The sequence below is a fragment of the Amphiura filiformis genome, chromosome 13 (assembly GCF_039555335.1).
Source record: "Amphiura filiformis chromosome 13, Afil_fr2py, whole genome shotgun sequence".
In the NCBI taxonomy this organism is placed as follows: Eukaryota; Metazoa; Echinodermata; class Ophiuroidea; order Amphilepidida; family Amphiuridae; genus Amphiura; species Amphiura filiformis.
Genome location: NC_092640.1, coordinates 9609757 through 9898114, shown reverse-complemented (window position 1 = coordinate 9898114; position 288358 = coordinate 9609757). Strand labels below are relative to the sequence as shown.

Below are 288358 nucleotides of genomic sequence, written 5' to 3'. Positions count from 1 at the left end.
ATACTAATCAACCTAAAAGAAATGGAATATTCCCATTAACGCTTTTTTCGTGTAATGTAGACCACAGGGTGTCAGGAAAATGCTAGCTCAACCAGAAAATATTTGTTTTTATTTTTATAACGCGATCAATATGATCTTAGTCAATTTATGCTAGTTTGTTTTTGAAAATGAAGTTTATGTCAGTTTCTGTATTTTATTTATCAAATGAGTATGAATCAATTTACACATTGTATTAGAACGAGTAGGATATATGTTTTCAAAAATATTAGGAATTATACGCATACACCTAACGCTTTATACAATGAAAAGGTGAAGAAACCCGGGTATTCGTAGGTAACATGAGCGATTTATCAATATCTATATTGAGTTTAGAGGTTTAAATTTTGCTATTATGGTAATGAATTAATAAAATGGTAGTTTTTAGATCTCTTTCAGATGGTATGTCCAAATGAATAAATGCTATTACCTTAGATCAAAAATTTTGATGCTTTTAGCAAGATTTTGACCACTTCATTTTGATATACAAGTAGTTAATCAGCAATTTTACATAATAAATAATTGTTGAATGAATCCGTATATGGGTAATAATAGTGTCCTGGGGTACCGCTTAAAGTTTTTGACAATTAATTTCCATTGGTAGAGACACTTCATTATTACATGTCATGTATTATGCTGTATTCGTAAGTAACATTTCAGTATTTGTAGGTAAGAATTAGACTTTTGGTGGATATCGCAATCAAAACTTCATTTTATAAAGCACTTTGAATGTATTATTTTCTTTATGTGCGTTTATTGATATTTTATACCCTATCATGTATTAATAATGTCGGTTCACAGCGGTTGAAAGAGGATTGAAGTAAGAAACAAAGGCACTGTAAAGTGACTTTAATTTGCTTAATTGCACACAAATCGCTTAAAACCGTTATTGTAGACATGTGAAGTCCATCTTGGAGTCAGTTACGTCTTGTGGCCTTTCGTTTGAGGGCAACTACAATTAGCTTTATACCAGGGTCCATCAATGTGTTGTCTAGATCATGAGACAATGAGAACAGTCGTTTTTTCCATGGTATTCGTAGGTAACCTTAGCGAAAACGTCAAAAGTTACCTTCGAATAAATCAATTTGGACACAAATTACTCAGAAACCAGAAGGTCGGTAAACATTTAAAATGAAGCACACGTGACAGTTGACAAATCCTTGTTATTATCCGTTTCTAATCTCCGTTGATTCGGATTGTTCTTTCGAATGAGCAGAGCGTCGTCGATTTCAGTACATATTTTTCACCAATTAAGCCGTATTCAGTTTTGCATGGTGGGCATGTATGTGAATTCGCAACTTTCATTGACATACGATTTGATAGCAAACATACAGGCCTTTGTTATGTACCAATATGGGCATTGGCATGAATGGCGGTGTTTCACAATACTGTCATGATGTCAAATTGTATTCGTAGGTAACATTCGGTTACCGAAATTTACCTACGAACACTTGCTTTTATTGTTGAAATCTCAGAAATATTTAAACGCAGGCTATTGAAACTTGGTAGAAATAAAGAGTGTATTACCCTGCACCTATTGCTTAACTATTGTTTACTATTCTCTCACTTTGTGGAAATGGCACAGCTTTTAACATGTATTCGGAGGTAATGCATATTTTTTACCAAACTTACCTTTGTGCCATTTAGAATTTCTGGCAGCTAAACACAATAATAAAGATGTCCGAATGCAATGCATTTCAGTATTGGACATATCAAAGCTTGTATCAATTGCGCATTTATTAGTGATTTCCATTTTTTAAAGATATATCTAGTGCTATGAAAAATTGTATTCGTAGGTAATTAAAAAAAATACCACTCAAAAAATTATCACAAAAAAATAATAATTATGTACAAATATGTGAAAAATTGAACAGGCAATCTTTGAATACACACCTTTCAGGAAATCTATTTAGATTCAATCCAATGACTTCTTTTCATAACTGATTTATATGTTTTTAAAAATACTTTAAGAAATATTTTGAAAAAATGGGTAAAAATAGCATGTTTTGGGGTCTCTGTGTCTAAGTTTTTCACAGAAGGGGTCTTATTATATATGGCGCGAAGCGTATGATCAAGGCGAATAAACACAATACAAAAACGAATGCCAATTGATGAATACTTTTAAGTTATGGCCCTGAACATGCCGTGTACACTTTTCGTTGGATTCGACCATACAGGCATAGAATAGACTTGAGTGTCCATCCCCGGGCCCATCCCTAACCAATTGCAGTAGGTGAAGCCACATATCCAAGGTGCTATTTTGCCCGGGTGGCCAGAGTTACTAGGCGTGGCGAAATATTGCGTGCATGTCGGGAAAGAAAGACGTGCTCGTTTGTGTGATATCGCCCGCGTCAAATGCAACATGTTCCGTAGCACTCAAAGCCAAACTGGAGTCAGGGTGACTCTAAAAGCAGAGTCAAATTTACTGAAATAAGATAATTGACAAGTTTCCACAATATTTTATGGCATTTTAATGATAAAATTCAAGAAAAAGGGGGTCATTTGGGTATCCGAACCTAAAAAAGGGGGATCACTGGGTATATTTGAATCAAAGCCTAATCACAGGCTCATACCCGTTTCTTCTAAAGTTGAGTGCCCCCTCCGCTGAAAACGAGTCATAGGAGTAGAACTAGAAAAGATTGAAAATAGGCCTTAGATCCTAGCTGTCCGAGTCATGCACAGTCGAGCCCGTGTACAAGTGCTTGAAATAGGACTTGAGACTGGACTCAAAGTCTGAGTCCCAAGTCCTCCAACACTGGTTGTGGGCCATCGAAACGTGGGTGTTTCCCACCAACGCACTGTGGCCTAGAAATAAGCTGGGGTTTTCTAGAACCTTCTGGGTATAGATTATATAGATTCTCACAAATATTTTTCAGAGTTGATTTTCGTAATTTTGAAAGTCTACACTTTGTTCCTGCTTGACTTGTCTATATTACTCCAGTCAACTGTAACATTCTTCATCATCGGTATCAAGTAGCTTCATCATGATTAATCTATGCAATTTTTTTAAACAATTATCTTTTTTTACTGATATCTTTCTTTCTTATTCTTTTCAGAGTCATGAAGACTAGACACCAATTTAAGCATTTACTGGGCAGGAAATATCAAAATCATCAAGAAGATCTTGAGTTAAATTATGCAAAGTGTTTTCAACCGTACAGATGTATGTACTGCGGACGGTTTTACAGTGATTTCACATATTATGTGAAACATGTGGTAAGACACAGAACGAAATTGCATATGTACTGGTACAGTAAACAGGCCATACTTCATACAGAATTCAAAACATACCAATGTAGATATTGTATTAAGAGTTTCCGACACTCAGGAAACAAGAGTGAACACGAAAGGATTCATAATGAAGAAAACCCTTACCAATGTAAATATTGTGAAAAAGGTTTCTCTTGTCCAAGTGCACGGAATATACATGAAAGGATTCACACCAAAGAGAAACCGTACAAATGTCAATATTGTGAAAGGAGTTTTTCACAGGGCGGTAACAAGACTAAACATGAAAGAGTTCATACCAAACAGAAGCCTTACCAATGTAACTATTGTGAAAAGACTTTTTCGGATCAAAGCAACAAGATTAATCATGAAAGAATTCACAGCAAAGAAAAAACTTTTCAATGTAAATATTGTGAAAAGAGTTTCTCAGGGGCAAGTAGCCGGATTAAACATGAAAGGATTCACACCAAAGAGAAACCTTACCAATGTAAATATTGTGAAAAGAGTTTCTCATGGGCAGGTAGCAAGACTAGACATGAAAGGATACACACCAAAGAGAAACCATACCAATGTAAATATTGTAACAAGAGCTTCTCAGCGGTAGGGGACAAGACTGTACATGAAAGGATTCACACCAACGAAAAACCATACAAATGTAAATATTGTGAAAAGACTTTCTCACAGGCAGGTAACAAGACAGCACATGAAAGGATTCATACCAAAGAGAAACCATACAAATGTAACTATTGTGAAAAGAATTTCTCACGGGTAGATAACAAGACTAGACATGAACAAATTCATGCAGAAGACAATGCGAATATTGTGAAAAGAGTTTCTCACTGTCAGGAAACCAGACTAAACATGAAATGATTCAAAACCAAAGAGAAACTATTTTAACAATGTACTAGTGAACCAATAGGATTTATACTAGAGAGAAGTCTGCCTTGCTTTACCTGTTTGAAGTCCTCAGGCCGGTGTGGATGTGGCTCTTTGGTCAACTACCGGTATGTTATTTTATAAATGAAGAGTGTATGCAAAAATGTACTGGTTCATCTATTTTAAAACTCTACAAAATGAAGTTCACTTTTCCAAACAAAATCATTGAAAGTGTATTGCAAATATGAGTTTTAATACATTGTAATTCACAAGTCATCATCCATGCAAAAGCTAGGCTATATGGGTTAGCATTAGGGTATGAGTAGGTTAGGAATAGAGTTAGGGTTAGGATTTGGATTATGGGTACTGAGGTTTGAATTAGGTTAGGGTAGGTTAGTTTAGGAGTGTTAGGGTTCCCCGAGGTTCCCATGTATCTCACAGTACACGTAACCTGCATGGCGTGCATGGATAAGGCGATATTATAGCCTACCTGTGCAGTGTGGTGGTGGGGGTCGGTGTATAAAGGTGTGAAGTTGACTGGTTTATTACCGGTATATTATGAATTGCTTACAAACAAGTGTATTTATTTCCAATTATTATTTTGTCGGAAAAGACGACAGCAATAAAAGAATTAACCCGTAATCTAGTTACTGCTTTTTTATTCAATACTGAACAGGATGACACATGGATATAGATACGATGACCGTGATCTTTTATACAAGACATACTATAGTCCTGCAACAAGATAACGTAACATGATTGAAATAGTGGGTAGTATACAGTAAGCCAAAGAATTGGTGAATTTGAGTCGTTTTTGGTAAGGGAAATAAGAGGCTGAAATGAGGTATTGTTGTATTTTTTACATTTTCTCGGGAATTAAAGAATGGAGAATGCTGCTTTTTGGAACAGTAATAGAACACAAACTACCAGTTCATTAAACCATGTTTGTTGGGCTGTAAAGGTTTTTGTTTGTTTAAAATGCATGGTCAAATATGTCTTATTTTTGACACATTACTGGTCGATCACGATAGGATTTCAGTTATTATTAGATAGAAAATATTCTAGCCTTTGGGCATATTCGGGCACTCTGAACATGTGTGAGCCCTCACTAGCTTTTGAATCAACAAGCTACTTGAGGGGGGGCGGGGTCCAACCTTCATGTAATTATTTTGTGTAAGCTAACCCTAAGCCCTTTCATAACCCTAATCCTAACCCTAAACTAACCCTAACCAATCAATGACAGTGCCTGTTTCAAGCCTATAAGCCTCCTTGCATGATCGCCTTCCGAATTCAACTAGCTGCTCTGACCGGAGACTAAGTTTCAACCCCAGCCCTATTGGGTAGCCGTGTTAACGTGGTTAATGACCGAAATCCTATCGTATTCGACCAGGAATGGCGGAGGCGATGGGAATGGTAGAAGATAGCTATACCGGTAGCATGATCTTGTCTGCATTTAATCAATAATCAATCACTGATCACTACTTGATAATCAATAATCGATATTCAATAATCGATTATCAATAATCGATTACCAATATCAATCATGATTGGGCCTGCTATTCAAATAGCATTACAAATGATGTGGGGGGTGATTTTCAAATCATGTCTTTTCCTTACGTAGGCCTTTTACTTACGGACTGTCTATGTGTATGGCGGTGTCAATCAATAATCAATAATTGATAATCGATAATCAATAATCGATTGTCAATTATTATTAATCGATTATCAATATCAATCATGATTGGGCCTACTATTCAAATACCATTAAAAATGATGGGGGTGAATTTCAAATCAGGTCTTTTCCTTATGGACTGTCTATTTGTATGGCGGTGTCAATCAATAATTGATAATCGATAATCAATAATCGATTATCGATTACCAATTATCGATTATCAATAATCAATTATCAATCAAGATAATCACAATTTTCAGAACGTTAAAGATTTTTTTTTTAATTTTAAAAGTAAAAATTTGGAACATTTTTAAAAATTTCTAAAATTCCCATTTTCACCTTCACATGCATAAAATGACAATTTTTTGCAAATATTTGTTGAAAATTTTGTTCTGAATTCGAAAATTGGAGCGCTTGTCTTGAGGTCTTTCCAGAGTTCAAAAGGTGTCATTGCCACTTTCAATTATAACAATCTCCATGGCAACAACCACGTGATCCCAGAATTTCAAGGGTACCAGACAAATAGTTTTAGAGATAGCTCAACTTGAAGATTGCATTTAATACAGCAGTGAATGGAGATTTTTTCATAAAATTGCGATTATCTCGAAAAGTGTGTCACCAACAAGCAATGAATTTTTGCTAAATTTATTTTTTGAACACGCAATAGGCGTTTTTTAACTTTAAAAAAAAAAAAAAAAAAAGGAAAGACATTACTGGTCGATCACGATAGGATTTCAGTTATTATTAGATAGAAAATATTCTAGCCTTTGCCTGACGGGCACTCTGAACATGTGTGAGCCCTCACTAGCTTTTGAATCAACAAGCTACTTGAGGGGGGGGGGGCGGTGTCCAACCTTCATGTAATTATTTTGTGTAAGCTAACCCTAAGCCCTTTCATAACCCTAATCCTAACCCTAAACTAACCCTAACCAATCAATGACAGTGCCTGTTTCAAGCCTATAAGCCTCCTTGCATGATCGCCTTCCGAATTCAACTACCTGCTCTGACCGGAGACTAAGTTTCAACCCCAGCCCTATTGGGTAGCCGTGTTAACGTGGTTAATGACCGAAATCCTATCGTATTCGACCAGGAATGAAAAACAAGGCTTTTCTTTCTATACAAATCTTGATATTGCCAAAAATAGCAAACGTGGAAATTTAATTTTTTGGCCAGTTCTGTTGACTAATCTCTAAAAATTAAAACGGGAGTCTCCCTAGAAAATATTTGAATCCGTGATTAAAATATAACTGTTATTCTACCATTGTTACATTTATACAAAAAGTAGTGGTACAGAGAGAGAGGCCATAGTTTTAATAAGAAATTTATTTTTAAAACTTTTCTGTTCATTTCAGGTTGAGATCATCCATAAAAATTCATATAAATATTTAAATTAAAATTTTCATAGCATTTTGTAATATTTTAGGCCCTATTTACATGGAATTTTGCCATTTTCGTGCATTTCCACCATGTTGTATCGGTCATCCTACCTACGCATGCGCAGATTATTGTTTGATTTGCACCAGTTATCATCGCACTGAGTACTAGCTCTCACACGTGACCAGTCATTATGTTTTAGTCTGTTTCATTTTGGAGATAATTAATGTTATTTGTAATAACTGCTTTTTCATTAACGCCATTTTTGTGTGACCCTTAAGGGTATCCGTAGGGAGAACACTTTGTTTTACGGCCAGGTCTGGCCAGGTGCATGTTTGTTCGCAGTCTACAGGTGTAACTAGGTTGTTGTATATTCTATAATTTTCCTGGTGTGTTAACTGTGATTACATCTAGACACCAGTTTATTTTTTATTTGAACGGGACCCTAATTTAATGAGAAAAACGCCGAAAAAGAGAGGCCCGGCAAAAGCCGATTTGCAGACAATTTTGTAGCTACAGACAGCTCGTATTCCATATAACAACTACGGAAACCAATCAGTGCCAGAAGTGTTGATTTATATTTCATCCACTTAGGTTTGGCTTAACCCACTAAAAGGTAAAACTTTAAGGCTGATCATTTTAATTATAAATGTAGTGTGTGTGTAAAAGTATATTTCTCAAAATGGAGGAGAGCGCCTATGACTATTGTCCGTTCTGTCTACATGGTCTATGATAATTATTTTCTTACCGAAATATATTCACTTAACACAGACCACGGTTGCCAAACAAATGAGGGCAAACCGCGGGTCAAATCATTGAAAAGTCGCCCAATATTTTTTTATCAACCGTTGGTTTCTATGAGATAAAAAACTACCAGAAGTCGCGTAAGCCAATGTTGAGAAGTCATGCAATATTTTTCTTAACCATCAATTGGTGTCTATAGGACAGGAAATTGTCGCGAGGAAAATCTTCAAAACTCATCCTATTGACCTAGGCCTATTACATCGCGGGTTTGGCAACCCTGCAATATATACAGTTATATAACATCGCACCGCATTGTGAGGTGAACGAACTGAATGTTGACATTGTATTCAGGATTTAAAACAAGAACTGTCTTTAACCAGACAATGCGGTTGGTATAAAACATAGCGTGTGATATCATGATATCAACTTCAAAATCTAAAAACAAAAGTAAAGAAATAATTTAGGGCGAAATAAATAAACAGCGTACAGCAGGTGCTATCTTGTCAATAATGATAAGAGGAACATGAAAAAAAACCAGCAGAGAGCATGCACCCCAGTAAAGAGTTAAATAAAGCAAGGAAAAATCATAATGTGCAGAAGGCCTACTTTTCGGATGATATTCACAGAAACAAAAATAAAGAACTAAAGATCTAAAACAAAAGTAAAGAAAATGAGGGCGAAATAAATAAACAGCGTACAGCATGTGATGACTTGTCAATAACGATAAGAGGAGCATGTACCTCAATAAAGAGTTTAAATAAAACAAGGAAAATCATAATGTGTAGAGGCCTACTTTTCGGATGATATTCACTGAAACAGAAAAAAAGAAATAAGTTTAAAGAATTATATATTTTAAGATTAGATAATGAACAATCATACATAAAAATTTGACAGGTGTCTGATGATATTTATACACTTCGAGCAAAAAATAAAGAACTACTTAACACGCGACATAAATAAATAGCCATATTTTATGAACGAACTGAATGTTGACATTGCGGACCAGGATTTGAAACAAGAACTGTTTTCAAAAAAGAAAACGCGGTTGGTATAAAAACATAGCGTGTGCTATCATGATATAAACTTCAAAATCTAAAAACACAAGTAAAGAAATAATTTAGGGCGAAATAAATAAACAGCGTACAGCAGGTGCTATCTTGTCAATAATGAGAAGAGGAACATGAAAAAAACCAGCAGAGAGCATGCACCCCAGTAAAGAGTTAAATAAAGCAAGGCAAAATCATAATGTGCAGGAGGCCTACTTTTCGGATGATATTCACAGAAACAAAAATAAACTAGACTTAGCTGTGGTCTAAGACCACGAACACAGCCGTGCTGTGACCCCTTATTGACCTTTGACCCCAAAATATATGAAAGTCCCATAGACATTGGCTAGTGTCAATGTACATTTGCATGTGGCATCACTATGCCATGTTACTTATGGCAGTAGGGGCATTTTGATGGTTTTTCGTCTCAGACCGGAAGTGACCCCTTGATGACCTTTGACCCAAAATAACAAAATACCACATATACACTGGGTAACCACAATTCATATATGAACATACCGTTACTGACCTTTGTTTTTCTTAGCTAATAAAAAAATTTTGAAGGTATTTCGTTTTATACCGGAAGTGATCCCTTAATGACCTTTGACCACAAATCTGTGTACACCCCATATACACTGAGTAACACCAATGCATGTGTGCAAGTGGTATCACTGTCCTACGTAATTTGTGGAAGAAGATGCATTTTATAAGTATTTCGTTTTATACCGGAAGTGACCCCTTAATGACCTTTGACCCCAAATTAAAAAATACCACATATACACTGGGTAACCACAATTTATGTGTGCATATACCGTTACTGTCCTCCGTTTTTCTTAGCTAATAAAAATTTTTGAAGATATTTCGTTTTATACCGGAAGTGACCCCTTAATGACCTTTGACCCCAAATCTGTGTACACCCCATATACACTGGGTAACACCAATGCATGTGTGCAAGTGGTATCACTGGCCTACGTAATTTGTGGAAGAAGATGCATTTTATAAGTATTTTGTTTTATACCGGAAGTGACCCCTTAATGACCTTTGACCCCAAATTAAAAAATACCACATATACACTGGGCAACCACAATTTATGTGTGCATATACCGTTACTGTCCTACGTTTTTCTTAGCATATAAAACTTTTTGAAGATATTTCGTTTTATACCGGAAGTGACCCCTTAATGACCTTTGACCCCAAATTAAAAAATACCACATATACACTGGGTAACCACAATTTATGTGTGCATATACCGTTACTGTCCTCCGTTTTTCTTAGCTAATAAAAATTTTTGAAGATATTTCGTTTTATACCGGAAGTGACCCCTTAATGACCTTTGACCCCAAATCTGTGTACACCCCATATACACTGGGTAACACCAATGCATGTGTGCAAGTGGTATCACTGTCCTACGTAATTTGTGGAAGAAGATGCATTTTATAAGTATTTTGTTTTATACCGGAAGTGACCCCTTAATGACCTTTGACCCCAAATTAAAAAATACCACATATACACTGGGCAACCACAATTTATGTGTGCATATACCGTTACTGTCCTACGTTTTTCTTAGCTTATAAAATTTTTTGAAGATATTTCGTTTTATACCGGAAGTGACCCCTTAATGACCTTTGACTCCAAATCTGTGTACACCCTATAGACACTAGGTAATTACAATACATGTGTGCAAGTGGCGTCACTGTCCTACGTAATTTGTGGGAGAAGATGCATTTTAAAGGTTATTTCGTTTTATACCGGAAGTGACCCCTTAATGACCTTTGACCCATGTAAAAAAAATATCACATATACACTAGGTAACTGCAACTCAGATGTGAACATACCGTTACTGCCCTATAGTTTGTTTAGCTAATAAAAGTTTTTTGAAGGTATTTCGTTTTATACCGGAAGTGACCCCTAAATGACCTTTGACCCCAAATCTGTGTACACCACATAGACACTGGGTAATATCAATGCATGTGTGCTAGTGGCGTCGCTGTCCTACGTAAGTTGTGGGAGAAGATGCATTTTTAGTTGAAATCACGTTTTTGACCCCTATGACCTCTGCGTGACCTTTGACCCCGTGAGTTTCATGTAACTTGTAGGTGCACGGTGAATGATCATTGTGACTAAGTTAGGTCAAAATCGATGTAAGCATGTGAGTGCTAGAGCAATGTAAAAATTGACAGAAGAAGAAGAAGAAGAAGAAGAAAGAACCTGTAAGAAAAAAGACACAGCCGTGACTAACGTCACGGCTGTGTAAGAACTACGTTAGTACGTTTAAAAAATTATATAATTTGAAATTAAATAATGCAAAATCATACATAACAATGTGACATGTGTCTGATGATAATTATACACTTCGACCAAAAATTAAAAAATACTTAACACGCGACATAAATAAACAGCCATCTATCAAGAATGACAAGAGGAACATGAAAAAAAAACCACCTAATATATGAGAGCATGCACCCCAATAAAGAATTGCTTTAAAATAAAACAATGAAAAATCATGACATGTGAAATGTATGTTGATACACTTATAAATAATACTCAAGGGTGAAATAAAAAACACCTTATCTACCGATATTTCCACAGTTAAACATACTCAGTGATCACTTGTACTAAAACAAAAATAAAGAAATACTTCACAAATGATAAGAGGAACACATAAAAAATAAATAAGCGAGCATGTCCCAAAAAAAATTAGTAAAAGATAAAATAATGATAAAACGTACAAGAAGGGCCAAAATATTTGTCGCAAAAACTTATTAAATGCTCATTTGCTCTAAGATATTTAATGTTTGCAATTTACTCCTAGTTTATCATTTATTTATTATTTATCTAGGCTTATATATCTTTTATTTATTTATCTATTAATTTATCTATTTATCAATTTATTTCAATATCATTATTATTAAGTGCCTATTTATAATGATATTTAAATCTATCAACATTATGCTTACGTCATCCAGGAGTTATTATCCCACTTGAAATCGCCATATAAACACAAATTAATAAAGAAATACCCAATGGGTGAAATAAAAGCATGATCTATCTTTTCAAGAATGAAAAGAGGATATAAAAATATAACAGAGCATGTCCTATAAACATGATAAAGAATTATTTAAAATCGTACAAATGTGAAACATGTAATATGACATATACTTAAGGGATCTGGAATGAGCGTTTTGAGCGTTTCGACAGTATTTTTGTGGGAAATGAGAGCACATCAGACATATCGAATTGCATTCTGAATACGAAGAATGTCTTTCTCATATCAAATAATTTTCATTTTTTGAAATTCACGATATAATGCAAATTTTATGACAAATTATTAAAATTTGATATTTTTCAAATTTTTGATATATAACAGTCCTCGAAGTAAATTTTATAAATCTAATGACATATTCTTAAAGTGTATGTAGCTGGGAGGAAAAGCCGACGATCAATTGAAAATTTTGACCTTTCATATTGAAGATATGGATTTTATTTCCCCAAAAGACCTATTTTTTTTTGGGGGAAATCCATATCTTCAATACGAAAGGTCAAAATTTTCAATTGATCGTCGGCCTTTCCTCCCAGCTACATATACTTAAAGAATGTATCATTAAATTTATAAAATTTACTTCGAGGACTGTCATATATCCAAAATATCAATTTTTAATGATTTGTCATAAAATGTGTATTACATTGCGAATTTCAAAAAATCAAAATTATTTGATATCAGGACATTCTTAGTATTCAGAATGCAATTCGATATGTCTGATGTGCTCTAATGTCCCACAATAAATACTGTCCAAACGTTCATACCCCAGCCCTTAACATAAAACAAAATAAAACGGTCATGATAATATGACATTAAGGGCGAACACCACTAATGAAGCGTCTTGGTTGAAATGCACGTGAAAATTAATGTCTTTCTTTGCTCAATTTGAGGCCTTTTTGGCTCTCATAGTTGCCTGATGTACCCCGTTACATTTTATTAAGAAACAAGGTAGTATAGTTTCTCTCCATTGATTTTGCAATAGCGTCTCCAGGAGGGGGGCTCAGAGGGCTTTCAGATTTATGCGGTGGGGGGCTTAATGGCTAAAATCGCCAAAAACCGCCTGATTTTACATATCCCTCTAGCGTTGGTTGTCAGTAGATTGCAGTCACTCCTCATCAAGTGTTGACAAAGACAACAGTGGTTGTTGAAACGTACACAGTAAGTGCATTTTCTTGGATCAGATACTACGAACTCTGGTTTACTAGTTTACTCTACCGATCCTGATGAATTTGTTCAATCAATAACGATATCTGGGGACCAATCACAAGCCAGATTCATTTAAAGATGCATTACATCATGACCAATTTTAGTTAGGCCAGAAATTGGCCTAACTCTCCATAGAATCCCGTGTTAAAAAGTTATCCGCAATCCAAAGTCAGTAGTCCACTTGGGAAGCTAACAAACAGAGGGCGTACGGTGACTGAAAAGATTAGATGTGAAAATCTATCAATTGTGCACAAATAATAATCAGAGTTTTAAGCTTAAATGCAATAGCCAGAAGCACAATTGGCAAGTGGAGTACGGAGAAGTCTAGCTACACCCTGGAAGGAAAAAACAGTATTTGAAACGAGGAAATGTGCAATATGACTTAATGTAATACATTAGAAAAGGCTTAAAAGGCAACTATTAGGCCCTGATTCATATTTAATCATCATTTAGGCCTGTAAATTAGATTGTCTGTGTAAATTTAGCAGGATCCGACTTTTTATGACGACTTTCAAAATGTGTTACATTTCAGAAACACCAAGCTGTTTGTGAGGTGGCGTTAGCTGTATGGGTTATAGGTTGAACTTTTTACAATATTTCTGGAAAAAAATCCTGAAATCCATATATTAATTTTTACAATGGATGTCGTCATCTGACCTTCTGCTTGCAGAAAGGGAAGTTTTGAAGAACTGAGTTGTTTTCCCGGCCCCTGTCTGTACAGAAAGTCAGTGGGGCTTATTTACTGGTGTGCACCCTAAAAGGCCCTTGTCATAACCAATGGTGGCGGCATGATTTTTCCCGTGCATGAGGGTTTAGGGAAAATTAAATTATATGTCTAAACTTGAGGTTGCATGTGTAAAACATGGTCTTTTTTTAACGCATGTTTGGGGTATTGAAATGATATTTTTTGGCTTGCACAATCATGGTAAAGATCCATGTCATACATAAGAGATTATAGGACATACAATACTTGGTAGGCCTAATGATAATGCGTAAACTTTGTACCTGTTAGGGAAGTCCTCGAAGTAAATTTTATAAATCTAATGACATATTCTTAAAGTGTATGTAGCTGGGAGGAAAAGCCGACGATCAATTGAAAATTTTGACCTTTCATATTGAAGATATGGATTTTATTTCCCCAAAAGACCTATTTTTTTTGGGGAATCCATATCTTCAATACGAAAGGTCAAAATTTTCAATTGATCGTCGGCCTTTCCTCCCAGCTACATATACTTAAAGAATGTATCATTAAATTTATAAAATTTACTTCGAGGACTGTTATATATCAAAAATATCAATTTTAATGATTTGTCATAAAATGTGTATTACATTGCGAATTTCAAAAAATCAAAATTATTTGATATCAGGACATTCTTAGTATTCAGAATGCAATTCGATATGTCTGATGTGCTCTAATGTCCCACAATAAATACTGTCCAAACGTTCATACCCCAGCCCTTAACATAAAACAAAATAAAACGGTCATGATAATATGACATTAAGGGCGAACACCACTAATGAAGCGTCTTGGTTGAAATGCACGTGAAAATTAATGTCTTTCTTTGCTCAATTTGAGGCCTTTTGGCTCTCATAGTTGCCTGATGTACCCCGTTACATTTTATTAAGAAACAAGGTAGTATAGTTTCTCTCCATTGATTTTGCAATAGCGTCTCCAGGAGGGGGGCTCAGAGGGGCTTTCAGATTTATGCGGTGGGGGGTGGCTTAATGGCTAAAATCGCCAAAAACCGCCTGATTTTACATATCCCTCTAGCGTTGGTTGTCAGTAGATTGCAGTCACTCCTCATCAAGTGTTGACAAAGACAACAGTGGTTGTTGAAACGTACACAGTAAGTGCATTTTCTTGGATCAGATACTACGAACTCTGGTTTACTAGTTTACTCTACCGATCCTGATGAATTTGTTCAATCAATAACGATATCTGGGGACCAATCACAAGCCAGATTCATTTAAAGATGCATTACATCATGACCAATTTTAGTTAGGCCAGAAATTGGCCTAACTCTCCATAGAATCCCGTGTTAAAAAGTTATCCGCAATCCAAAGTCAGTAGTCCACTTGGGAAGCTAACAAACAGAGGGCGTACGGTGACTGAAAAGATTAGATGTGAAAATCTATCAATTGTGCACAAATAATAATCAGAGTTTTAAGCTTAAATGCAATAGCCAGAAGCACAATTGGCAAGTGGAGTACGGAGAAGTCTAGCTACACCCTGGAAGGGAAAAAACAGTATTTGAAACGAGGAAATGTGCAATATGACTTAATGTAATACATTAGAAAAGGCTTAAAAGGCAACTATTAGGCCCTGATTCATATTTAATCATCATTTAGGCCTGTAAATTAGATTGTCTGTGTAAATTTAGCAGGATCCGACTTTTTATGACGACTTTCAAAATGTGTTACATTTCAGAAACACCAAGCTGTTTGTGAGGTGGCGTTAGCTGTATGGGTTATAGGTTGAACTTTTTACAATATTTCTGGAAAAAAATCCTGAAATCCATATATTAATTTTTACAATGGATGTCGTCATCTGACCTTCTGCTTGCAGAAAGGGAAGTTTTGAAGAACTGAGTTGTTTTCCCGGCCCCTGTCTGTACAGAAAGTCAGTGGGGCTTATTTACTGGTGTGCACCCTAAAAGGCCCTTGTCATAACCAATGGTGGCGGCATGATTTTTCCCGTGCATGAGGGTTTAGGGAAAATTAAATTATATGTCTAAACTTGAGGTTGCATGTGTAAAACATGGTCTTTTTTAACGCATGTTTGGGGTATTGAAATGATATTTTTTGGCTTGCACAATCATGGTAAAGATCCATGTCATACATAAGAGATTATAGGACATACAATACTTGGTAGGCCTAATGATAATGCGTAAACTTTGTACCTGTTAGGGAAGTCCTCGAAGTAAATTTTATAAATCTAATGACATATTCTTAAAGTGTATGTAGCTGGGAGGAAAAGCCGACGATCAATTGAAAATTTTGACCTTTCATATTGAAGATATGGATTTTATTTCCCCAAAAGACCTATTTTTTTTGGGGGAATCCATATCTTCAATACGAAAGGTCAAAATTTTCAATTGATCGTCGGCCTTTCCTCCCAGCTACATATACTTAAAGAATGTATCATTAAATTTATAAAATTTACTTCGAGGACTGTTATATATCAAAAATATCAATTTTTAATGATTTGTCATAAAATGTGTATTACATTGCGAATTTCAAAAAATCAAAATTATTTGATATCAGGACATTCTTAGTATTCAGAATGCAATTCGATATGTCTGATGTGCTCTAATGTCCCACAATAAATACTGTCCAAACGTTCATACCCCAGCCCTTAACATAAAACAAAATAAAACGGTCATGATAATATGACATTAAGGGCGAACACCACTAATGAAGCGTCTTGGTTGAAATGCACGTGAAAATTAATGTCTTTCTTTGCTCAATTTGAGGCCTTTTTGGCTCTCATAGTTGCCTGATGTACCCCGTTACATTTTATTAAGAAACAAGGTAGTATAGTTTCTCTCCATTGATTTTGCAATAGCGTCTCCAGGAGGGGGGCTCAGAGGGGCTTTCAGATTTATGCGGTGGGGGGGGCTTAATGGCTAAAATCGCCAAAAACCGCCTGATTTTACATATCCCTCTAGCGTTGGTTGTCAGTAGATTGCAGTCACTCCTCATCAAGTGTTGACAAAGACAACAGTGGTTGTTGAAACGTACACAGTAAGTGCATTTTCTTGGATCAGATACTACGAACTCTGGTTTACTAGTTTACTCTACCGATCCTGATGAATTTGTTCAATCAATAACGATATCTGGGGACCAATCACAAGCCAGATTCATTTAAAGATGCATTACATCATGACCAATTTTAGTTAGGCCAGAAATTGGCCTAACTCTCCATAGAATCCCGTGTTAAAAAGTTATCCGCAATCCAAAGTCAGTAGTCCACTTGGGAAGCTAACAAACAGAGGGCGTACGGTGACTGAAAAGATTAGATGTGAAAATCTATCAATTGTGCACAAATAATAATCAGAGTTTTAAGCTTAAATGCAATAGCCAGAAGCACAATTGGCAAGTGGAGTACGGAGAAGTCTAGCTACACCCTGGAAGGAAAAAACAGTATTTGAAACGAGGAAATGTGCAATATGACTTAATGTAATACATTAGAAAAGGCTTAAAAGGCAACTATTAGGCCCTGATTCATATTTAATCATCATTTAGGCCTGTAAATTAGATTGTCTGTGTAAATTTAGCAGGATCCGACTTTTTATGACGACTTTCAAAATGTGTTACATTTCAGAAACACCAAGCTGTTTGTGACGTGGCGTTAGCTGTATGGGTTATAGGTTGAACTTTTTACAATATTTCTGGAAAAAAAATCCTGAAATCCATATATTAATTTTTACAATGGATGTCGTCATCTGACCTTCTGCTTGCAGAAAGGGGAAGTTTTGAAGAACTGAGTTGTTTTCCCGGCCCCTGTCTGTACAGAAAGTCAGTGGGGCTTATTTACTGGTGTGCACCCTAAAAGGCCCTTGTCATAACCAATGGTGGCGGCATGATTTTTCCCGTGCATGAGGGTTTAGGGAAAATTAAATTATATGTCTAAACTTGAGGTTGCATGTGTAAAACATGGTCTTTTTTAACGCATGTTTGGGGTATTGAAATGATATTTTTTTTTCTTGTTTAATCATGGTAAAGATCCATGTCATACATAAGAGATTATAGGACATACAATACTTGGTAGGCCTAATGATAATGCGTAAACTTTGTACCTGTTAGGGAACTGAAATCAGACTGAAAACACAAACGTCATTCGAGGCTCTGTCTCACCAGTTGCATTTACAAGGCCCTTGTTATAACCAGTGGTGGCGGATTATTTTTTTCTGGGGGGGGGGAAGGGTCACACAAGGTTCTGAACAGAAACGTCACATACGGACCAACCCACACTACCGAGAACCGCGAATGCCGAGAACCGCGAAAGCCGAGAACCGCTCTAGTTGCAGAATAATTTTGCTTCCATTCAAGCCCTAAAGTTGTTGAAGTTTCCAGACGTCCCATTTCCACCACAGTTTAATGACAAGTCTCATATTTTACCATATGCGAACTAAGGACCTAGTGTTTATTCCTGCCAAAAACTAGCCTTATGCCCCTTGTACTTTTTCTGTTCTCGGACATTTTAAACACGTGTCTTTGCTGTAATTTAAAAGACCCGATTTTATGCTAATGCTGTTACGTAATCATGTGTATGATATAATTTTTTACATGTGTTGTTTGAAAGACAAAGGTACAGTGTTTATGTAATCATTGAGAAATGCCATGAAAACAATCCACATATGACGTCACGAGTCCACTCTTAAAACATACTGACTGCCCCTCGTAAGACCTCATTCATTGAAATTGGTTAAGAAATAAAGACAAGACGATCCAAAAACCCAAGGAATATGCGAATTTAAAAGTTTGCGAACAAGAACACTAACGCCATGCTTCCATTGATTAGCATGTTAAAGCAAACGTCGTGCTTTCATTGATTAGAACACAAAAGTGCAACTTTTGATTTCGTTCCTTCATTAGGTTTTAGATCACCGTTTCTTTAATTCTCAACCAACTGGTACCTTAATTCTTTGGCTTATTGTATAAAGGCTTGGACATTTTTAAGGGCCAAAAAGTTGTGATTTTAAGTTTATATACACACCTACATGAAGCTAGTCTCCAATTTCAACTATTTTAGCCCTTTCATTTAAACAGGTTTGCACTTCCCTGATTTAAATTACTATCATTCGTTGCCGCCGGAAGTTGTTATTCATGGTCAAACCAGCATTCCTCCGTGACATCTCCTCAAGGGGTCGGATAGCAATATTTGCACAGTATTTTTGTGAGACATGAGAGCACGTCAGACACATCTAATTGCATTCTGAATATGAGGACTTTTTTAATTCGCGATATATTAATACAAATGTTATGGCAAATGATTAAACGTTGATACTTTTGACATGAACAGTCCGCGAAGTAAACTTTATAAATCTAATGATATGTAAAAATATGTAAAATGCTAATACCTATTACAATACATCCAAAGGTCCAGGGAAATTAATGAGGTGTTACGCACAGCGTCATCATCCCTAAAAATTGCTGTGATAGTACGATGAATCCTCTCGTTTTTCAACAGCTACGCATGGCAATTTTGTTCGAGATAGCCTGAGCGACTCAGGCTAAGCATACCATTTACAGACGATATGAGATTCCACGGAGCCTGCCACACAGTTTCTATTCTATGTTTTCAGTATGATATAGTATAATTATGATCAGTATCCCATATGGTATTTCTATCACAAGAACAATTTGATTTGTTGTCAGGTAAATCCAAGGTTTTATTTTTAATACACTAACTGGAAATTAAATACACTAATTAGCGGGGACCGATATTTTGCTGTGGATATGTTTTACTGCATTTTATAATAACGATTTTAAAATCAAAAGTTAAAATTGTGATATATTCAACTGTTTGAGAAACGAAATATATAAATGAACCCGTGTAAGATCCAGGTGCTGTATTTATAACACAATGTACATTATCCACTTTCTTTATCTGCGTCAATAATAGAATATCTATTTCACCCGAATTGAATACATGTCTCCATTTTGAGTTTGTACTACACCACTGAGCGATCAAGCGATCGATTTCTAGCCAATCAGATAGGCTTCCTGTTCTTGCGTTCGGTGAAATACCAATGGCCCGTCGCTCACCAACGGAGTATTAAGTTTATATTTATAACACTGGGTGTCGACGTTGTATCACGTGGAGCCGGAATAGATGGGTCTGCACTGAAGTGCCCTTGTACTTGTAGAAGAATCTCTCATAGGAATTCCTCTACTTTATGTAAACGCTGGTTGAGTAAACGGGAGCGGTAAGTAAACATGGCAAACGGTGATGATAATCATTATAACCTAACCTTTGCAGTTTCCCCCCCCCCCAAATGTCAGGGGTCCTTTTCCGCACGTTACAGCCCGATCGGAGAAACTTTAAAGTTTACCTAACCTTTGACCTCGGATGACATTTACGCTTTCCTACTTCCCAAGTGTCAGGAGTCATTGTCCACAAGTTATAGCCCGGTCGGAGCAACTTAAAATTTGTCCCGACCTTAGACCTCGGATTAAAAACCTCGCGTCGAGGTTTTGCCAAGTTTTAAAAATAACGGTTACTTAATGAAATAACGGTTAGTTCATGAAAAAGAAGAAGTGAAATTTAGCAAAACGCGACGAGGTTTATTTGCCCGTAAGAGAGCTCTATTGTTCCGCTATTGTATCCGCTATTGTATCCACTATTGTATTCTATTCATAAAAGCTACTGCAAGAATCGCGGCAATCCCTGATATTGCTGGTGTCTACCGCCGGCGTTTCGTATTTATTAACATTCAAAATGATCCGATACTCTTTCATTTATAGACTTATTCCCACCTTTTATATAATATTCAGAAATTGCAATTATGAAAACTACAAACTTTGAAAGTGAAATTACCATCGAAAATATATCATACTTAAATTCTATAGAATCTATAGAGGCATTGCATGTGAAGTATCATCCCGTAAATATGGCAGACTACTCAAATGCATTCAACAAAAGCATGATTGCAATCTACCGTGACAGTTCGTCTCACACACATAACCCTGCACTACGATCAAATAGGTTGATGACAACATTTGATTGAATGGACTGTACTCCGCCATAACTACGGTGAAGGACACCGGTTCAAATTCTTTGTTTGGAGCCAATCAATAATTTCATGCAGGGCCTCTATAGATACCCAACCCAGAAGTGCCCATTTATTTTCTAATTTTTTGTAATCGCGCCCAAATATCCCCGCAAATATCTTATACACGGTTTTATTGATTCATTTTGGGCATTTCAAAAGTTAGAAGTCGTCAAAAATGGCAACATCCATTGATAGCAATGGTTGAGTAAACATTGTCTAAACACTAGATAAAAAGACAGCTTTGTACTACAGAGAAGATGTGAGGAAAAGGAGATAGATCCAGCTATCCTCAAACAAAATATGTGTGCTGCCGCTCATTCAAAAGTAATCACGCTATTCAGGTTTAACAATAAAATACAATAAAGGGGTTCGAACCCATGATGGCAGGGAACCTCTATTATTATCGGGAATTGCCTGTTACACATGATCGCACATAAGGTCGTAGGCAATTGGTCGGACCTCATCTGCCCAGAACATATTGACCCAGGTCAGCATACCGCCATATCCTTCCCGACATGCTTAGTAGCCAAGTCCGTAGAAGAGTGGATCCACACACTATGTACACAAATATACATTTGGCCACATTTTATTATACGATTAATACGAATTTATTAAACATGGTAACAAATATTCTCTAGCAAATCGGTTATAGATGGAACTGGTAGGCATATTATAAATTCGGGATATTAAATATCTTCCTGACCAGCCAGATCTGCGCATGGTCAAAGACGAGTATCAGACCGACGCAAACTGGCTTAGTCTCCACATCAGCCAGTTTGGTTCCGCCCTCCACAGGGAGCGTAACCTGTGTAGGAGACTCGGTCGGACCTGGTCGGACCTCATCTCTCCCCATCGATTGTGTCCTATAATCCCCGACATTGCCCTTTTATGAAGTCACATCGCCCTGATGATGGGTGTGATACACAACTTGCTGCTTAATAGTTTTAGGAAAAGGTCAATGTCTGTATATCATCATACTATGCAACCATGCATGCAGACCCTAACATCCAGTTATATTTCAAATAAAATATGACCGAAGTTCCATGTCAAATTATAATTTCTGACGCTTGTTGACTCTTTCAATACGATTTATGATAAAGACTATTTTCAATTATCAAAATATCTTTATTAGGTTTGCAGTTTAAAAACTACTAATCGCGAAATGAGGATATCGAACATAGGCCCCCGCAGGGCTACAAAAAACTGCTAACCGCAAAATATGGATATCCAACTAGTTTGCCCTCGAAGCTGTAAAAACCACTCACATCCAACTAGTTTACCCCGCAGGGCTACAAAGAACCACAAACCGCGAAATATGGATATCCAACAAGTTTGCCCCGCAGGGCTACAAAGAACTGTTAACCGCGAAATATGGATATCCAACTAGTTTGCTCCTCGAAGCTTCAAAAAACCACTCATCGCGAAATATGGATATCCAACTAGTTTGCCCCGCAGGGCTACAAAGAACCATTAACCGCGAAATATGGATATCCAACTACTTCGCCTCGCATGGCTAAAAAGAACCACTTACCGCGCAATATCTTTTTACCTCAAAAAAAGAATTAATATCTACCAAAACACGTTTCAAAACGTAAAAGGGGCCAAGTTTAAAAATCTTTCCTGTGTGGCTTTTCACCCTTTTTAAACTTGGTCCCATTTATGAAAGTTTCTAAAGACCCATACGAAGTCATCTTTAGGCTACTTGTTTGTTTTCTTAGTTGTCAGTGTTCATTTTGTAGAGTAAATTAATTAATGTTCGTGCTCGATTGAAGTTTTTCCGTAAAGACGTTATAATGTATTTTGATTTAAGCAAAAGTAGCAAATACTCACTTTGTTAAATTCTTTATCGTCTTGTGCGATCCTGCGCCTTATGTACAGATGTAGGGCCTATAATATGTAACAGGTTGACAGACAGTCAATTTGCTAAGTATATATAATACTCTACTACTCTTTATGAACACGCAATATAATGAAACATAAACCTTCAAATGTTTTTGATAATACATAGCCTACGTCATATTGCACCGCTTTCGAACAGTCTTAAACCTAATTGTTGCATGTAGAAATTAGGACGCATTCTTCATGTTATTACGGTACCACTTTACTGAATGGGACCAAGTTTAAAAAAGGGTGAAAAGCCACACAGGAAAGATTTTTTAAACTTGGCCCCTTTTACGTTTTGAAACGTGTTTTGGTAGATTACCTTTACAGTATCATACTCCCCAAGTTTCAGGGAACATTTTCTGCAAGTTACAGCCCGATCAGGGCAACTTTAAATTTGACCTGACCTTTGACCTCGGATGACCTTTGTGGTTTCATACTCCCCAAGTGTCAGGGATCATTTCCATAGAGTTACAGCCCAATCGGAGCAACTTTGAATGTGACAGGATTGATCTTTGACCTCAGATGACCTTTGCGGTTTCATATTCCCCAATTGCCGTGGATTGTTTTCCCCCGAGTTACAGCCCGATCAGGGCAACTCGAAATTTGACCTGACCTTTGATGCCCTTTCGGTTTCATACTACCCAACTGTCAGGGATCATTTTCCCCGAGTTACAGCCCAAATCGGAGCAACTTTGAATTTGATCTGACCTTTGACCTCAGATGACCTTTGCGGTATCATACTCCCCAAGTGGCGGTGATTGTTTTCCCCGAGTTACAGCCTGATCGGAGCAACTTAAAATTTGACCTGACCTTTGACCTTGGATGACCTAACAAATACAAACTTGCTCTGGTTTGGACCAAGACACACTTACCCACCAAGTTTGAGGGGTATGCAAATAATAATCAGGCCCTCGAAATCCGCGGTAACACGGCCGCGCCGTTCCCAGAAAAAAAATTGGAAATCCCAGAAAAAAATTTGAAAAAAGAAAAGAAAAACAAAACAGACAGACTGCCAGTATTGTTATTAAGTTGTTTCACTATGTTTACCTTGCTCAAGATGACAGAGACCAGCAAAGACACAAATATTGTTGGTGATAGTTTACATCAAAATTGCAAATAAGTAAACCGGTAAAATATGAAGTGCTGCTGTGTAATTGGCACAATCAGCAGTAATTTTTCTCTTAATTTGATAGATAACCTGATAGTGAAACCCTTTTAGTAACTTTATGGAGACAGATTATTTTAAAGGCAACTTTAACATGATTTCTTACCTTATTACTTGCTCATTCAACATGTTCAATATGACAGAAAACAACAACTATCCAGTGTGTCTCTAGTTGATATTATTTTATTCCAAAATTAATAAAATTATTATTTACCTCTCTCTTCATGACAAATAAAGTGTCCTGTATTCTAAGCCATATTAAGGGATCTGGAATGAGCGTTTTCAGCGTTTCGACAGTATTTTTATGGAACATGATCTGAGAGCACCTCAGACGTATCGAATTGCATTCTGAATACGAAGCATGTCTTTCTGATATCAAATAATTTTCATTTTTTGAAAATCACGATATATTACAAATTTTATGACAAATTATAAAAATTTGATATTTTTCAAATTTTTGATATATAACAGTCCTCGAAGTAAATTTTATAAATCTAATGATATATTCTTAAAGTGTATGTAGCTGGGAGGAAAAGCCGACGATCAATTGAAAACTGTTCTCGAAGTAAACTTTGTAAATCTGATGATTTATACTTAAAGTGTATGTAGGTTGGATGAAAAGCCGACGATCAATTGAAAATTTTGACCTTTCATATTGAAGATATGGGTTTTTTCCCAAAAGACCTAATTTTTTTTTTGGTGTTTTGGGAAAAAAATCCATATCTTCAATACGAAAGGTCAAAATTTTCAATTGATCGTCGGCTTTTCATCCAACCTATACATACACTTTAAGTATAAATCATCAGATTTACAAAGTTTACTTCGAGTACTGTTAAATATCAATTTTTAATGATTTGCCATAAAATGTGTATTACATTGCGAATTTTAAAAAATCAAAATTATTCGATATGTCTGATGTGCTCTAATGTCCCACAATAAATACTGTCCAAACGTTCATACCCCTTCCCTTAAAGTTTTAATATACGATCTTTTTAAATTTTCAGATTTTTCTTTTTTCTTCCAAAATGATAATATGCAATCATTATGAAAGTTCCCAATACATTTGGACGCGAAAAACATTGGGAATTTGCAAAGAAACAACATCATAAACTTCACCTCTATCACTCGAAATATCTCGTACTTTTTGGATTAGGACGGCGAGTGCGGCATCAGAGTTTTTCTCCTAAGTTTAAGTCTTATACCATAAACCAAGTCATTATAAAGGCTATAAATTATAGAAAAAAATTAAAAGATTATTGTCATATGGTTGTACTAAATTACAGGCATGAGAATGTTCCTGCTTTTTTGTGGTCCAAATTTCCGCACTTTATTTTAATTTCAGCCCATATTCATGATTTTTGGCCTTTTTTAGCCTCATTTCACGCGCTTTTTTCAGGTTTTTCATGGATGATCATTCTCATGCCTGAAATTATAAATTATCTGTTCAACTGGCTGTGACGTCACACGGGAGTCGTCGAAGGATTTTCCTGATGGTCGGTTCGAACCTCTTGGGCAAGTTGTGGCGTAGTTCCCCTCTGCGATTCAAAGATTATTGTCAGGCACTTGAAGTCCCACATGAAGTCCTTCATGCGCCTGTCTGATCCAAGTGAAGTGCAATCAGAGCACTCTTCCGGGTTAATAGGCGAGAAGGCGTTCAACTTTTCAATTAATTATAGCCTTAAATTGGAGCTGTACTAAATAAAATTAAGATTATTGTCCGCTTGCAGTCCGACATTCAAGTCCTTCATGCGGAATGCCTGGTCCGAGTGAAGTGCATTCAAAGCACTCTTCCGGGTCAATTGAGAGAAGGCGTTCAACTTTTGAATGATCTTCAATCGGAGCTGTACTATAAAATGAAATTAGGTTTTGTAGATGTTAAATCGAAGATGTTTCCTCGTGGTTCTTATCAAAGGGTGCTCCATTTTGCGGCAAAATGCCATTGCATATTATTACGTAATTAAAATTTATTAGGCTTACTCAGGTCAGAGACCGCATGCAGTCAAACTCAGGTTTGTCATCAATGTTATTAGTCTTCATAGTTCCCGATTAAATTGTGCCACAAGTACTGCAACTGTAATGTAGTAAGTCAGCATGATGTTCGCGTTTAGTCCTTGCCTATTTGTAGTATTATATCATGTGGCTATGAAAAAGGCCTATGGCCGAAAGCTCGCCCAATTTTATATACTTCACGGTAGTTTCCTACTTTTTACTTTTGTATTCTGTAGTACTAGTAGCCTACTAGTAATCCGTTGCGTTGTTATCCTTTGATGAAGATTCTAAAGGCCTCCACATCTTTGATTTTCTGATCAATAACCATCTTGCCATCCTTGAGACTACGTGTTACTGTAACACCTGCCTCATCATTAAGCATCTTGGTTACCAGCGAGTTACCATCCCAAGTAGACAGTAACTTATTAATCTTGTCCTGTATGGGATGTTTCTCTTCATATTCTTCTCCAACTTTGAATTTGGACTCCCGTGTCATAAACGTGGTGACGGTAGTAATGTGAAAATCATTCCCGTCCTGTTTTATGGTGATCTGTGGGCTCAAATTTACGATAGCTTTGCGCATCATAAAATTGATGTTCATTGCCTCGAGCAACTGTTCAAAATTTGGACTGGAACTCTCTAGCTTCCATGTTCCGCTGAAATCAACTGTTGCTGCCATAGCTGGATTGCAACTTCACTTTCTGTGATGTATCGGAATTGATGGTGTTCAACGAAAATACCAGACACGGCCGAGGATACGACTATTATAGCTACAGTAATGTATTGACCCCAAATGTAAAAATTACTAAATGCAAGTTGTGAAAACCGATAATACTTCCTTCCCGTGTTGGTTCAACCAATATTATTCCATGGTTCAACCAGAGGTTCGACTACACATCATTGGTTAGCCCAGCCCACTTTTCTATTGTGAATACGCTTATGCAAATAGAGAAAGTAATTTTATCAAATGCTTTGCTTTGCACCCTTTTGTTGAAAACCAATGCAGTGCAAACTGGGGTCATGTTATTTATAGCAAACCATAACAGACCATGCCTTTAGGGACGTACCATTATATATCCAGGGGGTCACCGGGCGGGTAGTTTAAACAACATTGTCTCACCACACAGTGTCATCGCCTCGATATCTTCATGGCAGAAATCGCCATGGTAGGTTGAATCCACCGCCACGAATGACCATTTTGTTCCGACCTGTTTAATAGTTTTGAGTCGCATAATGGGCCGAAGGACATCTGACTAAGGCTACTGACAATAGCCCGGTGACCATGGGTCACTGACCTCGCTGTGAGTTACCATGGTACGCCATATGTTATCTGCTTTTAGACTACCTCCACGATTGGCCTATACACTGCGCTATATAGTTGGCACATATAAAATCAGAATTATTGTCAGTTTTTGAGTTCAAGACACAAGCTTCTTTCTCAAGACGCTAGCTAACGACTATCATATCTATTCAAAACACATATTCAAGTACAAGGAACCACAGCTGGCTTCTTTAGACGAAATCATTTACGGGAGATATTCATCATTTTCTACCCCGGTATCCAAAGATTTTGGTCTCATATCAAACTCGTGCATAGCACATTCACGTGTATCGATCCCGGGTATTGATTTTAGTATCTCTGATGCACCAAGTAATTATTAGCCAGGCGATGTCGGTGTGCACCATCTAGGCAAACTATTAAAACAAAGTTTGAAACATTGCTCTAACTCGGACTAGAAAAATAGATTTGGTGTCGATGTCAAGGGTGAAAAAATGTGTCACAGTGAAGAAAAATTAACCTTTATTGGGCAATTTTAGCCAGCAGGGCTATAATTTGTCTTCATCGTCAAGAGTATAAAAAATATTGTCACACCGAGGAGTAAAAAGGTATATAAAATAATTATCTCCCGAATGCGACGGGTGTTAAACATATTAATAATAATAATTTGCTTCTCTGAGTCTGAAGTACTGTAAAAAAAGTCATGACCCCAACTACCCAGCCCCCCCCCCCCATGATATCAAATGGTGCGTCCCTTATGGTCTATAAACATCATGTTTAACATAGTCTGTGTTTCAGACTGAGGAATTACAGTGTACTGCTCACAGTAGAATGGTTCCCGCTAGCTACCAATGCGTAAACATGTGTAGGAATATAATAAACTGATCCACAATTTGAGAGCTGATTTAGGACATTTCCGAGAATTTTCATTCATTTAATCGAATTTCCAAGCTTTTTCAAGTAACATCGGCAACTGGAAATTCAGTTGTTTTCAGAAAGCAGACTTGGACATCCAGACATTTCTTTTATTGGAAAAGTTACTCCTCTATAGGGGTGTGCACTTATTTTCTGGAATAGCCCATTAGCATGATTAGAGCTCAATGACTTTGATTTTATCTGTTTATTATCAGGGCTGTGAACTCTCACGCATTGGCCGTGAGTCTCACGCATTGGGTCACTTATTCACGGTCTCACGCTAAGGTAGTATAATCTCACTCCTAGGTAGTAAATCTCACGCAAAATGCTGGAAAATAAATAAAATCTCACGCATCATCAAAATAATTTGTTGCTCCTACAACCCCCCCCCCGCTTTTCAGATTCTCGAACGCCTTGGCTCAAATTATAATCATGGGTCAAAATGAACATTTCGACAAATCCAGGTAGCTCTGTCTCACGCCAAGCAGTTCCAAAAAGTTGACAGCCCTGTTATTATATATTACAATTTTCTGCACATTATATAAAACAGAATAAAAACAAGGTGTAGAAGGGAAACTCAGATAACTAATTTGAAGAGTTCAAGTACATTACAAAACAATTTAACATTATGACATCATAAAAAACCCATAATAAATCATTTTAAAATATCATATGTTGAATTGGGCGGAATGTAAGGGTGTGCAATGATTGTGAGCTGGGGACAAGAATCCTTTGGTAATTGTTGGCAAGTCTAAAAAAGGGGGGAGGCGACTTTTGGCACACTTAATACATGGTATACCTAATAAAAACATGTTCTAAAAGGCTTAAAGAAAACAGTACAGTACAGAAACGTTTAAACATACAAATTTAATTAAATATGCAAAATAATTTATAAGTTAGAACCCAAACATTTGATATATACATGAATATTACAGGAGGGAAGCAAGGAAGCATTTTTGGTAAGCCGAGGGGCAATCATTTTTGGCATGCGTTTGACAATTTTACCCATAATTATCGCACGTCCTCTAAAAGAGCTCGAGATTAAAATTTAGATTAAAAGATTAATTTGTTATAGTTGACCAGTCTCCGACGTTCATTTCTTGAAATAAAGACAAAAAAATGTCAAAATTGGGGGACAGAGACGCCTATACAATTGAAAAATGCTCCAATCAGTGGCGCAGCTGGGATTTTTGCCGGCGAGGGCCAATTCTGTATGGGGCATGGCCCAAATTCACCAAACAAAAATGGGGTAGGCGACTAGGCGTGGGTGGTGCGACGTACCCTGCCCCATAAAAAGGTACACTTTTTGAGTAAAAGTATCAAAGAAGGTCCAAAGTAAAAAGAACAATTTAAAAAGGGACCACTTTTCATGCAGAACAGTTTAAAATGGCCAACAAAAGTTAATAAGGGACCGTTCATTATTTCCACCGGAGGGGGGGCCGGGAGAATACATGGGGGGTCAGATGGTTTTTGTCAGGCAAAAAGGGGGGGTCAGATGGTTTTTTAGTTATTGAAAGGGGGGGTCAGATGGTTTTGCATCTCAAAAATCCTGGAGCTTCCGGGGGCTTCGCCCCCTGGACCCCCATCTGGAACATTGCCCCTGGACCCCTGACCATTAGATTTGCGCTTTGCATGTCGGCCGACACTTTGGTCCTATAGTCCGGACTTAAGTCGGGCCTCACCTGTTTTTCACCTGCCACGGTGTGAATTGACATAAATTTGCACCAAAAGTAAGTAATTTATTATAACATTTTGAAAAAATGGGTCATTGGGTAAAAGATTCCAAAAAATTCTAGATTTTGCTTCTAATTTGGGTATTTCTCTGAAAAGGTGTACTATTTGAAGATAGGCAAATATGAATTTGAAAATGATTATAAAAATGTTTCCTTTACATATCTGTAAGGATGTAAGTCTCTAGTGCATGAAAACAATATTTGGCGCAATCTTTAGGGCGCCCTCTATATTATAGAGGGCGTAATCTGCAGGTTGTGCCAGGTGAGCATCATCTCCGTCACATTTAGGCCAAAAAGGAAATAAGGACAAAAAATTGTTAAAACTCTTAATTATGAGTTTTATGGATAACTTGTAAGTTGCTTGATTCATGTTTGCTTTTTTCATTAAAAAAAATATGATTTTGTACTTTCGTCATTTAGTTGGGACAATGAGAGGCATGCTGTGCGGAAAATGTCATGTCTGTTAGTATTTTTTTATACAAACTTAAGTATATTCATAATTTTGCTAAATAAATTTCTATTGACATAGTAAACACATACAATATCAATTACATTTCCAAATAGTAAATTCCATGTTGTCTGGGTCAAAGGTCAAATAAAGGTCAACAACAATTGTGATGGAGATGACAATGCTGTGATGGAGATGATAGTGATGTGACGGAGATGATATTTCTACACAAATTCCTATAGAGAATCATCTCCGTCACAGACATTTGATTTCAGTAATGTTTTCACACTACTTGACAATTAAATTCATACAGATGAGAAGGTCTAGAATTGGTAAGCATTTTCTGATGAACTAAACTGGACTTCGCTGTATCTCAAGATCCGGTGATGTGATGGAGATGATGGTGATGTGACGGAGATGATATTTCTACACGAATTCCTATAGAGAATCATCTCCGCCACGGCAAATTGTGACGCCAACTGATGTAGCGGAGATGATGGTTCAGACATTGCTTACGATTAATAGCAGGGTTAATCTTACCCACGTGTTACATATCACCACAACAGCTTGTGGGACATATTCAACCATCATTATTTTCCGGAAAATTTCAACAATAAGACTTATATCAAATTGATCAGAAACGTTTGGAGATGATGTTGAATAAAGGTACGCACGTGTATACTTGAAGATACCCTCCAAATTGGCAGGAAAAGAGTGCCAATGTGCACCTATTCCGGGTTGATGTTTTTCGTCGTCTGTAAAAGGCAGCGTACAGGGTCAAATTATTGACCTCTGATATTTGGTCTTCACCTCCAGTCGTTTTGATGCCAATGTGACGGCAATGATGCAAAACCAAGGGACAGCAACTTTTTGACACAAATTTTTGAATTATTCCATAATATTGACTTTAGAAGTGGTTTTAAGCATTTAAACCTTCTTAGACATGATATTTACCCCAGTCAGTGGTAATTTTCACTTCCCACACTTGCTCACAAAAATACTACAAAATCACTAAAATTCAGTGCGTGACATCGGGACATGGGGTTTTCAGGGGGGTCGTCAGATATTGAAGAATTTTTTGACACCAAGAAATTAATTTTTCCCTACTTGGATGTTCTTAACTGTTTTTATACATACAAAAGTCCATGACTAAGCCAAAAAGAAAAAAAAATCCGCTTTTAAAACTTTTATGAGCGCCGAAAGTCGCGGGACTTAAAAGTTACTCTTTTCAGAGAATCACCCATTTGCCAAATGTACAATACAAATTTGCTGAAATAAGAGAATTTTGAACCAATTTCATAAATATACATGTACACTGCCATTTTCGTAATAGAGAATTAAGAATAATCAAGCTGCTGCACAGTAATGCTGTGGTCAGACTCTTCTTTGTTCTTTTACAATGAAAAAAGATAACTACACCACCCCAAACCGCTCCCCCAATACACATCCACTATCAAACCCCACCCCACACAGGTGTCATTTCCATACCCTAGTTCAACTACAAAGACTCGCCCAAACCACCATGACAGTAAACTTGGGCAATGTATTCAAATACATTATAGAAAAATAACATCATCATCATCATCATCATCATCATCATCATCATCATCATCATCATCATCATCATCATCATCATCATAATAATAATACTAATTGCTGTGCAGTGACTGCCACTGACATGACTGAGTATGAACACACACAAACCACAGCCACCCTAGCCCTATGGATGGGGTGTACAGGGTGTAACAATAAAATTTGTACAATTTTGAAAATAGAATGACACAAGTGTGCCGCTTATTTTTTGGTTTGATATTTATATATCTGTCAAGATAATTTTTGTAGCCATCAGATAAGCTTTGTTCCAATAAAATCGATGGCTTACAAGTGAAGATATGGCCAATTATGTAACCTAGTCTTAAAACCGCTTGGGCCACTTTTGTCTAAGTGTTACAAAAGTGACTGAATAGAGTTGAACCATGGACCAGTTGGACAGTGCTCTTGTGATAGGTAGTTTTAAACAATGGGGTTTTCGAAGTGGTAGAAATGATTACATAATTGAGTTTTCGGAAATCACAACTAAGCACTGACATAACAACCTCATTTACTAGAAATCGTGGGTGCAGCTCAACAACTTCAACACCAATTCACGTTGGAAGAGCGTATTTTTATGGTTGTGACATTCGGTAACACATGGAGTCAACCAGAAACCATACGATTGTTTATAGCTCATTTTCTAAACTCACGCCTCCCATCAAGGCATACAATTACATATAACTGTGAGAAGTATGTAGAATTTGTTAACAGAAATACTGGCAATAGTGGTCGCCCTAGAAAAGCTACAAGCCCAGCTGAACAAAGTTCAAAATTTTATTGTTTTGGATGCAAAAACTGTTCTCAGTTTTACCAATGATAAATTATCTCAGGGTTATGAGAAATTATCTCAGGGTTATGAGAAATTACTTTATTTATAAGATTAATTGAAAGAACTTTCATGACTTCATTTATAGATTTTAAAGAAGTATCATAATTATAGTTTATGTTAAATATACATGTAAGTACAACACTACTTATAATTCTTTTGTGTCAGTTCTTTAATGTTTAATGCATGATTTAGCATATATACGCGGTTCAAACTTGATATGCGCAAACATTGCAAAAGTGGCCCAACACGTTTTCTAGACAATTTAATTAATCGGACATAACTTTTGAACCCAAACTAGTAAAGAACTCAACTAAACGTCTTCTTTTAGCCAATATATTACTGATTGTATTGCATATAACATTTGTGCCATAACTCTTTTAGTTTTTTCCTGAGAAGTCAAAATGCAATTGTATAACTTTTATTGTTACACCCTGTACATGTCTGTGTGCATGTTTTCTCTCTTTCAAGAGTTTAATGAATTAGAAAGTTCCGTGAAAGAAATTTTAGATATTTTTATATAGTCAAAATATTAATTAAAATATGTATAATTATCAATTATTTCATTAACGATAACAGTAATGATTCTGGGAAGTGACAGATAAATCTAAATAATTATGTCGGATAAATATGACAACAAATTTTGAATCAAATTTGAGATCTATTTTGACATTTTTAGATAATCATTTTACATTTTACATGGATCTAATTGGACCTTCTGTGTCCAAGTTTGAGCCGAACTGAGTCTGTTTGTGTCCGAGTCCGGCAAAAAGTGGACTTGAGTCCGATCAATACATCACCATAGGAGTAGATCTCCCCAATATTTTGCCGGGGGATGCTCCATACAATCATCCCCCCAATGTTGACGCCTGAATATAGGTTTCTGACCACATATTTGTCTATTTTAGCCTCATAAGTGCAATTTTCTGCGCGCTTTGTGCACATTTATTCCACTTTTGCACCATATTTCATCAGTTTAGCTTCAAAATATCAAAAAATTTCACGCGCTTCGCGCGCATTTGTACCATAAACTTATTTTGTTGCCAAAAGGTGCTGGATTCACTATACTTTTTTCCAACACCATTCCCCCATGTCAAAAAGAAATCTACACCACTGTACATCACTGATTTATGGCAAGATGTCGCAAACTACTTTTTATTCCTTTTAATATACTGATGAAGAAGATTTTGCAACTCATTCATTTTACACTAAAAGGGGCTATGTACTGCACCCAGCATCAACATGTATGAGAAGTTGATGCATACTTACAATTTAAGAGATTGAAAATTAATAAATCAGCTTGATAGTTTATTAAACTCATTTGATTTTTTATATTCTGTATGATTGAATTAAATTACAACTTAAAAAATGAAATAAATTCGTTTTACAGCCATTTTAGCCTAATTACATAAAACTAATGAATTACAATAACCTGCCACTTTGTTCTTGGTGCAAACAAAATGTAGTCATATGGATAATATCACTGTGCGGTTTGTTCAGGGACCTGTGGTATTGAAGTACATGTACATGTACTAGCTGGAGCACAGAGTGGCAGTTTGAACCAAAAACTGTGTACCCCGGCTGTGTACATGCATGTGAAATAAATAATATTTCAGAAAAATAAATAAAACAAGTTAAAATACCCTGTGGTGTTCTACCTAGTTGAAGGTATATGAGGATGTGCCACGATTTTGAGGTCCTTTTCAGCGATTTTGGTATATTGATGGGTGGCTATTCAGTAAAGACCACTATTTGGAGAAAAGTGCCCAATTACTGCAATTATGGTAAATTTAGGTGCTTTTTGTGAAAAATTGGTATACTGATAGCCGGGTGGCAAAAACAGTAAAGGCATAATTTTCCAGCCTGATATGTGGCAGTGATCCATGCGCGCATCTATTGCGCGTCATTGCGAGTGTGCATACGTCAGCGCTTTAAGTGTCCACTAGCTACTTGAAGCTGTGCATACATGAAATGCACACTGATATCACTGCTACATGGTGATGAAAAATGGTACAGATGCGAGAAAGTCAGCATTCAAAGGTCTGTGTGGCACATCCCTGTAACCAAAAATACAAAGACCCCACTCCTCCGCAGCAATACTTTCTATTTTGGTTGGTGGGGGGGGGTCATATGATTTTCATGTAGCTCGGAGGGGGGTCATATGGTTTTTATTATCAGAAAAGGGGGTCATATAGTTTTCGGCAGTGATTTTCTGTCTGCTCCCGGCCCCCCCCTCCGGTAGAAATAATGAACGGTCCCTAAAACGTTATAAAAATAGCGAACCTGGTGAAAAATTATGTTTATTGTTATAAAAATAAATTAAAAAACGTATTTACGATCTTTATAATAAACCCGATACTTTTGTGTTTCCTGGGTAACGGTCCCGTATAACCAGCATGCAGCACCGACCCCATGTAAACCGTGTTTTCATTGTAATAGCGCCCACATACAAACACAAGCATCGTTTGTGCTTTTTGTTGACGGTGGCAGTTGTCTGGATTTTTCTAAGGTTTTATTTTGTAAAACTATATAATTTCAATATGTTAGTATGCTAGCTGTTTTACCTTTAGATGAAGTTTTGAGCGAGGACATGAGAGCACATCAGACATATCGAATTGCATTCTGAATACGGAGAATGTCTTTCTGATATCAAATAATTTTCATTTTTTGAAATTCACGATGTGATACAAATTTTATGACAAATTATTAAAATTTGATATTTTTCACATTTTATATATAACAGTCCTCGAAGTAAACGTTATAAATCTGATGATTTATACTTAAAGTGTATGTAGGTTGGATGAAAAGCCGACGATCAATTGAACATTTTGACCTTTCATATTGAAGATATGGATTTTTCCCCAAAAGACCTTTTTTTTTTTTTGGTGTTTGGGGAAAAATCCATATATCTTCAATACGAAAGGTCAAAATTTTCAATTGATCGTCGACTTTTCATCCAACCTACAGACTTGACATTTAATATGGAATACTTTTTCCCAATATTCCAAGACTGGTCTGGTAGAGGTCTTCATAAACGGCACGGGCTAAATATTAATTGGGGTGTGTCGGGAGATGGTGTAAAATAATTGTTTGATATAAAATGTGGCTTCCATTAGTTTACATTATGGAGCTCATAATCTAGTGAATTAGCCTAAAATGGCGGATATAAGGAGACTGAATTTGATCTTTCTTGGTGTAAAATTTCGGAATTTGAGCAACATTATTCTGATATTATCAAATTTATTGAGGTTTGAGGCGATTTTACTGAACCTAAATACCAATAAGTGTTCGTCAGAACTGAAATGCACCTGTCATTTACCAGTTTTGAAAGTGGGAGGAGCTTTAAAAATATGGCTCTTAAAAGTGGTACGCACTCAGAAAGTTTGAATGGTCCCATGGGGCCAGACGTTATAAACTTACTGTTCACAAAGAAACAGTGTGAGTTCATTGGACAATCAAGAATCCGCACAGCTGTTTTTATACCGTAAGTTTATAACATTTGACCCCAGGGGGCCATTCAAACTTTCTGAGAACGTACAGCTTTTAAGAGCCTTATTTTTAAGCTCCTCCCCTGTTCAAAAACTCGTTACGCTGTAAGTGTATTTCAGCTGTGATGAATGCCAGTTGCTGACGAAGTTTAAGAAACATCACCTCAAACTCCTCTAAATTTGATAATAACAGAACCATGTTGCATAAAGTCCGAAATTGTGTCCCCCACAAAGCTCAAATTCAGACTCCCTAAATCCGCCATTTTAGGCAAATTCGCTACTTTATGAGCGCCATATCAAACTTTCTATCAAACAATTATTTTACACCATCTCCCGACACAACCCAATTAATATTTAGCACGTGCGGTCTATGCAGAATCTGTCCAGACCAGTCTTGGAATTTTGCGAAAAATATTCCATATTAAATGTCAAGTCTATACATACCGTACACTTTAAGTATAGATCATCAGATTTATAAAGTTTACTTCGAGGACTGTTAAATATCAAAAATATCAATTTGTAATCATTTGCCATAAAATGTGTATTAGGCTACATTGTGAATTTCAAAAAATCAAAATTATTTGATATTAGAAGGACATTCTTTGTATTCAAAATGCAATTCGATATGTCTGATGTGCTCCAATGTCCCACAATAAATACTGTCCAAACGTTCATACCTCACCCCTACCTTAATTGAAGACCCCAGTGGAAGAAAGACTCAAGTAAAACAAAATGGTTCCCGTATTTAAACTGTTCTGTAGTTAGCTTGAATATATTACGAAAATTAAACTACAAATTAGTAAACTATATAACATATAACATAATATATAAAAAATAACGAAATATTTTCTAAGTACGAAATTGTTTACACTCCACCTCAATATAGTTAATGCAGCGTATTTTTCAAAAGTAACCAATCTGAAAAGCATATGATAAATTGAAATACAATGCGATCAAGCAAAATCAGTCGGAACTCGGCAATCCTAATTTTGAGATATGGGCCAATGTGTATACAGGGGTCGGAAAATCAAAATTGACTTATTTGCAAAAATGGAAGGGAAACACATTCTTTTTTCACATGAAAATATTTTTGATGAAATTCCGAAGGGATGTTTTTTTTACCCCTATCCAACTTCGGTTATTGTCACAAATCGTGAAATTATTCCAAAAGAAGCTCGGATTTAGCGTTTTGTTATGCAAAATTCCGTAGCCATATCTTAAACCAAAGGTCGTTGTTAACTTGACTATAATATAGTCAACTTTATTATGTATTTACATGTATTTAATGTGTGTATGGCCCAATTAAAGCACTCTAACTTTAAACTTGATTTCTTTATTTCATTCTTTTTACTGTATACTGGTGTTCAAATTGTTGTAACTTTGTAACCAAATGTCGTATTGACATGGCGTTTTCATTAATGTGGAGCTTTGAATACCCTGAAAATAAAAATGTAAGAATCCTAAAATTGGCCTTGTCCTACTTCAGGCTGATTTTGCTTTATTAGTTACTATCTTTCTATCTTGACCCGGGGTCAAGAATGACCCCCCCCCCCCCAATTTTGTTTTGTTTTGTTTCATTGCTTTCTTTCTTTTTTTAGTTTTTTCTTTCTTTTTTTCAAGAGAGAACAATACAATATAATTTACAATTTTGTAGGCCTATTATCATTTTATCTAATGATCATCCAGTCTCATCCAGATTTAGAGGATAAAGATTTTCATGATTAACTCATGTTTCGCAAGGATGATTTTTAACAGCGGTAAAAGCAATAATGAACGATTTTATATGGTCGCGTTTAATAAGGGCTCGATCACCCACCTTTGCACAGTATTTTTTGTGGGCCTGAGAGCTCATCAGACACTCCAAATTGAATTCTGAATGCGAAGAATGTCCTGATATCAAATCATTTTGATTTGTTTGAAATTCGCGATATAATACATATCATTAGATATTCAAAGTTCACTTAATCGAGCTCTGTTAAATGCCAAAAGTGTCAATTTTTAATAATTTGCCATAAAAATTTGTATCATATCGCAAAATATAAAAACAAAAAACTAAATTATTTGATAAAGGGACATTCCTCGTAACTTCTGATGCAATATGGTGTGTCTGCGCAAAGGTGGGTTACAGAGCCCTTAAGACATTGCAAAAATATGTACCAGAATGCATTATACAACGATTATATGCGTGATTAATTAACGAAGTAGGTCCTACAAAATAAAACATATTTTTGTGCTTGGCCAGGTGCAACAAACCAAACACTATTAAATTTTATCAATGCTAACAGCATAGGCGTGACGGGGGACACCCCACACTTTTTGACAAAATAATAAAAAATTTCTTCTTTTCAGTCACTTTTTTGACAATTTCGGCCAGGTCCCCTCCCTCACCTTTTAAGGGCGGATTGACACCCCCGGTCCAGGAATGGGGCACTGGAGTTTCATATGGTCTAGAGACCTAATCGGCAGGACAAATGGGGTCTTGGGACGAAAATGGACGGCAAAGCACTTTTCGCCAGCCCATTCGGGGCTGGATCTGTTTCAGGTTTGGGGTCAGTTTACTCAAGAGATTATATTTTAGTGGTATTGGAATGATTTTTTTTTACTTTTTGTGGTTAATTTTTTTTTTAAATATTTTAATTCGATTTGTTAGGAAAAGTAGGTATGTTTTGCCGTTTCAACGAACGAAAACGAGTGAGTATTTCCAAAGTTATATTTGAATTATTTATGGCTTAAATATTATACGTTTATGCCTAAATGTAAGGATATCGTCCATGTTATACAGCATATCACCAATGACCATGATGACGTGAAAGCCTTGCACGATGAAGCTATGGCGATTGTGACGTATTAGGGAACAATCATAAAGTTGAATGACGATGTTTTATGTACGAAGGTGTTTTTGTTTATTTTGGTTTAGATTTTAATATTACACGTGTTAGGGAAGAATTTATAGTAAGCATTGTTGTTATTGGACGTCGTCGAATTGATGGTTGGTTTTAAAAATTGATGTTCGAGGCAAGTTTTTGTCCCTTAATTTCTTCTGGAAATTTTGGCGAATTACCGAAAAAATTTTAATATTAGTACGCGTGTTGTTTAATATTGACGTGTTATCACGTGAATGTCAAGTTCGCCGTCCAATACTTCAGTATGCCAATGTCATCGTAATATTGATTATCATTGTGCTTTTATGATGTTTTGATGGTCAAAAAGCACGAAGGGGTTTATTTTATATTGTGAGCGATGGTACTATTTTAGTCTTAGCGAACTGATTGTGTTTTGAACGATGTGTTTGGGTTTTGATAACCTTCGACGTCATTCGGTCGCTGTTTTTCTTGGAAGTAGGTCTCGTTTGACAGTTCACGTGAGAAAGACAAACAGGTTTTACGTTTCACCACATGTGCGTGTTGAGTTTGCCTGATAAACAACAATATCGGTATTCGAAAGTTGATGTACCAGATGGCTGCACTTTTACAGTTTCTGTATTCTTTTTTACCCATGAATATGAAATATTTTCTTATGTATGTACAGAGATCAACTACTCCCACTATTGTGTAATACGTAACAAGGCAGTAGATCCATGTATCTAAGCTATTTAAAATGTAAGCACATACTGTGATTTCATGTATGTAGACAAATGTATAAAGCATTTTAGACCATTGATGTTAATATAATATATCAAATATACTAAATGACTTCTCTATTTTTGTACCAAACACCTTGATACGGTTCTGCCAATACCTCTATATTTATTCAAAGTATTGTAAATTATATATCAATTTCTTCAAGCATTACAGAACATAATACAAAACAATTGCTGTATTATCTATGAACTTGTTAACAAGATCATTTGGTGTAGAATAACAACAAACATAAGCCATGTGAATTTTGTGAAACAAATACCTAGTATAATCAAATGCTAACACTTTGATGACATACATCAAAATTTGTTTTTGCATATATCTTACTTTTGTTAAACTTTTAAGAAATCAAAACTGGTTTATACTGTCAAAATGTAAGGTATATTTTTATGTATAATGTCAGCTGTGTGGTGCTGTAGAAGTGACGTTTGTCAAATAAAAAAAGGCAGCACACGTCATGCTCAGACCAAAAATTGCCAAAACAAATATTCATTGTAACAACAAAAGGTAACAAATTCCACTCACTTTTTTGGCACTTCAACAAAATTCATATACATATAACTTATTGTCACTGCTACTTTGTTACACAACCTCACTACATCTGTAGCAGGTTTAACAAAGTCACCTACTTATAACATAAAGGATATAAATGCACATAACAAATATTTCCTTCAAAACATGATTATGTAAATATTCAAAACTAGTGTAGTATTAGCACTTCACACATACTATTTAATGTTATCTGTTTTATTTTGTAACTTTAAGGACAAACTTGTAGTATTAAAAACATCTCAAACGACAAAGATCAAAAGATAAGTTCGCATCTGCAATTCCACCAATGAAACAAAACAAAGCTGCAGAATCAACAATCAATCGCACGCACTTATTTTGCTGACATCAGATCGAACTTATCTTATTATGCGTCTTTCATTAATCATGACTATAACAACAATATTATATTGTTTTTAATACCATTCAAAACTACCTCTCATAAAGTATTTTAAAAACTGTAAAAGTAAACCTATTATTACCAATGTATTATAATTTTACTCCTCAGCTTCCAAAGATATCACATTCAACAATGCTCATCACCAAATACAAAATATGATAATCGCATTTATCATATTGATTATATTTTAACATTTCAAGTCAATAATTCTACGTTCAACTGTAATCTGGTTTACCAAAGTATTAATATATACTTATATGCTGTATTATTTTTAGTATTAGCTGATAGAAATACGTACTCTAAATATGTATAAAGTTAACTTCTTCCTCAAAAAGTATACTTAAAATATACTTATATGCTGTATTATTTTTAGTTTTAGCTAATAGAAATACGTACTCTAAATATGTGTAAAGTTAACTTCTTCCACAAAAAGTATACTTAAGTCAATCAATTAATCAACTTCCAACAATACAAACCAGACAAACCTATTTATTTCGTGTACTAAATGAACATAACTCTTGTTATCCAACACAAAATTCAAGTACTTTTCTGGAAGAAGCACTTCACACATACTATTTAATGTTATCTGTTTTATTTTGTAAATTTAAGGACAAGTATTAAAAACACTTCAAACGACAAAGATCAAAAGATAAGTTCGCATCTGCAATTCCACCAATGAAACAAAACAAAGCTGCAGAATCAACAATCAATCGCACGCACTTCTTTCCCTGACATCACATCGAACTTATCTTATTATGCGTCTTTCATTAATCATGACTAAAACAGCAATATTAAATTGTTTTAAATACCATTCAAAACTACCTCTCATAATGTATTTTAAGAACTGTAAAAGTAAACCTATTATTACGAATGTATTATAATTTTACTCCTCAGCTTCCAAAGATATCACATTCAAATGATAATCGCATTTATCATATTGATTATATTTTTAACATTTCAAGTCAATAATTCCAGGGCTGTCAACTTTTTGGAATTGCTTGGCGTGAGACAGAGACGTACCGGGATTTGCCGACTCCATCCAATGTTCATTTTGTACCATGATTAGGGCCCATTTGAGCCACGGCGCTCGAGAATGTGAAAAGCGGGGATGGGGGGGGGGTGGTGGTAGGAGCAACAAATTATTCATAACGATGCGTGAGATTTTACCCATTTTCTAGCTTTTTGCGTGAGCTTTACTACCTTGGCGTGAGATTATACTACCTTGGCGTGAGACCGTGAGAAAGTGACCCAATGCGTGAGACTCACGGCCAATGCGTGAGAGTTGACAGCCCTGATAATTCTACGTTCAACTGTAATCTGATTTACCAAAGTATTAATATATACTTATATGCTGTATTATTTTTAGTTTTAGCTAATAGAAATACGTACTCTAAATATGTATAAAGTTAACTTCTTCCACAAAAGTATACTTAAAATATACTTATATGCTGTATTATTTTTAGTTTTAGCTAATAGAAATACGTACTCTAAATATGTGTAAAGTTAACTTCTTCCACAAAAGTATACTTAAGTCAATCAATTAATCAACTTCTAACAATACAGACCAGACAAACCTATTTATTTCGTGTACTAAATGAACATAACTCTTGTTATCCAACACAAAATTCAAGTACTTTTCTAGAACAAGCACTTTACACATACTATTTAATGTTATCTGTTTTATTTTGTAACTTTAAGGACAATGTAGTATTAAAAACATCTGAAACAACAAAAATCAAAAGATAAGTTCGCATCTGAAATTCCACCAATGAAACAAAACAGGGCTGCATCATCAACAATCAAACGCACGCACATCTTTCCCGGACATCAGATCGAACTTATCTTATGATGCGTCTTTCATTATATTATCAGACTTTCCACCACTACAGTTCCAATGCTTTTTATAGCATGTAAATTAAGTCTTAAGCTTACCACTATGTAAATAATTATGACAACCAATACATATGTGTTACAACTGATAATAAATTTCAAATCAAAATTCACAAGTTCGTTGTTTGTGTTCTTCATCAACATTCTACATGTGTATATAAACCACTAATTTAAAAGTCCGTACAATAAATAAAATTTATATAGGCCTATCACCCTTCCCCAATCTAAACAATTTTCAAACACATTTCAGCACAGCCTACTACCATAAAGTTTCCACTCAAATCTGTTACAAGACCACTTCTGCATCGAGGCTGGCTTTCCCTTTTAGAGGGAATTTTTATTAAAGCTTAGCACAGAAAACATGTCGATTCAGGTGCCAATTGTATTCGAGGCATGAGAGCGATGATCGGTGATTTTGGAGAACGGGGGTCCAGGGAACGGGCGCTGAAAAATTTGGGTCGTCACTGTGGCGCATACTATAGTTGGGATATGTGGGTGCAGGGGCTATTTTAACGTGCCTCACTGTCACGTTCGTGCAATGAGATACAAGTGTTGATGAAGTAGAGTGCGTTTCAAAAATAAAAAAATTGACTTTTTACCTGAATGTGACCGTAAGAAAGGCTCTACCATTCTCTACTATTAAAGCATATCTACACGGATTGTTAATTGTCACTGTACGAATATTTGATCTCGACACGTACGTGACAGTGAGGCACGTTAAAATATCCCCTGTGTGGGTGCCCCCCCCCCCCACCTTTTTCACCTGGCTGTCTTTCAAGGACGGATTAAGTTAACATGGCTGGGCTAAGAAATTTCCGGACGGAGTCTCATAATTGTCCAGATTCCAAAATTGATTTGCGGGACAAAATGTGCGGGAAAACAAACCGGGAAGCGCATCATAAATTTTTGGTGGGTATGCTCTCCCGGAATTTTGAGTGGTGGGTCTTTGTGAGCTGACGGTGTATTGCATGGTAAAATGTGACCTTTTGGAGCTGCGAACAAGTAAAAGGGGTCTTTTGGAGCTGCGAGCAGTCAAAATCAAGGGTCTTTCTTGGTTATCTGGTTGAAAATCATCCGAAACAGACATCTGAGGATCAGGAATGAGCAATTTAGGGGTCTTTCAGAGCTGAACTTATCAAAATCAAGGGTGCTCTATTTTGGTTTAGGGTCTTTTGGAGCTGCGAAATACAGAAAGGGGGGTATTTTCGGGGGAACATACCCGTATGATCATTTGTGTTAAATGCCCCCCCCCCCGGGGGAAACAAACACTACGCCCTGGGGCCAGAGTCTAGCCTTTCACTTGACCCAAACTATATCCAATATATTAGCTTAATTAAGGAGTATGTTTTGTACCGCTTCTTTTTATTCACAATCATTACAATTTACTTGACCGACTAGTACCATGATATCGTGACAATCTAACCACTGCGGCTTTGAATATAGAAACAGATAATATAATAAACCAAAGATGAAATTAAGTGGAAGTAACTTTGTAGAAACATCAAAAACTGCTGAGCCAACACTGTCTTATTCATCCGCTTCGATATTGGAAGAAAATAGTCGATAACTACCAAATTATTTCATCAATTAGTCTTTATATTGGATATATCGCGCGGTGGCAAGAATTGAACAAATAAAGTGATAATGAAGTTATGACGAATTGAGTCGACATCAATGTAAATAATTCACACAATATGATTAGATGAAACGTGAAACCTGAAACGTGAAAATGCTATATCACTAGTCAGTAATATTCCAAAACAAATTAAATGGTTTTGTTTTGTTTTGACTGGGGAAACAGGTGCTTTTGAAGCCTTTGAATCAGTTTGCTCATGGATTCAAAATTATGTATCTAAAGGTTTAGGCCTACGTATTACAGATGCTGCATTGGGATAATCCATTTAAAGTCCATACTCCCCCTGTGGAAGATTTTGGAAATATCATCCACATGGGGAGTATGAATTGAAATGGAATTGGTGCATTGACCAACTTTTAATATTTGGAACTCTTCCTCCCTCTGTGGAAGGTACGGGTTGAATCTTTCTCAGGAGCGGTTATATGAAAGTTAAATGGAGCTGCACAATGTTTTCACAGGCTCATTTTGAAATAAAATGCAGTAGAAATTCATAATGAAATGAGCACATTTTCTTTTCGCCAGTGAAATATATTATGATGGCTGGACAAACAATTTATCAACGTGATCATTAATGATTTTAAATCTAATTGCAATGATCAATTATTTGAAAGATACAGTCCAGATGCGATTTGGAAAGGAATGAAAATTTCACTCTATGAGCAAATTGATTTGTTGAAAAACATTACCAACGCTACTTCATTTTCTTTACGAAAACGTTTTGTTCTACAGTAATTAAGAAGACTACCATGCAGTTATATCTTAATTTATATCAAAGCTGTTTATAATCCTCATCTTCATTTCCATGTTCATATACTTCTTCTTCATCATCAACTTCTTTTTCAATATCACCTTCTTTTTCTGCTAGTTTTTAATTTTACTTTTTTTCATCTACATCATTACCATCTGCTTCATTCTCCCCTCGTCTTCCTCCTCCTCCTCTTCCTTCTTCTCTTCATTTTTCTTCTTCTTCTTCCCTTCCTCTTCCTCCTTCTTCTTCTCCTTCTTAATTTCCTTTCTTCTTCTCCTAATTCTTCGGCTTCTTTTTCTTTTTCTTTTTTCCTTCTTCTTCTTCCTCTTCTTCTTCTTCTTCTTTTTCTTCTTCTTCTTCTTCTTCTTCTTCTTCTTCTTCTTCTTTTTTTTTTTTTTCTTTTCTTCTTCTTTCTTCTTCTTGTTCTTCTTCTTTTTTTCTTCTTCTTCTTCTTCTTCTTATTTCTTCTTCTTCTTCTTCTTCTTTTTCTGGCTCTTCTTCATCATTCATGACTTATTTGATGTTAGTGAATCTTCGACAATGCATGGTCAGCATCGTTGTTTTTTCAAGACGGGTTCACATTCTTGGAGACCTAATATAATAACTATAAAAAGTTAATCATCTCCGATATGCAATAATGTTTTAAAACGCTTAACCAGTATTACTGTGAAAATCTGATTGTAGATAAGCCTACAAAAATCATCGATTATTATCGATAAATTAATATTTCATAGTTGTCAAAGTTTACACATTCTTTCACAACTTAATAAATACTTTATTACTTTATTATGCAGAAACAACAAGAGAGATTAGACAATTACACACTACTGATTTTAGTCAGTCCTGAAGAGATAATCAATGGGATATTTTTAGTATTAAAACTTGTTGAAAGGTGTTAAGATGACTAGACTAAATGCATGATTACCCTGGTGTGAAATAGTTGATATAATAAAAACACACACTTGTATAGGTAGTGCAAGATTGAAGGTGTTGTAATATCAATTAGCATCTTTATAGAGCAATCTCAGACTGACAGACTAATACTACATTCATTCGTTTATTAATTTTATCTTATAGACAAAATAATATACATGAGAATACATTATAACATACTAATGCGAGAATAAAGGAATCACAGGAAAGGTTATGGAAGGCCTGAAATCATGTGTTTAGTTGGTTGTATAGTCTAATCTTTAGACATGTCCGGTCCAAAGATTTGCAGTTAAAAGTGATTCAGAATGCATGAGTAATAAAAATTCCTTTAAAAAAGGAATGGGGCGCCCAAATTATGTGAGCTTGGACGTGATATGGTGAATTCCATGGCATGGTGTTTAGATTTGGTCCCGGGGATTTGGTATCATAATGATTTTTTCTAGGGAAGAGTAGAAGATGATCAAATGCAAGAGAAATGTGTTTGATTGGGGAAGGTGTATCACAGGACCGTTTTGGATGAAATAAATTGAATTGGAATGAAGCTGTCGTGTCAATTTTCGATTATGTGGGGTGGGGAGTTCAATTTTCACGGGCATGATGATATTGCTTTGGATATTGAATATTGTTGAATTTCGTTATGCAGGGGGGTATATGATGGATAGTATAGAAGAGGATCTACCCCTATGTTGACCAAAAGAAAAGTTTTTATGAATGTATAACGTCTGTGATACATATACATCATAACGTCTGTGATACATATACATCATCTACTTGCTAATACACTGAAAATCTAATAGAGATGAAGGATAAAAGACAATTACAGAACATTCATTCTTCATAAAAGTAGCTATATGGGTATACAATGTTTACAAGATAAGAACGTTAATGTTTTGTACATGAACGTAACATCTTTGATACATAGTTGTTAACACACTGAAAATCTGACTAGAGATTTACAATTTGATGATATCCAAAAGAATACTTACTAACTTAGCATTGAAGAATTAAAATAATTACAGAACTTTCATTTGTTAACATACACGTAGCAATGATTAACAATGTTGAAAATACAAACGTAACGTTTTGTTCATAAACATAACATCCTCGACACATCTAGGATCCGCATAATTTGTTGATTAATGTCATAAACAGTCACAAAAGATTTATGGTCTGATCATTTTATCATTTTAAGGAGGACCCGATATTGCATTTGGAAGAACCAGGCTTTTCAATTACTATCAAAACTGCTGGGTACCAAACTTTTTGATACAGCTTGTATAGTAATTTGTTCTAATTTCCATGCAAAAGGAGCCAGTTGTTTCATCCTTAAAACAAATAGGCTACACCATAATTTCCAATTACCCCATGCAGATAGATAAGACCTTGGTAAGATAAGCATGTTAATTGTTATTTCACTATCACTATCTTGATCTTGATAAGATGCCTGACTTTGAAACTTTGGGTACAAAAACTCATACTCTGCAAGTTAGGTCAAATTTTGCACTATGATTGTTTATTTGAGGTTATTGGACTATGCCATTCAGATTAGGCTATTGTAGTCCATAGTGTTGGTCACCGTCTATCGGGTTCTAAGAGGCGGTAAATTGGTTACAAAGGTCAAAGTGGTTACAAAGGTCAAAGGTCTCGAATTATTTGGTGTTTTTACAAATCCATTAATTTGGTCTTTTAAACAAAGAATATACGCACACCATTTTATCCTGTGCATAACAGAAAACAATAATCAAATCAAATCCAAGCATATTGTGGATTTATTTCTGAGCAAGGGCATAATTTTAGCAAAATAGCACAACAATTTCGGAGTAAATCTAGTAAGACTGAAATTAGAAGCTACTCACAAATACATGCCTATACACAAATACATGCCTCCGTAGAGGGCGCCCCAAAAATCATTTCAAGAGATAGTAAATGGAGAGAAATAGACCAATTATAGTGGCGAGTGGGATTGTTAAGGTGGGACCGGTAATAACCTGAAAATAGTATCTACTCTTTCTCTTACTGTACTATTTTGATGCTCCTATATAGCGCTCTCTATCGTGTCCAGTATTGTATGTGTAATTTCGGGTGAAAATGATCATGATAATCGTGACTTGAAAACGAAGAGAGGAGAAAACAAATAATCCATCAACAGGTACAAGAAGCAAAAGATGGACAATCTGTCATAATTATGGAAAGTGCGTCCCTTATTTTTTACTATCAAATTATATCCACATTCAAATCCAATCATTGCAATTATTATGGTTTCGGTTGCTTTGTTTTTATTTCGAAATGCCAAACAGTTTCGCTGTGTGGTTATTTTATGCCACCTTGACTAAATCAGTATAGTTATAACATCTCAGCAAACTTCTCTGCTTCTCCTTCTGTATTAACTTGGAATTGAGGAATTCTTTAGAATAAAAGCCTTTCTGAGAAAAATATGCTCCTTTGATATTATAAACCTGGCAAAAATACTAACCCTTACTTCAAACGCCACTTATTGGAATTAAAAACAAGTTTCCACAAAATGCCCCTTTTGAATATAAAATATCCTTAGAAAAACCAAAGCAAAATTACTCCGGATCTAAAACTGCACTACCAGTGTTAACATGATTTTGAAACCTTACAACTTTCATCAGAGATACGTCCTTTATGCAATAATAAAATCATATCATAAAAATGAACCCTAGAAATTTAAAGCAAACAAACAAAAATATGTAAATTTCAAAGCCGTGTGTATACACAACTCGTAAGAATTAAACGATTCGAAGAAAAAAAAACATCGCGAGAAAAATATAAATGAAGTTCTGATCAGAAGGTGTGAATTAGCAGGGCACATTGACACACCACATGTACACCAGCCTACCACCATTCATCCTCGCCTAGCTCCATTATGATTATCATCATTAAAACCTGTGAATGAACACCCCCAATACGCAGGATCTCAGGTGTATTACGCTAGATCTCATTTGTCGCTTCATCTACCAATTTTCACCTGTGCTCTTGGGAACCCCTTCCTCAACATCTTTCATTATCGCTCCACGTGCTGGTCATAGTTTTCAACATAAAAAGTCCAATTTTCGAGATATTTTCTTGAAATATCAAGAGCTATCTTAAGAACCGCTGAACCAATACTAGGCTTGTTTGTACTCATTAGAATGCATTTTTCATGTTGATTCCAAATAATGGTCATGACAATGTACAATTTTAAAATTTTTGAATTTTTCAACGAAAAATTTTAAACTTGTCGTCTGCAGTCGACACCCTTATGGTGAGGGTTTTAACTTGACTGAACAGAACAAACCTCAGTAGAGATGAGCTCGCACATACAGGGATACACCATTAAGTCTCTCAATTGTTTTTAATTATTCTTTAAAATTGTCTGAAGAGCCTTGGACACTCGGTATGTTTGTACTTATTTGCGTGATATTTAATGAATGTTTATAAGTATATACTCATAAAATTAGACCAACATTTGAAAAATTTCTGAAAAATTCTGGTGAAATTGTTAAAAGCGTGCTTTCATGAGTGTACTTGGCATGAGCATGGCATGGGTAAGCGGTGCAATAAGAGATAATAATGCATGATAAATAGTCTTTTAGTCAAATCAGGTTTAATACTTAACTACAAAATGGTTGGCAATGAACGGAGGTTAAAGCTTTGCTAATAAATAGAAGCTTCATAATCACTTTTATATAAAGCCTGATAATATTATCTGTACAAATGTACCACATGTAAAGAGTTTGGGTCACTTCTGTATGTTTTCTTGTTGCTAAGAAAAGACACAATTCTTGACACGACTTGATGAAATATCAAAAGACAGGCTTGACGGTCTCGATGCTTATGTACAAGGTGTCCCATAAAAAGGTTACATGTAGAAAATGAACCGCATTTTATGACGGTACAACAAAACACTGTCATTTTTTCAGGTTTTATTTATTCATCCTTTTTGTAATTGTCTGCTAAGTTTCAACTCCATATCTTAAAAGCAACTTAATTTATGAGCGCAATATGACAAGGGTGTCAAGAGTGACTAATCATCAAAATATCGCACAACGAAAGTTAAACACAAGCACATCTTTGTGCTCTATTTTTTCTAATTACTTTTTATTTCTCTTTTTTTTCATGGTTGAAAAACTTTTTGCACTAAAGAACCACATTGAAAATTAAATATTGCACATCTCTTACAAAGCTTCGTGACTCTTGTTGGTAGAAATAAAGATGGTGATTAGATAGGAACATTTTTTGGTGATCAACATTATCAAATTAATAACAATTTGCATTTAGGCTTTGTTTGGGTTTTGTTGAGTTGAAATCACTGCTGTGTTATATACTGAGGAATATTGTCCATTTTCTGACCGAACTTTCGAAGTAAAACTGAACAAGTTTAATTATCTGTTCAACAAAATAATATACTGCGCCTGCCGTGCTATGCCTGGACCTACTCAAATGTCCCGCCAAATGAACTGTATACGCAGTGTGTGGGCAGCGAACCTCGTGTTGCATTATGTCACGTAAACATGGTAAACAGCTTGCTCAGGAATGCGTGGAATGCGAGCTAAATACGCACGTTGTGAACTTGACATTCACAGGGGTACTAGTAGAGGGTACATAGATTATGTCATGAAAAGGACATTTATATTTGTTAACATTAACTTAGATTGTTTTCAAAAATCTACATGTAACCTTTTTTTGGGACACATTACTAGAGGCTACAAGATTGTCTATAATTTGTTCGGTATTATTTTACACACCTTTACCTACAATGCTAGCGAATTTAGTCTTGGGACACCTTTCCTTTGATAGGGCAATGTAAATAAGCCCCACTTCCCCGATCAATGATGAACCCTACTGTTTTTGGTTGCGCGGGCCTAGTGGTACCCAACATTGATTGGGGGAAGGGGGAGGGTTAGGATGTTAGGTTTACACCAAAGAACCCGCCATTTCAGCACGTTAAAAATAACGGATTTAAGGCCATAATATAGTGTACGTTTTCCATAAGTGTCCCAACACATTTTGACAAGTATTGTATCGATAACGGTAGCAATAAAACCAAACCAACGAATGTGGTTATTTGGAAGATATCAATAAGACCAAACAAACATGCATGCTATCTTCGGAAGATATGCCCAAAGTGTATGTATAGCTTATACTCACTGCGTGATCAGCAATCTAATCGGGGTACGTGCTATCTTCAGTAGATAACAATAAAGTAATAACTGATCTTCCAATATGCTATAATCGGTATAAAGCATTAGAACAAACCTGATTTCTCTCTTATCTTGTAGATCACAAAATTATAATATGACACAACTATATGCTGCTGCGCTCTCCGCAAAAAGGTTCTAAAAATCTTTAAAGAACCTTTTTTTCCTAGTAGAACCCTCATATCAGGAAAAAAAAAGTTTTCTAAACTAAAAATACCCTTTTAGATCCTTTAAAGGATTCTTTAACCCTTTGTAGAACCATTTTTTACCTTTATAAAAATATTTTTGGTTCGTTATATAAACCATTGAGGTTTCTATGTATAGGACAGATTTTAGAATCTGTATGAGGGTGTGCATTTAAAACTATAGCTGATAAACTATCTAGAAATAAGATTAAGATGGGGTTTTTATCAACGCTGTTCAAGAAGTTGTTGACTGAAGCTTTAGCAGACATGGCAGATGAAAAATACCTGTATTGTCTTAGAGAGAGTACTATAATAGTAGGAGAACTTTCCTTATTAAAAACAAGATACCAGCAAAGCATATCACGTAGAGTAAACTCATTTCACTCAAACTTAATTTTGGTTTAACCCACTTTGGATAAAGATTATATGGGGTAATTTCTTTATTTTAACCGACTTATCATGTTTATTGAAAAATGAAATCTATTTATGACATTCACATGAGACTTGTATCGGATTGTTTGTTTTTGTAAATATGCTAAATGTTTCAATTGAATCATGAAAGTAGTGTAAATACCAATATACTTTGGGGTGGAATAATCTTGCATTATAATTACATTTTGGGAATCATGAAAAGCCTGTTAACTTCTAAAAGTATGTATTATGAAATCACATGACAAATGAACCCAGTAATTTAACAAGGTTAGATTAAATTCAAATACTAGGATTTAAGTTGCCAAATATCAATTTTTCCATGTTGTTACCTTTAATCATGTTTGTACAGACTACAGATCTGTTTGTAAGTACCGATTACAATTAATGGGTAAACAAGATTTTCTTTTGCATCATACAAAAACAAATCGACGAACAACGTTAAAATGGCAACCCTGAAAAAGTTTTTGTAGTAGAATGTATAATATTAATAAGGTTTGTTATTGCCATTGTACGAGAAAAAATAGTTTCTTACTTAGTTATATACTGACAGTATATAAATTAGCTGTATGTATTTGTTTGGGGCTTAACTTAGTCAATATGCTGTTTTCTTCGTTTTTTGCCAAATTTTGCATTTCAAAAATACCAAATGACAACTTGAATTACTTATCCTTCACTTTTAAGCAATTTATAAACAATTTTATTTTTTATACTTTCGCTGGGATCACTGAATGTGACTTTAACCCTGTAGTGCTTTTTCTGTTTAAAGGAGTATTTCGTGATCCTATAGCATTCTCTTTTTATGACATCATCTTTATTCTAGAAAACTTTCTCTGATGCTCCTTCTTTTCACCACCATCATCATCATCTTACTTTAGGTGATTAATTTGCATAAATTGACTACCAGCTGGTAAATTCTCAAGTATCCCATCTTCTGCTTTAGGCTATCTCTACCTCTTGCATCTGGCAATAAAAGTATCGGTATTGCACCAGGCAAAATGAAGCAAAAGTGTTGGTTATAATCATTTAGGGCAGTATCGATCGGAAAAAACTGCAACATCGAAGTCTTCATGTAAGTGTGTCTTTTACCCGCGGCTGGCAATGTCGTATTTGTACTTCTGGACGTTGTTGAACAAAGAACAGATAGGAATGTCTGGGAGGGGAGAGAACCCATATCATATTAATCAATCGATTTCTATATCAGTAAATGCCTGAAGGATTTGTCTGATGGGAAACGGTCTGGAGAACTGTGCATGTCGCTAGACTCTCCCCGTTTATCGAAACCAGATTACAGGTGTAAAAAGGTGTAAAAAGAAAATAAGATATTTTATCAACATATTTTGTCGTTTACGTGAAATTTTAATTTAACTGTGTACCATTTTGTGTAATGGTACAGTGGTTCTTCAGATATAGACATAATCATGCTAGTACTTATTAGCTTGATAGTAAAAAGACAGACTTGATTTTATCTAGCACCATGATGTAATCGATGGTGCACTCCCATAGGAAAAATTGATGAGAAGTTGAAATCCCTTGCTGATCTTCATTGAAAGCCACGGTACAACCAATCCGTCAGTTTCAAGGGTTTGCTAAGGGCATAGAACAGATCACATCTGTGCTTTTTACTGTGATCAAATCGTCAAATCCCGAGGTACTGATTTAAATGTTTGATTTCAGATGTTGTAAAGTGCGTGCGGTTTTAGGTATGCGTTAGGCGTTATGATCATCTTTTGAATCTCAAGCATGTCCACAATAAGATTTTGTATGTATACCAATTATCAAGGCACTTTAGGCCCTATATTCTAAAATTGCAATTGTATCGAAAAAGTAAGAACGGAAAGCCGTGTCAGATCAGACATAACCGATTTGATTACAAATCAAAAATTTACACATAAAAATACAAAGATATATTCCGATAGCTGATAGGTTCGATTTATGTTACCAACAAGAAATTCAGCTAACCATGCTGCTGTTCATATCTATAGGTGTGTAATGGCCAAGTAGAAGCGGGTTGAATGATAACGTGTTGCTATCTTCAGTAGATAGCTGTATACGTAATGAGCTTGCGAATTGCAGTAATACAGCAATCTTCGGAAGATATTTATAGTCTTTATGTTGCGATCTTCATCATGTTCATGGGCGGTGATTGAAAGAAGATAACCATGTCAAAATGTTTCTACACTCTAAAAATTATTTTTACTTATAAAAATTATTTTTATATGTGGGGAGTAAAGCGTGCATGTTGAGTAATAAGTTGAGTAAAGATTTAGTCAACAAAGTGCAACACACGAATTTCTGTATAATGTTATATTGTGATCTTCAGTATAATATAGCTTCGAAGTTGCTTGTATATGGATTAATTAAATCTTTCAATCTTCATCTATAGATGTAATGCAAAAACAAATGATTCTGTCTTCGTTATATTATCATTTGCTATCTGTTCTGCTATTGTTTTTTATTAAATAGCCACATAGTTTGGTGATATGTTGTTGGATGGACAAGTCAATAAAGGTCTTGTATTTTACTTTGTTAATGTTGTTGTTATAGTCGTCGTCTTTTTTTATTTATTTTTTAAAATTAATTTTGAATAAACATGGCAAAGTAAATTGAACTTTGGCAAGCGCTGTTGCATTTGAAGTTTCCCCAACATATGGTGGCATAATATTTGATTTTTATATCTTTCTTTTTATTTTTCAATTTTCAAGATGTTTTTATCCATTGTTAGAACGCCAGTAAAAAATTACCAATTCATCTATATATTATCCAATTATACCAACAAGTGATCTTGCCACCAATTATCATGATAATTAATATTTTTACGCCTAACCCGTTATGTATCAATACATAATTACCATACACACGTAAGACTAATAATGTGAACGTTGGTCCGATTTGCCCCGGGGGTTTTACCCCTAGGGTATGCAGTCGCTGTTTAATCTTTTGCATGCGAGGGTAGAATATGTCAAATGAGCCCAAGTGTAATTTACAATTAAAAATATCGAAAAATTGAAATGAAATTTATTTAACTATATTTTGAATTTGGGACGAAATAAATATTTCAATTAGAACAAACAAGCATGTCAAGTTTTGATTCAGTGGATTTAGAAAAAGCATTTGACTTTTTGTCAAGGAGAGTAACCATTTGTACAGTCAATATTTGAGGCGCCGTTTGGTCTGTCAGCTTATACCACGCAAACTGGTGCTGGTGTTTTGATCATTCTAATAATTAATTAGAATACACCTTTAAATGTGTACAACCGCCCTCAACGATGAACTTGAAACTTTACAAGTGACAAATTCAAGTGCTAAATTAATTCGGAAATTGTATCTATAATGACCAACTATATACTTCTTTATCATTTTTGACGTTCATTGAAAAGCCTTTTAAAATAACGCAATCGCCTTTACTAAATATTTACGGTTGTTTTGTATAATTTTTTTTTCAATGAGAGCCACTGATCTTTAATAAAAATTTAAACATTTCATTACATAGGCTGTTATAAAATATTATTTGAGGAATCACGCAGAGAAGTTGATACCTAAATTATTGTATAGCACCATGTTACCTTAACAAAAAACGCTGTACTGGCATGGTTTTGTAGGACATGAAAATCGCACATTTGGACCGAATTCCTACTTTCAGCATTTATTACATTTCCAAGCTTTTTCTAGTACCATGGGCAACTGAAATTCCGGTCGTTTTCAGCAAGTAAGCTTGGAAATCATGACCTTTCTTTTATTGAAAATTTAGTCCTCTATGTGCGCTTATTATCTGGAATAGCGCATTGTAAACTTAAGTTTTTCGACAATCATTTGCGATAATGTGTTCCCATGATTAGAGAATAAACGATAGGAATTTTGATTTTGCCTATCCTCTACCGTGTGATAGACGACAGGCAGGTCCAATATTTTGAGTAGTGGATGCCGGCGCAGCCGGTATCCACTACGATAAAAATATTGGACCTGCCTGTCGTCTATCATAGGTAGAGGATAGGCAAAATCAAAATTCCTATCGTTTATTCTGATTCTTAGTCAGTTAAATATTATTTTAATAACTGTAAACAAATTTTTAAAGCAAAAACTAAGTTACCGTCATAAAAACTCCCCTCATTATAAAATGAACGAAACTTGTTTACAACTTCACGTATTCTTTTGCGCGTATTGCTAGCGCGTTCGCGTATTCCGCACTAGTCTACGCATCCAGCGCGATACATACGCGCACCTCTACTACACGCCTTTTACGCATTATCAAGACGCATGATGACGTGGGGTCGTCTACGGCCTGATAGACGGCACCCGAAATCATGCGATTGTCCAATCAGAAATGTTTCTACGAACTAGACCACTCCCACTGACTAAGAATACTTGATATTGGTTTTTTTAGTTGAAATCCATACACCCCCTATGGAAGACATAAACTTAATTTTCAGGGAGTGTGGTGGATTTCAAATTGGTTTACCTAAGTGGGTGACTCCATTTGAAATCTACACCCCCTGTGTGGGAGATTAAGGTCATGTCTTCCATTGGGGGTAGCCCACTGGACATACTGAAGAATGAAGTATAGTTTCATAAATAACTGCATTATTTTCTTGTTTGTTTTCAGCATTCAAAAACCAATTCTACTTTCTATATTGTTTCAAGACGTATTTATTTACCAAAAATATCTTTCACTGAAACATTGAAAGAAACTCAATCTATGACTTATTCATTATTCCAAAACAATGCCCAGGTAAATTCCTGTTCCTTGAAAACAAGATAGATTAACAGATTAACGCTGCTTAAATAATTGTAATCCCCTTTAATCTCACCGCTACAGGCCTAAATCAACTTCCGATTTTTTCAACTCAAAAGTTGTTCATTCCCGTAGCCATGGTAGCTCACCCCAAAGCAAAAATATCCGATTTTTGGTCAAAAGTTTACACCACCAGTCTATTCAACGTTTCCTGTATTGTGGTTTCTATTTTGTCAAAACTCTATCTTTGTCGTTTTACCTGAGCACGAAGAATAAGGTATGAAAAGAGGGTATTTTTAGTGCGGCTCAGCCAGGCCAGTTAGCAGGAAGGAAACAGCGCTAACCTTGGTAAGAGCATAGACCATTTGGTAAGAGAGACGGTGTAAAGCGTGGCCTTCCTTGGTATACTTGGGTTGGGGTCAATGTTATTTTTCACCTTACCTGTTTTTACCTGCTTCTTACAGTTTACACCATGCATTGTATACAGCAAAAGGTTGAATCTTATACCCGATCTCCAATTTTAAACATTATTTTCATACCCTATGAATATTTTGCACAAAAAATGGTTCTAAATAAGCTTTTAGTAGGTCTACAACCTAAAGAGGTTATCGAGCTCCCTAGCTAAAGAATCAAGTTTTACACCGGGCAGAATGAACATATTTAGACCTGAAAATGGTTCTTTAAATGCCAAAAACAAAACAAAACAAAAAAACATTTTCACGTTCTTGCAATGTTTAAGAACCCGTTCTCTTCAGGCTTTTACATACAGGACAGCCGAGAACCTTTTATTATATAAAAGAGTGTATATATATATGTACACCTTTATACCATATACCGGTACCCTCTGAATTTGTTATACAATCCCAACTGTTCCTTGTCATTACAAATTGGATTCGTCCGTATATTCTAATCTTGATTCTTCATGCCAAAATAAACTTTCATTAAACTCATTTGCTGTTATAGATATCTTTTAAAATCAATCTATTATAATATCTAATTAAGTATCTCGATAATGAAGCTATGGCGAGTCAATACCACTCTCACAAGTTCTTCTATAAGAAAAGGCATGCAGGAAGAATTTATAATTATGGAATTCTGGCAAAAGGTACTTTTAATACATAGTTGATAGAAAATGTGATGATCTTACTGCAAACAGCATGAATAGGTGTGAACATTCTCTTCTGTCATGCCTCTCAACTTTATACAACAAACAGATAAATAAACGGAGACACTGATCACAACCTTTATCATTAAAATTGGTTGAAAAGGTTGAAATGCAAGCAGTGAAAACTACCAGAGTAAAAGAACATTAACTTCACTTAAAAGTTCACCCCAGAGATGTCTTCACTTCAAAGCAACCCCATTCATACCATAACATGTTTTGTACCTACCCTGCTACCTGTTCGCCCCTGCCTTAAGCTAATGTACCGTATAACAAGTGAATTGTTTTTACTCACAAACAAGATTTTCTTATTGTTAAGTTCAATTTCTATAGCACGGGCCTGTTGGCGATATACGTATATACCAACGATACCACTCTACAAAAGTAGGAGAAAAATACCACAAAAACACAAATAGGGAAAACAGCAAAATGCAGGCTTTAACTATATGTGGAAAGTGCAGAATTCGTTATTTTTCATACATAAATTCGAGTGTGGTGACTTAAAATTAATACTTTTAAGGGATAAATATGATAAAAGTAGAAGAAATGAAGAAAGATCAATTGATTAATTTACAGCAGAGAATAAATACATATTACGGATGTATGAACATATTTTTGGCTTCAAAAACTTATTAGTTAAATAGGTTTATAATCTTAAGGTTCCATTTGCTGATTGATATTAATATGTTTTTCATATGTCGTATTTATCACATTTTCTTCATATTCATTGAGAAGGAGACGTAGAATTGAAAAGAGGGGGCAGAGAGTGAGAGAGGTGGGGGAGAGAAATCTCAATAAATTTATATTTAGCGTCTTTTCATTATTAGTTTGCTATCTTCAGTAGATAAACAGAACTGAAGAATCGCAAAGCGTATCTGTCGTGCTCTCTAAATGTAAAAGAGTGAAAAACTCACTATCCAAAAGAATGATTCACTTATAAGACCACTCAAAACACAGTGAATTTAAAATCTTTCAAGGAGTTTAATAAAGGACAATTCTAAAAACGTGTTGTCCTTCATTTGAACGAGTTGAAATTCACTCTTTAGAGTGGTTTCACTCTTTTAAGTGATTTTAAAGTTAAAAAACACATTTCACTCTTTTTGAGTGGTTTTACAAATGAATCACTCTTTCGGGGAGTGAGTTTTTCACTCTTTTACATTTAGAGAGTGATAGCAGTAGAAAGAAGGGGGAAAGGAAAGGATGAATGGGGAGAGGGATGGGGGAGAGAGAGAAAGAAAGAGGAGGGAGTGAGCGGTGAGAAATAAATCTCACAACGTTTAGTGTCTTTCGTTATTAGTTTGCTATCTTCAGTAGATAGCAGAAAAATGAAGAATCAAGCTAGCCAATTCAGAGAGTTTGGGTGTTAAGTTGAGTGTGTATGATTTCTGCAATAGTTAGTAATCATAGTAATGCAAGAATATATTCAATCAAGTACTTCATGTACATGTAATGATCAACACAGATCAATAGCGTGCTCGACTGTAAACTTTCTAAATATTAGTGTCACCATTCACCTGCGGCAATATTTCATTTCTTGAATTCGTACTTTTTTCCTCATGAAATGAGGCGGTTAACATGTAGATGTAAGCACTACTTAAAAACTTTTTCAGAACAAACTAATTGAGGAAAAAGCACGACCTTGAATGTTCATGGCCTTGTTAAGTTGAGCGTCAACAGAAGGTCTCTAAAATAAAAATAAATTTGGAAAATGCATACTCGTTACTTCCCAATTTTTGTCGAGACGTCTTTTGTTTGGCACGGTATAATCCGTGGTTACCGGTTTGCTCTGTTTGGTATATAGAGGCTTGTATTGGTCTGAATGACGGTTCATTCTTTTGAAAATATTTTGTGGGACGAAGTGGAGCCAGTGGTAAAGTACAGGTGACCCCGGGTGGTGGTGTAATTTTTGATTAATTGATCAAAATGATATTGATGTGGATGGAAGGTGTCAATGATAAATTGATTATCTGTTTTTGTTGATTTAATCCTACTTATTTGTGCTGATCATTGTCTCAATTAGACTTTTTATAGTCATGCTCCACTTGTTTTGCTCAATGTTATTTATTGCTAAAATTAAATATTTTCATTTTATAATAGCTTATATATATATATGGTCAATTCCAGCGAAAGGGACAAAATTTCTCTATGTTAACTTTCCACTTTAAAATGTCATTAATAAAGGAAATCACGTTATTGATGGAGCATATCATGTCACGTCCAATGTGCTCTCTTTGTGCATATAGGCCTTTACTAGCAAGTCATACCAGGGGACAAGTTATGATAGCTTAAATAAATTGGCGTTACCCACGAATTCAAAGATAAAGCACCGTATATGTCATTGAATGTCCTTCAATCAAAATGAAATTATTACCGTTAGAAAGACGTTTGCATGATCTCTCATCATGTGTAAAACGATTGAATTCCACCAAAGTTTGTGGACTCTAGAGGCCATTAAGTCAATTTGGCTAATAATTTTGTTACCCGCGTATCAAAAATAAAATGATCGTTCTGAAAAATGTTAAGTGAATATGCCATAAATGACTATATCATGAAACGAAGTTTCGTTCTATAATTCTGAGGTCCAAGTGATTATTTTATGCAAATACGTTTTACCCATAAAATTCCATAAAATCAAATTTGACGTTACCCACGTATCAACTGTTACCCACGAGTCCAGCAAATATAATTGCCATAACTTAAATTAACATTTAATGACTTTGGACACTGAATTTAGTTTGACAAGCGCTTAAAATTGTAAATCGTAAAAATACGTTCACCGCTTTAAAAAAGAATCTACGACGGTTTAAACTTTTGTTACCCACGAATCCCGAATAGATGCTAACCTTGAAAAATAAGGAGATTGTTTATTTTAAGTTTAAATCAGCACATATTCAAGCCATGGGTATGCTATAATTTTGACAGTACTTACAGTTTATACACCTAAGAAACGCAAACCCCAAACGGTACTATAGTACTTATAGCTTTACCCACGAATTCGGCGTTACCCACGAATCCAAGGATTTACTCGTAAATTATATGTTTCTTATGCATCTTAACATTTTGAAAACATGCGAAATAGGTTCCAAAACAGTCCTGTTTAATAGCGTCCTCTTGAAGGTATACTGAAGCTGCATCATGAAGTTTTGATTGATTATCCTAAATTACCATTTTTTGGGTAAATGCAATTGGTTAGAGAAACAGGAATCATTGAAACACAATGGAGGAATCACCGCATGGTGGTTTCCAACCTTCTGTAATATTTTCTATTTTGCAGCTTACCAATACATACCTTCAAATATGTGTTCCCCCCGAACATTTTGGTTACCCACGAATCCCTACTTAAATTATAGTTATCAATGTATTGATAGTGTTTTAGTTCATAGGAACTGTCAAACACGAGTTAATAGAATATTGCTGCATGAAAATATGGAATGATTTTACTAAAATAATAATATAAAACTGTTTGCTCTGTCTATTTAAATTTGGCAACTTCATTATTCTCAAAATTTTTATACCCAAAATGCCATAATGATCCATTCTAAATATTCCATGTAGTCTGTATTTTGATTAAAATTCATTTTAGTGCCATTGCAGCCTGAATTATTGACATACGGAAAAGTATTTTTTATTTTTATTAAAAAAAATTAATAGGAATTGCTATTTTCCAGACGCTGTTACCCACGAATCCATCCCAGATCCTCATCCTGCGACGAGATACAAAATCTAACTTTATATTTATATGAAGCATTTATTCTAATCTTTCGAAATAATACAGTAATGTTAAATGACAGCCACTTTGGAAAGAGTTCGAAGAATTGACACAATCTTAACTGTACACCAGGTTCTCTCTTAAAATTTGTAATAACCAAAATATTTCTTTGTAGATATATGTAATAAAATTCTATTTTACGTTCAAAGTCTTCACCGATTTCTAGTGTATATGAGTCACACATAAAATATTGAAAGATATTAAAGAAAGTGAAATTTTATGGCGTACAACAGGTGAAAAATGCTTGAATTCGTGGGTAACATGCATATGCGCATTTAACACTTTATTTGGTCTAGCAAGAAAAGCTATTTTTCAATCCGATGGCACTTCCACCTGATGATTCACTAAATATGATCGTCTCATTTGATAAGTCTAGAATTGAAAAGGAAAACATTTTCAAAATGGCCCCCAGAGAGAATTTTGTCCCGCTTTGGCTGGAATTGACCATATATATAATTGTTTAGTAACTGTCAAATTATATTGATGTGGCTAGAACGTGCAAATTGATTAATCCTACTTACTTTCACCAATAATTGTTGCAATTAGTCGTTGCACAGTCACACTCCACAAATTTTACTTATATAGGGCAATATTAATTATTGATCAACGTCATTAAGTCATTTTAAAAGAGCTTATGCCTATTGTATACGATCAGCAAATGATAGAACTCCTTACACGCATAGTGCATGTGATCATGGTGATTGCGTATCAATGATAAAGCAGTTTGCCGATGCTATCTTCAGTAGATAGCTGTGATATTAGATGTAGTACTTTAATACAAATCAAGCCGATTTAGAATCATTATTGGATTTCTTTGTGATTTTTTAATATCTTTATCATGAAATACTTTATCACAACTGAAGATATAGCATCGGCAAACTGCTTTATCATTGAAAATATTATTTGTAATACTCAAATTAAATATCCTCATGCTTCATTTTAAAATAACTTATATCATACATATAGGCTAATTGTTTAGTAACAGTCAAAATCATATTGATGTGGAGAGAAAGTATGTGAAAGACAAATTGATTAACTGTTTTTGTTGATTTAATCCTCCTTATTTTCACCCATAATTGCTTCAATTAGTCGTTGCACAGTCCCATACCACGAATTCTACTTATATAATTAATATTAATTATTGATCAACGTATGTAAATGCAGTAGGAAGAAAGGACCCCTTACACGCACAGTGCAAGTGATCATGGTGGTTGCGAATAGAGTAATTTGCCGATGCTATCTTCAGTAGATAGCTGTGATCAAGTATTAGATGTAGTACTAACGAAACAAGCCGACTTAGAATCATTATGAGGTTTCTTTGTGATTTGTTTTTTATACTTATTATAAAACAACTCACATTTCACTATTCTATCGTATCAATAGAAAAATATTCCAGCATACGGTAGTATAATAACTTAAGAAGCATGGCCTAATTAAAATCAAACATGCGAATTTAAAATAAACTAAAAACATGAATGAATACACGTGTTTTGTTTAAGCTCGATCTATTTCACTATATCCCTATCAAAACCTAATTAAAACGACACCCTTCTTTATTTGGATAGACATTTTTACTTAATCATGTTAATTCAAACCAACACTAATAATTCAATGATTGCGAATAAATAAAAGAAACGGTGTGTTGTTTTTTCTTTATCAATTCATGGTCAGAGATCCGTATAATTGTCATAAAATAGTTTAGATAAATAGAATTAGTCGCGCTATTCATTGCCATGTCTAAGGTCACTCGATGGAATATATGACAAAGATCCAATCTGACACTAGAAAAGAGGAAATGGGTCGAAACTGACCAAACTATATGGTTAAAATCACCTAAAAACCACAAAATGAAGCTTGAGTTGAATTGAACGATCCTATTATGTCATTATCACGATTGGGCAATTTGTCAGAATTAATTGAGACGATTCGTGATGAAGTGAAACCGGTGTCGCATTTCTCTGATACTTGTATACCTATGACTATACGAGAATCGCAATTCGTAACCATGGCTTGAATTTTTGAATTCCAAATTTTGCTCACCGTGATACCATTCCTGTTACTTATCTAATAAATTTGTACAAACTTGTGTAATGATTTGAAATATTTCACAAATCAGAAAAGAGAGTCAAAAAGCTTCAAATTCAGTCAAGGGTAATTTCGATTTGATTTATCATGGATATACACGCGATATAAACCGCACACGGACGGACTAGTTGTGGGTAAAATCTAGGGAGTTTTTCCGATAGAATAATGGATAACCAACCGCCGTATGCTTGGCTAGTAACGAGACTAGTGGCTAAAACAAAACAACAGCGTATGGTCACTTCTCTTAAGTCATTAGGCTTTGGCTAGACTACTTAGTTCGACCAAATTATTTTGCTTGTTAAGCTTTCTTAATACCTGACTTAATATCAAGTTATTAATGAACAAATAAAGGCGTGTAAAATTCTCCATCGTTGCGAGTGATAAAATTAAGTAAATTAAGTAAATTAAAGGTGTAATGAGATAGCGTGATGGTGTTGTAATTTTCTTAATTTGATGTAAATAATTACTCACACTCACTTAAGGGGAATGCTTTAAGCATAGGGCCAAGCTGCATAGTACACGATTCTCCAAATCTATCGAATCCTTTGGTGCGTATACCAGAAAATATCGCCAGACCATGCAGGCAAAAGGTATACATGTGGATGGAAGGCTTTATTGGAATGCCTTTTGCAGGATTTCTAAAAGAATTATGTACATTAAATAAATATAATTTAGTCAGCACTTGTAAAACAAACGGAACCGAAACGAAAACGCCAACAACAAAAACAATATTAATAATAATAATAACAAAAGGAAAAGAAGTAAAAAAGGCAAAAAAGAAAACACATACATTAAAACAATATTTTGAAGTTAAAGGCCCATTCAATGATTTGCTCATCCGGACGATCGTAAAAATCATCACAATTCAGATTTTGGTATCTTTGTCATTGTCATAGATGTGCTAACATAGCCTGCTAGTGGTTCAGTCGAAAATTATGTATTTAAGACAAAATAAGTAATTTCACGTGAATCTGTAATTTATATACTGACAGTATATTAATTATCTATATGTATTTGAATGCGGCTTCAACTTCGTCAATACTGCTGTTTTCTTCGTTTTTTTGCCAAATGTTTCATTTCCAAAATACCAAATGAAATTTGAATGACTTATTTTTTACACTTTCGCTGGGATCACTGAATGGGTCTTTAACTATACACTCTATAAATATATAAATAAAAAATAAATAAAAACAAACCCTCAATATTGAGTAAAAGGGAACAGATTTCAATTTTAAGTAAACTGTACTCAAATTGAACAAATTTTATCTTTTTATGTACTCAAATTGAGTAAAAATTTTATCTATATGTTCTGCTCCCTTACTCATCATTGAGTATTTTTTTATTTAATTCTTATTTAGAGTGTAATATCCATACACATAACCACGCGCGCTAACCTTAAACCCTAACCAAACTATATCCTTAACCCTATAGCGTTCAATTAGTTTACGTAAAACTGAAACTTGTACTGACCCTTATACAAGTTATGCTATCTACAGTAGATAGCACGAATGATGAAATGGAAATGATCATCTGTGTATTGTTACGCACATGCAATTACGGGTATTACATAGCATGAAAAAGATGAAGATAAATTATAGTAAGATAATCAAAATCTTGTTAATGTAATATTTTATCAGGATATAATCATGTTTGACTTCACATGAAGTCATATTGTGCATGATTTGACACATTTCAAGTCATTCTGTTCCATAAAATAATTATTAGCCTATCTCTGTCATCTATATTTTGGAGAAAATTGTTCTAATATCAAAAATTCTAATCATCCACTGAAGTTGACGTAATTCAAGCTTACAAAACTTTTCCAATCTCATTTCAAGACCAATTTTTCCAACTTGTACTCCTACATAGATTTGATATTGAAATGCATGTGCTATTGGCGATGCCATTTGGCTGCAATGCATACACCAAAATGAAATTAACACGCCAGATTGTTTGCGCGCGATGTGGCCTGGTCAGTGGCTTGAAAATAATGCTTAAAAAGTACCGAAGAGAGAAAATTGTAGGGCAGTGAGTAAAGTTTGCAGCTATCTACTGACAGCGATATCATGGACATGATATAATTGGAATAGTACAAGCCCATTACAGATATTAATAATTGGCCTTTGGCATTGTCCAAAGTGATGGCATCGCTAAATATGCTGGGTAGTTTTAATGGGTTTAGGCGGTACAAATGCACGGCCATTTTTATCCAGTTAGTGCATTATCCGTTCTTTAAGGAAGTGACCAATATCTTCCGTTATATTATTGGTTTAGTCTTCCTTTTAAAGCTTAATGTGCTACCTATAGGTTTCAACATAAAAGTCAAGTTCCGAGATAGTTTCTCAAAAATATCAAGAGTTATCTCAAGAACCTCTGAGCCAATACTAGGCTTGCTTGTACTCATTTTAATGCATTTTTCATGCTGATTACAAATATGCACATGGCAATGTTCACCTCTGAAATTTTCGAATTTTTGGATTTTTAAAGAAAATTGGGGGCTTTTCGTCTACACTCGTAAGGTTTCCTTGCAATGAGAAAAAAGTAGAATGCATCCGGATGTGATGAGCCAATATTTTGCTTAAGGTGTATAAGTAAATGTGAATTTTGATTAGTTCATTGGATTTGTTATCTTCATGTTGACCGATAAATTTAAGGAAATGTCGTCCAGTTTGTTGGCTATTGCTTATTTTGCTAAGTACAATCTTATTTTTATTCACTTGAAGTCGTTGCATTTATAGTTATTTAGTGGTGCTAGGTTTTTTTTAACAGATTTTACAGGTTTTAAAGATACAATAATATTTAAAGGAGTATTTCGTGATCCTAGCATCCTCTCATTTTTGACATTTTCAGTAGATATCCACGAAAAAAGCTTATTCACCATGTTCACAAAATTTCAGTTGATTCCGATTTTGCGTTTTCGAGTTATGCATAATTTATATGTGTATTACACTGCTCCAAAGAACGAAATTCAAATTTCACGATATCTTTGCTGAACGATTAAATCTGCAAGATATTATGTAGCCGGAGGTTTCCAGTGATATAAAAATCTACACTTTTTTAGCGAAAAGTGTGGGGATGATGCTGTGGATCACGAAATGCCCTTTTAATCCATTAAAAAAATAGTTTTGCTGTCTTGCTGTTGTATAGTTTTTGTTCAAAAAGCATTCCAATTTCAACTTTTAAGTTTTCTCATTACTTGTTGTTGTTGTTTTTACTTCTTTTTACTTGTTGGTTATCCTTTCTATACTTTCCTTTTTTTTAATAATTTTTTCCTTCAATTTTACACCTAGTGCTGATAATTTTATAGCACTTTAAGAAGATAGCCACAAAATAATGTTTTCGGAATTTGACCTTTTTACCACTAAATTGTCTGCAAATTACGAAGTTTCTAATGTGTTTGTATTACCTCCAAAGTAAAACTATACGCCAAAAGGATTGCGTCACTCCAAAGTTTGGTTTTACTTTGGAAGTAAGGGTTTTACTTCGAAAAACTTTTTAGCCATGTAAATACCATTTAAATATTTGTAAGGAAGAAATAAATGGAAATGCCATTTTAATGTTTAAATACAAGGAAAAATAGATAGTGTTGATTTTAATTTTTTCTTCTTCACTTTCCAGGAGCGGCTTTTACTGATTCGACTATACCGGACATGACTGCCAGAGGGGAATGGCGCCGCCATCGGGGAGAGAGAACAGAATGGAATCTTGGCCGGCATAATTCTTCAGATCATCACCACTGCGATAGCTTTATTCTATCTTTTTTTTTACCGATTGAAAATGCTACTAATTGCATCACCAGAACACGGCATGGTATTTTGGTGGTCGGTTGGTCGGTCGGTCTGCCGCTCCATTCTGTGAATCCAAGCGAAAAAGATGTCAATTTTTCTCATCTCAAAATGAATTTTAGCGCGAATGAATTGTTCAGTCAGATGAATTTCCGTTGATTAGTCCTATTTTCTAACGCCACGCTTTTCAAATGGGGTATTCCAGTTGAAATCCATACCCCCTATGGAGGACATGACTTTAGCCTTCCACACAGGGAGTGTAAATTTCAATAGGGTTACCTTAATGGGTAACTCCATTTGAAGTGTACACCCCATGTATGTGAGATTGATGTCATGTCTCTTCCATGGGGTGTATGGATTTCAACTGGAATAGCCCAATGATACACGCAGCATCCGCCGTCTGTTCATTTTTCTGATCTCTATACATCTGATGTATGCCAATAATATATCAACTCATTGTGTATCAAGAGGCTTTTAAATCCAACTATTTTTGACATCGAAAGACGCCATTTTTTCGACTTAATGATAAGAATAACAAGAAGGTGGGATAAAACAATAACTTAGCGGATTAAAGGACATTAGCTTACGGGGAACCCTTCGGGGAATGTGGGTGGTGATGTAGACGGCAAAGTGGCTCCAAAACAAATTATTCATTACAATAAAAAGCCAAGTTTATACTTTTAAAACCAATTTTGTTTTGTTTTGATAATGTCACCACAATTGTAACGTAATCAAAAAAACGACATCATTTTCAGATTATTATATTCAATTAATTTAGACACAAAGTTTTAATTTTCCTTTATACACACATCACTTTTGTTCTGAAATCGACCAAGTAATAATGACACACACACAATTTTAAAGCAACATCTTTTGCACAGAATTCAATGGGATTTGAAAGGTAAAGTGGCAGTTGAAACTCTGGTGATAACACTTTTACAGTGCATGATGGGAACTACTTTTAAAAATCATCCTCTGATTAGAAACTGAATGTCACGAAAGAAAAATGTCTTCACATCTCATTTTCTATACAGTAACAAAAATCCTGAGTGTCATTTCTATTCTATTTCACCCTAGTTTAGCTTAAAAATTGGTTTCAGCGTATCATCAAAATTCAGATTTTGACACCTTTGTTACTTCATAGATGTGCTAACATAGGGCCTGCTATAGTGGTTAAGCTGAAAACCGTGTATTAAAGACAAAATAATGATATTTTACACGAATATGTCATATTTCTACTAAAGTAGAGAAATAAGCTATATGTATTTGATTATGGCTTCAACGTTGTCAATACTTCTTTACTTCGTTTTCTGCCGAATTAATTCCCAAAATAGGCCTACATAATGACAGTTTTAATGACTTATCCTTCACTAAATTTTAGGCAATTTATACAATTTTATTTTTAATTTTATATTTTTGCTGGAATCACTGAATGGGCCTTGCATTAAATTTGATTTAAAAAAAAGTTAAGTTTCGAATTATGAAATTAAAGAACTATTTATCACTGGTATGAACTATGAACTTTTTTTATTTATTGACTAATTGCAGGACCATTGACAAAAAACTAAACGAACAGCAAAGTAGGCAACACAGGACAAATAAAAAGCCATATCTCGACTCGAGAAAGAGCTGACTACATGTGTATGATACTTTTTCTTAAAGGAACGACAAATAATCTGTCTCTAATTTGTCTTTTACTGAATAGCACAGGGATAGGAATAGGTTTGACATTCTAACCTGTTTTAAAATGAAAATATTTTTAGAGAAGAAATAAGCGGCATATATTCTCAAAGTACAGGAAGCGAAGTAGGATTTTGAAAAGACTAAATCGCTTTAGAGCCCGAAGCTTTGCAATAAATGTACAAAAAAGAGCCTTCACTTTTTATGATGATATTGTCATCATTGCAATATCGTCAACTCGTGGTGAGTTCTCTTGAAATACAGTTCAGATTTAAGATGCAATTATAAAGGGGTCATCTTGGACAATGTCAAAAACTGTTTTTGCGACAAGAATTTGATCAGTTTTTCTTTTCATTCTCAAAACAATCAATACGGAAAGCCTGCAGGAGAATATTTGAAGAGTTGTCGTGAGAGTTTTCGTTTGAAGAGAGAGAGGGCGGAGAGACGGAGAAAGAGAGAGAGAGAGAGAGAGGAGGGAAACAGAGAGAAGAAGGGGAGGAAGGAATAGAGGGAGAAAGGACGAGGAAGAGGAAAGAGAGATTGGCAGACACACATTATGATAGACAGAAAAAACAGACAGACAGACAGACAGACTAGACAGACACACCGACAGAAAACAAGCAGACAGACAGACGGATACACACCAAACCAAAGACAGAGACAGGCAGATACAGGCAGGAGGGGAAAAGGGTGGTGTTTTTTTTTTTGTATTTTTTTTGTTGTTGTTGCTGTTTTTTTTTTTTTGTGATCCACCTTGATGAAACCGATTTTGTACATAATATGAAGTCAAATGCTAGGCAGAAAGTATGACCGTAAGTCATTAAGCATTGGCATATACTATCTACCGAAGATAACATTTCGATTGTCTGACTGTAAATTCAAACATGGTCATTAATTAAGAAGAAAGGGCTTTATTTGGAGAAACAAAAAGAAAGGAAGAACATGAACAAAGAAGTGCCAAAACAAAATAACATTGGGCAACAAGAAGAGACAAAATAATAAAGCAAAGAAAAGAGGGAGATGCATCATGAAAAACGTGAAAGTGTGAAAACTGTAATTAAGATTCCTCGATTCGATTTCAGATATCATTGAGTTATTGAACAGTTTACTAAATACGTACAACTCCGTCTATATCTGAAAACAAATATAGCCACTTTTTGTACAGATATCAGAGGTATATGACCACCAAACTGGAAATTAAAAGCATTTCAAGTACACGGAGCTGTGGAATTAAAATCGACTTTATATAGAGTTTGATTTCTAGCATGCCTATTTGTCCAAGCTTTATCGTCTATTACGTGAAGTGTATGATCGTTTTATCAACAGAGTATACCAGTTCAATCAAGTAAAAACAAATTGTTTTTGGTTTAGTGGATAAGGTGAGCTTGGTGTGGTTTATGAAGTAATTTTAATGTATTTTACACAGTAAAATACGCTTTATGTTTAAAAATAAATTTAATTTTGTTTGTAATAAGTCGTTGACAATCTGGTATTTTTACATCGATAAAAGTTGTCAAAATATTCCTTTTTTTAATATCACTTTACCAGATGAAGCCACCAATAAGTTTAAATTTTAAGATATCTAAAAAGGGCATGAGATACCAACTTGATGTGTGAAAACAAGTCAAATACAGACATGTAGGTGGAGGGCAGGAAACAACAAAATGTAAGCAAAGTTTGATGGCTAAAAATGATCAATTCCAAAACCAACAAACACTGACAAAAGTGTAAAACCTGCAAAGAACAGGGGCAAACAAGAATTAAAGTAAACAAAAAATAAATCAAAGCAGTATCAGAAAAAGTAGAAATTTGCATGGTACCTGACAAGTATATTTTGCACCTGTCATTTTCATTATGAATCTGAACTTGAAATTGACAAGGAAGATGTCATGAAAGGACTTTAAAATACATGTTGATGTCAATTTCCCAGCTAGAACCTTGACATCGTTTAAAATTCAGCTTTGCGTATAGAAGGGGTAAGGTAAGTGTTAGTGTGATAGATACTGAAGATAGCACTTTGCAATATACTGAAGATAGCACTTTGCTGTCTACTGAGCTAAAGATAGCACTTTACTGTCTACTGAAGATAGCACTTTGCGGTCTACTGAAGGTGATACTATGCTGTCTACTGATGATGATACTTTGCTATCTACTGAAGATAGCAATTTGCTATCTACTGAAGATAGCGTTTTGTTATTTACTGAAGATAGCACTTTGATGTCTACTGAGCTTAAGATAGTATTTGCTGTCAACTGAAGATAGCACTTTGCGGTCTGCTGAAGGTGACACTATCCTGTCTACTGATGATGACACTTTGCTATCTACTAAAGATAGCACTTTGCTATCTACTGAAGATAGCGTTTTGCTGTCTACTAAAGATCACACTTTGCCATCTACTGAAAATAACACTTTGTCATCTGCTGAAGATAGCACTTTGCCATCTACTGAAGATATCACTTTGCTATCTACTTAAGATAGCGTTTTGCTGTCTGCTGAAGAAAGCACTATGCTGTCTACTGAAGATAGCACTTTGCTGTCTGCTGAAGATAGCACTTTGCTATTTACTGAAGATAGCACTTTGCCATCTACTGTAGATAGTGCTTGCCATCTACTGAAGATAGCACTTTGCTGTCTACTGAAGATGGCACTTTTTATCTACTGAAGATAGCACTTTGCTATCTACTGAAGATGGCACTTTGCCATCTACTGAAGATAGCACTTTGATGTTTACTGAAGATAGCACTTTGCTATCTACTGAAGATAGCACTTTGTTATCTACTGAAGATAGCACTTTGCTATTTACTGAGGATGACACTTTGCCATCTACTGAAAATAGCACTTTGTTGTCTACTGAAGATATCACTTTGCCATCTACTGAAGGTGACAATATGCTGTCTACTGATGATGACACTTTGCTGTCTTCTGACGATAGCACTTTGCTTTCTACCGAAGATGACACTTTGCTGTCTACTGAAGATGGTATTTTGTTGTCTACTGAAGATGCCACTTTGCTATCTACTGAAGATATCACTTTACTGTCTACTGAAGATGACACTTTGCTATCTACTGAAGATAGCACTTTACTGTCTACTGAAGATGACACTTTGCTATCTACTGAAGATAGCGCTTTGCTGTCTACTGGAAATAGCGCTTTCCTGTCTACTGAAGATGACACCTTGATATCTACTGAAGATAGCGCTTTGCTGGTTGTCTACTGAAGATCACACTTTGTCATCTACTGAAAATAGCAATTTGCCATCTACTGAAGATAGCACTTTGCTGTCTACTGAAGATAGTGCTTTGCTGGCTACTGAAGATGATACTTTGCCATCTACTGAAGAAATCGCTTTGCTGTCTACTGAAGATGGCACTTGGCTATCTACTGGAGGTAGCACGTTGCCATCTAATGAAGATAGCACTTTGCTGTCTACTGAAGATAGCACTTGCCATCTACAGAAGAAAGCACTTTGCCATCTACTGAAGATAGCACTTGCCATCTACAGAAGAAAGCACTTTGTCATCTACTGAAGATAGCACTTTGCTGTCTACTGAAGATAACACAACAAGCAAACTATTACTCTGCATTACAAAATATCTCTGCGTATTCTTTTGACCATATATAAATACAATAACGTTTTAATTTTTTTGGCCTTCCTTCTTGAGAATAATTAAAAAATATTGAAGAATGCAAGTAAAGTAAGTAAAGTAGCGGAAAAGGAACTATGCGTGTTTCTTATCAATCTTTTAGCTAAACGCCCATCACAGAGACCAACCCAAAATTTAAGAAAATTGATTTTATACTTTTAAAAATTATCTTTTTGTAAATTGAGAGAATTAGTTGTCATAAATTAAGAATTGAAATGGATAGATATGTTTCACCTAAATTGCCTCCAGAACGGAGAATTTGTAAATATTGTAATCTCAATGAAATTGAAGACGAATTTCACTTCATTATGAAATGTTCCTTATATAACGATATCCGTAATAGAATAGATTTATGACGTTAATAGATGATATTTTTGTTACAAACAATTCAACTGAAAATGATAAGTTTCTTCTTATCATGGGTGCCAATGATTTTGACACCACCAATGCAGTTGCCAATTTCATTTATACTGCATTTGAAAAACGGGATTTAAATAATAGGCCTATGCCTAGTTAAGTTAATTTATATCATATTTCTTTATATATGTAAACGTTATTGTTTTTTGTACTTTATTTGTATTATATTTGTATTATATATATTATTATATATGTTTTGACCATATCTTGTTGTAAGATGAATGTCAATAAAATCTGAATCTGAATCTTTTATCTCCAGGTTATTTGTATTTACAAAGCTTAATCGTGTAGAAGTATTTCAAGTGAAAATCATATCAACCCAGTTTGTCTGGTCAAATTACACATGGCAGGTGAAGTGAGGTGTCGATTAGCAGAAAATCACATCATAGACGCTAAATTTGAAATGGACAAGACTCGGTATGCTTGGGTAGATGTACTACAAGATATATGCAGTAAGCTAACAAAAATCAGTAGATTAAATTTCTCGATGTTATTTTGCGAGAAACAATAAGTACGTATAAACATGCCTATACAGTATGACTAAATTGGGCTATTCCAGTTGAAATCCACACTACCCCTGTGGAAGATTTTGGAAATTTTTTCCACAGGGAGAGTAGATTTTGCAAATGTAACTGGTCAGGGTTAGTCATTTTGAAACCCATACTCCCCCTGTATTATAGCTTTACCTATATCTTCCACGTATTTCAAATGGAAGTTACCCAATTGTCTATTCTATTATATTTAAAACTCATACTGCCTCTGTGGAAGACTTTAGCTAAATCTTCCACAGGGGAATTGTGAATTTTAAATGGAATAGCCCAATTTATCATAGTTCCCAAAAGATCGTTTGGAATTTCTTGAGGACACTTGAAATCACTTTACTGTGTATTGTGAAATAAAGCAGAATTCTACACGTGGTTTGTGGTGTGACATCACAATTGGCAGAATATTGGATCATTGACGCCAAATTAGAGGTGGACAAGACTAAAAAGTATGCCTATTTTACCGAACAAGTTATCTCCTCTGTAAGCAAAACATCAAAATGACTACAAAACATGCGGATGTGGGTCTTTAACAAGGAAATTCGGGGCTTTAACGACATTAAGTTGATATCACTTTGTCATCTACTTTGCTGTCTACTGAAGATAGCACTTTGCCATCTACTGAAGATAGCACTTTGCTGTCTACTGAAGATGACACTCTGCTGTCTACTGAAGATGACACTTTGATGTTTACTGAAGATGACACTTTGCTGTCTACTGAAGATGACACTCTGCTGCCTACTGTAGATAGCACTTTGTCATTTACCAAAGATGACGCTTTGCCATCTACTGAAGATATCACTTTAATGTCTACTGAAGATAACATTTTGCCATCTACTGAAGATAGCACTTTGCTGTGTGCTGAAGATGACACTTTGCTGTCTACTGAAGATGACACTTTACTGTCTAATGAAAATAGCACTTTGCCATCTACTGAAGATAGCACTTTACTGTCTACTGAAGATAACACTTTGCCATCTACTGAAGATAGCACTTTGCCATCTACTGAAGATCATACTTTGCCATCTACTGAAGATAGCATTTTGATGTCTACTGAAGAGAGCACTATGCAATCTACTGAAGATCACACATTGCCATCTACCGAAGATAGCACTTTGCCGTCTATACTGAAGATCACACATTGCCATCTACCGAAGATAGCACTTTGCTGTCTACTGAAAATGGCACTTTGCTGTCTACTGAAGATGACACTTTGCGACTCAGAGAATCGAACCCAGAACCTAAGGTTTATGAAACCTACGCTTTACCAATCAGGTGAACCACTCCCCTATATTTCCAATAATGTACTATTCCAGGGGCCGCATACACTCATATTCCGGCACCAAAGTTCAAATTTGACGCATTAAATCTGACCACGAACTTGAATCTGAGAATAATAAACGTATCCCCTAGGATAGTGTATAATGGGATTTAGAGAGAAAAGGGTCTCTCCTAGCAATAATCGCGTACATAATCATCCATGTGATGTACCGTATGGTCAGTTCACACATGACAAACCAAGTGAACATCGTAATTTGTAGAAATCAAATTGTAGACGTTAAATTAGAAATGGACAAGCTCGTAGCTAGCAGCCACCCCGATGAGATCTAGGGAGATTGCCTCGCAGATATAGATGCGTAAAATGGATACCAACAGACCAACTCAACTATACGGACACATTTTAATTTGGATATCAACTACGCAGATATGCGTGATGTTTTTTAGTTTTCACTCGCATATTAATAAAACGCAGTGGCGTAGCCAGTGAGAGGGTTATGATCCCCCCTCCCCCCCCCCTCCCCCGACAAAAAATTCGAAAGAGAAAATCGGGAAGTAAAGGCATAACAAAAGAAAAGGGGAAGGAGAAACCAAAGAAAAGACAAAAATGAAAAGTAGGAGAAGGAAAAAGGCCAGCCCGTTTCACACCAAAATTCACCTTGATCATGGGCCAAAATAGTGTCAAATCTTAAAGTTTCTAATGTTTCAATGTAGACTTTTGAAGCAGGAAGACTTTACAGTATCTTTCAAAAATAACCGAAATTCGTATACGCCGCCAATAATACCGAGCCGAAATGATGCACACTTCCAAAAGTTTCATATTTGCCCCACCCTTTCCCAAATCCGGGACGAAACTTTTATTCCCCCACCCCCTCCCGGCTATGCCACCATGCCACATGTATATGTAGTAAGCCTTTCTTGACACAAAACCAAATCCGAATCTATTATACATCACTGTGTTTTTATACAAATGAGCAACACATGATTAGAATACAGACTCGTTTGGATTCATGGAGTGGTGAATAGCTCCATGGACATGATGGATACAAGGAGGGAGAAAATAACACACATACCCTCGTAAATGGTGGGTCATATCATCTTGCCCTTGGTCAGAGTGCCGTGGGAATTCCCCGGGGGATTCCCGTGTAAATGGAGGGTATATCATCTTGCCCTTGGTCAGAGTAGCGTGAGGATGCAGTGCTCAACGCCTGGAGCTGTATCAATTTGATGCAATAATATTGGTTTTCCGTAAATTCGTGGGATTTCTGTTAAAACTGAGATGCATTAAATCTGTCCAGAAATGAGAATGTGATTTGTATCTTGGAGCATGGGTCAGTGGTTCTTAAGGTTAAATGTAATTTTGATACTTGGACCATACAATTACGAATTATACTATGACGGAGTTTCTATGGTTCTCTTAACATTAACAGATGCCCTTATAAGGAGATCACTTAAAAGCCATGCCAACTAAAAAACAACAGCCAAACAAACAAACAAATTCACGATTAGTTTACAATACATCTTAAAGGCCTATTTAGTGATCCCAACGAAAGTTTGAAAGATAAAATTGTTTACATCTTGTTCCCAGACCTTTTGGGTAAAAATGTATAATTATCTTCAATACGAAAGCTCAGATTTGTCAAATGATTTTCATCCCAGCTAAACGTTAATTACATATCATTAGATTTATAAAGTTTACTTTGATGACTGTTAAATGTCAAAAATTTCTAATTTCTAATAATTTGCCATAACATTTGAATTATATCGCGAATTTAAAAAAAAAATCAAAATTATTTGATATCAGAATTAATGCAATTTGATGTATCTGATGACCTAACAAATCTTCAATACCAAAAACCGCACTCAGACTATTGAACTTGTCTTTGTAATAAACCCAGGACCATGAAAGTTTGTACTTAACAAGAGAAGATGAGAACTTCTTGGGTACTACATATTTCCGTCGGGTACTGAAAATAGCACTTTGCCATCTACTGAAGAAAGCACTTTGCTGTCTACTGAAGATATCACTTTGCCATCTACTGAAAATAGCACTTTGCTATCTACTGAAGAAAGCACTTTGCTGTCTACTGAAGCTAGCACTTTGCCATCTACTGAAGATAGCACTTTGCTGTCTACTGAAGATAGCACTTTGCCATCTACTGAAGATATCACTTTGCTGTCTACTGAAGAAAGCACTTTACTGTCTACTGGAGATATCACTTTGCCATCTACTGAAGATAGCACTTTGCGGTCTACTGAAGATAGCACTTTGCCATATACTGAAGAAAGCACTTTGCCATCTACTGAAGATAGCACTTTGCTGTATACTGAAGATAGCACTTTGCCATATACTGAAGAAAGCACTTTGTCATCTACTGAAGATAGCACTTTGTTGGTATAGGTATGGAAAAGGGTTTGTACCAGAAATGCCAGTCAGATCACCACAAACAAATATTGAATTTCTACAATTTTATAACATAAAGACCAGTAAGGACTTTCTTAAACTTTATCGTTTTATAGTTTGATCTCAGTGTTTCAATATGATAAAAAAACGAAGTTCAAAAAAGCCAGTAAGATTGATCTGTTTCACCAACGGCCATAACAACTTCATACATTAGATTTCTAATTTCCATTCTTTAATTGATATAACCGTGTTAGTTATTTAATTAGATGAAATCAACAAAACCATGCTACATGCCCAAAATAATCAGTAAAACCTCATATATTTATAATCTTTCTTAACCAAATTTAATCATTTCATCCATTAAAATTAAAAGACACCATGCTGTGTAATAAATTGCCATCATCTCCGAAAGGATCTACGGTCACACAATTGAAGTGCGCCATCATATGCTTGACAGCTGCATCTCTTTATACTTGCGTTTAACTGCCTTCCATCGAATGTATAATAGTAATGTCCGTGATCCTGAAAAACAAAAATGGCTAGCTTAATAAGTAAAATTTGACTAATATTGAGCATGACTTCACAAATGTTATTTTATACAGTTTAATCATGTTAATAGCGAAATGTATAATATTGAATTGAAGGCCTATAATCATGATAATAGATAATAACACCACTGCTCTTCTCCATCTGATCATTAGCTCAGTTGGTAGAGAATCGGTTCGGTGAACCGAAGGTACCAGGTTCAAATCCTGGATGGTTAATAAAAACATATTTCCCTGGCTGTCATTTATGTATGTGGAGACTTTTGTTAAAAACTCATATGTATACTATTTTATAAAGTTTTGTTACAAACTTGTGCTCCCTCCTTCTCGCGAAGTGAAGGTTAAACTCAGTAGTGTTTCTCGTTGAACTATTCTAATTTTACACCTCACTTGATTAATGTAGACGCACAAACCACTTTCATTTAGTACAGCGTTTTAGACGAAAATGACCAGGCATGGCATCAGGGCACCTAGACAGGCAGGGCTTGGGTGTGAGTGGGTGAGTCGTCGCGCTGCGATGATACATACATCGCGTGAGATACGCCATTTAAACTCAGGGAAACTGACAGGGGATTCAGAACAGAGGTCTGGCGTGATAAGTCCAAAGCTGCCTTTTTCGAAAATTAGGTAGCAAAGTCTTAAATAAACAGCTTAGTGAAATATTTGTAAAAGTAAGCAGTGTAACAACATTATGCAGCCTTTACGAACCAGTAGAGTGCTATCTTCAGTAGATAGCAACATATATACACAATCTACATCTCAACACTTTTCGCGATTCAAGATAACCCACATACTAGCAGGTATGTCACAGTGGCTGCACAATAATTCTGCTACACTGTGCATGCAAGCATAACAGTGAATTGAAAAGGGCGCGCTTCAAATTTGGCCAATTTTAGAAAACATCCATGTCGATAAATGAATTTCTTCATATGCTTCATTTATCCAAATTGTTTAAATTTTTAATATATGGTGTGTGAAGCCTTTCCGAGGCTAACATCGGGTCCTTAAATAAAAAAATTGTTTTGTTTAAGAGCTACTGCCTGTTTTATGGATTTTTGAAGATCGCTCATAAATCAGTAAATATAGGCCTATTGAAGTAAAGGAACTACCACCATTTAGCTGAAATACTAATCTTTCTTAGCATGTAAATTAATTCCGTCGACAACGAATGAAACACTTCCCTAAAACTAGTTGAAGCAAAACATTAATCAATGATATTTTTAGGGAGTAATTTTCCAAACCACAATAGCTCTAAGCCATTGTGTGTGTCCAAGGCCATACTATTTTTGTATACGCGGTACTGTAAAATCGCTTTTGCTTTTACCGATTATCCTCCCATGTTAATCCAGATGACAAAATGTTAATTTAAAGTCTCATTGCAACTGAATTTTAATTTTTACTTTTCGGACTTGGCTTTGAGTAATGGTGACACATACCATGTTTACAGTAAAAATGAAAATTATATTCCAGACACCGTCAAAATGTCAAACTTTTTATTTTTTTGTATTGTTTTAAAATAATTAACTGCAGTTCATTTATTCAACCTCATAACAGGATCATACTTAAAAAATTTATGATGAATGAACAGACGTTCATTAAATATTGAAAAAAACCTAAAATTACTCATGCCTAATTTGCATAATAATATCATAAATACATAATTAGCTGTAATTACCTAATTTGCATAATTAATTACTTTTTGTGTATTTTTTGTTATCAATTGAAAGAACTTTGTATACATATGTGTGCAAAAAAAACCGCACCTTTATATCATGTACGGTTTTCTATTGGCATCAATTTTGCATATTAATTAGCTGAACTTAGTCATTTTTTGAGATTTAATTTGTCTGCAGATTGGCCGAAATTGCTAAAATAGTATATTTGGTTAATTTATTATAATTATTCAATGATAGATTTTTTAATTTTGTTTTCTGTAACGAAGTCAGGAAAGATATGCATTTAACATGTGATATTTAAATTAACGCTGCTTTTTCAAGCAAGCGTCCAAATATACCTTCAAAATCTTAAAATGTGCCAAGTTTGTCATTACAGCCATTTGTGGCAGGATTTCATTCCATCTACGAGCATCATTAAATTGACACTACGTCACAATGCATTGACCGATTTCAATTCTGTTTTTTGATTTTTGATGCTTTAATAAAGCTTAATAATGTAGGAACATTAAATAACATGTTTCTGCTGCGATTATTTTTGAGGTGATATGCCTAATACTAGACTAAGTTGTCATTTAAGGACAAACGCAGTTCTGTCTTTAATAGATAGCATAATCTCTGCTATAACGCACGTACTGATGTCTTCAGTAGACATCACATTATGATATATGTAGCCTTAAGCTATCTTTTTAGGAATCAACATAGTGCTGTCTTCAGTAGATAGCAAATTACGCAATCGCCAAATCAATGCCATTCTCAAGAGATAACATAATTTTTCAGGTGACGGCGTATAATGCCGTGATGGCGTAATGCTGTTTTCTGTAGACAACACATATATCGTGCTTAATGCTACTATGTATGGTAATGTGATATCTTCAGCGATATCTTCAGCAAAACGCACTCATAAGTTTTATATGCCATCTTCAAAATAATAACGACACAGCACAAAGTACTATATCTTCAGTTTACAGCATATACGCTACCTTAGGCCCCTATCTGTTGCATGTTTGAGCCCTATAAACTAAGTTTATATTAGTTTAAGCTCATATTGCACTTGAGCGTATAATTGTTGTTAACAGATATGAAACTGTATTATCATTACCAATTTGCCCAGTGATTGTCTTCATTAGTTAGCATTTATATCTATGCGATCTTCAGTATATAGCATTATGCTATCTTTAGTAGATACCGGTATATTTTTGCTATCTTCGGTAGGTAGCCTGTGTTATCTTAAGTAGATACCTTATTATGCTATCTTCAATAAATAGCACATGCTATCATCCGTAGATAGTCTATGCCATTTTCTGTAGATAACCTGTACTATCTTTAGCAGATAGCACATGTTATCTTCAGTAGATAGCCTATGCTATATTTAGTAAATAACATTATGCTATCTTCAGTAGATAGCCTATGCTATCTGCAGTAAACAACATGCTATCTTCAGTAGATAGCATATGATATCTTGAGTAAATAACATATCGTCACCCTCATAACAAAACTGCCTAAGTCATTATTACATGTTTCTCATTTGCAATTTGGATTTTCTGAGTAATAAACCCATAATTAATCAAATTTCCAGCCGCATTCTTCATTAGCTTGTGGAATTCATCATTATCTTCGGGATATAACCAATGCTATCTTCATAAGATAGCAAAATGTCAAATGTATAATGCCAGTTCGTTTGCGCGCCAAGTAAATGCGAATTACAACTTACGAATGTTATTCTGAGCATATTGAAATGGAATTATAAAATCACATGATGACCCGAAAAATAAGTTTTAAGACAACTTGTTTATCTTGAGTATGAACAGAAAGTTAAGGTAGCAGCTATCCATTAAACGCCTTCTTCAGCCAATTGTGCACGTGTCGATTCGATATTTAGTGCAGTGAGCCGTATGCTTAAGTGTTTCTGTGAGGCGATAGTTTGTCTTCCTAATCATCTAAACGAATTAGTTCATCTACTGCTGCTACCTGCTCCTGGCTAGCTGGACATATCGGTTCTAGCGTTTATAGCCAGAATATTACGTTTTATGTTTATCAAAGTAGGCAAGCATTTTATGTAAAAGTAGGCAAGTATGGTGATGGAGATAAATTAAACTAAACTACCTAATAAAACAAACTACCGTAAAAATTCAACAATAAGCATAATGTGCCTATTAACAAGTTGCTTGGACAAAACTGAATTTTCAGGGTATAGTTTTTTTAAATACTTTTTCGTGTTTCATTTAATTTGCTAATATCTATAACACAGATATTTAGTTTAATAGCAAAATGGTTTGAATATGAATAGAAAACTATTTTCGGAATCAATTTTGTCATTACATAAAAATCTTTTTAGTACGATGTCCAACGTAAATGACAAATCGTAAATTACATTATACGAGCTCCAGAATTCTTTTCCGGGGGAGGGGGCATGGAGGGGCAAAGTGAATTTCAGGGGGCAAAATCAACCAATTTCACCCAAAATTGCTGCAAAAATTGAACATTTTCCTCTTGTATTAACTCTCTATCGAATATATCGAATATATATAATTTTATTTTTGCCAATTTTTCATACTTTTTTGTGAGATAAAAATCCAATGTATCCTACATGAAGGTCACACATAATATGAGACTCGTCGCATGTTTTCACAGCCACACTACTAACACTCCATAATTTCCATATTTTATTTGATCATATAACTCTTTTATAAGAAGCAAAAATATACAAAAATCGATGTTGATTTCATTACGGCTCTGTGGCGAGACAAGAGGACAGGTTTACGGAGAAAATAACTACAATTTTGATTATTCGCAGTCAGTTTGAATTCAATAATATTGCACTGTGTCCTTTATTTATTTTCTATATTTAATTGTGTGTGGGGTGTTCAGGCATTAGCGTTATTTATCCCCGTCTAAAATGAGTAAAATTTCAAACCAAGCAAAGTGTTCAGGTCATGGCATCAACTTTATTTAAGCCCTTCTAAAACGAGTAAAACTTAACCAAGCAGGATGACCCCCTGGTTTTCTGGGTAAACAGCCAGTGGGTTTGCATTTTGTTACATGTAGGCCTACTACGGGCCGGGTACCAATCATGCCAATTTTTATCGACAGATGGTTTTATCCTTTATAGGCCTACATTGTACTAAACTACATTCCAAAAACTGGTCAATGCTGTTTAAAAGATTAAACCGTCGCTGCTAGATGGCTAAACTAAACAGACAGTTACTTAAAATAAGGTTTAAGAATTTTAAACAACTGGCTGTTCATTTCTTAATAAACGCTGTATAAACTTCTAAACAGTGTTTGTGTGTGGGGTGGGGTGGCGTGGGGGGGTGGGGGTGCGTGTGTTAAGCAATTAAACACATTCTCGCTATCACTTTGTAAACATGTTTAGTAACTGCATATGTTTACAAAGCGATGTGTTCAGAAAAGTGTTTATAAACACTCACAAAACACTGACATAATCTGTTTCTGCTACATTTTCTGTACAGGGAATTTCTTAGTGTTTGAGCAATTATCTACCACAAAATGCACAGTTACAGTGAAGTTAGGTTTGGGGCTTACATTATATGCAGGAGCGAAAGTTTTTCAATTAATGGACTCACAAAATATAATGTTGAAAGCACTAAAATAGACAGCATTTGATCGTCCTGCTCATGTAGTATATAATGTGTTGGTTCTTGCATAAGAAAAAGCCCTAGAGACATAAATCAATGACAATAACATTGGCGTAACCTTGACTCCATGTTACCTGGTTTTTAAAAAGTGCCCGAGCTGCACATTCCGGCATACGATCATGCGATCGTGCGTTAAAAGTGGTGGAGGCTCATTTGAAATTAGAAAACATGATTTGCTTGGCGGAAAGTAATAAAATGAAAGAGTGTGGCGTAACATAACACAGATAAACCTCAGACAATGTGTATTATTGGATATAACGGTTTTTTGTCACCAATGACAAATCGTCATCATTGCAATAATATTGTTGGCATAAACTTCGAAAATGAGAATGATAAATCTAGTGATTTCTTAAATTCAAAACCAATCGGTATAACGACTGTAAAATGATAAATTACGCCCGCTATCTCACCATAATGATAGTGTTGCTGTTGTTAATCACGTTGTTGTTGTTTTTGTTGTTGATGATGACGATGATGACGACGAAAACGAAAATGACGATGATGATGATGATGATGATAATGATGTATGATGATGATCATGACGATGATGTGATGATGATGATGACGATGTAGATGATGATGACGATGATGATGATGATGTACATGATGATGATGCTGCTGATGATGCTGCTGCTGCTGCTGCTGATGGTGATGAAGAGGAGGAGGAGGAGGAGGAGAAGGAGGAGCCGGGAGGAGGAGGAGGATCATGATCATGATGATGATATTGACGATGAAGATAAATATATGATAATGATAATCGTGGCAATAATGCGTATCATGAAAATGTACTATACATCACCCTTCTTTCTTACAACAATTGATTTTCATTTTTAATCCATTAACAAACTCATGCAAACAAGATTCAACTTGTTGCTATGTAATTTTATCGATATTCTTCGATAAAAAATTAATATCCAAGAAAATGTATTAGCTTCTTAAAGATAAAATTGACAAGACGCTAATAAGGTAAATTATATAAAGTAGTCTCTTTTGTACCCGTCTTGACATATTAGTAATGCATTTTGATCATGCGAATAATTCTATCTGCAAAATTAAGAAGTGCATGTTTAATGCACTTTGTCATCTGGTCATAACAAGCTGCATATAATACAGGTTTACGTTATAAGAAAGAAAGAAAAGTTATTAAATTTATTAAAACAGGACCAAAAAGAACCGTATATTAGTATCTTAGACCAAAAATAAAAAAGAGAGTTAATGTACAGTGCGTTTTCTGAAACGTGTCATCGCTCCTGTTATCTTCAGTAGATAGATTTACAGCTTATCTGTTGCATCTAGTATAAGAGCAAATTATCATTATTCGCGGGACTGTGATATCTTCATAGGGTAGAGTACCATCCTCAGTATATATTTATATGACAGACAGAATTCTTGTCCTTCTGCTATCTACTGAAGATAGTGGATAGCAGTTGTCTACATGACGCAGGACCTAAATCGTGCTATCTTCAGGGGATAACAGCTACCTAAATTGTGTTATCTCTAGGTGATATCAGTTTAAATTGTGCTATCTTCAGAAGATATCAGTTCCTGAACCGTGCAATCTTCAGTAGATAGCAATTACCCAACTTGTGCTATATTCAGCAGTTACCTGAACTGTGTAATCTCCAGGAGATCGCAGTTCTATGTGCTATATTCAGGAGATAGCAGATACCTAAATTGTGCTCGGTAGATTATGCTATCTTCAGTAGATAGCAGTTACCTAAATTATACTATCTTCAGTAGATAGCAGTTACCTAAATTATGTTATCTTCAGTAGATAGCAGTTACCTTAATTGTGCAATCGTCAGTAGATAGCAGTTACCTAAGTTATGCTATCTCCAGTAGATAGCGGTACCTAAATTATGCTATCTTCAGTAGATAGCAGTTACCTAAATTTCGCTATCTTCAGTAGATAGCAGTTACCGAAATTATGCTATCTCCAGTAGATAGCGGTTACCTAAATTGTGCAATCGTCAGTAGATAGCAGTTACCTAAGTTATGCTATCTCCAGTAGATAGCGGTTACCTAAATTATGCTATCTTCAGTAGATAGCAGTTACCTAAATTTCGCTATCTTCAGTAGATAGCAGTTACCTAAATTATGCTATCTCCAGTAGATAGCGGTTACCTAAATTGTGCAATCGTCAGTAGATAGCAGTTACCTAAGTTATGCTATCTCCAGTAGATAGCGGTTACCTAAAGTATGCTATCTTCAGTAGATAGCAGTTACCTAAATTTCGCTATCTTCAGTAGATAGCAGTTACCTAAATTATGCTATCTCCAGTAGATAGCGGTTACCTAAATTATACTATCTTCAGTAGATAGCAGTTACCTAAATTGTGCTATCTTCAGTAGATAGCAGTTACCTAAATTATGATTATGATAGCGGTTACCCAAATTGTGCTATCTTCAGTAGATAGCAGTTACTTAAATTGTGCTATCTTCAGTAGATAAAAGTTGCTTAAATTGTGCTATCTTCAGTAGATATCAGTTACCTAGATTATGCTATCTTCAGTAGATAGAAGTTACCTAAATTGTGCTATCTTCAGTAGGCCTAGATAGCAGTTACCTTAATTGTGCAATCGTCAGTAGATATCAGTTACCTAGATTATGCTATCTTCAGTAGATAGCAGTTATTAAATTGTGCTATATTCAGTAGATAGCAGTTACCTAAATTGCGCTATCTTCAGTAGATAGGAGCTTCCTAAATTATGATATCTTCAGTAGATAGCAGTTACCTAAATGTTGCTATCTTCAGTAGATAGAAGTTACTTAAATTATGCTATCTTCAGTAGATAGCAGTTACCTAAATTATGTTATCTTCGGTAGATAGCAGTTACCTAAATTGCGCTATCTTCAGTAGATAGCAATTATTACCTCACCAATTAATCCACTCCACCAACGTCAAGTTCCAACAGGAAGCAGACGAGGAGTGGGATGGGGGATCGATCAGTCAATTTGAGAAAGTTGTACGTAGTGCGAAACGTCATTGAGGTATGTTTAACATCTATATACCGAAATACTTTTGGATTTTTATACAAGAACTTTTGAAAATTAGCAGTTATTTAAATTGTACGAACCATCTTCAGAAGATAACAACTGCCTAAGTTGTGCTATCTTCAGGAGATAGCAGTTTATATTGTGCTTTCTTCATGAGATATCAGTTCCCGAATTGTGTTATCTTCAGTAGATAGCAATTACCTATTGTTAGGAGAAAGCAGCTACATGAACTTCCCTATCTTCAGAAGATAGCAGTTACCTAAACTGTACTATCTTCAGGAGATAACAGTTCCCCGCACTGTGATATCTTCAGAGGTTATTAGTTCTGCTATCTTCGGAATATATCAGTTCCTGAACTGTGCTATCTTCAGTAGATAGCAGTTACCCAAATTGTTCTATCTTCAGTAGATAGCAGTTACCTGAACTGTGCTTCTCTTCAGAAGATAACAGTTATCTAAACAGTGCTATCTTCTGGAGATAGCAATACCCGGAACTGCGCTATCTTCAGTATAAAACAGTTTTCTGAACTGTGCTATATTCAGTATTAAAACTACTTCCTGAAATGAAATATACTATCTTCAGGATATAGCAGTTCCCCAAACTGTGATATCTTCAGGAGAAAGTATTCCCCTGAACTGTAAGCTCTTCAGTTTGGACTGTATTTAGCAGTTTAAGTAAAGCATTAAATATAATACTCGCCTATTATGCTGTCTTTTATAGATTGCTTTGTCTTTATCACTATGATGCTGAATCCTGACATTGAAATCACAACAAATGCTTAAAACATCAACTGCATTTCATACATGATACTTATTACTAATATCATCGTTATATCTCAAGCTACCTACATGCTCACGTATTTGCACAACTGACTATTCTAAGGAACGTATTCTTTCAAAACTCATAGAAAGTCAAACTACTGCTTTCTACTGAAGATAGCATAATGTCTGTGGCAGGTGCTGCATAATAGACTGAATCGTCTATCTGCTAGATTTCGTGCTAAAAGTGGTAGATTCCACGTAATTACACTGGAAAACACCTCCCCACCGTAGGGTTAACAAACAACCAATAAACATCCAATCTAATGAGATGTTCTCTTTTTTCCCTCTATTGTCAATCGCGACCTGTGAGTTAGTTCTCGCGGCCAGTGTTCAGTACGCACCGATGCACTAATTCGCTATGACGGGCACGTGAGTCACTTGATAAGACGACTGAGATGTGTATGGGTTGAATTTGAACAAAATGGTCGGAATACAGCAATACTATGTCAAGTTTGGGTTTAAATAGGGAGGATTTTATACTTATTTGACGAGAGGGAATCTTTTGTTTGTAGCCTGAGGGTCCTCGGATATAAGTGAGCGATTTCACAGTCTTTGTTCATCTTTATTATCTTGTCATTGAAAGCATTCAAAAGTTGAATGATTTATTTTCTCAAAGTGACATTTTACTATTTGACAAGTTGCATGTTATTAAGTGTTCTGGTGAAAATAGGTGCTATTTAGCACAACAACGATGACAGATGTGGTTATTTCTTTGTTTGCACAAATTTGACTTTGGAATAAATGAATGAGATTTTCGTTATTATTCCACCACTCATTTATGTGTTTTATAGTTTATTTATGTGTTCTTATTCCTTGTTTCTTCAATATTAGACAAAAGGTTTAGCCTATAAAGCCACTCTTTTATCTGTGCGTTCATTACGACTGAAAATACCACAAAATAATGTATTTAGATTGATTATTATTTTGAATTAAAACTCAAAGACATATGGGCTGATTAATTTTTCTGCTTAGCTAATAAATAGCAAGTACTGCGTTCTACTCAAGCGGGTGCAAACTGATTCAAAAGCATTAAAAATATTAGCTTCTCAAATAAAAACACTAAGTATTTCTAGTCAATAATTCGGTTTGCCTGATTTGCCGAATGATATAAACAAATACATACATTTTTGTTTGTTTCTTGTTTCAACTTGACCACGTGCGTCCACCTGACCGAAGTGCATGTGTTTTTGACCAGAGGCGAACTCTTTCATTCGGGAGCATCTTCATGTTAACAAAATCAGCAACCTCTTCCTTGAAATGCTGCGGTTACCCGCATCAATTCTTATTAGATTTATTCCGCCAAGTGATGGCTCACTCGTCATCATTGTCTGTACATTTCAGTGTCGTCTGCTACATGAAAACGACTTCCCGCCAGAATTAAACAATTTCTTATATAGGCCCGGACTTTTGCAGACCAACTTACTATGTTATGGTTGTCTTGTTGTTAAATCTGCCTTCGCCCACATAATCATAGTATCATAATTATTTAGATTTACCTCCTCGTCAAGATTTACCTCCTCGTCTGTTCATAAAAACGACTTTTTGCCACTGAGCTCAGTTTCATTTGTAAAAATTTCTCATATTATTTTTAGCTTCTGATGTAACAAACACTTAGGTCTGCTTTTGCCGTTGTTATTTTCATACATTTTCATCCACACTATTTAGGCCTATATTAGGCCTGAGTTCTTCGGCCCCGATCTCGAAACTATTAAAATGGCAAAGCACAACCGGATAACCGTGCGTAGCAGTTGAAGGACTGGCGTATCAAGTCTATAAAAGTGTTCGCTGGGATGGAATAGTGTAAAAATGGTCCACGAAATGGCTTCAATTGGCCTATATTTAAAACAATCAAAAGTTTTAAGAGGAGCACGCGACGTGATTCAGGGCCGAATTTACCACTGGGCTAGATGGGCCCAGACCCAGGGCCCCCAATGTGGCCATGTGCATGTTTCTTTCTAGCCCGAAAAGACGATGTTCAAGGGACCAAATTGTGCTAAAATTGCAAAATTTTGCGCGCACTGGCCCTTTCACCTACATTTTGGGCTAATGTCTGAAATATTTTTTTTCGAGCGCTTCACGCACAAATTTCCTAGTTAAATTGATATTTTACTATTTGTAAACCAAAACTTGGCCACTTAAGTGCAATAGCGTTCCTCACGGTGAGTTTGGGGCCTCCGAATATTGGCCTGACCCAGGGCCCCCCAAAAGGTAAATCCGGCCCTGGACGTCATGAGCGTCCACTCAAAAAGGGAAGGCAAAAACTTTGATTGCTCTCCCTAGAGATTCCTGGATCCGTCACTGCATGATGGTCTTAGATTTTGAATACTGACAAAAGTTTGAAAGGTAGTTTGGTGGACGTGCACTGTTTGCACTTGTCTGCTCATACTAGTTATCCAAATCACATTACATTCTGCGGCAAATGGCCTTGCTTGTCATTTTGGCGGGAAACGGTATGTTATTTATAATCAAATCTAGCCAAGTTTAGTATTTTTGTTACTAAACATTTTGTCACCCTCAAAACCATGATATAATAACGAGTTTAGCTAGCTTAGGCCTATGTCCTTTTGTTATCTGTGTGGGTACGTGAAAATATATAACTTGTCCAGGCTTTTCAGAAATCAGGATCAGTTTAACTTTAACTGCGGGGAGTTATTAATACGCAATTATTACGTTATATAAAATGAGGACTATTGCAAAAAAATGTCTCCACATTACTAATACTAGTAGTCTTGCCTGCTGGTGTTCAATAGCTTTTAAAAAGAGAAGGGAACTGATTAAGAAGAGGACTGTTCATATAGTATAACTCCACATGGATTAAAGCCATAATGTGTGATTTGCATAAACAATTCCTATTTAAATGTTAGTTTTTTTCACTGATCACATTGCCCCCTTTTAATTTCGAACCAAACAAATGAGGTAAAACGAAGACAATTCCTATTTCATTCCAGCGTCTACAATACGTGTATTAGCTCGCCGATCACATTATTATCGTGAATATTGGCGTAGCCTCATACAGCTGGGACGAACAAACAAAACGTAAGCCGAATAGGGATATGCACACAGTTTATACGTCAAGACGTAAGACGAATAGCAACAACGTTTTTGTCTTTCACATTGTAATTACACCATTGGGCATTACAATCACTCAAAAAGTAGAAATTCAACAAAAATTGAGGGCGTCGCTGTGGAGCAAATCACACATTATGGCTTTAACGGTGAAATTTAGTTTCGCTTGACTCTTTCGATATTTTTCGGTTCTATTTATATAATTCTAGTCCCAGATACCATTTATCATGATAAGAAGATCAATCCCATAAAACGCCTTTTCAATTGCTATTGTTAATCCATTTGGTCGAAATTGTAGGTGTGCATTCTGCGTCTCTCGGGACAGTCTTAGACCAGACAGAGGGGAGCATGATTCATCGGTGTTTGCACTTAAATATTGAGACAAATAAAGCTAAGAGGAATGTTATGGGTTCTATATAAAGGAGATCTGAGGGCCTGATATAGGGTTTCATTTCCGCTCTATATGCATGATTTTTTTCTCGGTAGGGGCAAATGTCCACATCTTTCGCTTTTCCTATATACTTTGTATCAATATTAATTAATTAAGAAGTAGTGTTTTAGTTAAATGGCAAAAACTGGCAAAAAATTAATTAATTAATTAATTAATTAATTAATTAATTAATTAATATTAATAGGGGCTGTGCAATAATTATGTGTACCCCTTGGTGTTGAATTTTCAAAATGGTTTGAAGTGCCAATAATTCTTTGCCACCCCCCACCCTTACGCATGCAAGATTTTGGGGAATCCGAATTTAAAACCTTAAATTGTCTTATCATATAATGCGAGCAGGCAATTTAGCATATTTTAGGGCGTAATATAGAAATGGTGCCCAAAATTTCTGTGCCAAAAATCGCTTGATCCCCCTTTCGACCTGCCAACAATCGCGTGACCCCCCTTTTCACCTGCCAAAAATGCTTGCCCCCTCCCATTAATTATTTTATTTATTTATTTACTTATTTATTTATTTATTTATTTATTTATTTATTTATTTATTTATTTATTTATTTATTTATTTATTTATTTATTTATTTATTTATTTATTTATTTATTTATTTATTTATTTAGATAGATAGATAGATAGATAGATAGATTTATTATTATCTTTTCACTCATTACATGATACAAGAAAATACATAAGAATAATACATTATAAAGATATAAATAATAATACAAATATAATAATTATGGAAATGCATAATACAACGATGAGTGAAGGAATTACAGTAAAGGCCCAAAGGCCTGTAGCTCTGTAACCCCTTGATACAGGTATATGGCATTTATTTGACATGGCAGCAGGTTGGTAGACAACAAAATGCCGAGTCCAACCAACCAGCTGTCATGTCCATCAATGACATATCCTATGTTAACATTTAAGGAAAAAACAAAGAAAAAACAAAAACAAAATGCACATATCAAAAACTAATTATTGAAGTAAATTAATGAAATTAATGAACAAAATATTGGTGAGGTACACATGATTGAAAGACTAAGAATAGCTTTGCATAAGATGTTGTTTATACTTTTTCCGGAATTGCTTCACTGATGACGAGCACTTGATATCAGAATCAATAGCATTCCAAAGCTTTATACCTGCATATTTAATAGATTTCTCACAAAAGACTTTCTTGACTCGAGGTAAGATGAGATTGTTTCCATATCTAGTGTTTATAGCGTGAATTTCAGAGTGCTTTGTAAAAAGGTCGTCAAAAACATTGGGTAATAAGCAATTTGTATGTTTATACATGAATGTCCCAAGCTCTAGAGCGTACATATCTTTGATGCTTAAAGTATTATATTTAAGTAATAGAGGATTAGTTCTAGATCTGTAATTACTGTTACTAATAATACGCAATGCTCTTTTTGAATTTTAAACAGATTATGAATATATGAAGAGCAGGCACATCCCCATGCTAAAATACTATAATTCATGTACGGCAAGACTAACGAACAATATAATGTATACAAAGCTTCACTGGGTAGAAAATGTTTAACTCTGTTAATGACGCCGACATTTCGAGAACAAGTTTTAATGACATTTACAATATGCTCCTTCCAAGTAAGATTTTGATCAATTTGAAGGCCTAGAAACTTTGTGCTGGTGACTCTTTCAAGAGGGGTGACTTCACTATCATTTGAGTCAAGACAAAGATGTAGAGTATAGTCAGAGCATGTATTTTTACCACTGCCAAGTAACATGTAGTTGGTTTTTTGGCGTTTACAGATAGTTTGTTTACTTTAAACCATCTGTCTATATGAGTAAGCTCTTTATTCATTACTGTTTCTACCTCCTCAAGTTGGCTGTGTGAGAAAAACAAGTTGGTATCATCTGCAAAGGATATAACATCGAGAGAATTTGTAACGAGATGGATATCATTCACATACAGAATAAAGAGCAGTGGCCCCAATATTGACCCCTGAGGCACGCCACAAGTGATATTTTTGCTCTCTGATGAAACACCATTGTAAGTTACAAACTGTTTTCTGTTACACAGATAGTCTTTAAACCAGTCATAACATACACCTCTAAAGCCATAATGGCATAGTTTACTAAGAAGTATTGAGTGATCAATTGTATCGAACGCTTTCGATAAATCCAGGAAGATACCAGCAGTAAATTTGTTTATTTATTTATTTATTTATTTATTTATTTAAACCTATTTGAAACTTAACTGTTATGGATCTCTCGGAATCGGGTGAGTGTATTTAGGCCAACAGAGACAATGTGATCACCTATCAAGCAAAGTAAGAAAAAATATATAATGTGTCTCCCCCGGTGTCTGACTCTTCTGTCAATTATAGACAAGATATTATTATTATATCATCGATCATCGAAAGTTATTCATGAAGAAGACCTCGTTATCTTTTCACAAAAGTATAATGATCTCCTAACAATACAGCGTAACACTTAGTTTAGGAAGTGGGCCAGGCTAATTTATGCGCTGGAGCCGAAAATGACAACAGTATAATACACTAAAGGTGTTTGAAAGTTTGGATTCTGTTGACAAATCTAAAAGAGGATTGGGTTTTTGTGCTGTAACATCGATTAGTCTTAATGCATTTTGCAACTTTAAGACTTTTTGCAAATAACGGTATCCTGGAGAGTGATGAAAAGGTTTTTTATCGGATTTTTTTGGGAGATAATAAAACATATTGGTTATAGAAACGATCTGTGGATTGTTGTTTGTGAACAGGAATTTGCTTTTCTGTTATTTGTATCAAATCAGGCTGACGGAGGAAGGTATATGTTTGGTTAACGATGCTATAGAAAATACATGCCTGTGAAAGTGATATATGTGAGACTATAGGCCTGTCAAAATGTAATGGAGTCATTTCACATTGGTAAATGAGGCATTCTGAATGTGTGCATATTCTCAATGTGCAAGTGAATTTTGTGGCTTAGTATGTTTGATGCCATTTTACTGCCGTAAATGAAACAGTTAAAACGATACGTTCATCCAGAGACGATCTTTCTCATCTTCTCTGGTCCATCTAACATCTTCAGAATATCATTTGTATGCAAAGTTTTATTCCAAAGTTTTCGAGGAGTTACGTAAGACCAGTAGCAACTTGTTCTTCCATGAAAGTGGTGCTCCGCCTTTTTCACTCATTAGATTCAATTGATCTGTTCATCCCCTGGCGCGGCGTCAATTCGGATTATTTTTCGAACACATCTAATTCTGACATGTAAATAAGCTGTTGAAATCAGAAAGTTTTTCATGTACTATCTGTAGTTGATAGCAGTGGCATCCCGTCCCTGGACTTGTTTTCCAGCCAAACCTCCTGGGCCCATGTGGCAGACTCTTGTAACGAGTCATGACTCGAGAATTTGAAATGACTTGACTCGTTACAATTCTGCGACAATGTGGAACAAAAATTGTTGCATAGAGGGTTGGCAACTAAGCCATGCCCACAAAATTATGCCGTTATAGCTTGAATACCTCTCTCCGGATTTTACTATTACTAATTTCAATGAAAGTACACAAACATAACTTGCCTTCCTTACATTGTAATAACGTTTAACATGCCAATCAACTGAAATCATAATTGGAATCATAATTTGTTAATCCTTTTTAAGCTTTCTGTATCTTTAAACAATTCGATAATATATCGTAAGCTTAATAGACAGTTATTTTAAACAAAAGCATGATAATCTACAATTGAATCTGGAAATTTCAAGGAAAAACATTTTGTGAATGCTTATATTGTAACAAGGACGACACGACGTGGAATACCCCAACATAACAACACTTGGAACTCGGCATTCGCATGTACATATACTCGATCAAATATTTCAGCATAGATATTTCGGTAAAATGGAGTAATTATTGACGAAATAGCGGTATTTTGATGCTTTCTGTGCAGTAGATCGGTTTATGGTGGCATGTACAACATGAGTTTATAGGTTAAACAAAACTGTGCAGTCTCAGTTCGTGTCTGTCCTGTTATATGGACATCACAATGAAACGTAAAGTTGCCCAAATGTTGTCGGCAAGACACCATTTTGACATAACATAAAAAAGATAAATAAAAAAAATATTTGAATAGGTGTGAAGTGAGAAACTCAAGTCCCTTGCCCCCACTGCTAATTTGCTGTATGATATTTTAATGAGAGTCCCAATTTCACAGTTCTTCGTCTCCGAGCACAGACCATTAACAGGTTGCTCCAAGGATCTTTCAGCCATCATGGCCATGTGATGCAGACATTCAATTTTACTTGCACCAATTCGCAAGATTAAAATACTTATACATAGTGAATATAGAATGTCAATTACATTCTTTACTCTTTTACTCTATGCTCTTTTTATTGTCTTTTCAGTTAACGAAACTCGAAAAATAGTTGTAACACACTGCAAAAACAAGTGTTTATATTTAAACACCATATTGTGTTTATCAGAGCAACACTTAATAAACACATAATTCATGTTAATGGTCTAACACTAATGTTCATAAATTAACACTTGGTGTTATATTACAAACACTAATGTTTGTAATATAACACCAAGTGTTAATTTATGAACATTAGTGTTAGAACCATTAACATCAGTGTTAGACCATTAACATGAATTATGTGTTTATTAAGTGTTGCTCTGATAAACACAATATGGTGTTTAAATATAAACACTTGTTTTTGCAGTGCAGTTTCGTCAAAAACGTAGTTCTGAAAAGCTTTCAGGGTTTAGAAGTCTTTTCCTGTGATATAAATTGGACATGTCAACATTAGCAGTTTCTTGCTTATATTCAAACGATTTTCTATGTGTCATGTTAATCGATTCATTGTGATCCCTTAAAACATGAAAATATGGATAGCGTACATGATGAGAACATATCATATTATGCCAATGGGGTGTGTAAACAGTGCTAAACAATCCGAAAAACATCCCAAAATAAGTTTGCCCCATTAAATGAGACGAATAAAATATCACAGCATTATCATGATAGGATGATATTATTGATAAGCTAAGATTTGTATCACTTAATTGTCCATAACCAATCAGTATGTCATTTTAAGGTATTCTATATCGATAGAGATTTATCCATAATTATGTTGAAGGCATTCATATACATTTCAGATCATGAACGACCAGTATAAATGCTCACAGACGGTATCACAATGTGTACAATGACCAAAGGCATGGTTAATGTTAAAGCAATGTTACCTAAATGTTACCTTGGCTAACTGTTAACATTTTCTGCCACACATTAATAAAATAAACCATTTTGTCAACTTTCAAATAACATTTTGAACAACGTTTTCTGAAACCTTTTTGAAAGAGCTCGCCAAGGTTATCAGAAAACTTGAAAGGTTTTTGTGTTTGCTGGGGTGACCCTCCAGACTCCAGTCTCTTCAAATTTAAAATGATGATCAGTATAATTATCGCGTATATATCTGCGGAGAACTCCCCCTAGTTTAAGAGATCAACAGCCAGCGCCATTATCAGATTCAGATAGTACTTTGACTCCCATTTATTTGTCCTCTACTTTATATTTACTTATTATTCTTTATACTATTTGCTTACATTCATTCCATAACACACATTCAAAAAACATTCCGGGTTCGACGTCCGAAATGACCATCCAAGGACAAAAATAGATTAGTGCCCTAAATTAAACAAATCTATATCTCAGATCATGTTGTCTTATTATGTATTCATTTCTTTTTCCAATATTTGCTATAGCTAGTACCTTATGCTAACTATAGGTAAGGGAGACAAATGTCTCCTGTGCCACATAACTGTCAGAGAATGGCTATAAAGAAACAAAGGAGCTGTCAATTATATCAAAGATTAAAAGATGACCTGTCCGACATGGCTACTTATATCATGTATATCAATCTGTCACGATACCTCAGACGCTTTTATGTGATAATTCTTTCTGTTATCTATATTCTTTGAAAGAGTAACATTTCAATAAATACATTAATTCCACTTGGCTAAATCAAAAGGTGATTTTCACCTCTTGAATTTTGAAAAAGTGCAATCTGTTCGATATTGCATATTTTGTTTAATAAAATAAAACAATACAACAAGTATGTTTATGTTTCATTGTTTACTTGCACAAAATCAAGCTGTTTAATAAAAAACAGTTGATAAAAGATACACTATTTCTCGGTTATTTTAGTAAATTTGATGATGGCGCTGACGTGAAATGACAGTTGAATCGATGTTCACTTCAAATATTAGCATTATTCATTCATTCTTTAATTGAATTACACCATATGGAGATGAAGAAATCAAGTTATTGGCAAACATAAGAGGATCAACATCTCGGAAGTAATGGATCCTCTATGGTTTGTATTCAGATACACTGAATCGGAAGAAATTGTGCCCTATGGAGTCTTCCGGCTCATATCACATTAAGAAAATATCATTCATAAGTAGCATCGCAAGTTATGATTGTGTGATTGTGATTTTAGAATAACTTTTATTGTACTCCCAAATGTCCTTTATTTAGTTCAAAAAGTCAAATGTTAAAGTACTTTATGTGATTTAATTAATTTTTTTAGTAGTAAAATATAAAACATTAATAGAACATTGACAAAAGCATTACCCATATTTAGTTGAAAGTAGTTTTGTTGTCAAAATAACGATATTAATTAATCGTTTTTGCCGTTGGATTGTAATTATAATAATTATGGGATAGGCAAAGTCTGTCAATTCACGATTACATGTAATTCAAAGCGCAATTGTTAAATAACAGGCACTTGCGCAAAGAATTAGTGGAAAACATAATGGAAATGGTATTGTTATGATATGTGCCTTGTTTATTGTCTTTTTAAGACCTGAGTGTTTTGAAGTGCATTTACAGATTTTTTAGGTCAAAAAGTGAATTTATATCAAATAGCCCTATCTTCCCGAGATCATTTATCATGTTTATCATTACTATATTTATGAATCATACAACGCAGGCTTTTTAAATGCCATATCCCTGTTATTGTACCATGTTCATAATCTGAAACAATAATAACGAGTGGTTCCTACTATTCTACAAATACCCAAAGTTATAAGTTTATAAGAATTTAATGAAATCACTGCAAAGTTAGCCATTATATTAACACAAAATATGTACCAATAAGATGACAGTTCTTCTCAATGCAGAAGTACATCACCAAAAACTGAGAAAGCGTCGTGAAACATTTTGAAATTTCCAGACAAACGAATGATTTGGGACAACCTTGTCGGTACCATGTACCAAACAATGCCGGTGTAGCGTTACCTGCATGGTTCATACGTCAAGTATCAGCCTTCAGGATTCCCAGACACTTCAGACAAATTGGGTTTGATCATAGGCTTTTAAAGCTTGACCTTTTCAACACAAAACTATAGATAACCCACCAGGGCTAACTTAAGACAGTTATGATGTGAAGCTTAATAAGAAAAGAATGTATTGGAGAATGTGACATTACCATTATCTCACTATATTATTTTGCTTTTCTTCTTACACAATCTCATGGTTACTATTGTACTACTAGTAGTTGTTAATCAGTTTTGAAGGTAATATACTGACTTAACGTTGCACCTTTTAAGTCGACAATCAAGCAAGGAATGTAATTTGGTACAACCAGAGAAGCGTTTATCATCTTCTCTGGTACAACTACAACTTCAAGTATGTTTAATCAGAGAAGATGAGCAGTATGTCAATAACTTAAAGTCATACAATTGAACGAAGAACATACCATGATGATTTTAAACTTTCCGATATTCTGCTCTCAGTGCTCTGTGCTGTCAATGATTAATGATAATAGTTGGCAAATCCAAATGGGAAGTGATTTTGTCATATTTTAGTACCCCGTGAACTGCAAAAACAGCAGAGCAACACTTAATAAACACTTAATCACTTTAATGGCTAAGGTTTGTACAGTGACGGTATGGTGGTGTTAATTTATTACCACTACAACGCGTGAAGATATGAAGATGTTTATGTTATTATTAACATACATAGGATAAGCACACATATCTTGTGTTAAAAACATAAAGAACTTCATATTGTTTACGTGTTTTAGTGTTTATAAATTAACACCCCTATACCTTCATTTGTACAAACCTTAACCATTAAAGTGTTCAAGTGTTTAATAAGAGTTGCTCTGTTGTTATTGCAGTGTGGTCACATATTAAATCATGATGTGAAGATGTCCAACCACATGACAAAAATGCTTATAAATCCTTGTAACTAAAACAATACAACCATTGATATCTCTAGCACTCTTCGTGGACTACTTTGTCGTGGTTTTGTGCCAGATTTTTCCCAGTATTCCAAGTTGAACAAAACTAAGTAATCATGGCAATATCTCACACATGCCGTAGTCTCGTATCATGTTTCTAATCCTATTTGTTACAGTGATGGGTACAATACAAACATTGCAATAAGATCCTGTTGTACATACAGATGGGCGGTAAATATGGTAAGTGTAGCGGCTTTGGGCGCTGAGATCGAGTTTCATTTCAACGTATTCATCGGTGTTTGAGTTAATGGATTTTAACTGGGAAATAAGTGGTTAAAAATAACACGAGAGTTAAGTATCAGGAAGTTAATTTTTGATACCGTGAGGAGTATAGTCCCGCCTAACAAGATGTTAAAGTTATAGTAGACGGGTTGAATTTCAAATACTAAAGCCTCTAAACCATTGTCTTCGTAAACAAACCCACACGAAAAGTTAATAATGTTTGCAGGTTTGGGAACAAATGGCCAATGCGACTGTCATCACCAAACCTGAACTGAAAAGATCCATCTTTGTGTAACGATATGAAAAGTTTAGCGATTTATGTTTCCGTGTAGGGTGTAGGAGTGTGTTCAATGTTGTTGTTGTTGCTGTTGTTTTCTTTGGCCGATTCTTGTCCATATCACTCACAAAACTATTGAGGACTTATTGCGTACACTGGACGACCGTGGTTGGACTTTCAAATTACCACAAAAATTTTATCCTGTGTGTTTATACGAGTATTCCTCCTAGATATCTTTATCATAAGCCTTTGTATCAGAATAAGAATTTCTTGATAAACCCAAAGGCTAAGAGCAAAATTGTACAATTGATTGGTTGGGAGTGGCCTTCCTTTTCCTTGGTCTTTTTCCTGAATCCTGTTTCTTCCTTTCTCTACATATGGGCCACCATGTTTATATAAGCATAGGCTTTGCTTAAACAGTTTGCTTGAGTCTGATCCCGTCAGGTCCCAAGTGTGTGTCCGCCCGGACCGACCAGTTAAACAAATGACATTACTGTATTCTCATACTCTTTAAACGAAGACGAGAAACTATTAAAAATATACATTAAAGGATACCTATTTTGTAGTTAATCCACACGAATACGCCAATATTCTTCATGTCTAAAAACTTCTTCTACTTGATATACATGAGCACGGAGAGTACACTTCATTGCCACGTATCCGTACACCCTTAAGTAGACGTTAAGTTAACATCCACATTCCATCATCTACACTGAATGATACACTAGTCTTTTCCAGTTCATTATTTATATTTGGTTATCTCACTCGAATTCATACTGTCAATCACAATCTGTATTTCACCCAATTCACTAAACTGACTTATTGATAACAAATTGACAAATTAATCGAAGAATATTCAATGAGCAATTTTCACGCAACTTTTCCGAAACGTCTATGAAACCACAACACCGTATACCAAGTTTACTCTGCGATTCCATCCATGCGCCACTGAACCACGTAGAAGAAGTACTCAAGTTAAGTGGTTGGATGATATGTGGAAATAAGAACTAACCTTATTTTGATTACATTTGTATACAGTCAAACATAAGACAAGTAAGAAGTCTGGCATGATAATCAGTGATTCTATGAGTTTGAGATCCGATGAAATCATTAAGTGCCTTCCTAACATTGTCTGATAGGCTTCACTCCATCAGCTGGCTTCTCTCAACTTTTTTTTCTTTTTCAATGCAGGATCTTCAGAATGCACAGATCAAGAATGTGGAACCACAAGAGGGAAATTCTCATCTCACCGCTACATCCACGGGGGAAACCCAATCAAAACTTATATAAACATGATAAACAAACAGCCCTACAGAATGTATGACAATGAATGCTGTACGTAAATCCAGGGCCGTAGCTTCTCTGATTTAACATGTTCCGTTCAAGTGAATCAGTTGTCTTGCCGATTTTTGAGGAGCAAAGAAATAAAAAAGGAAAAGCAAAGGAAACAAAAGAAGAAAGAAAAACAAAACAACAAAATTCCCTTGTCATTTTTTAAATTAAAGATATCTAGGAACTTGAAAACGACGCAATATTTTTCAAGGTCATTTGAACTTACGCCTAAAATAATCCAAACCGAACCATTGTGAGTGGATTAATGTTTCAGAATCAATGTGATCTGTATGTTTCGTTGTCACCTAATGACAGTACCTCCATGGTCGAAGGAAAATATGGTATTATACAAAAAAGTGGTGGGCAGTGATTAAAAGAAAATAAATCCATATAACATTCAGGGTATTTTTGTCAAACCGTAAAGCCGTAGCATTTCCTTCTTATACCTCTGACCTTGATCTTGGCATTGGTAGGGTATCAATCCTCACTAATTGCCTACATCTGATTTCTATGACGCTTTTCAAGAAGATTAGATCGTACGTAATCTGTAATATAAGATTCAAATACCCAATTCTACATAGTTAATTTGGAGCAAGCACTCTACTTAAAACAAATCTTTTCCTGTATGCGTACATTAGGGAAGTCATCAACGCCATATTGGCGTGACAATGATTTGTACTTCAATGCGCAATGTGCAATCATAGACAGATTTAGAGATTCAAATTCACCATTAAAGCGCATTGGAACCAATTTTTTACATGATCTTTAACTTTACACTTGAACACATGCATTAATGTATCTAACTCTGATATGGCATATCTATAATTCTTGAATAGATGTATGTTCTTTCTTTGTATGTACAAATGTGGCACCTTTTGTTTATGCGCATTGGAATCGAAATCTCGAATAGTCTTGAGCTTTCCACATGTTAAATGTGAACACATGCATTAATATATCTAAATCTGATTATGTGTAATACCTACTCTTGAATAGAAGTGTGTATGTTCTGTCTTTGTATGTTCAAACGATGTGGCACATTTTGTTTAAAATCTGATCGATACACTCGTATAATGTTCATCTCATAATTATGCGTCTACGGTGCATACTTACACGTTTCAAAAGTGTCTTAACTTTGAACCGTTAAGGTTAGCAACTATTTTAAACTGTTGCGATTTGGTAGTTCACAGCATCTTGCGAATGCTAGTGAGCTTTAGCAAAAATTGCATTGATTATTTCATAGCGAGCGTATAGAAGAATTCAAATATCACAGATATACTTTTGTAGGTCCTGTGGTTCTTGAGTTATGTTGTAAAGAGCGCTGAAACAACAACACTTTTGTAAAATGTACATAACTCATTAACGACAATAAATCAAGCAAGTTTTCATGATTTGTAGAATGAACTTTTGCAATACATCAAAGTGGGTTTTTTTTTCAATAATATATTGATTTAGATAATGAAAATTTTGTTGGCTGCTTCGACCAACAATACTTAGTCTACCCGTAACTACACAATTGTGTACATTGTTGAAAGAACAATAATGATAGTTTATCCCTGGATTTGAGTGTTTATATTACGCCAATGTCACTTACGTAAGAAAACAAGAGCATTCTTGCCTACATGTTGATGACATTACTGCAGGTTCATTTCCCAAATACAGAAGGGTAACTAAACTACTGTCAGTTATACATATGTGGTGTTAATGAAGTTTACGTTCATCTAATTACAAAGGCCGATTAATTAATCTTATGTGTGGATATTGTTTAACTGTAGATTTTGAACGTACGTACGTATACAGGATTTCGCAAAACGCCTTCCATACAGTTACCTTTAGCTTGAAGACCGTCTTGCTCCAACAGAACAATTCCATAAATGTCGTGGTGTTTGTTCGTAAGGTTTTTAAATTTAGAGAATATGTTATCGAACCAGAGCAGGTAATAAACACGATTTTTTTTAAATGTATCAGTGTAGAATATATTACTATTACTATGTATGTGGTGCGAATCTCAGGTTCATGAGTATCAGTTATTTCATGACTGTATCTAAATGGTCACGAATCTTTACGGTTATAGAAAAGACATGCCTCTTCCAAAATAATGCAACATTCATGGAGCCACAAGTTTAAGTTTAAAGATTTTTTAATTATGTTATTCATTTTGCATGGATACATATTCTTGTCTTTTTGACATGAAGCTGATGTGTACCGATCACTTCAATACGAAATGTATATATTTGGTCCAGTAGCCTATTCGTAGGGTATCATGCTAATTGAATTCTACATGTTCTACAGCTACTCTCAAATACAACGCTACCTCTTACATCTTGTCCCACTACCATTTCACCATTTTATTCATATGTGTGCACAAGAGTATTGAGTTTCTACACGTTAACACAGGAATAACAGAATGGCCCTATAATGAGTGTAATGTTTATACTCCTAAGATCACTTCTCTAACATGACACTAGCAGAGTTTGCCAAGCTTTTGTGAGTTTCCTTTACCATACGTTCAGTGTACTTAGTATTTTCCGGGTATTGATGATCTGATATTTATATATTTATTGACTGAGGAAGCTGAAGAGGAGGAGTACTGGACGGTGGTACTACTTGTTGAGTACTTAACCTCATTTGTAATTGAAGATAAATTTGCCAATCTATGATAATGTGTTGTTTTACAATGTTTTTTTTTAAATTTAGATTGAAAAATGGACAGAAAAAGGTCAAAACATGCAACCAGTTATGTTTTACACATGTTACCGCCCTAACAACGTGGATTGGCTCAACAGAAATGACGGGTTTAAAATTAGTAAGATAGAAGGTACACGACTTAGAAGTTATGGTATTAGGTTCATCTGCATTGTCAACAATAACTGTTTGATGGGAATTCATACTATCAAATCCTTTTTTGGTGACATAACTTTATTACAGTTTCATTCTGCTGCGCAACATTTCATCAGACTAGCAACCTTGCTTCTTTTTCTTTCCTGAAGTTGCTGTTCCCTTTATCTCTGTTCGCGTATATGTATATAGATCAAGGGAGACAAACAGGAACAAAATACAGATTAGAGAGGCAATTTGGATCAGGCGACGAGGACGTAACACCATGAACAGAGATGAAGGGAAATATTTCTTACCGAATATTTTTGACCAGCTTCTGGCGCCACCAACGGTAGCAACTTCAGGAAAGAAAAAGAAGCAAGGTTGTCAGTCTGATGAAGTGCTGCGTAGCAGCATGAAACTGTAACAAGGTATGTCACTAAAAATGGAGCATGAATTCCCATCAAACAAAGATTTAGAAGTACTTTTTGCCGTGAAAATGGTTAAGATGACGAACGGTACTGATAAAGCTTCAAGAGACAAGTAAATTCTTTACATTGTAAAAATCATATTCTTAAAAGTTATAAAGATGACGTGAATTACAAATAAAATTGGTATGATTTTTCTCAGATTCGATGCTTTTTGAGTGATTTTGGTTGATAATTTATTATCAACTTTTTATGGTATAATTCCCTTTAAATTTACCACGTGCTTAAAGCATTTTGGTCATGTTTAAAATAGCAACACATACAAAACCATTGACGTCTCAGTTACATTTAGCGTAAATAATTGTGCATTTGTTGTGTAGCTTGTAATACGGTAATTGTTTAATTAATTGCACAATTTTACCACGGTGACAATATTATTTATGAATGTTAAATGTAGCACACTCACGACAATGGGACTTCCCTTAGGTGAAAACCGGAGTTTGTGAGCAAAGCTAGCCGCGCGGACGAGAAGCAATGCATATCGGTCCAAACAGGTAATCGAACTGAAACTGAACTCAAACACATCCACTGGCGAGTACTTTTCAACCAATGAAATAGACTGTACTTCTTCAGCGCAGAAAATAACGATTCATCTTATTTGCCAATGATCGTTCGCTCGTCGTTATAGCACGTGAACTATAAACTTAGTTTAAATCCGTTGTAAGCATTTGTGCTAAGTGGTCGAAATACCCTTCTTTAACGATAAGCTTTTGCAAGCTGCTGCAAGTTTTTGCTATAAAATAAATATGGACCTGACTCTGTGGATCTCTGAAATAGGAAGGGTTGAAGAACTACCGACTCATCACTGTACATGTTTGTACTCACTTAGACGTATTTTCCTTGAAGATTTCTCATTTAAAAGTTAGAAAGTAAAATGTAATAATATACAAGAAGTTTGGTAGATTTATTTTTGTGGACGACAATCGCAACCCAAGGGTTATACATCCGTGTTTTCCTGGTGTATTTTGCTGTTTATTGAACTTGCTTCGGGAGACTCGAACATTAAACCGATAATTTTGACAATGAAAGCTAAAGGCAACGTGTGTGTCAAAGTCAGGTTGGGTTTTTACCGATATTTAGCCTTATTAACGAGTACATGCTGGTTGATACTCGTGTGTTGTTTTGGAGTATGAGAATTGAAATTATAATTTGGTGTATATTTTTCATAATATTTATACATGTATAATTCACTGCGAAATATAATTAATACTTTGTTTATTAGTCCATGATTCCTAATTGATCAAAGTTCATTTATTGATAAAATATACTAAGATTGTTGAAATGTATTGTCATTCCATGGTCAGATGGTAGTATACTTGATAAATAATATGCAAAAACAGAGAGGTTCTTTTATCCAAGATATCATAAGTACTAGTATGTTTTAGAAAGAATGGAGTCAGTATCCCGAATTTATGATGAGCATGATCTGTCGATCGTGTCCGTCCATTGAGCTTTAATGTTTATATGTCAATGCTAATTTTGCATGTTTACTGTTATTTTCAACAAAAAGAAATTAACTTATCAAAAATCTAAAAAATGAACAATCCCTGCCAACTGACAATATGTCCAACAATCTATTGGAAGGCATAGATGACAATGAAAATAATTAAATTCCCTATTGTCATTATTGTACCCACGATTTTGTTTTCTTTGCACAGAAGGAGCTGCTGAAAATGGGGCATTGTATCCAAAGTAGGCAAGTTTTATGTACGGTGAGTGTCATAGTGAGGGACGATAGCCGATGGGCAGGAAACAGAAGGTTGACGGAAGGTTTGGCCCATTCTTCCCCGTCTTCCATCGGCCACGGAAACACCTGGGCGAATCGCTATTGTTCTCTTGTCGCATTCACTGAACAACTCTTGTTATTGAAGACCTCCGGTACGAGACTTCTGATTGGAGGATAAATGTCCTCAGGCAATAGAAGGATTGATCCTATTGGACAAGCTGGCTAAAGACTCGATATAATTGGTTCTAGGCTGTTTAGTTGCCGGTACAAACAAGGCTGAACAACACGATGATCGCCTCACCCTTCTAAGTAGTTAACCCCTTACATCACACTTAATATATTTGCGGAATCATATTTTAAATATCATATTTTTTTTCAGTCAAATATTTTATACTATTCATAACCATTTGTGACATCTACATAAAACTTACATTTGGAAGAGGACAAACATGCCTAGTATTGGCAATATGTTCTCGGGATACATTCTGAAGCAATATTTGCAAGCATCTCAAAGGCTGTTGACTTTTGTCCTTTGTAACCTCATGTATAAGTGAACCCTGCACTACCATGCTTTATACCAGTAAACTTTCCTGTCGGCATTATTCCTTGATCCTCTGTAAACAGTTCAGCGTCATATCGTAAGCATGGCTTCAACACTTTACTCATAAACACTGTTGACAAAGATACTAGTGATTACAACTTGAACATATTCTTCAATCATTCCACTTGAACAACGCTTTATACTATTACAAATATCAAATTTCAAGTGTATTTACACAGTAATATTAGGTTTGAACAATTCCTTGTCAATATTGATTATAACCTTCCCTGAAATACTGGCAATAAGGTGACTGAATCAGCTATTACAGCTTTAAAGTTCAAGTTAAACAGTACATGCATGGACCAATGTTTTCCTTAGTACATCATGTTGGGAGTGACCTTTTTCCTTGCTCTTTTTCTTCCTTCTCTCCGTTCAGACCAGCATGCTTATAAGCTGGGTTTGAACACCCGGGTTTGAACAATTTGCTTGAACCTGGTCCCATCAGGAACCAAGCGTGTGTCCGCCCAAACCGACTGGTTAAACAAACAAAAGACACATCTTCAGACATGTCAGCAATAGACATGTTAGATATAGAAAGCATATATTGGAACTTGTGTCTAATTGCCTTAAGGGCTGGGGTATGAACGTTTGGACAGTATTTATTTTGGGACATTAGAGCACATCAGACATATGGAATTGCATTCTGAATACGAAGAATGTCATTCTGATATCAAATAATTTTGACTTTTTGAAATTCGCAATTTAATACACATTTTATAGCAAATCATTAAAATTGATATTTTTGATATTTAACAGTACTTGAAGTAAACTTTATAAATCTGATGATTTATACTTAAAGTGTATGTAGGTGGGATGAAAAGCCGACGATCAATTGAAAATTTTGACCTTTCGTATTGAAGATATGGATTTTTTTCCCAAAACACCAAAAAAAAATAAGGTCTTTTTGGGAAAAAATCCATATCTTGAATATGAAAGGTCAAAATTTTCAATTAACTGTCGGCTTTTCCTCCCTGCTACATACACTTTAAGAATATATCATTAGATTTATATAATTTACTTCGAGGACTGTTATATATCAAAATTTGAAAAATATCAAATTTTTATAATTTGTCATAAAATTTGTATTATATTGTGATTTTCAAAAATGAAAATTATTTGATATCAGAAAGACATGCTTCGTATTCAGAATGCAATTCGATAGGTCTGAGGTGCTCTCATGTCCCACAAAAATACTGTCGAAACGCAATAAACGCTCATTTTAGATCCTTTACGACAAAGATCTTAGACACATGCCTTCAACCAGAAGATTTAAAAATCAGAAGTTGTTATCAAAATTGTCTTCATGTTAAAGGACATGACTTACATATTGAAAGTATCTTACATGTTTTGATTGAATTTGTGATACTCTTTTTAAGAAGAAAAAAAGAAACAAAATGCGCTAAAAATGTACATTTTAAAAGTAATTCGCGTGATGAGACAAACATTATTTTTTAGCCTAACCAAATTAACTTTTAACAATTTTGACATTTTACAAAATATTTCGAAGGTGAAAATCATTGGATTGTCTGCTGTCAGATATGTACTATGTTATAAAGATAAAGCAGATGTAAGGTCCGTGTACTTTTGATTAGTATTTTGAAATAATACAATTGTTATGATTTCTCATGGCTACATAATATAGGGAAACATGCCACACTATATTTGGCACCGGAAGCATAAGTATTGACTATCGGAATATAGAGTACGAGTCAAAGTACGAGTATAGGCAGTGTTTTGTCTTTCTTCACACGTGTTGAGTATAAAGGGAACTCTGCTTATAACGCTTTCAGGTTTTGCAGCTCTAAAACATGAAAATAGCAACAACTTGACAAGGTTGCCTTTACCTGTTTATTCTCATGGTATACTTGATTCTTTTGTCAAATTCTTGAAATTGAAGGACATCTTATTGTGTATCTTTTAATCAAATATTAATATTTATTTAGCTTATCTGAAATGCGCTTTTCTACAATTGACAGAATATTTTTCAGACTTGAACAAGATTTATCATTTATTTTTATGTCTTTTAAGGGCTCTGGTATGAACGTTTGCACATTATTTTTGTGGGACATGAGAGCACATATATCGAATTGAATTCTGAATACGAGAAATGTCCTTCTGATATCAAATAATTTAGATTTTTTTTAAATATAGCTTCAATATGAAAGGTCAAAATTTTCAATTGATCGTCGGCTTTTCATCCCAGTTACATACATTTTAAGTATCATTAGATTTATAAAGCTTACTTCGCGGACTGTTAAATATCAAAATTTGAAAAATATCAACTTTTACTAATTTGTCATAAAATTTGTTTTTTATCGCTAATTAAAAAAATTCAAAATACTGTCCAAACGTTCATACCCTTAAGCTTAGTAATCTCCTTCGCAATAACAATGAACATGATCATTTGATTAATGTTATGAAAATATGTACGTATTATGTGCTAACATAGCCTGCTATTGGTTAAGGTAGTATGAACGACTACGGTGTCGTGCACAGATTTGGTTGAAAATAATACAGAATGTGGAGATGGGTGAGAAAAACTCACCTGTCAATTTTTAATTTTTTCCAAAAGAGCGTTTTTGACTTACGTAATTTTTTGTGATTGAAAAACTCCATAGACTTTGCACATGGAGTGTTTTTGGCATGTTGCCAAGTTCATCAAATCAGCTTAATTTATGAAAACAGATAATTTGATTAAATGTTATTTTTCTTCTTTATACCCACTGCATAAATCTGGTTTTTGATTTAAGTTATTTCAAAAATGATACGGTGATTTTTTTCTCAAGATTTTAGTCTTAACAAAGGAGATATTTAATGGTAGTGTTAGTACTTTTTTCAATTTTCTTGACTTTTTCTAGAAACACTAAATTACCTAAATTCTAGAATTTTTTTGGAGCTAACTATAGGTCCAATTTCAACAAACAAGATGTCATATGAAAGGTAATCAAATTTAGAAACTTCTCTCACCAGCTTTTTTTAATTAAGTGTTTCTATATTAAGTTATAGGTGTTTCTAAAAAATCAAAATTTTAACAATCAATTTTCTAAAAAATTTAACACTTAATCTAAAAAAAAGCTGGCGAGAGAATTTAGATATTAAGCTTATACACCATCCCTGATACTTTGGATACCATAGCACACTCCATGTAGGCTAAAAAAATTAAAAACTTGAGGTAATTTTCAAAAAATAAAGAAATACATAAGAAATGTTAGAATTTGTATGAAACACTAAAAATAGATGGAGTGAAGACTTATCTTTAGTTTGTTCTAAGTTTAAAATTAATACATAATTCTGATTTGCTACTGTGGCTATTTTGCTGCAAGCCCGAAAGCTGCGCAAAATAAGACATTTTACATGAATCCGTAATTTCTGATTCATGTAAAAAAGACAAAATAAGACATTTTACATAAATCTGTAATTTCTGATTCATGTAAAAAATACAAGATAAGACATTTTACATAAATCTGTAATTCCTGTTTAATTAAGTAGATAATTTAGCCTCATGTATTTGAATGGGGCTTCAACTCTGTTAATACTGCTGTTTTAATGACTTATCCTTCATTTTTAAGCATTTTATACTGCTGTTTTCCTCGTATTTTTTACTAAATATTTCAATTCAAATATACCCGATGATAATTTTAATGACTTTATCTTTCACATTTATAAACATTTTATTCACAGTTTTATTTTTTTACACTTACTCTGGGATCACTGAATGGAACTTGAAATTCCATGGGCATATCTATAAGGTACCATATTTTGTGATGAAAGTGAAATGTCAATTTAAAAAGGTAAATAATTTGAATTAGATGACTGAAGTAATATGCAATATACGTGTACATTTGTATTCTTGTGTCAACTCACATGGAAGCACATGTTAAATTGAACGATCTTCATCATCATTAGTTTCTCACACACATCTTCGTATAACGATCGGAGTTATAAAAGTGAGTTCAGCGTTATTTACGCGGGTTTATTTCCGGTTGGCAAAAGGATTTCCGCAGTGAAATATTGAATAAGTTCTGGCGAAAGGTGGAAGCAGTTCAAGAAACGGATCGATTTCCGAAAAAAATATGAATCGCTTTACTGGTTACCAAGGCAACTCTAGAGCAATAATCATGATGAAAGTACATTTGACTCCTAGTCTTAGTGTTATTACCGCTATAGATTGCCTTAACTGTCAAAAGACGTCAACCGTCAGGCCTGGTCCATTTCTTTGACCCAAACCTTCCGGGTTTTGAAAGAACAAATCTTTGAATAAAGTTTCCACAAATATTCTTAAACATTTTCGACTTAAACATTACGACCACGATATACAATAGTTGTTTTTTTTTTACTTCGAGCTTATAAAAAGTACTATGTGGGCCATTAGCGAGCAAAAATTTGGTATTTTACACTATTTTGGTCCATTATCAGCATGATCAGCTGATCATGGTGAATTTTGGTGGGGAAACGAGCTGGTTACCCTTTTCTTTTCCTTTGCCTTCCCAATTTTCTCTCTCATTTTTTGTCAGGAGCACTTTTCTCTTTCATATTTTGTCAGGGACACCCCCCCTCCCCCATGTCTACTGTTTACGATTGGTTTTGGCGAATAGTATTAATTTGTTGTTTGATTATCATACCTTATGTAACGTGTACATGTTATTAAATAAAAATTCCTTTAAAAAAGGAATGGGGCGCCCAAATTATGTGAGCTTGGACGTGATATGGTGAATTCCATGGCATGGTGTTTAGATTTGGTCCCGGGGATTTGGTATCATAATGATTTTTTCTAGGGAAGAGTAGAAGATGATCAAATGCAAGACAAATGTGTTTGATTGGGGAAGGTGTATCACAGGACCGTTTTGGATGAAATAAATTGAATTGGAATGAAGCTGTCGTGTCAATTTGCGATTATGTGGGGTGGGGAGTTCAATTTTGGGGCATATTGTAGTGATGATATTGCTTTGGATATTGAATATTGTTGAATTTCGTTATGCAGGGGGTATATGATGGATAGTATAGAAGAGGATCTACCCCTATATTGACCAAAAGAAAAGTTTTTATGAATGTATAACGTCTGTGATACATATACATCATAACGTCTGTGATACATATACATCATCTACTTGCTAATACACTGAAAATCTAATAGAGATGAAGGATAAAAGACAATTACAGAACATTCATTCTTCAAAAGTATAGCTATATGGGTATACAATGTTTACAAGATAAGAACGTTAATGTTTTGTACATGAACGTAACATCTTTGATACATAGTTGTTAACACACTGAAAATCTGACTAGAGATTTACAATTTGATGATATCCAAAAGAATACTTACTAACTTAGCATTGAAGAATTAAAATAATTACAGAACTTTCATTTGTTAACATACACGTAGCAATGATTAACAATGTTGAAAATACAAACGTAACGTTTTGTTCATAAACATAACATCCTCGACACATCTAGGATCCGCATAATTTGTTGATTAATGTCATAAACAGTCACAAAGGATTTATGGTCTGATCATTTTATCATTTTAAGGGGGACCCGATATTGCATTTGGAAGAACCAGGCTTTTCAATTACTATCAAAACTGCTGGGTACCAAACTTTTTGATACAGCTTGTATAGTGTTCTAATTTCCATGCAAAAGGAGCCAGTTGTTTCATCCTTAAAACAAATAGGCTACACCATAATTTCCAATTACCCCATGCAGATAGATAAGACCTTGGTAAGATAAGCGTGTTAATTGTTATGTCACTATCACTATCTTGATCTTGATAAGATGCCTGACTTTGAAACTTTGGGTACAAAAACTCATACTCTGCAAGTTAGGTCAAATTTTGCACTATGATTGTTTATTTGAGCTTATTGGACTATGCCATTCAGATTAGGCTATTGTAATCCAAAGTGTTGGTCACCGTCTATCGGGTTCTAAGAGGCGGTAAACTGGTTACAAAGGTCAAAGTGGTTACAAAGGTCAAAGGTCTCGATTTATTTGGTGTTTTTACAAATCCATTAATTTTGTCTTTTAAACAAAGAATATACGCACACCATTTTATCCTGTGCATAACAGAAAACAATAATAAAATAAAATCCAAGCATATTGTGGATTTATTTCTGAGCAAGGGCATAATTTTAGCAAAATAGCACAACAATTGCGGAGTAAATCTAGTAAGACTGAAATTAGAAGCTACTCACAAGTACATGCCAATATTGTGGGACGCCTCCGTAGAGGGCGCCCCAAAAAGATGATGATCCATTCGTTTCGGAAATACATTATTATTGAAGACCGAAATTAAAAAGACTAGTTTGCGTCTGACGTCAGTGCAAAGGCGCGGCGTGATTGGTTGCTGACCTGCGCAGTACACGACATTCTTAGTCTGGTTGACAGAACGTCATACACAAACTAGTCTTTTTAATTCGGTCTTCAATTATATAGCTAGTTATCGACGTCCAGACAGTCCTCTCTACAAATCCAGTGTCAAGAAAAAATGATGTTCTTGCAGTCCTGGAGGGGTTTTAATGATCGGTGTCTTGACTTCTCTAGCCTGGATGGGGTAGCAGTGGATCCACACAACAGTCGTTCAAATATGTAGATGTGATTATCATGATTATGATCATTAGATGACGTGTCGAATGTATAGAGAATAAATCCTGTTATATACTGATGATAAGTGAGTTGAGTGTGAGTCTTCAACGCCGCCAGGGCTTGGGCAGCTTGATTGGAAATCCCAAAAGTGGCTCAAAAAATGATCTTTTTTGCACGACTTAAAAATAGCAATTAAAAACAGCAAAGACACATCCATTGACCCCAATTGTTTGGAGAAATTGAAGATTTCCTGAGCTCGCAAAAATATTCATTTGGAGTTCCATAAAGGCCTTGCAATATAGTTCTTAACCGGTGATAAGCAAATCAGGTTAGACACAAAAATATACATGTAATAAAATACCTAAACTTGAGCAGTCCCTCAATAACCAGTGATAACTCAAAAGGTCTTAGTATATATAAACCCAGCAAACACAATAAGTTTTGGACATCATTCGCAAATGGTTAGAAAAAGGGTTGCCAAAATAAAAACCGTTTGAATGTCGGGTTATATAAAGGGCATATAAAGGGTATAAAATGTTTCCATATAATAAGCCCAATCGGCATTGGAAATTTGCAATGCATTATAGGACAGTTTTTGCAATTTTAGGACACTTTGTCCTTTGACCTTTCAGAAAATTCAGAAATATTGGGTTTTTGTACGTACAAAATATAATCTAAAATGTTGTACAATATTTAAAACAAATATAAAAAATATTAGTGTTTTATAAATTAATTATTTGGTATTTTTAATGATCAAAATTGTGACAATAATAAGAATATTAATAATAATTACGTAAATTTTCCCGATATGTCAGAGGTCAAAGTGTCCCAAAACTGCTCTCAAAAACCGGAAGTTAGAATGGCGATTGGGCTTATTCAAAAACATTGGTTAACAACCTACTTCTAATAATATGCGAACATAATGTTATTTAAGTGTTGACAAAATATATTTAACAATAACATTTTAAAAATATTGTCGTTAGGTGTTTTCATATATACAAAACGTTTTAAAACGTTTTCTTGACCTTTATACATGTTATATAACCCGATATTTAAATGGTATTAAAACGTTTTAATCTAAACCAAAACCCAAAATATAACCTGTTAAAAACGTTAAAAAAACGTTTTTGTGTGTCCTGGGTATACACTAAGTCAAAATGTATACCTCTGCACCTGGGTGGGGTCAAAATTGGTAAAATTAATAATATCATGGTCATAACATAACTAACTATTAAGTTGTGATTCTGATACGGATCTATTTAAATCTGTTGTCATATTTCCATAAATCATAAGCTAAGAGTTAAATTAAGAACGGTACATTACATATCCTATAGATATGATAAAACTGATTTTGAATTAATCTATACACCACTTTTCTTTTTTGAAAAATTCACCAATAAAGCAATGTCCAGCATTAAAACACCAGCTGTCCGTCCAGAATACATGTTAAGTTTCACATGATGTCAAAATTCAATATTCAACATATTAAATCAAGACAGCTCAATCAAGTATAATAAACATGATAAAGGATAAGTATATTATGCTTAATGGACTGTCCTATAATTTTGTAATACCCTATCATGCACAATTTATCCCAAACTTTAGCATTGATCTTGAGCATATTTTCGGTGTCCAGTCAGCCGGAACTGGGGTTATATGTGGACATTTTGTGGACAAACATGGGCTGTAATCATTCCTGGGAGCTATGCTAAAATAAAAGCATAGAAACAGGAAAGGCTTGAAAAAGAGCAGAAAGGCCGAAGCCCTGAAGGTATTGTATTTAGCCACCATGCTTTATCTAAGCAATCACGGCAATCGAGTTCTTTTTATAGGAGCTTTTCGTTGACGAGGAGATTTTCACCAGTTCATGCAGATTTCAATGCCTAATTTTGAAGATAATTTAGCCACCCTTTTATGCTTATTCTAATGAGGTGTTTTGGGTTGGTATATATACATGTGATTTGGTATTCGAGCTTGCGGGGATCCGTGTTTGGGGTTTTGTGAAGCGCTTGTGTTTTGATCGAAAAGGGTTCCGAAAAATCAAATGACCAGTATGAACACAAAAGGGCCAGAATTCACTTGTAAGTACTAAACTCTTATGAAATTCTCACTCAAGTTCTCACTTATATATTGTCGAAGCCAGCGCAGCTGTACTTAAAACGTTGATAAGTTGATCTAATTTGGAACCAGTTTTGAAGTAAGCTCAAATAGTGCAAGGTTCTTGTAAATCAGTGAGTCCCCTCTACGATGGACACATATTCATCCCGGGTATCTCCATTCAAGATATGGTTAGAAACCAAAAACCACTGTCACGTAATTATTGTTGTTTACACTCAAAATCACACTTCGGTATAAGGCCTACATAATGTTTGATATTAAAGTTTAAAGGTGTTTACAAACTATTTTGAAATCTCACCACTTATAGTAGCTTTGACCACGTGATCAAAAGTACATTCCACTTAAGGGTCATCGCAATGGCATGTATACAATCACCAAAAGCCAACAAGGATGTTTTAGGGCCTTACATTGATTGATACAGAATAATATTGGCCCGAGGAATCAAATCATACCAAATGCTTTTGTGCTCGGTGTCGGGACAGTTCACTAAGCCCCGCCTTCCTCATAGTGCTCGTTATGTACATATATACTCTTCACTTTTTATATGGATTTGTGTGCATAAGCCTCATTGACACTTAATCTAACGCTGGAGTTGCCTTTAAAAATACATTTGATAGTCTTCTAAACAGGTAAGATAACTGTGCTCATCTTCTCTGATATATTTGCTATCTTCATTAGATACTGCCAATTTAACATCTACTTTTTGAAAGTAGTTTTGGAACAAAATTTGACCACTTTAGTCGTCTCGGTTGTACCTTTTGCAAATATTAGTGTCATGACAATTGATTTGACAGGTAAACTGTCCGTGGTCATCTGGGTCCATATGTGACTGGTTGTCACACGGTTCAGTTCACAGGTAGAGCAATCATTCACCTGAGCTAGTGGGCTTGCGTTTAGTTGCATGGTGATGCCTAAAAAGTGGTTTGCACTCATCTATATATTAAAGAAAGAGGTATTTCATCTTGGAGTAATTATACTCATCTTTGTAACCAAATCATCTTCAACTTGCTATATGCTTAATTTGAGTTGATGATTTTTACAACTTTGTATATGGGACAGAGCTGACGAACCTCTTCAATTGCATGAACTTAAGTTTTGTGTATAGGAGATATACCTAACGATGTCATCTTAACCAATATCCTATCTGTCTATTTATCTTATCATCTCAATAGGGAGTGAAGTCGTCGTCATCTTGACGCTAAGAACATCTGTAAAGCAACAGCCCAGGCAAGGCAACACGAGTAGACATCACTAGCTGCCTAACTCCGATTGCTTGCTTGCTTGCTCTGATTTTGGCCGAAAGGGATCTGAGACTTAATTACCATACGGGACTGAGGATAGAGCGAGGAGAGAAAATTACTTGGGCGGTCCTAGGCATAGCTACTAAACTCATTGGCACTTTATATTGGGCGCTAACGAGATAGAGAGTGACTGACGGATGTTACGGGGCTCATTAGTTGATGGGAAGTAGGCCACCAATTAACAGTGGTCAGTTCGGAAAAGAAGACTCATCTATAAACACATTTCTTGGTTTGGCCAGAGAATATACCACGGATATATTTTGAGCAGTCTTTAGTTCTACGAACTGTTTTTTTGCTTCACTTACGCTGGTAACCACATGCACTAATTTGCTACATTTATATAGGAGTCAACTTGGGTGCCATTGGACTTACACTCACATGTGCGTTTAATGTGCGGAACCGTGGAAGTGCCATACTTTTTTGGGTTTTCCGATCCTGAAAAGAATTCATCGAATATAATAATAGGTAAGCTTGCTTTTATACATAAGTATTTTTATCACAAACCTATTTACTGTTGGTCTATTGAAATTCGCCAAATCGATGTTTTCAAGTGTCTTAACACCCCGCGTAGTTATTGAATCACGGAATGGTAAGCAGAGCTCTTCACGCTTAACAAAAACTCACGGGCTTTAAAATCCCATCATTATCATGATTATGCAGTGGGAAAGAGATATTTTCTTTTCATGAGATAGTGAAGTCGTTTATGTAAATTATATACCCACAAACATTCTGAGATTAAAAGTGTTCTATTCAGATGACAGTTTTTCAAAAAGCATCTTTTAAAGTTAACCCACTATATCTTTAGCATGATTGAAGAGCATTTTACGTTTCATAACAACACTTTCCGCTCCGATTTTACTTCACATATTCTCTCCATTCCTCTTGATAAATCTACTACCTGTTGTTTACGATAGATTCCATCTCCAAACATACATCTATCACAGGTAACTAAGCATTATTCACGCCTTACACAGACTATTTGACCTTTTTTCAAATTGTATATCAACCAAGCCACTTTGAAGCATGCCTAATGCATTCACATATCCCGTAGTTTTTCGACCCAGCCAGGAATCAGCGAGTGAGCGAGCGTAGCTGCCGATTCGGCTGGTGCAGGTAGCCGTGCATAATGCTATTTGTGTGCTAATATACACGCTGAAAGCTTACTGAGGTGGAATTGATGGGGAGTTCCCAAACAAATCATCAGATTTGACCCACGTGCTTTCATTATACATGTATTTATTATAGATATTTACCTATGAACATGAACAGGAAAGGACTGGATGCCTTTTCATAACTAATTTGAAAGATAGAAATGTGACATTTTTGAATATGCTGGTCATTAATCCGTTAACTCATTCGACATGACAGAAGTACTGATGAGAATATTCAAACAAATCCACGAATTCAACCAAATCTTTCCATATTTTACGGATCTAGTATAAGTGTATATCTTTGACATTAACATGGTAAATTAAAAACTTGTTTACAAAAAATCTGACAGATATACAGTTTGTCATTTTGAATTATATGTTAAACATTTTACATTGAGCAGAATTGATAAAATTCACTATTTGACAGAGTTCAATGGTTTCAATGACCTGCAGGCTTTCATTTACATTTTGAGCATTCATCAAGTTTTTTTATTGAAAATTGGAAGAATAAAATTGATCTGATGTGATAACCTTTGATATGTGGTCAATTCACCAAGAAAAATAATACTTATAACGTGATATGCCGTGCCTCTATTTGTGTATATAGTCTAGTATATATTTGTACATTGTAGGCCTTATAATGTGCTTTTGAAAGTATAAGCAAATACGTACTATTGAGTACTAAGCAGAGCGATTATAAACGTATACTTTTGAAGAAGCATAAAATTGACATTTTTCACAAACACTTGCAACAAAAAGCAGCAAGAAGAGCGAAAATGTTTTATTCATATTGCGTCATTAGACATGCACAATAAACGAAATAGACTTGTGGTGGAATATTGTACGATTAAATGGATTATTATGTGGTCAGTACAACCAGGGAGTTTGTCTTAAATAAAATTGCGTCGCAATGACTGTATTCGATGAAAAATCTAAACTAACCACATTGTTTATGCGATATAGAGTCAACAACAAATTGTGTAATACTAGTGATTGCGTGGGAATTTATTATGGTTTAAATAAAGTTTCCAAGCCATTCATTCTGGCTCCATTTATACCATGCAAGTATTTTCGTCTCCTTACCATGTGATAACAAACTTTTGTTAAATATGCCTACATAGTACATGTCAATTCCATTGCACGTATTCTTATGTGAATCATATATTTAATTCTTGTACATGCTTTAATAATATTATTATTGTATGCAAGCAGGGATATGGCACAAGTAATCCAAATATACATGGAAGTCCTTTATCATATTTATAATTATATTACTTTACAAACGTGAGCAAAATGTGTTTCCCAAATTATTTCTCTGGTTTAATTAATAACTAAAACGACAGAACAATAATATATAATTTCATTCTTAAAATTTGGTTATATTTTCCTGATATTTCATTCTGAAATATTACTTTCATTATGAAAACTTTTGTTGTTGTTGATAATTAACTATATAGTTGGTAATAATTCTACGAGTATAGATTGGTGTCACACATGTACTCAAACAAAAATGGGAAAATTACAAATATATTTAAAAGAAGCGGTATGGTTGGAAGGTAAAACTCATGGTCCTTGTTGTCAAACTGTCACTCTTACTTCAAATTGATAATGAATGACTCCTTAATGTGCTGCTGACAAGTTGAATGAATGCTGTAATTTGCTGCTAAATTAGCAACTCTATTCAAGTGTTTATCACTTCTGTTAATTGGGCTACACCATGGTTATGAGATGCATTGGCGAGGAATACCAGCACATCTTTAAGCATATGCCTTAGATCCATTGCTTCCGGAAAGATGGTGAGGGAAGTTATTTTATCTCGGTTAAGCCCGTTAAGATGTGTGAACAACGGTTAGTAATTAGCACCATCTCGTAATTAGGTTTAGAATTTTTACCACATGGATTTATTTTCTATGTGAAATTATTATCATATTATTCATTATCCAGATTTATTGGAAATATTTACTTCGTACGAGTAATCTAAAAGAAATAAAATGTTATTTGTTCTTTCTTTCATGAGTATGACGAGTTTAAAACACTTGATCATGTTGATAGATGATATATTAGTTTTGAAGACGATTGCGTGCTTTCCCCAAAACGAGGTGATCCAAAATAGGCCTACATGCTCATTTGAGTCCTTTAGTTGGGCTATAATATTCTATGCAATAACTGGTCACAGTAATTAAAAAAATTAAATTTTAGAAGCTTTTGGCAAAGAAGATGACTAATCATTATCATCCCATCAGCAACAGCTAACATGGCTAATGTTTGAAGCTTCTCGTATTTCCCACCAAGTAACTTTCACTTGTACATGGTTACATAATCTGATAAGACCATCCACAGTTTACATTACTGTGATTATCCCTAAACAAGACCTCCGCTATTCTCGCCAACTGGTAACAAACAAACTATTCATCGTGGGAAACTGTAACCAAAATCATCATCGAATTACAACTTTAAAAGAAGAGTGAAGTGGTAGGTCTGTTAATTTTGTTAAAACAATGGAACAACTATTGTGATGAACAACGAATATCATTGCAACATTAACCGTTAATTTAGGCAGAAGTATGCATGCTTTTGTGTTGACGCAATTGTTTATTTTACTTTTTCTGGTTGCATGATTACACAGATGACAAGGCAACATGCATAAATCCTTAGTGAAAAATTAATACTAAAGTAATTAATTTCTTTGGGAATTAAATCTAATAGTAATAAAGAATATAATTATTGGCTACCCCGAAAAATGTTATTTTAATAACATGATATGAATCAGGATCTGGGTTAGGGTATTTTATTTGCTGAACTTGGCATATTTCTTAGTGTCATATATGTGCCAATATAAAAATAAGATGATTTTACATGAATCTGTAATTTCTCTACCTGCAATAATGCCGTTTTCCTCGTTTTTGCCAAATGTTTCTTTTCAAAAATACCTATGACAGTTGTAATGACTTATCCTCCACTTTTAGGCAATTTATGAACAATTTGTTTACACTTTCGCTGGCATCACTGAATAAGCCTTTAATGTTGGAGGGGGCACAGAAATAAATTTGCAGAAACCAAAGGATCTTTGCAAAAACTAAAAAACAGTCGAAGAATCTCTGTGTGGCAATGTGCCCTGTCATTGTAACAGCTGAATCCAGTCACTGTCTTCAAAGCTTCAAATACCTCGTGAACACGTTTTAAATCTCATCTCAAATTTCCTCTTTATTCTGTGCCGATGTAAGCACAAACACGAAATTCTCACACATTCAAACATAATTGTATTCAGGCAAACAGTTGATTTAGCAAAAATACAAGTCATTTCAAACCAGTGAAAGTGGCGTAATGATCATATTGGAAAGCGTCTTCTGAAAACCCTGCCAAAGCATGAATGAAAGCAAATTCGTCAAACATTAACATGAGCAAATCAAAATTAAATGAATTATTAATTCAGTACAAGCTCCGTGACCTTAATGATGTCAAACTGCTATTATCTGGATTAATATAAATATAAATGAATTACTAACAGGCAATTGACCTCTTCTGGTCGGCCATCTTAGCGTACATAACTTGCAGACGATATAGGCAATGCTTTTTCGCGCCATTTCCTTCCACATTAGTGAATTACCTGTACACATCGGATAAGTGTCTAAACAACATGTTCGTTGACTTTTCACGGTTTTCTAACATTCCACTGAATTTAAGAATTATTTATGACAATTGAAAAGTTATCTAGACAATTATCGTGACAAAAATTGTTTCTGGCCGTTGCGTGCAATGTTATTTATCATGTTTATCATGCATGTTTGCATGGATGTTGCACAGTATCAAATGGAACATGCCACATGGAATGTTTTATGCCTATCATTTTGGCAGCATAATATGATTATTTACATCATTTTGTCGAGACAATACTTGTTTTTCAAACAAGAATTGTACAAAACATGTCACATGCAACTTTTTACACGTTTTATTATATCCATATATAACATGGATTGTGTAAGTAACATGACTGTGGCGCACGCTTAAAAAGGTCCAAAAAAGGTCTAGTCTAGTTGAATTTCAATAGATTTCTAGTAGTAAAGTAAGATCTCACTCGATTTCCAGTCAAATTTTACCAGAAATCATGTCATATTTGACTAAATGTTTGGTAGATACGTTGCAAGCAATCTATGTTATTCAATGATGTGATCTTATCAGCTCTATCAGATCGATGTGATCAGTAATTGAACAGTATAGTAATATTTTTATGTTGATTTATCATCTCTTTCTTCCATGATTTCATATTGAAATATATTATTTCGGTAGCCTACGCTCGTATGTTGCTGACGTACATAATTACTTAACATAAAAGGGGCAGTTTTAAGTCGGACCTCAGATATTGGTCGGACTCTTCTCTTTTGCTATATTGCTTTTTAATCACACAAGCAAAAGAAATAACAAGAGCCCAAACAAGATTTTTGTGTAAACCTCTTTTTTTCTCACATATACGCTCACCTCGACTTCCGTTTTATCCTGAAAGGAAAATTTGTCAAAAACGTACTTGTCTACTAAAGTACAATATTGTGAAATACCCGTACCTGATGTACACGTGAAGGATGGCAGATATGACTGCCCGATAATGGCTGGAAGGAATTCTTTGATTTTGTCTTCAAGGAAAGGAGTGTAAAAGGAAAACCCTACACTTCATATAGTGCTGTTGTCCTTTCCTCCCTGCGTTACTATTGCCCACAGGCTGCTAATGCTTTGCACTCTTTCGTCATGTCTACCTTACTGAATTCACAATTTACAATTTTTCTATAATATCAAAGACATCTTTATAATTTGAAGCGAGGGTAGCCATGTTTGTACTTATTTGAACACACAATTTGCGTAATGTTGTTATGATGAATGAAACAATTGACATATTTTAAGCAATCTGCCGAAAATAATCTTATTTTCTGCAGACGATATACCTTTCGCGCGAAAAGGGTATAGTTTGTACGTTAATATGAGAGACCGAAGCTGGGGTGACTGTCGTTGAATTGCATGTTGTTGAAATTCTCGCCTTTTATCGAACGCAACAAACGGTCAATGAAGAAAACACAATGTGTGTCTAAACGCCGATAATGGTTCGACACAAAAATGTTAGTTGGCAAGAAAAAATGATGGTAGCCGAAAGGATTGAGAAATGGCAGTGATGTCATACAAGTACATGTTCAAATTGAAGGTGCTATTGTGTTCAAAAAACGTCTTGGGTTGAGAGTTTTAAAACGAGCGAATTGTACGGCAAAGTACGCAGACGTTAACCCCGTATTACCTGAATCCTGCATAATGCGATTCGATTACCTGAAATTATGGTGATTTTATAGGTTGACTCTTGGTAATACGGAGCTAATGAATTGCACGATTTTCAGCTCGAATACTTCACGTTATCCGATCAGAATATGCAGTGTGATTGCGCGGATATCAATACATGTAGTTAAAAGAATAACAATATTATTTGATAATGGTAAATCTTTAATATAGCGCAAAATTTAACCAATATTGAAGTGAGTAAGAATTCTTTTGGTTTTGTCAAGCAAAATGGAAATATATGCAAATCTGTAATGCAAAGGTGACTGAAACTGTCCAAATTATATAAGAGTAGAGCGAATGTTTTAACACAGGGTAGTCTAAAAAGCCCGAGTCATGCCCAACTTTCAAATATGACCGAACGGGCAATAAGTATGGTGAATGAGTTTCTAAAACAAACCGTTTCCGCGTGGTTAGAGAATAAATTGCGCATGAGGCAAACTAAAGCAAAACAATGTTAACCTAAATGTTCTGCTGAAATATGTTTGCCTTAGTGTATTTGTGTATGTTAAAGGAGACATTAATGCATGCGATTTATAAAAGCATTAGACTAACAACCTATATGTAGCCAGTTCAATTGATTTGAACTATGTGTAATAAATAATAGACTGTGGGTGCCCCGAACATGATGAACTCTCCTGACATACAGGGAATGAGGCTGGCAAATTCTGTCAAAATTGAATAAGATTATTAACATGTATTTGCGAAAAGAAGAACTATAAGTCAGACTTAGCAACATGGGGTGAATTCCATTGATTTCTCTACTGTTATTCACCGCAAAAGGATTGATAGATGCCCCGTCTAATAGTGTGAAGCTGTTACGTAGTTGGAAACTTTTTCCTTTTATTCAGATCCATTTTATGAATAGAAGAAAGTGGGATAACACCCTGGATGATATAATAGCATGAATAGTGGTTGCAATCGAAGGAAGATTTATTCATAGAATAATGATAAACTATTATTTCACGGATTGACGCCGATATTGTGAATAGAATAAAAGAAGAGAGAAGAAGGATAAGTGGTGACCTTGAAAGTTCTATATATTCTTAAACCATAAGCACCAACTTTTGTATTGTAACCTGTTTGTTTTGCTATGTACACGAAGTAGTGCATTAAACCACTGTGGCATTAAACTGAGAGTCCGAGAATAAGGAATCTTCTTTTCATATACAGGCTGTATCAAAATGGTTGGTACCCATGGTTGCAATTTGATGAGGCAGTCTTGTCCATAATCACTCAAAACTGATGGGTACCAATATTTTGATACAGCATGTAATAGGAAAAGTTTAGATAACATTACTAAAGCAGGGAACTTTATTCATATTCATGTCATTATTAGTCCTCAGCATTTGACTAGTCATCGTGCAAGGTACAAGGGTCTGTTATAAATTACATTGTATCTCCGATCCAAGTTATTATAATAATAAGGTTAGATTTAGATTCAAGTTAGTTTTTAGCAGATTCTATTATTGTTATTAAATATAAATTGCTACCTACACTTTCGTTATACTGTAACTTTTAAACCTCACAATTATAAAAATTGTCATATGTCATGTATAAATGCCTACTTAAGATCGATTGTCTTTGTGGGTATTTGTTTTTCAATTATAGAGAACTATTTTGCCTATAGCAGTAAAAATATCAAAGTGGTGTGGTTGTAGCTGGTTGTAAAATGTAAATGAACAAAAATAAAGAGAGCTTTTATTTTAATAGCAAAACTTAAAACAAACCAAAACAAAGCCCTTGTGAATAAGTATGAAAATAGTTTATTCGCTGCAACTGCAAGAATCAGTATGAAAACCATAAAACAAACGAATTAAAATAAACAACCGAGAACCACGTTGTCTTTTTGTTATCGTAATTCATTGTCCTGCTGGTGAGCGTCTTGTGTCCATGTATTTTTTCTTATGCATACTGTATGGTAGTAGTTTGTGATAGTTTGCACTTTCTGTCAAATTCGCAAAATTGTAAAGTCCTTAAATCATTTACATTATATTGAATTGTTATGCCAATCATTCATGTATTAACAGTTCTCCTTGCAGATAATAAATGACCAAAATGACAAAGGCACCCTGATTGTTCCATTACTGTATTAATATTATTTGTAATCTAGATCCTTTAATGTTCTTAATTCAATTAAACACAGTCTACTTGATATTACAAAATGCAATGACCTCTGTCATCAAATCTATTGCACTTGTCAGAATACATATGTTAAAGAGTGCAAACTGAAATCGTCTAAGTGAGCATTTAATGACTTTGATTAACATCAATTGATTAACATCAATCAATTGTTTATAATAATTTATTGGAGCTAAAAGAAGGTGTCCCTTACTAATTGCCAAAACAGTTCAACACATTACCCATCATTACATGATATTAAAAAGGTGCCAATGTCAGAAACTCAATAACATTCAATATTAAATATCAATAAATGGTTTTAACTGTAATGTTTATGATCATTAGAATTAATTCAAGCTACATGTACTTGTATATGGGATTCCTCCGTGGGTTATGTGCACATAATTAAGTTTCTATACCATCCCATTGAATTGGGATCAATCCATTCCTGGTCCACTTAATTCCTGGTCCAGTCCAATTATGCAGATTTGCGTTGACGCTGACACTTTCACGCGATGTGCAGCTATCCAACTTTGATTGCATGTTCGCGCAATGTACATGTAGACGAATTGTATCAAATATTTGCGTCACGCGCATTTTTTAAAACTTGATATTTACAGTGATTCTAATGTGGATTTAGAATGTCAGGTACACAGTACTTATTTGACAGGAGTTAAAGGTAGTAACGGTCTCCGTAAGGAAAAAAGAGACTTTGTGAGGTTGACATGTTGAAATTTGTTCAGCTGTATCTAACACAGACTGTGGCTGAATGCTAAGGGCAGGCTTAACCTTACCGCTGCAGACGAGTGCTAAAAAATCACAATTTTTACCAAAAATTTATCAAAAAATATACGAATATAACCTTTGATGACTATTTGAAATCTAAATGAAATTTGCATTAAAATTAGTACAAACATGCCTAATTATGAAGCATAGTTGCGTTGTTGTTGAGATAGCCGTTGGTAAGAATGACTTTTGTAGGTAAGTCAACATTGGCGCGTAGAGAAATCCACTGGTGTCACATTTAGACTAAGGCATATTTCTGCTCGGAGAATTTTACACATTACTGTTATTATAAATATTATTAACGCGATTATTATGTGGGTTGTAGCATCAGTTCAGTACCACACAATTTTAAACAGGTCGTTTAGCTTTTAGCAAAATTATAAAGAAAAGAATATGATGTGTCAAATTTGAGGATGATTTTATCTGCAGGGTTGCAAGTTTTACAGAAAATTCAACAAATAGCCGAAAGAAATTCGGTTATTATTAGTTTTGATGGTGACTGCAATGTGTTAAAGTTAAATATACATAAAATCAGATGCTTTATAATGGTGACAATGAATCTGTTGCTCAGTGGCATGGGCCTGGAATCACCTGGCTTTATGTAAAAATGTATTCAAAAGAACACGGAGGATTAAAGTGTATATTGGAGACACCAATTCCTTTCATACGATATTACCGAAGCTGTTAAAATCATAAAATAACAGTGATTTGCTGGACAATGGCTGTTTGGTCTTATAGGGTGATATGATACAAAGAGCAGCTCTTTATTTTATAAGTTTGTTAGTTTATTTACGCATTTTTGTGATGATAAACAGTGCTGTACAGTTGGTTACAAGCATTTACTCTAATTATGACAATCTCCCATTTATTTACTTACATTATACATGTACATCCAAAGACATTAATATTACGAGTACACAGCATTCGCAACTCATGGTATCAGAGGTTATGGTATTGTGGCGGTACATATACGGATATAGAACTATATTATTTAAAGACTGGAGAAAGGGAACAAGTTCCATGGTGAATTTATATGGTATCAACTTATCAAACAATGTCAATCTTAACGTCTCTTACATTTATTTATAATTCACCTCTCCCTCTCTCTCTTACATTATGTAATACTATCTGTTCATTTAAACCACATTTGATCAAGATGAAAACATGTATACACAAAAAAGAAAACTCCTCAAAAGTCACCATCAATTAACCGCCTTGTATATTACTGGTCACACAATGTAAGCAAAGCATTAATGCTCTGCGTGCTAGCCATGCGCTTCAACGGAAAAAGTTGAAGTTCTGAGATATTTTCTCAAAATATCAAGAGCTATCTTAAGAACTATGGAACCAATAATAGGCTTGTTTGTACTCATTTTAATGCATTTGTCATGCTGATTCTAAATATGGTCATGAAAAGTTACATTTCTGAAATTTTTGAATTTTGATTTTTTTTAAAAACATGTCGTCTGCAGTCGACAGTCGACACCCGCGTGAAGAGAGTTAAAGTACTTATTGGATCTAAACAGGTGTCTCAGCAATATTTAACATAAAATATTACAGAATAAAACATATTTCACCGGATTTATAAGTACCATATAATAGAAACAATTAATAAAGTGTGATTATTACATTTTTGTAAGCATTTGACCTGCTTATTAAAAGAATTTCCACCTACACTGAGAAAATACACATTGTTGTACCTCTCATTAATATTCATGCCAATTTGTAACAAAGTATAAATTTACATATCTGTTTGTAACATCAGAATGTGGTTTTCTTGCCAAACACGCGCGCGCCTTAGATTGTAAGTTAACAATTGAAAAACCCTTAAACCTCAATGGAGTCAAAATAACACTTTTAAGTGTTATAATCATCTGATATTTTGTCAGCTTTGCGATTAGCCCTGGTTCAGTCGGAAAATTCAGCTGAAATGTAGATCGTTGCAAAATTGCAACCATTGCATTGATTTAGGTACACATTTTAGCGTCACATTAGCGTCTTTTTGTAAATATATTTTTAGTATAAATAGTGATAAAATTGATTCCACGATTTGCAGTTTTTTTTGCACTCACACTACAATATATGAGCTTAATTAGCCTCACTACCATTGGCCCAATTTATTAACCTCCATTCAACAATCACATATCAATAATTGACCTCAAGGTATGGTGTATGAGTTGTTGTACCCAAATCATTTATATGTCATTCAATGACTGTAGAAATACATTGAGGTTAAGGAACTGTGTCATGATAGATGCGCATGTTTAGATCCCAGTGTTAACATCTGCAGAAGTAACACCAATGGCATACGACTAGAAGGCAGGATATACGTCTTTGAAGTGGTGTCAGACCAGGACTACGTCCACCACAATTCAAACATTAGTACTGCTTTAGGACAAACGCAACCTCACGTTTTAAACAACCCCTAAACGTCGATAGTAAATCTGGGGATAAAATGTGATGGATTTACTCAAATTGGTTCTCTTTCATTAACTTGTATTTATACATTATCATGATGAAATTGATAAAATTGTGATTATTAAAAATGTCACTTATAATATTTACTTATATTTGTCACCATATTCAACAACGTCCACGGTATAGACGTTGTATTATTGTGAGATTAGAGAATCATGTTTATTACATGTGTCTGAAATAAATAAATCGTTTCTTTTTGTTTGGGCAAATTGTTGACTCATTAGTACTATTGGTTGCCATTTGTATCGCTTCTGGGGTGCAATTTTAAAATGACTGGAATAAAAGACTAAGTATTAGATCCACACTTGCATGTACAATAGCCACTGCTGATAGCCCTTAAGTCACCACCATTTGGACAAATATTAAGCAATAAAATCTCGCTGGTCACAAGTAAATTTAAATCAATAACTCTTAATTGGACCTCGCTCATTATTTGAGCTTTTGATCTCTTTCTCACGACTTCTGCCTTGTTCTCCAGAAAAGTAGGAATCGGCGTAGCCCGAGAGGATGTCATTGTTGTTATGATGGCCATCTCTGCAATCCGCCATAATATCGTATTTAATACTATTTATAATACACAGGTCTGAAAGGGCTATGCTATGATATCCTAAATCACAAAATTTCCTTAAATCATTACTAGGCATGTCTGTACTCATTTGAAAAATATTTTGTAAGCAGACTGCAAGATAATTTTTTTAAAAGGAAGTAATATTTTGACATTTCTAAATGCTCATTTTAGACGTGTTGTTTGCATTCTGAACGCGGTAAAAGGTTATAAACAACAAGTCCGTGGCTGGTCAGTTCGAAGGAAGCTTAATCATCATTTTGCAAGCTCATTGTTTTGCTCATTTGATTGCGAGATTTACATTCGTCTTATTTACAGTCTTGATCTCATCATCCTTTCCCAAATGGTTCTATTACTTATCTTGATCTGTCCAAACATCTCTATTGCAATTATACATGGCAGGAAGCTGGCTAGGGGCAAGGAATAGGAAAGAAAGAAAGAAGACAAATATCACCCAAACTGTTGGTTAGTTAGATAGTCAATGATAGCGGTCAAATTGGTCATGAAGAGGTTCTTGGTTAGGCATGTAGTTCTACATTAGATGTAATTTCAAATTGTTAACCATATGTTTGCACATTTCTGTCGCAAACACAGTGGTACGGAAACTCTAATACTTAATTATATTTTTAATGTAATAAATTAAAACACATTCTTGATTAATATTCTAAAAATAGTTGTATAAAAGGTTTCAAATAGGTACAAACATGCCCAGTACTTGTCCCGTTATTTGTAGGCATGGTAAGAGAGCCACTGGAAATTTGGACTGAAATACAGAGTCAGCTGATTCTAATGCACAGCTCAAAAGCATTGAGATCACAAGTAAAGATGGCCGCCGGGTCAGTGGGGGACAACGGAGCGCATAAGACGGCGATGTTAATAAGTGCAATGGCCCGAGATCGTAGCTATAATATCATGTTTATATTACGGTACATAAAAATAACACACAGTTAAAATAGGGGTAAAATTTATTCTATTCATTATATGCATTTGAATCATAATAAAAAAAGAAGGGCTCAATTTTTCTTTGTGTTACCTATTATGCCCATTTGATTTCCATCTGGTGTTTGAAGTACAAATAAATGTTTTTCTTGCAGCTCAATTTTATAGACTATTTTCTTTTATAATCAACATATTAAATTATTTGCAATAGTTCTTAAAGCATAGCAGATAAGAGTTTATACATAAAAACATGATTAATGTATAATAAAACATGTATACTGAATTCAAACATTTACTTATGATCACTATCTTGATACGGCCATTGTATAATACTAAGACCATTTTTATTGCAATTTTTGAGTAATGTACTTGTTGATGATAACGGACTGTTCCTTACTTTCTAATGGTGAGAGTATTCAAAATAACAATAGACGAATCATTCATATTACTATATAGAATTACTTCTTGGGGTTAAAAGGCTGTTGGCCAATTATTTATCTTCAAAATCAGACTTTTGTAGTAAAGCTCTCCAACTTCACATGTGTTCATGGTTTTCCTCTTTTCTGTTGCAGACCATTGAGAACAAGTATTTCTACAGCAATATAGAGTAGAGGCTGAAGACGAACTTAGCCTTTGAACCACGAATTCACCTTTGAACTTAACGACACACATTCCAGCAGCTGCGATGCCTCACAAAGGTATGTGAAGTATGTTCTATTGTTCTTGCCGACAGGTGCTGTAAGAGAGTAGTCTTTTCATGTATCTAGGCATTCCAATAGAACATATTATATCACTCATACATAAATTCTAGACAGTTCATTGGTTGATTACCATTTGCCATTTTTACCATCACCCTCTCCGTGTGATAGTCTTTACTATCATAGTGCTCTGCCGTAGTGCGCCTGCGCTAAGCCGTGCGCTGACTCTTGGACTCGCCGATTTAGTTATGGGGTAGACCCCAAAATGTGAAGTATATCACGGCAAAGCATGGCGTTATGTTGATGAAAAATGTATTTCCTACCTTAAATAGTATTTTAGTAATATAATTTATGCATGAGTGATATAAAACAAATATTAACTGTCTTAATTTGTAATGGTCGAAATATCATCACTGGTGAAAGATTGTTCCATTCCACTCGCCGTTCCGGCTCGTGGAATGGAACAATCCATCTTTCACCTCGTGATTATATTTCGACCATCACACTCATAGACAGTTAATATTTGTATACTATCTGTGGACAATAACATTAAAAGTGTTATTATTATTTTGTAAAAGTTTATTACAATGTTTACAATTTTACCAAAAATAATTGCACAACCTTGATTAGAACTTGCCCACATTTCATTTCAATGTTTAATATTAAATGAACAGGATATTTATATTATTTTACTGGTTGAAATATTTTCACACTCCCATTTTTGCAGCTATCTAATTTGATTTTGAGTTGAAAAGATACCAAAAACCTCAGTTTTCGGATTTGAAAAACAAGTAAAATCTAATGTGCTACCGGCGACATGCCGCGTTGTTTAGAGTAACACTTTTGGGAATGTTCCATTTATAACATGTATGTAACTTGTCGATATAATGTATAAATCTCCCACGTAAGATAACATAGCTTTTGTGTTTATATTGTGTTGTCATTATGTACCGTATTGAGACAATGTGACATAATTATGACTATTATTCTTGACGATATGACTGATGACAAGACACTGAACTCACGCGGGGAATGCCGATGTTATTATGGCTCCAACAAGAGGGATTTGTTTCTTTCTGATAATTCCAACAACTGACAATTTTTGACACGTTTTTGATGTCACTAACAATCAATTAGAATCAGATGTCAAATTAAAAGGTTTGAAATAAAAGAGGAATATAGAAATTATCACAGACACACAGACACATTAAATTTTTACTTCAGGTGAAACAAATGAGACGATATGTTGCAAAAAGCGTCAAATTCTATACCTATGTGCTTCGGTTAATAATCCATCGTACGCAGTATATAAACTCATACGTTAATTCTACGCAATACATACAAGTTTGAGGTTATGAAAATTTTTATTTCGATGTTTCAAATATTTGAGGTAATAAATAATGTATTTTGTGGCATTTTATCCATTTTTGTTTTGTTTGTCAGTTTGTATTGTTTTTGAAAAAAAAAAGTATCGCGTGGAATATTATGCCTGATTGGGGGTAAGTCCATTGTAAACCTCATTCAGCCACAGTACATGCGAAATATTTTACCAAATATCATAAATATGTACAAGTTGGGACAAATAGAAACAATTTTGAGGCAATAAAATAGACATTGGACAAAAATACTGGTATCCCAAAGAAAAGATAAAAACGAGTAAAATATGGTATGTTTTTACCTGACAAACTAGCAGCGGTGATGTACACTTTACATTCAAATGAATCGGTAATACACGGCAATTAAAGTATATGGCTTTGTTTTCCAAAACACAGAGATTTTTTAGAGAACAGGTGGAATCTTCCAATCTTCAAGCCATGACTCAACAGTGCAGTCTAGCCAGCACTAGCCATGGAAACATTGTGGAAATTGTAGTATTTCCATGGTCTAGCCATCTCTATGATTTTTATGTGACGTACGAGAGAACTGGCTAATTCAATTGAGTAATAATGATGTCATTAAGTACAAACAACAGGGATTTGTTTGCAACTAATAATTGAAACAATTGACAATATTTTGACATGACAACGAGTGTCAAGTAGGTTTTGACATTCAAATGTCAATTTGTCAATTTGTGTATTATCGTGAGAATTCATCATTTGAAAAATGAATCAAGTTATGGTGTGATTGATGAAAAGATGTGTTGGTGACAAAAATGGCACCAAAATGATACTCAAAATATTATTGAAACATTAGAGATGAAAAATATGTCAGAACATGACGCATGACTTGCTTTACGATATGTAAAAGGAAAATATAACAAGAAGTTGGCAAAAACAGAAGGAAATTGAATACGACATTCTATAAGCATGATTACAAAAAGACAATTCGACGTCCGAAGCCCATATCACCATTTGATTGGAGCGTTTTAAATATCTGCAAATACAATGTTAAATTATAGTATCAATTGGTATACATTTATAAAAGGCGCCTCGAAAACGCTTGTGATATCCGATGATAAGTCAATAACAGTATTAAAAGCATTTAGCACATAATAATAAAAGCAACACTGTTGTGGTTTAAACATTGAAACAAAAATATTGGCATTATTCTTGTGTCTGAAGCTGTGCTATCAATAACAAATAGTTTTGGTAAAATTTGTTTTAAGGAAGCCAAATAATATCGAGCCTTTGTGACAAAAGTCATTTACCAAACAGACAGTAACTGCTATTGGTATTGATTCAAACGTACTATGAGGAGATTCACACAATACATACAATCAAAGAATACAATGAAGTATTGACAAGATATACAAAGAAGTAATGATCCGAATAAACGAATTTTCGATTAATGAATACATAAAACTAACAGGTTATTTTGAGTTGCATTGAACCAATACAGAACAACACACCGACATCACAGACAATAAAACGTATTTATTTGTTTCTCTTTCAATTCAATATCCTCCATGATTATGAAATAAGCCGTAACACAAAATGAGGAGCACATTTTATCGATTTGTAAGCAAATATGAAAAATAGATATTATACCACTTTGATTGACAGATAATTGTTTAATGTACTCTTACTCCAAGCATACGTATTCATATAATGATATTATATATGTACTTATTACACCAGCATGGGTCATTGGGCATCAGATAATGTAGTTTATTGATACATATCAAAACATTACAGTAATGTATTTATTATATAAGATAAATGTTACATGAAGCAAATAATTTTAACTCAATATTAATTGAGATGAGTAAACGGTTAATAAATCAGATGAGACCGTGTCCACACTATGTCAATTTAGAGTTATCGCTCTGAAAACATTCTCCGTTATCAAGAAAACTATGATGAACGAACTTGCGATTCAAATTTGAGAACTTTCTTCCAATTTCAAAAACAGAATATACATGTAAATCAGACAAATGCGCAACCCAGGGTCGAACATGACCTCATGATTTCTAATATGGTTTCTCTAAACGGGAACGTTGGCCATTGTTGACACCAGCGATATTCACAGAAGGCAAGTTGAACTTTGCCAACTGTGCTCTAAAACCGATCCCGATAACTACAGTCTTTTCAGCATTGAGTTTGAGACATTTTTTGGACATCCAAATGTGCACTTTGGAAACACAGTCTTCAAGCTTTGACACAGCTTGTGTTACACCCCCTCAGATGTTGGACACACCGATGCATACAACTGTGTGTCATCTGCATAAAAATGCAGATCGAGTTCATACTGACGGATGAGTTTCCCGAGAGACAGCACAAGGGGGCATAGAACAGATCCTTGTGGCACTCCGTATAGATCAAAGTTTAGCTAGAAGAGGATATGCCATTTTATGAGAATGCGTTGAGAACGTCCAGACAAATGTGATCTTAACCATGCCAAGGGGATGCCATGCACACCCAACATATCTTTGGGGAAAACTGGGGGTACAAAGGATGCAACTGGTTACAAAAATGTAACTACAAGAGTAGATACAACCCGAGATACAATGAAAAACGTTGGTTTTTTTTGGTACTTTTTATGCTATATTTTTTAAGACACTGATGAGACAGATTGGTTAAGCTTTTTGGCCCAGCGTTTTGGTTTCCATTATAACCTATATGGAAAAGGGGTATCGAACTTATTTCTACAACTCAATCAACGCTAAGCTTTATGTGAGTTTTTTGACATTGGAGAATTTTGTCAGACCGATGGTTATAAATAATTGACAAAGGGTGGGCAAGGACTCACTTCAGCTCATTTGCTACACTGTGCTATGTTTCTGTTGGTAACTTGGCATGGGACAATTTACAATCGAAATCAAGTAAAACATAATCTGAAAATAGATTAGGTATAGTTTAAAAAAAGCTTCAACGATTTTTATTAAGTGTAAGGTGTGAAGATAATTTTATTGCTATGTATTAATATAATGCATAAGTTTGATGGAATTATCGCTTAGCGTTGATTGAGTTATAGAAATAGATAAATAGAGCCATTTCCTGTCTGGAATACCGATTATTGAATCTCGATATTTAATTTTCCCTGAATGCTAACACTCAATGCACACCGCAGATAATTATATTCTACACATGCATGAACCATTATACGTCCACATTGGATTTAACAATGATTAAGAAAATAAAAACCATAAGGAAATAAGAATTCATTAAAAATATATATCATCACATTGCTTTTACGATTGTTTCAATTTGCTGTCGAAGTGACGTAATAATAGGATTAACTATACCATAACAATGGATGAATACAATTTTGAATATATCGCCTTGCACTACAACGTTCACGCGGTATGCTTGTAGTGCAGGGCGATATAGTCAAAATTGTATTCATCCATTGCTATGGTAGTTAATCCGATTTTTATGCAATAGATACTAGTCTCTTCATGTAAAAGAGTGAAACAAAAGATAGTGTATCTATGCACTTAAAAAAAAGGGAAAATCACTCCAAAAGAGCGTAAGTTTTACTCTGAAAGAGTAAATTTTACCCAAAAGTGTGAAATTTTCACTCGCCAAGTAGGAATATAAAGGACCATTCCAAAACGAGCTGTCCCTTATCATGCCTTAAAGAGAGAACATTTCACTCTTTTGGAGCAATTTTCACTCTTGGAGTGCATAAATACTCACTCTTTTGGTTCATTCTTTTACATTAAGAGAATATAGGGTATATTATTAAAACACGTTTTAAACAAGGTTATCTGTACATGTATTTCAAAAGAGCTATCTAAACAGGAGCAATATGAGAATCTTAGTCATATTATTTGATTTTATATGTGTCGTCCTGATCATAGTTAAGTTATTGTTTTTATTGTGGTTCATCGTAAGATAGGTCCTTGACAAGCACCTAAAGGTAATTTCTTTTGGATGCTACATGTACAAGTATTTACCCACAATGCAACGGACTTACCCGAAACACAAGCTTGACACAATTACCATGGTAATACAAGAATATTCTGGTGAACTTTTATCCTTAATTAGTACATTTCAGTGGTGATTTAAATAGTATAAATAGTATTTGAATTGAACCTGTGCTTGGGACCAGTTCTTTAGCAATTGGTAGCATTGTAATATTACTTACAATATAAAATATTAATTTAAGAGACACATATTTCACACTGGGGTATCACTCTTCGTGACCTATATGTAATCTTATCTGGAGGAGCTACTAAATCCTTCATTTCGCAGTTAAAATGTACCCCACCCCATCCCCCACCCCACCCTAAAAAAGGACATCAATACACCTTAAAGAGTCTCTTATTACCGAGGTTGTGTTTCGCGTAAGTCCAGTGTGACCAATTTAAGGAAACGATTTACAGAAGCAGAATAATTAGCCCATTATGATCCAATATAAATGTCACATGATAATGAAAAGAGGATACTTTTTATTCCGTCCTCTGGGAGTACATATTAAAAGATGTTATTTATTCCTTCGAGAATACAGGATGATATTCTAGCTCTAACATAGAATGCTAGTCAAACTGGTCAAAATCACATGTTTATTTACAATCATATACACGGCTAACTCTAATGTTGTCTTCACTGCAGGTTAACACTGCATACCCCAGCGTGTTCAGCGTTCAATGCTTATACAACCAAACATGATTGTTAATCTTTTAATTTATGCCAGGACAAGGTTTATTTTAGCAGATTAAGGTGCTAATTTGTAGAACATCTGAAACAATAAACATTCCCCACGCAACGCAAATTCCCATCTACTCCATGGCGCATTTGCACAAACCCACTTTTCGCACCTTTCATTTTGAACATGTTCAAGATAAACAGCATTCCCTAACTAAACCGGAAGCACATGGTAGATTGGTGACCTACATGTAGCATGCTTATTCCACCAAACACAAATTTCCCCTTTGCGTGCAGATTCATCATGGTATATATTATTTAATAAAATGCTAAGCTGGTAGAGCATGGCTAAAAGTGCAGGCGAACCGTATAAGGTAAACAAGACCTTCTCCCTAAAGATCCCTTGCTCAAACTGAGTCGTGCTTGCCGAATTGATGCATGTTGGTTGGGTGCACTCATTTTTGCCCTATTTTGTTTTTCCAAAATATCAAAAGATTTTTTCAAGAACAACTTGGCCAATACTTGTGTTTTTTTGTGTGTGTACTTGTATGAAATCATTAAATATGAAAATTTAAACTGAAATGCTATTTTAAAAGAAACATTGACACATTTGTACAACTTTTAAAAATCGTTTGCGTTTGAATAGCACCGAAGAAGGGTTAATGCTAGAGCCGTGGGCCAACCTACCGAACGCGGTGACATGGGTTTATCGCGGATTGTAACGAGGCGATGCGACAGGCATGCAATGCGCAGGCAACGTTGCCGCCGCCGCCGTCGTGACTGAATTAGCTTCCGAAAATTGCTTAGAATAAGGGTCTTTACCGCAACTTTTAGTTTGTCACACAGCGACTAACATCAACACATGTCTTGAGTGAATAAGCTACCGAAATGGAGAAAATAAGCCTGGAGAATAAGGTCCTTTACCGCAGTTTGTTGTTTGGCTGTTTTTAGCACACAGCAACCCCGCAACTAACACACGTTCTCTGACTTTATTTTTTGTATTCATATTCTAAAACACAGTTGAATAAAAACAGAATTTATCGTATGGAAAATCCCATCGGGAGTTCCACTTATAAACTCTGTCTTAGCCTATATTTTGAGGTTTTTAATAAAATAACCGTTTGAGGGTGAAGCAGGCGAGATTTTGCACTTTATACTAGCATGACTAGCTTGCTTAAAGTACAGATATTGCACATAGTTCAATGCTAATACCGTATATTATAACTCGAATTTAAATACAAATGACAATAAGTGACTTTGCAAAGGAAATAATAAAGGAACATCGTTCATTGCATTAAAATATCTTAAGATTAATTTATCTTAGAGATGTCAAAAACACCAATCTTCCCTTGCTCCTTTCTATCGGCAAGGTTGGGTTGATCAGTGCGTTTGGTAACACAAATCGACAATTCTATTTTCCACTATGAATTTTTAGAGACATGTAATTTTGAAATTACACATTATGCATGAGAATTAATCAGCTAAACAATACAAATATCTGTTTTAAGTATATCCCAATATAAACACTCAATAACCATGATAACCTATCATTTATTTCTAAAGTGTTTTTAAAACTTCCACCCAAATCCATTCTATTATATTTGTATTATCATAACCACTGTTGTTTATTGCAAGTGCCTTTATTAATTTTTTATTAACAATTCTTCTTCTCCTCTTTCCCGCCTTTATACAAACACTACACTTTATATCCGCAAAGAATGGACTTCATTTCCTCCATAAGACAATCATCTTTAAACCTGCTTTTGTGATTTCAGCCAAGCCACATCGGTATATCATTCGTCTTCTTTTTTATAATTTTCAGTTTTAATTTCAATATATGCCACAAAAGACCAACGTGAAAGGTTCAGGAATACCAAAACACAGCCGTCTCATCTTGGTCAATAAAGAAAGGCAAATCTTGATTGAAATTTTTATTTTAATATTTTCATCCTCATTGTATTATAGTTGACGCTTTCTCTTTCAGTTGGTTTAAGAAATTAGCGGATCGCCGTAACACTTTGATCAAGACCTTTGTTTAATAATATGCGTTTTGATATCAATTTAATATCGTTTTTATATGATGAGACTCTTTGAATGGTCAGAATTCTACGGCGATAGAAAAAGCAATAAGATATTATATGATATTAGGTATATAAAACATCTCCACAGACGAAAAAATAAATGATGTATAAAATGATATCACATGGTTCAGGTGTAGATATTCAAAAGCTTGGTAATTGATCATAATAAAGGAAAAATTAAATAGGATGATATGAGAAGTCTGAGTGGATGAAAAAGGGTATCATTTTGTATTTTTAGTCACTTATTAAAACGTCTTCAAACAAGTGGTGCCTTTTTTGCGTTATTAAACGATGGGAACTTTATTTCGCGGTGTAAAAACAGATGAAAGAGTAAGGAAAATCAGAAATTATGAAATTAAAACAAATTCTGCATACAAAGGACAATGAGGAGGTTGTTAATAATCTGATAATAAAGCAAATTATATGAAACGCCGTCACTTTGTCAAGAGTTTTAGCAAAAGTTTTGCTTTAATACGAAGGGAAGTGAATAATGGCAATGACAATGGTATAGTATTTATTTGAATGTGTTTAATTATACGTAAGGTAACCGTTTCTACATGTTAGTACAGCACCAAGATATGCAGTCATTTGCATTCGTTATACTCAATGTAGAATTATAGCTTTAGAGGCCTCAAAGAACGTACCGTCAGCGCGGGGTAGACATTTACATGTTATCGGCTACACCCGTACCAACCCAATGAAATCTTGGTTTCAAATCAATCCACGTTTCGATCAAAGATGTGATATGCCTCAAGCCATAACTATTGTGTTTGTCTAATTTGTTCTCATATAATAAGAGGGATCAAAAAATAAGGGAATTTAGGAACTAATTTGGACACCCCGCATGCCACACATACTTCTGTACCGATCGTTAAAGCCATGCACACTTATAATATTTTCTTCACGGTCAACTGGTCGTGCGCCCTCATCGGTGATTGTATGCGGAATTTGATCTGATAAAACGGTGTTCGAAGAAACAAAAATGTTAGATGTATATTTTGTCCCCAGGGTGGCTATTTTACATGCTACATTACTTTCTTGTTTGTTTTGGTCACTGGATAACTGTCACAGACATTGACTTTCAAGATTTCACTTGCTCTCGTTTTACAGATATTAGTTTTTAAACAATTATTTTCTTCGAATCTGTCTTAACCAAAATGTTATTTCACTTTTTTTATTTCAAAATTCAAGAGGAACTACCGCAATGATTACCTATTTTTCAGTGGCACCTGCCATAAATAATAATAATAATAATAATAATAATAATAATAATAATAATAATAATAATAATAATAATAATAATAATAATAATAATAATAATAATAATAATTCACGTAGTAATGAAAAAAAAAATGATAACGATATTAAACATGACAGGAATATCTACTATCATGACAACTTGCCTTTCTCTAAATATAATATGATGATAAAATAAGCAAAGTTTCCCGAGGACTCGTCTACAATGTAAAAACACTCGTCTAAACCGTCAATTTGATTAGTATAAGAAGTGTGTAAGCATGTTTCATACGAGGACTAAAACACTTGCAAGATATGCTATTGCACGTTTAGAGTACTACATATTACACCACGGACAATCAACATATAGTTGTATCTAATTGCCTATAGTGTTTTACAAAATTGCATTCTGAAGTCATAATAATGATCAGGTTAAATGAGTAGAAAGTCGGTCATAAGGAGGGGTAGGTGTTAACCCCATAAGAACTACCTGCCGATTGGCCAAAAAGAAGTTTTCATTATCAATTGGACCATTCAGCAACATTGTTAGAATAATTTCACCACGCAAAAAAACAAACAAATGGGGTGAATTATTTGCAAAGCTATATTCTGATTGGTGATTGAAGTGAAGATATCATGTAATTGACCAATCAGAGGCAATGTTAGATCGGTAGGTAGTGCTTAGGGGGTATAAAGAACTTGCCTTTATTTAATATATGGGTATAGTTGTGCAGATCAATTTTTGTCATAACTCGGTTTGAGATGAACAAATCTGCAGCATTCCATTTAAACTGAAGCACTTTTATCGATAAGCTTAACCATTTTTATCAAGAGCTAACAATTTGTTTCGCCGACAAGTGACTTATTTTGTAATCATTTCCCTGCTCCATTGGTGTACTCATTTTGCAAGTGGAATAAGACAATATTACAAACACCGCAAGGTAGGCGTTTGTACGGATTAGCTTTTCCACGGTGTGTTTTTGGCCGACTTGTATGGGCTTGCATTTTCTTAACCATCTTCCCGCGCAAATTAATTACAGACGGCCTTCTAAAATCTATCATAAATTTGCCAGAATTCGCAAAATTACAATTCTTTATGACTTTTCTTAGCATCGCTATGAGCAGGGAATTTAAATAAGTACAATCATGCCTAGTATTATCAAATAGTCCTTGTGCTGTACCTGTTGTGATTTTGATAAGAATTATTATTGAGTATAACAGATGACTTATAGATGGTGAAACTATCTCTAATAGCCGCTTGTATTACTTAATTGTGCTGACATTCAGTTCATATCTGCAGGCCTTAAGTTATTTATCGGTTGTCATATCAAATGAGTTTTTCATAACCTTTATACCCTTGGTTTTTTCTCTTTTCCAACGTATACATGGTATAGCCTACACGTATCACTTTTAACCCCCTGATGACTACCTGCCGATCTAACATTGCCTCTGATTGGTCAATTACATGATATCTTCATTTTAATCACCAATCAGAATGGAGTTTTGCAAATAATTCACCCCCATTTTTTGCGAGGTGAAATTATTCTAACAATGTTGCTGATCGGTCCAATTGATAATGAAAACTCCTTTCTGACCAATAGCATGAATAGGCATGTAGTTCTCATGGAGTTAACACGCACATACACAGTTCATATGTATTTTGTGATGTTATTTAATGATATTTTGCAAGACACATCCTTTGTTTACAAGAACTGTCTATAAATCACTTCCAATTATTCTCAGAAACTCCTCTTAGCTGAAAAACAAAGACAGAGTTCTAATGTTTGCTCATGTGATATTTTATTTTGCTGAGGTGACCAATTCGGCTGTAATATTTATTTCAGAGACTAAAGAAGCCTCTTTTGTCGTGCATTAGAAATTAGATTGTATACCTGATTAAACTAAACAAATGAAATTATGACAAGACCATGATCAAGTTCTTGTTAGCCGAACTATACCTATCAAAAAGGACTGAAATCATCCAAGTTTGAGACCGCTCTCGAGACTTGTGACGAGTACGGTACTCCGTATACAAAATTAATCTTCGGGAAAACCAATAGTTGTCTTTGAAACAAACAATTTATGAATATTTTAAATCCCTTTCAGATGTGCATGTTTCCAGCGCTATCTTTGAAGCTGACCTTGAAATATACATGATATATAAGAACAATATTGCTTGTTCTTCTAATTAGTAAATAGATTCGGCATAACCAATGATGAAACAATAGAAAACATTCTTTTTTCTACATATCATGTATATTGACCATTACCATGATATGATGTAATTATGCGACTCAATTTACTTAAGTAACTACCTGATATACACAATTCTGAAGAATGTCCAATGTTTCATTTGGCATTTTATGGATTGTACTATTCCATGACTTAAGGTTATAGCAACTTTTTAAACTGTTGCTATTTGGTAGTTCACAGCATCTTGCGAATGGTGTAGTGAGCTTTGGCAAAAATTACATTGATCAATTCATGGCGAGTGTGTAGAAGAATTCAAATATTACAGATATACTTTTGTAGGTCCTGTGGTTCTTGAGTTATGTTGTAAAGAGGACTGAAACAACAACACTTTTGTAAAACGTACATAACTCATTAACAAGAATAATTCAAGGACGTTTTCAAAGTATATGATTTGTAGAATGAACATATATGAACATTATTTTTGCAATAGTATATTGATTTAGATAATGAAAATCGATTTTTTTTTACTGCTTCGACCAACAATACCTAGTCTACCCTTAAAATGAGCAAATGCCGATGATTGGTGCAGTGACTCTTATAAGCTTCAGATTGTCCCTTAAAAATAGAAAGTAAATATTACTGGGTAACAGCGTAGCTATACATATCTATACAGTATGGCTATCATTGCACAACATCTAGTATCACTTGACTTATTTCAGTAATGAGTTGTCTTTTGAATACCTCCAGGAATAGCTTTATTCTTACGATACATCCTTATCAAATGAACTGATTCTAAAGATCTTGTTGTTTAAAGTTGTCCAAAAATTAAGGCGATAAATTCGATGTTGTTCGTTTGATTTCCCAATCCTTTCGGTCATTTGGGTAATAAAACAGCGTTTACAATGGAAGTAACCCGCAACTAATTCAGTTCTGAATAATGTCAGGTGGAAGATAAACTAGGGGAATTGTACTCCGCGGAGAGGAGTCAAAATGATGCACAAAACAAGTGGTAAGAAAATAGGTTGTCTTCAGTAAATAAAGTTACAATCGTCCAAGGATGAGGCAGAGAATAAAATGGAGAAAGGAGGAGATGAAAAACAAGGATTTTAAGCTGTCAAAATCAAGGGCAAGCAAGCAATCGTCCATGCATAAGCTGTGTCGTAGTCTCTCGCTCACTCGTTCGCTCGCTTGTGCGAATTGTTATTAACACGCGGTCCTGGAGCTTCTTTGCTAGCCGGGTTAATGCTTTGTTTCAACTTTCTATCATTTCTGTCGGTTCATTCTGAATCTATATCACTGGGTAACTGTCAGTGAATTCTGGGCTGAAACTAGGCATGTTTGCCCTCATTTTGAATTCACTTTTCATGCTGATGTCAACAACGGTCAATGTTATGTTTGGAAATTTTAAATTTGGTGATAGTTATACAAATAATATAATGAGGTGTCGTCTGCTTTTAGTATTTTGGCGCGCATGGTGTTAACAAGCATCAGTCGTAGCCGTTGTAGGGTTAATAACGCTTGATGAGTCTCGTGCCATTATAATAATTTGCACCTTATAAAATTAAGCGGCTTGCTAGATGGAGCTAGCCTCGACCTTGAAATTGAGAGCGAGAGAGAGGAAAAAACGCATGAAGGTAGGATGACCCCCTCTAGGGATTTGGAGGATTTCATTCGCGGCTTACTTTAGCCAATTGAATTCTGTGTCATTTTAGGTTGATCGATTTGAACTTCTGAATCAACTTTGAGCAGTAAACAATGCATATGGAGATAGCTTTCATTTGCTATCTTCAGTAGATAGCTTTCATTTGCTATCTTCAGTAGATAGCTTTCACTTGCACTAAAGTGGATGGTTTCGCTCATTGTTTGCAAGTCATTTTGAAAAATCGCTACAGAACAGGCCAACAAGTCACAAATGTGTGATTTATAGAATCAAGTTATAGATCCCATTTAAATATATATGCATTAATGCAATACAGAATTGGGTCATGATCATTGATAATGTAAGTAACCGGCATTACTTATTATCTATTATTAACATAAATAACTCGGTTAAAGATATAAAGGGACATTTCTATGAAGTAATTTTTTCTGGGACCTCTCACAAACTTATGTTAAATAAGTATTAAACAGTTACTGAAACGTTCCCGCATGTTGCTTCTTAGAGATGTTTAGTATGTAACTTAATGTAAAAAAAACCAACAACAACAATAAGAGTTTGACTTTAATTACTGCTTTTTCAAGTGAATATTTTATATAAAAATATCACAGCAAAATTAGAGTTCCATTTCTTGCCATAAAATAGTTCTTATTTCCTAAAACAAAAGATCCAATAGAGTCAAGCGCACTCTAGGAATAATAGAAGTGTTTCTGGTGACATACATGAAAGATCCTACTCCTGTCGGCAGGTGCGATGCGAGTGAGGATTAGGAAGTTTTTAAAGCTGTGTATTCATAAAGATACATACAAAAAGTTTCTTCTGAAGTTTCCTTATAAATATATTCATTAATCCGACCAATTGTTACGTGTCCTTCCGTAACAGGTTCATAAAACATCACAAAGTGTCGTGCTTGTGGTTAATTAGCCCTCCTCCTAATAAAAAGGTCATTCTAAAGTTACGCATTCTTAAAATAAATCTATTTAAGAATTATTATTATTCCTAACCATTTTAACACAAAGTGAGAGGTTGCACCATGCTTCGCCACCTTATTATTTTTGAAAATTCACTCATACACAAAATGAGCTGCGAAAAAATGATTGCAGTATTTTTTGTAGATTGAAGGTCAAGTTTAGCGAGGTGGAAGAGTACGTCTGATCGACGCCATGGAGATTAAGCCTCACAACACGCGGCTGTATGGCTCACAGTTGCTAGGTTCCAAAGTCAATTTCATGTGAGATTTGGTTTTTCCAAAAATATCTAAACACAGCTAAGAGAAGTTCAACCGATACTGCGCGTTTATTTGCATTTGTTGAGAAGAACCCATGCTTTTAGCATCCTCATTGACTTAATGTACGTTGTGGAGTTGAACCACTTAAAGCAATTTCAGACATAATTTAGGTTAAACGCTATCTTTTTCAATAGAAAGGGTACTTAGCCCGAATCTAGTTTATCGTGGTGGGGGCAACAAGGACAATAGTTATAAATATACCGGATACAATGTTAAACGTCTGAAAGAAAAGATAAATTTGATGTCTAATTTTCATTTTGATGTCAAGGGTCACCATGTTTAAGTTTGCAATTTGACTCAACATGCTTAACTTGAACACCAGAAATTTTTTTTCGAAAAAATTGTTTTTGTTTTTGCTGCTGCTGTTTGTTTTTATTGTTATATCGCAAATTGAAAAGTTGTGGTCATTGTTACGACAATGGATGCGGTACACCAGTTCCATTTGATTGTTGTTTGTCATATACAATAATGATTGTCACTCACTTTCCAAATTTATTGCTTGTTGCTCATTACACTGCGCATGTTCGGTAATGGTAAACAGAGTTCAAAATTGGAAGACTATATGGTACACATGGTATAATGCCGATTTACATTACATCCGGGTCCCTAGTTTCCACCCAAATATTGTCCCATGCAGTCTCATATTACAAGAACATTACAGCTAGCATATTTCACATTTTCCAGTTACGTTGTCCCAAAAGCTCCCAATTGCGGAAAAGTACCCCTTATTCCAGACTGGGGAGTACATTTGGACAAACGTAGAGTCGTATGTATGTTTGACTAATGATTATTAACCCATATTTGCAGGTCTTAATTGCGAGCAAATATCCTGTTTCTGACAAGATATGCCTCTCATTACGCTATATAAGACGCTATTGTTAGGGTTAGGGATCAGGTTAGGGTTACCATTAGAGTTATGGTTAGTGTTATAGGGAAAGGGTTAGATTAGAGTTACGGTAAAATTTAGGATAATCGTTATGGTTAGGTTAGGGTTTAGGGTTAGGGTTTTGGTTATATCTCGAGTCATGATTAGGACTTATGTTATAGGTTAGGGTTAGGGTGAAGTTTAGGATTAGGGTGGGGTTAGTTATTGGGTTTTCGGACTAATGACACTTCGGACTATCATGAATATCGACCTGTATCGTTTGTCATACCCACAATCATCTAAGATGTATTTCTTGATCTATTCTGTGTACATTCGGATCATTATTAATTGAAAATGTTTGATATGACACTTATTAAAATTAAAATATTATCTGTTCGAAACGTATTGTACGTAATCTAGGACACACACACACAGAGAGTAAAGCCTTATTAATTACATTAATAACTTCATTGCTAATTTACTTGATAGTTTCAACTTTTCCGCCACAGTTGATATCAATGGGATGAATTGGCTAGCAACGCCATACAATAAAACAACTTAATATCACAGGAACAAAGGCAGGCGTTGTGATGGAGATGATATAGGGATGGTATAGAGATGGGAGAGTGGTTGTAATATCAAATTTTGGTCAAATAATGATAGGTGGATTTTAATGATGTCAAGTGAAATAATGTTTGATCAATTTAATAAATTGTCAAGCCTTTAAGGCGAGTCGGAGAGTAGCATGACGCAGTATTTGCACTCTTATATTGAGACAAATAAAGTTGACACACAAGAGGAATGGTAGTTCTATAAAGGAGATACAAAGGCTTCATTTCCACCCCATATGCATGATTTTTCTCGGGAATGGGAAATGGCCAAAAGATCAATGTACTAATATTAAAAATTCACCATCTTTGGTGGCGATTTGTAAAATAGTTTTTAAGCAATTATTTGAACTATGTTTAGATTAGAACAATCCATCTGAATATTTTGACAACATTTATAAATTACAAATTATAATATTTACACTTGGACAAAAATGTTGTATAAGAGTATTTGATAAGATAAATAATTTTGTTAATATGTTAAAGTCTTAACACTCTTTGTCCAAATGCAGACAAAATCAAACCTTGCTTTGCCCCTTTAAGCCCTCAGATGTTTGATTATTTTTATTTTCAGATTATTTTTTTATCTCATATCGCGTGATGACTATGATTTTATTTTCAATTTCGCATATTATAAAAGAAAATATTCCCCTCTGACAGTACGCCCGGTTACCGACTACCCACATATTGCAATGTAATTATCACTAAATCTGATTTATGCGCTAATTTTGCGCTAAATTTCCTCGCTTCTATACTCCAAACATGAATGCAATGTAAACCTACCGGATCATGTTTTACGCTTATAATAGCACATTTTCCATACTTTTCACATTCAATTCATGCACCCTCTTAACATCTCTTCTTTGTCTCATTCCGACAAAATTTTGTCCAATCAGATCGAGCATGAAGATTCAAACATGCTCCGTTGAGAGTTATAAGTGAGGTTACACTTGCGTTGAGCGGTACATGAATGCTAAGTACAAATAGTGCAATATGGGCGGTTTGTATTTGTGCAACTTGAAAGAAAAACCTGAATATTTACGGATGGTGGACTCTAATGTGAGGCAACCCGTTTTCAGGAAACATATGATACAGGTGATGATTTCAATGAGGAATTGAATTGAATTAAACGACCGCATTTTATAAGCGCAGCATTCACATTATTTACACCGTCTGAAGACACCGATACTCCTAAAATTGACATATAGTCACAAACAATTGAACAATGTGCATTGTTTATGACACAAATGTACTATCCCTGTATTTCAATTGTCAAATTTGCTTACATTCGATTTGAAAAGTTAGTGCGGTCTATTTATTGTCTTTTGAGTTTTGAAAACAAACCTCTGACTTTGGTTTTTTGTCACAATGGGCTTACATGAAACACAACTGCTGCAATAGTAAGTATTATACGTACTTTTACTTACAGCATTCATAATGTTCATTTCCCTATATGTGTTTTACAGAATAGCATTTTGATGTTGCACATAACCTATGAACAATTACTTACACGGATGTTTTTAGCACATTTACACGTTTAAGTTCAGTCTACAACGTAGACAACTGAAACACAGTAGAACATTTTGCGTAAACACATTATCATTTTCAGAGCAATTTATATAAACACATTGCATTAAGTATGCAACCGATTCCCATGTTCATAGTAAAGATTAAACGTACATTACGACTCAATAGGATAGTAGATCATAGAGCATATCGTGGAAGGAATTGGTTCTTGGAACCAATAAGATACCCGGTATAGTTTGCTAGCTTTCTCATATGCTTACACTGGACTTAAATGGAACACATCTTAAGGGGGTACTACACCCCTCGATAAATGTGTGTCTATTTTTGCATTTTTCTCACAAACTAATAACACAGTGGTAACAAAAGTTATGTATATTATAGGGGCAAGGAATCCAATAACTACACTGGAATTTCAGTGACCCAAGACAAGCGGTTTGTTATTTATGATCAGAAATGAGGTACCGCTTGGATGTACCTCGTTTCCTATCATATATACTGAACCGCTTGTCTTGAGTCACTGAAATTTCAGTGTAGTAATTGGATTCCTTGCCCCAATAATATACATAACTTTTGTTACCAGTGTGTAATTATTTTTTGAGAAAAATGCAAAAATAGTCACAAATTTACCACATGGGTGTAGTATCCCCTTAAGGTAACAGCGGCATCAAACGCTAATTCAGTAACAATACTTATCATTTAGCAATGCAAAGATTCTTTCTGTAACATTCTAGGATAAAAGATGTTAAGATGAAACATGTGCTCTTAACATTTAGATAACCAGCCCGTTATTTTACCTTTATGTGTGACTTAATTTCTTACAATGGGACTTTACACGCAAAAAGCACGGTAATAGTACCAAGCGCATTTCAGTAAACGTGGTGCAACACATTTCATTTTCTGGTTACAAACCTTTCTTTTTACATTTACGGTGCATTAAAACAAAAATGAATGTTAGGTCAATTGGTGACGGTTTATTTGTCTACTTTTATTTGCATTTGTTTCTTACAACGGTTTTTTTCCAAAAATATTTCTGGCTAATATGACATTGAGCAATTTTATTTACCAATATTTATGAACTTGAAGCATATAGACAATATGCTTTCTGTTGTTTCTTCTACATAAACATGTTGATTTTTTAAACAATATACATCACATTGAGTTACTTGAAGATTAATTACCCAAGCATTGTTATAGATGCACATCCAGCAATAAATGAAATAATAATGATAATAATAATGATATTAAAGAAATGTAATAAATATTTGCAACACAACAAAGGTACTGCTCCGTTACAGTTTAAATATTTATAGTGCAATATGCAGACAGCTCGGTAGATATTCAATTCTTTCTATTACCGACTTCAATTCTCACTTCCCTGCCATTATTAATGTTAGTCTATATTCCTATCCTCAGCGTCTTCAGAACCATCATTAATATCATTAATATCAACTACGCCACCGTTACCAAGGTATACCATTCCTTTCCATATCTTAAACTATCCAAGCATAAGTTTTAATGATCATTGCGGCTTTTTCTTGTCACCACTTTCGCAGTTTGCAATTTAGAAAATTACAGAGTCACGCGACGCGACCCATTTTGAAATAAATGTAGAGAAAATGACACACATTATGAATATGAGAAGAAGAAATTATGAAAAATTGTGTCAAAAACTGGTATCGATTTCATAAAATGGGGTGTTGTTTAAGTATGACGAAAGATGTATTCTTTAATTGATAAAGTGTTGCTCATGATATTCTGCTTTTATGATATTGCAAACATACTCATGCAAAAGACCAAACCGCACTCTCAAAGAACTTTATGGAGTAGAGTGCGTGTGGCGGCAATCGGGATTTCTTAACCCCGTCTTTAGGAATTTCAAACTTTATTGGGAAGGGAATGGAGTTTAATGGGCTATTCCATTTAAAAACCACACTACCCCTGTGGAAGATTTTGGAAATATCTTCAACAGAAGGAGTATGAATTTCAAATGGAATTAACATTAGCAGCTCCATTTGAACTTACTCTCCTCTGTGGAAGATTCATGTTGAATCTTTCTCAGAGGGTGTGTGAAATTCAATTGGAGCTGGCTAATGTGTTCATTTTATTTGAAATACATTCTCCCCCTGTGGAAGATATTTCCAGAATCTTCCACAGGGGTAGTGTGGTTTTTAAATGGAATAGCCCAATACAAGTGGAGAAACATAACTGGTGCAAATGTAAAAATATAATCACTCTGTGAAGCCATGACTACATGTATTCCCTTTATTTCGAATTTCAAGTACTGTCTAGTTATTTATGCTCAATTTCACTTTGCTCAATCAGATCATCAAAATCATTTACATTAAGCAGTTTGAAAACCATTTCATTAACTAGAAAGTTTGATTAAATCATTGTCATAGAGGCTTAATTCTAGTCACATATTCTACAGATTATTTTGCTGTGTTTCATTAACAAACGAGGCCATTCACTTCACCCAAACTGTTAACCTCGACAGTATTTTTCTCAAGTCACTTGAAACTTGAGCCAATCTAAGAAATTCCAAAAGATAATGAGATACAGCAAATAACTACAGACTTGAATATCTATCGCAGTGAGAAAGTGAACATTGTGGCAGAGAAGGCACGCCGACATTTGGTGACGAACCTTCCATATCGTGTGTCATTTACCCGCCAAATGCGAGATTGCGTAGCAGACGATTCATTATTTCTTTCCAATTTGTTTTTTCAGATTTGTAAATTTCTATGCCATATTCCAACTCATCATAAGGATATATTTCAGAAAGAAAGTACAAGCATACTGACTATTGTAATGGTGGTTTGTTAGAATTTAAAATTTGAAGAAATTGAATAAAATTGCGAGAGTAAAATTGGCGGGAAAATGTAAGTGGCTGCAGGTTGATTTGGACAGGTAAAATTCCTTTCTTAATCATGTTAATGACAACGTTTATCTCAAGGACAGCATATCCAATCCACTGCATGAAACTTTGACGACTTTCTTTTACATATTGTAGAACTTTTATAGACAAATTTTAAAATGTTTAAGTCACCTTTCTATTCTGACATCAAATATAAAGCTGACTACAAATTGTTAATGGTAAACTGGTAAAGAATCTGGCCTTCGATGAAATTATAAACCAAGGTCTCACCCCATCAGACAAAAGTACCTCGTGTTTTCTGCCAGTACCGTCGCGTTCACCAGATGTTTTGAACCACTTAAAGAAAGCTAATACGACATCTAACATACAAGCTTGTGGCTCACCTTGCAGCTAATGTTTCAAGAAAACTTGAAACATGTTAAGAAGAAGATGGAAAGAATTCAATTTTCAATGTTTATTTGTGTATATCAATGTGTTGTTTATATGTAAGCGTAGAATGAATAGGCGTGGATTAATTTACACTTTTTCAGCAGTCAATTTGTGTCAGTTATGTTAGTGAAAATAACACCGATAGAGGTTAAGGGTGCAAGTCATGGATCGATACCAGACACCAATCTGTCACTTAAACCGACTTTATTACAACTATAGTACGGTGTCTCGCATGTCGCGGTATAATAATAGTCAAAACTTGTCAGAAAGTTCCTATAATTCATGAAATTCAAGGTTTGTTTGTCGTTGCAATGACACATAAGCGTTTGGTTAGCAAGACGTTTTTCTCCTTCGAACGACGCGACTACTTCAACAAATTTTACATAGAAGATGATATGTTTTTAACGACCTTTTCCAAATAGACTTTGAAAGAGGTGTAACCATGGAGGTAGAAAAATCTACCTCCGTGGTCCTCCTCAGGATCAAAAGCCTTTTCACAATCATGAATTTCGAAATTATTGACAGAATTTCTAACATTGCAGCACGTGTAAACGTTTAAAGATATGGGTCATAAATATTATACCTGACCAACTTAGGCTTAGCTAGTTCTGAATCCAAAATGATGAAAGAAAATCCGCCTATTAAAAAAAGAAAATTGTTAAAAAAGGAAAATTGTAAGCTTCAACACCAAAGCTCTTAAAACAGGCAATCCAAATATCTTGAAATGATTGAGTTCGTATGGTTGGATTAATCACACTTCTCCTCATGTGTGAGCATGTTTAGTGGTTTATATCATCAATGTGAACGTTTTTTGGCATAGAAAATATGGGAAGAGAAGGGTACGTATCTTGGTTTACAATAGTAACGGTACATTGTAATAAGATGGTGCGGAAATTTGATTTTGCAAGTACGTTGTCGACACACATGATGTTTAACCGAAGCAGGTGCAAATACGAAGATGGTCGGTCAACGCAGGTCGCAAGATCATTCAATAACTCATCTTTTCACAAACACGCATGCGTAGTTTGAATCATTTGCACCTGTTATTGCATACTTCTTTGAATGAAGTAATTGTCATAGACCCAAATGTTTTAGAGTTGGTGATTGTACTCCAACACCAATGGCGCATTGCATCACGCTTGGCTTATTGAACGCAATATATATAGTGCTATGACATGTTGACGGTATGTGATGAACCGTTTCTGCTGAAGAGTCGGTCACACGTCCAAACAATACAATGCATGGAATTGCTAATCTTTACTATTGATTAACACTCAGATTCAAACGTATCTTTTACCACGTGTCTTTTTCGAGATTTCGTGCATGGGTATAGCTTTAAATCACTAACTAAACTTGTCAAGGATGGTCTGGACATTTTCGTCATTCAGAGGATGGTATATTTGACGGCATTTTCTTTTAGTCTGGGCAACACTGCAGGCATTGAAGCAAGGTGTACGTTGCCCCGTAAGCTCCAATGAAACGGAAAGATTAAGTCACCTAAGTGTGGATGATTCCAAGCGATCGAAGACAGCTAGCCTCGGCTCTCTACCCATCTTGTAGCCAGCAGGTGTGTGGGATGGTCGCTCTACATCATCTCGCTAACATCACTCGGTAAACCCGGACTCGCTAAAGACATACCATTTTGCAATCATACATATGTGAATTTTGCCAAAAGTCTGTAATTTGCCACTCAACATTTCAATTTTGTAGCATTAATTAAAATTTCCATCAAAATGGCAATCAATTGCATATTAATTATAACAAGAATAAATTCCAAACTAGTTATTTTTAATTTGGAGGAAACACAGGGCCGGCCAGTCCATCCACATCCGTTTGGTAATACAGTAAAACCTACAGGGCAGTAAACTACGGATCTATAACGCATTTGGTTATCCATTAGCACCTACACTGGTGAAAACTTAATCATGGGAAGGAAATTATTCCTATTGCATCTTTATTTAGGCGTAAAGAATCAAATAATATAGGGACGATCCCTGCCCGGGCAATACCAAGCCGTGGGGATCCAATCTAATTTAGTATAGAAAATTACGCTAAATTTCTCCAAATATCCCCGGGTACAATCCTTGGCGCGGGCTCTCTCTTGTAGCTATCCGCATCTCTTGTTGGTTACAGCTTTTCTGTTATTCCCTTATGCCGATACCTATTATCAATGTCTGTCTGGGCCAGCAGTGTTGGTTGATCTCTTCTTCTTTTACTCATCTACTATAAATCTCGGTCTCCCTTTAGCCAGGAAGCCATGTTTAGCCTGTGGGTACTATCTCTACGTAAGCTTATTTACAGGCTCTAGCCTATAGAGATTCACAGGAGTGGAAATGTTTAGGTTTATTCCTTTAAAGTTCGATCTTGTTGGTAAGCATACACGGTGCAACCAAGCCGGCGATTTGTTTACCTGATATCGCCCGCTACACTGAGCCGTTTTTCATGCATCATTTTAAGAACACAATCGTAGATCACTAACAGAGGAGAAAAGTTATGAGAAAATTTCGTGCATTACGCACAATTTACAAAACTTGGGGAGTATGCTTATTTACACATGTTACCTGTGATTGAGTGTTTTGTCTTTGACCATGTTAACCCAATATTGAGAAAAGTAGCATACATTTATACGTCATTTGCTTCAGTTCATGTCGTTTGATAGTACATGATCAGCAAAGACGGAAGTTAACAAAATATTGATATGTCTGATGTCTCAAAAAAGTAGGTCGTCTAAGGCAAAGACGTTGATTGAAATTTCTATACCAAAGTAATCAAACACCAAAAACAAATTGCGACAAATGCAATTATTATGTTCTACCAGTTTGGCGGTTTATATCTTGAACTACAACTTGTTCATTGAATGTGGCTTCTTGCAATTAATTTGGCTTCTCTCTGGGCTTCTCGCTTGAACTACAACTTGTTCATTGAATGTGGCTTCTTGCAATAATAATTTGGCTTCTCTCTGTGCTTCTCTCTTGAACTACAACTTGTTCATTGAATGTGGCTTCTTGCAATTAATTTGGCTTCTCTCTTGGCTTCTCGCTTGAACTACAACTTGTTCATTGAATGTGGCTTCTTGCAATAATAATTTGGCTTCTCTCTGTGCTTCTCTCTTGAACTACAACTTGTTCATTGAATGTGGCTTCTTGCAATTAATTTGGCTTCTCTCTGTGCTTCTCTCTTGAACTACAACTTGTCCATTGAATGTGGCTTCTTGCAATAATAATTTGGCTTCTCTCTGTGCTTCTCTCTTGAACTACAACTTGTTCATTGAATGTGGCTTCTTGCAATAATAATTTGGCTTCTCTCTGGGCTTCTCTCTTGAACTACAATTTGTTCATTGAATGTGGCTTCTTGCAATTAATTTGGCTTCTCTCTTGGCTTCTCGCTTGAACTACAACTTGTTCATTGAATGTGGCTTCTTGCAATAATAATTTGGCTTCTCTCTGTGCTTCTCTCTTGAACTACAACTTGTTCATTGAATGTGGCTTCTTGCAATTAATTTGGCTTCTCTCTGTGCTTCTCTCTTGAACTACAACTTGTCCATTGAATGTGGCTTCTTGTAATTAATCTGGCTTCTCTCTGGGCTTCTCAGCATATTTTCGAAGGGCAATGACTTGGTTTAGTATTTACCAAACAGACACTGGTACAAACAACCTCTTGATTTAATGAATAAAACATGATGTAAAACTCTGCAGTTAACTATTTCACTTTCAGGGAAAAATATTAAGAAAGGGAATTTCCCCACTTTTAAGATGCACTTATCTTTTCCATTTAAAGCGGGTAAATTAATCCACGGTATTATAACGCATCCAAATAGCAATTGAATTTGTAACGTACCTGTAACGTGGAGACGTACGATTAAGTCTGACGATTTTGATCTTTCTGCTTACTTAACAAATATTGATACAACTTCTGTCTTCATTATACATCGCTTGATTTGCACTGAAGGTGAAAATAGCGAAAACAGAAAGAGACCAAAATTGAGTAAAAACAAAGAAATAGCAATAATATAACAAGTGTGAATTTATTTTTGCTTATGTCCTTTCATTAATTAAAACATTTATCTCCAATTAAATTGGAAATACTCAAACGAAAATGAAATAAGCTGTTTCATTTACAAAATTAACAAAAATAAAAACAATTTCGTATAACTTGCTCTTTAAATTTCTTGCCAAAATGTTTGTTATTCACGATAATTGCCCTATGAAATGCAATAATTTTCCAGAATGATATATTTGACAACATCTATAAATGGGATGGGGATACTGGCTATGGCATTTTTGCCGTCTCGCACTTTTAGTTAACATCAATAGCGCCACCATGTTGCTGTACTTTGCCAGCGTAAGACCGGAAGCTCAATGCCTTGCATATTGACATGGGCACTGTCGTTATAATTCTGATTGACCATTATTAGTATAGGCTACTTGACTTACTGTGATCACCTAATGCTTTCATTAAAGCAAATATTTGATTTTTGTTTTGTTTTTTGTAAAGATATAAAATATACGGGCTTCTAAATTCACCCTTAATTATCATTAGGTTTGATAAACGCATGAACACAAAAATTGTAGTTTGAATTTTAGTTCATGTCGCTAACTTTATGTTTATAATGTTTTCTAGAAATTCAAAATATCTAAAGCTCCTTAACGTGGCATTACACGGTGATAATTAATTAGTTGAAACTTTTGAGCATATTAAAGTAGGTAACCCTAACCATAACTCTAACTTTGGCAGTAAAGTTGACTTAATTCTTAAGATAAAAACCGAATAGTAATGCAAAAAATATAAATAAATATCTAGCAATGGACAGAATTCAATATTCCGTCGTTTATGAAGGTCATCTTTCGCCTTTTCCTACAATTGAAGTTTTCTTTCCAGTCTTCTTTTCGTTGGTGGTCGGAGATACATCAATCGGCTTCAGGCAAAGTTTTATTTGGACATTGTTGTTTTGACAAATTCCAACAATAGTGGCGGTACCTATGTCCAATTCAATCAAAATCGGTAGTTTTATTCAGTTTTATATTCTTCTAAACCTGACCCTCAACTGAACCTATGTTGCGGTTGCGCGCATCCGGTTACCACGACGATTCGGCCAAAGTTTACAAAACTTGAAATTGAGTTCTAGTCTAGTCCAACTTTTCGCTGCATTAGTCAAACGCACTCATACGCATGTGTTGTTCGTTATTGTTTCATTAACTTATCCCTTATACCATGTCATGATCTGGTAAATATAATCGATACTATTATGCAATTAGTGGAAAACAATAAAAGAGATATTTGATCAACCATGATGTGGTGATTTAAGGTGGTATTTATTACTGATACGGGCTAACGCGCTTATGTTTAAAACATGTTTATACCGCTTGCCAAGTTAGGCGACAAACCATCAACTAATTTGCTTGTTGCATTTGAAATATATATTTTATTTGATGACACTGGTTTGTTTAGAATGAAACTAGATTCGCTCTGGTTGCTTCTATAATATTTTTAATGAGAGTTATTAACGGCAACTTTGATTTTCTAGGTAATGCACATATTATAGACAATATTTACTAACAATGTTAAAAGATATACAGACTTTATTGACGTTATTTCCTACGATTTTTTTTTATTTTACCGAGGTACATTAGAAAATAATGCTACAAACATATAATCTTCAGCAGATAGCACTTATGATATCTATAGTAGATAGTAAGAAAGCTATATATTCAGCAGAAGAGCAGATAGCACATATGCTATCTTCAGTAGCTAGCGCGTATGTTATCTTCAGTAGATAACACGTATGCTATCTTCAGTAGATAACACGTATGCTATCTTCAGTAGATAACGCGTATGCTATCTTCAGTAGATAACACGTATGCTATCTTCAGTAGATAACACGTATGCTATCTTCAGTAGATAACACGTATGCTATCTTCAGTAGATAACACGTATGCTATCTTCAGTAGATAACACGTATGCTATCTTCAGTAGATAACACGTATGCTATCCGCAGTAGATAACACGTATGCTATCTTCAGTAGATAACACGTATGCTATCTTCAGTAGATAGCACGTATGCTATCTTCAGTAGATAACACGTGTGCTATCTTCTGTAGATAACACGTATGCTATCTTCAGTAGATAAAGAGTATGTTATCTTCAGTAGATAACGTATGCAGTATTCAATAAATAGTAGGTATGCTATCTTCAGTAGATAGCACATATGCTGGCTTCAGTAGATAACATATATGCTGTTGTCGGTAGATATCACGTATACACTATCTTGGGTAGCTAGCAAGTATGCTACCTCAAAAAGCTAGCACATTATGTTATCCGTAAGTAGATAGCACCTATGCTGTATATATAGTATATAGATACGAATAGGGCGTATGCTATCTTCAGTAGCTAGCACGTATGATGTCTTCAGTAGACAGCACGTATATGCTAGCTTCAGTAGATAACGCGCAAGCTATCTTCGGTGGATACCACGTACGAGCGTATCCTCATTAGATAGCACGTATATTATCTTCAGCAGATATCACGTATAACATCAAGTAAGGGTATACGTGGCATCTTTCCCAAAGCTTTAATGTTTTGCTTTTGTTTTGATTCTGACACTAAAACAGTTCAGCCAAAGTTCATAAATTGTTTTGAAGAACACATCGCATTAGAACTTAAACCTTTCTCCTTTACATGTAACCCCAGTGTCAGTACTTTCACGTTTTAGATACAGCAAGCAAGATATTAGCTCAGAAAAAAAGCTAATCAAAAAGCTCATCTGATTAATAAGTTTACCCCTTCGTAAAAACAAAACATATGAGGATTTCAAGTGCAAAAGTGCAGCTGTAATGGGTTATACTAGTAGTAGTTAGAATATCCACTTAGTAAACGCACAGCTTGCATTGCAATCCGGCATACAACTGCAATGTATAGGGAAAAATCCTAGCACTTTTTCGTCGCTTCTGGACAGATTGCCTCGGTCGTTTTTCTCGTCAAATGCGAGACATCGACGACAAAAAGGCATGTGAAATTTCTACTACATTAAGCTTATTCTTCTCTATAAAACATCTTCTAAAAATATAATAGAGGCAACAAGCAGAGTCCAATTATCTTAACCTTCTGCAGTGCAACTTGTGGCAGAGAATGGAGTTTACAAATTACCCGTGATGCATTGCAAAATTGTTTTTCAAAAAAGGTAGTGTTTAATTTCGTCATGCTGTAGAAATCTTGGTAAATTTACACACAAAAAAAAGACAACAAATGTATTTGTTTGTTTGAAAACTACCTTCCACCATGTTCAAATTAAGAAAAGGTTCTACAAACATGAAGACTTATGAACATGATGAACTTTGGCTGACCTGTGATCATATTGCCAGATGAAAACAAAGTAAAACATTCAAAGAATTGGGAGAAGGTGACATATGTTTGTTGAATGTTACGCGCTATCTACTGAAGATAGCATTATTTATTTGTAGCGTTATACTGAGTAAGAGATGAAATTTGATTGAAAATAACTTAAGGGGTACTACACCCCTGGTCAATTTTGTGTCTATTTTGCATTTTTCTCAAAAATTATAGCGCATTGGTGACAAGTAAGATATGAACATTATAGGGGCAAGGACTAAAGCTACTGCACTGGAAATTTTATTTCAGCACAGACAACAGTTGTGGAGTTATAGTCAAAAATGAGGGAAAACCAATATTTGATCAATAAATCAATAACTACTTGCCTTGAGTTGCTGAATTTTCAGTGCAGTATAGTTGTAGTAATATACATATCTTACTTGTCACCAATGCGCTATAATTTTTGAGAAAAATGCAAAAATAGGCACAAAATTGGTCAGGGGTGTAGTACACCCTTAATGTTATAGAATATAACCACAGCTTTTAAGATATGCTCTATAAAATTTTCGCGACATTTTGAGATTTGAGTTCTTTGAATCCATTTCCTGTTAATTCCAAATATGGACATGAGTCAAGTATATGTCATTTACAATTGACATGATTGACGCCTGCTTACATCCATGCAGATGATCATAATAGATTACGCAATGGTTTGTGGGAGCGCTTTTCAATCTGCTTATAGATGATCTCTTCCGTGCTTCTATCAGTGACTTGCTCGCAGATGGACACTTGTCATTTATATCACAATATTTGTGTATCCAAACTATTTGGTTCTCATGGTGATCAATTAGTTTGTTGGTAAAAACAAAAATGTGACGTGGCATATAGGAAGGGCCAACATAAAGATTTATAAACCGCATTTGTAAATTACAAAAGATATAAAATATTTGGGTTTTCCTGTTTGCTGAGAATCTATCTGTGTCACCAGTGGGCAAAAGTAACAATGTTTACAAGTAAGGGAACAATGTGCTACCAGAAAAATGTGGATATGGAGTTATAATCCTGCTTGGGGTGATTTTGCGTACTTGGAAGTCGGAGAAGTTTGTTAGAATTAGTACAACTACCCCGATGTTGCATAAAGTTATTTGAAATGGGTTAACACTACATGGTTCCCTGTAGCACCGTGGACACTCTTTTCAACGTTTAGACTTGTTTATGTAGAATATGTGGGATGAAAGTTGAAGAGAACCAGCGTGATTGGACTTCTTAACAATTAATGGCTGTCAAACGTTCGAGATATTTATTTTTATTATATAATAACATGAACCAATATCAATAACATTCATTCAATTTCCCCCATAATCATGTTTGAAATTACATTGAAAAAAGTTCAATGTGTTCTATGATTGATTCACCAAGATAGCGGATATCGTTTGGTATAAAACTTCAGAACTATATAATATGCATGGTAAAAGCACACGAATATATTATACAAAGCAGCGTGACATGGCTAAATCGTGATTTCTCCACACCACGACTCGAAGCAAGAGTACGCGTGACCCAGCCGTGGCATTCTATTCAAAGCTAACTGTAATACCATTGAAGATATGTATTTATTTATTTATTAGTTCAAAAGTAAGGAATGTGCTTTTTCAGCAGTTGAAGACTTTGCGAAAACAAAATAGTTTTGTTCTGGACGAAAAAAGTTTTTGCACTGGCGTCAAGAATAAATATTTTCTAAGATTTAGAGACTACCTGTTTACATGGTTTAGTATACTTCCGATTCCGAGATAATTATCTCTTGCTTAAACTGGGTATAAAAATTCCAAGATATTCTACTTAAATTCATTATTTGTACTTTTGATGTAAAGATTCTTTTAGGGAAGGACTACGTATGTCGTTTAATCGTTCATCAGCTCTTGATGATCACTTCAAAGTGTGCACTTTAAAAACAAGGAAGCAAACAAAAAGTAGATATTTTACAGAAGTGTTTTTGAGAATAAGTTTATACATGACTAAGATTGCCCAATGCATGACCCCTCGTCTCTGTTCACAGCGCTGGGCGTACTTTATCTACTCATTTCTTCCTATTTTGACGAGTTGCAATTAACTAAGCAAAGAGCCATAGAAACTAAAAGCATGTGTATAAATAATTCCTGGTTCTTAGTTTAACTAAATACCTTCTGTATCTGAATAAGCCTACACATAGGGAATATTTTCATTGGAAATTAGTCATTTTAATACCTGTGATAATAAATAAGAAAAGTGTTGCATATACCTATAAAAGAGTGAATTTCAACCCTTTCACTTTAAAAGAGTGAAAATAGTGATCATTCAAAAGAATTGATATTGAGCGAATGAAATGTAGTGAAATTATCTCTACCAATTAGCTCTTATAAGAATATATAAAAAGGAGTGAAATTCACTCTCAAAAGAGTAAAAGTGGAGTGGAATGTTAATATTTTAGATTGATAACAGCACTCCACGCTCCACGAAAGAGTGAGTTTTTACTCTCTTTTTTTTATTATTTAGATATTGCAGACTTTCTTATAAAGCGTTGGTTAGCATGGCAGGTTCGATTAAGAGAATCCAAATCGACAGGTAGCGTCATGAGTTTTACGTTCTTGACACATTTTGTAACAAGGTTGTACCCTCAAAACATCAATCTCACCTAGCTCTGTTCCCATGTAATCACACGGGGATTGTTTGCTACGGAGATAATGAAATTAATTGAAAAGTCATCAATACCAGAACATCACCATAGGCGTGTGTGTTTGTGTATCACATGCTCTCTCTTGCCAATCTTTCGTCATTCATCTTTCTTCGTGATCATCATGATGAAAGTTAACCTTCGGTTGCGCCCAACAGGTGCATGTCAAAATATAAAAATCCGGTTTTTGAAGAAATTTGATTTGCATATTTGAAATCAGCATAAAAAATGCATTTAAATGAGTACAAACACGTATTGGTTCAGTGGTTCTTGAGTTATAATTTTGATAAAACATTACCAATAAAGATTCAGCAGCCCTTATACAAGTTTCATCCTTAACCAACGGGTACAACATTATATTCTGGTTTGAATTCAACTTTTGCCTAAGGTGACATGAGTTAGAACTGCTCCATGACTTGACAACATGCAAAAGTAAACAGACGTGTAGTAAATTGAACATGGACATGATTATTTCAGCTTGTATAACTCGTAACATACAACTTGTGACAGTTGCTTAGATGCTCAAATGTACACATGGACTCCTAACATTGAAATTCAACTTCTCTATTAGCTTGCACTGTAAAAATTACCCTGCTGAGTCTTGTATTTAAAGACACTTTTGCATTAAAGGTTCTAAATAGAACCTAAAGAGGTTATTCAGCTGTCATGTATATGGAACCATAAATGGTTCTACTAAGGCTAGAAAGAACCGTCGTTTGGGGATTTAGCCATTTTCAAGAACCCTTTTGTCTTAAGGGTTCGTCATATAAGAGAACAGCCAAGAATGTTTTGTCTAAGAGTATGCAACATAGAAAACATAAAATTAGCCTGTACACATTATTTGAAAAGGGGAAATCCCTAAATGTGCATAGCCGATCAACACTGATCAATAGGCCATTTAAAGAAAACAATTATTGTCTTGTTAAAAACGCAATGTATACTTTTTAGAACAACAGCTGCCGATGACATCAATGAAGCGAAAAGAAAACGAAGTTTGGCAAGTTATCAAAAGTTTTAAACAAGTTTATGCAAATTCCATTTTCCAAATATTTTGATTTTGCAAGGTTTGGGCGCAAGAACTGTCTTTTCTTATAATTTGTTTTATAATTTCAAAGTTTTAGGGGCCTGAGCTTTCGATTTTAGCAGGATCTTTATCAGGATCGAAAGCTCAGGCCCCTAAAACTTGGAATTTTACTAAACAGGCTATTTTTGTGGATAAGCAGTTTACAACAGCTCACTTTTTAACTTAATTTTTTTATAATGTAGTTTCTGATACAACATTGCAACGGATTCAAAAGGGAGAAGCATTGAACTGAATGCCTATAGATAATAACATCACTGCTCTTCTCCATCTGACTCATTAGCTCAGTTGGTAGAGCATCGGTCCGGTGATCCGAAGGTCCCAGGTTCAAATCCTGGATGATCAGTGAACTTTTTTCACTTGCTGTCATTTATGTATGTGGAGATTTGTGTTAAAAACCTTTCTCACGTTTCAATGTTATCTCACCATTTTCATAACATAATTATACAAAATGTATTGGTATAGAAAATCGTGATCGGGAAAATGTATTCGTGTTAAAGTTAACCTATCCATGTCTAAATGTAGTGTAAAGGTTCACGCACAAATTTGCTCAACCAAGTTCTAAATAGTTAACATGTACTTATTCATAATTGAATCAAAGCCAAAGTCAAGATAAATTTTCGTGATTAAACATGTTAAAGTGAGTGAAACAACTATTTTTTATTTTCAAACTTCAGTGACTGCTACATGAAACAAATAAACAGTTCAGCAGACATGGAAAATCAAAAGTAGTTTGAAATCATATCTGTATTACCATACCTGGTTGCAGTCGGTGTAAATATTAGTACTGGTGTAAACTCGACTTGTTCCTAATTTGGTGTGAAGGAATTGTTTGGCCCGGCGTGTAACGGGGAACCACGATTTCTACCATGCAAGCGTGCACTTTCAATTTTTGGCACGGCGTAAGCGATTTTTATCCGGGTCGGTCGATGGATTTTAGCCGATGGAAAAGTGGTACAAATTAAATGCTTTTTAAATGATGCAGAAAATGATTTATCAGGGGGTAAACAATGCTTAATCAACTGACACTTAGTTAAAGATGTGAGCTTTCCTATAACCTAAAAACATAGAAATCACGATCTGCTTGTATAATAGTAAATCATGAGAGTTTTATCGTACGGAAGTACGAGCAAAGGTGAGTAGGATTTTGAGCGCATGAACCCCAGATCAATCCAAGCTTTCTACATTTCATACGCCGCAATAAGTTTTGATCGAAGAACGGTAGCCTATTTCACTTTAAATTGTTCTCAAATTGATGAGGTTATTTTAAGAATTATTGAGCTAATAATAGGTATGTTTGTACTAATTAAACAACATTACTAATCTAGAGCACAAATCAGTTCCTATTAAGTTATACAGGGGCAATATTTGACCATGTTTAGCAAGTTTGGACCTGCCGAACATAAAATAAGCATTATCAACGTGGTGCGAGGGTTAAGACAAAATTGAAAGGGCGGGGAAGTTATACGAAAAGATTTGCGATAGCAATCTTTGTAATTATTTCAAACACATTGAGGATTAATAAGTGTAAAATAAGCGGTCTTAATTATTTCAATTGACAATAATGTCATACCTGGTTGCAGATCAATAATTCTTTCTCTCGTTCTACCATGAGACAAGTCACACCAATGTTCTGAGAAAGATTTCAAGCTATAAACTCCGTCACCGTGTGAAAAGTTCAGTAGAGCTCAAAACTTTATTGCGCATCATTACAATAAAGTTTAATGGAACGACAAACAACTGTTAGTAATGGAGTGAGTTTTTAGTGTTTATGTGTGTTTAATATGGAGAAAACAAGTGCCTGGTTTAACTAGGCAAATATAAATGTTATTTTTATATGCGGAATTAACACAGCTAGCTATATATCACTTACTGTGTAATGTACCAGATATCAAAATACGTAAAACCGTGAAAATTGAAGAGAAGATGCATGCCATAAGAGATGGAAAACTATTTTTGTTACTAGCATATGACAGTTTACTTTCGTCTATCAAATTACAATACATAAATATAGGCCTAAGTAATGGTTGATACGGTGATATTGAATTAGGTATATTTTTAAATTTTTGTATGATCTATACTTTCAAATTGCTTTATACAATTTCTATATTCGGTATACACAAATTGATGTGAATGAAGCTTTTTTACGAGAAGGCCAAAATATAGTTATAAAATTGTAGTCTTCATTTTGTGCCTTTAAATCGTCACCATATAAGGTACTTCTTTTGCTAAATTATTTCGATCTTTGTTTGTAATAAAATGTTCTTCCGAAAAGGGAGTTGAAAGACAGCGTCTTGTTTAAAGCAATCTTACATTTCTACTCTTAAATTAAAAAATAAGGCACGCTGAGTACAATGTGCAATTTCCACCCAATTTGTCATTACCATTGTGCTGAGATATCTCAAAATCCGCTAATCTATAAAAGCTAAACTTGTTGCAACACGCATCGCAGGTCGGTCTAACTCGTGGTTATTATAATCATCATTCTCAGGTAGTTTATCAACGCCCTTATCAGCGGAAGGTCAAGCGCACAGCCGGTACGGTCGTATGGGCCACCAAGATGTTCCTTATTCCTACTCTATAGACACAAATAATGTTTAAGTGTTTTGAATAATCTCGATGTACAATTAATAATCAAGTCATAATGATAAACATGAATTTTTATTCTTTACTTAAACTTTAAAATATACGCTGTTTAATTTCATATAACTCTGCCTGGCAACAGGTTACAGCCCACCAACATAAAAGAGCACCGACAATACATGATTATATATAGGAAGTGTTTTCTCACGAAGGAAATGAACAAGAATAATACATATAATTAATGATTATAAATAATAATAATTTGCTTCATACTAGTAATGTTGTAACATTCAAAAGGATTAGTACTTCCAGGTCAAACCGAAACCTTGCAACCATAATTTTCCCACAGAAGAAAATATTTAAAAAAATAGAAGAACATAGTATTTGTCAAGAGCATGCATAAATCAACAATGGTGCTGGATTTTCTTTCTTTCTTTTTTGAACAAGTAAAAAGTAAAGGGTGTAAGATAGAGGTGAAATAGTATTTTGACGCTGTAGAAGCACAGTGCCATGGCCAAGGCCATGGTAGAAAAACAATGCTGGAAGAAAATACAATAGGTACTGACACAGTGTGATCAGGTGGGAAGCTTTTGATGTTGTGTGCGGTTTTTACCAGAAAAGTCTGCTGCTGATTCTGAAATTCGTACTGAAATAACAAGCATGATATCCAAAATTACTGATCATATACTAGGCATGTTTGTACTCATTTAAAGGAAATTTTAAGTATGATTTAACTATATTATAATAAATAATATGAATTTTTTCAAATTTTACAAAAAAATCCATTTATACGGGGTGCGTTTGACACCAATGGTTAGGTAGAATATTTCTACAGACCGCCTGCCTGGTGCAACAAATTTCAACGTGTGAATAAAAAGAAAAAGAGAAGGATAGAAAATATAATTGAAGTGTGAAATTTATTTTATAAAGAATTCTCACTCCATAGCATGTGTGTTGTGTAAAGACAAATACAAGATGTTGTTTTTTGGTGTTTTGAAATATTTCATATGACATTTGGATACGTGGCATGTGACGATTTCTAGGTTGAATCTGGTTAGGTGACTGAGTTTGCTTTATTTGTGTAAACTTTGGTGTTTCTTGCTTGAGTAAATTTTACATTTTGCCATCCAGGGGCTAAAATATTATTGTAAAACTAAACATTTTATTTTACCATCTATACTTAGAATTTCATGAGCAATTATAGAATACATTAATTTTTTTTTGGGGGGGGGGCAGCATTATATACATGACAAGTTCATGCAATCTTTGAATTTTTGTGGGGACATGGTGGGTGGGGTCACCAGAACATGTTTTGTTCGTTCCTTGTTTTGTGGACGTTTCATCACTCACATATATTTGGAACCTGTGCCATGTGGCAAACAAAATGAAACTTGAAGACCAAACAGTTGTACGACCCAAATTTTTTTTCATAAATTGGTCCCCACCCCTTCACCAACAAAAGTCTAAACCACATGGACTGATTTATATATACTGGACCAAAATAAGGCGTGATATTTTGTTCTTCTTGCTTGAATATGCTGAATTTGTTGAATTATTTTTTCGTTTTTGAAAAAAACAACAACACACAACAACAAATTCTAACTATAAAATGTTAAAGAAAAAAAAACACCCAATTTTTCGTTCAGTATTTTTCCTTACACACTTAAAACTACGGGGTCAAAAAATGACCCAAACGGGGTCATTTTTGACCCCAGCATAGTTATCAACTAAACACCATACCACTAACGGGGTCATTTTGACCCCATTGGTCGGGGTCATTGCAATGACTACGTATTTGGGTCAAATAGTAACCCCATTGGGGTCAAAATATTACCACATTTCGGGGTCAAATGAAATGACCCCTTCAAAAGGGTTGCCTTATTGGGTTACTTAATGACCTCATTTCGGGGTCAAATGAAATGACCCATTTGAAAGGATTGTTTTATAAGGTTACTCAATAACCACATTTAGGGGTTGTTTGGATTTTTTTAGTAGGTCTATGGTCATGCTGGTCCCACCAGGACATAAGTGTGTTTCTGCACAGAGAAAGCATTACATAAACAGCAAACTGCAAAATGCGTCTGTGTATCACACTCACACACAGTCAGTCATCGCCTATGACAGTTCACGTATTATAAGCTTACATGATATAAGCTTATAACAACTGCAGCCAAGACACCAGCCACGACAGCATGAAATTGAATGAATCTGCGTGCATAGACAAGGGTCTATGCATCCTTGCAGTCTCACTTTTCAACTAACTTTTCATATTCCATCATGCAGACAAGCACACACGACAATCGGCCGCTGAGCTGCACAATCAGAACAAATATGGCGCTGATGTGACCACGTGAGCCGATGCACACCGTGTGTGCAAATAGTTCGAAATGCAAGTCATTATAAAGTTGACAAATTGGGTAACTTCGGTCAAAAATTAGTTTTATTTATTAATCAACAAACATTAATTGCAGCTCATGTTTAAACTCATTTATGAATTGAGATTTTCAAAGCGGAAGATTGAAACTGATATCAATGCGCGACGGTATCGGCAAAATGACCACTAAGTTTTTGACCACGTTCGTCGTGGCTAAAATGACCTCGTGAATGTGGTCAAATTAAAACAGTACAACCCCTTGAAGGGTCAAAACAACCCCAAACGTGGTCAATTCAAAATGACCACGGAAAATATAACCCCGTAGTTTTTAGTGTGTAGGTCGATATTTTTGGAAAGCATCTCCGGTTCTACAAACCCTTGTATAGTTAACATGGTAAACACCATACAACCTGGTTGAAAGCATGCAGGCCATGCCCAATGCCAAGACCAAGGAACGGATGTAAAACATGGTATTGGCGACTCTTTATCTCGTTTTTAAACTTGTTCTGAACAGGAAGTTATACTGCCCATGGGGGGATCAGACCCAATCCCCACCAATGCCCACTGGGGAATTTATCCACCTATTTCTATGCATAGTTCCCCTTGACCTTGGAAGGGTGTTCAAATTTTCCACTGACCCGTTGCCTAAACGGTCTTCAAAATAAACGCCGCGGGCTCCTAGTCCCGACGCCTCACTCACTGGCTGCAAATAAGAAATATATAGTAAGAAAGCAGTGTTATTTGCTGTAATGGTGTTGTTGGCCGTGACGTCATCAAATAGACCAGCCCTCTAGTGATGGGGACGTACACTGCATAGCCTTAGTTCCTATATATATTTATGTGGAGGTATGAACCCAGTGAGCCCATATTATATATATGGCGGTCATTTATATGCAAATAACGGATAGCAAGCTAAACCATCTGACTTCAATTCACGAGTGAGAGACTTAAGAGCACTTGGTGATTTTCAAGTTTGAATAAAACCTTCATGTTACTCAAGTCATTGCTCAGTATTCGTTGTGAGATCTAAAGGGGGTACTTGCATACCCTATATCTGGTTTACGCACTTGGATGATTTCGAGCTTTTTATATATATTATTATCTTATATTGCACTGTGGTACGGACTTGTTGTATGTCAGCAGACTGGTTTATTATTGTGGACTTGTATTATATGCGCAGCATTCCTAGTAACTCCCACCTGGTTACAACGATACAACGCCGCGAGCAAAAATAGGATAGGAAAATTCAGGTAGTTTATCAACGCGCTTATCAGAGAGAGCTTCATACGATATATCACTAATGGCACATAACGGGACGGACGATACGGTCGTGCAACAAGCAGCCCCGGGGACGGGCAGCACCAACGGGCAACAGACCGATGTTGCCGGGAAATCAAAGAAAGGAAATCGTTCTAGAGGTAAGCTGAAATTCAACTGAATTCAATTGCGAGAAAGTGATGATATGATGATGATGATAATGATTCAAAATTCCTTAGTGATTTAGCATACATCAATATGTATATTGAGGCTTCTTATAGTCACGGATTGCCGCCGGGTTTTGGAGTCCCAAATGATTTCTAATATTAGCAATTGATGCCATGTCTGTCTTACTATACATGTGCGTCGGTCGGGGTAACATAGTAATGCAACAATTTTATTAATCAGAAATCGCCGAGGAATTCCCTTTTCTTAATTCGAGCAACAGAGAAGCCTTGAGACATGTATAAAAATACTCGCACAATGAAATCTTTTTGTATATACCGTTCAAATTCACCACAATTGTAGTGATGATGATAATAAAATTGTGATTCAATTTTATTCGATTATGTATCTTTGGTGTTCTTACGCTGTGCTTTGTGTTGCAATGAATAGCTTCAAGACGAATGGCCTCAACAATACACGTGCTGACAGAGAGAAAGATATCCATTCATTCAATCACCAATTTAGAAATTTTAACCGCATTTTTATACACTACAATCTACAAGTTGTACTATTAACGAATTTATTATATTACAACTGAAACATCATATCATTATCTTTCTTAATTAAAGCAGAGAGGGTTGAATTTTTAATTTGTAAACAAAAGATTTAAATTATACGATTGTTTATGTTGGATTTATACGACTACGTAATATTACATGCACAGCAGTTGTATACAGAATTATGCACGTCGGGTCGAGCGATCGAAATCCGCATCGACGCGGTCGACGGTCATGGCCGCTTGCTCGTTGTTCGCATAACAAATATTTTTAAAACAAAACCTGATAATATATGTACAGATATTATATAACACATTGCGCTTTTCAAAATGTTAGATTAGCGTTTAATTTGTAAGAATTCGTTGATTTTAGTGAGCTAATTTAGAGTGATTATTGGGTGTCCTGGGTATTGTTATCAATAGGTTTTATACGGCAAAGGATATAATTGTATGCAGAAGTGTATATGACTCATGCTTCCAATGGACGATATCAACATATACAGGTCGTTTCCAAGAACAATGCAGTACTGAAATGACTCTTACATATATACAATCTAAGGATGATTACAACGAATTCTCACAATTTGTCATTAAAATATTCACCAAAATGACTCAAACTAAGTCAGAATTGTTGTGGCAACCATTTATCATCAGGTTTAGCTTAACTTCGTTTATGTTTAGGAGTGAAATTTGATGCTATCATGGCATATAATGTTGCAACATATCAATTCTATATCACATCAAATAATATTTTAACGAAGTTTCGTATTTCAATTTTAAAAAGATACCTTTTATATCAAAATTGAATACTTAAGGCAATATTGTATCACTAGATCACAAAAAATGGGGAAAATTAATATAGGACCTATTATTTCACATCATAATTTGAAAAACAATATACCACGAGGATCAAGATCATATGTAGGCTAAAACCGTGCACCACAAAATACTCTTTACCACAAAACTCATATTTAATAACAACTGACAAAACTAGTTCTGCACCATTTAATATCCAAATGCTACCAATAATTTAATACCTTGGTATTTAGTTCACCATCCTTTACCACAAATTCCTTGTTGTTCTTAACCAAATAAATATCACATAAAATCATCAACACTAAACGGATTTGATTAACTCAAAACAGATCCATTTTTGATCACTAATCGTCCGGTACTAACCACCAGTTGTACCTTAACAAAAGCCCCTATAGTTTTCCATAAATTGTTGATTTACAACTATTTAAGCAAATTATGAAAAGCCTCTAAAGTTTTGCCAATTGTTGATACGACTACTTAACCAAATTATCAACAGAATATACTACACCTTACAGATATAATAAATTCCATATTTGAAAGGAGGTTGTATTCATAAATCTGGGACCTTCCTTCAGGATATTTTAAATCACGGGTGTGAGTGATGCGATATCTTTCGCATGCCCCGCGGTCCATCCTCACCTTAACCTCCCTGCCCTGGTAGTCCGGCTGTTCTCTCGTCAGACCACGGTGGATCACTAAATCTTGCCTCTGAGGCTTTTACTGTGCTTGTTTAATTGTCAGGTTTTTCCATATTTTGCTGTGAAGTTACAAAGAATTGTAGGTTTAATAACAAACATGAAAACTTCGTCATGAAATTCGCCCCAAAGATGACTCAAAATGTCTTACAGATAGGCCCTATAGTCAAATTACGAACTATCGATTCTTTTTTTTAACATCAAAGTCCTGCAAAGTCGTAAACTTTTTAGCAATATAAACCTTTACTTGTGATCAAAACATATACATAATATAATAGTGTCTCAGAGCAGAAGAGCTGATAGTGTCTCCCAATATGCAAAAACGTTCATGAACAATTTATTTTATGGGCACAACGCTGTTGACATAAAATACATGAAATACTTCACGTGCATATTTGTAAGACATTGTTGTTTTGCAAAAACTTAATTCCCCATGTATCTTCGAACCTCAAGACATCTGTGAATGCAAAGTCACAAAAGTCTTCAAAAACCAGCAACAATAACAATGAAACAGGTTTGATTGCCAATCACAAAACTGCACCAAAATCACTGTTTAAAAATGATACACGCATTGCAAAATTGTTATAAGCCTTTTATTCATTCAACCCTTTGCAGACACAACAAACATGTTGAATTTAACCATTAGCAGATTGTGTCAAAATGTAATAAAACTGTGGTTGACTTATAAACCTATAATATAATCATGGTTGTTGCTTTATACCGTACGTCTTGTTACCAAGCATGGATAGACCTCTTCCATATGCCTTAAGAGACAACCTTAATTTCATTTACTCTGTTTTGCTAAGTTTATGCAATAAACACTCCTCGCTCTACGCCTTCAATATGCGGTTATGGTTAAGAGATAGTAAGAGAGAGAGAGAGAGAAAAAAGCAGTAGATTGCAACTGGCGAAGATAAGAGGATGTGAAAACACGGTGTATGCCAGTATGGCTTCAAGTTCAAGGCCGCTAATGTCCCGGTTTAATTTACTACACAACGTGAGACCCGTTTGATTGCGACTGATTATGACGACTTCATCACGCCGGGCTTGCTCCGCTTCAAGCACGCCTTCTCCTCCCAAAGTGACGTGGGACCTTTTTTTATTATTAGAAAATCAACCATAGGTCGGGATGAGTTTATTATAAACATGATGCGAGAGACGGAGGAAAATAGACGAGCTCCTTATATTTGGAGCATAACATTACTTCATATTTATATAGAGTTAAAAAGACGGTGTCTCCCAATTCTTTAAGCTGAATAATCAAGTCGACTTGATAGTAAATGTTGGATATAGGTGTGTGAATGTGAATGGTGCAGGGTGTTGAGTACATGAGGGAATAAAATGTCACAACGATTTATACGCCATGCTTGAGATAAATTCGTATAAAGCAGAATATTATAAGCTACTCGATTAACCAGTTGAAACACTAGTGTGTATCGTGCATGTCTGTGTAATATGTTAATTGAAGATTGAGTATACGCCAGTACGGTGCTTATAATGCTCAATTTATGCTACCCCTGATCGGGGTATTGATGAACTACCTACGATAACCATTTTGCGTGTCATAATAGTATGAAAGATGAGTGTCTTACAAAGGTGGATGTCCTCAAAGGAGTGATATATATCTAACCAAAGCGATCTTTTATTATAAAGTAATATAAAGTAAATACACCGTGTACTGTCATAAGAAATGGATAGCTATATGATGACTTTCTTTCTGTATAGTACTAGTTTGATGTTGTAGTCCAGTATTTAAAATAAACCATGATTATTTATCTTAATACATGTATAAAAATTATGTAAAATAGGGAGGGAATGATGTACTTTAAAATATATTTTTCACAGTTCAAGCTTTAAAATAACACAGCATTAACATCATGCTATCTTCAGTAGATAACTAACTAATGTGTATATTCATAATGGCTAGAGTATACAATGCACGTTATGCATGTTATACAACTCTTTTCCTCTTTATTGAAGTAAAATAACTACACTTTAAATTCAATTCCATGTCAGACAATAGCCTTTATGCTTGTATTTTCAAATAAGTTATAAAGGAATAAACAACTTTTACAATTCAGTCCAACAAAACACTATACTGCTAATGCACCAGACAAATGTGAATCATATTATTTGCTTTTATAAATTCAGCTCGTTAAGGGCTTAATCTATAAAAGTGCCCTAAAAGCTACTGGAAAATATGAAAAGGATCTTATAGCTAGTATACACACAATGCAATAACGTGGCATAATATACACATTATATTCCAACTTGACCCGTACAGAAACTATCGATTATATAGTATCGATTCATCATCATTGTTGTGTTAGATTCACGGCACGAGTAGTTCAGAACGCGGATATTACTACGGACCTATTTTCTGTAAACATTTTGATTATATTCAGCTCTTTTGTTTAATATTGTAATATAATGATAGCGAGTTTACAATGTAAGGAACAGGACCTGTTGCTGTTTAAAAAATATTTGAATGTGTTAATGCGAAAGTACATAATGTAATATCTCATAATAGTGGTTACATGATATGAGCATGATGAGAGCAGAATATGAAATAAACGTGGAGCCATAGAGGCGTCATAAATACTACAAAATATGCAAATACCAAACTGCTATCTACTGTAGATAGCATGTTACGTATAACGTCTACTGTCCGGTTATAAAGCATTATTTTGTCCTTATGCTATCAAAGACCGTGGTAGACGAATATACATGTGTGCTATCTACTGTAGATAGCATTTGTAACATTTTGCTACCTTCAGGAGTAAGCATTATTTTGTCCTTATGCTATCAAAGACCGTGGTAGACGAATATACATGTGTGCTATCTACTGTATAGCATTTGTAACATTTTGCTACCTTCAGGAGTAAGCATTATTTTGTCCTTGCTATCAAAGACCGTGGTAGACGAATATACATGTGTGCTATCTACTGTATAGCATTTGTAACATTTTGCTACCTTCAGGAGAAAGCATTATTTTGTCCTTGCTATCAAAGACCGTGGTAGACGAATATACATGTGTGCTATCTACTGTAGATAGCATTTGTAACATTTTGCTACCTTCAGGAGTAAGCATTATTTTGTCCTTATGCTATCAAAGACCGTGGTAGACGAATATACATGTGTGCTATCTACGGTAGATAGCATTTGTAACATTTTGCTACCTTCAGGAGAAAGCATTATTTTGTGTGCTATCTACTGTAGATAGCATGTTATGTGTAACGTCAACTATCCCGTTATACTACAGTGCAACATTGTGCTATCTTCAGGAGATAGCATTATTTTGTCCTTATGCTATTATAAACCGTGGTAGACGAATATATAGTACATGTGTGCTATCTTCTGTACATAGCATTTTGGATTACGTCTTCTGTACATTACTAATGCAATATCCATTAGATAGCATATTGCTCTTAATAATATTGTACCATGTGCTATCTACTGAAGATATCATATATTTTAAGCGCTATATCTTTTATTTCATTCATTCATAATCTTGGCAATTTATTATTATCAAAATTAAATCTTGGTAAATAATTTCGTTCAAACAACATGAACCTAAGCTATAATAATATAGAATTGTCTTGTTAAAACTTGCTGTAAAGCTGAATATACATATTTAAGAACGACGTGTGCACCGTATCAATAACACCATACAACTTCAACTTATTCACTTCCTATAAACCAAAACAAGCACACATGAGTTATGAATTGTTGTTTAATAGTTCGAACTAGGTCAATCATGGGGACGCATTCAAACATTGTTCAAATGTTCTTTTATCTTGGTCCAAATAATGTTTCTTTGATAAAGTTTTTGCAAAAGTGCAGCTGCCCCGATGTCTTTATGGTACTTTTTTCTTCTTAGTCAAGACTCAAGTCCGTCTTGGAAGTATACGGACTGGTTGCTGTATCTAGTGCATGTATCGGCTTTTTAAATGGCACTTTCTTCGCCATCTTTTGGCACTAATTTCCGTCCTGTCCCCTCTGGGAGATGAAATCTTTACGGCACACCAGTCACGCCGGCCAATAGTCCGTACGCGTGAGGATCGCATCTTAAGGGATACAGACATGGGAATACCCCTACAATTATGCAAGGCCCTGCAGGGTAAACTTACTGGATAACTTGGGTGGTTCCTTGCGTGCCGAGTATGATCTTTTTCTCCTAAGGCATATTTTGTTCATGAATATAACCAAAACGCAATAGTAGTATATTCAACTGAATTAACACTATATACCAACGTTTAAGGTGTTTGAATCAACATCTTATTACTCACTTTGCTTTTAAGTGAAAAAAGAGATTTTTTTGTGTAAATTTAGGACAGGTTCTGATGGCTTTATTTCCTAAAAATGGTTAAGCCGGCGGGATGCGAAGTGGTTTGAGAAATTAAGAAAATCGGAAAAAGAAAAGACGATTACTGGAAAGTGAAATGAGCTGCCTAGAGGGGCATATAAAGAAGAGGAAATAGAAGAAAGTGGTATATTATAGCATTTGGTCATATTTGTAGGGAGGCTTTTATGGCTTCCACAGATCCAATAATATAAGACTAAAGTCCGGCTATTTAAGAGCTTATCCTCCAGCGCGAACTTCACGTATATAGAGTATACTATTCACCATGCAAAATGTTCAAACTTTTATGAACTAAATCTGATTCCACGTGTAAAAATGAGTACAAACATGCCTAGTTAGGGTTTGTAAAAAGAACTTCTTAATATAAGCTTACGACATTAAAATGCAATGTATGACCCCTTATATAATTTTATGCGAGTTCGTGTACAAAATGAGCAGGCAATTCCGTCATTATCGACTGCCTCAGCTTGCCATTGACTTCAGCTTATAGGTTCTTTTATATAAAACTGTTAGCTCATAAATTGTAGGTAAATTTTTACGAACCAGTGGCGTTAGCTATGCGCAAATCGATAATTCGGGGCATTTGAGAAATTTCACGGCAAAATGAACCAAGCAGAAAAACTAAGTAACATTAGTTATTATTGTGATACAATGTGGCATGCTATATTAAATCATAATGTTTATGAAGAAAAATATATAATGGCACTTATTGTGTTGTTGAATAATATCACGAATGTAAAAGGGATATCCCCGTATGCAGTGAGGCTTTTATAATACGTTGTTTTCAACTGAATGTAATTCTTACCATATTTATATGCGCACCTTTTGTAAACAACGTTTTGATCTTGGAAATAGGGCTTATTTAATGCTGTTAAAATATTCTAGAGATTCATATTGTTCAGACAGTATTGAAAATAGAATATTTCATTAATGTTGTATTAATTAAACTTCAGTCATTAACATTAACTTACAATTAGTATTACAGTAGATGTGTAATTGTGTATCATTATCGTCACATGTGAAATTTAACGAATTATTGAATTCTTGTACATTATTATGTACAAATAAAAAAAAAATACATATTGAATTAGATATACTTCTTTGCTGTAAATAGTCACACATAAGTTAAGACATTTGGACACCAAAATTCAAACAAATCCTCTGTAAAGTCAAAACTTCGAAGTTTTCTAAGACGAATCACGTGACCACACCCTAGACTTGACAAAAAACGAAATTGACCAGACATGGACTATACGTTACAAAATGACAAAACTGTACCTAACCCTCATATATTTCATGTTCATACCGTTCCATCTTTATACCAATCAAAAACGTTTTCTTTTGTGCATACCCGGCTCTGCCGATTCCTTTGCCTCCATTTTAGACGGCGCCCAAGACCACATATCTAGCTGTAACATGTCATCAGAAGACCCCAGTTCACCTCCACGGGGAATATATTATACCTCCCCACAAGACCGTAAGAAATACTATTTTTTTTCTTCCACCTATAATAATTTTGATTATTCATTTATATATACCAAAACACTCTTTTTGAGATTATATCTCAGATATTTCAGTATGTCTGATAGTAATTTATATGATCTTGGTTGTAAACTTTGTTTTATTTGCACATCAGTTACCACAACATTAAAGCAATATACATTTGAGAGGTGTTGATGAAATTAATGCTATCTTCAGTAGATAGCATAATTCATTTTGTATATGTTTATGCGCTAACAAAAATTTGCTATCTACAGTAGATAGCATGAATTGGATTTTCACTGGGCTACTAAAATCAACATAATTTTTACGATAAATGAGAACAGGCCAGTAAAGATGCTTAAATATCTCTAAAAATGAATGAATTAATAAATAAATGAAATAAAATAATAAATTAATCTAATTAATGGTCTTATATGCGTAATACTAACGAATTTTTAATTTTTCTTTCCTATATCTTTTGCACGTTTCACCAAAAGAAATTCTGAGCACAAAGTACTATACATTTGGTTGTATATAACTAACTGTCAAAGGGAAATGTCAAAAGTGGTTAAAAGATTATATATTAAAACAATGGCTTATTCACTCATCATTTGTTTTATAAAAACGGCTCTTAAATACTCAAGAACCGAGTAGGAAATGCAATAAAATTACGTGGTCATATACCGCACACAGATAGATTATTAAAGGTCTTATACACATCTAAGTCAATGTACTATAAAAACGGCAAATCAATAAAACAATACAATCATAATCAATTCTTATCATTCCATCCATGAAAATACCTTAAATACATTTCAAAATGTTCTTTTTTATCTTTATTTTTCTATCCATCACAGGTCACAGCGGTGTAAACCAACTCGGCGGAATTTTCGTCAACGGAAGACCTTTACCCGACAGCACCAGGCAGAAAATCGTCGAGCTCGCGCATAGCGGTGCTCGGCCCTGCGATATCTCCCGTATCCTTCAAGTCAGCAACGGCTGCGTGTCCAAAATTTTGGGTCGCTATTACGAGACAGGCTCGATTCGTCCCAGGGCGATCGGCGGGAGCAAACCAAGGGTTGCTACTCCAGGTGTAGTACAACAGATTGCTATATACAAGAGGGAATGTCCATCTATTTTTGCTTGGGAGATCCGGGACAGACTCCTAGCCGAGAAAATGTGCACTCAGGAAAACATACCTAGCGTAAGTATAATAATGCCTATTTTATATTTATATTTAGTGTTTTTTGTCACAGGAGCTGATCTAATATCATTAAATACACCCCATCTTTCTTGAAAGCACCCTTGTTTATGGTTTTAAAAAGGTAGCATCCATTAATCTATCAAATAATTTTGTTTTTGTTTAGCATTTTGTCTTAGTGACATGAAACCGATTTATGCAAACTAGAATGTTTGTTGCTATCTTCAGTAGATAGCACATGCACTTTGCCATGCTACACATCCATTAATCCACCAAATAATTGCGTTTTTGTTTAGCATTTTGTCTTAGTGACATGAAACCGATTTTATGCAAACTAGAATGTTTGTTGCTATCTTCAGTAGATAGCACATGCATTTTGCCATGCTACACATCCATTAATCCACCAAATAATTGCGTTTTTGTTTAGCATTTTGTCTTAGTGACATGAAACCTATTTTATGCAAACTAGAATGTTTGTTGCTATCTTCAGTAGATAGCATGTGCATTTTGCCATGCTACGCGATGTGCTTGTATCATTTTTGTTCATCAAAATTTGAGGGGAATGTACAAGAAAGCCCTATCTGCAATACTCTATAGACATTGGACAATTTTTGCATTCTATATTGTACATATCTAAAATTATGACACCTGGCAGGTATTGCAGATAATGCCTTTTTGCCCTGAACCTTCAATACCTTAACTTATGAATAACACTTTCAATAAATTAGGCACACTTCTTCGTGTATGCACAAGTAAACAAATACAAAGACAACGGCTTGAATTAATGATTCCTAATCAATGGAGAAGTCATGACAGATTAAACAAAATACCGAAAACCCCGAGCAGTTGTCACCAATCAGATCAACAAAAAAATCAAATACTTCAACAGCAAAAAATCCGTCCAAGAACAATTTTATTGTTTGTGTATCACTGAATGGTCCTAATTATTACAAATTATATTATTTTTGTTCAGTTTCGTCAGGTCGTCATAATTATACAAGTTGTTTTGATTTATGCAAGCCCGTCACAGCCGCGTTTGTTTTTCAAATTTAAATTATGAATATGATGGAAACAATTTTCGCATAATATATTGCTTTTATAATCATTGTTTCAAAGAATTCGATTGAATTAAACCCTACATTAAGGGTCGACACCGGCTAGTTACTATTAAATTATGTATAGTCATATAAAATAACATTTGCGTTCTATTTTAGCATACTCAAGCGGTAGCTTTTTGACCAATATTTAGTCATATTAGCCATTACATGCCTACCGTCACTCGATAACATTTAATTATTAAACATTATTATGCTCTCATTTTATAAGTAAAAGCACTATACATATTTATATCATATCTTTTCAAATATTGCAACCCTTGCGGGAAAGAAAGACACGGCTATTGTGCCAATTGTTCGCAAATTTAGCAAGGCGCTATCCCGGCGAAGCTGCGCCATCGATACTCGCTATTGTATTGCCTTTGGAGATGGAAAACCCAGTCAAGTTCATTCTTATAACAACGTTAATATCCATACAATAAAAGCATACTTTCAATTTTTCCATCTATTATCACCCTACTTCATCTCAATTTAACATAATTTTCAAGTAAAGTGAAATTGCTACCTTTCCTTTAGGGCTAACTTATATAGTTAAGAACAAAAATGCACATACTGAGTACTACGCTTATTATGCTATACATGTCAGTAAAATGTAACATGGCGTAACATATTCCAATTGAGCCAATGGCGATTTACAATACATGTTACGCACGCCTATAGTTTACGCTACATTCACTCCTCAATTCTTGCTCAAAATACTGGAAAGATGATACAATGTTAATCAAAAAGATAGCTGTACTTTTTGAAACAACACTTTTTGTTACATATTGTTGTAAACTCAAATTAGATACAATTTTGTTTTCTAGTTCAAAAAGCATGAAGAATAAATGTTTTGCATATGATTTGTATTCCTCACCGTGCGGAAACAAACAAAAATACATATTGAACAATAAATATAGCTTATGACGTAAAATTAGTAAAAATAATACTTTTTTGTTTTTAAAGCATCAACATAATAACATACATTGCATGACTTCATGTAAAGGAGCTCCTATCAGTCATTGCAAACACTTACAGTATTCTTTTATTTTTGAATAGTATATTTTCAATGTAATTTTTGATAATATTGTTAAAGGTCATCGTACATAATTTATATAACAAAATAAAAAACAGTCATACATTTTTCATGATCGCATCACAGCTGTGATTATGATTATAATATTCCTTGCCATTAATGGTTATTATTTTTGGACGTACCCGTATTAGTTTACGAGACGTACTCGTGCTTTCTTTACTGTGTTTATTCGATGTTTTCTGTTTATAAAAAGCCAGCATACATCGCCTTGTACGGGTCATGAAAACACCGCGCATCCCTAAAAATACAACCTAAATGAACCGATCATTGATTTGATGGCAAAATATAGAACGCTAATTTTAACGGTGTAAATTTTGAAATGGACGTCGGTTTTGTTCTTTAAAAATGGGTCATAAATTGTATAATGTTGCTGTTAAAACGGTATCTTGGGTTAAAATCCAATTATTTGTTTTTTTGTTGTAATGAAAACAGGCACGTGAGTTTATTAAAAGAAGCAAGGGCCGATCTTATTTTCCTAATGACTGTTGCACTAATTAAAGTTATCGTCAAAGTAAGCTTATTATTATTATTATTATTATTATTATTATTATTATTATTATTATTAGTGTTATTGTTATTGTTATTATTATTATTATTATTATTATTATTATTATTATTATTATTATTATTATTATTATTATTATTATTGTTGTTGTTTAAGGAGTGCGGGCATATGTATACCAAAATAAAATGGAATACATTTCTGAGTCCTTGACGGGTGTTTCCATAACCTGACCACCTTTTCTGACTACCTTTTCTGACTACCTTTTCTGACCAGCTTTTACAGTGAGCCCTGTGATATTTGAATGGCCTTATCCCAATGTCATAGTCCAGTAACATTAACTAAACAATCATAGTGCAAAATCTGACCTCAAGTTGCAGAGTATGAATTTTTTGTATCCCAATTTTCAAAGGTCATTCAATGAATGTACAAATGTATTGGAGTTAAAGAACTGTGCACTAATAGATGAAAATGTTTTGGATCCTAGTGTTTTATGCCATAATCATAGACATGCCCTGCTGGGTGATAATTACCAAGCTTTTCTCTGGGACTTGTTAATAGATAAACAACATTTTAAGGGTACATGGTTGTTATTTCTTTCTCACTTTAGATTATTTATTTGTACCTTTTGCTTGTCGAGTATCCTTTGATTTTGTTTTGTTTAATACAGTTTTGTTTGTATATTTAATGTCTTGGATGCACCATCGGATCGAGTGCCACTGATGTAAAAGCAATTTCCAAATAAAAACTTGAAACTTAAAAACTACAACACTTTCATGGTAAATGAAATTATTTAAAACAAATAAAATTTTGCACACACATCCAATTTTCCTGACTTCATTCGAACGAGTGCTCCCTAGTGTTACCCTCAGCACTTCCCTGTTCAGAGTCTATCTGATGGACAATTAAGGGTATACGATGTATTGTTGGTCGAAGCAGCAGAAAACAAAGTAGTTCACAGCACCTTGCAAATGGTAGTGAGCTTTAGCAAAAATTGCATTGCTCAGTAAGCCCAATCGGCATTGGAAGTTTGCAATGCATTGTGGGACACATTTTGCAGTTTGGGGACACTTTGTCCTTTGACCTATCGGGAAAATTCAGAAAAATTGGGGTTTTGAGCGTACAAAATATAATTTAAAACGTGTTACTAGAATAAAAACAAACCCAAAAATTTGATTATTGTATAAATTAATTATTTTATTATTTATAATGATAACATTTAATATTACAATAATAAATTAATGATTACAGCAATTTTCCAGATATGTCAGAGGTCAAAGTGTCCCAAAAAACCTGAAAGTTATGGCGATTGGGGTTATTCATAGAGAGCCGGCGTGTAGAATAATTCAAATATCACAGATATACTTTTGTACGTCCTGTGGTTCTTGAGTTATGTTGTAGAGAGGGCTGAAACAACAACACTTTTGTAAAATGTACATAACTTATTAACAATAAATTATGCAAGTTTTCCAAAGTATATGATTTGTATAATGAACTTCTGCAAAACACCAAAGTGTTATTTTTCAATAATATATTGATTCAGATAATGAAAATCTGCTTCGACCAACAATACCTCGTGTACCCTTAAACCCATATTCACATTCAGGGCATGTTTGACAAATATCATGAATATGACCTTGTGAAGTGGTGATTATTGACCCAGCACCTGAAATGATAACTGTCTCCTCTCTATAAAACTGAGAAGTTAACTGCCCTGTGAAAAACCATGGAAGTATGGAAAAACAAAACAAATTTCACTTCATAATTTCAATTTTATGTCACTTAACATCCAGAATGGTACAACATTATTGTGCAAAGTGTAAAGATAATAACAATGAAGCAAACATCAAAATAATGTCAAATAAGATTGTCAAAAAGATGGTCAGAAAAGGTGGTCAGAAAAGGTAGTCAGAAAAGGTGGTCAGGTTATGGAAATTCCCGTCCTTGACGAATGTATCAAGGGGTGTATAAGACGTTTATTTTCAATCAGATAGTTTATCAATAGCTCTATCTACTGCATGCATACGTACATGGATCCATGTTCAACCTATACCCTACATTCCTCTTATTTGATCAAAAATTAGCGTCAATCACAAAGACCCAGGATCGAGATATAGATAGACCAAACAAAAGATGTTAAAATACATCATAAAGATGAAATTATAACAAAAGTACAGTCATATCAATTTTTTAAGTGGTGCAAAAATGAAAGTTTTCCCGTAGACATGGATGTGTAAGAGAGACTACACATATATATTTCGTCGTTTTTTGCATCGAGATCTTTATGTAAACACGATGTTGTAAGCTTGAGAAAGTAAAGAAAACACCATCCAAGGTTACTTTGAATCCGGTACCAAGTTTACTTAAAGCTTCAATAATTGAAATGTCACATTTAAACAAAAAGAGGAAAGAATACCACCCAAGTTCACTAGGTTTGTTTATACGCGTATTATTCGTTTTGTGCTTGTGTATTCTAGCTCACAGACAGGTAGTCCGTCCCGCCCAAATATTTGGAAGCCAAAGATATCATACTCAAAATATATGGGTGCCCCTCGATATCGCGTGTGCAGGAATTGTTTTGTCAGTTGAAAGTGTATAATAATGAAATATTGGTATGATATTATTATTATTATTATCATTGTTATTTATCAGAACCAGGGGGTAAAAAGTGCATTTGAAAATCACTCCTGCCATAAGGGCAATTGATAAAATGTGCATAAACTTTGACCTTTTTGTGTCATCTTGTCATGCAGGTCTTTATACTATGATAGCTTATTATCGATCTATTTAATCACAATGTTTGGTATTGTTATGTTCATAAGAATTTATGCAAGATTCAAATTTTACCCAAATTTGAAAAAGAAATGCATTAAGATGCATTTGCAATATGCACAAATATTATATTTTTCATTTCTTTAAAATATCAGAGAAATGTTAAGAAATCAGCGACGTCGTATTGCCGATTGTAAAAAAAGGAGAAGTATTAAAAAGCCCAAGGACTTTATATATAGCCTATGCTTCAACTAAAGATATAGAACTGATAAAGACCTAAAGACGCTTCAAATCAACTCACTTGGAATTGATTTGGAGTGTAGACATGAAAATATCGTCATCGGAGATAAAATTATCATCACAGAACTTTCTCCTTGTGCTAGCTCTCTTTGGGGCTATCCACACGATGCTCTTTAATCCACATCACTATATACATGTGTTATTCATGATTCGACCGTTCCGATCCGATCCGATTTGGATTAGGCCAAATGTCGAATTAAAAGCGCAACACACTGGCTTAAAATGTGCGATTGCGTATTGTGTATGTCAGCGTACTTGATCAGAATTCAAGAAGTCCAGATTATATGGATATATAAAGTGTCGTATGGCTATCATAGCACTCGTATCTCCATGTAAAGCCTTTACTTCGATAGAAAATTAATTTTCAAACATCAAACCATTTTATTTCACTTCTCCTTCTCAGGCATGCACGGGGCTGATCGTTACCAAGATAAACAACACGATTTATATTCCGAACACATATTACATATCGTGTCTTACAATGTTCTAAATTTTCATTTTAAAAATAAAAACGTTTCTTTAGATATTTTTTAAATAAATGATGCAGGAATTGCAAAAGCTGAATAGATTTACAGATACACAAAACTGCAGTTTAATCGCTATTTACATTGCTTAATATTATGAAAACATACGAGGGGCAGTTCAAACCTTCATCTTCTTCGTTTGTTTGCTTCTTCATCTCCGTCTTCTTCTTTTACTTCTTTTTCTGTCTTCTCCATCTTCTTCTTCTTATACAATACTATACAATACAATACAATACAATACAATACAATACAATACAATGCAATGCAATACAATACAATACTTCTTCTTCTCCTCTCCTCCACTTCTTCATCCTCTCCTCCACTTCCTCATCCTCCTTTTCTTCTTTTTTTCGTCTTCTTCTTCTTCTTCTTCTCCTCCTTCTTCTCCTCCTCCTTCTCCTTCCTTCTTATCCTTCTTCTCCTTTTTCTTTTCTTCTTCTTTCTTCTTCTTCTTCTACTTCTCCGTCTTCTTCTTCACTGTGTTACCGAATGAAAATTAAAACGTCCTTTGTACCTCACAAATCACGTATTTCTATAATTGAATTCTATCTGATAAGTAGCTTTTGTGTTGAATTACTGTTTGAATTACTGTTTATATATCACTCAGTTATGTGGAAGATATTTCCATTGAAGATCCAGTACAAAGCTAAAAGCCGAGTCTATTGTGCCGACACCTCAACAACACACAATAACACACAGATGATCTGAGCTTACATTAAAGTATAATTTAATTACTTTTCATATTAATAAACACAGTTAACCGCTATTTTTCTCTACACTAAGAAGTTTTACAAGTTTAAACACGTCTTAAAGATGTGAGATTTGATATATTTTTTATATTGTGATCTATATAAATCATTTCAAGAAAAAAATTTAACGCGTCAAGCTCTCATTATTATCAAAATGAAATTTGCAGCAAAAAATCAAATGATTCTAAACTTTCAATAAAATGGTTTGATATTCCGTTATAAGACAATAAAATCTAAGTTTGTACTTTTCCATTGTTCATGCTCTGGTAATGCTTTAATTCAATCAATTGAGAGACGATCGTCTTTATCAGTTTTTAAATTCCTACACCATTTTCAATTTCAACGGATCCAACACATCAAACACATGATATTAAACTTTCCCTCTATCTTAATATAGAAGTCACCAGCCCACAAGGCCATATTTATATTTTAATAAGATCATAAAATAGCACATTTTTGGCAATTTATATCAACTTTATACAAGAACCGCTTACATTTTATCCCCTGCTAAGTACACATGTGCTAAGGGCGTGTTTAGAATTCACATTAGAGGCATGGACTTAGGCTATAAACTGAGGTTTTTTTGGCTAATACAGTACGGCATGGCCTGAAGTGGGAGACATCTAGCAGTATTACTATTAGGGGTTAACATGCGTTGGTGCAGTTTAGTTTCAATTAACAAAAATTGTAGTATATATTCTCTTCACAATTTATAAAAATAGGATTTGCTTAACCAACACTTAAAATATTTGCTATTTTATGAATTCTTTGTGAATTTTATGGAAACGTTAATTCCAAAATACAAAAAAGTAAAATTCTAATGCTTAATTTTAAAATCAAAGTGGTTTAACTTTTTTGCGAGTGCATGGTAAATTTGAGGTTATCAGCGCTTACGGCATGTTCAAAATAATTCGATAAATTTGAAGTTTTGAAATTAACAAAAATCTAAAAGATAAATTCCATAACGTGGGTTGAGAAGAGAAGGGAGAAGAAAATATAACCACTATTGATTTTAGATAATCAAATGAACTTAAGTTCAAATTATGAACGAAATTTATTGATAAAACAATAAAGTGTGTTGAATATGCTAAATGATATGTTTAAAACTTAATTAGCGCGCAAGCAAGCCATGAAAGGTGTTATCATCTAGCGATATAGTCTGAGGCACTTTTCCTGTGTTTTTTATTTTGCCGATATGATAATGGTTGGCTCCGCTGCTAGCTATCCCATCTGCTGTTGTGGTGATGATGCGGTTTAAGAAAAAAGAAATGAGCATTTGTTTTGGCGTTATATTAAAGTACTTACATAAAGGGCTGCGAGGCAAATGTGTATTTGAACGCCGGGTTTGTTTATGGAAACCGGTAATCGTCGGATTAGAATTGTGTTGGAAATTAGTCTTAATTTGCAGAGTTGAATATAGTCAATTTGAAGCAAGTTGTGAAGAAAAACAAAAGTTGTATAACTGTGCTATAGTGTCACTGCTACTGATAAAGTACCATGCACTAATATGAACAGTGCTATCTTCCTTAGATGGCGACATTAATAATTTCCAATGCTATCTACTGCTGATGGAGGCATTGATGACTTTGAGAGCAATACTATCTACTATACAACAGAAGCATATAGTGCCACTGCTACTGATAAGCATCATGTACTAATTTGAACAGTGCTATCTTCTTTTTGATGGCAACATTGATAATTTCAATGCTATCTACTGCTGATGAAGGTATTGATGACTTTGAAAGCAATTGCTATCTACTATACTGATAGCAACATTGTTGACTTTATCAATGTTATCTGCTGATGAAAGCATTGACATGATTGATGATCTATAATACTGCTGTATGATTGAGGCATTGATCATGCATGAGCAATGGTATCTACTACTGCTAGCAACATTGATGACTTCATACGATGTATTGCTGATGGAGGCATTGATGGCTTTGGTCATTTACTCCTGAAATTGATAACTTACTAGCATCGCTTTCTGATGTCAATTTGACTTTTTTTTAAAAATGCCAATTTAGCAGGACTTTTCTTTTAATTTTTTAAAATTATTTAATATACAAGACACTTTCAGTAAAAAGAAAAACATCCAATGGCGTTCGGGGATTCCTTACGGCAAATTGTCCCATACAATTTGATAAAATTCTCGAGATGAAATTAGACCATTAACTAGCCCCTATCAATACAAATTGCCTTTAACCGTCAAGCCAACATTACTTAAAATCTCAAGTTTATAGCAATGTCTCACTTTATTCTGACAACGAGAACCTCTTTTTCATGTCGCGTATAGTCTCTTTCCCTTCGCTCGCGTGACAAAATTTAATATTGCTGATGACCTAATCAATGCAGGTCGGCCTGCATAGCTAGGGGTTGCCTCAGGGGGTGTGCGATGCGAGGACAGAAGGAAGGGAGGAGGTACGAATCAAGGGCCAAATACAACCGCCTTTACATCATTTTTTTCCTTTTTGAAAAAAAAAAAAAGACTCCTTGATGAAATGCCTGCAGCGTTAATATCTCGAAGACAACACTATTGAAGCCGACAAGGGGACGGTAGGCATGCACGCACGAAGTAAGCCTGCAAGAGTTTGCCGGGATATTATCATCCGGGAAGCCCGTACAGAGAATATTATTGATCCCGCCTAGGGGCGAAGTTCCCTAGCTTGTTCTCACAATAATGTCCCTATAAAATATCGCCAGGTCGATTTCCCGTTTTTGCAATGCCTTCCAGCGCCAAGTATTCTTGTGCTCTTTTTGTAAGCATTATTAGAAAGTAAGAATGAATCGACTAAAAATATAACAAACAAGGCTTCTTCTTCATACATAGATAACTAGAAATGTGACTTTGCGTATTGGGTAAGTTTTAAGATAATTACGCAAACTCCAATTTTTATTGTTACGAAGTTTTTGCTGCTCTGATCAAGACGAACTATAAACCGTTACGTTTTTCTATAAAATTTATACTTTCTATATAAATTTATTGTGCACGAGCCTAAAATCAAGGCATGGGCGATAAACGACGATGACAATGATGGATTATCCAGTGCATGCGAATTAGCAAAGCCCCGCCCCACTAATTAAGTTCCAATTCGCCCAAGAATAGCTTGGTTACGCTCGGCACGCGAGCGCATGTATTCATCAAATTAAGTATCAAAACTTTAAATTTTTGCGGTAAAACCACTTTTTAGTAATTTTTTCAGCAATCTATAATTCAATCAGAATAGTTTTGTTGGTAGATTCGGATGTTTAGAGTCGTATATTTGATATGGCCGAGTTAAAATGCAGTGACTAAATGTGTGTTCACACATTTGTCTATAGCATAAATCAGGCTTTTTTATTCACTTTTTTTATTTCTGATATCGGAGACATAACTTTTCATAACTATTATCAAAATTTGACAAATCTATTTATTAGGATAGTCCTATACACAAGCCTCGTGTTGCTTCAGCAGTACGCAAAACCAAGCTTAGTTGAAAATTTGTCATGTTTAATTCATACATCCACGTGCAAAAATCCATATAATACAATATAGACTATATATCAAGAGGAAAAAAGTTCATACTAAATTGACTGTGTGGTCAAGCGAATACACTGTTATATTTTGCCCGATATCCTTTTACATGAATAATTATTACATAATCTGGCATAAAAAGTACAGCATTGCTCCGGGAAGATTCTCTCTGGCTGGCTCTCTCTCGATATAACTGCTCTTCCTATGCCTTATCGGTATAGTCTATCCCTCCATCCGTCCCAGGTTATTCACGCAGCGTGAAATCGTCATTCAGCCGAACCATGCGTTAGAGAAACACGGTATCTACTAGTAACTCGATGTCTTCAGGCCCATTAAGTTTCCAATACGATAATGAACGCTACACTACACCACTTACTCCCAAAATCTATAGGATTTTTTTCCAATCCTGCGAATAAGAGGAAAAAATACATATGGAATATTTGACAAAGGCGTAGTTACCTATAATCTTTTACCAATAATGGTCTTTGTTTTGATTGATTGGTCCAATTGATTATTGGTATTTGGGGACGGATATATCTTCATTACTTGAATATTGATTAGTTGATTATGAGTTATGAACATCATGAAAAAATATGACATCAATTTGAATAGTTGGCTTGCTAATTTGTCTTCTTGTTATCCAATATCTGATAGGTGTTGACAGCATTCATATTTTGGATATTATATTGAAATCATTAAATCAAATCATGCTATTCCGGTTGAAATCCATACACCCCCTATGGAAGGTATAACCTTAATCTTCCACACAGGGAGTGTGATTGTGAATTTCAAATGGGGTAACCTGAATGGGTGACTCCATTTAAAATATATACCCCGTGTATACGGGAGATTAAGGTCATGTCTTCCACAGGGGGTGTATGGATTTCAACTGGAATAGCCAATTGTCGTTGCATTTGAAAGGGAAAACCCCTACTCTAAAAGGTAGGTCCAAAAATAAAATAGAAAAGGTCCAATAAATCTGCCATGTCTGTTATCAAAACCACAGATGGTTCCTAAGGGAGAACCGATGAGGTGGTGCTCCCTCTTTAATCGTACCGACAACAACAACAAAAAACAACAATAATAGCAACAATAACAATAACTTTTGATACCTCGTATTTTGTACGTGACTGAAATCGTATCTTTAAAGAAACTACCGTCAGTTTGTTATAAACCAATAGATAACCATATTGCTATCTTGAGTAGATAGCAATTAAAAGCGTAAAAAGCTTATTAATTTGCTATCTACTGTAGATAGCAATACATTGTGTATTCTATGTGAGTTCTATGCATGTGAAATTACTGTCTACTGTAGATAGTATTCGATTTTTTGTCTGACATTAACATTGACGAAAAAGTTGCTATCTACTGTAGAAAGCAGAAAGTCAACAACCCACGACGACCTGCGTTGATTGATTCAGAGTTATTCCTTAATTTTAAGTGACATGGAATTGATTACATGATATTGCAATGATCAACCATAGTTGAATAAAATGATGAGGAATCGAATGAAAAGTCTATAAAAATATATGTAAAATATCACATCAGCTTCATAACACGCACACCATTATGCAAAAGAGTGATCAAATGAAGTGAAAAGACCCACATTTCATCATCGATCTTGTCCGCGTCATATACATATCGCGATAAGTGTAAACCCCATCTTTATCGCTGTTAATGTGTTTTATGGCACTTAAAACCACATAGGGACTTCACTTTCCTGTATAAGCTTTGAGTTAAGATATTTTCAGAATGGTTTAAAAATAATTTTGCGATTACAATGTAATTCATAACATGATATGTGTCTCTCATTTGAGATAACATTCTTTGCGTCTATAGGTATACGGCATACCTCTTGCCATGCAGTGCGTGGTATAAATTATGCTGCCGAACGTGTCTGTATAAAATAGTCTCATGTTTTAGGGATAATTTCCCTCCAATCATCTCAGCCATGAAATCCAATTGTATGTACCGGTATTAAGGTTCCAAATACTACGTGCAATATACGGGTCGCTTAGGGTGTGAAGCAGTGTATACACACGCGGTTTGCCAACATTCGGCGATAGTCTACGGGTCCTGTTATCCAGTGTTTCGGGCGGCGTAAGTTCATCAAAATGCCGTGCAAGTTTTCTCGTTCACTGCACATATATCAGTTGATCTTTTAGCTGCGAGGAAAAGAGGCTATTACAGGCCGTTTTTCTCTCTCATTTCTTCCATCTCTATATTAGATCTGATATTTCAGTTTAAAGACAAGTATCGTATGCGAGAAATTCACTTGTTGAAACAAAAATGGTGCAAAATGAAATTTAAAAATCATTTCTTGTGATCTAGCCGGCCTTTCTTGATTTAATGGATAAAGCTAAAACTGATTTGTGATAATTTATTATCATGCAAGAACATCAACCACTTGTTATCTTGTAGGTTGTAATACCTTTTAGTCTCTGAAATACATCTTCAAATTGTTGGCAACAAAATATTGAAATTATTTGAATCCAAAAGAGATATTGCAAATCTGTATAATCTAAGGTTCTTACGAGTTCATACAAAGTGCTCTTATTGGTGGTAAGAAATCCTGACAATAATTCCTCAAAATTATTGATGTTCTTGTTATTCACATAATAAATATTCTAGCTTATAAATGCGAAGAAAGCAGCCGATTTTCACCACGTTACATCTCATATGTTTCATAAAATGTCCATTTAGTAATAAACTCTGCTAATAGGTTTATTTTACCACTGGCCACAACTAAATATATGTTAGTAAAAGGCTTTTAAAACATATCATTTAAGTGTCAGACCCAGTAGAATTTATACACGGGTCAGTGGCTATAATTGACTTCTGGTTATTTAAGGCAACGTATTATAGATATAAAATAAACGTCACATTTACTCGATATAGAAAAATATGATATTTGACCATGCATATGGTAAAACAAGAGGCAGGTATAAGGATTGATGTGTTGGTTTTAAAATGTATGGACCACAACGGCCTCATCCCAATGCCATTGTTCAATAACCTCTTAAACAATCAAGAGTGCAAAATTTGACCTAAAATTGCAGAGTATGAGTTTTTGTACCCAAATTTTCAAAGATCATTCAATGAATGTACAAATGATTGGTATTTTTACGATTTTATCGTAAATTATACTGATCTTTAGTATCACGATTATACATATTATACAGTATTGATTGTTCATGCACAACACAGTTGGTGCATGTGTAAACGTGATAAAGAAATAAATATTGAAGAACATAGCAATCCAACAAACATGTTACAAAAATGCTTTCAATACTTTGTTTTGAAAGTCGTAATGCATAATAATTTCAATATTGTCATGAACTTTATGTGATTGCAACATGAACATACCAAAGCTGACATTGTGTATCTCGTAAATATTATCGACAGTTTCAATATGGTTATAGGTACAACAAATTTAACGGCAGAAATAGTAAATAAGGTATCAAACATGGCGTAAGTAACGAAATGTATGAATGACAATTGAACCGATTACGGTAGACTCTCATACCAGACGTTTTTTTTTGTTTTCGCCGTGTTCACTCATTTACAACATATCAAATCAATTGCATGGTTTGGTGGTATCCAAATTAATTATTGCCCAACTTGATATGCGTAAAAGAAATCATTGACTTTCACAATCGAGCATGTAAAATTGCTTAAAAACTTGATGTAATTTCTGTGAAATTAAATAGATAATGGTAACAAGGCATGTTAAAATGTGACAATTAGGCGTGTTGGCGCGCGTGTCTGTAGGTTTACTGGGTTATCACAAATTTTATGGAGCAAAGGTGAAAACGGTAGTAGTGCTGAGCAACTTCCGTTCATGTTAGAGTTGTTTATTCTTAATCTATACCGCGCGTCACTATTTATACAAAAAACGGCAATGCAGTCAAAAGTGCATTAAGATAATGACTATTTATTCTCTAAATCCACACTTCTACACAATACAACAAATCACGAATGTTTTGTTAATTTTTTCGTATTTCTTTTCATACTATAAACATTTGAAAAAAAATGTGTGCGGACTAGATGCTCTCCTTTTCTATAGCGATTATGACTTCTTTCCGCAGGCGGCGGGCTTGATTGCGGAAAAGCTGCACATTATTTTTTTTTCTACGAGAGATAAGAGGACTAAAGCCTTGGGCGGATTTCGCACTCCGAGGTAGCACCCATTAACCCTAACCAAACTCACAAAAATGGTTCCAAATTTCATTCAAATTACACATTTATGGCCATATTTGGAATCTACATGAAAAATGCATTGAAATGAGTACAAATATGCCTAGTATTGGTTCAGTGGTTCTTAGAGCTTTCCTCATTTTAGTTCCATATGATCTAACCATCATGGATGTATGGTGAAACTTTCTGTAGCTGTATCGTGCGCAGAGCATTAATAGCACGACCCATCACGAGTTGAGTGCACTTTAATTTCTCTATCTCCGTTTTCCGTCGCTATTTTTTCTTCACTATCCTTCTTTTGATCAGAATGTCATTTTATAGATAAAAATGTAGTTATTGCACAATATAGTTTTCAAATATGACCTAACTTTTGTTTGTAAAATTGTATCATGAAAAGTTAAATTGTATAAATAGAGATTACAAAATTGGTAGTATCATTTTCAATTTTTGGGATAATAAAAGTCGTTTCAATCATGCTCTAGATGTTTTAATAATATGAAAAAAATCTTAATTAACATCGACGAAAGGCAGATGTTTTTATGTTGATTTGTTTTTTGAGGTTTAATAATCGACTTCTTTTACAAAACCAGATAAATAATCTCTAGAATGAAAACAAGATGAAAAGATCCAACGATGTAATTGAAAAATATTCAGGGTTTTTTTTATTCATCACCCACCGGCAACATAATACTCTACTTTCAAACACATCAAAATTTAAATTTCTTGATAACTTTTAATATTATTTTCTAGTACAATATTTAATCAAAACGATACAGGATTGTGCACGAGATTGATGTCTAAGTGGTGAGGTTTAATACATCAATTACACGGTACATTTATTTCATCGTCTGCCAGGTGGAAGTATTAATTGCTGCCAGAGGTAGAGTTGTCTGTGGCAATCACTGCATCACGTTAACTTCGACATGCCCGCGAAGATTTAGATATTCCCCGTACTTGCTCTTAACCCATAACCCTCTTAATCTTAAACATTTGAAAAAAGTTTCAAAAAATCTCACAATCTTAACTTTTTACAAACATATTTGAAAATATTTAAAATTAGTAGAATTGATCATGCCTACTTTTACTAAAGTGGTTTCTGTCATATTGCAGAAACACGTCAAATTGGTTGATGACATTTGGGAGTTGACTTATGTCTAATGCTTTAAGAAACATTTCCCAAACGGGCAAGACTCTTGGAAGTAAATTTATTTTGTATGACAACTGGTCATGTTTGATTTCTCATGACCTCTCACTCTGCTTTCCAGGATCTGTGATGTGAGTAATCATGTCGCTTGTGATATTACAGTACGGCGTGATAACTTATTAAAGTATATGGATATTAATAGAATAATGATAAAGTTTAGCTTGCTATCTACATAAGATATGAATGTTGTTGTCTACTTTTACAGTTTATTTACTGCGGAAGTTATGCCCGTAATTTTATAGACGATATCGACTGTATATAACAGCACATGTGCATGTGGCTTTTGCAGCATATAAATTTAATATTCTTGTATCAATCTTGGGTACAAAATACGTTAGACAGAATTTACAAAGAAAGTTATATAATCGTATAAACTCCAAGTTGCTATCTACTGAAGATAGCCCGATACCCTATACGTTTATTCAATATTGCATTGTAATAAGCATTGTTTCGCTTTGCGATATATGTTAATATATTTGACTTTATCTGTTTTATCACATAGGTGTCCTCAATCAATCGAGTCTTGAGAAATTTAGCTGCCGAGAAAAATATGGGACATGATGCGATGTTTGACAAACTACGAATGATAAATGGACAATGGCCTCGACCTGGACCATGGTACGCCCCCAACGTCGGTATGCCACCAGCACCACTTAACCACCATGAACCATTGAAAAAAGAAGGTAAGCTTACAGGTGTTACATCTTTTTTTTTATTATACATAAAAATATGCATCTTTGAACAAAATATCGGCATTTCTTTACAGGAAAGAAACTTAACTGAAGCTGTTTCATCAGATTAAGAAAAGTGTTTATTTTGATTTTTGATTTAAAAGTTTGTTTTCACTATAAACTCGTGCAGTGTATTAAGTAAAACGCCAAAGTCAAAGAGTTTAAAAGCCGACAGATTAAAAACACAACTACTTTCTTTTTTGGTTGGATAACAAAGCACTAATTACAATTATTTGATATCAACGTTTGTTCAGACTCTCTAGTGTTCCTTTTAGACAAAAAAGTTGAAGCCGCGTGATAATAGTGATTGAGTCAAAAAGCCGATACAGATTATATTATGATATTAATGAAAAGAGAAACGGTTCTTATATTCAATTTAAATATAAGCATGGCAAAGACGACGACGCACACATCAAAAAGCCTCTAATTATCACCGTGTTTTGCCACCTGTCGTATAGCGATTAGTACGGTGTGGTCTACGCCGTTGCTAGCTGGCCCTGAACTCGAAATGCCGTTTATTTAACATTTTCAAAATAGTCACGCATGAGGCGATGATAAGTTTAAGGGTAACATTGTTATGTCGTAATTGGGCGGGCGAGATGATGGTGCAGAAACGGGAAGGAGTGCGGTTAGGTAATTTTGACAAAGCAAAATCTACAGGCTTTTTGCTACACGTTAAGTACGCATACATTCTGAAAGGTCTGCTTACGTTAATTAAGAATATACCAATCCTATTTGTTTGTATTATCATGATTGTTTTGAATGCATTTTTTTCATGTATAGATTCTACATTAAGCTAATAATGACTTAAAATTTAAAAAATATTAATCATGCTTTCTACACGCACGGGCGAGGTTACATGAAAGGTACATTACTGCGCCAAAATGCGAGGCATAAAGTATAGGCATTACAATGATGTTATTTGGGCTTTAATTCTGTCAGGCAATTCAGTGCTGACTCTAGCAGCATTTTAGCTTCCAACCTTGAACTGAGAGCCAATGTAGCTCAGAGCAAACAGCATGCATAAATGAACGAGTAAATATTCCAGTTTCATCCACGCGCAATCGTTTTGTAACCTTTTAGACAAAATTGGTGAAGTAAAAGTGAGTTATAAGGCAGTAAATAAAAGGTAAATAAGTCCGATGGGAGGCGAGGGACATTTAAAGTGCATTTAACATTGGCACACTAGGGAAATCCTGCGTGGTAATTTCCCTAAAATTAATCAAGTATGGTACCAAGTTGTTTCTCTAGAGTTGTTTTGTACGGTGTACACATGGGGATATTTGTGGCGAGTATTGGGAATCACCCAGGGAGCGTAACTCTTGAGCAGACGATACGGAGCTCAAAATTGAGTGGAAAGATTGCGCCATTATTTTTTTTCATCCTTTTCTAGAGCAACCTTGGTACACAGTAGAGATATACCCGGTATTGCATCTGTTGAAAATTTTATTAGACTGCTATACCAGGTGAAGGAGACCCACATCACCCGTACACTTGCGCTGGAAACATCGCTGTATTAATGGAGCTAGTACGCTCCCAAATGAACATTACTTCTAGCTCAACGAACAGCACTTAAATTAGACGGACGCGGTAAAGTGACTCGAGTAGTATATGCCATAAGGCCCTGATGAATGCTATATGATTAAAAGACAGAAAAAAATATGATGAGATATTTTTCTAATTTATATCAACCGACCCTTATAATATCTTTGGCGCAAAAAGACACATATATTATTATTTTAATATATTTAAACATCTAAAAAAAACATGCATATTTACTTAATTTGTGTTGCTAACATTCATTTTGTTTATACTTGATTGTTTACTTGTTTGTTTGAAATGATATAGAATTTCAGTCATCGTTTTATAATAAATGCATCATTGATGTTCTAATTTCGTAGCCTTATCGTAAGTAATCATTTTAGGATTTTTAATAAGCCTGATGTATTTGTGCTATCTACGGTAGATAGCATTTTGAAAATTGGTGGCGCTCTTTATTATCAATAGACGATTCGAAAATTGACTATCCAAGTGTACAATTTAACTTCTTACTACTTTTTTCGATGCTAAAGAATTAAAAATAAAGTATAATATAATCAATTTAAACTCCCTCATATGCTTTATTATCAATATTTTATGTTGATAAAACATGTTCGAATCAAACTTTCTGTTTTTCCCTGTATATGACTATATCTGGGCTCTACAAATTGACCTCAACAAGGTTACAACAGATGTCACCTGAAACACAACAGTCTAAATTTGGTTTTTAAATGAATTCTATGAATCCATTTTTGAAAAAAGCCTGACAAAGTACATTCATACAAGTTCAATAACATTAATAACATTATTACTTCCACTGTTGTTGAGGGTATACAGAAAATATTTCAAAAAATCTTTAAAAATTAAATTGTTTGTTGGCATGAAACTTTAGCGAGAAAACCATATAATGTGTGTTAAATAGAAATAAGTGTTCGATTTGAGGCTGAGGTCTGTGGGAGATAGCACGTATTCTGACCAGTCAAAATGTCACAGGCAGAGGTCTGCCTTAAGTGTACGAAATTCAATATCGCCATTGATTGCACAACGACTGGCCCTTACATCACAAAAATAAATAATAAATTCCAATAATATTTTTCCGATGGTCTCGTTCTTCTTCCTAACTATAATATGATTTATATTTTTATCAAAATTGTTGGATATTGTTTCTGTGGTATTTTCTGTTCAGAAATATATTAAATTCGTTTACATGATATTTGGTTCCTCTCTTTTTCGTCAAAAACGTAATATTGATTTTGTTTTAATATCTGTGGCGACATAAAACAAAACCTTTGTTTTAATATTACAATGTTTTATGAGAGAGTGGACCGTGGACATGCATATGACGAACGGCTGGCTGTGGCCCATACCGATGTTTCTATTGTCTCTTTGCAGTATGCTCCTAGACGTTTGAACCAACAACGTAATACTAAATATATCGAGATTTGAAAAACAAAAGGTCAATTTTAATGAAATACAAAAAGGGTTTTTTAATTATAATAAACTATTTATAAAAAAATATTCTGGACAAAAGTATTGAAATATCTAAATATTTATTTCGCGACCATTTTCATCTTGAGCTTGTCCCATCGAACCTTTCACAGATAAAATCTGTCCTCACTTTTGGTACCTCATCAAAATGATGTTAAAAATTGTGTATAAATTCTTAAATTTCTGCTTCTTTTCCCCCCATATTAAAAAAGGGATATCTTTTCAACCTATTCTTTATGCACCTTTTTTAAAATTTGCTAATAAACACAACCTTTTAAAAATAATAACTCAAAAAGAGAGACCTCAGATCTGACATTACTTAATTTACGAAGTTCATAACTCAAGTCCGAAATCGGATTAAGTCGAGAAATATAGTGATATATTACTGAATTTAAGTTCAAGACTTTTCCTCAACATCTTAATAAATGAAATCCTTCAAAATACTCCCATCCTTTAAGTTTTTTCGTTTCATTTTGATCCGAGTAGATTTGTCATTCTGATAACACTCCATTCTTAAAGATCCATTCTTTGCATCTTAGTAGACCTGCGATATGAACGCCCCCAGTAATTGCAGGCTTAGTGTCTTGCATGGCATCTAAACCTCTTAACCCAAGCTATTCTCTAATAATTCAACATAAAGATAAATACTTTTAACGTTTGTTTTTCACAAAATTCAGAATTTTTCTTTTTCGTATGTATGAAATATCCACAAAAATGCTTTCGAACGAGTACAAACAAGTCTAGTATCGGGTAATGTTTTTCTTGCTGTTACTTTTTAGGAATATTAGGTTCTGATATTTGACACGGTGTATCATACGGACCAAATAGCAGCACATGCAAGCATTAAACCCCCTTAACCTTGGCCGATGTGTCTTTAATGAGTCTTTTAAATAAAAGGCAAAAAGGTTTATCTCTTTCACAAAAGCGTATATAAAGTCATCATATTATCGATCATTTTTAAAAAGATGCAATTTTCTTGAGAGTAGATCATTTGCGTGATAGTCCGGGGCTTGTCGTCCCCAGTGTATTTGTGATCCAATCGGTGTGATTATCATCGGAGAAGACCAGCCTGCCTACTGCCCTTTTTTGTTGATGAACAATTTCTTTTTAAATGGATGTGAGTTAATCTTGTCATCGTGCACCAGTATTGCCTTGTGTTGATGACAATGTACTCGTAAGTCTCAAAGTAAACACATTATAAAATATTTCCGCCAATTCCATGTAATCATTTTTGAAGAAACTAACTTCCAATACTTTCTTTGTTTGTTTTCGTAATCAAGTTCAAGTTTTTTATTATCATTATTGAAAATTTATGTGTCGAAATATGTTTAATGTTGATGATGTGATTCTGCTTTTAGAGTTGTTTTCAGCAGCCATTATAGTTTGATAGTAAGTTCTTATCTTCAGTAGATAGCAAGGATGCAACAGAGTTTAAAACTGTCGATTTACATACTCTTAAAAGCATCCATGTAATTTTGGCACACTTCCGGTTTCTTTGCATACGAGAGGGAGGGGTTAGCTTTGTAACAAACTCGTTTCGTTTACATCGCTCGTATAGTTAATTTCGCTATGTGGTACAGTGTAAAGTTGCTATCTACTGTAGATAACAAGCTGCTTAAAAACATGTAAGAATTAACAAAACTGTTTGAAAAAAGAGGCAAGATAATTTAAAATAGTTGGATGACTATAGCAGCAGCTGTGGTTTCTTTTGCTTCATTGCAGCTGTCGTAGGCTTGAATCCTTCTCACTTCAACCATAGTAACAATGTGAGCTAGGGAGGTCTCGTGAATTACACATTACTTGCATACATAATATACACGCCGTGTCTGGGACACCTATAGCTATAGACTTGTATGAGTCAATGCTTTCACTAGGTGGATAAAAATACGCGCATAAATTTCAAGAGGTTTCAGGTATAATGTGAAAAAGGTTGATGTCTGAGTGGTCTATCACTGTGTTTTTTGACATTATAATTATGGGGAGTTGGTCGCTTATTTTGAGTCATTTTATGTTTGAAGAATTATTATTGAGCGAACCGTATAGCATTTTATACAATCAAATCGGTCGACAATGATTTTTCTTGAATGAACGCTAGTTATTTTTTTATCCAGAATGGAAAACGCAGTTGTCGAAATAACTCTCCAAACATAATTTGATTTAAAACAACAGTAATAAAACAAAGAATAGCGCAAAATGTAAACTTGTACATGATTTACAATAACAAAGAAAAGCTTGGGAATCAATCTATATACATGGAAAAGTACAGAGTATATCCAAAAACCGAACGGTTTGATTATAACCTCTCCGTATTGCAACCATCACCTTGATCCTAAATCGTAGTGTTTTAGGCTATTTTCATTCTTTTCATTCAATAACACTACCTTTTATTGGCTTAAGCTTCCACTAATTTGCTTCAATTACATCCTTTTCAGTAATTTCTTCGATTTTCAATACTCTTTTTCTTTTCTCTAATCTCTCGCTTTCAACACATTATACTGCTTATGTTTACATGCAAGTAAATTAAATCCAGACCCGATCGACGATTGTGTACTATATTGGGTATGGCGTGCATATTGACTTTGTTTACGTGCCTAACCCGCCATGTAATTTTTCCACAATTCAACCGAGTTTTTACTATTTTGAGACGATCTCTATTTCTTCTATTGCTGCTGTATTTCAGTCTAGCTCAAGAAACTTGGAACTTGAGATATCGATTTTAATAGTAAAATCTTCACAAGTTGTTGTTTTTCGTTTTTCTTCTATTTATATCTCACACATGCAGATTCATGATATCAAAATCGTAAAAACCCATTACAGAACATAGCGCAATATTATGCACTATTTCAGAGTTTTGTTATATATTTCAATACCCAATATGATAATTGTGTATGGACATTCTGTTTTGATTCAAATATTTCAACAAAAATAGAAAAATAGTTAGCATCATAGTGACAAGTTTCTACTAGCTTCCACTATAGCTCAATATATTTGACCGAATAGTTACCAAAAAGAAGTGAGCATACCCTCTACAAGATACGTATGTTGGGTTTCTATACACAGGGCAGGTGTTTTGGTGAATTAAAAGGCTTTTTGATTTCTGCACTGTTAAGAGATTGCGAAGAAGAAAAATCCATAGCGATCCGTTAATGCACTTTTGATCGGGTACCTACTGGGGTGGGTTGTCACGTGATCGATAAAAAGAGCCTGAAAGCTTTTATAACCCTCCAAGAAACGGGCGTATATATTAAAATACGACGGGATGATGGGTTGATCTATTTGCGCTCAATTGTACCTTTTGTCATCAAACATATACGTTATAGGGTATAACAGAAGCATGTTATAACACGGTATACGGTACAGTTTATATTACTTTATAACAAGTTACTATCTCATAGAAACACACATGCTATCTACTGTAGATAGCATACACAGTCATGGTCTAAAACTACCTTTGGTAGACATGGTAGAGCATAAACGCAAATAAACACTTAGTACAGGTATTTCATGGCCGAACCAACTGATAATTTTAATTGTTAGAATAAAGCAGAATCTTTATGTCACAGTAGCGCCCGCTATATAGCTTTATTTTGTCTCCAACATGGATGGATCAGGACGGCCGAAACAAAGATCATTAAGGGTACTGATTTAACGGCTCTATAACAAAAATACATAATGATTCCAGATAGAATTTACTGTGAGTATGGAATACATATATTTATCATGTAGAATTGAGAATAAATACTAACAATTTGGCATTCTATGGATATTAATTCGTTAACCCAAATTGTGACGTAAGTATTCCAATTAATGTTAAACGTCGATTGGGAATTGATGTTTGAATCAGCATTGTAACTGAAAATTGATGTCTGAATCGTCTATACGTAGATTATTTGCCTTGAACAAAAGATGGCTATCTATTATATTTATGTTAACTTTAAAAATTAAAATTAATTCAAATGAGTTTGGCTCAGGTTGAAAATGGAACTAATAATACACGCTATACATGCAGAAAGCTGCGACTCAACATTTGCCCTATAAATGCACTTTTTGCCCATTTCACAACGAAATTTCATTCAAATCATGACAAAACTCCGTATATTTGACAACAAGTCAAATTTTTGATATAGATATAAAGCACAGTAGGAAAAACAAACCAGAGCCTATAGGCCGGAAACGGTGGGGTTTACCACAATTGAGATCTGACATTGGTAGAATAATACTAATTTGTTAACTCATAGCCGGGTCTATGGATTAAACACCCGTATCACCACATTGGTATTATACGTGATCGGTGAGCCTAAATAATCATAGCTTGGCCTAAGGGGTTATTGATAACGCTTCTTACGATACGAAATGGTCGTATGTCATGTAAGCTATGTATTTCACGCTATAAATATGGCAATAGCGATGTTAGGCTGGAAAGAAAGTATGCCATTTACCATGTTTACTAGTAGTTTTAAAATATGCGCACTTCTCTCGTGACTTCACTTTTTATCGCGACTTACTTATCAGCAAAGTACCCGTGCCCTTCCTTGCTCTTAAGCACAAATCCTTGCTCGCGTGCTGAGGATTTAAAATTTTCTAACAAAACAGAGCTCAAATTTACGATTTTTAAAATGCTTTCCTAATAGATTATTGAGTAGCTGCAATGAAATTTGAAAGAAATTGAATTCCTGTTTAGCATTGGGTCGAAAGTAAAGTCATTTTAACTATATTTACTTAGTAAACTCCTTAATCACACTGATTTTTATACGAATTATACTACTTTACTTCATACATTTGGTATTATTCCGTACATGGTATATATATTATATGTGACCGTGCCTGCCAGACATTTTTATTGACGTACCCGTCCAAAACGTTACTAAATAGAATTGCTATCTACCTAAGATAGCTTACATTACACAATGTAGCATGTATTGATTATATTTTCTTAATGCTCATGATTAAACAAAAAAAAATATAATTTTTTTATCACAAATATTTTTATTTTTAAGCTTGACTTAAACAGTGATAATAATAATTTACTCAAGTTAGTCGTCAAAAGCGACCGTTATTAGTTTTATTCTCATAAAGTCAACTGACTGAAGGTAGCTCCAAACTGGGTGTGCGAAAAAATATAAAATAAACACATCAAATAACACCGTTTATTTTTCATAGTTTCTTGTTCTTTACAAATGTATTCATATTTCAATCACGCAAACTTGAAAAGGTTATAGCTTTCGCAACTCACGATCTAAATTTATTGTTGGCATTTATTTCCGATAGGCCTATACCTTTACTACTAAACTAACAACAGTTCGGATGTGTACGCCTGATTTCGTTCATCTTACGCAAGAACAGACAGACCTATTAAAGTTCGTCGATGGGTCAGGGGCAGGAGGGCATTGTGTCCGTCATTTCGGCCATGTCTAAATCATACCGCAACACAGTCCAACACTTGAACTCTAATTTGCACTTCTGTACCAAAGCTCAGCTTCTGTCATGCGCATGATAAAAAGACACAGTAAGGCTAAGAAAAAGGAGAGAAAAATGCTTTTGTCAAGCCCAATTTTGTTTATTCAAAAAAGTGAGCGTGCAAGTTCTGATCGCACTCTTTTTTCTCCGTCTCTTTCTCTTTCTCTTACCACTTTTAAAAATTTAGCAAAAATTCATCGAGGCGGAAGAAGATCTTGGAAATTAGGCAGCGATATATATATTATTCATGACAAAAGGCGATAGTTTGTGTACTGCCTGCCCCGAAAATAGCGGGGAACTCTCTATTGGCTTAACCCTATGTCCACTGGATGTAGACGAAAGCAAATATTGAAATTAAAAAATAAAAATTTAAATTTATGATCTTAGGAATTCAAATTAGATCTTATTATTGTAGAAATTGGCTTACAAATTTGTAGTAAGATCCAATATTTTGTGAAGAAGTTTTAATTATTTATAGGTCATTAAGGTTTTTTTGAATAATATTTTAGCATTAAATTCTTTAATCGAGTCTGTCGATTAATCTGCAGTACTGAATCCCATGTCAGTTGTAGGCCTGTCGTGAGGAACCTGTAACGAGGTGGTCTGGCCGACACTCTGGCACCATCAGTTCAACTTGGATGTTTTTATTTCGCCTTTCGGAGCCGATGTGCCGAAAACAGGCATTGTCCATGATGAACTCATGCATACTAATATCTCCATATACGACAACCATTAGATTGACATGTCAGAGCCTGATTGCAAGCAACAGAAGGTATATTTTTTGGTTTAGTTTGGGTGAATACAGGGTGCATTTACACAGTTTCCAATGATAAAGCCCCAAGGAAGTTTAAAAAGTTAACAATTTGGGAAAGGACAGGTGTAATGAGAAGTTTTTCTTGTAAATTAAATGCTATCTACTGTAACAATGTTGACAGTTGCTATCTACCGTAGATAGCAACAATACGGATGGTTGCTGCAAGCTCTGCGAAGTTTTGCTTGTGAATTAAATGCTATCTACTGTAGATAAGCAATAATGCTGACAGTTGCTGTAAGCTCTTACTTGTAAATTAAATGCTATCTACTGTAGATAAGCAATAATGCTGACAGTTGTTGCAAGCTCTTACATGTAAATTAAATGCTATCTACCGTAGATAGCAACAAAGCTGACGGTTGCTGTAGGCTCTGTGAAGTTTTGCTTATAAATTAAATGCTATCTACCGTAGATAGCAACAAAGCTCACGGTTGCTGTAAGCTGTGTGAAGTTTTGCTTGTAACTTTAATGCTATCTACCGTGGATAGCTACAAAACTGACGGTTGCTGCAACTTCTGTGAAGTTTTGCTTGTAAATTAAAGGCTATCTACAGTAGATAGCAACAAAGCTGACGGTTGCTGTAAGCTTTAAGCTGACGGTTGCTGTAAGCTCTGTGAAGTTTTTATAAATTAAATGCTATCTACCGTAGATAGCGACAAAGCTGACTGTTGTTGTAAGCTCTATGAAGTTTTGCTTGTAAATTAAATGCTATCTACCGTAGATATCAACAAACCTGCGGTTGCTGTAAGCGCTGTGTACGTATCGGGCTACTTGTGAGCCGCAGTAACTGGTCCACACGGGCAAGTTGATCAAAGAAAGTATGCATGAGGTATGGTGTAGTAGTTGAAGATAGCTTTAAGATAAGTTACTATCTGCTAAACAAGTTTGGTGACAAAATGCATGCTCTTTTCTATAGTGTACCGTCTTCTGCATTGAATATATTCTTGAGTTGTTTAAATTAAAGGAACAATAATTATCATTAAAATAGAAGTCATTGCCTTCTGTTGCATTTAATTATTGCAACATATGCCTATGTTCTATATGAGATTTTCAAAAATTCGCGTAGATATTATCGATTGAAAGCATGACAAATGCCATATTTTGCCTAACATTTTCCATCATACAAAGAAAAAATATGCTAATTATAACTCACTACAAAATGTCATCCTTCTCATCATGTTTAAAGCTTTTATGTTCAGAATTCACAAGACATTTATATAAAATATCTCCATACAACCCCTTGACGTTTATAATAACCCATGCAACGGAAGTCAATATGTCGTACGTTTTCACTCAAAGTTAATTCTTTGCAAGCGGTTCACAGATTATATAAAATGTTTTGCTCCAAGATTTGTGTCTTATCTCAGCAACATCAACTCCAATACTAGGCATGTTTGTACTCATTTGAATGCATTTTTCATATACATTCCAAATATGGTTATAAAAACCAAAAATATTGAAATATTAGCTTTTTGAGTAATATTATGGGCTTGTCGTCAACATGTGACGTTCGTAAGCAGAAGGTTTGCACCGTGTTTGTCGGAGATATATATTTGAGCATAATTTTCTGTCGCGGATATCGTAGTTGCCAAATATCCGTTTCAAGCCGTAGAACTTCCCGCAGTTTGTCCCGGTAGCAGCTGCCGAATTTGTCCCGCGCACTTTGAGATGAAAAGAGATGAGTTCAAAGAGGCTTTCCTTTCTTCTTCTACTATTTCTTCTTTCAAAGCTGTTTTTTTGAACAGAACCTTCCGAATAACAGGTGTACGCGGTAAACACTTATGACGACTTGGCTGTTTATTAAATGGGTTTGTTATAGGTCTATTTTAAAGAAGGCTTTCGTGAGATATTTGATCGAGTGCTGATATGAAACTTTTTTTGTGCTCATATAATGTGTAAGAGTTTAATGTGGAATTTGAATAGTTGTGTATCAACGACATCGTTCAAAGATAGTGTATAGGTCTTTTTCATGCATATCTACTAATTTGATGCTTTTGACGGATATTTTGACAGGTGATAATGTTTGTGAAGGAGGATGAATAGAAAATCTAAACCAAACAATAGAAACATTTCATGTTTGTGAACGAGGATATATAGAAAATCTAACCCAAACATGCAGTAGAAACAATTGAATCTACACATACCAAATATAGAAACACGTTTTACAGTAGCAAGAAAGCGTTCCTCCCTTGGATCACTTTAAAAACACACAAGTCTTGAAGATAAAATGGACCTTGAGCTTTCTTAATTTTACACTAAAACATGTTACCAAACGCAGCTCGGAATTGCACAAAATTCATTTAGGCTCCGAGTCCCACATGTCAACATTAAATTCACTAAGTGCAGGTCACGACCACACATAGTAATTTCTACTAATAAATTAGTTCATCTTAGCAAAGATCAGAGAGGCATACTCAAATCGCTCACCTAAGCATAAAAATGAAATAACAATATAAGGCATACAGATGCAACAGAATAAACAGGGTTGGTCTTTTCACTTAAAACTCAACTTGTTGCGTTATCATATCACAGTAGTGTTGTATTGTTGGTAACATAAAGGACAGAAATGGAGTCGCTTTAGATGCGCCGAGTATACCAATGGTCAAAACGTCCATCTTTGTTATTTCATGGACAGAATCTAAACATTGGCAGTAATTATGTGTACGCGTCTTCGTTGACCATTTTGTTTTAATTTAGCCCTGAGTCAGGGAGAACAATGAACATGACATCAATAGTGACCATTTGTCACGTGTCAAAACAAAATTATTATTATTATTACACGTGTGTCGTAATAAAATTCGAGGTTGGTTTTAATTTTGAATTAAGTATGGAACTCACGTAAAAATGTTGAGTTGAGGTCCCAATCGTCAGGCTTGTGTTCAATCACCTCTTTGAAGTTTTGGTGACTCCTTTCGCAAGAGGGCAGCATACTATTAACAATACCGGACCAATTTTCCTCCCCTTCATTGTTGAGCGATTTTGCCTTCAATAGCGTTGGTTTTGAAAATTAGTTTTATAGGAGCTTATAGGCATAACATTCATTTAAATAATACCGTATTTACTTTTTGTGGCAACATAGATGTAAGAAAGAACGAGCTGAAAACTATATAATATTGTCATAGTGAGTTCAAGAAATGCCAAAATTACCAGTTACTTAAAAGTTTCACTAAGTACTGCATGCAAATTATACCTTCTTTCAGGATGAATACAACGGTATACGGTAAGGCACGGTACAATTTTGGCAAATTTGACTGGGCTTCTGTGTACCTGCAGAGCGCCATCCTTTGATTATTAAAACATTAGGGTCCCATAAAAGGCGTACTCTAGCTGGACTGATGGCGCATACGGGTTTACGCATGCGTCTTCTTCCCTCATCATTTCAACATAACATTTATAATAAGATCATTTCAATCATTTATTTTATATACTGAATACTCCGCGGCTTGAGGCAGTAAATCTCGGACCGCCAAAAAGACATGTATTAGATGAAACAAAATACAATTATGACGAAATTTGGCGAATACAATTACGATGAAATTCGGCGAAGTTACCTCCGAAAAGACCGGTACTGACAATTGGCGAGGATATGCTTCTGTGCAAGTATGGGTTAGCTCGCCACCACGAAGTATATACGTAGGGCAAGTAAAATGGGGCTCAAGTTAAATCAGTTTGGGATTGATACAAATATTTTCTCAGAAAAGTGAATCTTTTTGCTGAAGATAATTGAAGTAGGCCTACACATGAAAATATCAAATTGAGTAAAAGTCACGATATTCCCTGATAATAGCGACAACATAATACCATATAGACACTACCCCATTAGTACATATCTCGCCTTTATAACACATAACACATCGCTTAAAGTGTCAAGCATTTACTCGCTCCATCAATTTGTCTCAGCAGATTTCTGTGATTTGCGATGAATTGGACCGAATTTCTTCCTGACCGTTTTCTTGTTAGCCTACTATGCGATGATAAAATCCTGTGTTAACCTTCTGCCTTCTAAAGTCGAAGTTAAATTTCCATGACTTCTCATTTTTATGACTACATCTGCATGAGCAATGTATATAACTGATAAGTAAAAACATACAGCATTCAGTTACCATGCACTTAAGAATTTGGGGATATATGTCGATTTTGTGACTTTTTGTGCACTACATTGGCACAAAACCGCGGACAAAGGCAACATAATTGCAACATATAATTTGAAGAGGGAAAATTTCTTCTTTCTAACGACTTTCGAAGATCTTCTGTGTCGATCTATTTCGGCAATGGGTACATTTAGTTGGTTTGATTATTGCTGTCTACTGAAGATAGCGCAGACTTCGCGAATGACTTATTCTTATTAATTTTTGTTTTAACTTCATTATCATCAATGAGATGTTAAAGATATGCGCAAAAAGATTACAAATATATTACAAAAACTAAACTATTTAAATAGTTGCATTAAAAAAAGAATTAATCAATAATTCGTCAAAAAAGATGCCGAAACATGTCCGAACCATGATACCCTTCACGCCCTCTACCGATTACTTATGCTTGCCTTGATCATTTTGTAAACGTAGTCAAAGCCCAGAAGCCACAATGTGCTTTTTCACCCAGTATTTTCCTCCACTCCTCCCAAATGGGCGGGCGTCCTAACAGTGACCCTAGGGGCTACTGTTTCGTCCACCATGCTTCCAATATACATTATGATTCTTTGTCCATTTAGACCATACTTCCCGGTTGGGTATTGTTAAATCTGCCAAGCCACAGAAAAGCATGTTCTGAAAAACAACAAAACAACACACAACAAAAACAACGGTTCTCATTAAAAAGTTGGCATTGTGCGCGGCAAATGAGAAATATCCGGCGACTACCCTATAGCGACCAACTCTTGTCGTGTTTCACACCAACACAATCCAAACTTGTTACGATACTACCAAAAAGACACAGGGTTGAAAACAATGCAGAATGCAGTAATGAAATTTTTGTTCATAAAATGTTGCACCGAGCAACCAGGTTTTGTTATCCATGTGTGTACCAATTTCACGCTTCATAATGTATAATAATTCCAGCAATTTACAAATCATAAAAGGTATCGGTTTGTTCTTATTGTGTTTAATTCTTGAAAGAGTTTAACTGTAAACTTAACAATAAATGATATTGTGTTGTAGTTGTGCGACTCATTTGTCATCGCAAAGTGACAACCCGTTTATCGAATTGATTTAGTATATTATTGATAGTTGGACGATCTGGTTCGGTTTTATTCTTACAATTAGCCAAACAAAACGCGAAAAGGGAAAACACGTATAGAGCAATGACAGTTCAACTTTCAGTGTCATTGTGAAACCGTTACCATAGTTACCGGTGGTGTTTTTACCTTTTTATTCCAAACAATAATTTGTTTATTCTTTTGTTAGACATATAAATCTTATACATTCCGGGTGGTGTTTAGTAAATACCTGCATTGGTTGGCTTTGGGATTTTCTTTAATCAACTTTAATTGTCGCGAAATAATTTGGTTCACTTTACTTTGGGTGACTTGTACTTTAGGCAACAAGTACATTCGCGTCTTCGAAGGCACTGTTCAATACGACTTGTATTTTGAATGGCTTGTTATTGCTGGTACCGTATTCTAGGAATTATCGATGCCAAAAGTCATCAATAACTATGTCGTGTGTGGTTTCAGATAAAGCTAAAAACACGAGATTACGCAAAATCATAACAAGTGAATTTTTCTAAAATGCTATCCAAATTTTGTGCTATAAAGTTTCAGATGGGAGCTATAATTGGTCGTGGTCAGTATTGCAGCTAGGCTCATCCAAAGCAAACTCACTCCATCTCGATGATCAAAGTAAGGACAAAAGCTGCTGCATGTATGTTTTTGGCACTTGTGATTTCTTGTATATTTGGCTTGTTTATACGAGTTAGCAGTGCACGACACCGCTTTAAAATCACCCGTAGTTTTCCCGGCACTAAAGTATACCACACCACTGCCTTTGTTAATAATTTTGCACTTGTTGAACGATGTTATAGCACACTTATTACAGAACAGTTGATTCAAAACAAGAATATCTGACTCTGGATAAATGAATGTTGTGAAATATTAACGCACTTTGAACATTTTGCAAAACACGACTCTGTTTCTTATTCTAGTATCTTTTTAAATGAGGCAAAAATGCCCTATCACAGTTACCGTCGAGTCTCATAACTTTATAAACCACATTAAAATGCATATTAAAATGTATTTATACACAACTTTTTGCTATAAAATATAAAATAGAGCAGTTAGTCACTTCACTTGCATAATTCAAATATATATTATGATACAACTTAAATGATGAAACTTCACATGAAAGTTTGAAAAGAAACAATTATAAAATATTCCCAAAAGTTATTCAAATTTGTAGATTTTAGATGAACTGCATGGTTATATTTTCCAATTAAACATTACAGTACAATTTGGCAGGTTTTACCAACCTAAAGCTCTCCCACCTTTCAAAATATCTTTGTTTTCTATATATAGTTAAAAGGTTAGCAGTACTTTAGCACTGTTCATATGCCCGGTTGTCGCCTAAAAGAGCAGCGGCAAAGGGAACCAAGCCTGGCTTTGTGTCTTTGTGATGCTAAATTCAAGTTTCTTGCTACCAACGATCAATCATGTTCGTGTGCTAGTCTAGCCTATAAAAAGTTAAAACAGCCGCTTAGCTCCTTTATTCTATGCAAAAAGTCGTATCCTTGACTAACCTGTACGGTAGTATGCTTCTTTTTACCATAGCTTATGCTAGCCTTGATTCAAAACTTTATCAAGAAAATGAGTGCACATTTTAAGAACTTCTTCGAACAATTTACTTTCTTCAATCAAAATCTTGCTCTAAAGTATTTGCAGAATGTTAAAAAAAGAAAGAATATTACAATATTTAATTTGTATTGTACACCTTTTCTCCATCTTTATATAACAATTAAAACATAACACGCATATGAAAGTAAAAAGAATGTATACAATTTAGGAAACAAACCTATAATTTACATCTGAGTACTGCACTTTGGTAGAGAAAAAAAGTTAATTATTAGTTGAACCAGCGATCATGGTATTTAATCCGCGACGCTTTTCTTCTTCTTGACTAGAAAAGTTTCTCACGTAATTAATCAGTTATGAATACAGGTTTGAAATGAATAAAGGAATCTAGAACCATGCTTTACTTTCATTAAAAAGTAACTTGAACTAGGTGCAAATGTACTTTAGTGAATACTGTAGGTTTTAACTTATAGAATAGTACATGCAGTAAAACTATCAAAAAAAAATACCAAAGATAAAAGTGGAAAAAATTCGAGAAATCAAAGGACTGATAATATCTTCTAGAAATTAATTAATACTCGATATAACATCTGTCAGGTTTTGACAAAAAAAAAGTACAACGATAAAACTTGCAGAAGTCAACTAACTTTTCGATAAGAAACCCTTGCCAAAGTAAGTGATGCTGAAATGAAGGCTGATTTTAACCAACTTGGATATATCTATCACCAGCACCATGCAATCAAATATAAATAAAAATAATAAAAGAAAACCTTACGGAGCTGGCTAATTAAAGTTACAATTACACATAAGGTCATGACCGTTCTCGCGGGAGTCCATTTCCCCCCTTCACCGATCCATCTAATCGTAAGTCACCATCCTTTCTTCTCCTGCCAATGAGTATCATTAAAAACAACTCAACAACCAAATGGTCAAGTCTAAATTGCTATCAAATTCTATAGTCATTACGACTCTTAAACGATTTAAACCAAATCAATCCCAATGATTAATTACATGTCTGTTATAGAGACTTTGACACTAGCACCAAAACGGAAGCTCATTCTTTCTATTGGCGAGACAGCGCCAGGTATCCCTCCCCTCTTTGTCGCCCCTAGGCCCCCTTTAACCCACACCACTCGTTCAAACCCACACCAAATTTTAAACAAATTTCAAAATTATTAACATTTCCTACCATATTTTAACAAGATGATATGCCTATTAAAAGAAAGGTCAATTAGTTTTAGATATCCTCACCAAATAGTTTAGGTAATGTGAAGTAAATTTGTATAAAAGCAGCTGAGTTTTGCATGTAAACATGGTATCATATCAGCCGCAAAACATTTAAGTGCAGTCATTAAACCTCATTTTACCTAATCAAGACCCCGTATATAGTCTTAATCAGCATTCAAACGATATTATATCAATAATCGTTGTTGTTCAATATATAATCAAGCGTTGTTACGATCTTGTGCCAAATAAAGTCATTTTTTTATTTTCTGTCGATAGGGAGAAACTTGAGACAAAGACACGGATCGGGTAACTCAACTCCAGTCCAATATTTGCATTTTTTGAAAGAATACTGTAACACTATCCGTTTGTTTGCAGTTGAGATTGTAATGCAAGGAAACATGGTGTTTTATAGCATGAGTATTTGATGTTGGAAAAGTCAAAGTGGATTGGGTTTCAGATCAAATACCCATACACTTTAAACACACCAAAAAGAGCTATTTTACGCGGACTGAGTATAAAAATAGCTACATTTACTATCTTCGGGAGATAGCTATAGTTGCTATCTTCGGAAGATAGAGCTACATTTGCTATCTTCGGGAGATAGCTATAGTTGCTATCTTCGGAAGATAGAGCTACGTTTGCTATCTTCGGGAGATAGCTATAGTTGCTATCGTCGGGAGATGCTTACAGTTGCTATCTTCGGAAGATAGCTATAGTTGCTATCTTCGGGAGATGCTTACAGTTGCTATCTTCGGAAGATAGCTATTTGCCAGTGGCGTAACTCCTATGGGCTCTGGGGGGCCGCGCCCCCGGGCACCCGGGCTAAGGGGCACCCTGGCCAGGCCTGGATACACATGCATTTCAACACGATAATACTTTGTTATAGGAACGAAGTGGACACCTTTACCTACCATGGAGAGAATTAATCTTCATTTGGGTGCCCCCCTCAACACAAAATTTTCGCGCGCTTCGCGCGCAGTGCACCTTAACTTGTCATTTGAAAGACCGAAATTCAACTTGATTATACCAAATTAGTGGTACTTAAGCCTGACATTTCGCGCCCGCGCGCAATTGTTTTAGGAAGAAGGGGTATTTTGTACTCTTGCTCCCGGGCGCCACAACCTCTAGCTACGTCACTGCAGCTAGTGATAAATCTTGAAAAGTAAAGCCATTGGAGAAGATGAAAACATTTTTTGTTAACATGAAGTTCATTGAAAGATGAAATTAATTTGATCGGAAACACTGTTTTTTTAAAAGTTATGTATATATGGCTTTCAATCAAGTGCATAGCAAGCTTTCTTGGTCGGGGGGATAATATTTGAGGGCAAAAACGAAAGCAATTTTGCGCTTGCATAATTTTGACCCGGTATTTTCAGAGGGAATTATACATATACCGGTTTTCTTAGAGAGAGTATGTACATTTAAGTCATTGATCTTCCCAAAAAGGCTTTATTGAGACAATGTGCGGGCGTAGCGAGCAAAATGTTTGCATTTTACGCTATTTGGGCCCAGGGTGGAAAGGGCTTATACTTTGATCAGCTCCTAATCGGCGGGCCTTATAACATCGCGGATTAATATCAAAATATTTTACTTTGAGAATTGTTTTGTCACACCTCTCCAGAAGCATCACAAATTACTAATGCAAGTCCTATACTTTGTCTACTTTCTTTAACACACAAAATATAGGCCGGACAGGTCAAATAATGGCTCTCTTAACGTGGGTCTACTTTTGGCGTAGTGGTAAAAGCCTAACAAGTCCCGCCTATTACGAGCTGATCAAAGTATAATAGGGACATTGTGCGCGCGAGCAGCGCGCAAATCTTTTGTATTTTGCACTATTTTGGCCCATGATCGGGATGCATTTTGGTGGAAAACGGGCTTCTTGTCCCTTTTCTTTTCCTTTGCGTTCCCGATTTTCTCTTTCAATTTTTGTCGGAAGAGCACTTTTCTCTTTCATTTTTTTTGTCCGGGGGGCTTTGCACCATGCACACCATTGGTTAGGGGCACCGATCTACTTTCGCCCTGGGCACCCTGAACCAAAGTTACGCCACTGCTATTTGCTATCTTTGGGAGATGACGATAGTTGCTCAATTTGGCTAGTTGCTATCTTCGGGAGATAGCTATAATTGTATAACTGTAATATTATATTGACCTGTGTTGTCTACTGAAGATGGTTCACGAACATGTAATATAATTCAGTCCTATACATTTAAAATACATTTTACTTTCATTAAGGGCTGGGGTATGAACGTTTGGACAGTATTTATTTTGGGACATTAGAGCTCATCAGACATATCGAATTGCATTCTGAATATGAAGAATGTCATTCTGATATCAAATAATTTTGATTTTTGAAATTCGCAATTTAATACACATTTTATGGCAAATCATTAAAATTGATATTTTTGATATTTAACAGTACTTGAAGTAAACTTTATAAATCTGATGATTTATACTTAAAGTGTATGTAGGTGGGATGAAAAGCCGACGATCAATTGAAAATGTTGACCTTTCGTATTGAAGATATGGATTTTTTTCCCAAAACACAAAAAAAATTAGGTCTTTTTGGGAAAAAATCCATATCTTCAATATGAAAGGTCAAAATTTTCAATTGACCGTCGGCTTTTCCTCCCTGCTACATACACTTTAAGAATATATCATTAGATTTATATAATTTACTTCGAGGACTGTTATATATCAAAATTTGAAAAATATCAAATTTTTTAATTTGTCATAAAATTTGTATTATATTGTGATTTAAAAAAATGAAAATTATTTGATATCAGAAAGACATGCTTCGTATTCAGAATGCAATTCGATAGGTCTGAGGTGCTCTCATGTCCCACAAAAAATACTGTCGAAACGCAATAAACGCTCATTTTGGATCCCTTAATCAAAACAAAAATCTTTGATTCATAGCATGTGTCAAGGCCTTTAAGTGAATGCAAATTTTGAAAGTTTGTAATTTAATCACTTCGAAAAAAATATACATATGCTATCTTCAGCAGATACCCATTTTTACCCTTTTTGCGTCCCTTTGTTTACATGTTTGATAAAATGAACTAAATTATTTCCATTAGTCCAGTGTCGATTATTTACCTCTTTTCTTTCACACAACACAAACCTTTTAGTTCCCATTATTATAGCTAACATATCGGCTATAGAAAAGGACTTAGAAAATTGATGCTCTATTCTCTTAATTTTCCTCTACCGCCATTTTCATGTCTGTTTGCTTAAGAGAAAACATCCGCTATAAGTGCGGTAAGGATGCCTCTGGAAATCGATTTGTGCTTGGTGAAAGTATTATGTCAGGGGTCTAGGTTTTGTCTTTCTAATGTTTGCTCATCATGGTCATGCTGGTAGGAGAGTAATGAATTTAGGCAACCATGCGCAGGCAATTCTTGCTAATAAATACACCAAATATGATTCAAAGGCTACCCGGGCTATTACGGCGATGATTAGCAGAAGGCTTCGGGTTACTTTGATCACATCGGCAACTGTACTACAATAACATAAATCTACATGAGGTTGAAGTTGTATTTGAGCAAGCACGTATTTCACTTTATGTGCTTTTGATAGTTTGATTGGATTTTAATGTGCAAATTTTAGTATTAATGGACTGCTTTTACTTGCAAAGAAATATTGGTCTAAATTGACTTCAGCACACAGACAAAAAACCGTCCCCCTTTCCTTTCTACCATTGTCTACACAAAGAAGTTTAGGCAAAGCTTTGCTCTGAATCTCGTTCGCAAGCCACCTTTGACATTCAATTTTGTTTACTGTTACAGTTATTTCAAATCATTTTAAGACCATAATATAGCCAAATATTACCAAGAAAAGCCCTAGTTTTTTATTTACTTTACGAAGGAAATGTTTCATAAGCTAAGCACAATACAGCAACACGTGTAGCAAACCCAACCCTCCGGCTTCTAATATCATTACATGAAAGCATGCGCAGCTTCCTCCTGGCGCCGAGTCGTCGCCCAAAATGCAACCACAAATAACCCAAGTTCCTCTTGATTTTTCTTCTAGAGTTTTCAACAAAAAAAAGTTTTTGTAAATCCGCACAAATCTGGCTGCAATTTTTTGTTGTTCAACTTTATTCTTACGCGCCTCGATGAAATCAAAACGCCCAAGGCAATCACCTCGGTATTGGCGAGCCCTGGACGGGGCCTCATAACTTCGGTGATGTATTTATGCGCTGCGCCGCGCGGCGTGACCCGGCTCAGTAAAGTACAGTTCGATTGTTGTGTTGTTTGAAGGGTGTGAGGCTTAACTATTGTTCTGTTTTGAACTTCAGCTCATTCATCATTTTGGTAATTAGCTGAAAATGTGACAAGGAACAGAAGTCTTCCGAGGAAAATAAGAGAAGCAGCATTTTGTATATTATTATCAGAAATATGAAGTGTAATCTTAAGCAATATGAATAAAGTAACACCATTGTTTCCACTTTAAAAAAGTATATTGACTTAACAATGATGTCCTGCAATAATTTCAAAATAAGCTTACTTAAAAAAATGAAGGATCTGTCAATGATATGCTTCTACAGTTGGTGATGTATTTATTGTCAGGTCGCGAAGGAAGATAAGGTAGTTTTAACAAGAGTTTTGATAAAGGAGAAATAGCACTGATATAACAAAATTGTTTTCTAAGAGCAAAAGTAGCAAATAATAGTTGTTAACAGCAAAAACGATTTATTACAATGATTTCATTAAGGATTCTAATGATAATAAGCACGCCAAAAGCGATAATCTAGTTAATATTACACTTGTAATTACAGATGATTACCTCTCTGACATCGTCATACATATATTTCCTTGGTTTATAAGTCAGAAATACACTTCACGGATTGATGGATCGCCAAACAACATAACACTCAAATTGTTAGCACCTGATTGATCAATACGTTGATTCAAATTATCATCTCTTTATAGTTTCATTGTCCCCTAATGATAATTTATAATAATGGGCTATTCCAGTTGAAATCCATACACCCCCTATGGAAGACATGACCTTAATCTCACACACAGGGGGTGTAGATTCAAATGGAGTCAGTCATTCAGATAACCTCATTTGAAATTCACACTTCTTGTGTGGAAGATTAAGGTCATGTCGTCCATATGGAGTGTATGGATTTCAACTGTAACAGCCCAATGCTCAATATCACTCCAAGAAAAGGAACCAATTCATTATCATGCTACTTGGCAATCGCTAGTACAAATTACAGTTTGTAAATCAAATTATATGCACTCGCCAATTCAAGTGACAATTATAATTCGAAATAAATAGATAAATTTATATCAATAACAGTTATTCTTTTATACCATTTCATGCGAAGTTAACATGGCACAAATTTATAATCTGTACTCCAATTACACAATTTGCACACAGAATCCTAAAATGAAATTACTGTATATATATGCCATGTAGTATATATATGCTTCGGTCAGCCGTAAGAAAGAATTAAGACTTATAATCAAAGTTAAAAAGTTTACGAAGGCGACTCTTTGGTCTATTATCCAGTGCCCATTACACTAAGTATACACTTCTGGCAATTGGAGACTTAGTAACTTCTTGACCATCACGCGTCATGTCAAATTTTCACTCAAAAGTTTGCAAAGAATAACCCAATCAAAGTATTGAACAATTTCTGCAATGAAACCGCCTTTTCAAAGCAATGTTCCGCTTCCACCCTTCTATTGAATCTGTTATTTTCCACAATTATTAACCCGGACCAGGCGAATGGCACATTCACATGACAGGTGTCAAATGAAATAAAATGTTTACAATATCAGAATTTCACATTTATATGTCCATATTTGAAATAAGAACGTAGATTGGATTCAAATGAGTACAAACATGCCTAGTATTGGTTCAGTAGTTATTTTGATAGCCTTTGGCATTAATCAAAAATAAATCACACTTTGTCAACTTTGACAGTGCAATCTGTATCTAAAGCTTTATTTTGCCCGATATCACTGCTACCGTGACCTCATAGTATAATCACCCTTAGGTCGCACGGGCGTAGTAGATTTCTATTGAATAGGAAAATCTAATCACTGCCAAGCAATTGAAATCGTCTACCAATGGCCTAAGTTTTCCCCATTGCTCTACTTCGGGCTAGCATTCTATTCAAGACCAGCCTTCATTTGAGGTTGTTCCGATCGTAAACTTCGATAAGAAACAGTTATGCATGCATTATTATATTTTCATGGAGCCACTACCTATCAGAAGTGTAGGTATTATAGACTAAAACAGTGTTAAAGCATCGTCATATGGCAGCTGCTGGTCCTGTTGTGATGTTGTTTGTTGTCGATGGTTGCTACACCAAATGTTTACACTAAAAGTACAGACAACGAACGCGTGTTACATACTAGCACGTAAACATCTGGTACCAGTGTCAAACTTCTATTAGTGTTTTGGAGTCACACTGCACCCCTGGTCTTACACCACTACGGATGCACCTTGCTGATACTTTGTGGCTCACTTTATCTTCACACTTATTGGATTCATTGCACCCTTGGCATCAGTGGCTGCTTATCCACTTAAGATGCACATTTATTGATAGTGACTTACACAACTTCGTACTACTGGTATAGACATTAGAACACCGCAGATTTGTATACCCACAAGTTATTACATAATCAAGTGACTTAGATAAACTCTCTTATCATTATGGCATATTTATGTATTCGTCCAGGTGAAGGAGAGAAGCTAGAAGATGACTCCAGTGATGAAGCACAAGCCAGATTGAGATTGAAGCGAAAGCTGCAAAGAAACAGAACATCATTCACAGCACAGCAGATTGAGGAACTCGAAAAAGGTAAGCTTACATAAATTGTCCGTCTTAGGGCTTACATCGAGTGCTTATTATAACTGTTTTGAGGGTTTGTTGTGTGTTAGTTAGTGTATAGCAGATTAGATGCTGGTCTAAAAGAGATATAGTTGGAGTATCAGAGGTAAGTATTTGTAAGAGAGGTATTAATAATTATACATGAGGTGAGGCACATAAAAGTATAACATTGAGTTGGATTTGCGCACCTGTTCCATAACACAGATAACAGATGCAAGAACATTGGTCTATTTGTGGTATTTTACTGCTGTTGTTGCAATTGTTGTATTGTGCTGTTTTGTCAGCACCTATTTATGAAGGAAAAAATCTATCAAACAAAATCAAGCAGTAAACTAACAAACTACGTCTAAGTTAAGGTAGAAACATATTAAGGTATTTGAAATGCTAAAAGACACCTCCCAACGGACAATCAAAAGTTGCTTTATCCATGCCTTTTCTACATCATAATGCTCTTTCAACCAAATCTGTAGTAAATTCTAAAGATCTGTGGAACCTCATTTATAAATGTATAGATAAGGAATAGAATTGAAACTAGACAAAGAGAACAATCTGTAAGATGTTCTAATTGATTCTAAGGAACAAGGAACAGGAGCAACATAAGACAATAGGATGGAAATCAGTAACACCTGTTACCATTGAAATAATAACAACAGAATAATGTGCAAAATAATAATACTATTCAATTCAATTTTATCGAAATTAAAAACAAAATACTAGCATCTTAAAATATTATGATTTGTCTAGAATAGACATATTGAGAAAAATGATGACAGAAAAAAAAGGTATTTGAAAGGAATACTGAAAATGGGATTACCATTTGAAGCTTAAGGTGATGTACATTACCAGAAGAAGAACACACCCTCTTTATATGAACAAACTTTTCTAGGTACAAGCTTGCACTTATTGTTGCTTATCAATATAATTCTTCTTGACTCGGGTAAAGGTTACAAATAGTTGAAGTGCACTTTCCAAAATAACAATAAAACATATTTTGCAATAATTATGACTTATGACACCATTGTGCAAATAAGTCAAAACACTTTACAATTATTGTTAACAGTAAACACCGCTTATTTAAGTCAACTATGTGAGAAAATTACAGGTATAAGTAAACGCACTGTTTTACTGACAGAAAATTTAACACGATTAATTTATCAAATCAGATACAATCAAAAGGTTCAGATGTACTTTAAGATATGTCAAATCTCATTCTAGTAATGAATGATACAATTATTGCTTAGGAATGTGATACCAAAACACCAGTACTTTGCAATCTCAGCAAAGCATCTCAGACCTATCAAAATGATTTATCAAAATAACAGAAATGAATGTGTCAATAGCAACACGGGTAGTTTTGTTCATACAAATGTATTGTGTTTGAGTCTCAATAAAGTTAAGTTAACAATAAAGGGAGTGGTTACACGTACCTGTGCTGAACATCCCCTATCTAATACCAAGTAATTTGGGAGTTTGTTTCGAAATCGGTATTACTTAAATTCAACTTGTATCAAAATGATTGGTAACCCATTATGTTCCAGTAATTGTGGACAAGACTTCAACATCAAAATGTAACATCAGATTAGATTAATGCAATGAATGTATTACAACTTCAAATCCTAATAATATTAAGTTGATTCAAACAAGAGACAGTATTTTCAATATATATCCAAAACATTCAATTGTAACAGATTGTATGACTAATTAACCATTCTAATACACATTTTGCAAACTGCTGTGGCTGTGTATCTTTTGTTTGGTACATCGGTGGTATTGTTAAGAGTAAGAAGAAGTCACTAAGGTACATACAGGTGCATTTATCAAAGAAGGAACATTAGATAAAGACATTGTTACAAATTTGGTAAAAAAAGCAACCCATTCGAAAAATACGACAATATGATCTGAGAAGTTTAATAAGTTCATGAAGACTGTCCAGAATCAAAGTATAATTGCAATTATAATTATGCAGGTAATGAAACTTAAGAGAAAAATAACAGATTTTCTTATGTCGTTTTCCTAGCACGTGTAAATTGACTTTAATACTTTTGAGAATTAATAGGGAATAGGTAGGTGAACTCTTAATCCAAATCAACATACCCAGTCTGACATACACACGTCTAAACCAAGCCAAGCGAAAAATATACAATATTACAGTTAGAACTTGTATTACATAGAAGGATCTGACTTGGTGTTATCATGAAGTTATAAGCTTGAGTAGAGGTATATAGTGTCAACTTAACCCTCCGCTCTCTCGCAGACGACACAAGTACGTGTAAATTTTTCAGAAATGTTACAAAATTTTGAGATATTTCACATTTTCTTATATTCATTTGGAACCTTTGTGGACATTACTTTCTAATGAGTACAAACATGCGAAGTAACCGCTCAGTAGTTCACTAGAAAGTACTTGCCATTGTGGGGGAGAATCGGAAGGTAAGCTTATACTTCATTCGGTACGATTGTAGATCTGCAGAAGCATACAAGCTTACCACATATCCTGGGGTCTAGTGTTAGGTCAACGGTATCTTAATTCCCCACGTGTGTTTAACACTACAGGTGATTCCACTGAATTGAACACACAAGCCAAACTTAATTTCATCATCGATGATTGGTCAATCGAATCATATCATACGAGTGGAATATCTTTCTTATTTTTAAACAACTTTTTTGTCAATGCACATGATTGCTTTTTTGAGTAGAGTGAAAGACGCGTAGGTAAACTTATATCAAGGTAGACTTGTCTTTTTGACTTCTGATGTAAATCTACCGTGTAAAAGTCAAGGAAACATTCTTTCAACTATACGCAGGCTTAAACTAGCAATAGTAATGTTTACACTTATTTGAATCAATTTGACGCGAAGGTATTGAATATGTTCATAAAGCTCACCATTTTGGCATTACATACAAATTGTACCTAGACCTACTTAACTAAATGTGTCTCAATTATTCGCGATGAACGATTTGATCATATAATAGTGGGTCCTTACTTCTGATAGGCCCTACAAATGTTTTCATTGGATAATGAGAAATATCGCTATAACCAAAACAATATTGCTGAATTCGACATTATCACAGTGTCCCATGCGCGATTTCCCGCGCAGGATTAGAGCAGACGACAGCGATTTTATTTAAACACTGTTTCAAGAATAAATGTTCATATTCCTCTCATATATTTTCAAGAAATATATATACAAATTACTAGTGATAAAATCATTATATTTGTTTGGTCATTCCTGTAATAGTCGTGCTGACCACCTTGTGCAAATCATACGCCTTTTACGCGGTTGATTCCTTGACATCTAAACAATTGGAAATACCTGTGAAGTGATCTTACATTAGTGAAAAACACTCTTAAGCAGTTCACAATTTGACATGATGGCGGCATGATTTGATTGCATCAGTACTGCAAATGGCATTTATTTTTCAGCTTCATTTAGCTGACACATTTCCGATTGTGTTAATGGTCATTGCTGATGCGGCTCTCCTGTATTCACTGATGACAGCTTTGCGTTGCTCAGACAATCACCGACTGTGCAAGAGAAGCGCATCAATGTTAAGGAACGTTTAAAGAAGTGATTTCATTGGTTCGGGGAAAATGGAAAACCTGGAAATGTGATGGTTTAAATAATTTTACTTATTAATAGTTTAATTGTAATTCAATTACTGAAAGTAACAAAAACTACACTTATCATTAATTCACTTAATAGGATTACATTTAAGAGATTATTGCAACATAATGTATTACGGTAATCGCTTTCTTATAGCTTTCATTATGTTCACTTTATATGGACGCAATTTATTTAGAAAATGTTTTAGATTGTTTTCATGCAAGGTATGTAAGAAAAAGGATATTTTCTACGTAGAAATCTTTTTAATAATAATTAGTATTGCTACTATTGAGAGGAAGTGCCCGATTGTTAACTATGCCAACCTTAATGTTCAGAACATATTTTGTCATGGTACCAATCTAAATAAGAAATGTTTCAAAGACTTGTACGTAGACGGTCAAAGACACTGTAATTGGTGACAAACATTAATTTACATATATGAACACGTACTCATGTTTCATGTTAATTCATACAATCAGCAACTTAACCCTTTTTTGGCATGACATCCAATGAACAAAATTATAAACATCTTTCTTGTACCTTAAATTGTGGTACCAGAAACTCGTTAAATATTTTTATTGACTTAGCGTACGTTGATGGATTATCATAATCAACGCAATCTTAATGAAACTTAACATTACAATTTTGTACATCAAAAATCGTAAGGATAAGGTACTCTTTCACAGTGTTGCAGTATTTTAGGTCACAGTGATCAGTCAACATATTTTTGGCAATATAATAGTGTTCTTATTGATAAGACTAAGCAAGGTAATAAAGCCCACAATAGGCAAATACAGCCAACATATTGTGTCGGCGCGTTGGAGTGCTTTGTAGCATTCGCGTGAGTTATATTGGCTACTTTCACCGAAGGTGAGACAAAATATATGATTTTCAATCAGATAAGAGAGTAGCTTAAGTGGATTTCTTTTGTTACTTGTAACTGATTCAACGAACGCGGTATGGCGAATCATTTTGATATCTCGACCTGCAAATACTACCGCGAGATTTGCTGAACTTTTTTACGTCAAAAGGTTATAAATAATATGTATGCAATATATTGCTTTGAATAGAAAAACAAAAATGGTGTTCTTGAGGAAAATTAAACTATTATTAGGTTTAAATAGAAACTTTGAAGCAAAACTGCAATATTGATTGATGTATTATTGCTGTTTTTGTTTGAATCTGTTCGATTCTCACTTGTAAAGCAGCCCGACTGTAACTAGCGGGCATTAAAACCCTTAGGGCAATTCTGTGTGCAGTTTAGCGTATAAAGTCACTAGTGTGGAACTTAACATACAACTACCGCAAAGTCCTACCTCGCCTGCCTGGCATTACATCTCTTCTCTCATAGCTTCATTTAATCGCTGACACACACTGCCACTAATTTCAAAAATTATCTCAAGTAAAAACAAAAACTCGTCTAATTTCTTAACCTTGACACGTGCTTTTGGCGGCATGTCAAAGACATGTTGACATTTTGACCAATCAGAATATTTCTCACCCGCCGTGTTCTGGCAAATATTTTCCGCCTTACGCGCAAACCTCCGATCGTATGCTCCTCTCACGACAGTCTCTTCGCGCCCGATTTCATGTCTGATTTATTGCTCTGTTCAAATAACTCAACTTGATGTTACGGCTCATCCTACAGACACAAAGTCAAAAACAATCTGAAATTCATCAAATTAATCAAACAAGAGACTAATTACTAGGCATAATTGTACTCATCCGGATGCATCTTTCATTCTAAACTTGGGATAACATTGAACAATTTAATTTTGAAAAGAAATATTAACGAATGTAAAGAGAGAAATTACGTTTCTTTCATCTTCACTTCCCATCTCGCGGCATGTGGGTTAAAGCATGTAATAAGCAAAGTGTGAGATGCTCGCTTCTGTTAGTGCACTAGTTGGGTGAAACATTTGACGGAATTTAGCGGAAAACTAGACGTACGGAATAGGAAATGAGCAAAATGCGAAGGAAAACACGAATACCCATTAAGTACTGATTTGAGGTGTTAGTGTGGAAGGTTTGGGCGATAAAAAATGACCTAATCACAATATGAGAAGCGATGGCTGGTAATGTTCGTACAATAGCCTCTGGGCGATGCTAATGTCGTAGAGAGTGATTCCGACTTATTCAAAACTAAAGACATTTTAACACGATGTCTATTTTCAACGCATTTTCTAATAAAAGAAACATTTGATTGCTCCAAAAGGCATCTGACCGATGAAATAGCAAACATTGTCAAGCATAAGAATGACATGTTGGTATCGAAGCTGAATATAATTATTTTATTCGCTAGAGATGATTGATAGATAGATCAATAAATAATAACCAATGAAATAGATCGTTATATTTTTCGCTAAATAGTACAGCCTAGTTCATTGGCCGAGCATTAGGTGTTCAAATTCAACAGCTAAACACCGGCGCGGAACTAGGCTAACAGATATCTGCAAAGAACCTTTTTAGCTTTTGTGATATACCACCTCGCTAATCAATCTGCATACTAACAATATCAATGCAACTGGTAAAACATTTGCAAGCTAGACATACTTGTTTTTCTGAAATCTTTAATTTAAAGAGGGAAATACTAAACACGCATGCAATGCTATTGAAAGAAATACAGGCAAAGTACAGGACACCCTCTTAGTTCTAGCACCCCTATAGATCAATTGCATTCATTTATCGTTGAGATTAGTGTATAAAGGGTGTCATAGTATGAGGAAATTTGATGGTGTTAGTAGAAAGATTAGTGCAAAGTTCCTATAAAACAACATCTGTTTGGTGGTTAATGATTGAATGAGGCGGAGATGGAAACCCACATTTGGCGTGGATGCCACAAGGCATGTTGGTTTCAATGTTTGATTCTTTCAAATGTTGCACTTTTTAAAGTCACAGAAATAGTCACTACATGATCGGAATAAAGTTAAATGACAATAGAACATTTTGGGGACACTTGAATACCCAAAACACAAATATCGCTTCATTAATTCTCCTTCAACATTGTCTTTTGCCACTTAATTAGGTTTTGGTTTATTCTCCTCTCCTCCTCATCTTCTTCTTTTCTCCCTCCTTCTCTGTGTCTTCTTGTTTTTATTCTTGTTCTTCCCATTCCTCTTTCTCCTCATCTTCTATCTTATCCTCATCAATCATTATTGAGCTCAATAATTATCAGTATGGTTTACCCAAAACCTAAAATCACAATGCCTTGCCGATTGTGTCAGGTGTATTACAGGGGTGACACCTGTCGCCTTTACTGTTGATCTTGAGTACTAATGAATATGCTCATCCCATTGTTACCAATCCGCTAATGACCGTTATTATCCTTTTGTTATTTTTCTACAGAATTCGAGAGAACACATTACCCAGACGTTTTTGCAAGAGAACGATTGGCACAGAAAATAGACCTTCCAGAAGCAAGAATACAGGTGAGAATTTGTTCAAACCTTCGTTATAGTAGATTATCAACTTTCTAGTTTGTATAATAGCCCATACAATTAATTAATAATGTCAGTGATTATTACTACTACTAGTTCCATCAATTATTGGCAATTTATCATAATTGAGGAGGTGTAACATAGCGTAAGATGCAATGCCCTTTCATCACAAATCTGGAAGAGAGAGATAATTTAATTCAGCTATATTTATCACTGGATTGCGGCTTTAAAATTTGAAAATACATCATAACAATGATCAAATTCTATACAGAGAATCGATAGTGACTCCTAAAATATCCTGTCGTTTGATTTGATGCCTTCTTGACAACTTAAAAGGCACCTTAGTGGCAGCTCTTGCAGAGGAATATTACTTCATCGTCTGCAGTTAGTGGCATGTCAAGTAGTGCTGGCATTTTGGCGCTTTTTCTTGCGGTCAAATGTTATGTACCGTCTAAGATGAATGCTTTTTTTTGCCGAACAAAGATGGACTCTGCATGCAATATGCTAATGTTAATAACTAAAAATTGAGCCCCTTTTCTGATATCCTTGTATCTATTTGATAGATAGCAAGTTTTAGTTTTATTTCAAAAACAATCAAGATCCTTTTAAAAGGTTATCTTATTTTAGTAAATATCCGTCCAAGTTGTGACCATGGTGACAGTCGATGTGATATTGGATATATGCTTTATAAAAATCATAGATTTGTGATTTAAATTTAATGTTTTGCAGGGTACCAAAGATATTTTTGAATATAGTTGCCATTTTTAATATCCTGATGCACATATTTACAGAGCACGTTTTCCGTTTACCCGTTTGTGGTTTTCGACTGCAAGCCCTGCAGACGGATATTTACTTCCCTACAAAAAGGCGGGAAAACTGATTTTTAGGATTCTACCGAGGACTTGATTTATTGAATTGTGTTACCATGGCTACCATTCGGTTCAGCAATCCGCTAAATTTTATTTCATGTCCCTGGTGAATTGATGACGAATTGAACAACAAAGGAATTCTATGTGGTAATTTTAGCAATTCTGTTATAAGCTGATACAAATTTTAGTCAGTCTTATTTCATACCTTTTTTGCAATACAATTGATTTAAAGTCTGTGGTGGTTCTCCTTAGCTAGCCATTGAAGCTAAGAGAAATGTTGTTGCAATGCCAAGTGCAGTGGTCTTTTAGTTCACCTCGATTTAACCCCAATAGAACTACCTGCCGATTGGCCAAAATTAATATTTTGTCCAATTTTGAACCAATCAAGGAGGGTATTAATAAGATCATCTGCAAATGCAACTTTGACCATAAATAGTTTAAAGCCTAGTCATAATTGGCAATTGAAATGAGCATTTCAAATTATCAACCAATCAGAAATGCTGTTAGATGACCAGTAGTGTCCAGGGGGTTAAATTGTTTTTGAAATTAAGAGGTTCTAAACCAAACGAGGGGAGTATTATGTAAAAACACTTAATGACTACACAATATTATTATAACAAGAAAACATTGCGTAATGTTTCAAACCAAGGTCAACTGAACCGCTGACGCTTGCTTCCATTTTTCTTCTTTTCACTCGTTTCTTTTATTTTGTTGAAATTGTTTTTGCAGCAGTGCTGCATTAATTCTGAATTGGCTGGGTGTTACTATACTGAAATTTTCGAATGTGAAAGGCATTTTGTACCACTGAAGTTTTTCGTACACATCGATAGCTTTATTAATATAAAGATTGACTTTTGTAGAATTTTGGTTGTGTATCCATTGATTTTATATGCGATTTCATTGAAAGAAGTGTTTTTTAATGCAATGATTTTCAACAACACACTCAACCTGGGCTCCTTGCATGAGGAATATTAGCTACAAGCATTAGCTGAGCATGCGTCCTGTCAATTTCTATTCTCACACCCCTGATTTAGCATAGGGATTGGGCTCGTTTGCATATGCATGAGTTCGTTGAGTTGGTCGTAGCGTCCTTGGAGATAGTACATTTCTAGTAAAATGGTATAGATGAGTTTATAGTCAAAATGCGTGATGTATTTTAACAGTTTAAACGTAGGCCTATGTTTTTTTAAATGTTCATAATTTCCAATCACGTCGCAGATGGCAACTATCACAGCACAAGTAATAATTTATCCTAGTGTATTGCCCCGGTAGAATACCTTGCATATGCCATAGACAAATTTTGATAACTTGGTTGGTAGACAGAGATGACGTCAGTGGTACTGATTTTGGTTTAGATCTGAAACCATATTATACCTCAGGTTTAGATTGAGAAAGTATAGGCCTACATATCAAGTAATTATCTGGTGGGAATTGTTTTATTGTTGTATTAATTGTGGTATACTGAACCCGACAACCACATTTGAAGAAAATAATTACAACTATGATTAATTTTATCATGGGCTATATTTTTGCCGGCGGAGGAATATGGATTTAGCCTGGGGAGTTAGCTTTCAAAAACTGTATCACGTGTCATTACATGTGGATGGGATGGGTGAAGTTTCGTGTTACCAAAGTATGGTGTGTTACCATTACAACAACAACTTACTTATTTACATAGTACATCCAATCACAGCGTGCTGATCTGTCTAAAGTAATAAACAAAGGTTGTTCAGTCGCACAGTAACAGTGCATGCACGTCATTAGAGGCGCTGTAGTTTAATATGGATATGCAAACGAGATGGCCGGTGACCGTGACTCAACTGTAAATGATTATTCTTCGGGACACCTTGACGGATTTTCCCGCAATTGACACACCGTGCTGTAAGCATGGTAAAGTGAACCTGTAAAATGTACCAAATGCAGTTTTTGATATTGCGGTACATGTCAGCTATTATTTTATGCAATTTTCGGCCGTTGTTTCGGCCTACAGTTTGTTTAGGACTTCTGTGTTGTGGACCATACTATTTTGTTTTTACGAAAGTGATAATTTCTCCATCATTTTGTTTCAAGTTGCTTTATTTATTACTAAATAGCCTATTCGGTCTGGGTATTAAATTGATAGGCCTAATGGCGCAGTGTAAAGGGCCATGCGGTTATAAGTTGAGACTCCCAAAAGACTGACGGCGTGACATTTTTCTTGAACAAATGAAATGATAATGATATTTTCAAAATGAATACTTACACCCCTCATAGGGGTCTATGTAAAACAGTCAATTATCAGAATTGCAAGTGTAGTCTAAAAGTGACAAAGAGATATTGTATTTTCTGGTTTGGAATGAGTATTTATGACTGAAAGCAGTTTAAGCAGCTAATTAGCACTAATTAAACCTTTTGAATAAATAATTAGGTCTGTTAATGAAGTAAATTTTGATCACCCTGTATACATAGAAGCAAACATCGCACCCAAAATAAAGTATATTTCTGGTTGGCTTTTTCAATTCAAGCTCTGTTTGATTTTGTGGTCCTCAGATTGAGAAAATATTCCTGAAAAGAAAAATATACCACATGTTCCTTAAAAAGTTAATTTTTACACACTGTATATCGTCTAGTACACCCTGAATATTGATTTCGAATTTTGGTCAGTTTAATCTCTGTTCTTAATGCTTTCCAGAAATAGGCCTACCTGTAATTGGTTCATAAAATGATATAACTATTCATCGCAAAATTGAAAACAATGGCCATACCCGATGTCAGTCAATGGTATATCCAAACCACAATATGAACCTGAAGACTCGTCATCAGTCTTAGACACTATCCATGCTATCAATGAGGAATTGCTATTACCCCATACCACAGTATTATGTTTATAATCATTCCTAGGCCTTATTAAAGGCTCAGATGCATACAACTTTTTAACTCATTTATGTTAAGTACAAACTTGAGAATATGTTCTTCATTTTAAGTAAATGTCATCATATGTTATTAAGTATACCAAGAAATGAACTAAGTACTCAGCATATAAATTAATTTGTGCCCTCATTGTGGGTTTTAAGACAAAATAAAATAAAGGAAACAAACATCATTCTCCTTTTTACAGTGTCGTTTCTAAAAGCTAATTTTTAAGCCAAAGGTCCTCTCAGTGAATGTGAAATCCAACATTTTTTCTTCATTCACTGCGCCGTCTTTTTTAAAGACATTTCTTGTTCCTTTTTATTTGTGCGTTCCTAATGGGACTAATGTCAAAAATAAAACATTTTCAAGCGTAAGAAAAACACATTATAGAGTCAAGTGTGAAACGTGTATTGTACAATTTCAAAAAAAATCTAATTGTTAATTAAGCATGCTAATTTATATCAATATTATCTACTACAAATACGCCGACGTACGATCATGCAAATAATTTACACACAGAAATTTATAGAAATCCTTTTATAAGTATGTAATAGTTTCTTCTTTTGCACAATGTTATTTCCACTAATAATGTTGAAATCTTTTGTAAACAATTATTGAATTGTGATTCCTGACTATATATATATTTAATGGAACGCATTGAATGCGATCGGCATAGCTCACTGGGAGAGATAAACGTCCAATTCGCACTCATTCTAGGTCTGTGGCTCATTCAATAGCTGCATTTCTATTTCGTCTATTGATTGGTAATTTGATTGTCATACAATACCGCTACTTATTTGATTAAGGGATTTCTGTGTTGTGAATATCATTTGTGGTGGTAATGGGTTTGAGCGAAATAAATAAACGCAGATTTCGAGGTACAACAATACAATTATAGAGTGTGTGATTGGGAACCAAGGGAGTTAATATGGGTCTAGAATTGGACGATTATTTAAATTGGGACATCAACAATCATGACAATCTAAGTAAATAGTCATGTTCCTTTAGATATTCAAACGTAATACTTGCCATAAAAAGTAAATTTAGCAATAGTGACTCATAATTTCCTACGATAACATTGGTTCAGAATGGTAGCCAATATTAGTTAATTAAAAATAAATTTTAAGGCAAATATGTTTATAACCAATCCACGCAAAATCACTAATTACGTTTTTATGCCCTTACAAATATGTCGCTGTACATTCGATGTAGTTCTTTAGTGGTAAAGTGAGTGTTTTCTTTTCAAGTTGCAAAATGCAATGTTGTTGTACGTGTAGCCGAACCACTTTCTATTCAAAACTCTCACAAGGACGGGGCTCGCTCATGGTTAGCCAAAGAAAGACATTTGCCTACTTTTAACACATTGCTTTTATCTTATGTCTCTGCTACAGGTATGGTTTTCCAACAGAAGAGCTAAATGGCGTCGTGAAGAGAAACTACGCAGCCAGAGACGAACCCAACCCGAGGTTACCCCAACACAGTCTTCCAATCACCATATACCCATCAGCAGTGGTTTCTCGGCACAAAATGTCAGCAGTGTGTATCAACCTATCCCACAGCCCCATACTCCAATGGTCCCCAGGACGGCAGATTCATACAGCGCCCTTCCCCCAGTGCCCAACTTCTCCATGGCCAGTGCGCCTAACATCAACGTTCAACCCCGTGATACTAGCTCGTACTCACGCATGATTCCACCATCGCATAGTTATGAATCGCTCTATGGTACCCCGACTAACCACCATAGCATGTCCATGCAGTCACACCATGGACACACCACATCCCATGGACACCACCTTCAGAGTCCACATATGAACAGTTCATGCAATAATGGTAAGTTCTTTTTGTTTTAATATTTTCTCTCTAATATTTGAACTTCTTTTCAGTAACATTCAGGTGTAAATGTTATAAAATACATGACCCCAACAGTAGACAATAAGTCACCCTCTTGAAGGTTTTTCCTGCAGAATTTTACATTCTTGATATGACATGAAATAAGACCTGAGATAATAACATGTGCAGTGTATTGCATGTTGTGTCTTTCAGCATCGGTCCAAATGTTAATATCTTTAACAAACTTTATTTATATATCTGTTAACACTTTTGTTGGTTCCCTTCTTCTTTCCAGGTTTGATATCACCCGGTGTTTCTGTACCAGTACAAGTACCCGGCAGCAACGGCTTAGAATCACACCATTCCTCATCACAACATCATACACAATACTGGCCACGCATACAGTAAGAACAAACATTCTCATTCTCCTCATGTTGAACATCTTTCCTTCGCCTATCCTATCATACTTTCATATGGTGCAGCCTAAAATTCAAGGATTCAGTAGAAGAGACTAGTAGTATAGAGGATACTTCAGAGACATTTAAACTATGAAGCCATTGTGGTGGCTCATTCTGTAGATATTTCTGCATACTCGTGGGATTAACTGCTTGGCTTTGGGTACTATACTCATTTCTTCACACATCGTACCGTCTGCTTATGTAGTATGTCTTTGTGCGACTTATTGTAGCTGTTAGTTCTTCGCAATGCATAAAAACCAAAATGGCCGACAAAGTTTCCAATAAATAATCATCTACTCTCCAACTTCTCCATAACATCACAGGCATCCAACGTCAGACAAACACTCTTTGTTTGCTTTATGAAGTGGAATCACCGCCCAGCAGCAACTTCCAGCCAATCAGAACTGAGGAAACACTCCAGGAACTGTGTGTTGACCAATAAGATTTGCTAGAGACAATGACGTATTAGTAGTGCATATTTTATGATCAACCAATAGGACAACGCCATTTTTGGCGCGAACGCTTTGAAAGAATCAGTGGAACTTACTTTTATTACATAAGGATGTCTACGTATTCATCGGTACTGGATATGGAAGGGCAGTTGTATCGGATGTTTCTTACAGTTTAATGGCTGCAATTTACACAACTACACAGCAAAAAAGGCTTTTCATTATTTCTCAGCCTTGTTATATTTTTACGCAACCGTTATTAAATCTCAGGAACCCATTGTGAAATTAAACTCTTGTCGTAAATAACACTAGTTGTAACACTATGAATATTAGGAGGTACATGTAGTATTGTCTAACATCTTCAAAGAGAAAATGTGTAAACTAGTGTCTTTCTTGGAGACGTCATTGAATTTTAGAACGGTTGTTCTACAATGTACTAATAACATATTCAGATTAATCCAGATTAAATAACGTAATTTAGTTTCCTGGGAGACTAACAATCATTGATAATAGGTCCATATTAGTCCAGATTAATATAATTTAGTTTATCCAATAATGGTACTAATATACTAAGGACGATGCCCAATTTTCCTGACAATTGAAAAATAGCTTTTTTGTATTCTCTAAGCAAATTGGGCGGAATTTTTTGCATTGCCAAGCACTTCGCCATAATAAAGTAGGACCGATAGTGCTTTGGTAGAATCAAAGAAAAATTTGCAGCTAAACTTTCAAATATTTTTTATCTTCTAGATTGAAAGCTTTTTTTGTATGATGTCAGAATAATAATAACTTATGTCAGTAGATATCATAAAAATATTTATATTTCATAATTATGAGTACTTATTTATGAATAAGAAATTCCATTGGAGTTCCGTTATATTTTTCGTATTTCTCTTCACATTGCCAACAACACCTATAACAGACTCGAAGTATTCTTTCTCATACTAGTGCTACAAAAGGTGAAAGTTGGTAAAAATACGCACCTAAAACTCAAATCCTACTTTATTGCTTCATTCAACCATATGTTTTATGAGAAATGTGGTAAACGTTCCTGTCAGTTTCCATGCTGTTTGTCAATATTCATAGTTTTGTTTAAGTGAGGTTTCATACACGGTTTCATACATACAACGTACGTTCAAAGTTCACGAAGTTGGAACTTTGGTTGGAACTTTGGTTGTACACGAGGGTGTGGTGCTTCCTCAATCCCCTCTTCATATGTTTTGAAGCAGGGTTTGTTTGTGTGTTGTTTGGACCAAAACGATTTTAGTCTTAATTATACGGAATTGATCAAAGTAAGCACACCAAATCAAACCTCACTCAAGCTGCTGTCAATTAATGAAACTGTAACAATGGACATTTACAATTCATAGTTTTGATTTAGAAAATATCGCACCGATTTCATTTCGGACTACAATTTGGTTAACTCTTTTCTCTCATTGGTAAACCACCTCTACGCATTTTGAAAGATGAAACTTACAAATTATTTACATAAAAAGCATTTTAAGCGATAACAAAAAGATTTTAATAAAAGACCTCGAGTCTGTAAATTGTATATAGATATTATAGTAGTGATAGATGCTAATTATTATTATAATTCATAATTACTAGCTTTATTATAACGCCCCGCAAAAATACAGATTTATGGATAGGAACAGAAAGAAAGTTTGTTTCAGCACTTGTTTATAATATTTCTTGTATTTAAATTTTTTGATACGTAATCTACTATAAGTGTTGCAATCCCGTATTATACCACTTGTGATAGGTAAGCTTACGGATTCAGCTTTACTCTGTTATTTTATGACGTCACTGGGTGGTATAACACGAAATTGCCTAAAGTGTTATCTCAAGCATGAGGTTAGGGGCTGTGCAACAGCTAGGAATGTGAAGAGATACAATTTTATGCTAATAATGAATTTTAAATGATACATGTTGATAATGTTTCACCTTTATAATTTTTTTGATGTATTTACACGTTCTATGTATATGTTGTGTGCTTTGTTATACAACAAAATTCCAGGCGAATAATTACAGGTGCTCCCTAAAATGGATAACATTAAGATATCAAAATAAGATCTGCAACTGCAAGATCCGTGAAGTAACGGCATGCAGTATGTAGTGCGGCATACCAGTAGTCTCCTCCACCGGTGGTTTGATTCCACAGCTCCAAATAAGTGAGCGGAATCAACAGGCGGAGGAGATTAGGCACGCCAGGTGCAAGTGTCACATTCCTGCATATAATTAATAGTGAATACACACGAATCAACCAATAGATATCTTGCTAATCATGATTTATATACGTGATTACCACGTGGTAATACGTGCATATCACGTGATGGATAACTTCTGTCCAATTGTCATTTGAGGTACATTTTATGAATCATAAATTAAAGGTAATTAATAATTTATCACGGTTTTGAAAATATAATTTTGAAAAGGAAACACTTAAAATTGATAATATCATCATGAATAAAGGCAGTCAAGCTACAAAGCAGAATTATAATCACAAGTTGCAGATCTTATTTTGAATTCGTGTTTCTTGTTTATGGACGTGCTTATCATGTGTTGTACTATGTAAAATACTTCAGTGTCTTTTTATAATGTAGTCTAGAGACAAATGACAGGGTAATTTAGGGAATATCACCTAGGAATCTCATCTTCCCTTGTGATATAATGACTGTATTAAAAATATACAGTATGTACTTATTTATCCGCTGCAGCTTTATGGGTAAGCTGTTCACGTATCGGACAAAACAGGGTCAAATTAATTATAAGTCTGAAAATTAGGTTTTCAGATAATGTTTTTTGTTTTAGATGTTCCTATGATAATAATAATTATTATTTTTGAAACATCAATTGAAATGTTTTTGTCAAATTAATTTTTATGTATAGACAGCAATTCATGTCAAAATGAGATAAATATATTGAAAAGAGAATACTCTGATTATCTCGTCAATCATACTTTAAAGTCTTTTAACATTTAAAGGACATTAACACCACTTTATAAACAATACGCTTCTGATGACGTCATCATCTCAGAGGGGAGTTACATTTAGACACGCCGAAATACTCCTCCGAAAATAGTAAACCTATTTTAATGTACATTAAGAGTAATTATACTCTTTAAGAGAGTCATTATGCCCTCATGAATAACTATTGAACATCATATTCTCACATAAAAATGAGCAGCATATAATATAGTTACTATTAAAATTGTCTTTGTAACCGAATGGTTGACATTACTTTAGTTAACTACACGACATTCAAGCGCTGTAAAATGGCTTTACTCCATTGCTAACTTGTAAGCAAATGTCAGCCTTCGGTTAATTATAGAGGGCCAAATTATATAGGAATTGCTCAAATGATGAAGAAACATAGTCTTGTTCCCAGCCAACGTGCGCCCTTTTGTCACTCATTATGGTCATTTTTTCATTTTTTTTAAAAATTACGAACTGACGAAATGGGCCAAACCGGCTGACAACAAGACTACATCATATAATAATATATAAATATATGTACAGCTTACCGACGAGCTGTATATAGCATTCATTAACTTATTCTGTAAAATATCAATACGTTTTTGTGTTTTGTTACTTTCCATACATGTTCGTCATGTATTTGTCAATGTCATTATTTTATGTGTCCACGAGGGAAGTAGTGTTGGGAAATAAAACGGAACAAAATGCTAATATAAAAAATGAGAAAATAATACCGTGTGTGCCAGTGTTTTCTTTCTTGAGTGTTTATCATTTAGTAGGCCTAATATAATTTCAAACTCGATGTACATTTTTACACGAAACCCATAATTTTCTTTCTACTCTAAATCCAGAACCGATTCATTCACTGAAAAGATCTCTTTGGACCGGTTTCTCGAAGTATGGCTATAGTGATTAGGCTTCCTAGGTCACCAGGCTTAAACCCAATTAGTCATACCAGTCCTTACAATTTCACATCGTACAACATCTAGGAAGATAAATCAATAAAATGGATCCACATTGATAGGCTTATACCCTGCTGGCTTTGGAAGCCTGATCACTAGCCAAGCGTCGACAAACCGGCCCTAAAAGGGTCCTCAAAGCCTACCGAGGGTTCCGTTCAAGCCTATAGGCCCAATCTGCCGCATGCCTATCTGTCTAGACATATACATGCCAGCTTTTGCACATAGGACCTTCTTGTAGAGATCCAACAGGACACCATTTTGCTGACTTCCTTAGGAGCTTTTGACACAGTCAAAAAACACGGGAAACCCCCCTACCAAAACGTCCATTTGAATTAAATTTGACAAAGTTTACATGCAAACAATGGTGTAGCCAAAGGGGGAGCAAAGGGGGCAGCTACCCCCATGTGAGAGTCTTGCCCCCTCTTGGATGCTAGCCGCCCTGGTATGTAAGATTTTTAGCCTTTATCCCCCTAAATGTTGGCTCCCCCCTTTGCCCACCCTCTGAAAAAGTGCTGGCTATGCCACTGCATGCAAACTAAATATCCCATAAATTATTATAAGTATAATAATTGTATACATTATTATAAGTAATAATTTGTTACCCTGCTTGAAACATACCAAAACATTTTAACCTCCGAAAAAGAACGACATATCCCATCATAAAAAAGTATGACTAAAAAGCACTCTTAAATAATTACGAGCTTTGAAGCTGTGAAGAGTATGGTTCATTCAGAGTATAGTATCATTTAGAGTATATGGCTGATCAGAGTATAATATGTTTACTCTTGGTACCAAATTTCTCGCTTTTGTCCTGCCGCTTCTGTCATATCTGTCCTGTCAATTCTGGTAGATAATTTGGGTAATCCAGTGTTTTCCCCAATTTAGAGGTTAGATTTTCGTGTTTCAATAGTAGAAATTTAAAATGAGAATTCGTTTAAGGTTATTAGTTATTTTAAACTGTTGTGATTTGGTAGTTCACAGCATCTTACGAATGGTAATGAGCTTTGGCAAAAACTGCATTGCTTAATTCATAGCGAGTGTGTAGAAGAATTAAAATATCACAGATATACTTTTATAGGTGCTGCGGTTCTTTAGCTACGTTGTAAAGAGGGCTGAAACAACAACACTTTTGTAAAACGTACATAAACTCATTAACAACAATAAATTAAGCAAGTTATTGTAGCAAAATATACGATTTGTAGAATGAACTTTTGCAAAACCCCGTGCAAAACATCATGATGTTTTGCAAGGTGTTATTTTTCAATAATATATTGATCTAGATAATGAAAATCGATTTTTCGATGCTTCGACCAACAATACTTCGTCTACCCTTAAAGCGATGAGAATTGGACAAAACAATGAGAATTGAAATTTTTCTCATTTCTATAATTATATAAAACAAGTGTCACAAGTGTTAGTTTGTCTCATTTAAAACAAAGTGACATGTGGTTGACACGCTAATTAGTATTTCTCATTAATTTGGATGAGAAAGTTTCATAGAAATGAACAAATTTTCAATTCTCATACTTTTGCCCAATTCTCACCGCTTTGACAGAATTCTCATTATAAACTATACTAGTGGGTGTAAGTTCATGTAACCTCCACTAAAATTTCCATCAAATTATAGCCCGTAATTTTGCAGTGTTTGGTGCTGCATGTGAAGAGCCCAAAATTTGCAAAGAACCATATCCAATAGACTCATACATTGGATTTGTGTTCGTAAATTATTTTGAACTGACACAGTCACGTGTTAAAGCCATAATGTACGATTGTCATCAAATTTTAATTTTAGTATTCTTTGCTCAAAATGTTAAAATAATATTAGAAATAACAGTCAACGTCAGGAAAGACTTCTACCCATTTAAAGCCGAAATAACAAGATAACGTGAAAGAACTACACTGGCTATTTTGACTGTTTAAATGGGGAACTTTAGTGTGTGAATCATGACATTATGTCATAATTGAAGACATGAGCGCAAGAAGACCGTAAGTCCACTTGGCCCCTTAACATGTATACACTAAAGTTACGTATAGTTTATTGGGGTTTTATAATGTTTAATACATGTTCCAGGGTGAAAACATCATGAAAGGTTGTGAAAGATTTGTTTTGGCCCCTGAACATGCTGAACATGTATCAAACATTACCAAACTATACGCAACTTTAGTGTATACATGTTGAGGGGCCAAGTGGACTTACGGTCTTCTTGCGCTCAGGTCTTCAATTGCTCTGTTTACCTGACAAACACAACGAATTTGACTGATTCCATTTAGGTGTATGTTGGGACATGTGTGTAAACCTTTCAAATATGCCAAAAAATCAGGTTTGAAAAAAATAACCAAATATCATTATATAATTTATAAGATCGTACATTATGGCTTTAATGTTGTTATTTATATAACAAATAAAGGTAACAGACACCCTGCAATCATAATATGTTTATTAAAATAATTGATCATTGATGCACCAGTCACCGGAAAACGTACATTATTGTCGATCTTTAGCAGTTGGAGGAGTGTGCTAGCCATAGGCTTCAACATATTTTCTCAAAATATCAAGAGCTATCTTAAGAATCACTGAACCAATACTAGGCTTGTTTGTACTCATTTTAATGCATTTTTCATACCGATTCCAAATTTGGTCATGAAAATTTACAACTCTGAAATATTTGAATTAAAATAAAATTGAAACTTGTCGTCTGCAGTCGACACCCGCGTAGAGAATGTTAAGAAAAGTACATCTCAAACCATATATCATCATATTTAGCAAGTTTTAATCCATGTAAAATGCAGGGTAAGGGTGAAAGGGACGTTCATCGCGAGTTAAAATACATTGTTCGGTTGTTTGAGATATGAATTAAAACCAGATTGTTTCACATACTTTTTGATGAATACGTAGGGCCTATACTTGATAATATGAAAAGAAAAATTCAAAAGGTCGAAAAATGACGCACTCAATTACAGTTGTTGTTCGTCTTACACCTCTAGCTGGTACTCGCTATATGCATTACTTTTAGCAAAAATTCAATAAGAGATTTTTTTGGATGTAGGCGGGTCTCTTAGGGGACAGAGGTACCTTGAGGCCTTTTCTGGTCCCTATGCTCTGTTGCACAATAAAAAGCGTTAAAAATTCTACGGCGCCACCAGAAAAGTTCAGATATGGGTTAGATTCCTTCCTTTTACGAGCTGATCAATATGAATTCAAATTGAAAAGTTTGAAATCTTTTTACGCACAAAAAGTATTTCGGTATCATGGGTGTCGCATCCCGTGTAGCATGAACCTGCTTGGCTTAATTAACGGCTGCCATACTTTTTAAAAATCGAGAGCGAAATTAGACTGAATTGAACTCCATTTCCCTTTTAAAACTGTCAACATAGGCATGACAGGGCTAATAATTTGCATTATAACAATGGTGACAATGTACGATCTTTCAAATGATTTTTTTTTGTTCAAACCTGATTTTTTGGCATATTTGTATGTTTACACATGTCCTAACTTGTACTTTACTGGAATCATCCAAACTTCTTGTATTGAAACTCATTGATAGGACAGCAGCCCAAATTTGAATTAAAACAGTAAAATCCTCCGTAAGACAGGAAGGGGCTTTTTCATTTTGCCTCATTATTTCGGTACCAGAAAACCTTTACTGCAAATTACTCAACGGTTGAGTAAAAAGGGAAAAGAGTAACAAAATGAATGAATTGAACTCAATGTTGGTTAATTGTACTCATATTGAGGTAAAAATTAATAAATATTTAGTTTCATTTGACTCAGTTTGTTGCTCTGTTCCCTTTTACTCAACATTGAGTAATTTTTACTACTTTTTATTCACAGTGTCAGTGTTTACTAATATTAGCGCAGAATTTGTGGCAAAGAATAATCAACATTTTATCGAAATCGTATGTTATGGCTTAACAACCTCGCAATGTCCAACGATGGGGGGGTCGTCTATTTATCCAGCATGCTAAATTGCAAAAACATGCCATCAAATGAAATCAGAGCCACCAAATGGCTTGGTGTAATTTACAGGACTCCTTTACGTTCAATTCAAGAACACATACTTTGACCAACCCTTTACCGTGGTGTAAGGCCCGGGGTTATTCGGACCATCAAGCCGTTGTGGCATGCAGTAGTTACATCATTTTTAGTTGTACTCTAATAAAAAATATTCTATATTTAAATACAAATAGACATAAATAGAGGGAGAAAGTGCAAAAGAGAGTCCGAAAGTTGGAGTTTTGTTTAGGGTTAGGGTTTGGCGAACTTTTGAACTTGCGACCCTTAGGCCTAGCAAACCATAGGATTCGCGGACTATGGGACTAGCAGATAGAGACCAGACCAAAGAAATAGCACAACGGAAAATATATATTGAACACAAAGACCAAACAACAACAAAGATGGACAAACATCTTTGTAGTTTACAAACATGTTCTGAGAACCTTTTTCCACATCTTTTATCTTAACCTATTTTTATTGACTCTCATTGGTAAAAATCAACACAAATGCACTATTCAAGCAAAGTTAACCACCAATCTGCGCACATGGAGTGCAAACTATAATATGTGCCTGGACACCTCGAATAAGCCGTAAAGTCCCTCTCTGGTTATTTTTACTTTTTTACATATTTGCAAAGAGCATATTTCAGGGATTAAAATGACACCTCAATGAACTTCATATGACAATCAGAAGCGAAGTTATGGCTTGTTATAGGTTGTCATGAATCAAAACGCGAAACCGAGAAAAACGCGATCAAAGTTATGGAAGCAAAATGACCATTCATCAGATGAGCCTCAGAAAATGTGGATTATTTCATATTTCCACTTATTTCTTGAAAATAAAACTTTGTATGTGTTTAGAAGAAAGTTTAAACATTCCAAATCTGCAAAAATCTCAACTTCGCCAAAATACGAGATTTGCATATATTTTCACCTGTAGCTCGAAATGAAGTTTGCCGAGTTTAAGGCTCATTCGCCGCGTCCAGCCACATATATGAAAGCCAAAAAAGTTATCACTGGTTATAAAAAAAGTTGGAACTTTTAAAATAGTGATACTTTCACATCCGAATGATAACAAACATATCAAGTATATCTTGTATATTGGCTACCCAGGTGTTGGGGTAGCTTTATATTTAGGAATCCGAAGCTGCTCTACATATATGTACTTTGTGTTGTAAAATAATAAAACTAGGCGCAAGAGCATTACTAATAAACCAAGGACAGGTCGAATTAATCGAAAGAACAGCCGACCTAGTCCCGCTAAGGAAAGCATATCATCGCGCTAAATTTGGACTGGTGGCTGCCAAAATACGCCCAGATGAACATCGAATCGACTCGCGTACTCGCAAAGGGTGAAATTGGACTGCTGGGATGGGTGATCGTAGCTTGCTGGGCTGGAAGGAAGCACCCATTGAATACACATTGGTAAAACACTGGTATTGACTGAGATATTGGTCTTCACGCCTGGAAAAGATGAAATCACAGTTTTTGTAATGATTACGATAACTTCTAGTTCTTAGAGTTAAAAGAGTGGAAAACACTAAAGCAATAATTTCAGATGTACAACTTTGTTATTCAGATTTAAATAAAACGCATTAAGGTGAGTTTACGCAATATATTTTAATCTTTATTCTTCTTGTCAAATAGAAATATACAATTCAATTTAGAGCCACATTTATGAAGCTTCACTTAAAGTAGGACTTTGATGTAAACTCTTGTTAATTTTGATTAATCATCATAAAATATTCTTTCTATTGATTTGGACAGAAAAAATAATTCTTGACCAGTATTTGAGCCCAAGGACTCTGAACAAACACTGATAACTGAGCTTTATTAAGAAAACTATCATACCATTTGAGTACTTAGTAATCATAAATCACCAAATGTTTGACGTCGGAAAAGATAGAACTCAAAGTTCAGAGGAAAACAAATTTGACCCTAAATATTTTACGTACCCCCTTCCTGTGGTCATGTATTAAGCTAAAGTTTGCTGTGGCTATCTAAAACAAATATATAATTCGAATATCAAGGCACCAATGTATAAGAGTAACCAATGCCATATACCCCCTGAAGGTTCTCGCGGCTTAATTAGTAAAATATCGGAAACAAGACCTACCTAAGGACACATCGGTGTTGTTTCAGCTACACGCAGCAGTCACAATAAATGACAATTTCTATTGACTTTTGGCGTGAATAAAGATCCATGGTGATCCTCGAGGCACCTGCCGCCTTTTTGCCGTCACTATGATCACACAGGTTTTATAGAAGAAAATAATAAATGCTTTGCACCAATATAATCGGTTAAATTTTGATGTAGTATTATGGTATTTCCCTCTGACAATTGTTATTAATTGTAAGCGTATTAGACGATTATTATAGCTATACGACCAGCTTAGTTTGACCGATAGGCCTATGTTCCAGAAATACCAGAGAAATACGATGAAGTAAGGGTGTAAACGAATAATATAATAACAAGCAATTGAGCAAAGAAAATAATATTATAAATAGAGGAATTTACACACATTTAAAATGTGCTATCTGCCACGTCTAACTGCATGCTTATGTCTGAAGATTCCAAATTTGCTACCAATTGTAAGATGGCAAATATGTTATCTACTGAAGATAGCAACTATCCTATACTACAGATACCAATTTGCTGCCTAAGTAAAAGAGTGGCAAATAAGAATAGCACATATAGCTAGACATCACATACAGCATGTTCAGTATAATACATGACATATTCAATAGGATGTTTGCTATCTTCCAAAGTTAGCAATTTCATATCTCCAGTAGACAACACATACGACATCCTCAACAGTAGCACATCTGGCATCTGTGGGAGATAGTACATATGGCATCTTCAAAAGATAACACATTTGCTATCTTCAGTAGATAGCACATTTGCTATCTTCAGTAGATAGCACATTTGCTATCTTCAGTAGATAGCACAGTTGCTATCTTCAGTAGATAGCACAGTTGCTATCTTCAGTAGATAGCACAGTTGCTATCTTCAGTAGATAGCACAGTTGCTACCTTCAGTAGATAGCACAGTTGCTATCTTCAGTAGATAGCACAGTTGCTATCTTCAGTAGACAGCATAGTTGCTATCTTCAGTAGATAGCACAGTTGCTATCTTCAGTAGATAGCACAGTTGCTATCTTCAGTAGATAGCACTGTTGCTATCTTCAGTAGATAGCACAGTTGCTATCTTCAGTAGATAGCACAGTTGCTATCTTCAGTAGACAGCATAGTTGCTATCTTGAGTAGATAGCACAGTTGCTATCTTCAGTATATAGCACAGTTGCTATCTTCAATAGATAGCACAGTTGCTATCTTCAGTATACAACTTAGTTGCTATCTTCAGTTGATAGCACAGTTGCTATCTTTAGTACGGTAGATAGCACAGTTGCTATCTTCAGTAGATAGCACATTTGCTATCTTCAGTAGACAGCACAGTTGCTATCTTCAGTTGATAGCACAGTAGCTATCTTCAGTATGTAGCACAGTTGCTATCTTCAGTAGACAGCACAGTTGCTATCTTCAGTTGAAAAGTAGCTAGGACAGTTGGTATCTTCAGTAGATAACACAGTTGCTATCTTCAATAGACAGCACAGTTGCTATCTTCAGTAGAGAGCATAGTTGCTATCTTCATTTGATAGCACAGCTGCTATCTTCAGTAGATAACACAGTTGATATCTTTAGTAGATAGCACCGTCATTTTCTATCTTCAGTCGCAGGATGTTTGCTATCTTCCAAAGCAGGCAATTTCATATCTTCAGCAGATAGCACAGTTGCTATCTTCAGAAGATAACACAGTTGCTATCTTTAGTAGATAGCACATGCAGTTGTTATCTTCAGTAGATAGCACAGTTACTATCTTCAGTAGACATCACAGTTGCTATGCAGTAGACAGCACAGTTGCTATCTTCAGTTGATAGCACAGATGGTATCTTAAGTAGATAGGACAGTTGCTATCTTCAGTAGATAGCACAGTTGCTATCTTTAGTAGAAAGCACAGTTGCTATCTTCAGTTGATAGCACCATCATTTGCTATCTTCAGTAGCAGGATGTTTGCTATCTTTCAAAGTATGCAATTTCATATCTTGGTAGATTGCAATTAAAACATCTTCAGTACATAGCATATTGCTCTCTTCAGTAGACAGATATTTGCTATCTTCAATGGATAACTAGATATTACTCATAGATAGCATAAGATGGTACATTTACATCTTCAATGCAGGAGTTAGAAAATTTGTTATCTTTAATAGACAGGATATCTGCTATTTGCAGTGTTTAGCAATTTACCATCTTCATTAGATAGCACAGTATTGGTATCTTCAGTAGATAACATATTTGCCATCGTCACAATTATATTACATTTGTTATCTTTAGTAGATAGGATAACATTTTGACATTTTTAAATGATAGAAAATTTGTTATATTAAGATGAAAACATATTTTATATCTTCAGCAGATAGTATTTGGCAATAACTAAAGTGGAGGTATATATATGAGCTTATTAACATATTTAAAAAAAAATGAAAAACTCTCCCGCATGCCACACACTGGGGTGTTTTCTTGAACTTACTGTTCATAACTGCAGAAAAGACAATAAAAACCTTGTAATTGGAAATTTTAAAATGTTGGCACCAAAACTGTTTAACCCCACTGGGGAATCCCCCAAATTAACATGATTAAAAAGTAGATCAGTGCACTCTGTACACAACATCCGCATGGCCACGTGGCTTTTTATATGAAAGCTCTGCACTACAAAGCATACGTGTCAAGCCACATTACAGTCATTTGCCCACTACGTGACATACAGACTCAGGCTATTTTGGCAAGGTTTTCTGCAACAGCTGACATTTTCAACCATGTATGACATTTTACTCAACATAAAAGCTTTGAAAAGTGCTCTATCAGTTACTATAAACCTTCAAATAATAACAATAATAATGATAATACAAGTGATAAAAATAACAACAATGATAATAATAAACTCTCTGCTTCAAATAAGTTTGTAGGAAAATAAAATAATAAGACCACATGCAGCCATTTAATTGTTGCACTGCTCCGAAACTCAAAACCCTGATATGAAATGCCTCAATTCCAGCATTTATTTATTTAAAACAACAACAACACATTGGCCTATTCCATTTAAAATCCAAACTACCCCTGTGGAAGATATTGGAAATATCTTCCACAGGGGGAGTATGAATTTCTTGAATGAGCCCATTAGGCAGCTCCATTTGAATTTCATACACCTTCTGAGAAAGATTCAACCTGAATCTTCCACAGAGGGAGAGTGAGTTTCAAATGGACCTGTTAATGTGTTCATTCCATTTGAAATTCATACTCCCTCTGTGAAAGATATTTCCAAAATATTCCACATGGGGAGTGTGGATTTGAAATGGAATAGCACATTGAGAGGTTAGTGCAAGTATGTCCTATCTGCAATAGCTGCCTAATAGACATTTGACAATTTCTGGTATTCTATATTGTACACATATGAATTGATACCAAGCAGCTATTACAGTTGGGACCTTGTTGCACTATACCTTCAAATGGGCTATTCCCATTCAAAATGCACACTCCCCCTGTGGAAGAGTTTGGAAATATCTTTCTAATGGAATGGACACATTAGCAGCTCCATTTGTAACTCACCCTCCCTCAGGGAAGATTCAGGTTGAATCTTTCTCCGAGGGTGTATGAAATTCAAATGGAACTGCCTAATGTGTTCATTCCATTTGAAATTCATATTCCCCTGTGAAAGATATTTCCAAAATCTTCCACAGGGGAGAGTGGATTTTAAATGGAATAACCCATTTGAAGGGTCACCCATTCAACTTGTAAACTAACACCATACCAACTCTCAAACCAAACAGTTTTATTTGTACTTTCTTCCTTCCCTTTTAAAGCACTGTTTGACTGGTCTTGCGAAATGATAATAAAACAATGATGACATAAATAATCAACACAATACAATGTAGTTCACATTTTTTGTTCAAAGTTGACACAAAAATAATGTGCCTTTAGATATTGTTCTATGCATCGTTAGTAAAGAGATAATGGAGTAATTATTGCCTGAATCTGATTGGATATCCGTCATCTGATACCCTCATGGTTACGGGCATCTCTCTACCAAAACAAGCCAGTTGTTGCACCTAGAGCAACTCAACTTTATCAATATGGTTCACATGTGCTACTATATACAAACATTGCTCTCTGGGGACTTGGGTTGACTTGAAGAACCTACTTCAGGGCAATTTATATAATAATATGAATTCAAAGTAAACTTGTGCAAGCTTTGATCTATATTAGTGATTTTTATCTGAAATCTTAATTATTCCATCACTTTCATTGCTAATAATACTGATTATCTAATTAGGTTAATTGAAAACCAATTTTGTTCTCAGAAATGGCACAAACTACGTTTGAAGCTCAAGAACAAGAGAGGGGAAACACCCAGATCGAACCACTTATTTTTGCATGTTACAGCAAGCAAACAATATTGTTTTGGGCCTTAATATAAGTAATTCTGGCCAAGGTGGAACACCCGGAATGCTTGTAGCTCCACACAAACGTATAACACGATTCAGAAGTCATTTGTTGAGTAATCAACAACATATAACAAACATACTGTAAATGCTTTTGATGTTGTGAGTAAATAAATATAAAGATTCTTGAAACAAAACCATATTATTACTAGTTTGTCCGTTTCGCGTTTCTTTGGACGATATGCATCTTCATAATATTGATTGATCTTCATTCTGCTTGCAAGAATCCTAAACCAGAGGGAAAAATTTTACCCAGAAGAGGATAATACATGTGAGTAAGATAGTAGGCACTGCCATCACTATTCATGATGATTGGTACTCTTTTTTTGTATCCACACAGAAATCACAGATTTAAACATAATTTAAGAATACTTCTAATTTTTACTTTTTATTAACATTTGATATACAAATCATTGTATGCATGATGAAACATATACACATATGTGATGCGATCAAGCAAAATCAGTTGGAACTCAGAAATATTTATTTTGAGATATAGCCAAACAAAGCCAATATTCCCTTTTGTTTTCTGCTGTTTTGGAAACTCTTTTGAACTGGTTGTTCAATTTCAATGTGGTTTTCTGCAAAATACAGCTATATTAATGCTTTTTACTATCCTAAAAGAAACTGAAAATTTTAATATTTCTGAGTTCCGACCGATTTTACTTGATCGCATCACATATAATGATCTATGTATTGTTTTCTACATGATATGAACTGTACAAATAAATATTGTACACCAGCACTATTTTAAAAGCATATTTAAGTAACAAATTTTTGTCACATGACAAAACATTTTTATTATAAGATGCCACAATTGTGTCACATGACAATACAAATAAACTTTCTATAAAACAGGAGAATTAAAAACTATCATCTTGGCTTGAAACAAAGGGCAAAACATTACCATGGATTTCAATAATAAATATTTTGAATAAACAGCCAATTAACTAAAATCCACTTTGATATGCACAATATTTGTTTACAAGAATTGAATCCTGCCAAACTTCTAGCCTACTTAAAGCCATAATGTATGATTTAGGTCAAATTTTAATTTTGTTATTCTTTGCCAAACAAACATTATTACATAATGTTAGTAACAACTGTCAAGGAGGTTTTCTGACCATTTTAAGCCAACATAATAAGGTACAAATGAAAGAAAACCCCTTAGCCCCATAACTGTGGAGCACTATGGGGCATTGGCGAATAAAACTGAGGATCCCCACATTTATTATAAAAATTCTAAATTTTACTGTAATTAAGCACTCCAGGCATAGTCTTTCACATGTTATTTTAGTACACCATTGGGAATTACAATCTTGCAAAAAGTAGAAATTCAACAAAAATTGAGGGTTGCACTGTGGAAAAAATCATACATTATAACTTTAAATTTGGTTAAAAAACACCATTCTGCTAGGAACCACTTTATATACATTGTATTGCTTCGAGTTTGGTAGTGATGTAAAATGCATTTCTGTATGTAAGAGAGCATTCTGTTGTCTTTACTATGAGTGTATTATGCTGTGATTCCGGGAACGTTGTGTGCATGTTTCAAGTCTATGCAACCTAAAGCATGCAATGACATCACTACCAAACTCGAAGCGACACAAGGTATAGTTAACAAATCTGTTCAAAGTGTGGTCCATATGATGGCAAATTCTATAACAATGGCTTTAACTCAATAAAAGACATCATAAAGCAAGACAATTAACTTCATAATGGTAGTACGTACCTGAATGACAATACCATATTCAACCTAATTACCACCTTATAAGCACCACCTGTGCACTTGTCCAACTTACACTTGTTTTTATACAAGCACTTATCTGCATTTTAGCATGCAATTGGGCATAAAAATATAAACCAAGTCACAGCAACTCTGGACGTTGACTTTCAATGGCTGTGAAATTATTTTACATTGGTTATTTTCAGGCCTGTGGCCAGGATTTTTCATGGGGGTGCAGATTTTCCAAATGCATACCTTTCAAGTAAAATCTTTATTCTGGTCAAAAGCACTCATTAATCCCTCTACAATTGATTTTTGCAGCCTATATTTTAAGACATTTTACAGGAAATTTCATGATTTGGGATACATTGATCTGGTAATTTGACATATTTGACCCAATTTTGGCATTTTTTACAGATAAAAGCAAACCATTTACCGATTTATGGGGGATGCATCATCCCCACACCCCCAGCTAATAATGGGCCTGGTTATCTTATATCATTATGAACTGCCTACAACATTTTGACTACTGGCAATAAAAATTAAACGTTTGGTCAATTTTTGGAGGGCCAAAAACATGTGTTTTAATGGCATTTTTTGTATACTGGGATAATCATGCCCAAAGAATTGTACACAGTCTAATTTCAACTTATTTATTCATTTTCTAATCTTCTTCATAACCAATGATAAAAAATAACATAAAATATTAAAATTAAGTGGTACATGTACCTCTCAGCCTATACGGATTTTGATTGCTCAGTTTAATGCCATGACACTTTATTGATAAGCTCTGAAACATTGGCAGGACATCTTTTTGTAGTATACAGCACTCAAAAATCATGCCTAAGAAGAGCAGCTAATAATAAATCAAGGAAGGATCACAAATGATGAGGATATCAGAAAGATGGTGGGCATCACACAAATCAGTCAGACTATGTTGGAAAACCCCAAGTAAGATGGTTCGGTCACCATATGGGAATGGACCCTAGCCGACCTGCAGCAATAACTTACAACACCCAAACAACAGGAACTAGGGCTAGAGGAAGACCAAGGAAGAGGTGGGCTGATAGAGTAAAGGAAGTGCTCGCTAGACATGGCATCACCAGTGGCAGCACCAGAATTTTTTTGTGGAGGCGAGGCGAGGCAAAAAGTGGACATTTGTGAAATTTTTGGTTTTTACTGGGGGGGGGCCAAGAGTTCCGACTGGGAGAATTCCCCCCATGCTGCCAAGCTACACAACACACAAGACAAGGAGATTACATTTCCCCATGATGCTATTGCTGAAGCATTAAGTCAACTGATGACCAGTCTATAGATTCAATATTAAAAAAATCACCCTTTAGTAGAGTTGGTTCCCAGCTGCCCAAAGTGCAGCTTTATAAATTAGTTTGAACAAAATACACAAAATTTGGCATTTTTTTCTTTCAGAAAAAATAATGTTGTGCTCTGGCAATGCAAAATCCAGTTATAACACAATATAGTAGCCTTCTGAGTCAACATGCTCACTCAAAAGTAGTATGTTTATGAAAGAAGCCAAAAGTAGCAGTTTTGTAACTCTGAATACCGTAATTAACTTAAAAGTCCAATTTCCCTTTTGATGTTGAACTGGCACAACCAAGAGAGGGCGCTATACTTGAATGATCAGCTTGAGAGCGGCTCATTGTCTCCGATAGGTCTGGTGGAAGGTGAAGTTTCTGTAAAATGAAAGTAAAAGAAATGTTACAATTAATTACTGTGTGATTCCAAGTGATTTTAAACAAATGTGTTTGTTATTCTTTGTTTTGCTAAATAAACAGAAATATAATGTTCACAAATGATCAGCTCTAATTGCCACCTGGGTCACTTTACCTGGGGGGACTTTGATATTAAATGGATATAGGTTATGTAGGGCTGACACTTTCACAGTAAGGGCCGAGAATAAGGTGCATTTGGAGAGCGCAAAATGTAAAAAATATGGGGTCATTGGGTGAGAGATGGACTGTTTGGACCTAAATTAGGGGGCATTTGATGAGAACATGACTTTTTGTTTAATGAGGTCTTTGAGTGAGAACCAAAACAATCTCACAGAACATTGAATTTGTAGTTTTAAATGGCTTTAAATGGCTTTAGTTTTAGATCAAATTAAATAGCAAAATCAGTGACAAATCAAATTGAAAACTAAGGGCCTATGGGTGACAGATCAAATGACAAAATAAGGGATCTTATGCAGAGAGTTTACAGAGCATGTGTTCAAAGAAAATAATTATGTGGTCTTTGGGTGACAGTGATGCTGTAAAAAGGGGGGTTGTAACAGCCTGTTGTAAAAAGGTAGTTGTAACAGCCTGCTGAAAAAAGGGGGTTGTAACAGCCTACTGTAAAAAGAGGGTTGTAACAGCCTGTTGTAAAAAGGGGGTTGTAACAGTCTGCTGTAAAAAGGGGGTTGTAACAGCCCCGCATACCAAAGTGAAAGTGCCCCCCCCTGCGGCTTTGGCCAATAATAAGTGGGCAACTTCATTTGAAATCTACATACCCTGTGTGGGAGAATAAAGTCACAATATCCATAGGGGGTGTGTGGAAAGATTCAACCTAAATCTTCAACAGAGGGTGGGTGAGTTTTAAATGGAGCAGCCCAATGAGTTAATTCCATCTGAAATTCATTCTACCCCTGTGGAAGACATTTTCAAAATATCTTCCATAGGGGTAGAGTGGATTTTAAATGGAATAACCCAATACACATACAATTCAATAGCTAATGCATAAATTAATGGCAACCCATAAAGAAGATAAACCTTTAAAAAATGGGAATTCTCAGGCTAGAATTTTGCTGCAAAATTGATGAGAATTTCTAGTATTTTGAAAAGAATAATATTTGTGTTTGGCATTATCACTGGTGAGTTCCTACTGCTAGAATGGCGAAAGTTCTTGAGAATTCCCATGTCTTCTTTTTTTTCTTGGGGGGGTGTCAATTAAGCTGGCGAAATACGTTCACGCAGTACCTTTTATCGAACCATTGAATCATGCTGATCACTTGTATCTGTAAGATTAGTATCTTTGAAAAGAGTGTATTTGTATTCAATACTAAGTTTGCAGACATACACAGGTGATGAGTGCAACCTGCTTGCAGTGCAGCGCGATATGTTCAAAATTGTTTTCACCTATTGCTATGGTAGTTAATCTGATTTATTACATCACTTCGATGGCAAATAATATCAGATATAGCTCAATATGACTTACCTCTATAGTAAGTTTCTTTCTCTTGAGTTTGAAGGCTAAGTCTAGAGAATCTGGCATATGACATGTCAATGAGTTCAACCGAGGCAGTTGTTTGATATGAAATAATCCTGAAATTAAATAAGAAACAAAAAAATAACGTTAGATATATGGATATCTCATTCATTTTTGAAATGAATACTTTTCAAGATGATATAATAGCAACACAGCAATACAGTCCAACCTCTCATTTCTGGCCATGATGGGACCAAGCATTGGCCGGATAAGTAACAAATCTGGAAAGTGAATTTATCACTTTACAAAACAGCAATATTTTATTCACTGAAATGTGTAACAATAAACATTTTACAACTTACATTTTGCCCTTTAAAAATCGAACAGACTTACTGCTAATGACCAATTACAGCATCGCAAAATCATTAATTGACAATTAATGATATCTGTGCAATTGCTTTGAGCAAGTAGATGATATAACTTGAAAAGTTTTGCTAAGTTATTCTTACTATTAAAGAATAGATAGTAGACCATTATACATGAACTTCAAAATAAATATTTTTTGATGCAAAATTGGTAGTTAAGATACCCTTTTATTATCACTTACAAAGGGGTAGATACCAGTCGATCAGGCTGTAACATGGAAATCACACAATCATTCATTCTATCTGCTCATGGGACCCACAGACACATATGCCCATTGTAATTCTTGATGAATGGAAAGGATAGAAGGAAATAATAAAGCGAGAAGATGAATAAAGAAGTTGTTTGTTTCTGTCAGGATTCAAATCTGAGATCCATCGTGTGCCAAGCACTAAATCAGCGACCTGTAGCTATGGATGTTTTCCTGACAAGGCCAATGGAACCATGTGTATATATGTGCAGTGGCATTAATTTGTGCTTTAACATCTTGTAAGATTTAACGGAAGTGGAAGCTATTCAAAACAGAGCAGCCTGCTTCATAACAGTGGAGTGGAGTATATAGCCATAAGAGTAGCATCACAGCAATGAAAGGAATTTACACTGGGAGAATCTTCAACAGAAAAGTCGGGTAGCTCGCCTTTCAAACTTCAATCAAGTGGTTGCAGATCATGTCACTTTGCAGTTCAAACAATCCTGTACCCTGTTGACAGGAACCTTAGACATACCTTTACAACAGTTTCATACCATAATTTAAAACAATTGCATTTATACCCTGTACAATACAGAATGGAACTCTTTCCCTGATTCAATCACCACCATCCAAGATCAAGAAAACTTATTCACAATTACGGAACAAAAAACAATCAATCCATCAGCCAACCACCAGCACACCAAACTTCCTATCCGGTTAATCAATTTCAGAGGCGTTAGGCAATATCTTCAACAAGACAATATCTAATTGAAATGCTGTAAATTTACAACTTCCTACATTATCAATCTTTAAAAGTTTTTTATTTAATCATTTGTGGCACCAAATTGCCAATAAAATTTAACCATTTTATTAGCTTGTTTAAAAGAGATGATAAAAGGAAGTCAAACTGTCATCTTAAACTATAAATAATTTACAATTGGAACTTACAGGAGAGCAATTGGCATTTAATTTATTCTTTTCAGTGTGTCTGGAGTGCACTGACTTCCTATATATACTACCAACAAAGAAAACATGTCAAACTTTTGTGCCACTAAATTGGTAATAAGTAGTAAAAAATACCATAATTTACTAATTCCATATGAAACAAACTCCATTGTGGGCAAACTGGAAATTAAAAGATTCTTGACAAATGAGCATATATGTATGACTTACACAGATAAGAAAAAGTATGCCTTAAAATTAATTTGCAAATAGTTCTATGCAAACATATTTTATTAGCCTATAAAGTGACGAAAAACACACCACTCTCTTACTGGTCTGACCGACCCAGATTTTGTGTTTTGGGAGAATTTTTTATTTTGCTAAAATCATGTAAAAATTTATTGATTTTGACTTTTTGAAAAAAATCATCACATCTTTGTTAGATTTTTTGGGCTTTCAGTAATATTTCAAGGTCATTTCAGCTTCCAGAACAAAAAAATCCTGACTGACTGACCCAACTTGAAGTCCATAAAGCAGGTTATTTTTCCATGGCCTAATACTATAAATAGACACAAAGAAGTTTTTGGGATTTATCAATTGTCACCATTAATTCTCGAGTACAGATGGCACAGAGGTATGGGATCCGACTCATGATCAAAAGGTTGAGGGTTCGAACCCCAGTGTTGCCATTGTGTATATTATGATACTGCTTGGAAGGTAAAAAGACTTGTTGTGTGGGAGTCTGGCCTAAACACTAAGAGATGGGCACTTCACATGGCCTGTGATCATTGTTCTGGCACAATCTTTACCTCACAGAAGGCACTGTTGTTAATTACTTCAATTCTACGTATTTAAGTGCACTGACATCACTACAACTTTATTACAACAAAGAATTCTGATTCTGAAACTTTTGTGTAACTATAAATTGGTAATAAAATCAAAATCCAATCAAAATATTCCATAACTCTATTATCTATGAACGATACAAAGCAGTCAAACTGTCATCGCGATGTATCTATGTGCATAAACAACTTTTAATTCCGCTTTTAATTGCGAAATCAAGCAGGTCATTAAGTGATTCTTTCTATGTACTGAGAGTACACTGACACTGCTTACAAGTTACAACTTCCTTCAAACAAAGACAAATTTCTAAACTTTTCATGTCACTAAATTGGCAATAAAGTCAAAAAGTTTGATCAGGTTGTTCTCCTAAGTTATAGAGTGCAGTGTACTACATAGTACAGGGCCTGTAGGTGAATTGCACTCAGGCTACATAATGGAACCCAATCCGACATTCCGACAATAGAACAATGCCTGTCATTTGACTATAATAAAGCCTCCTTGACAATGAAGAATGCCTATGTTGGCTACATTACTCAACCAATACAAAATAACATTTATATTGCAACTGTGCTACTTGCCGGTTTACCCTCTATAAGCTACGACTAACTGGGGACAATTTTTCCAGAATGTTTTAAATTTTTTTTTAAAGTTTGAATTTTACAACCATATTTGAATTCCATATCAAAAATGCAACCAAGTAGGTACAAACAATCCTAGCGAGGGTTCAGTGGTTCTTCAGATACATCTCGGGATCAGTGTTTACTCAGAGGCCGTATGTCTCAATTTTGGCCCAGTGAAAATTATTTTTGTCTCACAAAAATTTGTAATGCTGTATTACAATTAGTGAATTTGGGGAATTACTGGGCCAAAATTGGGCCAAAATTGGGAAGAAAATGTTTCATTTGGCGCACCCAATTTCCAGAGAGAGTAAACACTGCTCGGGATGTTATAATTCATTAGCAACTTTTATTTCATTTAACTCATACCTGTATGCACAGTGTGCAATAAATTAAATCTAAAATTGGGTCTTAAAAGTGCAATTTAATGATTTCCATGCTTAAACACTATTCACATATAACATTAAGAAACTATTTATGCACCAAGAACTACAAGAACCATTGTACCAAATACTAGGCCTGTTTGTACTCATTAAGAGTGACTTGTAGTACTGATCCTGATTTTATATGGTCATAATTATTATTTGATATGCTTGTTACATGTTAAATATGGACCTTGTTTAAATGCATTTACCACCTGCTGTAGTTTGGTTAAAAGTACACTTTAAATTAAGAGATTTTGATAAAAAAAAAAGGTGGTAAAGTTGTGTTTGTTTAATATATTTTGACCAAATACCTTTTAATTCAGCTTTTGTGACTATAATTTACACCCTTCTGTGTCAAATCGGAGTATTGGAAAAAAGTTGTAGTTTTACTAAAATTGAACATGACACAAAAGTTCTTTCATTTAGAACAAATGTTTGCCTGTGTCAATCGCAAAGATGTTTTTGTTCAAGTTTTCAACACAAAAAAAATTTGACAAAATGAACCAGTTGAATTGATACTATGGTTTAACAAGTTCCATTTTAAACAATAAAGCAATTATAATTTGTAATTGAACTGCTAATTTGATTTGGCTTTTGTCATTTAACACAGCTGGTACTCTAAATGTGGTGAGTCTCATCATTCATATAACAGTGCAATGGAACTTTTGTATAAAAATAGAATTCAGGATTTTTAAAGAGCTACTAAGTCACTATTTTTCCCATTAATTTTTCATAAATAGAGTATTAAAAATTGAAGATGATGTTGGGTGTGAATGTTTATGACACGGTTTCAGATTTGAAGCAGGTTTGACTGCCAAAAATGGCAAAATATAAAGTTTCAAAAAATATTGTTTTAAATATGTTTTCTAGACTAAAATTTTGTGCAGAATTCATTTCTGAAGTCAGAAATGCACAATCTGTCATTGTTTTCCTGATATGAGCATTACAGTAGAGGCATATGCTTTTGACGGAAATAAAAATATGAGATCCATAAGTGACAACATCATGACAACATATTTGAACTCTATTGGCACACTTATAAAGGCTATGCAAGGCTCACATCATGTTGTAGTACAAGTCTGACATCTGATTGGTGCACACACATTGAATATAGGTCACATGATTGCGCAATATTACAGGTACTAATTGTTCCCGATTTTGCACAAAAATGGGGTGGCGAGTCAATTTGTTAAAAAAATTAGAACTAAAAAAATATGCATTTTAGCACAAGTTTGATACTATATCCCTGTAGTACTGTATCATGGGAATAACTGATTAGTTTTTTAAACATGTCGCCCTCATATTTTTTTTTATGCGATTTTTCAAAATGCCAAATTTTACGTAATTTACAGATGTCACAAATTGTTAAAAAAATTAGAAAAGAAAATTGAGAAGGAATGGAAAGATATTAATGTTATACCCAAGTAGGAACTTATACTGTGCATAACTGATTAGTTTTTCAAGCCTATAGCTCTTGTAGTTTTCTTGTAATCCCGATTTTTTATAAATGGCGGGATTTTTACACACATCAAAATTTTAAGGGGTAGGGGAAACATTTTTACATTTTGCAAGTTTTTCCCTTAGTTAAAATGAACAAAGTTAGGTATCAAATGAAAGCCCATTCAATACTGCATATAGACTGGTAGGTCAACCATCACTGTAGCTCCTTCCTATCAAGAGTTATGATTTTTCAAATAAATTTTTTTGCCGAAAACAGCTTATTTTGGCATGTCAGTTGTCACGAGGCATGTCATATTTGAATGATTCTGGCACGCAAATGATTAAGTCAATCACAAAACAAATACCTGAATCCATCAAATAGTACCCTCAGCTGATATGTTAACATTTTAAAGGGCCATATCTATGTATATTGTAGACTCTATGAGTATACAAAGTTGGCATGTGAAAATTTTGTCACCCAAAAAGTGCATTTTGCGGGCAAAATCGACCACAAATCAACATTTTGTAGCAAAACGATGTACGATGCACGCATTTTGACAAAAAAATCATGTTCTACAAACAAGTTTACCCTAGAAAAGACACCTTAGAAATTAAACATAGCTATTTTCACTCTGGAGTGAATTTTTACACACATTGGCAGTGAAACCTGCTTCAAATCTGAGACCATGTCTTATCCATATTGACAGCAGTGAAATTTTAAACCAAGTTCTCATGACTTATATTGCCACTTCCGATCAGATAACCCAGTTTCCCGCTACCATCAAACCCAACATCAGTCAGCATTGAAGACCAGTGGATGCTGGTCGCAGGCCATCAACCTCCACAATGCAAGTTGTGAGAACTTCCATGGATTTAAAAATTCACTTTTCTTTATAAAGATATTTAAAGTTAAAGTTATTTAAAGAAACATTCAGTGATGTTCTGTGAAAAATGAATTGCCTCTCTGTCCTGCAAAATAACAAGTCAAATCGATGTACCCTAATATTTGATAAAATTGACAAACATTTTTCATATATAAATAAATACAAACTATCAGTTCCCTCTGATTGCAATGTCCAAAATAACAAGCTTGGTAGCGCAAGTCACAAGCACCGAGTGCAATTGATGCTTGACTGGCTAGATATTGCCATGAGCTCTAAACTAGAGCTAACATAATATCATAGCATGCATGGCTTCTCAACTTTTCAATTTATACCAACTGCCCCAATCAGATTTATGTAAACTTTTTGTACCAAACAAAAGTATTGAGTCAAAAGAGTTCTCAGATTTCAAATTAGACAATATGTCATTTTATAGCTTATTAATTTTATCCCTAGAATGATTTTTCCTATTGCCTCAATCCACACCTACCTGTTACTCAGAACACCTGTGTCCACCTAGGCATGTTAGTTAGTGGCTCTGTGGGTCCATGGAGGCAGGGATACCACAGAAACACATGCCATAGTGATGGCGATTAACAGGTCAAGAAAAGGCTTCATATACCATAAATTTCAGAATTTTTTTATCCTACAAAAATATATATTTGTCTTTAGGGTTATTCTCTCAGTGTTATTCTGTCCCTCCCTTCGTCAGTCTGTGTACACCCCTGGTCAGTGTTGTAGCTAGGATATTTTTAGTGCTGGGTGGCATTTGATAAAAAATCTTCCATATGTGTCAATTTTTTGTCAAAATAGACCAAATTCTTGACTAATTCAATAAAATGGTGCAATTTTGGCCTGTGAGTGTTGGGCTCATGTGGTTAAATTGCAGCCGAGTGGTGGGCCAACCACCGCCCGCTGTAGCTACATCCCTGCCCCTGGTGGTGTCACCTGGCTTCTGATCTACTTGTCAATGAAACTTATTATTACCTTAACTTGACTTGACCATCAATATTTAAAAATTTTGTAATTTTGTATTATAATGTCCTAAGCACTGTAACCATAAACCCACTTTACATTGCTATATGGTCAAAGACACACCATATAGCAATCAGGGTTTTGCAGCTAAGAAGTATGGGCTGTATCACGATGAATGGTACCTATAGATTTTGTTGTTTATTGAAAAACCCACTTCTTCCAAATATATCATAAGATACTCTTGGACTGATCATAATTTATAGTTTATGACCTTTATCACATTAGTCTAACAAAAATTGGTGGATCTTATGTTGTCCATAATCACTGAAAATTGATCGGTACCAATATTTTTGCTCCAGCCTGTACACACCCTATACATACTAAAATAAACCATTGCAGCCTACATTTGCCTACTGCTTCACTTCTAGAAAAAGAGCCCATTTCTGGTTTTGTACATCACACTTAAACAAATACTTATCAAACTACCGTCTACCAACCTGTCATCATGTCATGTGACTCTGATGTCATATCTAAACCACATGACCAAAATCCTGCTCCAGTCAACCACTCATGAAATTGTTGGATGACGACAAAAATTTGAGTAAGTCAAATTTGTTCTTAGTTGTGTGACCAGTTTAAATTCACCTCAACACTTATCAGTAACTTATAAGTAACCAAGTTATAACTGGGTCACAGTGAGCTAGGTTAAACTATGACTGTATCAAGTATCGGCCTACATATGTCCCATAACGGCAGTAGACATGATCAATGATACCCACCAAATCCTCACACTGCATTTCTTTGTATAGTGCACACAACTGTATAACAACTTCAAATGATTAATTTCTAAGTAATTCTTGACTTTCAATCTTATGAATGCGATGTTTTAAGAATAAAATGGGCTATTCCAGTTGAAAGCCATACACCCCATATGGAAGACATGACCTTAATCTCCCACACAGGGAGTGTAGCTTTCAAACAGAGTCACCCATTCAGGTAACCCCATTTGAAGTTCACTCTCTGTGTGGGAGATTAAGGTCATACCTTCCGTACTGCGTGTATGGATTTCAACTGGAATAGCACAACCCAAGAACCACAAAATCTAGTTTGCAATGTTTACGCATGCCCCAAATTACACCTGAATGGAATCCCAAATTTGTGTGTTTTTAGGACAACAGTAATTTCAACAACAGTATATAACAACATTAAATCCCCCATAGAACTCCATGTGGAACAGCCAAAGTAGCCCGCCAACATATTTTCTCCGACTCACCTTAAATAGTTGTATAGTGCAGAAAGCATACAAATTACAGCAATGGAAAAAAAGACATTGCCATATGTGACTATTTTATGTAGCTTATTGTTACAAGCTTTTTATGTTCATGCTTTTTGTGAGTGAAAGGTTAAGCATGAATTTGAATAAATTTTAGACCATCTGTGACAATGTCCAGACCAGTAATAATTTGTTAACAAATTTAAAATCCATGAATAATTTAAGTAAAGTACATATGGTAAGATTGATGGCATGACACATCATCTTGTGAGCGCAAGAAACGCATGTGTGTAATGGCTGCCTTATGCCATATTTTGACATTTCATTGCAGAGGAATCCAGACAGAAACTTGACAAATATTCATCTTGTGACGCATCAAGCTGTGGAGTTCATCAGGAGGTCAAAGTTGCTGCTGAAGCAGCTCAAGTTCCATTACCCTTAAGACTTGATACCTTATTGCTCTGCATGCTGGCCATAGGCTTCAACAAAAAATTTATATTTCTTCAAAATATCAAGAGCTATCTTAAGAACCACTGCACCAATGCTAGGCTTGTTTGTACTCATTTTGTACTCCAAATATGGTCATGAACATTTTGAAACACTTTTTAATAAAAAAAAACAAACAAAAAACTTGCCGTCTGCAGTCAACACCTCCGTGGAGAGAATTAACAGTGCTACTGGTTTTAAATGTCAAAAGGCAGCTATGACACTTATGACTTTGTTGCACTTACATGACCTGGGCGTTGGTGCAGCTGCTTGGAGGGTGGGTACATTGTAGGTGGTGACAGAATTTTAAAATCAAATGTGACGATTTTTTTCCTTTGACATTCCAATATTCTAGTTACAGCTGTTGTTTATAGGTTTTATTGTTCTAATGATGTATGATTAGCAATTGTGTATAATTGGGGTCTGACTCTACAATACATACAACCTATTTATGGGATCAGAATGGGCTATGAATCTGGAGCAGACATAATGCTGTTTGCGTTTTAAGTTTTTACACAAAATAAGTCACATAAACGCATGGCAAGGTGCTGCGTCAACTACGATAAGCTAAATTCATTTTTAAATTAAGGGCTTTATACTGCTTCTCAACACAGGGGGATCAGGGGCATACCCAGCTTTATTGGTCAGGGGGCAAAATTGTTGGGGTAAACAGGGGCGGATCCAAGAATTTTTGATAGAGGGGGCGCCTTTTGGTCAACGACGAAAAAATGGTGTTAAGGGGGTTACCCCCTCGAAAACTCAACGGTTTTGGCCCATTGTTTGCTGTTCATGGCCAAATTTGTTCATTTTTTTCAATTTCTTTCATTTTTTGTATTTTAAGTTGGGCCGGCGCCCTTTGCTAGGCAAAAATAGAGGGGGCGCGCGCCGGCTGTGCCCCCCCCCTAAATCCGCCCCTGGCAAAGACAAAAAAATTCCTGTTTGCATCATTTTGACCAGGTATTATTGGTGGGAAATATACCATTTTGTTAGAAAGACTGTACATGTAAATTCTTCAAGCTTCCGAAAAAGGGCTTTATTTGGACACAGTGCACACAAATTTGGTGGAAACAGGATCCTTGCCCCTTTTCTTTTCCTTCACATTTCTCTTTCATTTCTTGTTTTTTTGGTCTGTAGGGGTGTCCCTTAGATGGGATCCCTATTAATCATACAAAATGTACTATGAAATGAACCAATCTCCTTCAGATCACATTATAAGGCTGAAGAGAAAAAAGTACAGAAACATTCATACACAAAAGGAAACACATCTGACTATACATTACAATAATAAGCTGTATCATTTTGCGGAATTCTGGAATACCATGCAAACAAGTACAACCCTAACCCTAATCCTAACCCACCCTAATTATAACCTTAACCTAACCCTAAACCACAGGGTGAGCAGGGTATACCATAATTATAAACATTTTGCTACAAAAGTGTCAAGATGGCTTAAGGAGCTCTTGTGATTGCCTTTGCAAGAATAAGTATGTACCTAACACAGATTTTCATTATTGTTGCCGTTCTTTTATACCAGTTTGTTTCATAAAAAATCTTCACAGAAGTGAAATTTGTTCTCTTTAAGAAAGCAAAAGAGAATTGGGTCATTTTGCAAATGAAGTGACATTTAAATATCCCGATTTATGTTTTCTCTTGTTTTAGGTTACATTTTGTCACCCACTTCCTTGGTACACTCGAATAAAATGAAAGGATGAAAACTCATGCAAGGTGGTAAACATAAAACACATTATGTACCTTGCCAATCATGCATAAAGTCTATTTCCCGCTGTATTTTCCTATTAAAAATAGGTGTCTTCAGGAAATTAGGCAGGTGTGAAATAACTAGCTACACACGCAAAATCAGGAAGTGAGTTGCCACAGAATCACTGAAAACACTAATTTGGGCTGATTTGAGCTGATCTATAAGATTCTTATCAAGAATATGCCAAGTGAAAGGGTGTCTAAAGTCTGGCTGCAGTGGGGGCACTCAGAACAAAGTTGTAAACATCCGTGTGAGTAAAAACATGGAGTAAGGGTTGTTTGTTTTGTCAAAAAACATGATAATTGCATTATCTATCAATATCCACCAATTACTTGAAATTGCAATTTTTTTGGATGGGGGCAATGTAAATAAGCCCTCACTCACCAAAATCAATGGTGAATCCTACTTTTTTTAGTCACACACACCTAGTTGCACCTATTGATTGGTGGGGAAGGTGATGAGTTGGAGTGTTAGGAAAAGGTTTAGGCTTGACACTGATGAAACCGTCATCACGTTAAAAAATAATGGAAATAAGGCCACAATATAGCGAACATTTTCCATAAGTGTCCCAACACATTTTGACGATGGTTGTAGTATTATCTCATTTTATAGTCAACTTTGGGAGCCCTGTATCATGTGCTGTGTATGATAGTCTTTTGTTGTTGTTTTAAACTTATTCTCCCCCATAAACCACTCTATTTGTCATGAACAATTTCAGTGTATTTTGTTTGATTTACATTATGGAAATAAAGAATCAATTCAACTGCAACCATGCAGTGGCAATTACGATATTGACAAATAAAACAAATAATATGAAAACATCTATAAATTAAATTCAGATTTTTTACTTTACTAGTGATTTTGGTAAATACTGATTTTCTTCCATAAATTGATAAATGGAGAGATTTTCAACAATTCTGATTAAAGTCACATTTAGTGATCCCAGTGCAAGTGTAAAAAATTAAAATTGTTTATAAATTGCTTAAAAGTGAAGTATAAGTCAAAATTGTCATTTGGTATTTTTGGTATGAAAAATTTGGCAAAAAACAGCAGCATAGACAAAGTTGAAGCCCCATTCAAATACATGTAGCTAATTTGTATACTGTCAGTATATAAATTACAGATTCATGTAAAATACCTTATTTTGTCTTAAATACATGCTTTTCAGCTGAACAACTAGCAGGTTATGTTACCCCATCTATGACAATGACAAAAGTACCAAAATCCGAATTTTGATATAATTTTTATGATCGTTCGGATGAGCAACTCACTGAATGCATGGGCCTTTAAGATCAGGTAAGGCAAAATGGGCTAATCCATATGAAATTCACACCCCCTCTGAGGAAGACTTTGGAAATGCAACCAAATCCAACAGTGTAATCAATTCAATTCTGGTGAAAAAGGTTGCCACACCAAAGCGTTAATTGGCCAACATCCTTCCCCGTTCCCCTTTTGCAACGTTGATTTGGACAACATCGTCATCAATTAAATTTGATTGTGGACCACAGAGGGCCAAACTCATTTCAAAGATCTGTGTTTGCGGACCAAATACACCTTGGTTTGCTATGTTTACTGTACATTTCAGAGCTTTTCAAGGGACAACCACATGTGTTCTGCAGGTCAGACCTGAGGTCCATTTCACTGAACTTTTAAGCCTTCGTAACTCAAGTAACCGTTTCTAAGGTATGAATACCCTTTTACAGTTACTAAATATAACTTTATGACGGATATTATTTACACAGGGCACCAATCATTAGTCACTTTAGTGAATTGGATCTTACAAGTTATGATTGATTTTGAGACTTACAAAGCTTCATAAACTTGAGTGACATGGACCCCTGGCCCATGGGACCTCTTCTCTTACCAGTACAGTTTCTTTTCTTACCATGATATTCCTTATAGGCTGGATTCTTTTCTTGATCTGACCCTGCAAATGATTCTAACTGTACCGCTGTATCACATAGTCTCTCTAGTCTTCTTACTAAACCTGAGTCCTGTAATTAGATCAACAAACTGTTAAAATACATTGTTCTCACTCCTGTAATTGAAACACTAGAAACTAAATTCTATGTTACAAGACACCTTTATATGGCCATCTTAAGGGAAGGGGTATGAACGTTTGGACAGTATTTATTTTGGGACATTAGAGCAAATCAGACATATCGAATTGCATTCTGAATACGAAGAATGTCATTCTGATATCAAATAATTTTGATTTTTTGAAATTCGCAATTTAATACACATTTTATGGCAAATCATTAAAAATTGATATTTTTGATATTTAACAGTACTTGATGTAAACTTTATAAATCTGATGATTTATACTTAAAGTGTATGTAGATGGGATGAAAAGCCGACGATCAATTGAAAATTTTGACCTTTCGTATTGAATATGTGTACATCCATATCAAAACGATGCACTTGTCGGCTGCTACATGTGTCTCATTTCACATAATAGCTAGGAATAAATACCAGACTCGTATCAAGTGTAGGTCACTTCAAATCATCCCCAAGTCAACTGTTATAAGGAATGTTCTTTGTATTCCTAAACCATGTGACTTGGGATGATTTGAAGCGACCTCCACTTCGGAGAAGAGTCTGGTATTTATTCCTAGTTATTATGTGAAATGAGACACATGTAGCAGCCGACAAGTGCATCGCTTTTGATATGGATGTATATATATGGATTTTTTTCCAAAAACACCAAAAAAAAAATTAGGTCTTTTTGGGAAAAAATCCATATCTTCAATATGAAAGGTCAATTTTCAATTGACCGTCGGTTTTTCCTCCCAGCTACATACACTTTAAGAATATATCATTAGATTTATATAATTTACTTCAAGGACTGTTATATATCAAACATTTGAAAAATATCAAATTTTTATAATTTGTCATAAAATTTGTATTATATTGTGATTTTCAAAAATGAAAATTATTTGATATCAGAAAGACATGCTTCAGTATTCAGAATGCAATTCGATAGGTCTGAGGTGCTCTCATGTCCCACAAAAAATACTGTCTAAACGCAATAAACGCTCATTCTAGATCCCTTAACAACACAGATATATTTGTATGTATGTGGAAATCCAGCATTGCAAAAGAAATGTGGTGGGGTCAACTGGACCTTCTTTTGTGAAGGACCTGCATGCAGGACATACACCTTTCTTGAGAGCCATCATATGCATCTGACAGATGTCAACTGCATGAGTGAGTGAGAGTGAGAGAGTATTAGTTTGTATGGTGAATCAATGCAAAGAGCCAATGATTACACTTGGTTATAAATCACTTGGTACCCAGGAATTCAAACCTTAGACCCCTCTTGTGCTAAACACTTGATCAATGTCCGGTGATGACTTAGGTGATTGTGTCATGGCATCGCATGAGATGCATGCACGCACACTAGTTTTCCATGTTAGATTTGGCAGTATTGGGTAAATCTAGAAATCTATTGTCTCAATCTAGGAAAAATACATTAATTAACCCTAACAACCTCATGGGTTTTTTGCTATCGGAAGGTGAAGAACAAACGACAAAGGAGAAAAGATGAACAAAGAAGTCACTTGGTACCCCCGAGATTCGAACCTTAGACCCCTTGTGTGCCAAGCAAATGATCAATGTCCCGAAGCCACTGGGGTTTTGCTGGCTCAGCCAGCGATTCCATGCATATATATGACTTGGGGTGATTGTGTCATGGCATCACATGGGATGCATGCGCACTGGTTTTCCATGTTAGATTCTAGTAGATTTTGCAGTATTATAGGGTTAATGCTGGAAGGCAACAGACTCATTGTGGGGGGAGAGGAGGTGTAGCGATCCCCCTGCAGTAACATTACATGGAGGAGTCTGGCCCAAATGCAACTGAAAGAGATATGGGCACTCTGTTCACTTTTTATATACAGGTTCACCTTTACCTTTTGGGCATCAGCAAATGTACCGGTAATGCGGGTTGCTAACGATCAATCAATCAATCACATTTGTGATATGATCAAGCTAAATGAATCTGATGTCAATCAAAATCAAAATTCAGTTTTCAATTTTATTACATGAGCCATACTCAGAGCTTTATTTTGCTGCAAACCCTATCATAATTAAACTGAGAGTTTCAGAGATATGGTCATTTTAGTGTTGCTCAGAACAATAAAATAATAATGAAAGTTAAAAAATATTATTGGCTATATCTCAAAATCAATATTCCTGACATCCGACTCATTTTGCTTGATCACATTACATTTATGTCCTAGCACCAACGGCCAAATTCATTACAAAATGTAGACCGGCGCTCATTACCTCAAAAATTACTGCTGATAAGCATCCTGAAATAGGTAGCTCTTCATCAGGAGTACAATATATGATTTGACCTGGTAGTTTATTCCACAAGCTGAGAACATAGGCAGCAAATTCTTGGTCACCAAAATAAACACACTGAGTTCTTGGCTCAACAAGAAAGGTCCCATCTGAGCATGATGATCTAAGCTGCCTTTGAGTAACTTTGAGTAATGATGTAACTTATGGAATAAATAATGGGCTATTCCAGTTGAAATCCATACACCCCCTATGGAAGATGTGACTTGAATCTTCTGCACAGGGAGTGTGAATTTCAAATGGGGTTACCTGAATGAAAGACTCCATTTGAAATTCACACACCAGTGTGGGAGATTAATGCCATGTTTTCCATAGATATTGGAATGGTCTACAACAAAATCAATTCATCCAGGGTCTGGAGCGCTGTGAAGCAGATATGCTAGTCGCTAAATGATCAGGGGATTGGTTTCAAGGCCACAGTTTTTCTCCCTAAGACCTACATGTACCTGAAACACATGAGTTGGTATTGTATATAACACACACATCCAGCAAGTTTCTCAACAGCGCCCTCAATGCATGTAGGAACTGACAAAGCGATGTCCCAAATTGGTTTCCCGTCAAAACCTACCTGAAACACATGAGTTGGTATTGTAATAACACACACAGCTAGCGAGTTTCTCAACAGCGCCCTCAATGCATGTAGGAACTGACAAAGCGATGTCCCGAATTGGTTTCCCGTCAAAACCTACCTGAAACACATGAGTTGGTATTGTAATAACACACACAGCTAGCGAGTTTCTCAACAGCGCCCTCAATGCATGTAGGAACTGACAAAGCGATATCCCGAATTGGTTTCCCGTCAAAACCTACCTGAAACACACGAGTTGGTATTGTAATAACACACACAGCTAGCGAACTTCTCAACAGCGCCCTCAATGCATGTAGGAACTGACAAAGCGATATCCCGAATTGGTTTCCCGTCAAAACCTACCTGAAACACATGAGTTGGTATTGTAATAACACACACAGCTAGCGAATTTCTCAACAGCGCCCTCAATGCATGTAGGAACTGACAAAGCGATGTCCCTGTCTGTCTGTCTGATAATGGCTCATCACCCCATAAAGCTGAACCTAAACTATGTATGGCTATTCTAAGAACTGTTCTCTCTTTGGCTTGTGTCTGCAATCAAATCAAAAGCAACAGAATCACATTTTAACTTCAACACCATATGTGTGTAACACTAAACTTTCAAAACTATGTGTTTGTAACACTAAACTTTGTTGTTTTTTCTAATTGTGTACAATGAAGAAATATTTTTGTCTTATACAAGTTGATAACAGTGGTGTAGCCAGGACTTTTTTCAGTAGGAGGGGGAAAGGCAACTTTCAAGGGGGAAAAATTGATGAAAATCAGGGTAGCCAGCATCAGGGTAGCCAGCATCAAGGCGGGGGGGGGGGGCAAGGGTTCTCACACTCAGGAGGTGTCCCCAGGATGCACCATTGGTTGATAGTACATAAATCTGCTGTCAACTTTTTAGAAAGTCCATCAGGAAGAAATTAAAATTGGAAAAATTGTGATTTTGGGACTATACCCATCTTCAAGTCCATGTATTAACCATAATCTAATCTGCAACTGTTGTTGCCAATATAAAGTTACCCCTTTACCTGAACCCTAAAAATTGTCCTGTTTGATCAACTAATGTAAATAAAAACATTATTTGGGAGCTATATTCTTATTATGTTTGGCACTGTGGTAAGATCTTTTATTTACTTACTTGTGTTTGGAGTTGAGTAAGGCTAAATCCACCCTCTGCCACTTGGTTTTCTATATGTTGAAATAACTTTTTGTACACTGGATTCAAACAATCACTGAAAACAAAACAAGCAAAGTGTGCATGGTCAACTGACATTTTGTCGTTGGGCAGGAAAAACCTCCTATGTGTCATTGGCCCCTGAACATGTTTAAAGCACAACTGTCCATGTAACCTGTTGGCAGTTTTGTTTTAAACATGTTCAGGGGCCACAAGCACATATGTTTTTCCTACTTGTTGAATGTATTCGTTTTGAGTTCATGATATGTGGCACGTAATATGACACAGTTACCCCGGGCACAGTTATACCCAAATGAAGGTTGCTAAAACAACATTATTTTTAACAAAAGTAAGTTTTGTGAAAATGATTGAAATCCTTTATTTTTTATCAGCTCTCACCAAAGATATTAGAACAAAGGAGTACCAACTCCACCATGTTTTTGGAGAATCGCTATGAGAATTCATTTCTTGATTGTTGCCAAGTCAAACCTTTGCCAACAGAGGGATTATTTCAAAGTTGCCATTTACATGATTGCACATTAATGCTCATTCCAAAATGCCTAAATCTCTTTTTTAACAAATTTCATGATTTTTTGGTTCAGCGAATCACTTTTTGAGTTACCAATTTTATGCTGGTGTCATACTGCATGCCGCTGAGCGGTGTGATGCTTCATCACGCTGCCTGCACTTATCTGCAAGAGGCAGTCAGTCACCAAGCGGCAGTGGCATGACTGTGAAAGCTAATGTTGCTGCTCTGTGCTCATTGGCCAAAAATTGTATTTTGTTCTCATACATCAGAGCGGCAATGCTCCTGAGTTGACTGCGATTTGTCATGCTGGGTAAAGCGGTGGAGTGATTGACATATCAGCTTGCTGCTGGTCACTGCTGGCCTTGCTAGGCTGATTGTGTCTTATGCACAAATTGCTGTCAGAGTGGCAAAGGGTATGACCGGGAGCAAGTGTCTCTCAGAAGGCCCGCTAACCAGAAGACCCGCTAATCAGAAAATCTGTTAATCAGAAGGCCCGCTACTCTGATTATACAGGCCCTTTGCAGAATCACACCCTCTATTCAGACAACCCGCCACTCAGAAAACCCAGTTCTCAGGTTTAGGTTTGGGTTAGGGTTAGGGCTAACTCAGTTCTTTCATATGATTAAAACAGCCCACTAGTCAGAATTCTAAATAGTGGGCATTCTGAGTAGCGAGTCTGCTGGGTAATGGATACAGCCCACTAGCCAGAAAACCTGCCAGTCAGAAAAAAATTCTGAGTAGCTATTCAAAAGTCTGTTATTCAGAAAGTCCGCTACTCAGAAATTTTTGACTAGCAGGCCTCCTGAATATGGGTTTTCTAAATAGCGGGTCTTCTGACAACCGGGTCTTCTGAGTGACGGGCTGTTGCCAGGTATGACAGTCAAGTTAGCTCAAGCCTAGTACACTCTTGTGGAAAAATTGAGTTCGCTTGAAATTCCCCTGGACAAGGAACTAACTGCTAATTGTCTCGTTGTAACCCGTACAAAACTCGGGGAGCTGATCCTGGTTGCGATGGTTATTTGTGGAATATCTAGGGTGTGCGCTCTTGAAGCAGCAAAGTCCCTGCTTTGTTGTTAAATGGTTTATTGAATGATGTGGGCTGTAGTGGTCAGCGACAACCTGTAAAGTGTGCTGAGGCTTGTGAATCAACGTCTAGGCGTTGTGCCTGTGCGTAGCGCACTATAAATCACTGCGCTTTTTCTTTTTCTTTATATATGACAGTATGAAACCAGCATTAGTGCCGTATGCCTGCCATGTCGAAGGTTCTCTATTTCATATTCGACTTAGCAGACCTTACATATTGAGCACCTTACTTATATTCAACATAGTGGACCTTCGACATAGCGAACCTTTGACACAGTGGACCTTCCACATAGCGGACCTTCCACATAGCGGATTGTAATTGTGTGTGCTGACCTCAGATATTGTAAACTTGCCACATAAGAGTCTCACCTTGTATTTGTTTTCCCTGACCAGTGATCAGCTAAATAAAAGCAACTACATGGAGTACTGGACAGTTGTTCTGCGGACATCACACGGCTCAAATCATAGTAATGACCAAACCTGTGTGAGGCTGGATTAGACTGTGAGAAAAAGAAATGAAATGATCAAAGAATTTAAAATAAAAGACAGAAAAAAGAAAAGAAAACTATCGTGGTACATCATGCTTGATGATGCATTGCAACCATGTACTTTGTGGCAAATACACTTCTTCATATGCAAACAGACCAAACAAGTCGTTAAGTCAATGCAGGAACTGACAGTTTACGGAAAATTTAGTTATCAAAGGATTGTGAAATGGGCATATATTAAACTTTTCATGTATTTCAAGTCTCAAACTTAACTTATTTTCTTTTAGATATATTCTTTTAGTTAATTTCTTTTAATTAACAAAGATAACTTTTGTATCTGCACTCGGGAATTCCAGGTGAGAATAAGAAAGTTGTATCTGCCACAAACAACGTCCTTGTGAAACATTGGAAGTAAAGTTGTAAGGCAAGAAACTTGTTCATTGTGGCAGTTTACATGTGCTTCTTTAATGAGTTGGTCTAGTAGAGAATGGACACCATGGGTGTTTTAATCCTGGTTTTTGGCTCGTAGTTTAAATTTACCTTGATTTCTAGCTTTTGAGCAGCATGAAGGGGTGAGTCCTGTATACTAGGGCTGTTAAGTAGAATTTACATTGTCGACAATGGTCAAATCCCAAGATCCGATGACGAAAAGTTGTAGACATCAATAAAGTCAAAATATTAAGTTCAGTGATCATGTTTAAAGTGTTCTTTATTAACATCAAAATATTACCACATACCCCATCATCAGCATATATTATTTTTCAATTAGAAAACAAGGGATCAATGCTTTACCTATAGAGGGCAGCATATCAATTTTGTAATGGCTATCATTGTCGACCTTACTGTGATGCACCGTTTTAGCTAATCCTGTATGCCACACTCTTTTGCTTACTTATTACGCTATTATTAAAAAATGATGCATGCAGAACATGAATTTACCAAAAATTGCCAAATATCTTAAGCTTTTCTCTAATCTTTAAATGATTAGTTTCTTTCAACAATTTATCCATGCTTGTCGACAGTCGGGAAAATTGCTTTATCAACAATATTATTGACAACAGCCTTGTCGACAACAGCCATACTGTATACAGAAGCACCAGCAAATTGAATAAGAATGGCCAGATTCTTGTCAATATTTCAATTATAGAAAGTTGACACTTCAGGAGAAATAAATTGGATTTTCAAAAACTCTTATTTAGGAAATTTATTTCTTGATTCTTGCAAACTCAAACCTTCCACTATTATTGAAGACAAATTAAAAAGATTAGTTTGTGTATGACGTTCTGTCAACCAGACTAAAAATGCCATACTGCAAAGGTCAGCAACCAATCACGTCGCGCCTTTGCCCTGACGTCAGCTGCAAACTAGTCTTTTCAATTCGGTCTTCAGTTATACTAGAGCTGGTTGTCAATCCATAATCTTATTTCATCTTTTGATACCAAAGAGATAAGATCCAAAGAGTCCTGATTCAGAAATGCCCTATCTTGGTTTGTCACACATGGAGAGCAAAGTAGTGCACTAAAAGGTTAGGATTGTTCACATAGCACTTACAGTAAGAATTTCAATTGAATAAACACAGCTTTCAACAGCTGTACTCGATCCAACGCGATCAGATATCGCATATTTCAAACTACAACACGAAGGTACAACCTTGGATACAATACTAACCAATCATGAGAGCGCTGGCACAGTTGGATTCACCCCCGCGTCACTCACACACAGTCGCACACGCTGGCGTACATCGCACAGTGAACGATAAAAACGTCACGCTATGTCGGGCTGTGTTCATTCAATTAGAATTTCCACTGTAGTGTCCGCTATCTGCACAACGCATCATAGCGTAATGCAAACAAATCAAAGTATACCGGCACAGCACGGGGCACATGTTGTGAAAACTGCAAAATATTCTGAATATTTGCCCCTCTTTGAATGACACACAAACATGGTGGAGTCGGTTGACATGTAAACATTGCAGTCGGTTTTCTTTGGGTCTAATCTCTTGACTATTATTACCTGATGTTTAGGAAGATGTTGATATCTCCATGCAATCTTCATGGTCTCTTCTTCATTTGTTTTACCAGAACGTCTTTTGTTTCCTTCAGCTGCTGCACTGATAGGGTCCTCTTCTGGACAAGGCAAATTCTGTAAAGAAAGACATATATAAGAGTTCATTTCAGAGAGTTATGAAACTTCATAGGTTCAACTCCATAAAAAGTTAAAGTACATGATAACAACTTGAAGTTTTTCATTCTTATGCAAAATAGTGAGGGCACAGATAATAATGTTGAATCAATCTGGGTAAGTCCAATAGTAACACACGGTGATTTCAACCTTACAATATCAGGCCCATCAACCAAACATTCTTATTCCAAGTTTGAGTTTAATTACAAAGTAGTTGGATTCTAAAGGCAAGAATGTGTATCACAGTGTCCCATAGAACACCATACAACTGGGGTTGTGTGCCACCAAACTACCATGTTTTGTTCATTATTTACCAAAATCTGCATTTTGATGGGGTTGAAGCTGTCAACTGGGTCAGTCATCTTCACAAAAGTAGCTGAACAATAATTATTACCGAATAGTTCTGCCTCATGGGCTAGTGCATAACTGAGTATTGCATGTGGTTTCTCATCTCCTGATGCCAGACATAAATGATGTTGTGTTATCACACCTTCTACAAGATAGTAGCTTAGTAATAACTTTACCTTGAGTATTGTATGTGGTTTCTCATCTCCTGATGCTAGACATAGATGATGTTGTGTCATCACACCTTCTGCAAGATAGTAGCCGAGTAATAACTTTACATTGAGTATTGTATGTGGTTTCTCATCTCCTGATGTCAGACATAATGATGTTGTGTCATCATACCTTCTGCAAGATAGTAGCTGAGTAATAACTTTACCTTGAGTATTGTATGTGGTTTCTCATCTCCTGATGCTAGACATAGATGATGTTGTGTCATCACACCTTCTACAAGATAGTAGCTTAGTAATAACTTTACCTTGAGTATTGTATGTGGTTTCTCATCTCCTGATGCTAGACATAGATGATGTTGTGTCATCACACCTTCTACAAGATAGTAGCTTAGTAATAACTTTACCTTGAGTATTGTATGTGGTTTCTCATCTCCTGATGTCAGACATAGATGATGTTGTGTCATCACACCTTCTACAAGATAGTAGCTTAGTAATAACTTTACCTTGAGTATTGTATGTGGTTTCTCATCTCCTGATGTCAGACATAGATGATGTTGTGTCATCACACCTTCTACAAGATAGTAGCTGAGTAATAACGTTACCTTGAGTATTGTATGTGGTTTCTCATCTCCTGATGCCAGACATAGATGATGCTGTGTCATCACACCTTCTGCAAGATAGTAGCTGAGTAATAACTTTACCTTGAGTATTGTATGTGGTTTCTCATCTCCTGATGCTAGACATAGATGATGTTGTGTCATCACACCTTCTACAAGATAGTAGCTAAGTAATAACTTTACCTTGAGTATTGTATGTGGTTTCTCATCTCCTGATGCCAGACATAGATGATGTTGTGTCATCACACCTTCTACAAGATAGTAGCTGAGTAATAACTTTACCTTGAGTATTGTATGTGGTTTCTCATCTCCTGATGTCAGACACAGATGATGTTGTGTCATCACACCTTCTACAAGATAGTAGCTGAGTAATAACGTTACCCTGAGTATTGTATGTGGTTTCTCATCTCCTGATGTCAGACACAGATGATGTTGTGTCATCACACCTTCTACAAGATAGCAGCTGAGTAATAACGTTACCTTGAGTATTGTATGTGGTTTCTCATCTCCTGATGCTAGACATAGATGATGTTGTGTCATCACACCTTCTACAAGATAGTAGCTGAGTAATAACGTTACCCTGAGTATTGTATGTGGTTTCTCATCTCCTGATGTCAGACACAGATGATGTTGTGTCATCACACCTTCTACAAGATAGTAGCTGAGTAATAACGTTACCTTGAGTATTGTATGTGGTTTCTCATCTCCTGATGCTAGACATAGATGATGTTGTGTCATCACACCTTCTACAAGATAGTACCTGAGTAATAACTTTACCTTGAGTATTGTATGTGGTTTCTCATCTCCTGATGCTAGACATAGATGATGTTGTGTCATCACACCTTCTACAAGATAGTACCTGAGTAATAACTTTACCTTGAGTATTGTATGTGGTTTCTCATCTCCTGATGCCAGACATAGATGATGTTGTGTCATCACACCTTCTGCAAGATAGTAGCTGAGTAATAACTGAGCATAGTTGCCATAGGTATCCTCCTCTGTTTGAAACAAAATTAGATTAGTTCATTAATAAGTTGGTCCTAAAAGTAAAGGCTGGAAAACTCATCACACATTACATGAACATGCCAGTTGTTTTGAGTTTTTTTGCACCAGAGCCAAATTGGTTTGATCTTTGGATCAACCATCAATGCTGCTTTGATACTTCCAATTAATGGACTATCAACTAATTAATCAGAATTACTTGTGAATTTGTATTGATCAATGTCATTACATGCACATATTCATAGGTATTCACAATTAACAGTTGTCAATTTATTTATCGTTATAAATAATATACACACCAAGCATTGATGTTCGATCAAAAGATCAAACTAATTTGGTTCTACATGTATTGCTCAAGGCAAACAACATTTGCCCTATCATGCTAGCTTTAAACTGATACCCAACTGTAAACATTGTACATTACATTTTTAAAATTATGGTCTAAAGAAGTTTTTTCTTATTGTTTTCTATATATTTGACCAGCTATTTCTCAACCTGTGTTACCGTCTTTCTGCACAGGTGCAAGTCACTAATCACTAAGGACATGGAAAACAAGATCAACGCCTTTGCAACATCTTGGTACTGAGTCATGTTAAAAACATCAAGCGTGTGGATCAGATTCCGAATGAAAGAATCCACAATCTGACCAACACCACCCCACTGGTTGCCAGAGTCAATGGCCATATGAACTCTTTACATGTGGTCTTTTAATAAAGGATTTTAGTCGTAAGTTAAAATCCAGATTATGTTGTTTAAATGTGTTTAGCTCAAACCATGCCAAATGTAACAAAGCAAAACCACTCCACATGCATGCATCTCGCATGATGGGATGACACAATCATTTGCATGGTTTCATTGGCCGGGCTAGCAAAACACCCATGGCTAATTAATGGTCAGCGATACACTGCTTGGCACAGAAGAGGTCCTGAGATGGGCTACTTTTGTCATCGGACACGCTACTTTAACTAGCTTGACCAACATGATGCCCTGAAATTTTGCCAATCTAGGATACATTTGTTCAAACTTTTCTTGCATCCAATGCTGTAGCATTTCAGATGGTACTCCATCTTTCATCAGCGAGTGACTGTATCAGGTTGCAATCTTTTTGACCTCTGATCTGATAACAGACTCATAGATTCCTGAAAGGTTGAACCGGCCCCCGTCTTCGTTGAGAGATGGTTGGTGAACGTTCATTGAGGTGTGATGTTCATGTTCAACTTCAGATTTGTTTACAAGAACTCTTGCAAATTAGAATTACTGCCAATCCTGATAAACTTATTTGTGACACGATCAAGGATAATGAGTCGGATGTCGCTAATATTAATTTTGAGATATTGGCCAAGAAAGTGTTACAATTCTTTTGTTTTATGTTGTTTTCAGCGATTGATAAATTGACGTAACTTCACAAAGAAAAGTCGTACCAACATGGGGTTTACAGTTTCTGAAAGCTCTAAATGTCCTCTTTAGAAACATGTGTAAAACTCACTTTCGACCAGGGCCGACATGTGACTCATTCCCCTTCATCATGTCACATTTATGGATCTTAGAAAGTTCTTTTTCCTATCACACGCATGTTGGGATCTTCCGGCTTCCAACATAATATGAACATTGCTTTTTGATGGCAGCATCATAATTTTGGACATTCTACAATGTGCATGAAATAAGGACCTACATGTACTCACCAATCAAAAGAACACTTCCAACAGCTATGCCACCACCTGCGTGTGAATACAAAATGAAAATGAAAATGAAATAAGGGTCTGTCATGGGCTGTACGTTCCAGTTGAAATACATACATCCCCTTGATCTTCCACACAGGGAGTGTAAATTACACTTACAGTATTCAAAATGGGTGCTACCTGAATGGGTGACATTATTTAAAATCTACATCCCCTGCGTGGGAGAATAAGGTCTGGGAGTGAATGGATTGCATTTCCCATTTAACAATGGAAAAATATGGAAGCAAATTGACATTTGCATACATCAGTGCAACTTGTTCACATGTAAGGGTAATTCTTGGTATGGTGCCTATTTGCAGTCTCGCCACTTTCAGGAGTCATAACTATAATCTGAAACAGGATTTCGATTTTTTTAGCAGTTGTTTAGTATTGACATTCCTTTTACATCTTAAAACATCAAAATATTAAAAGTTTTATGTAAGTTTTTATTTTCGAGAAAATTGCTTGCAATCCCCAAAACTACATGTCCCTGATAAATTCAGCATTCTAAAAAACACAGGGAATTACAAATTACTTATTGTAATATTGTAGAAAAAGTTATTGTAACACATCTTTCATAGCAAGGAGTAAAAATAATTTCACCCTTTATGTCTAAAATTTCCTGTCCTGATGTCTGCGTCATCTACCGTCACGAAAATTTAGAAGCGCCAGGAGAAAAAGACTAATTTTGTAAGGTCATATATACCCCGAGAGCATGAATCAATCTGCAAAACTATAACCATTTCTTCACTAACACAGGTGGGTACCTTTATTAATCATTATCTCTGAACACTTCTGATCACTAAAATGTTCGCATTATTTATTTTACTTTTTTTCAAAATTATATGATTCAGTGAATCCGACAAGATTTTTAATATAATGATGTATGACGACAAATCAGAGGAGATAAGACATGTGAAGGAGGTGCTACACGAGAGTGACTACAAAGACTCGACATTGTTCAGGGCGCGTCCTTAACCAAAAGAACACAATAAGGACAGCGACGAAGATAGCTGCAAGAAGGGCACTTTTGTCACCTTGCCGTACGTGGAAGGCCTCTCGGAACAGTTACGCAGGGCTTTTATTAAATTCTGCTGGTATCAGCACTGCCTTCAAACCGCAGGATACCCTACATAGGTCCCTTGTCTCCCCAAAGGACAAAACTGAACAAGAAAAGAAGTCTGGTGTTGTGTACATGTATAGCATCCCTTGCAAAGACTGTGACTCCCTATACATTGGTGAATCTGGACGCAAGCTCAAAAAGAGGCTAACAGAACATAAATCCAAAGCGGCCAGTTCCAAGTCAGCAATCAAGGAACATATTGACAGTGAGCAAAGGGCACCAGATTGACTGGGAAAACGTAAAAGTGTTAGAGAGGGAGTCTAAGGACTTCCCTCGTATAGGTATAACATTTAAGTGAAATTTAATGAAATTCTGAGAGGGTAGTGCGGGAATTGACATGGAATGACCCCAAAGAGAATAACATTTACATATCTTTAAAATCTCACCAGAAAAAGGGAAGGAAATAGTCAAATATTTACATCAAACTGAGATGCGATGCAATGCAATACCGGCAACCAGGAGCCTAGAAATTGTATTGCCTGTTGCCCAACACATCAACATATGTATGGTTACTCAAGAACTCTAGCTTCGAATTTGCACACGATAGTTACGCATTCGATGACTAGAGTGTGTTGCTATTGTTTTTTGGTCGGAAAGCGGTGCAATTTCTTGCCAGACATAACTTCACTTGACCCAAATATATGATTTTTTATGGTGATGAGACACTCGCACAAGGAATTTTAGAGGGATTTTGATAGCAGTTCCACATAGAAAAGCTGCTATCATCATGACACAGCGGCAAAATCACAGCAGGATCTTCAAACTCTTCAAGACGACTTGACTCAAAGGCTTTAATTTGATATATAAAATGATGCAGTTTGATGGCAAATTTGAATTCACCTAGCAGGTTTCCTTTCTTTCCTATCCTTCCATTATTTTCTATGTAAATAGAGGAGTATTAAGTAAAGGAGAGCGTGGCCTAGCGGTTAAGGCATAGTGAACCCAAGGGTCAAGGGTTCGAATCCCAGGTCCGGCTCTTTGTGTCCTTGAGCAAGACACTTCACTCTACTTGCTTAGTGCTTCGGAGGGCACTTTAAGCTGTCGGTCCCGTGTACATACATGGATCGAATCCATGGGTTCCTACAGTCACCCATGGAAAACAGTGTACTGAATAGCTGTACACCATGTCCATATTGGCCAAGGGATGGTTTGTTTACATGGCAATAATTCCTTCAGAATAGGCAATACAGATTCCAAACATATAAAACTTACCTTATATCAGTTTTAGTTGCCCCTAATAACTCCAAATTGACATGACAATTAATTATATTTGCTCAATTTCATACCAAAATCAAGGAAAACATGGTTTTGTTATTGCAAAATAACATGAAAATGAGAAAGGTTATATCTGGTCATTTGCAGTAGGCCACTTCAGGTAATCAATATTGGTCCTTGAATTGCGTACCTGAGTGACTTTTTGCTCATTGTAAGAGTGATAGTGTTGTAAACTTGATTGCATAACATTAAGATTGCCAACTGACATCCTTTGTATTTGAGTTGTCTGATGATGGTATTAGAACTGTCATGGATGTAAACATTACACAAAATGTCAACAAAACATGTTACTGCAGAACTCTATGCCTGTATGTGTGTGTCTGAGGGCCGATCTGAGGGCTGATGACACACATTCGATGGGTGTACCGTGTACATGCATATTTTCTCACATTAATGTAGTGTGCACATTAAAGAACGTCACAGGCTATTCGAAAAGAGCAGGGCCAGGGGATCATCCCGGTCATGTTGACATACTTCAAAATACACTCATCTACTCTAGGTTCCAGAGTAAAAAATAAGTACAGCTTGTCTGTACGCAGTGCGATAATACTCATACATATGAGGGAGGCACTTATAAGGAAGAAGAAGAAGAAGAAGAAGAAATATGTATTCAGAATGTGTTTGGGCCTCGATTTGGGCCAATTTGGCTGACTATACTTGTGACTAGCAAATTTATGTGTTACATCTAATCTTGATCTTGATGTGGTTGCTGCACAAATCGCCCCAGTACTCAGTAGTGGCTGTTGACATGCAGTTCCGCATCATGCATTTACTATTTAGCCTGTAATTTAGTAAATCTTAACTTGGCTTATCATGTTAACTCAATAACTGTGTCTGTATAAAGTAACTCATGACACTTTGGCTGATACAAACCAAGAACAAAATCCAGCGAAGGTACACCCGTTGAGACCAGTAACTGTCCATTGTGTAAAGAAGGCCGAGTACCGAGAATTTGAAGTCCTCTACTGCGGGATTTCTTCTGAAAACTTGTTGCTTGATTCGCCATGGGCGCTGCCATTGACATATCCGTGTGACAATAAGTAGAAGATTCCGTTATCACAGTGCAGCACCACACTTTAAGGGCCGTTCACAAACACTAGGGGGCCTGGTGCAAAAGGGGGAAGCAATTTTGGCAAGCCGAGAGGAGAGCATGTGATTTTTGGCACACATTCTTGAGGCGCCTTTTAAATAAAACGCTCTAAAAAGGCTTAGGAAAACTGTACGGACTAACGCTATGATATGCTAATTTTCCTGCTCGCTCGGTGCTCGCAACATGTATAGACTGTACCATTTAAGGTTTGCAAATTGGGATCCCAACAAGGGGGGCAATGATTTTTGGTGGGCCGAGAGGTGGGGGGGCAATTTTTGGCAGGCCGAGAGGGGCCGGGGAGGGCAAGCAACTTTGGTGAGCCATTTGGAAATTTTACCACATAATTATTGCACAGCCCTAAGGGGTGCAATAATTATGTGTACCCCCGGGGTGGGAGTCCCCTCATTCCCCATAAATGCAAACACACTATAAACAGATTATGCCCATTTCACAAAAGTTCTATGGAAAACTAAACAATTCCGATATAGTCATAGTATCTCTATATTCAATTGGTAGTCAATGATGTATTTTAACTTAAAGATTCCCCCTATAATTATTTTTAACTAGAGCGGTTACCGCACCATAGCTGAACCATGGGGCTTTGGCAGTATATTGAGGTACATGTATGACTCCTTAATGACCTTAAATGAATTTTAAAATATTGTAAACATGTTTAGAATGTCATAAAGATCATTGCATTTAAATATCCGCTCAATTGGAACATTTTTGATAACTTGACCTTTGACCCCTTTATGACCCCTAATGACCTTAAGTGAATATTAAAATATTTTAAACATGTTTAGAATGTCATAAAGATCATTGCATTTAAATATCAGCTCAATTGGAGCATTTTTGGTTAACATGTCCTTTTTTGAACCCTGTGACCCCTTGGATGACCTCTGACGCGACGTTAGGGAATATTTTTTATTATATTCTTTACTCCTTCCTCTTTCAGCTTCTTTCATTTGACATCACTCAGGGGTTCATACCCCGGGTTCATACCTTCGTGGCATTTTAAGATAGGCCTATGTCCATTTCAGACCAAAAGGTTAGTTAGTAACCTAGTGAGCTAGTAACCTAGTGAGCTAGTAACCTAGTGAGCTAGTGAGCTAGTAACCTAGTAACCTAGTAACATACATGTACACTATTATAGGCTGATACCATTTCATGGTTCAGCAAAAATAGAACTTTTAGTTTGAATGACACGCTAGTGGCGTGCGCCCGTAATGGTGGTGTCCTACGGGCTGTAAATAACCACAGCCACCGAACAAAGAAAAACCCACACAAAACCGAAAAGATTATAAATTATTCCGATTTTATGCCTATTTGTTGCAACTTGGATGTACGAGAATTGAAGAATAAATGACAAATCTGAGGTAGGTCGAGTTACTGAAATGTAAAATAGGTGACAAATTTAAAAGCAGGTTAAAACTAGCGCTAGTCTGATCACTTGGAATTGGACAGCAGCATGATGAATGATTGCGGACAGAGGAGGCTTAAAGGACCAACGTGAAGTAAGCCCAGCCCACTGATCAAAATACACGGTTATCAATATCAGGACCGCGACACTCCGGAGGACAGCAGAGGACAGAAAAATGTGACTCTCCTGCTAGTCTCCTACACAACCAGTTAATTATGTTTTTGTTCATACCGCAATTACTGGCCCGCGCTTGAGACTAGCAGGAGAGTCACATTTTCTGTCCTCACATCGGTATAGGCCGTCTGCACGTTAATTGTACGGAGTGTCGCTTCTCTACCTTTATTTTCTCTGTCAATATTTTCATATAATTGGGTGTAAAATTGGGCGCACAACTAATTGAGGGCGTAATCACCTTGAAGATCGCACCAGGGATCGCACCCCCTGGATCGCCCATGGAAGTGCATAGGGCCTGGGGTACCCGGCTGGGGTATCGCTCCACGTTTTATGTACCAGCGCAATTCGGTTCAAGTAAAGCGCAATTTGGTTAAATAAGGTCCTATATTGTGAACAGAATAAGATTAAGAAAAAATGGGGGGGGGGGGTCACCCAATAACTGAAGATAATCTTCATAGTCTAAATCAAGGGATCATCTTCAACTGATATAAAAGCCGAATACAGGCACCCCCCCCATTTGCCAAAGTGTACAAAAAGTCCCAAAATTTCAGAATTTGCGAGCGTAGCGAGCAAAAAAATCAGGTTTTTTACGGGTTTTTTTTTCGTCAAAAAATGTCCAAATTTTGGAAAGAAACTTCGAATATATAGAATGTTATACGGCTCATAGCACGTAAACCTATATGGGGTAGGGGATCTTTAAAAGCCCTTTCCCCCGCTATTGGATAACCCAATGAGCTGAAATTCAAATATTGTGGACAGAATAAGATTAAGAAAAAATTCGGAGGGTCCCCCCAATAACTGAAGATAATCTTCATAGTCTAAATCAAGGGATCGTCTCATATAAAAGCCCAATATAATGTTGTACGGCTCATAGCACGTAATTCACCTATATATAGGGTAGGGGGTCTTTGAAAGCCATTTCCCCCGCTATTATACCACCCGATGTGTTGAAATTCAAATATTATGAACAGAATAAGATTAAGAAAAAATTTGGGGGATCCCCCCAATAACTGAAGATAATCTTCATAGTCTAAATCAAGGGATCATCTTCAATATAAAAGCCGAATATATCGAATGTTATACGGCTCATAGCACGTAAACCTATTTGGGTAGGGGATCTTTAAAAGCCCTTTCCCCCGCTATTAGATAACCCAATGAGCTGAAATTCAAATATTGTGGACAGAATAAGATTAAGAAAAAATTTGGGGGGTCCCCCCAATAACTGAAGATAATCTTCATAGTCTAAATCAAGGGATCGTCTTCAATATAAAAGCCGAATATATGATGTTGTAGGGCTCATGCATAGCACGTAAACCTATATAGGGTAGGCCCGAGGGTAGGGGTCTTTAAAAGCCCTTTCCCCCGCTATTAGATAGCCCAATGAGCTGAAATTCAAATATTGTGGACAGAATAAGATTAAGAAAAAATTTGGGGGGTCCCCCCAATTACTGAAGATAATCTTCATAGTCTAAATCAAGGGATCGTCTTCAATATAAAAGCCCAATATAATGTTGTACGGCTCATAGCACGTAATTCACCTATATAGGGTAGGGGGTCTTTGAAAGCCATTTCCCCCGCTATTATACAGCCCGATGTGTTGAAATTCAAATATTGTGGAAAGAATAAGATTAAGAAAAATTTGGAGGGTCCCCCCAATAACTAAAGATAATCTTCATAGTCTAAATCAAGGGATCATCTTCAATATAAAAGCCGAATATATCGAATGTTATACGGCTCATATAGCACGTAAACCTATAAGGGGTAGGGGATCTTTAAAAGCCCTTTCCCCCGCTATTAGATAACCCAATGAACTGGAATTCAAATATTGTGGACAGAATAAGATTTTTAAAAAATCGGAGGGTCCCCCCAATAACTGAAGATAATCTTCATAGTCTAAATCAAGGGATCGTTTTCAATATAAAAGCCGAATATATGCTGTTGTACGGCTCATAGCACGGAAACCTATATAGGGTAGGGTATTTAAAAACCCTTTCCCCCGCTATTAGATAGCCCAATGAGCTGAAATGCAAATATTGTGGACAGAATAAAATAAAGAAAAAATTTGGGGGGTTCCGCGCCCCAATAACTGAAGATAATCTTCATAGTCTAAATCAAGGGATCGTCTTCAATATAAAAGCCGAATATATGATGTTGTACGGCTCATAGCACGTAAACCATATATATAGGGTAGGGTCTTTAAAAGCCCTTTCCCCCGCTATTAGATAGCCCAATGAGCTGAAATTCAAATATTGTGGACAGAATAAGATTAAGAAAAAATTTGGGGGTCCCCCCAATTACTGCAGATAATCTTCATAGTCTAAATCAAGGGATCGTCTTCAATATAAAAGCCGAATATATGATGTTGTACGGCTCATAGCACGTAAACCATATATATAGGGTAGGGGGTCTTTAAAAGCCCTTTCCCCCGCTATTAGATAGCCCAATGAGCTGAAATTCAAATATTGTGGACAGAATAAGATTAAGAAAAAATTCGGAGGGTCCCCCCAATAACTGAAGATTATCTTCATAGTCTAAATCAAGGGATCGTCTTCAATATAAAAGCCGAATATATGATGTTGTACGGCTCATGCATAGCACGTAAACCTATATAGGGTAGGGGTCTTTAAAGCCCTTTCCCCGCTATTAGATAGCCCAATGAGCTGAAATTCAAATATTGTGGACAGAATAAGATTAGGAAAAATTTGGGGGTCCCCCAATTACTGAAGATAATCTTCATAGTCTAAATCAAGGGATCGTCTTCAATATAAAAGCCCAATATAATGTTGTACGGCTCATAGCACGTAATTCACCTATATAGGGTAGGGGGTCTTTGAAAGCCATTTCCCCCGCTATCATACAGCCCGATGTGTTGAAATTCAAATATTGTGAGCAGAATAGGATTAAGAAAAAATTTGAGGGGTCCTCCCAATAACTGAAGATAATCTTCATAGTCTAAATCAAGGGATCATCTTCAATATAAAAGCCGAATATATCGAATGTTATACGGCTCATATAGCACGTAAACCTATAAGGGGTAGTGGATCTTTAAAAGCCCTTTCCCCCGCTATTAGATAACCCAATGAACTGGAATTCAAATATTGTGGAAAGAATAAGATTAAGAAAAATTTGGAGGATCCCCCCAATAACTGAACATAATCTTCATAGTCTAAATCAAGGGATCATCTTCAATATAAAAGCCGAATATATCGAATGTTATACGGCTCATAGCACGTAAACCTATATGGGGTAGGGGATCTTTAAAAGCCCTTTCCCCCGCTATTAGATAACCCACTGAGCTGAAATTCAAATATTGTGGACAGAATAAGATTAAGACAAAATTCGGAGGGTCCCCCTAATAACTGAAGATAATCTTCATAGTCTAAATCAAGGGATCGTTTTCAATATAAAAGCCGAATATATGATGTTAATGTTGTACGGCTCATAGCACGGAAACCTATATAGGGTAGGGGATCTTTAAAAGCCCTTTCCCCGCTATTAGATAACCCAATGAGCTGAAATTCAAATATTGTGGACAGAATAAGATTAAGAAAAAATTCGGAGGGTCCCCCCAATAACTGAAGATAATCTTCATAGCCTAAATCAAGGGATCGTCTTCAATATAAAAGCCGAATATATCGAATGTTATACGGCTCATAGCACGTAAACCTATATAGGGTAGGGTATTTAAAAACCCTTTCCCCCGCTATTAGATAGCCCAATGAGCTGAAATGAAAATATTGTGGACAGAATAAGATTAAGAAAAAATTCGGATGGTCCCCCCAATAACTGAAGATAATCTTCATAGTCTAAATCAAGGATCGTTTTCAATATAAAAGCCGAATATATGATGTTAATGTTGTACGGCTCATAGCACGTAAACCATATATATAGGGTAGGGGGTCTTTAAAAGCCCTTTCCCCCGCTATTAGATTGCCCAATGAGCTGAAATTCAAATATTGTGGACAGAATAAGATTAAGAAAAAATTTGGGGGGTCCCCCCAATTACTGCAGATAATCTTCATAGTCTAAATCAAGGGATCGTCTTATCTTCAATATAAACGCCCAATATATGATGTTGTACGGCTCATAGCACGCGCAATAATCACCGATATATAGGGTAGGGGGTCTTTGAAAGCCATTTCCCCGCTATTATACAACCCGATGTGTCCGCAATTCAAATATTGTGAACAGAATAAGATTAAGAAAAAATTTGGGGGGTCCCCCAATAACTGAAGATAATCTTCATAGTCTAAATCAAGGGATCATCTTCAATATAAAAGCCGAATATATCGAATGATATACGGCTCATAGCACGTAAACCTATATGGGGTAGGGGATCTTTAAAAGCCCTTTCCCCCGCTATTAGATAACCCAATGAGCTGAAATTCAAATATTGTGGACAGAATAAGATTAAGAAAAAATTCGGGGGGTCCCCCCAATAACTGAAGATAATCTTCATAGTCTAAATCAAGGGATCGTCTTCAATATAAAAGCCGAATATATGATGTTGTACGGCTCATGCATAGCACGTAAACCTATATAGGGTAGGGGTCTTTAAAGCCCTTTCCCCGCTATTAGATAGCCCAATGAGCTGAAATTCAAATATTGTGGACAGAATAAGATTAAGAAAAATTTGGGGGTCCCCCAATTACTGAAGATAATCTTCATAGTCTAAATTAAGGGATCGTCTTCAATATAAAAGGCCAATATAATGTTGTACGGCTCAGAGCACGTAATTCACCTATATAGGGTAGGGGGTCTTTAAAAGCCATTTCCCCCGCTATTATACAGCCCGATGTGTTGAAATTCAAATATTGTGAACAGAATAGGATTAAGAAAAAATTTTTGGGGGGTCCCCCCAATAACTGAAGATAATCTTCATAGTCTAAATCAAGGGATCGTCTTCAATATAAAAGCCGAATATATCGAATGTTATACGGCTCATATAGCACGTAAACCTATCAGGGGTAGGGGATCTTTAAAAGCCCTTTCCCCCGCTATTAGATAACCCAATGAGCTGAAATTCAAATATTGTGGACAGAATAAGATTAAGAAAAAATTTGGGGGGTCCCCCCAATTACTGAAGATAATCTTCATAGTCTAAATCAAGGGATCATCTTCAATATAAAAGCTGAATATATCGAATGTTATACGGCTCATAGCACGTAAACCTATATAGGGTAGGGGGTCTTTAAAAGCCCTTTCCCCCGCTATTAGATAGCCCGATGAGCTGAAATTCAAATATTGTGGACAGAATAAGATTAAGAAAAAATTTGGGGGGTCCCCCCAATTACTGAAGATAATCTTCATAGTCTAAATCAAGGGATCATCTTCAATATAAAAGCCGAATATATCGAATGATATACGGCTCATAGCACGTAAACCTATATGGGGTAGGGGATCTTTAAAAGCCCTTTCCACCGCTATTAGATAACCCAATGAGCTGAAATTCAAATATTGTGGACAGAATAAGATTAAGAAAAAATTTGGGGGTCCCCCCAATTACTGAAGATAATCTTCATAGTCTAAATCAAGGGATCGTTTTCAATATAAAAGCCGAATATATGATGTTAATGTTGTACGGCTCATAGCACGGAAACCTATATAGGGTAGGGGATCTTTAAAAGCCCTTTCCCCGCTATTAGATAACCCAATGAGCTGAAATTCAAATATTGTGGACAGAATAAGATTAAGAAAAAATTCGGAGGGCCCCCCAATAACTGAAGATAATCTTCATAGCCTAAATCAAGGGATCGTCTTCAATATAAAAGCCGAATATATCGAATGTTATACGGCTCATAGCACGTAAACCTATATAGGGTAGGGTATTTAAAAACCCTTTCCCCCGCTATTAGATAGCCCAATGAGCTGAAATGCAAATATTGTGGACAGAATAAGATTAAGAAAAAATTCGGATGGTCCCCCCAATAACTGAAGATAATCTTCATAGTCTAAATCAAGGGATCGTCTTCAATATAAAAGCCGAATATATGATGTTGTACGGCTCATAGCACGTAAACCATATATATAGGGTAGGGGGTCTTTAAAAGCCCTTTCCCCCGCTATTAGATTGCCCAATGAGCTGAAATTCAAATATTGTGGACAGAATAAGATTAAGAAAAAATTTGGGGGGTCCCCCCAATTACTGCAGATAATCTTCATAGTCTAAATCAAGGGATCGTCTTATCTTCAATATAAACGCCCAATATATGATGTTGTACGGCTCATAGCACGCGCAATAATCACCTATATAGGGTAGGGGGTCTTTGAAAGCCATTTCCCCCGCTATTATACAACCCGATGTGTTGCAATTCAAATATTGTGAACAGAATAAGATTAAGAAAAAATTTGGGGGGTCCCCCAATAACTGAAGATAATCTTCATAGTCTAAATCAAGGGATCATCTTCAATATAAAAGCCGAATATATCGAATGATATACGGCTCATAGCACGTAAACCTATATGGGGTAGGGGATCTTTAAAAGCCCTTTCCCCCGCTATTAGATAACCCAATGAGCTGAAATTCAAATATTGTGGACAGAATAAGATTAAGAAAAAATTCGGAGGGTCCCCCCCAATAACTGAAGATAATCTTCATAGTCTAAATCTAGGGATCGTCTTCAATATAAAAGCCGAATATATGATGTTGTACGGCTCATGCATAGCACGTAAACCTATATAGGGTAGGGGTCTTTAAAAGCCCTTTCCCCCGCTATTAGATAGCCCAATGAGCTGAAATTCAAATATTGTGGACAGAATAAGATTAAGAAAAAATTTGGGGGGTCCCCCCAATTACTGAAGATAATCTTCATAGTCTAAATTAAGGGATCGTCTTCAATATAAAAGGCCAATATAATGTTGTACGGCTCATAGCACGTAATTCACCTATATAGGGTAGGGGGTCTTTAAAAGCCATTTCCCCCGCTATTATACAGCCCGATGTGTTGCAATTCATATATTGTGAACAGAATAGGATTAAGAAAAAATTTGGGGGGTCCCCCCAATAACTGAAGATAATCTTCATAGTCTAAATCAAGGGATCATCTTCAATATAAAAGCTGAATATATCGAATGTTATACGGCTCATAGCACGTAAACCTATATAGGGTAGGGGGTCTTTAAAAACCCTTTCCCCCGCTATTAGATAGCCCAATGAGCTGAAATTC

At 35.2% G+C, this 288358-nt stretch overlaps 3 protein-coding genes across 10 annotated transcripts in view; 2 read left to right on the top strand and 1 right to left on the bottom strand.

Moving 5' to 3' along the window:
* The first annotated feature begins 115592 nt into the window (after window positions 1-115592).
* Window positions 115593-235192, top strand: LOC140167985 (paired box protein Pax-6-like). Of its 6 annotated transcripts, XM_072191292.1 has the most exons (12): window positions 115593-115694; window positions 116238-116831; window positions 130292-130417; window positions 176516-176608; window positions 177471-177817; window positions 194269-194449; window positions 209545-209628; window positions 218501-218623; window positions 225604-225686; window positions 230848-231286; window positions 231582-231690; window positions 232068-235192. In XM_072191292.1, exons 3-12 carry the CDS (start codon window positions 130405-130407, stop codon window positions 232105-232107), a joined length of 1512 nt encoding a protein of 503 aa, XP_072047393.1. In that variant the 5' UTR covers window positions 115593-115694; window positions 116238-116831; window positions 130292-130404; the 3' UTR covers window positions 232108-235192. The 6 variants fall into 6 exon arrangements, with proteins under 6 accessions (XP_072047393.1, XP_072047395.1, XP_072047390.1 ...); XM_072191294.1 differs by lacking the exon at window positions 176516-176608; XM_072191289.1 differs by lacking the exons at window positions 115593-115694; window positions 116238-116831; window positions 130292-130417 and adding an exon at window positions 168173-168697.
* A 10776-nt stretch (window positions 235193-245968) lies between these two features.
* On the bottom strand, window positions 245969-279556 carry LOC140167979 (elongator complex protein 4-like). The gene is made up of 10 exons (XM_072191282.1): window positions 279382-279556; window positions 276075-276110; window positions 274267-274388; window positions 272091-272219; window positions 269959-270089; window positions 267942-268035; window positions 267158-267346; window positions 263750-263858; window positions 251620-251726; window positions 245969-250100 (listed from the first exon to the last, which is right to left on the bottom strand). Exons 1-10 carry the CDS (start codon window positions 279530-279532, stop codon window positions 249981-249983), a joined length of 1188 nt encoding a protein of 395 aa, XP_072047383.1. The 5' UTR covers window positions 279533-279556; the 3' UTR covers window positions 245969-249980.
* Window positions 279557-280860: 1304 nt separating this feature from the next.
* LOC140167976 (uncharacterized) overlaps window positions 280861-288358 on the top strand; it is a 55409-nt gene continuing 47911 nt past the window's right edge. For all 3 annotated transcript variants that reach the window (XR_011861116.1, XR_011861114.1, XM_072191279.1), the window contains exon 1: window positions 280861-280974. The gene's annotated coding sequence lies outside the window, so the exon portion shown is untranslated. The remainder of the gene's footprint in view (window positions 280975-288358) is intronic.

Excerpts from the sequence above, each read along its gene's own strand:
- LOC140167979 (XM_072191282.1), bottom strand. The coding sequence starts at position 279,532 with ATGTCAATGGCAGCGCCCATGGCGAATCAAGCAACAAGTTTTCAGAAG. Across the intron at positions 251,727-263,749 it reads AGCCTATAAGGAATATCATG|GATTATTTCATATCAAACAA; the intron begins GTAAGAAAAGAA and ends ATTTAATTTCAG. Across the intron at positions 250,101-251,619 it reads GAAAGAAACTTACTATAGAG|AAACTTCACCTTCCACCAGA; the intron begins GTAAGTCATATT and ends TTCATTTTACAG.
- LOC140167985 (XM_072191289.1), top strand. The coding sequence starts at position 168,580 with ATGGCACATAACGGGACGGACGATACGGTCGTGCAACAAGCAGCCCCG. Across the intron at positions 168,698-176,515 it reads GAAAGGAAATCGTTCTAGAG|ACGGCGCCCAAGACCACATA; the intron begins GTAAGCTGAAAT and ends CCTCCATTTTAG. Across the intron at positions 194,450-209,544 it reads TGAACCATTGAAAAAAGAAG|TTTCAGATGGGAGCTATAAT; the intron begins GTAAGCTTACAG and ends TGTGCTATAAAG.